Source organism: Leptosomus discolor, chromosome 2, assembly GCF_034619465.1.
Source record: "Leptosomus discolor isolate bLepDis1 chromosome 2, bLepDis1.hap2, whole genome shotgun sequence".
NCBI lineage: Eukaryota > Metazoa > Chordata > Aves > Leptosomiformes > Leptosomidae > Leptosomus > Leptosomus discolor.
The window spans coordinates 32,141,908-32,430,265 of NC_141392.1; the positions used below are offsets into that span (position 1 = coordinate 32,141,908).

Here is a 288,358-nt window from a genome sequence, read left to right on the forward strand (position 1 = left end):
TTCATGAGGGAGAGGAGTCAGTTTGCCAGAGAACTACCCTGTCTGCACCTTGTTTAATTGTGCTGTTATCACAGTCACATTATCATCAGTGTGGGATGGGCGTCGTCATCAGCATGGGGACATGCCCTCATGCCCCTAACAGCAAATGTAAAGAGAGACATCCTCAGACACCACCAGCCCAGTGTAGCTCTGGGAAATTACATTGAGACCAAGGAACAGTCACACAAATTGGATCAAACTTTCAGCTGGTCTAAACTCTGCTACTGCACAAACCATGATTTGTGCAGTATACATATATATTTGTGCAGATATTCCAAAGTTCAGCATGGAGAGGTGTAACCTCACTTCCATAAATAGTTTTCCTGCCTTTTAGTGATTTGTTTTGTGTATCTGACAGCAAGTGAGATTTTAAAAGCCTGCTTAGAAGCTGAGCATGCTGTTATTGCATAGAGCAACTAGAGACTGTGTCAGGAAGAGCCTGATGGCTGACTGCAGTTCAGGTGGTCAGCTCTGTGCTGATGGTGTGATGAAGTGGGCATCTCTTCCTTGTGATGGCATAGAATCCTGCTTGCAACTGCCTCTATGCAGAGAAGCAGCAACGAAGTGTGGCAGCTGGAAGCACAAGTGGACACCATAACTGTTTGACATTGGTCCGTAGGGGTTGAGAGCACTCAAACACACAGCAGCACTGTGCAAAGAAAAAAAAAAAGGCACAGTGCTCTGCCATCCTTTTTTAGGCATTTTTCTGAAGTTCTGTTCTAGCCTGTGTTGTTCTTAGAGGAGAATTGGCAAGAAATTATTGGAAGCCATAACCAAGCCATATATGCACAGATAAATCAGCAAACATTACAGGAGAAATGTGGTAAGTGGGAGAGTGCTCTGAATGTCCCTTCTCAGTCTGCTGACCCACACCTACCTCTCTAGTTGAACTAGAGCATTGGCATCACACTTCAGTTATTGTTCTCTAAAATCCGGGTAGCTTATGTGTGCCTCCCTCCCCAGACCAGACTAATGAGAAGAAATGGAAAGAGAGGAAAGGACAGACTGTCTTGGAGCACGTGCACAGTTCCCTGTGTATCAGTATACAAACATTTCATTCGGCCATCAGCTTGATGCTGACATAACCCTCAGCTCTTTGGCTCTGGTTCCTTATGATGTCTGTTGTCCTGCTTAACAGAAGTGAGTGTGGTTACCATTTAACCTGCCACTGTTCATCTGACACCATTTCTGATGAAGAATCATTTTCTTCCGCACAATTTTCTGACTCTCCATGTGGATTGCCAAGTAGAAACACTGACTTTGAAGAAGGCAAGCAAACCTGAATCCACCTTAAGAGCAGCAAGTTAAGTTGTTGATAACAGTATGTGCTTAATAAAGGCCTCAAATAGGATGTTGCTCATCAACGAACAATTCTGTTACCATTACATAATGTGTTGATGGAGTTTGAATCTGGGCAGAGCATTGTATTCAAAAACATTTTGCTATGAAACTGACAGTTTTCTAGGTCATGTTATCCCTGAGGGCTAAACGGTGAGATGAGAAATGGTTTTGATGAGAAGAACAGGCAGAGAGTATCTGTTAGTGCTAACTCTTCTACAGGTGACTGCATATTCATTCTCCTGACACTGGCTCTTGACTCAACTGTGACATTTGAAATAGAGAACTGGAAAATCCTGAGACAGAATGGCAGCCATAACCTCTTTAGATACAGCACAAAGATGATTGGAAGAAGTCAGTATGTTGTGTTACTATCATGTTAGAGCTAATTAGAAGATGAGGGGATCAAGTGTTCCTGCTTGCTCAAAGCCCTGGTTTACTGCCCTACCAGTTGCTCTGTTCTGCCTTCTGTCTTTCTTGATATAACCATGACCGAAGAAGCAAATTTCCCTGACAGAGAACCTGTGCAAGCGGTCTGCTGTGGTCATGAGGATCAGTGGAAGCTCTTCTGGGTCTTAGTTCTTCTATAATTGGGAATAAAAAGCCTCTTGTAATTCTGTCTCACACTGTGGTTTCAAGTTGCATTGTGCAAATCCATGACAGCAGTTCAGGACAATCCTGCCTGTCGGGGTAGGCTGTGCCTCTTCCTTTCAGCCATTGTGTGATTACTTTCAGGAACCCCGCACACAAACCCCTCCTTGGCATGAAACGTGTGGCTTCAAGGAACCAACTCCAGTTGAATAGGTATGAGACTTTCTGTAGCAATGTGAAAACTGAATACTTTCATAGAGTCTTAGTAAGCTCACTATGCCAACAAAGGAGTGAAAATGAGCCTCAGAGAAACTGTGTACTAGACTCACAAAAAAACGGGAAATGAAAAACCTGTTTGTACAGAGCAGTGTTTCGGATCACCAAGGTTCGCAAAACCACCACATGTCCTTATAATCACACCCAGGTTAAGTGGGAGACATGCAAGAAAAATCTTCCTGGAGGTGATAATTATTTATAATCCCTTAGGTGCTGTTGTCAAAGTCCTATTAGGCAGCTATTGTACATAAGAAGGGTCACTTTCTGCCACTTGAACACCTTGAACTACATGCATTGCTACTGTGTGTGGGGCATGAGACTTCTGCAAGGCCAGCTTTGATGCCTTATTATTTCTTGTAATTTCTGCTTTGGAGGTTCAGGACAAATGTACTGAATCCTGATTACCATTTTCTTTTGTTTGTAAAAATAAGGAATGTGAAAGTATAGTCTGCCTGGTTCTCAAAAGGCAGTGTCAGCACTATTTTAGTTCGTAGTCGTTGCTTTTCTTCCCCCCCTTCCCAATTTTTAATGAGACAAGCTTATATAGCACAAAATTATACTTGGAAAGCATTTTAATTCAGCTTGATTGGAGTATCATGAAGATCTTAAACTTATCTATGTAGACAGAACTGGAAGCAAGAATTATCCAGTAGCATTATCTTTTAATGGCTGTTTCTATTTTTGTCCTGAATTCATTTGCTTAGAATAATAGCTACAGTCATATGCAGTACATGGAGAAAGCATCATTGATAGTTCAGTTAACAGACAAAGGGATAAATACATTTAATTTCATGGAAACTTTGTTAGATGAATTTGTTTAATGACAAATCCACATTTTGTTTGCTTTTAGCTAGCAATAATTAAGCAGGATTGATGGCGAACTAGTTACCAACGGGCTAAAATGAACCATTGGCAGAATGAGTTCACACTGAACGAAGCAGCAAGGTCACTCTTAAGTATCTCGATTATCTCAAGATAATCAGTTATTCATCTTCTGAGGTATTTTTTTGCTTTTCAGAGCTTAAAGCTTTCAGAGGGCAACAACTTAGTCTGAATATTCTTGGTAGTAAGGGCAAGGAACTGAAACCTTTTTTTCTACAGGGTGTCTTGAAACAAGTTTTTTCTGTTGCTTATGAAATATGTATACAGTTGGGGATATTGCATTTTTATTCTGTTTCAGTATATTTACAGTAATTTTTCTTTTTCTCTCTGCAGATAGCTCTATATATGATGAATGAAATTTGAGTAGCCTTTTAAAAGATTTTTGGGCTGAATACCAAAATCTAGAAACTACAAGGTAAGATCTGTCTTCTAGTGCTTTTGGGTACATTTACATTGTCTCATAAAACAAGTGCTATTAGTATGTGCGGCTATAATAAGTTTTTCAGTTTGGATTTTCATTGTTCGAGTGTATTTGATGTTCTGCAGATGAGCTCCAAAGATTAATTTCTTTCCAACTCCTACATCTCACACAGAGAACTATTTTTTTATTATTTATCCATCGCAGTCTTTGGGTTATTTGATAATGTAGCTGCTGGTATTTGCTTCATGAAACCAATTGTCTTCTGAAGGTAAGCGCTGTTATGTCCTGCGCTGGTTGTTTTTATAATGACAGTTTTCCTATGAATATAGCAGCACTTACGCTCAGGTTCATAAAGGTGTGCTATTCAGAGCTTTATACTATACAGTCATTTGCAAAGTGTGGGGGAGGGAACAACAAAACCCCAAACCACAGACCAGGCAAAGCTCTCCACAAGTAGTGAGCAGAGCTCATTCATATAACGATATCACTTTAAAATGGATGCTACTGAAAAATGCATGGTGTATAACTAGTTGCCATTTCCAAATGTCAAAGAATTCTTTGCCCTTAGAGAGGGACAGCAAAGACTAGATCAGGTTAGCTTTAAATTTAATACAGCTTGCTTGTGGTATATCCAGGCTTAGACCTGAGAGAGAGAGAATGGATTTTGATTCTGTAAATCAGTCTTCTATTAATCTTGCAAGACTGTTAATGATCTGGGTAAATTGTTTAATACACATTTGCATATCTTTCAACCTCTATCTTCTAGTAGGTCTTACTATTCTAATAGATTAATGAATAGCTACTGAACCAACTGCAATAATGTGGGCACTGAATTTCATCTAAAAAGTATTGAGTTACCATTTTGCATAATGTCAAGAAATGAGCCAGATTTAAAAGAAGAGGTATGTTTTGTGAAAAGATATAAAAGGAGATATATTAAAAGCTGATAGGGTATGTCAAGTAAGGGGATGAGGTTGGCATGGAGAGGCCCAAGAATAAAAACATGGGATCAGACGAGGAGATGGAAATTAAATTAACACTCTAAATTACCCGTGTCAGTTAATCTTTACACAAGTCCCTAATTCTATTGAAAACTTACTGCTTCCCTCGCTAAAACATAAAATGTAAACATCTTTATCTCGTTGAACAAAAACTAGTTATAAATCAACCAGAGCTAGGCAGAGTTGAACCTTCCCACTGGTTTCTGCAGCACAATACCAAAAAGTGTCCCATGGCTTTTCTGTACAAAAAGTGCGGTTGCTTTGATGGCATGTGTAACACAGACATGCTCCCCCATATTAAACAGTGCTGCTTTCTCTTTGCATTGGCATTCTCAACAAACTAATAAGTACCACTAGTGGTGTATATTTTTAGATAGATGCAAAGACGCAGATATGGGTACAGATGCATGCAATTATGTAATATGCATCTTCCCTGGCGTGAGATTAACAGAGGCCTTTTCTTAATGACTTACCCTATTCCAAGAGAATTTCCCATGGCTATGTAAGGCAAACTGAGCAAAGTGTTCATTTTGGTTTATCAGTACTAGGAGACAGTGTTACGTGATGTGTGGACTTGGACAGTGTACTATTTCCTGGATAAAGGTTTTTATTAAATAAGAGGATTTGCTGAGGTCTATTCCCCCTTGGGGAACTTCAGGAGAGAGGTGAGATGTTTCTCTTTGTGCTCACCTGAGGGACTGCAGATTGCTGCCTGGCTTCACTGGGCCTGCCTCAACCGACAGCATGAGGTGCTAGTCCTTTGCCTCTCTTCATTCTTTCACCTTGTTGAATCATTTCTACCTATATTGAAGAAACGAAAAATCCTAGTTTACAGGAGGATTTTTCATTTCTTCTGTAGACCTTGTTTCAGAAGAACTACTTGGAGATCTACCCAGACCTCCTCCTTTAGAAATTTTTCATACTTCATTTCATACTTTCATTCTTCAGTTTGAAGAGACTGTTTTTGCTTGGAGTAGACCAAATCTCATGTTTGGATTAGATAGCTTGTGGAGGAATAAAGTCTTCCATTTAGACTGAATGTGCTTTAATGGGGTATTATATAGGTGTCTGGGTTCTCCATTTTAAATAAAAGGCACCAAATTATGGAATGGGCTTTGACCCCTACTGCCTCAGATCCCCTCTCAGTCAGGTCTGCTTTGGCCAGCACAACAAGAAGGGAGACTACCTGTGGAACAGCTATTGTTGTGAAGTGTGGCGGGAACGATCCAATGTGCAAAGTGGCTTCCCAAACAAATATCATTTTGATAACATAATGCTTATTTATACCATGATGTGCTTTTAGTCTTGCTCGGGATCAAGGTGCCAATTTGCAAGGCACAAAGTATTTTGATCCAAGTTGATAGAGCAGACAAAGAGATAGGAAACGAAACAGGGGAGGTAAGATGTCTTTCTCTGCATGGTCAGAGATAGGAGTAAAATCCCATTGTCTTGAATTCCAGCCCTGTGTTCTGCCTCAAGACCTACTCTGCTGGAATCAGCTTCCTTGAGATACCTCAGATGCCACAAATTTCACATCTGACCGAATTTCTGCTCATCCCCTCTCTCCTTTCTTGGGCTGCCCAAGGCACACAAGCTGTAGGTTTATTACTTCATCTCCCACAGTGTGAAACTGCACAAGATTCCCAAGTGCTTGTAGTTTCAGCAGGTCCCTAGATACTCATTCCTGTCCAGTACCAATGTCACTGACTCTAGGGCTTCTCTGCTCGTTCTCTGATTCTCTTCAATTGTATGGGGCAGTGTGAGACAGCATTCAGCTTCTTGGTTTGTTTTTCTTGTTTGCCTTTCATACTTGATTCAGGTATGTTTGAAGCTATGCAGAGACCTCAAATGCTTTGATGACTTGGAAAGAGAGTAAGACATGCAATTAAGTGTAACAAACCCATTCTTGTGACAGAGGACCTTTCAGTTTGCCCAACAGCACAACAAATTAATATTTCATTGATTGCTTTGCTGGTCTGGGGGTGTATTAACTAAAAGCTGTTGTGCATGTCAACAGGAAAACAAGTATGTTTTCATCAAATACCAGAGAGCTTGCAGAGTTGATGTTGGAGGCCAGTAATTGAAACATAAATGCTGAGGTACAGTCATCCACTCCTGGGAGGAATGTGTGTAAGAAGGGAAACTCAAGCAGCTTTACTCTAACCTAAGGACATTTCAGACTAGATTGGAAAAAGGCAGCAGAACGCTGCAGGAAGCATGTAGAAATGGTACTGCTCAGCACCTTCCCCAGGACACAAATGGGGCACAAGAAAAAGGTTGATTATATTTCTTTCCCAGATAAAAGGAGATATACTCCTCCTGTATTTGGGGTTTAACAAGTTTTGGGTGAATCCAATGTTGACATCTGTGAATTCTGGCTCTATAGGGATGGTCCAGTAGCTGGGGTACTATGGGGTTAAAAGATCATACTTTCTAGTTGTTCAGCTCTAGGACAGAGTAGCTCTTTCAAACTCTCTGATTTCAGGAAAGAGCTACCAATGCTGGAAGAGACTTGGCCCAAGGCTGAGGATCAAAATGTTTTGATGTTTTCTGGCTGGGAAGAGTCCACTGGTGTCAGCACTACTAATTAGTAGTAGTACTGTTAGAGAGTGGGGACTCTGTAAGCCCCAAGGAGCAGTTCTTCCTGGGATACTTCTGGGTGTTTCCTGTACTCAGTATGCTGTCAAGTTTTCCTTTCTGTTTCATGGGCTATAGGCTCCATGTGAATTATTTCCTTTTGGAAATACTGCATATTGGTATTTACAGAGGCAGGGACAAAACCCCCAAAAAACCAAACTTATTTGATCTTCCAATTTTGTGAGGAACTTACCTTTTTTTTTTTTTTACACTTCTGGCCAGCAGTAACCGCAACTAGAATTCAGGTTCTTTCCTCCTCAATTCTTTTCATTATCTTCATCCCTTCTATATTTTCATGGTTTTGGGGTTTTGAATTCTAAATCAATGCAGCTGTCAAGGGAGTAAAAATGTGGTGTAGCTGATCACAGGTGGCAGGCAGCTGTTATGTCAGTGGGTAATGCAAAAGCAAGGACGATTTCTAACTTACTGTAAATCACCTGAGAGCTAATGATTTCGCTAGCATTTGGCCCTTGAAAAACTGTTTTCTTCAGTCTCTTTATACTGTCTGATGAAAAGAGTAACAAATCAGGAGTGCAAGCACGTTCGCATTCTCCACCATTAATGTATGATGAATAAGGTGTCAGGTAAGGTCATTTGTTTGGAAAGCAAAATGGAGGAAAGCAACTCTATAAAAGGACACAGTCCTTCAGGAGGAAGATAGTTGCTAAAGGAGCACACAGCTGTCATTAATTCTTTGCAAAATACTGTTTATATGAGTTAGATTTCTGTGACAGAAAAACTTAGATTGAATCAAATATAAAAACATACCAGATACTGGTAACTGGCTAAATTTCTGAGGAAAAAAAAATAATCTATGTACAATTTTTTTTCTTGTTTCTATTGATCTCTCCTCCATCACAAGCCCCAGTGTATTTCTTCTATGAACAAACTTTCTGTGGACTGAGACACAGTAAATCCTATAATATATTTGATAGTAGGAAGAGATTGAGGAAATATTAAACAGACTGCAGGGAGGGGCTTGGTAATGCAGGAATTTTCTTCTGACGCTGGTTTGAAACAACTTTCGTATAAGAATTGGACCTGACTTATCTCTTCATGAAGAAAATGAGACCTTGAGCTCTCTAGATTAAACCTACAGAAGGTTATATGGTCTGCATGGTTTGCTATACTATCCTCTTTTCAAAGTCCAGTCTAGCAATTTAAATGTGGTCTAACTAAAAGTACAGCCCTTCTAAAATAAACATAAAAGAGTAATTTTTTCTCTTTCTAGAAACTTTTTGGTTTTCTTGGGTACAACAATAGTCTTCATTTTATACTCTGATAATTATGTTGAATTATGCTTTATTTAATATTAAAAGCATTTCTTGAGTTCTCCATGAGCTGGTTATGTATCCCTGCTTTAAAAAATAGATGGTTACATAAGAACTAAAATTATTTTCTGTCTGGTTGATTGGATCATTGCAATTCTGTTTGACCCATTGCGTACACAGAGAGGTAAGTCTCACATTTGCTGGATACTGTTTTTAATACATGAGCAATGAGTATGTCTGAAAACATCTATCACTGCCAGGATAGCTTGAGAGCTGTGACTGACAGTTCAAAGTTGTTCAGCTGATTACCTGCAGCATTGCCATCCCTTAGTAATTGCAGTATTACCTTCCCTTAGCCCAACCTTGGCACTAAGCCAGAATAGTATTACTATTTCATAAGATAAGCCTCTGATAGCAAAACATTTTGAATGTGGATTGAGTAGCAGAGAAATGTGAGAAGCAGTCGGGCAGATCCTCAGCTGTCATAAATTGGCACCATTGGGCTGTGGAGGAGTGCTGCGTTTTGACATTGGTCCTTTGAGAGGTTCCCACTGGACAGATGCAGATGAGGAAACCAGTTCTCTCAAATTGTAGGCTGCAGACAAAAACCAGCAAAATGTTCCCCCTACTAATTTTTAGGCCAGAGGCCTGGGAAGTCAAGCTGGTTGCTGCTGTTCCCAGGTGCAAAATTGCTGTTTGGAGTGGGAGATAACAGTGACTGTACCCCACCTCTCCAGTTCCCACTGAAGCAGCCCACTAAGGATTGATGTCTCTGTCCCAGCTCTTCCTCTTTTCTCTTGCCATTCAATTCCTGTGACAGAAGTAGCCTGGAACAGCCTGGCCTCCGTAACCTTCACCACATAAGGGGAAATCTCGATCCAAAGCTGACTGCTTATGTAAATTCAGGAACGGCTTTGGAGGCCCATTCAGACACTGCAGGAATGCAACGTCAGGCCCAGTTGAGAGAGTGTGTCTAAACCCATGATGATCCCTATACAGCATGGACAGCACTCCTAGTTTTTTGGGTCCATGGCTTTCTTTTCTCAGCAGATGCAATTTCAGTCATCTTTGAATCAATCACATAAGCTCAAAAAGCAGTATGAATGATAGGGAGCTGCTTTAAAATATTTATCCCTTAATAAGGCAGTTGTGAAATTTGCAGTAGTTGTAGACACAACAGAGAGGTTTTTACCATTCATGAGATTAATTGTACCTCATAGGGACCAGCATTGTGCTTTACCTAAGTTCATCCAGGCAGGAAGTGAACAAAACCTGCTATGCTTTTTGCCTGAAACTAACCCTAACAGCAACAGCTCTGTCACATCAGGGTACCATTGATAAAGGGCTGTGCTGACAAAACATTATCAAAAAACATAATTCCTGTAAATTAATCCATTTCACTCAGGGGCAGGAACCTCTAGTGCTTTGTAACTTTTTAGAATAAAATAATTTAAATCCCATGGTGCAGGTTAAACAGGAAACTGATTTTCAGACTTTAGTAGTGAAGGAGGCACCCGTCTTCCCACTTTTAGTTTAGAGGTTGTAACTAGGAGAGACAGAAAATGTAATATTTTTTCCTTGCAATTTTTATCCTTTGTAATTTAAATACACCTGGCTGTAGCATATGTTTCCATAACCACCAAGCAGGCAAAAAATGGGATTTTTCAGAATGGACTAGAGGGACAAAGCATGTTGAAAGGCACCTACCTGGGTAAATTGCACTGAGAACAAAGTAGGTGCTGAACTCTTACTAAAAAAATTGAAAGGAGCAAGGCTTTAACTTCTATTTGTGCCAAAAAAAAATCCTTCTTAATGATATATTTGTCTTCAGGTCTCATTCATACAGAGATGGGTGGGTTTGTTTGCTCATGCATTGTGTTCCTAACCTACTTTCCTTTGGAAAGGAAGACTCCTAGGTTAAAAGAGGGGATACACTTGATGCACTTGAGACTGCATCCAGCAAGGGACTTAAGTAGTGAGAAGCTGGCCTGGCAGCCTTCTGATATGCTCAGGCAGAACCCATGTCCTGTAAAGGGTGTGGGGAGAGCCTGGTGTTTGGGAAGAAACTTTAATTCTAATCCAAACCAGATAATAATTTTTAAAAACTGGTGACATGAATTGTGAATCTGTTCCAGATTAAAAATTTAAAAAAATAATTTTTTTTTCTTACTGCACTCTTTCCTGGTAGCTATTTTTATTCTGTCAGGCTGAATGTTCTTTTCCTGCTACCTCACTTAGTTGTGTCTTTTTGCTTTTGCTGACAAATCTGCAGATTTAGGATGAAAACAGTTTGCAGTTGATTAAGAATGGTGTGCCTGGCAAGTTCTTGCTAATCTCTCTTATTGTGCCCTTTGTAAAAATGTCAGCCATGGTATAAACCCTAGTTTAAAACAACACCTGCAAGTGCTAATCTCTGAAGAGGAAAATGTCAAATACCTCCTGCTGTGTGCAAGGACTCAAATTGGCATCAGACATTAAAGGCTACCTAAATTGTTCACCTTTTTTCCTTTGCCCAATATTTTTCTATCATTCCTTACGTCATTAAACATTCCCATGTAAGCAGTGCCTTAATGGTGGCAGGCGTCGTGAGGAGACTTACAGTGCAATATTGTCGTTTCTCGCCCTGTGGTGGAGCCGCCAGTGGTCTTAGCTTTTCACGCAGGGAGTTCTGAAGTCAGCCTTCTTCCTTACTCATGGAATCTCTTCTGAGAAATGTTTGAGTGTTAGTTGCATATTTAAGTGCAACATAGGACTTGAAGTGACCAGTGCTAGGAATCCTAGAGCCAGAACCAGTAGTAAATTTAGTATCTCTTTTTGGACCCTAAACTCAGATTTTTGAATGCTTACAGTCAGCATCCTCTCCCATGCCCATGGATGCTTTTCTTGCTGATTAACATTAGGACACGTAGTGGGTTTAGAAGCCTGCTCTTTGCTCAAAAGTGCCAGAGAGGAAAAGCAAATAAGTAAACTGTAAGACTGAGAGATCGCTTAGAAATGCGAACATAGTGTGTTTCAAGGTAAGAAGGCTTTACCTGCCCACTCTGCATCTGTTCCATCTCTGCAGAAGTATGTGCTCTGTTTTTTAAATGAAAATGATTGGTTAGACCGTATTAGCTCACAAAACTATTTCAGAACACAGAGAATTTCTGCTTTCACTGATATCCTTGGTCCTTCTGAAAGACAAGCTGCTCATGAACCTTAGTGCATTTGGCACCCTAATTCTAGGAAGCACTTGAAATCATAGCTTTTTTCATGGTTGAGATTAACAGACTGATAAGGACAGAAACTCTCTATGTCATTTTTACAACTTGTAGCAATTTGGGGCTTTTTTAATAAGCTACATACCTGAATTTTGTTTGTCATTGCATTAGTTCTGTTGCTAAAATACCAAGCCAAATTTTGAAAATCTGTAGCCGCCTTTCATTACATCCTTAGATAAAAACATCATTGATCCTATCTCAGCCCAAGGAAAAGCCAAAGAATGCTGTGTCACTAGCATCTTCAGATATGTGTAAGTGCTCTGCTTCTTAGTTTGACAGCTGCTTCTGAAACATGTTCTAGAGGCTCTTCAAATACTCTCTGCTGCTTGTGTTTCAGGCAGAAGCAGTTAGAGCTGGGGGATCCCTGTAATCTTAATAAACAAATTAACAAAGTCTTAACAGATCAGGCACACAACAGTCTACAGCGGCACTGTATGAAAGGCTTCCTAGGAATAGACACCTGAGTTTTGGTTATGTTCCCTTAGTCACGGAACAGCACAAGAGAGGGATGGCTGCTAGAAGAGAGGCACAGTATTTCCAAATGGATGGTTGCAGATACCCCAGGAATGATTTGGTTTGTGGAACTGACTCTTACGGGTTTTTTGTGAGATGGGGAGCACTTCTTTTAGAGGAGAAGCTCTGTTCTGAGGATTTCCTGTGTTTTCCAACAAAAGCTGCTTTCAGCTGCCACCTTTGAGGAAGTGCCCTTGGATGGTGCATACTCACACTGATTTCCTCCTGTAAAAATACAGTCAGAAATAATATATCTAACAGCCATCATCTTTTCACAGCTCTGCAGCTGGGAGGACTGCCACTTTTCTGTCATTTCACAAAAAAAAGCTGTAGTTTCCTTCCATTTTACGGCAACTTTTGGAAGCTGGGAGCAAATAAGTGTTGGAGAAATAACACAGGCTTACGAGTAGTAAATTTGCACCTTTATACACAAGACAGCTAGTGCTAAACTCTGTTCACATAAACCGTCCTGCTGAGGAACACCAGTTTTGTGTGAAAGCATACTTCAGGGCACAGTCTGCTTTAGAGATGTTTACTACCAAATAAAAACTGCAGAATTGCAATCTATTCTGCCTCCATTGCATCAGTGAAATTTCTGTTGACTACAGTAGGAGTTGTGTTGTCTGATGGGACTGAAGCAACACCTTTCCTTTCCCTGGAATGAGTAAATTCAGTTCATTTTAAAGAACGGAAGCATCTCACACCTCAGCATTTTCATACTGCAACAAAGATAAATTTAATTCAACCTAACTCTCAGGAATTTGCGTGGTGAATCTAGTGGGCGATTCGAACCTTATTGTGACTCCAGGGAACTGCATGATAAATCAACAACTGTTTACCAGTTGGATTTGTTTGCGGAGGCTTAAAGGCATACTGTAATATTGGTGTACTGAAAAGGTGCTGCATTCCAACTCTTGCAGATGTACAGAGACTGCACTAGCTGATTATTTAGAGCTCGTTTTAGGTGCTTTGCAAGATACTATGTCAAATATTAGAATTTATAGACATGGAGATGAACATTAGGGTACTGAGCAGGTGTACCAGAAATGCAAGCTGTTGCAGGGAAGCTGCCTGGAAACAGGCAGACAGGAGGCAGTGGGTCTGCCCTGACAAAGAGAAGTAAATCTCATTCACACAACCTCTCAGCATTATTTCCCATAGCAGTTTCTTACACTGTTTTGTTTTGGCTTTGCATGTGTTTTGGCCCCATTTCTTCTCTATGTGTCTTTTCTTTCATGGCATTTTTCTTGTGTATTGCCTTTGGTTTATCCCTCTTTCACTTTTTTCCCTCCTCCATCCTCCTCTGCATTCCCATTGCCTTCTCTCCCTGTTTCTCTTTTCCCTCATCCTCATACTCTGTCTCTTCAGGCCCCTTACTTTGCCACTCTTCCTATGTTACTTTATCTCTACATTTTCTTGGGCAGCATGCACGGGCCAACTGGTAGGTTGTAATCACCCTGGCTATATCCAAATGGGAGCAGGGCTGTAGCTTCTTGAGACCTTACAACCATTGCATCTTCCAGGTACCCCTTGGCTCTGAGAACGGAGAGGACCAGCACATGGTTCCTACCTGATCTATGTAGTCCTGTTGTACAGGGCAGCTCAGAAAAGGAGCTGCAGCTCAGTTTCTTCAGGGAGGCTCAGAGACTGCCCTCCCTTCCAAATGAAGCCCTTACAGTAAGGACCTGAACCATCACATTCAGATCAAGGGCTCACCCAGGAGCACTCAGGTCTCCTCTACTGTTTTGTAGAGAAGGTCAAGTCAAGACATACTCACCATTTATTGGATTTTTGCCCGCGATCACCCTCAGTCTAATGTAGTCAGAACAGGCAAAGTTCATTACAGAAGGTACAGGTGTTATTCTGCCAGAGAGATACGTACTACTGAACATGCCTTAGGAAAAAAAGGGTAGTACATAGTGTTGGAAACTGTCCCTGCCTTTGGAGAGTTTCTGTAGTCTAAAAAAAAAATCAGCTGCCATGTTTGTCATTTGCTCAACCCACAGAACTTACTTATTGTCTATCACGGGCTTGTAATCTATCCATTAGCTGCCAAGCCCTGATGACAGACTTTTCAGAAATATGTCACCCTTTGATGAAATGCATAGTCTTAGCTTTTTGCATTTCTTCATCATGTAGTCATAGCAGACTTTTTCATTGTAACAGAAGAAACACAAAGTTTAACAAATTTTCTGCAAATCCACAAGGGGAAATGAAACTTCTATGCAGATTACTTCATGTGTATGTTTCTTGAAAAAAAAAAAAATTGCTTTACATGAGCCCCGCCTTTATTTTCTTTTATTTTAAAGGAAGCATTGGTACAAAGAACTAGAAGTGTTCTACCACATTAGCAATTTCAATCCCTTCTTGCTGAATGCACCATATCACAACCTTTTCCATAAGCTTAGCAAGCTGTATCTTAAAACCTATTTTCTAGCTAGATGACCTCACTCCTTTAATGCTTCATCTTTTAATTTTCAGTGTTACCATGCCTCAGTATGGATCATTTGTTCTCATAACAATACTGTGCCTGGTCTTAAGTGTTTCTTCCCTGTTAATGCTTTCCCCTAGATGTGGTGGTTTGGGGTTTTTTTTTGTGATTCTGCAATTGTGATTTTCAGAGCCGCCCTATCCTTTCTCTTCTGTTGCCTTGATTGGCTGAAAAAACCCAGATGGATTTTGCAGCCTTTGGGCTGACTGTTGCTTCCCATGACTGTCCTCATTGTTTGTTGGGTTTTTTTTTAATACCTGCAGCAGGTATTAAACATTATTCCAAATATTCCCAGTGAAACTCATCAAATTCTTGACTAGAGAGACCCTGCTTCTGTCAGAAATGTTAGGTAACTAATAATGCCAATGCTATCAGCAGAAAGATAGCTAATAAATACTTCTATCTCAGATGTTCTTTCACTTTAACCTTGCAGGAAATACTGATTTTAAGATACAATTTCCTTTAAATAGAGTGAGTAGTTCTTATGATGTCACGTCTTTTTCCAGAAGGTATTCTCCCTTCTAGCATTTGCCTGACTTCATTTTGTAAGTTCAATAAAAGAAATTCAGATATGACATCTTAGCCAAATCCTCAGAGGTCAAGAATACTGCAATAAACCCATGTGCCTGTAGCCACAAAGCCATCCTTCTCTCCTGTTGTCATGAATGCCAGCTCACAGCCTACTCTTGCTTTGATTTCCTGGTGACCTTTCATTTCAGTGCTCAGCCCTGTTGAGACTCTCATGAGGGATACTACAGAAATGAATGAAATCGCTTCCTGAGCAGAGAAATGCCAGACCTTAAACAGGCAGCCAGGCAGGGTGGGGGATAAATGACTAAGAATTGTCTGTTCTTGAGAAGGAAAAGCTTGCCAAACTTTGGCAAAACTCTGCCAAAACGTTAGAGTCCCTGTAGACTCCACTCAGTTACTTCTGGAGGGAGCGAAAGTGGCCTTTTACGTTTCCTCATAATCTTTCATGCAAATGTTCCAATACTGGATGCGTGATTAAATTAGATATGCCTAATTTTATATAATGCTCCCATTTTGTAGGTGAGTGCAACACTGGAAGTGAGTGGCAGACTTGAGAGGGAATTCAGTCTCTGAATTCACATATAGGAACTGCAGAGCTTGCTTCCCTTTTGGGGCATGCTATCATCACAAAAGCTTTCCTTTTTACACCCTGTTGTCAGCAGCATCATCATCTGTCATGTATATGTGGGTAGCTTTATTAAGATGACTAATATATTAACAGCAATCACTGTTAAGATTATTAACAGACTATTTAATTATTCCTCAGTGGCATAATGGGTACACTTAGCCCGTGTCTATACAGCAGTGTCAAGCTGTGATAGTCACTTGTTAACCACAGTGATTCAATGTGTGATTGTCAAAGTACATACAAATGAATGATATTGGTCCATCTTTGGGGGCTGTTTCAGGAAGAAATGGTTCTTGTAAGGTAGCAGGAGTGGAAATGAGATGTTAATCAGTGGCTGGCATTTGCTGGATTGGATGAAAGAGAAAAGAGTACAAACAATAAAATTCCTGAACCCTTCATGAAGGAGGAGCTGTCTTCTGGCTGTAGCTGTCAGGGAATTTGTTTCAGAAATGAAGGGACAGAAGGAAGCCTGTTGTATCAGGACATCAGTGGCGTCTCTCTGGCAAGCAGCAAACCAGCACTGTGCCACATGCCTCGGGCTGAGAGCGCAGCACACAGCTTTTCCTGCTCCCACTAAATAGTTTAGAAATGGTTTTATAGACATTTTCTTGAGAGCTTGCATAAGGGAGGTTCATTTTTATCTAAACTGATTCAGTTAAACTGCTAAAACTTTTTTCTGAATTTTCCCCCCCCCCCCCCCCCCCGTTGTGTATTCAAGGCCTTTGGGGAGGTTGAAGACAATAGTTACCATTAGTGCTAAGCTGCTTTCATCCCTAGAGCTCAAGTGCTTTGCAAGGATGAGTAAGTGTTATCAATCTGATTGAACAGTTACACATGCTTAGCCACAACAACTTGAAGTAATTGTTGGAGAATCTAGTGAATGAAATGCAGGCTGTACAGGCTCAGAGAGCAGGGAAGGCTTCCTTGACCCACTTCTGTGAGGCTCTCTCTCATTTCTCAGAGCTGGGAGATGGTCATGTGTACGTTTATTGTAGTGAGAGGGCATAGATGGAGGAGTATAAAGGAAACAAAGGGGGTTTTATAACAATTCTTGCACTCTTGGAAATTAACTCTCTGTAGGATTGAAAGTGAAAATAACTATTTATTCTTTCAACTGACTTGATTTTCTGTACTGAAAAGTGCTCTATCAAGGCCCTGAAATGGTTTAAAAGGAGCTGGAATGGCCTTGTATTTCTCCTAAAACTGGGTGATATGACAGTTACAAATTGTCTCATTCCTAGGATAAAATCTGTTAAACATGAGCACTGCTGGTCATAGAGCTGTTATGACCTATTGGCATTGACTAGAGCTCAGGAAAGTGGGGAGGGTCATTGCTGCTAACTTAACGAAGTTGATTTGTTGAAACGGAGGCAAATAAAAATCACATTGTCAAATCTGTAAAGCAGATAGTGCCATCTAGGCCATAGAGTACATTTTATTAAAGGGTTTGCCTTGAAAGGAAAGAAAAAATCTAGCAATGGAACTGAGGCTGTAGCTGTTAAGACAGTAAACATGCAGGGATTTCTTGTGCGAGGGGCTGAATGTCCTCACTTGTTATATCTCAAAAATGTAGATGTGGAAGGATGATGATTTCTTAGCTGGTGCCTGGTGTCCTCAGCTAAAAGTGAGTTCTAGGCTCTAGTCCCTTTTCCAGACCTTGCTATATTTCTTATCTAGTGACTCCTGAATATGAAGCGCATAAACAGTCTTTGTGCCATGTCTGTGCTTTATGTAATGACAGGCTAGGGGATTTCAGGATTGCATTTCTGGACATGGCTACACTTTACCTCCTTGAAGTTTTAAATCCTCTTTGGGATATGGTACCATTGCACATTGGGTCACAAGCCTTAGATACGATACAGAGGACGTAGTTACTGGAGTCAGAATGAAGTTTCCAAAATTGAATTGGACACACATTTTGCTACGGTTATTTCAAAATGGAGGACCAAGGACTTGGATCACTTTCACTTCTATGCTGTTGAAAACTTTATTCAGGTTTAGAGATCATACAGATGTTAATGGTTTTTTACTCCTTTATTTCATGCTGTCAGACTTTTCTTTAACAGCTTTCACAGACAACTCAACAGTTCAAGTAAAAAAAAAAAAATTTAACTTTTTTTTTCTCCCAATTCCATGGGCCAACGAGTCAACCCAGTGTGCAGTGAATTGGTAAAAAGCCCTGGCTCTACAGCTGTTGTACAGCACACGAACATGAGCTGTAACCAACTGTGCTGTCCGTGGTGGAAAGATTTGTGAAGGTGAATTGTGGAAGGGGGTAGCCATCAGAGTGGGCTGGAGTCGTTTTATAAATGCTTCTGAGTAGTCCAAGGCTTTCAGTTGGAGTAACTGAACATCTGCTTATGGACTGTATTTATTTCTATACTAGTAAACAGAAGAGTTGAGGCCAAAGTTAGAATAAAAATCTCTTTACCATATAGATTCACTGAAGTGTTGTACTCATATTTTGAGCAGCATGGCTGGCGCCACCTCAGTGAAACCTGTGTGTTTCACCAGCGGTTAGTGTATTAACCATACATAAAGAGTTCAGAAGAGAGGCACTGAAATATTTAGAGCAATGCCACCTAGTGATAAAATATAATCTCTTGAAATAACTAAATTTTGATTTTACAGGCTTTAAGATGCTTATTCCTTTACTGTACTCTTTGGCAATTCTAGTTGTTAGCATTGAACTTGGACATCAGAAACGCCTAGAGCTTTTGTTCAGCACCAGCTTGGATTTGTAGTATGGCTCATATCCCACCAAGAGCAGTGGGCAAAGCAGGCCAGGAGGAGCCTTCTTACCTCACTTTTCTCCTGTCTTGTACCAGTCAGTGGCTGAATACTGATACCACTACTTAGCAGGAGGGAGTGCATCTGAATCTGACCATTTTTAGCCTTTGATGCCTGATAGTGAATCATTTTTCCCCCCAACAGCTGCTTGAATAAGGTGACCATCTGTTCCTTATAAAAAAAAACCCCACAAAACAAAACCAAAAAAACCCCCAAAAAACCAAAAAACAACCAACAAAAAACAACCCAAACACCAAACCCCCCCAAAAAACTCCGCTTCATTCAATGCTTAATGTTGTGCAGACTATACAATTGAATATAGGGTGTACTTTGTCCTACATTTCAGCGATAACCACACAGAGGAGTCTCCACAAAGATACAAAGGCCTGATTTGATAAGATCATGATTGTTGCATTGCAAATAGAACACTGCAGGCTTTTCTTTCCCTTTTCCAGTGTTAACTTTTTTCTGGTTTTCATATTTATTTTCATTATTATATTTCCCAGTAACACAAACAGTTATTCAATATCTACAATGCGTTACTGTGACCCTTTAATGGCCAAAATTACTTGGACTGTTCTATATTACGCACTTCCGTAAGAAGATTGAATCAATAGGTTTCCCACTGCGATTATTTTTGTCTTGTGATACCCTTCATGATGTTGGTGATCCTGCTGCTTAATCTCCTCATGCAGCGTATCACCATGGCTCAAAGGGATGGCTCCTGAGAGTAACCTGAACAGGGATATGGCTAAAAGAACCTGCCAAACCAAACCTTTGGGCAAAACAGCAATGCACGTTTGGGGAGCCAGATGCTTTTCTTTTTGATATTTTTAAAATAGTTGTCCATGGCTCCACCAAGACCAGTGTCCTGTCATATATATTGAGCGAGCTACATGTACAAAGGCAAACCTGTGGCAAAGACCAGACCTTTTGTTTCCTTTCCCATCTAAATTCCTTTGTCTAGAATTTGAAACTGTTGATTTCAAACGAAGTGTCAGTCTCTCCTCTTTAGTGTTGTTGCACCTTCTTCTCTAAAGGGACATTTAAATGGAAAATTTGCTGAATTCCAAGTCCTTCCTTTGGATGCTGATGCAGCTTTGCTCCCATTGAGAGGTAAAGGTTGCAAAGAGCTAACAAATTATTGAGAAGTCTCTTGAAGCTGCCCCTCCTTGAGGTCAGTATGGTAGTTCTGATGGAAAATAGGTTCTCACTCCTTAAAATCTGATTGTATAGCAAAGTAAATACAAAACCAAAATCAGACCCAAACCAAAACACAACATAAACTAAACTTCAATTTTGTCATATGAAGTTGTTTATTGAAGGCTTCAACTTTCATCTGCTCCTCATGGCTTCTTTATTTTCTACAAGTAAAATTAAAATATAGCCAAACACCAGGTTTTTGCAGTGGTTTAGAAGTGAGCTCCTGAGCAGAACCTGCGCACATTTTTGTGATGTTCATTATAGTTATCTCACAGCAGAAGTAATAACAGGTAATGCAATTCTTTATGAAAAGAATGATGATATAAGAGCAGTTCAGGGGACAAGTGATGTGGTTTTCATAATGATTTATTTGCTCGTATTTTTTCCATTTTCTTACGCTGTCAGAATTGACTTTTTCTTTTTAAATTATGAATGTGCAGTGGGTTTTTGGTGAATTGTTCAGGAAGCCGTGATACTGGTTAGTGTGACAATATGTGTATATACACTTCATAATCATTTGGAAAAGGACAGCACTGCAGAGAAAAAGGTGTAGGAATAGAGGCGTTTGTTTTCATGCCAAAAATCCAGACAAAATTATTTCTTCCAGGGGAGAATTTCAAAGAACAGATAGGCTTTGTCATCCATCTCCCACTGAATTTCAGTAGGCTTTGTATGGCCTGCCTTTTAGAAAATCCTCCATTTCTCTTTACAAAAGGCTGTTTATTGTTGTCTACAGCACAGCACTTCTGAACCTCAGACTGGAATGAGGTTTCATTGTGCAAACAGTCTTAGTAATCATTATATGAGGTGCATGTGAGATGGAGGGAAAAATTCAAATTTTCATTTCTCCTTATGCCTTTCCCATTCCTAACCTCTTTCCCCTGTGCCAGCTGTGGCCTCTAGCAAACAGCAATTTGTGGCATGATTGGTGACAGAGGGTTAGGCTGGTGGGTGGTGGCAGCTGCACTCAGTGACCCTCTCAATGCCCAAGCCAGTATCTGCAGAAGACTGTCTGCAACATCCTCTGAGCTTTGTGCCCCAGTTTCTATCCTGTGCCAGCATCCCAGCTCCAGCACCTCTGTACCAGGAGTGTGAGAAGCTCACTGGTTGCAAGGGGAAAGGTTTTTACAGAGGCCTGGGAATGAGACAGCTAAATGTGACAAAATCTAAAGGTAGCTATGCAGAGATCCTGAAGGAAATGAACCTTAACAGGGGTAAATAGCTATTAACTTAAAACTGTTATTCTGGCATGATGCTTTAAGATATTCTGGGGTTTTTCTCTTCTGTTTTTTTATAGTGATGATTAAGACATTTTTAATTCAAGACGACATGAAGGAAAAACTGCTGGTCTGCAGCCTTTTCCAGGGAGGGCGTGAACTGCAGGCCTGTGAAATTGGTACGAGGGCACAGACAAATTCACCTTGGTCATGTACCAGGCTACTTAACTCTGTCAGTACTTGGCAGCTGAACTATGAGAAAGTAATGGAAGTAGCCCAGCAGAGATGGTGGAGATTTTTTTTTCATATCTTTTCCTCTACTTTTAATAGGCTGCAAGGCTTTAATATGAAATGGAAAATACAGAAATTTGGTACATAAGTTCCATCAACAGAATTTTTGTACAATGAAGTTTTGAAATGTTTGTTTTCCTTACTGCAATAAACTGCATTTTTGATGGACAGCTGTTTTGTCCTATGTTTCAGCCAAACATTCACAATTACTGCTCCACCAAAGTTGAAGAGCTAGTTATTAGTTGTGCCACACCTGATATTGTCACTTCTCTTTAACAAAGACACAAACAACAAGGGCTCAGAAAGTTGAATGAACTGCAATTACTGCGCTCTCTTCCCCATCTTCCCTGAGCCTTTCTGTAATTCATCTGGGACACAGTTGGGAGCTTCCCGAGGCAAACAGATTTGTTAGTAATTTATGGAAGTTTTATCACCTATGTGGGTGGATTTCTTGGAGACCATCTTGCTGGATCTTTTGATGTTCCATTTTCAGTCTTTCTTCTGATGCATGATCTCTGTCCCTAACTTCACCTATCGAGCCATTTTCCTTTGGCCTAGTCATTCCCGTGGTTCACAGATGTCTCTTTATCTTGACTTTCTTTTGCCCTTCTTCCTTAAGTCTGCTAATGTTGTTGGTTTGGCTTTTTTTGTTGTTTTCTTGTTTGTTGGTTTGTTTTGGTTTTGTGGTTTGTTATTTTTTTTTAAAATTAGTATTTCCAGGTTTTGCTTAGGAGCTTTCTTTCACCCATTGTTATATTCTAAAATGTCACTGAGACCATCTGCTCCAAAATGACTCTGCTGAGCAATTCTAGTTCTCTAATATTATTTGCACAGACCTCTTTTCCAGACAGACTCGGTCTTTGGCAAAGAACTCAGTAGTGTAAAACCCAAACAAGTCTGGTAAATGTGACAAGCATATCCTTTTAATATAAATGAACCACATATTTTCATTACTTTTAGTAACTCTCTGCCATGGCTGCCTAAGCTGAACATTTTTCTCCATGGATATTAAGCAGTGGCTAAGAGTCAGATTCAGGAAACAACTTCAGCACATGGGTAATCATATTCCCATTTAGCAAACATGTACGTGCTGCAGTCCCAGTGAAATCCACAAGGCTTTTAGTGTGGGCCTAAATTTAAGCATATTTGAATGCTCAGTTAAACACTCTTCTTTCAAGGGCTTTATTTTTCTCGCTTGTGAACATGTATTTTACATGTGAGCGATTTATCTCTGTCCATTTTGGATTGTAAGCTTGTGAAGTAAGCATGGGAGATTGCTTTCACTGTTTATATCAACAGCTTTCACCTTCTTCCTGTCAGACACCATGTTGCTTACCAGCCTCTCTGTTGTTCTTTATGTCTGGAGGTAATAAATGAAACAAAACCAAAACTGTTTGAGGAGGAAATTACACCTTTCCTTCTCCCATCCTCTTTGCTTGGCCCAGCTGGCCTGCAGTCAATGGATGCTGCAAACTAGGTCTTATACTCTTCTTCTTTACTACATGCATTATTGTGTCACTAAATTAGCACACACAGTTCTTGTTCGCTCTGACACTTCGCAGTGTAACACTTGTATAGTTAAATGTGTGTTGAGAGGATTCTGCCTGTAACTTAAAGGTTAAGTAACTAGAAACTGTGGATTAGGCTTCAAGTCTTCAAGTGTCCTTTGAGCTTGAAAGGTCCATGCAGTCCCACACAGTGATGATATGAAACATTTCATCTTCACTCTTAATTCCTGTGCCTGGTAACTGCCAATCTTACTGGGTTCACTAATCTTAGTTACGAAGTGGTGCCTGCTGTAACCCTCTCTCTTCACTGAGAGCATTTTACATATATAGCAGATTGGGAGCCATATGCCTATAAATAACACTGCCATTTTTAATACATAACAGTAATAAAATATTCCGATAGTATAAAGTGATGACAATGTTCAGGTGAGTATTTTTAAATAGGGCAAATTATCTTGAAACCACCCAAGATAACTGTATGCCCAACTCATTAATCCAAAACCTCTGCACAGAACCATTGGCTTTGCTTGGCTTTATCAGTTTGCTACAATACATTCTTCTTTTCACAGTTGTGCTCACATGGCCCAGATGTGTTTTATGAAACCCTCCCTAAGATGGCCATGGCTGATTTGGCAATCAGCCCCAAGTGAAGTGATAGTAGCTGTGCTCTCTCTGAACTAATTTACTGTGGTTTCTGCTTTGCTGCTCATTATCAAAACAAAACAGTTTAAAGCTTGCTCTTATACACTGTCAGAAGATGATCCACAGCAAGGCTGATAAATAGACATACCTTTACAGTGCTTGTTCTGGAATCCTTCTGAAGTGACTTTTATCCTGTAGCTGAAGTGGGCCAACTCATAGCAGTCAGTTGGTCCACTTAACTGCCATGGCAGTTCCTGATAGTGTTTACTGTACAATTTTCATACTGTATATGTTCAATTACACCAGTTCTCTGGTGTTCTTGATATGCACAGAAATGTAAGGCTCTAGTTCTTGCTTTTCTTCAAGTAGGTCTGTTCATTCCTAGCAATTTCTAAACAAGGTTGTCAAACAATACTATTTCACTTTTTCAACCGTGGGCTTTTTAACTATGCATCCAATTCTTTCCTCTTGAAATCTCTTCTTGTGCCTTTTTAGTCCCATTTCTGTTGCTTCAAACGTAGGCATTATCTTTGAGCCTGCTCCAGGGTCTACTTAAAGCATGCTTGTATGCTCACTTCACAGCTTCAAAAAGACAGGTTTAAGGGAGACTCAGACTTGTACAAAAGGATGCTTATGTGTTTTGCTCTCTCATAACATGCGAAATATGATTGTTGCAATATTCTGTTTCCAGCTCTTCAGAATGCTACTGCTCACGCATCTGCTAGGACGTACAATTAAACATGAAATTAAGGTACATCTTTATACTTAGGACTCGATTGACTTCCTCAACAAGGAAATGAGTTCTTACAACTTCCTCTGACATACTGGTCTCTTTTGGCATGATACCATCCAGTGTGGTCACCAGGGAAAAGAAATACCTCCTGTAAATGTCAGTACTTTGTTGACCTTGCATTGAATGCCAATTACTTGTTGTAAAATAATCATAGTAATTTAATGGTTGTTTAAAGATGTACTCAGCAATCCATTTGGGAACTGGAATTGCTAAACTAATTTTATATCATTTTTTAAACATTGTTGTAGTTTTGACTTGTAAAACCGGTGGTGTTTATTTGCATTCTGTTAGATGAGCCAAAATTTATGGGGAACTTTAGTCTCTTTTACTGGACCAACTGATGAAGTTGGAAAAAAAAAAAAAAAAGGCAGGATTTTTTGATCCATCATGTCTAGGACATTGCTTGTGTGGGACACCCTTGATATCGCATGACATGTGAATAAATTGGATACAGAATGAAAATGGCCTTTATGAAACTGACTAAAAACTGATTAAATGCTAGGTTCTTAAGTATAATTACAAAGTGGGAATCATTGCTGAAGTTGATTTGTTTCTGGAGAGGTTCCAGAGGACTGGGGCCAAGAAATGATCGCTGTAAGATCTTGCTAAATCCAGTACATCAATGTAAATTCATTACCAATAAAGTTAGCATGTTAAGGAAGGAAGGCATAAGCTATAGAAGAGAGGAGTGCTGAGTGAGCTGGATTGTTTGGAAAGCCTCATGCAAGTAAGTGATAAGTATTTCAGTAAAGTAGGGTAATATATATCTAGGGACAAAGATCATTGGTCATGCTGAATATAATAACCTGTCCTAGAAAGCAGCAGTCCTGAGGAGGGCTTGAGGGAGATGAGAGGTATACCAGTCAGCATGGGTACTGTGCTGCACATCAGAGAGATTTGGTGGTAAGGAGACCGAATTAAATCCTTGGCTAGTGAAACACTGGGTACCCAGTAAGAAGAGAAACGTGATGTAACATCCATTTAGCACTGGCCTGACCTCTGCTGAAAAAATACCTCATGTAGCTACGGTTCACAATTCAAGGAGTAAAAAGATTTAATGGGAATGGTTGAAGGGATGGAAAACATGCCTTACATAAAGAGACTTGAGGAGTGCTATGTAGATGTCTATCATCACAACCTTAAAGCTACCATCTGGGGAGGAAAAGTTAATAAAAGTCCAGTAGTTCCATGGACAAATTCATAATAAAAACAACACCTAAAAGTCAATCAGGACCAATCAGTATTTTAAAGATAGGCAGAGTTACAACTGTTTTCAAATGGCTGTAAGCAATCACTAGAACATTCCACAATAGCTGTAATAAATCAGCCTTGATTTTTAGCTCACGGTTGGTACGTTAAGAAAAAAGGCTACAGACTAGAAGCAACAGTTAATGTAGATAAGCCCTACAGCTTACATAAAGCACTAGGTTAGAAATCCCAGTGGTCCAGTCTGTTCTTAAACTTCTATAGTCACCAACTCATAATAACCATTTTACTTTAAATGGCCTCTTTAAACTGAGTTTTCCCTTCTTGGCGTTATTGAGATCTGACTTTTTAGCCCAGGTCTTTCCTAACCTAACCTCTCCTTTTTTAAAAAATGTTTTTAAACACTGTCACATAGACAAAACCATCAAAGCTCTGTATTGGAAGGTTTATAAGCTAGAGTCAGTCGGTACTGTCTCCTCAGCACCGCAGTGTCCCTGCCATATAGCTCTTCAGTGGCACCAAGTTGCAGAGCAGTACTGCCAGCCGGCAGTCGGGCGTGTCAGAAGATATGCAGTGAACGACTTAGTCACACTCTTCACCCAGACCTGTGATAAGGTCCTGGTTTCTGAATGTGTGCAGGATCTTGTCTCGCTGACTCGAGGAAGCCAGGAGGGCTGCTCCATTGCCTTTGTTATTGATGGTCCTTTTTTGATGGACTTGTAACAAAATGGAAAGAGGCATGTCAACCAAGGGAGGACCTCTGGGGGAAGAAAGGTTTATATATGTCTTCATAGACAGGAATTTAGAGAAAATCCCTTTCCCCTCCTTCTTTTTATTTTCCTTTAGTTTCTGATCCCAAGGAACAGCTTTCGGTGGAAACCAGTAGGGCCTACACTGGCTGCTGAGCAGTCACCAGCAGGTATTACCAACCCGAGAGTCTCATGGGACCCAAGTCACCTGGAAACAGGATCTGCCCTAATACTGGGAAAGATGTTGTAAGGAGAGGTGTTGCTGATGAAAACAAACAACTTGGCTTAAGAAAATAACATATAAAGGTGTTTTTAATAACTGTTTATGCTTAGAACAGGCATCTAAAAGCTGAATTCTATTGACATAGTCTCTTAATGAGGCTGCAAAGATGTTTTCCTTCTCTACGGTGCCATTTCTAATGTTTTACCTTTCCCTTGTGTTTGATTTTTTTTCAACATCAGTCATTCATTTACAGCACTTCTGTTGATTTAAATGGGCTTTGGATCAGGCTCCAAGTTACCATTTCCCTTCTGTTTGAATAGGGATTTTCTTCTATCCAGAGGAAGGAAATCAATAATTTGTCATGACAAACCAATGCTTATTTGGATTCACAATCATGTGGTGAGCTCTTCCATCACTTTCTAAAGCATTTTAGGATAATGGAAGAAGAGTCTCACTTGCGATCTCTGCCGTTTTCCTCTGTTTTCCCAGATTGATTTAAGTCCTGTACTCCATTTGACCATTTGTAGAACAGATTACAGCAAATCTATAATTTTGTTTGTTTTAAAGGCAATGCTAACTTTCCATGCCTTCTGTGCCCCGTGTCTTTCCCAGGGGACCAGTCAGGGATCCATCAAAGGATTAACCTTTGGCATGACAAATTAACAGACATAGCTCCAGGAACAAGCTAAATTATACGTTGATGTAAGCTCGCATATTCTGAACCGCTTGTCTCTACCTGGAGTTTTGCAGATGGCAGATTATTTTTTTACAGAACTAAGTTCCCACCCTCTCAGGTGCTACCACCTCTGAAATCCCACCAGGGCACTGAATGTTCTCTATACTTGTGTGTCCAGGTGCTTTCCTGCCAGTGATTTCCCTGCAAACTCAGTTGGAGATTGCTCAGGGAGCCGGGATCCTTGCATGTCCCTGTACAGCTGAGTCACTTGGCCATGCAGACTAGTGATCAGAGCAGAGTCGGGGGCCCGGGGCCTGAGGTTTTCCCCTAGCTGTTTCCTCGAACTACCTGACCACCTCCCTGGGCCTTGGCTTCTGCAAAAAAGAAGGATGAGACCTTGCTGATCGCCCCATGAGGCTGGTGTGGGGTGCAAGCTAGAGAGGGGTGTGCGCGGGGCACTCCCAGCCACTTTGTGTTCACCAGCCTCCAAAGAGAAGCTGGGTGCTGGCCTGCTAGCCCTTCTGACCCTAGAGCCGACCTGCGTCATGGCTTCTGCTCTGGGGGTTCTGGCTCCACTTGCCACCCCCACCCCCTTCCAGCCCCACGGGAAGGGATTGGGGCGGGTCCATGGCTAGGCTAGGGGTAGGGGGGGCTGCTGCGGGTGCTGAACTACCTGGGGCTGCTGCGTGGTGTACAGGTGTAATTTGGAGGGGGGGGTGGTGTCTGTAGGGGGGGGATTGTGAAAGGTGCGTGAGGCGTTTGGGTGTGAGGTGCGGGTGGAGTATGTAGAGGGGGGTGTAGGGGTGGCGTAAGGGGTGTTGCGAGTGCCGTGGGGGGTGTGTGTGAGCTGCGTGCTGGGGGGGGGGCAGGGGCGATCCTCCTCGCCCATGATTGGCAGCGCGGCAATCTCCCCTCCCGGCTGGTGCTTTCCCTCCGGCCGCCGCTTGAATTAGAGCCGAGGAGGGGCCGGGAATGCAGAGCTGGCACCGCGCACACGCCCGCTCGCTCGCACACACACCCCGGCACTCCGCTGCAGCCCCCCGCAGCCCGGCCGGTCCCCGCCGCCCAGCTCCCCTCCTGCCTCCGCCGGTTTAATATTTTTTTAAATTTTTTTTCCTCCTCCCATCTTTTGGCCGCTTCCCCGCCTCGCCGGCCCCGCGGCGCGGCGGGCTGCTTCCGCGGGCGCGCAGCGCGGGGCCATGCCGGCGGGGCCGCCGCTGCTGCGGGGCGCCCTCCTCCTCCTCCTGCTCTTCCTCGGCGCCCCGGCCCGGGGAGCCGTCTACACCAACCATTTCTTGGTGGAGCTGCACGGCGGGGGCCAGGCGGAGGCCGAGCGGGTGGCGGCGGAGCACGGCTTCGGCGGGGTGCGGAAGGTAAGCCCCCGCGCAGGCTCGGGGGGGTTGGGGCGGTGCGGTGCCCTTCACGTTGGGCTGAGGGCATGCGGCGTCCTCCCGGGAGCATCCCGGCGGCGCGGGGGTGGCCCCCGGCACGGTCCTGCCCGCGACTTACCTGAGGAGAGGGGACGGAGCGGGGCGCGTCCCTGCGTTAACCCCCCCCGTTCCGAGGGGTTTTTAGGAGTAGTAGCGCTAAGAGCCATTGCAAGTGTTCCTCAGCAGCGGCCCAGAAGGATGGTTTTCTTGGACTAGAAAGCAGAGGAGTTTCCCACATGGTAGCTGGGTGCTTTTTGACTTACTACGTAAACATCCTCCAATTGAGCGCCCATCCTGCGGGGCCGGGAGTTGGGGCTGGGCGCAGGAGCGGCGGGGGCCGCCCAGGGCTTCCTGTGAACGGCTGCAATTGAAACTGCTCCGAGCGCTTCAAAAATTATTAAAGCTGCATCTCCATGGAGAAGCTTGCACACAATTTAAATGGAAGATTTTGTAGAGGTTTTGACTCTTTAAGTTTGTGAGGCTGGTGGCTTCTTAATATCCCTGTTGTTCTCGTAGAGGAATGCTACGATGATGATGCCCTTACGCTGATGCAGTTGCTTAATATTAAGCATGCAGGCGATCAGTGCTTATCACTAATGACTGTAAGTTGGGAAACTTCAAGTGCTATTGCAGGCTGTTTTCTCTCCAGAGGTCCCCGGAAATCCGAGGTAGCCACAGTGGCAGGGAGTCTCTTCCCAGCTCCTGGAGACCCCAGCTCCACTGGAAGTCTCTCCCATTCAAATAATAATTAAACTTCCAAATATTTTAGGGTATGGTCAGATCTGGGGCGAAGAGGCTAATAGAGTGTCCTGGTCAATGCAATTCCTGGCAGACTCAATGCCTAGGCATCGCTTGGCTTGGAGGAGCATGGAGGGAAAGCTAGCTGGGAGTGTTGCTGCTGCTTATTTGGGTTTTTTTCTTTCCCTGGTAGTTACGCAATGAAAGCCTGATCCTACTTCCAAGGAAATTAATGAGAATGGTACCCTGAACTTGGATGAGTGAAATGGCTTAAGACCTTGATTAAAAAAAAATAAAGAATATTTAAAAAGTATATGAAGTGAGACTTCCTCCCTCAGGCTGCCTTGTCTCAACTCCAGTGGGATCTCGTTAGAAAAACGAGGACAAGATCATTGCTGCTTTGACCACAGCCGACTCTTGCTGCTGCTAAGATGCTTTTGTTTTGGGCTCATAGCCTTGTCCTGATAGAGACAGAGCCGGGCTGCTGATGCCCTTGGGGAAGGATCCGTTGTGGGGATTAGGTCATGTTACATGCAACTTAGATACGGCTCTTTGGTCAACAGTTTTCCTTTTTATTCCCCTCCTGTTCACACTCCCTCACTCCTATCCTGGGGAATATGTGACTTGATAAGGCCTTATGAGGAGGGAAGCGTACTTTTCTACATAGCTGAATTTCTTATTACTTTTGCTAGGTGCTTTCAAATGATCCTGTGACCCACATAGGGGAGAGATAGGGAGAGAGAGGATTTTGTAGGATGAAAAAATGCAGTGTCTGGACTGTTACGGTCCTTTCCCCTCCACCGTGCCTCTCCCCAGGGTGTCTGAGGCACATTAGGAGACATACAGATTCTTCATGGAAATCAGTCTTGTAGCTCATCTCAGCAGAGAGCTGGAGGGAAGTCCCTCGGGTGTGCGAGAGGAGCATACCAGCTTTCCAGTACATGCTGGGGGGGGCTGTTTCCCGTGGACACTGGTGTCTCCAGGAACGAAGCCGAGCTGTGATGTGATGTGCGTGTGCTCACAGGGCGGGGGGGGGCAGATGGTGGCGGGGGCTCCTGTACCAAGCACATGCTGTCCCAGGAGGTTTCTAGGTTACATCATCCTGGTCCCTGAAAAGCTGGAAAGCCTCCCACCCCTCCTCCACAAATGCAAGAGGAAATAGTACCCTGCTATCTGCAAGGCAGTAATTTTAGGGAATAGGAAAAGTTCATAGGGTTTGGCATTTAGCTGTGTTGGAGGATAATCCCTGAGAGGCTGATGGCAATCTCTGTTCTGCAGGGGAAATCTGTAACTGGGTTTGGGCCACGGTAGTCGGCTGTTAATAAAAGCTTGTGCCTTCTACTCCAATGTCTCTTCAGTACTGCTGAACTGAAGAGTCTCCTAATCTGTTTTGCTATCATCAGGCTTGTCTAGCGTCTCTGCTTACAGTCTGCAGACTCAGCTTTCATGGCGGTAACAACAGCCTAGAAAGTTGAACATGGCCATGTGTGTGTATGGAAACAGAGCTGGTAGTGGTAAACTCTCGGTGGAAAGTACCATGTGTAGATATGCTGTCTAATGAAATATTCAAAAAAAAAACCCCAGAAAAAACCTCAAATTATACCACAAGGAGAAGTGATCTTTGCATTCTTCAATGACACGTACTGTTTGCATATGATGAGTTACTTAATTAAAACAAATCCAGTTACCTTTACCCATATTGGAGAAGAGCTGTTGTCTGAAGATAATTACCTCTATTTCAGCGCAGGGACTTCCCCAGTAGGAGCACAAGGGCAGATTTAGCTTTTTTCTGGGTGTGGGTTTAAGATGTATATGAGGGGGAATTTCTTTTATGCATGCTGTGTATCACAGACCTCTTTTAACGTGACTTTGAGAGCTGAGTTTTAAATTATATATTTTTAGTGCACATGGCTTTTTCCTAATGACAATCTCTGAGCAAGCACATATTACATTTACTTAACAGCAGATTTCTGCAGAAATACAATAGACAGCATTGCCTTGAAGATTAATGTTACGAACTGTGTGATGCACTTTGTAATTGATTCTTTGGCCGTGCTTCCTACCATCGTTCTGAAACCACTACAAGACTTCAGGTGGGCTAAAATGTGTACTTTGAATTCAGTACTTGATGAATTGATTAAGAAGGGCTTGGTACTTAGTGTAAACAGGTGCCTGTGTTTAGGATCCTAACATGAGACAGAGTCTCAAAAACACTGGTCAATTTTTCTTTAACCTTCCCTAAATTAATCCCAAATACAGACCTCTTTGAAACTTTGATTGTGCTCTTTGGGTTTTTTTTAATGTTTGCAGTTTTTCAGTCCATTTGTACCTGCCAAAATTGATTCTATATATTCCTGATGAAACAGATACTTTGATAAAGCGTATTCTTTTCTTGAAATGGTTAGCCTTACCATCTTTGAGCGTTTAGGAGTCATGAGGATGCCCCTCTAATACCTACATGTTAAATTGTGAGAACTGGAAAACAAACAACTTTTTTTTTTTTTTCTCTTCATTTTATTTGCCTCCTGGCATGGTTGCTACCAGTTTACATTTGTTAATGTAGGCTGAAAAAAGCTGCTTTCTGACCTTGCCTTGCAATTTTTAATTAATTTCTAACAAGTGAGTTGGAAGAAGCATTTGGAAAGGGCTCCTAGTTGGAAATTGGAGTTTAGACATCTCTTTCCATTTCATCAACAACACTGAGACTGAGACAATCTACAAAATGCCACCATTCCACTTCTGGTAGCATTGAGGTGAAGGGTTTTAAACAATTAGCATACAGTGGCTTCAGATTTTATAATAAGAACCAAACATGGATTTCAAAACATGGAGAATTTTATGTTCACCAAAGCTGGTCTGTTTTTTTCCTTGATGTATCAACTGATCACCTCTCCCTCTAAATCTTGCAAACCCCAAGGTATCTATCACAGCTGTGACTTTTCTGCTACCCATTTTTGCTTAGGAGGCTGCTGGTTCAGGACCAAGCTTTCTAGAGTTGGCCAGGAATTTCTGGATGAAATGTTGGGAGCTTGGTCTTATTTTTACATTGCATAAATACAGACTTATCAAAAGCAAAACTTAACAGATGAAGCAGCCGGATTTCTTGTTGCAGCAGTCCACTTCTGCATCTAGGCTGAGAGCCTGTGAGGTGGGAGTTGATGTGGTGTGGAAGGCAGACCACAAAGCAGGATAATGGGTTTGCAGCTTTGGGAGCTCTTTGCCAGGATCTGCTTTAAGGTTCCTGAAAATTTCATCCTGGGGTCCACACACTGAAGCCCTGAAAATCCCTTCCTGTGTAGATCAGCCCCTAAATCTGGAGGTGTTTGCCTATATATTTAACGTGCCAGGATATGCTTCTGTGTGCCCAGAATGCACTGTGATGGACAGATGGGATTCTGTTCATGTAAAAAATGCTGGTTGTGGATGTGGGCTTGTACGTGTTTATAGATATGTGTGTTTATATAGGTACATACATTTCATGTTCCTTTTCCCCTAATACCTATGCACGAGGCAATGAAGAAGGGTGAATTCTTAGCCAGGCTCCTGGCTGACCCTGTGTGCATATATGTTAATTAGCCAATTTGTGCACACATGTGGCAGTCCATGCTCTACAGATGAACATGCCTGTGTTGCCTTCGCATGTGCTGCTAACCCAGGCACTCATGAAAGTGTTAGTTCTGGCTAGTTGAAGGCAGCGTGGAGGGTGTAGACGTGTTCCAGAGTGGAAACAGATGCTGAAGCAATGGAGCATCCCATGCAAAGAGCCCGGGTCTCCCTGCATGGGCCCACTGGAATCCAAGGATTTGAGATGAAGCCTCTGACTGCTGTGTTTCCGTCCACTAATACATGTTTAATAATTAATTAGCTTTGTGTTTTATGCTTGCCTAGAGGAAAGGACGTTTGTTTGTAAAAGTAATCTTTTATTATGGAAACAGGAAAGCCTCTTAGAAATGGAAAGTACAATGTAAATTTTTTGAGGAAACCAAGAGCTTGAATTTCCTAGATTTCACTGTTGCAATTTTGTATTACTAGCATAAGGAAAAGTAAATTCCATGCAAATGCTAATAGAGCGACTACTGAGATTTCAATAGGTCATCTCACCATAACAGCGAATACTTCTGTTTCCAAGAGTCTGAGGTGATGTGTTTAAATTAGGGGGAAGAAGCAATTAACTAGCAGGAAAAGTTTGATCCTGCTGTGGGAAGTCAGACGGCTGGGTGGTGATAGAGAACTCCCTTTTCCAGAAAAGCCCTGGAAGAAAATAACTGGGGAGACACAGAGAGCAGCCATCTGTGTTTGGAGGGATTCTTGTCAGCTTCTCACAGGGGGAGGAGCCCAGGCGAATCACTGGGCACAGACTATGAAGTCCCATTTGCTCCTGTTTACACTTGAGAGAAATGTTAGTGGAATTAAATAAGAGTCTTGCTGTGCTTAGGAGAGAGTTTGCCTCGTGTGTGGAAATACTGTATTTCTTTCAAAATGATGGTTTTTTTGGCTTGCCTTTTTTTAATTATTATTTTTCGTTCTGCCTTGGATGCAGAAACAGCCCCATGAGCAAACACTGTACCTGTCTAACTCAGAACAAAAAAAATCCCGTTACTTAAATGTACTTGCTTATGCATGTGAAAGCTGTTAACTATCAACAAGAAGAAGAATGTAAACCACAGGCTCTAGTACATCTCTAACCCAGTTTCTGTAGAGCTAATTCTTTACCAGAGACTCAAACCAGCTGCTTGCTGGCAGTGAGTGTTCTGTTTGAGGTATAAAATAATTACCTTGTTGGATTTTCATAGCATTTATTATTCGAGTGTAAAACAAGAAGGTCAGACTGCCCTGCTATAGATCCCTGCTGTAATTGCTCTATTAGTGTTTTGAATACATGGTGTAGTTCTGTGTCTTGGCAAAACACGTTAAACCTTACCTTACAGATAAGTTTTGTTTTGTTTGCTGAGCTACAGCTCAGTAAACATAAAGATAGAAAATTCTGGGTATTTATAAAGCTGCCTGCATTTATAATTTTGTTTATTCCATATTGCTTGAACTCATTGGCGAAATCAATCATGTGGTAGAGACCCAGGAAATGCGCTGGAAATAATTCTTTTTTCACTTGTTTTTTTTGATGCTGCAGCCCAACTGAGGATATGCAGTTATTTGTTTTCATTTAAATTATATTTAGTTTTGCCAGTGTCAAGGAAAAAATAGAAAGAGAAAACATACAAAGAAGTAAACAGCATTTCCAGAATGCTGTGATCCCAGCACACCAGAACTGAACATGGTGTGCACTAGCCTATCCCCTGCAATCTAGCCTCGAGTGCCTGCCTGATGAAAGCTTGTTGCGATGTGGTGTGAAGGCACCAGGACCAGCTTTCTGCTCCGAGAAGTAGCTCCAGGTCTGAGGGGCTTAAACAGCTGAGGAGCATCAGTGCTCAAAGCATGGATGCCGGTGGGTGTTCCCTGCTCTTTTCCCCACCTTGCAAAAGCTGGTGGAGCAGGAGCAGCTCACCCAGGCTCCTCTCTGCCAGAGGCTGCCTGCACACCACCAGACCGAAGCCAGCCTCCCAGGCCAGCACTTTTAGGATGGCATGGTGCCATAGAAACCAGAAGTCTCTGGCGATCCCCTGATTTGTTTCCTGGAGCCCCTGCTCTGGAGAGTACTTGTGAGGTGAGGGAACTACTGGCAGATCCACAAGTTCTTTGTTGACATTTTGTGGCAGGAAACAGCCTGTTGCCCTATACTGTGTCTCCTAATCCTGGTGATGCTCCTTTTGCTAGTTGTGTGAAATCCCTTCAAAGTATTGCATTGAGTGACTTCAGGTCCCCAGGTTATTTTTCTCCTTTGCGTAAAAGAATTGTGGTGGCATGCAGAGATTCCTGTGCTGTGCAGCTGAGGTTCAGGATTTGTGCCAGGAGAGACAGGAAAGTATATAGGCAACAAATCTCTGCCTTTGTTTACTTCACTTCAAGTCCACCAGTTCCTTAGCTATTTTGGACCTGTGCTATGGAGTTTATAGTCAAAGGTGTTATAGAATCATTTAGGTTGGAACAGATCTTTAAGATCAAGTCCAACTGTTAATCCAGCACTGCCAAGTCCACCACTAAACCGTGTCCCTAAGCACCACATCTACACATCTTTTAAATGCCTCCAGGGATGGTAATGCCACCACTTCCCTGGGCAGCCTGTTGCAGTGCTTGACAACCCTTTCAGTTTCAAAATTTTTGCTAATGTCTGATCTGAACCTCCCCTGGTGCAACTTGAGGCCTTTTTCTCTTGTCCTATTGCTTGTTACTTGGGAGAAGAGACCGACCCCCACCTCACTACAACCTCCTCTCAGGTAGTTGTAGAGAGCAATAAAGTCTCCCCTCAGCCTCCTTTTCTCCAGACTAAACAACCCCAGTTCACTCAGCTGCTCCTCACAGGACTTGTTCTCCAGACCCTTCACCAGCTTCGTTGCCCTTCTCTGGACACACTCCAGCACCTCAGTGTCCTTCTTGCAGTGAGGGGCCCAAAACTGCACACACCAATGCAGGTGCAGCCTCACCAGTGCTGAGTACAGGGGCACGATCACCTCCCTACTCCTGCTGGCCACACCATTTCTGATACAGCCAGGATGCTGTTGGCCTTCTTGGCCACCTGGGCACACTGCTGGCTCACGTTCAGCCAGCTGTTGACCAGCACCCTCAGGTCCTTTTCTGCTCAGCAGCTTTCCAGCCACTCGTCCCCAAGCCTGTAGTGCTGCGTGGGGTTGTTGTGACTGAAGTGCAGGACCCGGCACTTGGCCTTGTTGAACCTCATAGCATTGGCCTCAGCCCATTGATCCAGCCTGTCCAGGTCCCTCTGCAGAGCCTTCCTGCCCTCAAGCAGATCAACACTCCTGCCCAACTTGGTGTCATCTGCAAATTTACTAAGGGTGCACTCTGTCCCCTTGTCCAAGTCCTTGATAAAGATATCAAATAGAACTGGCCCGAATACCAACCTAATATTATTTTAATATCAGCAGTAGATAAACAAAGATCATTAGTATGGTCCTGCTGTCAGTCCTGGATCTCCTTCCTTCTGCCCAGATAGCTTTCTTGCAGATGAATTTAAAGCTATTTCTGAACTCAGCAACATACAGGTATATTAATTGCCTATGTGTGTTTGAACCTTGGGATCCAATACGCTGTGTCTGTGGCCTACATGAAGCCCTTATTTCTCTGTAGGTTTTTCAGGTATTGAAAGCAGTCTGAGGGCCATTTCTAAGAGACAATGTGGTTATGTATTGCTGTTAACGTACACCGAAGTTGAATTTGTCCCCTGACCTTAGATTGCAGAGCTGTGCAGCAAAAGGATAACTATTTTTGTAATAGTACCCTGTCCTGAAGACTTGGTTTTTGATATCAAGCCAGAAGGACAGATCCTATTGCTATGCCCACAACCAGACCCAGATGGTTTAGGTTACTGCAAATGAGGTACAACATTTTGTTTCTAGCTTGGGAGTTCAAATTCAGATTAAAACTCTAGACCAAAATAAATTGTCAGTTCACTCCCAGCATGAAGTGCTTCCATCTGAGAATCCTTGGTATTTGTTTGTTAGCAAGCAAGTGATCCCAGAAACTGACTGTGCTGCTAGGCTTGGATCCTTCAGAAAAGCACTGAGGTGCTTGAATTTATGTCATCTTCTAGGAGATCCAACCATTGTGTGAAGGTGGAAGATAGCCTTCTATCCTTCTCACAAAATATGACAGGTGACAAGATGTAACACCCTATCCACTTTTAGAAAACTTTTACTGATGTGACTATACTGATGTGGTTAAAATGTGAAAACAAACCCAATTGCAGCGCTGTTACTATCAGTGTAGGAGTACTAACATGTTTAACTCATTCGAAGTCGGAACAGCATTAGCAGAAATTTCATTTAAACTAGAACTTTCACCAGTAAGACCATGTTGATTTAAAAAACAAACCAAAACAAACCCAACAATGACAAAACAAGCAAAGAGCGACCATCAGACTTCTTGGAATGGTTGTATTGATAATAATTCACAGTGTGTATCTAAGTAGAAGTTTGCATGTGACCCTTTCCCTCATCCATCTATGGAATTATTCCAATTGAAATTAATCTATGCAACTCAAGTTTCAAATGCTTGTAATAAAGTATTTACTAAGTAGTTGCTGAAGCATGTATATAGTTTATTTGGTAGATAGCTTCAGTTAGTAAGTCCTGAGAAATGTCCATGCTCATGGAAAGTTCTGTGATCTGGAAATCAAGCTAAAGTGCTAAAATAAATGGTAAATTCTGCCAGTTCTTATTAAAATACTATAACTGGGAAACCCTCCTGTGCAGTTCCAGTCTGTAGCATTGGGGGCTAGTTTCTGTGAGAGCTGTAGTAACAAACTCAGTGCTGTGGTTAACGGATCGAAGATTTACCTTTGTCCTGTAATGCTATCCTAGTCATCAGAAACCCTGTTCTTTTTTTCTTTTTCTTTCAACTTTTTCAAATAATTAAATGGGTCAGGTCTCTACAGGGTGCTGGCTGCATGGTGGCTATAAATATTGCAGTGAGCAGCCCAGAGCTTCCATCCGTCACTGGCCTCTGGTGGGAGGAAGCCGAACTGCTTGACTATTTGTTAAAGACAGGATTTCTCTAAGTAACCTGAAGCAGTCTGGTGTGTTGCTCTTGTAAATCAAGGCAAGCTCTACATTTAACTCTCATAAGTTCATTGAAAAAGCTAACCCTATACTACTGAAATGGAGATTTAATTTCAGCTCAGCGGTCCTGGGCCATGCTTTTGGACAGAGCGCACTGGCCCAGAGAGAGCTGAATTTGGTGTTGTGTGAAATTCTGCATGGCTACCACACACAGTTTATCAGCCAGCATGAAATCCAATTTGGTCATGGATTTATGACAGCAGCTCAAAAGTCTAACTCAGCTGAACACTGGCTGTGTTCAGCAAGTAGTGGGATGTTGGACCTGAAAATGGAAATTATGAGCTAGCCTAGTTTTACCATTTATATACTGGGATTATAAACAAATAAATTAGGTAGTGCTAGCTTTAGTTTACTCACTCAAGGAGTGAACTGGGATGTAATGTTCTTTGTCATGTATCACCTACCTTCTCAAACAAAACTTCTGTGTAGGTGTTATGTTCTTAACTTCTTTGTCCACAGAAAGCAAATGGAAAGAGTGACCTCAGTGTTTACATCAAACCAGTCAGCAAGTGTGTCCCAGATGCTCATGACTGAACTAGATTATTTGCTTACCTGATGAGTAAAAGGGTAATATGTCAGAGCTGCTTTCTCCTAGAGTATAGAGCCAAACTGTGAAAACCTGAAACCCAACAAATATGTATTTCGTTTTTATTATTATGTAGAGGAACTGGTACTGTTATTGGACAGGCGTTGGATATCAAACTAGAGCCAAACAGGTGAATCTCTTCCTTATATGTGTTGTAAAAGAGGTGGGATATAGCATCCCCTCTCCTGATGTCAGAGGATCCTCCTGTCTGCTTATTCACTCTTTATGAAACACCAGTGAAACGGAGTGTTTTTCTGAAATCCGCTCTATGCGTGAACATTGTCTATGTCACACACTATGCAACACGGAGTGCAGCAGAAGCTTTGGTTTAAGGCTTTTAGCTGCAGCCAAGATATGGTGGATTAGCTCTAACTATGACTGGTGGATTCCCATTGGTCCCACAGGGACCTTATGCTTTCCTGTGTCAATTAATTTTAGAAATGTGTGTCAACTAAATTTAGTGATTTAAAAGTTACTCTGAACCAATTGTAAAGTGGAATTATCAGTTCTAAATTTGAGTGAAAAATCAGAACCTGAACATATTTGCAGGTTTGAACAAATGGATTGTTAGCATTGGTGGAACGACAGTTGTGGATCAGGACATTATCTGAGTTTTGGTTTTTGCAGTATTTCAGTTTATTACTTTTTACATTCCCATTTAAATCCCAAAACTTCACAGGCAAATATACTTTTAACTGTAAAACCATTCAATTTCTCCTCCAATTCAGATATAGTTTGAAGTAAAAACCAGACAAAATAGCAAGTGGATTTTTTTCCTCTTTCTTTCTGATAGGAATTATAACACTCAATTTCATTTTGTAAAACCCCTTTTTTTTCCCTTCTAATCAATGTTTCGTATTTACATTAAATATATTTTACCTTGGTAAGGAAACGAGTTTTCCAGGCTCTAAAGACTGAAATATGCTGAGTGATTATTTAAAAACCTACATTTGCCTTGCTTGACTGATGTAGTAAAAGCAAGATAACGTATCAGCACGTGCTGGATTGACCACACTTTCTGCTGGCAATAAACTTCTGTCATTTATTAATTGGTATTAACAAGCAGTAAAAAGATTTCACAGCTACTTGAAAGGTTAGTGAGGTAGGTCCTGGGAGGAAGGGACAGAGGTCATGATGCTCTTTTCTTTCCTTTCTCATCATCGTTGCTAACATCGAGGCAGATTTGGGTCATCCTTTTCCTTCCATCTGATACGGAGCTCTTGAACCCACTCATAGCAGTTAGTCTCTGTTGTGAAGTGACAGTTGTAATGCTGTATACTGGAAGCAAGAGAAACTCTCTCCGGTTCGTGACAGCGTAAGCAGTAGAAGAATTTGTCTCTGAACTGGCCTTGTAATAGTGGGGATTAATGTCCATGACTTTCTCTTAGCAGAGTCAAGCAACTTTACAAAAATAAAGAAAACAGCAGTGCCCCCAAAATGTCTCTTTTCCTTGGGCCTACTGAAAGTGTTTTTCTTAAAGCTTCCTTGCCTGCTCTCTTCAAGCCTCTTATCTTAAATTTTTTTTAAAAAAAGAAGCAACAGTATGTCCCCCTGCCCACCCTGTACTTTAATGTCACTGTTTTGTCTCTAATTGTTACCCATTAGCTTCTCTCCCATAAAGCACATATTTTTCTCCAGGAATTGACTGCTTCTCTTGGAACTGGAAGACTTGTTCAGCGTGGTCTAACAACAGAAATCTCCATGTGAAGCACTTTGTGTCAGCTATTGCTTGGCAGCCTAGCATTAAACAGACTTGGAGAAAAAAGGGAAAGAATAAAGGTTTTGAATAGAAAGAAAACTACAGACCTTCCTTAAGCGTTGGTAAGGGCTAGGATCTTTGCATTAGTGCAATTCACCTTTTCTGTGCTTTCTTGAGTAGCTCTTGTCAGTAACCAACTCATTTTGGTCTGAGCTGCTTTTATAGCACTACTTCATTAGACCTTGAGTTCATGATGTTTTTGGTGCTACATTAGCTGAGCACTTGCACACATGTTTATGTCCTACCCTCTTTGCTACGTGGATGTAGATTTAAAAATAATGCTGAAGTGCTCTGCTGAAATGTCAGGGAGTAGCCATGTCTTGCCCCCTCTCCATCCTTAAGATACAAGTATCAGTAATTTTTGGCTGGGGCACGCTATATCTTAATGCTGTTTTAAAAAGGGCAAACTTTATCTCATGGCTTTTATCTCAGTGTTTTTAGAGCTGATGTGACACCAGGTTCCAGTGTTACAACCTGTTTGGTTACATGCTTAAAAGGGGAGCTGGGTGGTAGATCAGGAACGAGGCAAAGCAGCCTTTGTTAGCAGTGCTAATTGCTGTCAGCAGTATTGATCCAGCTTAGAAGTGTACCATGGTCACTTGAATTTGCAGACTCTAACTAAATTGAGCTATTTCTTATGAGTTTTCCCTAAGGCAGATGTACTGATATGAAGAAATTTCCATCATGTATTATTTAAACATATTAAAATATTTACCAAATACCTCTTGCTAAAGAGGTACCTGATTACATACATATATACATGTAGATATACCTGTTAATATATGTTGACAATGGCACTTGGCATTTTATAGTTACAGTTTTACAGCACAGTCTATAATGCTATGCAAACATTCATTAAATTAATCCTATCAATAAATAAAATAAGTAAACAAGTACTTATTAGACTACGTCGTTTTACATGCAAGGCAACTGAAACAAGAATATTACAGCTGTAATTACCTGAGATTCTTATAATATTAATAGGCACTGGAGTTACCCAGCATCTCTGAAGGTGCTGAAACTCATGTCGTGTGAATTTGAGTCCTGGCACTGTCCTATAGCAGGGTGCTACCATGTGAAGAAGCAGCAGAGAGGGGAAAAAGTGAATGAAACGGTCCTGGATAGAATGATCTTGGCGAGAAGGTCATTTGAGGTGTGAAAACTTTCACAGAAAATTATCTCCGTGGGAGACATCTGAAAACATAGAGGTGCCTTGAAAGGGTGGCACAATACCCAGAGGAGCCCCATTGCTCCAAGCAGGAGACAGGCACTTACAGCAAAAATTTTGTTTGCCTTTGGTATTAAATATAGAGCTGGCAAAGCCACTTTTGGGATACCATCCTTTTTCCCCTTTTATTCTTAAAGCACTGACTGTCACAGGCTAAATGAACTACCGGTAATTAACTAGGTCAGGTGCTGACTGGCTTTCTGGCTCTCATGTCACTTACACTGCCCAGTTGAGGAACAATTCCTTGAAGTCACTACTAACATTCATGCATTTAGCTCTGGGGCCCCCAGCATAAGAAGGCCGTGGACCTGTTGGAGCAAGTCCAGAGGAGGGCCATGAAAATGATCAGGGGGCTGGAGCACCTCCTTTATGAGGACAGGCTGAGAGAGTTGGGGTTGTTCAGCCTGGAGAAGAGAAGGCTGCAGGGAGACCATATCGTGGCCTTCCAGTACCTAAAGGGGACTACAGGAAAACTGGAGAGGGACTTTGTAGTGATAGGACAAGGGGTAACGGGTTTAAACTGAAAGAGGGCAGATTTAGATTAGATGTAAGGAAGAATTTCTTCACTGTGAGCGTGGTGAGGCACTAGAATGGGTTGCCAAGAGAAGCTGTGGCTGCCACCTCCCTGGAAGTGTTCAAGGCCAGGTAGGATAGGGCTTGGAGCAACCTGGTCTAGCAGGAGGTGTCCCTGCCCATGGCAGGGGGTTGGAACTAGGTGATCTTTAAGGTTCAACCCAAATCATTCTATGATTCTGTGAACATGAGCAAGTTAGGAAAGTTAAGTCTAGGGGCAAGTGCCCCTAAAGAATATCTGGGATCTAATTTCTGTTTGTCTTTTTCTGGGGTTTTTTTGTGTGTTTTTTTTTGAGGGGACTTTTGGGGGAAAGGGTTGGGTTTTTTTTGGTTTTCAGGTTTGTTGTTTGGTTGGTTGGTTGGTTTTTTAACAGGATGAATAACATTCACCTGAATTGTGGAAAAATTTCATTTTGTGCTACTGATAGCTGTTTTAGGAAAATTCAATTGATTCAACTTTTGATGGAATCGTATTTACTTTATTATTCTAAATGATTTCTATGTTTATCTGTTTTCTGTGTGGTTCTTATGGAGCTGTGTAGCTGAGTGATTGGAGGGGGCTGTCTCATTTTCCCAGTGGGCATTTGTTGCTGCTAAAAATGACAACACGACTGTTAGATGCTCACAGTGACTTTTCTGGGTACTGAACTCCAGGATTCTTCCTAGTGCTCAAGGCTTGGCTGAGGTGCTCTTCTTGCAGGATCCTCAGCATCTCTGTAAGAGGACATAATGATGATTGCTAAGCCTTCACTTCAGGCTGTCAGTCAAACAGTAACAATCCTGTAGTAAATCCAAGTAAGTAACTCTAGGTAATGACAATCTGGATTAATCCAGACAGTCCAATGTGAGAGCTAGCATATAAGAAAGAACATTCTCCTTTTCTCCAAATCTGGAAAGTACCCTGCTTTCGACAGTGCATGTGATGGAATTGATAATGAGTTTTATGATTACTGGGGAATAACAGATAAAACTCTCTAAAATGCACAGATCCATTCACGTAAACTAGAATAACTCTTTTAAAAGCCTCGGATGGCTTCTCTAATTCACTGATGAAACTATCAGCAAATCCACAATCTTGTCACTGATGACTTATATGACTGTTAGGTGCTTGCAGGATGAAGCTCTTCAGTGACAAACTTAACAGCAATATAAATACTGTAAAATGTTAAACCTGTATGATTCATTCAATTGCAAATCAAATTCCAAATATTGCAAACTTGAAACCAAACCAATGGAGCAGTGTTTTGTAAGCGCTTAGAAGCACTGTGTGTGATAATGTAAGAACAAAACTGATGAGAAAATGAAAACTAGACATTTAACATCAGAATTGATCTACCTGAAAATGCACAGTTGTGCTCCTCTTACGGTCTCTGCAGTGAAAGAGCTGCTTCTGGGCCTCAGCTCGGCTCATTTTAACATGGCCACCTAAAATAAGTCAGATGAATCATGATCTGAAAGTGCCTTTTTTTTTTTTGCCATGAGTTGTATGGGGAGCTCAGATGAATTCAACATGGACATGTAAGCTTAATAGCGGTCCACAACTGGTTGCATTTCTTCCGTTTACTTCCCTGTATTTACTAAACCCCTCATGTCTGGCTGTTGGGAAGACTCTTTAACCTTGTGGTTGCTGCATGCAAGAGGGACTAGACAAAAGGCTTTGTTTTATCCTTTTGGATAAAATAAAATCCAAAGGCATATATTCTGCAAAGTCTTTAGATATCACATTTGACTTTACACTGTTTCTAGAGGAAAAGACATTTCACTGTAGGGGTGAGGGAACCTTTTAGAAACCATTGGAAACTACTGCTGCTGTCTTGAGAAAGACTTTGTAGACTTTCTGAGCAAGGTTGCCCTGTTCTTACAGGATAACCAATATCCTAAATAACAATAACAGGTAGCCTTGTTACCAAGTGTACTACGATATTTCCATTGACTTCTGGATCTCTCAACGAAGTAGTCACAATCCTTTCTTGTTACCACATTCCTTTTTCCCCTTAAGAAGTGGTTGGATAAGTATATGAAACAGAGCTGAAAACATATGTAGCTACCTAAGTCAGGCATTTTTGGGTTGTCTTGTAGGAGGAATGTTGTACTGTGTGTTAATCAGTTGATATCACAAGGTTCATCTTGTGATGATGTTTTAATATGAGATTTACATTGTGGGAGTGTTAAAGCTGTGGCTAACACCTCTATCTGCCAGATTTGCCAAGGTAAGCAGATTAGACTTTGGTGAAGGCAGCTAAATAAGACACAGGTGCAATGAGAAATAAGCCAGGAAGAATAAGCCAGGAAGACTGAGTCATAACACTCAGACCTAGACCTGACTGTGCTAGTCTTCAGGGCTTTTTGGAGCTTGTGTGGATCCTTATGCTGAGCTTTCAGAGTAATTATAGCACACTAATGAGAAAGTGTGAAATCCTTGCCTGGGGCCATGGGGACACAGTGGACTGGATTTCATGTTGGGTAAGGTCTGGCACAGCTTTAGTCCTCTGTGCTATTTCACGTTTCTCCCCCAATGTTTGAATTAATCCTTTCTTGTTCGTGCTTTGTTCTGTGTTATTTCGATGCCTGGGGCTGCCTGTGTTTCTAGCTGGCTCTACTCTTACATGGCCCTCGTCGCTATAGTGAGTGAGTGCCTTTGACTTCAGACTTGGCTCCCATTTGTGTGTTTAAAAGTGAAATGATTTCTAATGCTAATTGGGGTGAGGGAAAATGAGAGAAAGAGAGTTAAAAATTCATATTGAATATTTATAAGCATTCTCAGTGCATTTGGTGAAACTGGGATGAAAAGGTTTCTAAAAGGTTTCTAATTTCTGCTGGGAGGCACTTTGTTGTGTGCTATAATGGCAACTGAAAGAGTGAGGCCTGTGGGGCCCTTGAAGGCTCCAAATACATTTACTCATGCCAGGTTTAGGTTGTATTTTCTGTTGGTGTAATCACCGAGCAGTAATGGGATGAAAGAGCTCACCTGTGCAGATTTATGGCCCCTTTTAAAGTCAGGAGCTGTGCTAGGGCTCTGGGGGGGAAAGATGTTTTGTGTTATACTTTTCTTAAATGATTTTTTTTCTTCTTTAATTTGGGTGATGGGTATTGGGTTTTTTTCCAGATAAAGGGTTTCTGTAGCACCAGTGTTTGTTTGAACCCTCGCATGCCTGGTCGCATATTCATACTAAGGCAGGATAGGAGACCTGAGGAGGGTCTTTGTCAGCCTGGCTGATTGAGGGCTTCCTGTGAATCTCGTTCACTGACAGATAGATTTATGCTCATTTTTGGTGATGATCAAAGAAGGCAACCCTGGGTAACTTGTTGTGAATCACCTTTTGCTTCTATTTTAAATGATTTTGTTCAAAAGAAGTTAGTATGGACTGCTGTCTTCGTTGGTAACTTGGGAGAGGAACCTTAACAATAGGTTCGAGTAAGCTGGTTTTAGAAGACTACAGTATCAGGGAGAAATAATTGGAAATGATGCACAAAAGCTAGCAGTGTGCTGTAGGGATGCTGCATTATGTGATACAGCATGTGAGGCTGCATGGGAAGAGTGGGAAGAGATCAGTCCCATTAAAATAGGAGGGAGCCATGTGATCTGTTCTTAAGCTTTCTGTGGGCACCTTAATTTGCTTGTGAGATGATGTACATAGAGCCCTGAAGTGAGTTGGTAAAATTTGATGATAGAGATAAGCCTTGGAACTGAGGTTCCTCTTTATTTTGTGTTATATGTGTCAACTCTTAAAACTAGTGACAGACTGTGGATGCTGGACTTCTCACTGAGTGCCAGTGGCCCCTGTGCTGCTGTTTTAGAATGAGGAACGGTGCCTGAATTTAGGCTTTCTGTGGCTTCTTTTCTTTAAACCCCTGGACAATTTTGCAGCTGATATTGATATCCTTTGCTTTCAGAGGGGCAAAGCTACATCTGGTGCCACCATATATGTTGTCCAAACCAAGACAAAAAAAGAAGGGCAGTATGTTTTTCTCTGCAAAGTAGACAAAATGGAATGGGAGCCATCAGCTCCAAGGGAGCTATGTGTGCTGCCCCATCTGAGGAGCAGGCTACGTTATACCTGATTTTTCCTTCTTGGAGCAGATCAGTCAGTAGTTGAGGGATCAGCAGTAGGCTGTGTCTTTTCTTTTTATTCTTCCTTCTCCCTTTCAATACCAGGGAATGACCACCCAGAAGCCTGGCAGGAGAGAACTGTAGCTGCCTATTTTCAGCCTTTCTTCCTGGGACTGGCATCTAGGGCAGCACAAAGTAAATTTCTTGCTCTCTCTTCTTAGAATCGTAGAGTCACAGAACAGTTTCGGTTGGAAGAGACCTTCAGGATGATTGTCAGATGTAAGGAGGAGAGTGCAGAAAGGCTGGGAACCATGAATTTAACTTACTTATTTTTATTTCAATAATAATTTCACCTGGCCTTCTCTGGTGGAGCGGTAGTCTGAGAACAGTCAAGGTACCTCAGTCAGAGGTATCGGTGCTAAAACTGTGCATGATACGCTTGAAGCGTGAAGTGTTTCCTGCTTCCTCCAATACCAAACAGTACATCCTACCCATTTTGCTTTCTAGATAAGGCTCTTCCATTTAAAGAGTTTTCCTTTCCTCTGTTTACTGAACACTGAATTTTTAGAAGTTATTTTCCACATGCTTTTCAGGAAGGAGATTAAAGAGGATTTCGTCTTTATTTTAGACAGTATTGTTAATAACCGCAGCGAGGTTGCAAATCTGAGGAAAAGGAGAGTCAGGTTGATATATAAGGTTTTGTTCTACTTGCTGTGTTGTATTAGTGATTCTGGTTTTGCTTGTATGCATTTTTCCCCAGTAATTTTTTACAAATATTGCAAGTAATGAAATGCCTGTAATTTCTAAGATTCTCAGAGTCCTGCTTTGTATTGGACTGTATTTATACATCAAAGCAATAGCAGACCCATTTCTAACTATAAATAATCCTCCTCACTTGAATGTTCAAGTGCTTTCCACTAATTCGTTATCTTATATAATTGCTAATTTTTCTCTGAGGGCAGGAAGCTTTGCTTCTTCTATCTTACAGAAAGAACCTGAGCCACCAGGCTGAGTGCATTATTCCTCTCTTACATGCAGAGCCTGCTGCTGCCGAAATAGGGATTTTACTCAAATATGATTCCAGCTTTACAACAATAATATTACAGAGTAGCTACTGCTGGTGACACTTTGGAGATTTTTATGTACAGGAGCCCTTCTGTTTCCATTTCACTTTATTACATGCACTGTGCATTTCGCTATTTGCTATTGTGCTCTAGCTCCAAATCAGAGTAGACCTCCTGGAGAAGCTAATAGCGGGAATGTAAACCCTGCTGGGAGCTACCTGCGTCTTGCCGTTTGGTCGCTGCGGAGGAGTTACTGACTCCATAGCAGGAGTTCATCAAAATGGGAGCACTTCAGTGGTTGCTTGTGGTATTCACAGATCTCAATGTGGAATCCTCATCGAAGTGTGCAACATTTTAGCCCTTTGCTGGCGTCTGACTTCTGTGTGTACATTCATTAATTTTAAGGATTTACTGAAGAGTTTAGATTCTTCCTGCAAGTTGCTTGGTTTCTGGTATTAATTATTCACAGTCCATGATGTTTGATCATGTCCTGTTTCAGGTATTGCCTCACTTACCTGCCTTTTTGTCTGTCTCCCCCAGTTTCATTGAACATATGTGAAAACCATGTGAACGGTAAAATATCTTTATTCCTCGAAGATTACTGGGATATCTCTGGAAAGAGTGGAATGGTCTCAGTCAAGCTTATTCATGATTTTTGTCCATAAATCTGGTCATTGTCGTACTAACTGTAATTGATTTTGCTTACGGTCAGACTTGAATAGGCCGGCTTTAAAAGTTTACTGTGTAATATATTGCTTCATTCTAAGTGGCACGAGAAACTAACCCTACACAGAAAATTAACAGTGAATATGTGTTACATGTTTCCAGATAACTTAAAAATTGCTGAGAATCTTCCTTAATGGAAGAACATCAAGGTCAATATTTGGCTGGAATTGATTTGAATGGTTGATACTGAGATAAAAAGAAGGAAAGTAGCCTTATTTCACTGAGAGGAGTAGAGGGGTAATTGGAGCACAGCTTGCTATGGATGGTAATGGTTAGCACAGCGAGATGGATTTCAAGCTGTAACTGATCTGGCTATTTTGAATGTGTTTTTTTTTTTTTTTTTTATTTTCCTTCTCCCCCCTGCATATTTTTGGGGCATAGAGTAATGTACCCAACATGGGGGAAGGGCCATTTCCTGGACAGTCAGATCTATTGCCAAACTCTGTATTAGGGAAGTACCTGAGTACCCAGTTAGTAAAGATGTCAGATACAGGCTTTTTAAACATAAATCTGCTTTTTAAAAAATGGTCTAAACCCAGACAGAATTTGAGCCTTAAGAGGCTCATATCTCTGAGGACGGATATGAAGCATAGGAGACTACTTTGGCCACTGAGGTGAGCTTTCATGGCCTCATTTCTCCTTCTGCCTCAGCTGTTGCGTTCTTCACATGTGTATGGAGCTGACACAAAATATTCTGATTATTTGCCCAGAAAAGCTCTTCAGTCAGCCCTGCAAATCAGCTCCGAGGAACCATAATGATTTTGATAGAATCTCCTTAACTTTTTATCTATGCTTAAAAAGAAGTCTTTTTATCAAAATAGACTGCTTTGATTTTTTTTAAAAAGTTACTTTGCACTTATGTATTCAGTATCATACACAATGGAATTTTGAAAGTGAAAATGAAATGCTTTTATTTCATTGATATTAAATGTTTCAATTAACATAAAAAAGGACTTCATAGGAAAAAAAATCTCACATACTCATTTTTGGAAGTGCCCAAATTTTAAGCTTTCAGAGTTCACTATGAATCTTCCATTCCCACACTGCTCCACGTGTATACCAAAATGTGTTTGCAGAACTGCACCAGATATAGTGATAGATTTAATGAAACAGGAGATGATTTTCCTTCTATGAAATTCCATTTGTAAACTGTATATACCTGTATACAGGAACAGAATTTGTTTTATGGTGGCAAGAACCTGCTACCCTTATTCAGCCCAGGCTTTCACAATGAATATTCTATCTAGACATCAGCCTCAGTTTTTCAGTAAAGAACTTCGAACTCCAGCTAAAAGGTTTATGTTATCATGAAGTATAGATAATAAAAAGGAGAGGAACAGGGCTGTCACAGCTGTTCTGGAATATCTCTTTTAAGTAGTTATTTTACATGCAGCGTAGTCTAACCTTTGAAGTTGAAGTGTTCACAGCATTAACATGTAACTTCCCAACAAGAGCCCATTTTTTTCAACTTTTGCAAAGAGAATCTTAGTTTAAAAATATGCAGTTACTTGCTTAGATTTAAATGTTCTAGTCTATTAAGTTCCAGTGGGGAAAAAGCTGTAGAATTTGAGATGCAAATAGTGCTTTCTAATTGACTGCTGGAAGTGGGATGCTGTTCTTCTAACACCATGTCTTTTAGCCTTCTCAAAGCTGAATGTCTACTAGCCTTCCAGTCACTCTCTGCCGATCCTGCAGAGAGATGCATTTAATAACAGACATATATCTTCCTTCCCTGGCACCTGCCTTAGGTGGGGCTGGAAAGCCCCCGGGAGGTGCTTGATTGCTGCCTAAACATCTTAGACAGTAAAGCTGTACAAGAATGTTCCCACCTGGACACTGAGAGCTGTTTGTTTTCTCAATATTCTTTGTATGTCCCACTTCTTGGTGTTCAGAAGAAATTCCAAATACCATTATTTTTCTGAGACTGGAAATCACTCTTTCTGCCTTGCTGCTTACTGCATCAGCTCAGTTGCGTTACAGTGGCTCAGAAAAGCACTTGTGTAATGCCTTATTGCTGGAGGATGGTTTGTGGTAGTTCCAAATCATTTGCAGTTCATTTTGTTCTTTTATTCTGGCTTTTTCAGGAAATAATCCTGATGTGATTTGGGAAGCCCTTCAGAAATATTGGCACTGTTGACCTTAAACATAAGGTGAAAATAGAAGCAAGTGTATACAAGTGAAGTTACGTATTGTAAATCTGTAGCAAGTAACTTCAATGCTGCTGCCACACTTTTGAAAAGTAATTTAGAAGTGATCTTCTCAAGAGTCATTTGGGCCCTTTGGCATATCTCTTCACAAGTTTTGTTGTAGATTCCCAAGTCACTTCATGGGTAAAAGTTTTTCTGTGTCATCCTTATTAGTAGCCAATAGCTCCATGATGTTTTTTTCTCTCTCTCCTTCGCAGCTCCCTTTTTTAGATACTGGATACTTCTTTTATCACAATGGCATTGCAAAGGCCAGGAGAAGACGCAGTCTTCAACACAAGCTTCATCTGGAAAAGGATTCCAGGGTAAGTGTTTCATCATTATGTGCACCTATCATGTTTTGTTTGTGACACAGACTATTTTTTATGAGGTCAGGGTAATGATCAAATCCTTGGTTATGGCTATGTTTCCCCTCCACCCCTTGCTTGTTTCAAGCGTGGTGATTGCCGTATGCACATACCTTCCAAACAACTACTATTTCAGTACTACAAATACTTTTACATTCTCCAAGATGTATCCTCTCTCCAGTAAGATTCAGTGATGCCATAGTCTCCAGTACATCTCAGTGCACTCTGCCTCTATGGTGGGGAGGGGCCATCCAGGTTACATCTCAGAGTTGTCCCCTCCCATGCATCCTGCTAGTCCATGGGTTATCCAGCCCAGAAAGCCTTGTGGTGTGTGAAAGGTGGCATTTTCTCTGCAGTCACACTGGGAGTTTTTCTCAGGGAATAGTGTGCACACCAGATGCTAAGAGAGCATTTGCTGTCAGACTTCAGTATTTCTTTTAGAGGCTCTTGCTCGCAGATGGTGTGCTCAGTTTTCAGAAGCATAAACCCCTTAGACAGGAGGGAAAGGCCCTTTTTGCAGAAGACTACAAATGGCACTAGCAAATTCTTTTTTTATTTTCTTCAGAGCTTTTACACTGGTATAATACTGGGCTGGAGTGGGGGCAGGTAGCACAAAAAGTGTGTTTACTGCCCAAAGAAAGTAGATAAGCCCTGAGGAATGATATCATGACAGCAAATAGATTATGTTTTTAATCCTTCAGTAGGATTTGAAGTCTCTGTGCTGTGAGCGAAATAGAGGGGGGAACAATTTTATTCCAGGCAGAATTTTATTGCTAGATGTTATATGGTATTTGAAACCTACGAAAATTAAAAACTGAGTAGGATGAAAAGAAAAATAGGTTAAATAAGATCATAATTGTTGTTGTGACACGAGAGTAAACAAGGTCTATGAATTCCCAGCTTAATTTTTCTGCTTCTGCAGAAATTTCAAGTGGTTTTGGGCCCAGGTCTGACTGGGATGCACTTTGCTGGTCATTCCTGCAGCTGGGACCCATGTGAATGAACCACACAGGTTCCAGGTGCTGCCTGCCCCCATCACTTCACCCTGAGATGCTGAGAGCTGAGTCCTGATAGATTCCCGGGGGCTGCTGCTGGGCTTCCAGTGCTCTAAGGTACCTTGTTTCCCAAGCAGGGATCAGAAAGTAAACTACTGAGAAACCATTTACAATTAGTGGATACTAAGCAAATGTCCAGAGAGGTGTCTTTCATTTCCATGAACCACCTAATCTTATTAAAAGCTGTTTCAGAAAAAGCGTACAACTGAGTACGTTGTCAGCTAGTGACTTGAGTATCATCATTGTGCAGGTAACTCTGTACTGGAAATAAATATTTCTGTAAGCCTCTGAAAATTTTACAAATATCTATGATATTTGTCTAAATCCACCAATTCTCATTCAGTCTCATATTACATGGCTGAGCACTCCCATACTAATTCCAGACTATCTCTTGCGTTGATTACCTCTAGACTAAGTGTCTGCAGTGCTATTAAGATCAGCTTAAATGAATCTACCTTCTCATTTAGAGATGTTCTCTTTTGCAGTTATCTAGTATTTGCAGTTTCTAGGCTCTTAGTTGGCTTCTGTCACACAGAATGAAATCTCATTTTTGTTGTTAATCTTCACTTCTTCCTGGTGCTGCATACCAATGGCTCAGCTCACCTTGGCTCCCTCATTTGATCTCGCGGAATAAGTCGTGTATGCACATAACTAAGAATCTCTCCCATGTGAGGAAGAGGATGATCCTGGGCGTATCCTGACCTTGTGGGTTACGCTGGGGGATGGAAGGGCGATGGAAGCAACAATTCATTTCCACATCTAAAATGACATTTTTCTCCTCTAGTCCTACTTACTGTGCCCTTTCGGGTAGTCCTTGAGCTCTTATGATACTCTATAGGTCAGTTACTTTTTGTGATACAGTTTGAGAGCAATTAAAAACGTTACTCTTATTTCTCTTCTTTCTTTTATACATGAAATTTGGAGAAGTCATTAAAATTCCTGTCATATTTATGTATGAGTGGAAACATGAGTTGTGTTGACAGTACTTAATTTCAGACTCCAAAAATAATTTCTAAATTTAATGGCAGCTTTCTAGACCATTTACTTTCAATTTTACTTAGCAACAAATGTCAGCACTGTCATGGTTAATATGTTAACGCATGAAGCCAAGAATAAAATGTTCCTGTTGTCAGGCTAGCTAGGAAGGAAACTTCCACCAAAAGGGCCTTACAAACCTCTTGGGAACCATTATGGTAAATGCTGTAGTTGCTTAGTCCTACCCAAATCTTGTGAGAAAGTGGGCTGCAGTTATTCTGTATACTTTTCACTTTTAAGGAGATTGCAGTTCCTAGCTAATTTTAATTATTAGTTGAAAAACAGCACAGATGTTCACTCAATTAATTAATGTTCTTTAATCAAGTAAGTCCCTTGAGGAACCATGTCAGTTTTTCAAGAGTCCGGGGAGATAGATGCAAACAGGTTACTGCATCATTTTCATGCTCTGCGTGTCTTTTAAAATGCTCAAAACAACTTTGTTCTGTAAAATTTACTGTATGTTTTTACCAGAATAATTTGGAGATATACCTATATAGCAGTTATGTGATAAACATCATCACTGTCAGGGGGGTGGGAATGGAGCATTATTAAGATGCCTTTCTAGAGTTCCAGCAAGAACTGAATCTTTGTTCTGAAGAAGAGCCTCAAATATGATGGATTTGACATTAATCCGTTCGTGTTGTTGAAGCATGAAGCAGTACTGGCAGCAGGGGAAGGCATATGTAATAGTATCCTATCGCATATTGTACTATTGAACTGATCCAGAAAAAAGTGCAGGAGCATGAAGCACTGTGGCTTTTGCTGTCAGTACACTCCTCTCAGGGATCTTCACTGTCAGGATAGCAAATGCCACAGTGAATTGAGCTGCTTCAAATGAAGACTGTTTAGTTATTTGAATTATGTTCTTTGAGGTACAGAGAACCTTCCAGGAGCGGTTTGCTGGAAACAACTTTTTGTGTCAGTTGCAAATTTCCATGGTTTCCAGGTGCACTTGTATTTTGTTGTTTTACCATATGTACCTTTGGTGCCAAGTAGATTCGGCGGGGGGGAGGTCTCTTTAACATTTCTGCGTGTTAAAGCTGGAATTTTTAATGAGATAGGACATAGCAGCAAGATATCTAGAATTCTCTACAAGAAACTGTGTTTTCATCTGCTAATTGCTTCAGCTGAAATTTCTCAGACCAAAAGGGCAGCGATTAGGCTTAGTTCGCCTTGAGAAACTTCACTTAAGTAGCTGCTGTACTTTGCCCCGGAGCTGCAGGCAGGGAGGCAGCCTTTGCTAAGACCCATGGGTGCAGGCAGCAGGGAGGAGGTTGACAGCAGAGGGCAAGGGCCCTGAGTGACATAAAGCCACTGAGCAGTCTGAATAGGCTGGGACTGGACATCCATGTGAAGGTGAGGACAGAATAAGTGGGACAGGCTGGAACAAGAGTCTGAAAAAAGATTGAGTGATTTGGGCATGGAGCCAGCCTGTGAGCTGAAGAGGACATGGAGAAGCACGGGGTAGATTGGAGAGACTGAAACCAGGTGTCCACATTGACATCAAAGCATGCTGCTTCCTGAGCGCAGGTCACAACACAAGCTTAGAGTGAGGTGACTTTTTCCAAGGGAGTCTTCCCTGCAAGCAGGGGGGAATACAGCTTCTGTAAGAGCAAACATTGTTTTTAATTATGAGGAACAGTGGTATGTTTCATCAACGTGACTGCTCTGGAAAAGTAAATCAAAAATATGGAGATACTTCATACTGTCTTGTTTGTTAGGTTTCCTGTCTCTGTACAGCAGAGGCAGGATGGGAAGCGGAGACCATTCCTTCTCCACCGTAGCTAAAAGAAAACCATGGGATTTGCTTCATTTTGATTTTCAAAACTGACTTAGATTCTAGCCTCCTGTGGAGAGACTCAGATGTATTATTAATAAATGTTTTGAAATATGGCCACGTCAGAGGAAAGAAGAAATGCATGGTCGTTATGTTACTTTTCAGACCAATACTTTTGTATGTTTGCTGTTGTTGGGTTTTTCTGTTAGTAAATAGTCTTCCACTGAAGGAGCAAGAGTTGAAACACAGTTTGTTCTCTCAAAGATTATTTTGCTTTCTTTCAAGTTTTAGATAAAACCATTTTCCTCCCACACAGTCTCTCCTGTCAGACAGCTGCCAAGATTAATCCCACTCAAGAAAGAGGCTTTAATATACAGAGAGGAGCTGAGTCCCGGTACTGATATCTATATGTGAGTGCATCTGTGTTGGTGTTGGGGGAATAAATATATATGTGCGGAGGGGGGAAGGTGTAATGAAAATCTTCCATTGGGAGTGAGTGAGTTTGGCACTTAGATGATGGCTTCTTTGGAAACAAACATCCCAGTGATAGCAATTGTTACACTGTGAAAAGGGATTAGAAAGGGAAACTTGGCTGATACCTGTGCTGGTACAGGAGTCTGAGGAGGGCAGATGTGTAACTTCTTCAAGGCGTAGTCTCTAGATGCCCATTGTTAACAGTACTCCCAAAGTGCTTGCGTCATGGGACAGGGGAAAAAAAGGGGGATGTAAATGCAAAGGATCTAAGCTTTTAGTTAAATAAATCAAAATCTTCCATATACTTCCTTGCTCATTTAACATGACTGGCTTGTGGTTAGGCCATTGCAACGTGTGAAGGCAGAAGTGCCCTGCGATGCCAGGTGGGGGTTTGCCGAGTTCTGCCAGAGCTGAATATTTCATCCACAGTCACTGTTAACAGGGGGAAAGCCGGCCAGCAGCTTGGGAAGAGCACTGCTGCTTAACGAACAGCAGCTCTTAGCAATGGCAGTGCAATGTAAGTCAACTTTCAGCGCCCTTTCTGGCAGCATTAATGACAGACTTGAGGTGGGTTAAAGGTGTAGCCTTTTGCCTTACTCCCTTAGGTGCCAGCACAGATCTTCCCCTTTGCCAAAATGAAAATCTTCCTGGTAAGATCAGGAGAACCCAGTTTTCCTCAGTTCTCCCCACTTCTCCAGAGAGTGTAGAGTGCAGTGACCTGGGGATGCAAGGGGCAGGAGCCATTGTAGCTTTCCTTGCAGATTTGGTCAGATTTCTGGAATTGTTGTGGGGGTGTAACCTGTTTATCCAACCTTCTGGTTCTGGAGATAGGCAACTCTGCCCCTGGAATGTAGCAATAAGAGCAATTTAGAGTTATTTTTATTAAAATGGCTATATTTGGCATCTTTACTTCTACTCCATGCCCCCCATCTTGATTTCTCAGCTTCCTGACAAGTGATTTTCTCAGCTTCCTGCTAGTGATTTTCATTGCCTGATAAGTTTCTGATCAAAGCTTGAAAGGTATCCCAAGATGCTTCCTCCCTCTGAGAAGAAAGCTGGCTAGCTCCCAAAAGCTCCACTTGACCTGTGCACTGTTGTGATCCTGCTGTTTGCTCCTTTTGTGGAGAGAGGGATTAGTTTCCATGCAGTTCACCACAGCAGTGACCCCAGATCTATACAAAACTTTCAGCCTCTGTGGGAATAAACGTTATATAAAGTGAATGTAATGCCCAAGACTTGCTACCCAGTCTTGAATCCTATGAGGAGGCTTCAGGTCCCCAAGCCAGTTCTCTGCCATGCAGGGAGGTATAGATGTGCATTAGGATAGAGAGACAGGAGAAAATGTCAGGTTAAAAAGTCCTTCATGTTCTCAACTCTTATGTAAGTTCATGACGCAGATGGTGACAGGCTTCCCAGTGAAGACTATTTAGAGTTTTGCCCTAATATATGCTATCATGGGGCTGGCATGCTGGTAGGATTATGCCCAAGAAAAGTTTGGAGCTGCCGTCAATTTTATGAGACTATAGGGCGACGTTACACAAGTATCGGTGTTATCCTTTTGGAAGGAAATGGAACATTAAGTAATAAAAGCTCTGCTTAAGTACCTGTGATAAATATTGAGCAGCCAAGGAAAACTCATTAGAGGAAACATCTTTCCAATGCTGAAAAAAAGCCCAACTACCTTCAAACCTATACACTGTTGGTTGAAGCTGCGTTGCCAGCTTGTTCATGAAACAAGAACTGAAGACATTTTTGTTGTCAATCATCCTGACAAAATGAAGCATATTGTGCAGAAAACAGGCAGTGTCTTCCACGAATGGATCCCTGGTTTGTTTCTGGTGTAAGTTGTCTTATGCTTTATCTACTGTATTTGAGGAAGGGGTTCCAAGAGCCTCTTCCAGTTCAGAGGGAGACGTGTTCTTATACTAACAACTTTTTCAGGTCAATATCATCTTGAACTATATTTCTTTTGCTTTCCCATGCAGCTCAGAGCCCTTTTTGAAGATTTTTTTAATTTCTAATTCATAATGAAGCCGGCATTATAAGAAAAACACAGATTTTCTTGAGGAAACTCTAGTCAGCTGTATGTATTAGATCATCTGATAGTTGATCTGGTGTATGTCTCAGTTATTACTGAGAGGATTTAACACTTAAATGAAGCATTTTGCTTTTATGATAGACTGTTTCCAGGTGTTGATGGATGGTTATTTAAATGTACAGGTTTATGAGTGGGGTTATCTGAGAAGATGAATAGGAAGAAGCAGCAGAGATTACAGCACAGCGTTTGAAAAAAGTTAGATGCAATTAGAGTCGGTTCATGGTGAGGTGAAATTCAGCCTGCATTTCAGACGTGGAAAAAGAAAGGGTCATACAGCCAGTAGGACAAAGATAAATAATTGTAAGAAATATGCTACATGTGTTGTTTGATCTTTGCCATTCCAAACAAGGAATCAACAGGGCTGCAAAGAGGAGATTTGGGTGTCTGATAAGTGAGGAAAAAAGTTTTCCCACTACTTTGCTCTTCTTGCGCTGCTGACAGAAGTAAGGGGGGGATTGCTGTGCCTCTGGAGTGCAGAGGATAAACTAGTCTTTAGGCCATGGCATTGTGTTTGTGATAATGTCGAAAGAAAGAAGTTGGAAATGCAGTGAAGTAGCAAGTTTGGTTCGTGGCTACTATATGTGCCACTGCAAATAATGATTGCTAAATTCCCTGTGATTGCTTTTTTAAAACTGAATCCAAGGGAGCCCTATTCCTTGTTGTCCCTGGCCTTTGTAGATTCTATATGTGCCCAATAAGGATTGACGGAGATTAACTGCTCACAGAAAGCCCTGTCCAGCTATGATTTTCAGAGTTGACCAACAGCGATCCCACCTGTAAAGCACTTAGCTGCTCTTTAATTGAGATATCACAATTATTGCGTAGGAGTCAGTTTCTATAATAAGAATAAAAAGAACTCTGATATAAAAAATAATGAGGCCTAGAGTCACTCAGATACTTAAGCTGTCACTTAGGCTGACACAGTAGTCCCTGTCACTGCAGAATGAGTATGTTAAGCATATGCTGAAGAATTTCCCAGTTTCTATGTTTGAATTCCTGATATTAAGTGTGACATTGCTGGCTTGTATTTGGACTGTGCATATATATTGTATTTGTGATGTACAATACAGTTTTAATGTAAAATACCACAATGCAATATTAAATATTTCAAACAATTTGCTACTGCAAATGCAGTTATATCCAACATGACGTAAAAGCTAAGCTGAATTGATCTATTATTTCTATTTGTAACTAGAAAGACAGCTTCAGGGAGAAAAAACCCAATCCATCAACATCAGCATTAAAGAATGCTGGAAAACTTTTATAGCTGTATTATGTGAAAAAGCACCATTAGCTGCACATAATAAAATAACAGACTATCAAAATGCTATCAGACTCAAGCATACATGTATCTTTTATGCAAATAGTGTATAACTAAAATTACAGGGTAAGCTAAAACTATTTCTATTAGAAAAAATATAAATGAGTGTACTGCAAGATAACAGACTGATAAGACAATGCTGTGCAGATTCATGTATAGTTTTCCAAAAATAAAAGGATTGACGCACTGCAGTCCTGGTGCCACCGGGGGCTGTGGAGTCTGCATAGTCGGTGGTTTTAAGGCAAGGTTAGACAGTGATCGTAACTGACTGGGGTGTGGCTGATTCCTCCCTGAGGCCCTGGGATGGTTCAGATGACCTCTTGAAGTTTCTTCCAGTCACCTATTATATCATTTTCATATTGCTGAACATGATACTTGGGGTATGGTGGGGTAAGGCAATAAAATGAGCTCTATGCCTGAAAAATGCTTGTAACAGGTGGGAGTTCAGTAATTTTACAAAAACCTGTTGAGACAGCTGACCACATACAGCCTCCACTCTGCTGCCTGTAAATTGCTGAACTGGCATTAGTTCAGTTTCTGCTTTATTGTTGATGTCTGTTCTCTTGATTGCAGCATTGCTCCCCAGTCTCCCTCTGCTTTTTCCTGTCTCCCTCTTGTTTCCTGCCTGATGAATAGAGTCTCTGTTTTGTGGAGCAGACCTTGCCTTTGTTGTTTGTCTGTGCAATTTCCAGCCTCGAATCTTCACTGGGGTCTGTTTAATATAATACAAGCAGAGGTGAGAATATATGGTTTAGGGTTTTTTGTTAGTAGAATGTTGAGAAGAATGGACAGTGTGAGCCAGTGACTTTGGATTAACATGAAACCTATTGTGCTGCGCAAGTTTGCTTTGGTTTGGGACAAGTTTGACTTGGCTTTGAATAAGAAGTCAGTGCTTTCATGTGCTGAGGTAACAGTCACTGAAAGTTGTGAATATCTCAGCATTCACTGGATCCAGGAGTCCACAGATGTAGTTGGTGATAATCATGCCTTTCTCCCTTGGGAAGCTTGATCCAGTTGCAGCCTGTGTTGGTGAGGTGAAGGAAAGTCTCCTCTGGGCTGTCATCATACCAGCATCTCCTGTCCCCAGGTGATGACCCTTTCCCTTCCTCTTGCCAGGGCTCAGCTCAGGACAGCTGGGTTTGACTTGGAAGAGTCAGTCGTGGCCTGGGAGCACTTGTGCTTGATGATAGCAAAATATGTGCAGGTTCAAAAGTGCTCTCCCTTCACAAATCACCAACATCAGAGCTACAACAGAATCCAGACTGCCACGTGTAAGCCCATCTTCAGGGTTAACTTCACTTTCAGTTTAGAAAGCGTGTGCGTTCAGCCATGCTTTCTTGTTTTCAAAGGGAGTAAATTGTATGCTAGAAAACCTTCCTCAGGAACATTGCGCGACGTTTTGGAGTCTGTTTTCTTTTGCAAATCTCTAAGCCTAACAGAAAATTTTGAGACTGGAAAACTGCCTTTGCGTTAAACCGTTTTGAAAGATTGCAAATGTATTGGTTGACGAATACTTTCAGAAGAATATAGAATTGGTTAAAATATTGTACCTGATAGTATATGATGCCCATGTATTTTAGACCATGACATGGTATATTTAGAATTAAACAAAACAGATTTATAACAGTTTTTTTCTATTCTTTCTTGTCTTCAGAAAATCATCTGTTAAAACAGTGACTGGTTTTCTTGTGTGTACAGTTAGATAAGCAGAACCATTTACTGTATATGACATTGGCAATAAATAAAAAGCAGTGCAGCTATGGGTGTACAGTTAACTTGATGACAACATAAGACTGGAACATTTTTTGATGTAGTTTTCAGGGGTATCTCAGCATGCTGTTACCAGGGCTTGCATCACAGGGCTGTGACGTTGAAAAACCCCACCACCTTTCTACTAAGAGACTCAAGCTAAAAGAATCAATATAGTGGTATATGTTACTGTATCACACAATAAATGTATTATGTAGTGCATCCACCTATGCCATTTAATATACTTTACTGTTGTTTAAATTTTGATGAGTGTTTTCTTTGTGAACAGTGTTTCGGTCTATTGGTTTATTGCAAGCTGTTCCAAAACACGGTTGCTACAAGCATTCTGTGTTTCCAGATCTTCAAAGTGTGTATGCAATATCTTAAGTATAAAATTAATTTTTTTGGCCACCAACTTTTGGCCCAGAAGCCAACAAGGAGTTATAAATAGATCTGTGAAATCGTTGCTTGCATGCATGATGTGTTCCATGAATACAAAAAGGGGTTTACAAAGGTCAGAGAAAGTTGATTTCAGTATTTGGAGATACAATGGAAATGAATTAAAGGTTTAGATTTAAATTATTTCTGAATAGTTTTAATTATGAAGTAATTATTTGATGCTGCATTGGAACATGGCTTTTCAGCAAAATGAGTGTCTCCAACAGCTGCAAATAGCCAGTAGTAATTAAAATGCTAATATGTATGTAATGGGTTGGTGAAGTTGAATAATGCTTCTTGGCCTTGTAAACTTTCGTACTGAGAGGGAGAACAGGACTGGGTAAAGTAAAACATTGTGGAAAGACTAAGAAAGACCTAAGAAACATCTGCATGGTACATATTTTTCCTAATTAGTTGTGTAGTATCAATTCCACACTATTATAAATGGACTCTGCTCAGTATTACAATGTTGCTTATATGAAGTGATAGCTGAATGGCCACATTTCTGTGAAGGTACAGCTTTATGTTTTATATTGATAGCCTTCTGCTGTTTGAGTGCTGAAAAGAAATATGCTCTCATTATGTGTACAGATGTAATATTTCATAAATGTAAATAGTCCATCTCTATTCATTTATCTTTATTGATTCCAGCAATTCTTTCATTCAGAAGAATATACAGTAAGGGATCCATGAGCTTTGCAAACGTGAAACCTTCACAGAAGAACCAGAATTGCCAGATCTAATTATTATTTTTATACTTCTGGTCTCATAGTAGTATCACTAAACTGGTTACTGCTGGGCTCTAGGTTATGTAACACTGCAGCGCTGTTTTAACACTAACAGCTGGTTCTCTTCTTCCTCACCAGCTCTCCATACTCTCTCCTGTTCAGTTTCTTTGGAGAAAGTCCAGATGCGTTGGTTGTATGCTCATCAAGAACCTGAAAAATGAAATAAGCCACTGAGGCAAGGAGATGCCCTGTGTTTTGTCTTGGAGTCTGAGGCTGAGTGATTGATTACATTTGTTCCCATCTAACTTGGCTTGTCATCTGGTAAATATGATAAACTCAATACTGAGCCCATCTTCTGTGTTAGGCTGCTGATTTCCCTGGCACTTAGCCAGCCTTCCCCTGCAGAGCTTTTGGATCACTGTTGTCCTACCTGTGGCTCCACCAAAGTCAGCGCTATAATGCCTGGTGAAAGAAGGAGCTACTGTGGGCTTCAGCTGGCAGCTGCTGTCCCAGCCCCTCTGCTCTTAGGAAAAGCTGCATTCTAGCCAGTGTCTGCACAGTGTCTTAAAAATGTGAGATACCTTTTACAAACCTTATAGGTACTGTTATAACTGCTGTTTTTTCCAACTCTGAACAAGTGGAACTTGTAGCAGCCTACCTCATACATTTTATGGATCTGATACCATGGGGCAACAAGCAATCTCTGGCAGAGCTTGGACAAAAATGCTCATTCTCTTAGGCCAGGAGATACTCACATAATTGAACAGTGCTTGCTTTATTTTCTTTTCTCAACTGTGATGCTCTCCTGGGAAAACGTTCATTGGAATCCATTTTATTTGTTTTGGAACACAAGCTTTTCTTGGAATAATTCCCTTGATTGCTATAAGAAGAGGATTTCTGTTTGGGCTGTTTCTTTTCTGAAAAGAGGAAGGGAAACCTGTTAAACTTTTATTTCCTTGTTTCCAGATCTAACCATATTCATATCTTATAAATTTCAAGGGTCCTTCCCCAAGTTGTGCAGGGCATGTTGTAAGAAAAGCTTATGGAAAGTTTTCCATTGGACAAACAACTAACTAAAATGATCATTTTCCTAAAGGAAAAAAAAAGATTTTTAAGACTTCAACTCATTTTATTTCTGATAGTGCAATCACAAAGTAACAGAAACAGAATCTACATTTTCATATTTGAAATACTGAATCAGGGCAGAAATATTTTATTGCACCAAATAATTTTATTTAGAAAAAAACCAAGTTTAATTTTGTTTCAACATTTCTGGTTGGAACTTTCGTAAGATTTTATTTCATCATCATTTTTGACTGTTTTCTTCAGTTTTGTTATATCTTTCTAGATGAACATACTATTTCCAAACATCTGTAGGTCTGCCTATAGTTTCCACAATGTGTAAAGTATGTTTTGTGCAAGGAAAAACAGCTAGCGGGAGACAACGTCTGAAACAAACACCTGATTATCAGCCAGGACTACAATCTTCTCCTTCTCGTAGAAATGGGTAACTTGCTGCTCACTTCACTGCTCTTCTTAATTGCATCTAAATGGCTAAGAACAAACGCAAAGGCAGCAGTGCCACTGTGAGGGCTAGAGCTTCTCACAGGCGTGCAAACCTCTCACTCTCTGATGCCAGTTAACTCTAGCAAACCTCCACTGGGTCCTTGGTCCATCACCATTTTGAAAAACTGAAGTAAAGGGGCTTGGCACAAGCAGTTTCTACTGCTAATTCACTGAACAATGGCAGTTTGCTGAACATGTGCATCAAAAGTTTGGGGTTTTTAAAGTATTGTTTGGATGTTAATCTAGGAAGCCATTATTATCTGAAACTACTTGAAGAGTTTATCACAAACAAATCCAGGGAGCTCAGCTCACCCTGCCCTTTCTAAAAACACCTAAGGAGGCTGAGATTTCCCTCAGAGCATACTTAGTGGCTTCTTAAACCCTGTTCTGAGGCGGTAATGGGAGCCAAGTGATGCAGTCCTCCAAAGGAGGAGGCATTTTTAGTCATAGACTGTAATTCACTGAAAACCAAGAAAACCTGAGCGTTAACCCAAGATATACAGAAGATGAGGTACGAATGATTTATTTTTTTTTTACTTCAAGAAAGCTAGTTGGAGAAAAACCTGAAAAAAGGGGATATAAATGGTTTGGTTTGGTTTGGTTAGTTACCGCTAAGGAAGAAAACTGTTTCTGCAGTGAGCAATTTGCCGTAGTGAAAAGATGTTTTTGTTTCATTTCAGAGTTGCCATATGTGGTCTCAGTAGAATTGGGAGTTTAATTATGAAATGTTTTCACTTTCACGTGTCAGTGAGATTTGGAAGAAAGTTTGAGTGTATGAAAGAAATACAAATTCCAGATTGAGTTGGAAGGTATAAAAAAGGACATTGCTTTTAGGAGTATGAGTCAAACTGACATCTACTGGTGTCCTGCCATTCACTGCGGAATACTGAGCATTTTTGCATAGAGAAGGAACGTATTTCTGTAAAGACAGCTTTTCACCTGAGAATGTTTTTTGTGTCAGGAAAGTCTACCCATTGTGGTTTTCTTGTTAGCACTGTATTTGGGAATTGTGTGCAAGGTGAATTACCTATCTTGACTTGCAAACAATGAATAATTCAGTGTAAGCCAGAAAGTCAGATAAATCTTCCCAAATACTTTCTATCTGTCTACAAAATAGCTGACAGTAAGAAAGGGACTTTGGGTGATTTAATACTTGCAGATCTCCCACTGAAATGATCTGTCTGACCGTCTGAAATAATTTATGGTCTTTATAGCATGTAATGAAATAATCTGCAACTACAGGTTTCAAAGCAAGTTTCAAGTACAGATTATGCCCATTTTGCAAATGCTGGAAATAAATAGAGGGGTCTTGAAATTTTCCAAAAGGTCATACAGCAAAAGTAGGAGTAGAGTCCAGATGCTCAATCTACTGTTCTGGAAGCAGAAAGAAGGAAAAAAAAAAAAAAAAAAAAAAAAAAGTTGGATTACAGCCATTTGTGGTCTTTACAGCACCTGGGCAGTAAGAAAACTGAGATGAGAACAGTGGGGGAAAAAATAAAACCCAAGAGATTAGCGCAGATCCTCTGAAGCCCAAAAGACTTAGACGAAGGGCACTAACCTTAAACTGTAATTACTGTTGTCATTTAGTGTTTCCACATGCATGATCTGGAGGCTCAGGGGAAATTACTGCGCTAGAGGCTATCTAGGCATAAAATAATAACAGAATTGTATGGAGGCATTTGTCCCTGGGTATAATCCAGTACTAGCGGTCCTGCCTCTGCTCCTGTCCTTGCTTCCCCATGGCTCACTCCAGCTTTTCCCAGGATGGTGCTTCCTCGTCTTAGGTAACAGCAGCAGCAGATGGAGAAAACACATTTACCTCTCTAGCGTTAATGGGGATTTGAGTGAGAGGTCTTTGTGCTCAGGAGACTGTAACCTAAGCAATATTTTTTCTCATTTGCTGTTTCATTCTTTACTGTCCAATGAGCAACTAATTTTTTGCATAAACTATGCATAAGTTATTTGACTGAGCATGCTGCAGTTTATATATTTAAAATATATAGGTGCAGCGTTTCCCAGAAAGTTATATCTAACACCTCCCTGCTTTTAATTTTCAAATGGAAAGAAGCAGAAAGTTAGGGAATTGTGTGTCTTTGTGCTACTTTAGACCTGCTTTAGACTATGCTACTGACCCCAAATGTGTGTTGATCAGCTGGGGAAGGTATGGTTTATCAGAAAGATGTATCCGTGATTTCTTAGCCATTAGGGTGGTGTAGGTGTTGCATGGTTTTTATTATAATATTTGCTCATGGAAATTGGAGCTCTCTTGAGTCTCTACAGATAGGAGACTGACATTTAGCTCCTTTCAGTTCTGCCCCAAATGCCAGGAGCATCAGTAGAACACCAGGACAAGGCATCTCCTTAGCTCTGGTCCCAAACTGCAGCACTGCCTCCAGGCCAAAGTTCTGTCTTTGAGTGCATTACCCTCAGATGGAGATGTAGAATGAAATGATAAATAGTTTTTGTCCCCTTTCTGAGGTGCTTTGAAACCTCTTTTAATATGTTTTGCCTGATTGAACCAGCAGCTGTCTACTCACCCTGACTAGAGGAACTAGTGACTTTGATGAAAGACGTGATGAATTATTTCCTAGAGATTTATGTGGGGGGGGGGGGTTATCAAATCGTAAGCTAAATTGAGAGGACACAGTTCTGCCTTTATTTTTGTTGTGAAGGCTGACAACAGGAAAGAGATTTTTTTTCAGCCGTATTTTCCATAAGAACCTCAAATAAGTTTTTACTGGACAACACAGTAGCTTTCCAGGACTCTATTTTCATAACAGGTCTCAAGGAAAAATAAACAAAATAACCATCTGCTTCCTTCATCCTTGACCAAACCATTATCTCAGTTGCACACTTGCATAAAGTACGAGGACCTTGTGCTTTCTTCCTCTTTAAATGTTGCCTGCTTTGTGAGTTGTGATAAAGGTAAGAAAAATTTCCCTGGACAGTTTTCGTCACCTGTAGGCACCTGTGGAGGAAGAGGGTACCTGGCTTAAATGGAAGAGAGGAGAAGCATGTGAAGGAACAACACATACCTCAGGTGGGGATCACACTGGGACTTTTGCAGTGTTTCTGTGCAAGTGGTCACAGGCACTTATGCTGACCCCTCCACAAGCTCTAAGATGGAAATGCTGGAGAGGAGCCACCTGTGAGCCATCATTTACATGGTGCACCAGCAGTGCACCTGCACTAGGAGGTGTTCACGTCATGTCCATTTGTCATCTGCTTGAAGAGCCCGGATATACCAATTCATGAGGCTGTGAATGGTGCTCTGGCTTCATAGTATGCACCCCCTCTGGGCATCCCTGCTTACTCATTCCCCCTCAGTATCTCAGTGTCTTTTCCTCACCAGTGGGTTGTGTGTTCTGATTTGGTTACTTGTTTGGAAACAGGCATTCTGCACCAAAGCAAAGAATAATGATTTGTCCTCAGAAGGTCAGCCCAGCAAGTTTGAACTTGAGTTCAACTGGAGGGAGGCTTGTAACAGTTTTTATCCTCACAGGGATGGTGTTAAACACAAGAGAGAGATGGTTCTCCAATTTGTGAAAATCTGAAGTAATTTTGCTAATATGAATGGAGGGAGTCTGTATTTACCATTGGGCAAGAGGAGGTGGAACCTGGATCTTTGCACTTTTGGAGAATTGAATCTCGGCCATTAAGCTAATACCAAATGTACGCTGTTGTTCCACTGTGGTGGTTTCACCTAATGTTTTTCTCTGTGGTGTTCCTGAGTGTAGATATTCCTGCTTCCTCAGTCCTCACTGTTTGTTCCTCTGACAGAAATAGCTTTGTTGCAGGAATAGCTGGTGTTGGGATAGGGAGTATGATTGCATTTAAAAAAAAAAATGTTTCTAAACTGGAGCATTTCCCTGATCTCATTTGCAATTTGCAGTCCAGGGTGACATGTGGTGAGTTGAAACAAGAGGGAATACCTTAAACTGGGTTGGCCCTTCCCGAAAGGGAAGTGAGGAACCCTACCCAGTAGAGAGGATGGTAATTTTCAGTCCTTTTCAGAGACTTCAGGGGGAGGTGTTTCTATTTTTTGTTCAGAATTTTGCAGAATACTGTTGTTACCCTCAGTCTCATAAAATGACATTTTGAGCCAAGAGTTTGGTAGTTTCATCCCTTACATAATTCTGTTGTATCCTTGGCAGCGCTTTGTTGTTCATAGTTTTCCTTTCATGATGGTCATTCGTAGATAGAGCTCACTTGCTCTTCAAGGAAAGCCCAGAACAAAGAACATAAACTCTGACATTGTTGCTTTGTAAGCAGCTTGCCGAGTCCATGATTCTGTCATTTAGCACTGGACGTTTTACACTTCTTCAGACTTTAGTGGCCCAATACATGTGGGACTTTATATCCCAATCTAGGCATCTGTTCAAACTGGCATAAAGTCAGTCCTTCGGCTGTAGTAGTTTATTTCCCCAGATCTCCCTTTTGTTACTCTGTGGAGTACTGATAGTCTCAACCTACTTCTTCAGTGCTTGCCGTAACACAGGTTAAGCTGTCATCTAGGAAATACGAAGAGCCCCTAAATGTGTGTGCAGCAGGCACTGTTAGTATTAACCAGATATTCATCGCTTTTCATACCAAAGGAATGTAATGTCATGAGGGTAGCTTTTTCCGTTGAATTTTTATTCTGTGGAAACCATAACATGAATTGGGTCTCAAAGTTTGGACACTAGCACGGTTTCCATAGAATTTGCATGCATCATTTTTGATTGCCTGCTGTGTGTAGCCTGACCAAATTATTTTCTTCAATGATTTGCTAAACATCTGTCTCGATGGAAAAAAACTAGGAAGAGCAAGAAGTATATAATGAGGGTAGTGGTTTACAGGAGTGTATGGAGATCTTTGGTGATAAGCAAAAGCATATTTAGGACTTAGTCCTTCTCAGTCCCTTGGGGTAAAGCCTCCTTTCAGTGAGTGTGAATAGAGCGGTCCCTGTTAATATTAATGCAAGTTATGTATGTGCACTGGGAGGAAAATATACCCCGGCGTCTAATTATTTTATGCTAATAACTGAACTGAAAAGATACTCCCTTGTTCCCGGCCAAAAAAGCAGCAATAGTTCAAAGAATTTGCAGCAGGATGGTAATTTCATCATTTCGTTTAAACCAGCCTGTGCTCTGACTCAGTGGGGACAAGGGAAAATTCTAGCGCCAAAATCCCCACTAGTGCACATGCAACTCCAATTAATAATGAGTTTTGTAGTCTTTGGGGGCCACTTTTCATTGCTCTAGGCAGCGGATAAATAGTGGGGCTTGTGACAATTGTGAACTAGTTGGATATCTTAGTCCATTGAAATGAAGGCAGAAACCCCTTTGTTTCTAAGATTTTTTTGAAAATAAATTTAATTGTGCAGATGTGCTTTGGAGAGAGGCTTGGCCAGCAGCCAGCAGGACAGGCTGGTGGAGAGTACAGGCAGGGATGTAAAAAGCCTCTCTGCTAAGGGGGTTGTTGAGAAAACACATAACAAACATTCAGACCACACTTCTGTGCCTGGTACTGCCCTGTCTCTGTGACAAGCTAAGGAGAGTTTCAGCTGGGATAAACTGGGCATATTAATGCTTGTCTCAGTTTCACAGGGTTTTCCTTCCCTGTTAATTCTCTGTGTACTCTGTTAAGCTGGGACTGGCTCTGGCTCTGTGCCCCAGCGTGGCATCTCTTCTCCGCTTTCTTGACCCTACCTCTGCTTGGTGTCAGGTCTCCTGCCTACAGTCTCACGCTAGATGTGATCTCTTTGGAAATCACTTGTGTCCTGGTGACTTTCTTGTCAAGAAAAGAGCTGTAGACTTTGCCTGGGGGAATGCGGGTTCAATACGCTGCTCAAGCCTTGTGCTAGGCAGTATGTGAGTTCAGGGGCAGAAGGGTGGTTTGCTGCTACTTGATGGCAGCCGGATTCTGGGATGAGGTGGGAAAAGTGCCATGATGTAGATATCTCTGCCTTGGCCGTGTTCTCTGCCACGGTGCCGGTGCCGGGCACCAGCAAGCCCTGCGGCTGCATTCTTTGCATGCTCCAAGGCAGGAATTGGAGGAGAACATTTGAAGATTAAAAGAAAGGATTCTGACATATAGCATGTCTTGACAAGGATCAAGGTCAGTCCTTTGAAAGTATTGAATTAAAAATCAATTTGGGTAAAGGCCAGAACAACAGGACATCAGCTGTTTCTTTCTTTTTTGCAAACCAATCTCTTATTTCCCGGCTCTTCCTGCTTTTTGCCTCAATACAGAAATTGTTCTCTAGAAATGGTTCTGTTTTGATGCTTTCTCTGTGGCAGATGGCCTGTCCCTGGCAGCTATATGCTGCTAACCCAATGTGGTACAGCAGTGACACATAAACCTCTGCTGATTTTATTAATGTGCTTTGTGACAGGAATCCATAAACCTCTGAATCTAGGAGCTGAAGAAGTGCAATTGCAACCTTCACAGCGTACAGCCTGATCAATACAAATCATCAGTCGCTTCCTACTGGGCTGGGAAAGGCATGTATCGGAGCAAGCTTCCTTGTCGTTTCTGTCCAGTGTATTTATGGTAATAGAAAAAAGAAGAAGCAGTGCTATAAACTGCTCTGCTCTTGAGTGCATGAGCAGATACGTGAATGTGAGCAGCAGCATAATTATGGTTTTCCCTTTGTCATAAGATTGGCTTCTGTTTTGTGTCTGGCTTCTAGTTATGAAATTTCCTGAGAGAAGATGTTGTACAGCCCATGTAATTCCCACTAGGCAGCACTTTAGGAAGATCAGTGGTTTGCAATTCATTTCCACTGAGATAGCAACAGAGCTCTGAAGGCGTTAAAAATGGACAAGGAAGGCTCAATAATGTATCTCTACCGCTCATGTGGACCTTGAAGTTTAAGTATTACAGGTTTGAAATATTAGAATAAGCTTAGACTTTTTGGCAGTTGTTGCTATATCACTCCAGTCAGGCAGCTTTGTAAAAGTAGGCTTTGTTTTTTATTAAAGCTAAATGGGCCTTCTGGAGATGTCATCACCACCTGGCTGCGGAGGTGTTGACAGCAGTGGGCAGTAATCAGTGCTAGCAACCTGCCTGCATGGTGCAGTGGGGACCTGAGTCAGAACAGAGACTGCCACTGGATCCAGCAGGGCCCATCTGCTCAGAATGGCCATAAACAGTGGAGGAAGCTGAAGTAAACTTTCACTCTAGGCCTCACTGCACAAGAGGAACCCCAAAAAGCTCCCACCATGATTACCGCAACTGAATGCTCTCATTGGGCTTGGGGGCAGCTATATAAAAATGTTTGGTTTTTTGACTTAGAAGATGTTCAGAAAAGGAGTACACATGGAAAGCAAAATAAATTACATAAAGGGCAGGGCAACATTGCAGCTCTTCAATGAGTGTGACATTATGGCATATTTACTGTTAATGTGGGAAGGGGATAATCTGTGCCAGTAATTCCATGAGAGAAAAAGTGTATTGTATTTTTCCAAGCAGATGTTTCAAGGCAAATAACAAACTGTTAGATGAAATTTGAGTGGGAAGGAGGCTGTGGAGAATGAAGTGGAAGTATGACAAGTTATAGCACAGGTCAGAAGCCAGCTTTTAAGTGCAGAATCACTTTGGAGACCAAGGGGTCTATTTTCAGCACATGCTGTAGACTTCCTTTAAGGTCTCATCCTCTGCTGACTCAGTTTCCCTAAATGATCATGCATACCTATGCAGGCATTTGGCATATTGTAAGGCACTTCCAGTCTGTCCATATGGACTACACTTCATGTCTGTAAAGCAAATTGGCATCTTTAGAAAGGAAATACGTGAAGTTAGAGGTAAAGCTGCTACAAATGATGCTTTGTGACTTGAAAGGTGTTTGGGCATTAGCACAAACATTCACATAGTTGCAGGAAGTCTTTGCTGCATCAGGGTGAGTCAAGGGTGCACTTCAACAAAGAGAATAACTTTACCTGTCAGTTGAGAATTCCCATACAAACCAAATTGAACAGACTTTTCTCCAAGTGATATTTTCTCACAGTCCCCACTTATCTGGAGACTTGCTTCATGAAATAAATTAACTTAAAATCAACAGAGTTAGGGGAATCTTTAGCCTATGAGCACTCCTGTTCTCTTGGGATGTCTCAGATATTCATCGCTTGTGTGGAAGCAGCAACTGTACTAATGGAATCTTTAAAAAGGAGGTTGTATAAAGGTGGGCTCTGTAGTACCTCCAGCTATTGTGGAGCAGGAGGAAAGTCCTTTGCTGGAAGACTGCCCAGGAATAAAAGAAACAGTCCAAAGTTATAAATGGACAAATGACGACAAAGAGAGGGAATTATTAAATTAGAAGATTCAGCATCACGTGAACATCTCTTTTCTTTGTACTGCACAGATATATTCAAAAGCTAGTCTCAATGTCAAAAGATTTACAGTCTTGAAGTTGAACTGGGCCTGATTCCCATTTAAACTAAAACCCTTTTATACCACAGAGAGGCTGCAAATATAACTTAGACCTACTTTGGATATCACCTCAAAGGTTGACGGTGGCCTTTGTAATAAATGAAAATCACTCCGTGAAAAGCCTTTTACTGTTGAGGAAGAAGAAAAAAGAGGGGGTTGTTGGTTTGTTGGGTTTTTTTTTCCCCTCAAGCATGTTGTTTTAAGAAAGGTATTTCTGCAGTACTTGGCAAAGGGATGTAAGAGAAGGGAAAACTGTGGCTTGTAGCAACTAACTTTGCAGTTAAGAAGGGAGGATCTGCAGTTGATAATGCCTTACATGCGTGGGGCCCAATTTTTTTTCTGTCACCAGGCATGCTGTCTCACCTGCACTGAGAGGTGGTTATTCTGATTGATTTGGAGAGGTTGATCATTTCTGTGGCCCAATGTAACTGGTGAGACAGGGGAGTGCAAAATTTACTCACAAGATGCTGATAATGGGTCCCTGTGGTTTGCAGTCTCTCCAGATGCACTGGAGAGACTAATGCATGCATTTATAGCACTTCTCTGGGGAATTTCTTTCTTACAGAGGTCTTTGATTTTGTAACTGAAGTGACTGTCCTGCTGTCTTGCAGTAAGACATTGTTTGAAATATAATTTACTTCTTGTCATTATATACCATAAAGTGTAGTGTCTGCTTCTCCATGTAGAGTAAGCAGTTTTTCATTCCTTTTGAAACTTCTTAAGATTTCAGAAATGCTCCTGCTCTCTTGTTGGCTTGTCTAAGCAGTGAAAAAATTGGAACTAAGAACGGAGTTCCTAGAATAGCCAGCACTTGTGATAGTGTAGATCCTGATACGGGCCTCATGCGAAACTGAGGAGAGAGCAGAGGTGTGAAGCAGTTTGCTAGTTTTTGAGGCAGTGTGCTGCATAGCAAGATATCTCTGTCTTTCCCTTTAATAAATTCTATCCTGGAGCAAAACCCACTTTGTCAAAGAGGGCATGATTTTATGAAAATACCTGGTTTACCAAATTGGCATTTTCCATTGCAGACCATCCATAGTCAGCATTCGTTTTACATTGCAGCCTAAACAACTCACTTGCATTTTAAAGTAGAAGCTAGAGGAGCGCTATTGATTTCTTAGCTGAGCAGGTTGAATATGATCTGCAGCCTCCTCTTACACATTGATTCCTTGTCTCTTTACTCACTGCTTCCTGAACGTCACTGAACTGTGAGAGGCCTGCTAAATGGACGAAAATATTGATTTCTTTTCCCCTTCTTTTATTTTTGAAAGCTCCTTATTTACCAAGCACTGAACTAATATCAGGAAAACAAAAGGTCACAAAATAAGGCAGAAGCAAGTAAGTTCTTGCAGGTTTTTTTAAAAAAATACAAACTTGGTTGAAATATGAGTTCTTTAAATTGTGTTTCCATCAAGAAAGGTTAATTGCCTGAGTGGAACCTTTGAGGTCAGGCTATTCACCTTCATATTTTACTGTTGTCTGATTGATGCTGAGCCTTCTGGGACAGTTTCCTAAATGGCCGTACCTCTGGTGTTATGATTTCCAGTGATTTTTGCAAAGAAGTTAGTGAGCAGTCCAAACTACACTGGGATTTGCTATGCAAGGCAATTAATGTTTTGTCAGTTTAGTGGTGCAGTATTTTGAGCCTATTTTGTTCTGCTGGGAGTGTGACACTTTGCCATACCATGTCCAGAGGAGGGGAAAAAAGTACAAAGAGCATAAGCTGGAGTCAAGTAAAACTGAGAAGACATCCCCAGAGTGATGACTGGGGACAGACTAAGTGTCCAGAGGCTTTAGTATCTGCTGATGGTCTATGTAAACTTAAAAGAGTTTGGGCAGGCAAATGGGGCTGGTTTGAGAAAGCGGAAAACTAGAACTGATCCAGAACATCTAACTAAGTGTAATAAGCAAAAAAGCAGCAGGTCCTTGTTATCCAGTGACACTATTTCAACTAGTAACAAAACAGAAAAGTAACAGCAAGGTAGAGGGATGGCTAAGAACAATGAAAAATGGACATATTTCACAGTGGACATGACTTTTCCTAGCTATCAAAGCAATTCTCATACTGTCTATGCTTGTCATTATGGAAATAGCCATTTAGAAATATGCATTTAGAAATGTATAAAATAAGAGTGATACAAATATTTTGATGAAGGGGATGCATTTTCACTTTCATGAAATCTTTCAGATTGAGAAAAAAATGTCTTCCTCTGTCATTAGCTTAGAAATGGCAAGGAAGGTTGTGTTGGTAAACTTTAAAGTTGTGCTTTAACAGCTGCTACACCTTTGCTGTAGTGGCTCTAACTGCACCCACCAAGGAGTGGCAAGATTGCTTGGAGAAAGGGTCCCTGTACAGAAAACTCCCCAGGGATTAATGGACAGAGGTAGAATAGGCACTTGGAGAATCTGTTAGGAATAATTTGCCAGAGACACCTATGGTTAACAATGGGGACTCATTGCTGTGTATGGAGAGATCCATGAAAACCTTTGGAAGCTATTAACTTGCATGGGAGGAGCAGTTGTTATTTGATTAATAAACTTTGGGTGGTCAGTGACACTCACAAGCCCCCTGACTTCCCTGCTCATTCTTTCTGGGCTTTGAAACAGGCTCAGAAAGTTTGAAATCAAGTAGATGGATCCAGCTATGTCAAGACAAAAGGCATCAGTGTTCCTCTTTTCCATGGCTGGATGGAATCTAGCAGCCTCACCGCCTCAGGTTATTGGTTCAGTAGCAGAAATGAGCTGTCCCTGTTGCCATTTAAAAGTTACTCAGTTTTGTTCGGTTCATCTGACTTTAGTTACAGTTCAAGTAGGTCTGTACTTTCTTTTTGCTAGTGAGGAGGGTCAGCATTATTCCTCTTATTTTGTAGTGGAGAGTCACACAAAACTTGGTTTCTTTGGGGCTTTAATAAAAATGTAGAAGAATGTGAGATGGGTGCTCCTCTCTGACATCTTCAGAACTTACCAGCAAGCAGCTGTTGGACAACACAGGTGATGAGTGTGTACTCTGTGAATGGGATCAATATTTCCCTAATAGATGTATCCCTTTTATGTTACATGGATGGAGTGGAGAGTAAAATTAGATGTCTTTGTGTTTACTTAGATGAAAATCAGAGGTGAAAGAGATCCACTCATGCATTAAATCTGTATGGTGTTTAGGAGCCATGGGGTTGTCATTTATGTATAAGACCCCAAAAAGATGCTGTAGGTGTATGATATCCTATTCTCTTTACTTTTTAGAGTTAGGTGTGCAGATTACTCTGGCTCACTTGGACTTTTCTGCCTCCATCTTTTGTTGAAACTATGTTTCTTTGGATATCAGAAATAGATTATAGCAACAGTCAGGATAGCTTTCCACTAGCTGAAGTTGGTTTATTTGATACTGCCTTCATGCATCTGGACACACTGTTCCAAACTACCTTCACAGGAGACTGATCTTCAGTAGAATTCATAGGGCCCAAGTCCAACCACCAACCACTTCTTCAAAAATACAGGCTGTCAGTTTCCAACTTCTTACTTCACCTTCAGGAACAGACCTGTGTTGACCCTGAGTCTTTAGAGAAAAAAGAGCCACAGCTTCTTTGGTTGATATCTCACTGCTATGTTTTGGGCTTTTTATTTAAAAAAAAAAAAAGCCATGCCTACTAGATGTCATCAGTGGGACTGCCTTTTTCCTCTGGATTTTGGCCCGAATTCTCCTGTTCTGAAGCTCTTGATTCTTGAGGTTGGGGTTGTGTACACTGTTCCACTTTTGTCCACCCGCTGGTATAATTTAGTAAATCTGTCGTTTATGCCCAATGTAACAGAGTCATTTAACTGCAGGAGCTCACCAGTACAATTAACCCTGTTCTGTCAAAACGAGGAGCTGATTATCTTGGCATTCATGGGAGCATAGAGCACAGTTAGAGTGCTGCGGTTTCTGGCCCTCCCGGAGCGGTATTGCAGTCAATTGATTGTTTTGTTAATTTGTTCTGCATCGGTATCCTGCTGGTTTATTATCATCCAAGTGACTTTATGCACCATGCATAAATACAAGTATATTAAAAATCAATACATGAACCTTTTTTCCTTGTAAAAATCTTGTCATCCATGGGCCACCTTCTTTGATACATGACCTTCATTCTGGTTACAACGCAGCTAGTAACTTTTACATGTTTAGTCACATGCTAATAAAGTAGATGGTCAGGTTTTGGTCTTTACTTAATCCTGTAACCTAATGAAAAAGGAATAAATTAATTAAGAATGAAATAAACAAAAGGCTGTTATTGCTGATAAATAAGCCTAATTTTGAGACAGTAAAATTCATGCTGTTTTAGTAAGAAAATCTCGTTCCTTCACTAGGTTCTAATAAGTATCATGCTTCACAGGCTCAAATCATATAGAGATGCTATTATCATAAGCCTGAGTCTTATGAACACTATTTTTCCTGCTTCAGTTAGAGAAACAAGTATTTAAAAGATGGCAGAAGGTTGAATTGTGCACTGGATTGAGGGCTGGATTCCAGGTCTGAACTTGACACAAGTACATGGGATTATGGCTGTTACAAGATCAAAATGTTTTCCAGTGATTTTCTACTGTTGCACATGCAAAGATGTTTTCTTGTGTGTGTGTTTTTGAAACGCGCTACCTGTGGCATGATACTTAATGCATTTATGTTACTGATATCACAGGGAGCCCTGCTCTTCTTTAAGAAGAAAACCATAAGATAGAAGCAAAATTGGATGTGGTCCCTCACCTGATCTAGACTAGATATGTAAGCACAAATCCCCAGCTCTGGAAAAACACCATTTTTCTAAAGTAGATTCCCAGCTGACAGGAAGACTAAGATTCTCCCAAGTCAGCTGTCTGCAGCCCTGAATGGGCAGATCCCCACTCAGATCACTGGATTTGGATCATGCTTTTCCAAGTTGGTTTTATTGGGGATTTTTTTCTGGAGTATATGGATGTTATCTGATCTTGGGATCATTGCTTTCTGGACACATTTTCATCAAGAGAAGGGCAAGTTCTTACCTCATCCTGGCTAAGAAACTTGTACAAGGCAACTGAATGAGGCAATTTGGAGATTATGTAAGTGAGAAGCTACCAAGGACTTACCCAAACCTTTCAACTCATTTCATGACAGAAATGCCTAATCTTTTCTGGATGTGATTGTATGAGTTACCATCATTTGCAAATGTGAGGAAAACCCCTTTTTTTCTGTAGCGAAAAAGAGGCCTCAGAATTTACGTGAGTGTTATGTCTATGGATGGTAACATCCTGTGTGCCTTTTTCCGTGTGAAATATTCAGGAAACAGCCCACAAAGTGGTTTTAGGTCAGAGAAGGTTATACGTCCTTGATGGGTATATTTCTTTGTCTCAGGAAATTATAATATAGCATAATAAATATAATAAAAAAATATATATTTTATTGTGAAGGTGGAACAAATCAAACAAATGAGATGTTCCTGAAGAGTGAAATCAGCCTGCACTATTTCTGCAAATTGCTCCCCCACTTCCTCCAGGTTGTCTTAAAGAAAAGCCAGGGCTTGGCAGCATCACTTTTAATTAGTCAAAATCCTTTTGTACTAGATCCTAATTCAGTGCCTTAATGCAGCAGGTCCTGCAGAGCCAGCAAGCTTGCGTGGGAGCACAAATGCATAAAATCTTTTTCTCTGGCATCCCTTTAAGTGAGGGTTGGCTTCTGTTCATAGGCATTTTCTGTGGTGACAGCTCGGGGTTTGCAGTCGCAAGCAGAGAGGCAGGGGTGGTAACGGAGGAAGGCATAATGACAGGTGATTGCTCTGTTGTCTCCATGGCATCACTGAGCCTTATCTTAGAGGTATCAAACAGTGTGCTTATACCTTTCTTTACTCTCTGTACAGATACCAGGTGCCAGTAAGTACACCTAGTATGGGTCCTACTTATTCACTGTCCTCTTTCCAGCTTATTTTGTATTAGGTTTTTTTCTTTTCAATCTGCTCCGCTTTTAATAAACCTGCAGAAGTAATGGAAACACATGGATAAGTGAAAACACCTACCAATTTGATATTTTATAATTTGGTACCTTCAGTTAAGGAGTTAGAATTCATACAAGTAAATTTTTAGAAACACTTGATACTATTTTTTCAGGGCACGCTGCCCCATCCTGCTCACTATGAATTGGCATCAGGTTTTCAGGGTTATAATGAAGCAATGTAGCTGTGAGGAAAATAGCTTTTAGCCCCCATCAGTTAGATCCCAGTTTCATCTCAGCCTCAGGCACCTCACTGAGCATCGTCTTTTGAGGCTCCTGCTTTAATTAACAGAGACAGAAGGACACCTCCAAGAATGACTCAACTGAGCTAAGATCTGATTTAGCCTTTAGATGAATTTCTCCTCTGTTGATTTTGACTGATGATATATGACTTACTGTGACACAGCGGTGTAACTCCTGTGTATGTATTCTTAATTAGAAATGCCAAAGCCACACATGTAGAAGTAGTTCTCTGAGTTATTAGATTTATTTAATGAGCATGCATTTTTTTCAAGAAAATGGCTAAGGAAATACTAGGGGTCTTACTGCCTTCCTGCTGCACCTCAAGGTGTACTCAGTTTATGGTTTTAAGCATTCCTCTTTGATCAAGAAGGGGAGATTTTTTTTTTTTTAATTAAATGCTGGGACTCTTCATGCTATCTTGGTTCCAGGTGTTAGGCTAAAGAGTACAGAAAGAGCATGCCAAATTTCACAGCACTTCTGCAAGATCTGGGAATATGTTAGCACATCATATAACTCCAGTTACAACCATTCAGTGGTCTCCTTTGGGAGTGCTCTTTTACATGGGTACAAGTGATGATTATGGTCTGACATTTGTAGTTCCTGCCTCCAAAGATAATTGCGTGTCTAACTTTTTTATTTTTTCTACAGTGCTTACAGAAATGTTTTTGGGGATTTGCTTTTCATGAAAAAAAAAAAAAGGATCTCTAAAAAATACGACTACGTATGTTTCGTAACCGTTTTTTTCATATCTTACACTTTAGCCAGTGTGGTCAGTTTAGCGGCTTTTTTGCCATTTAGTTTTTCTTGCCAATGTATTTATTTATCATTTATTTATTGCAAGGATAATCCCTGAAAGTAGATCACTTTACAAGACGTGTTTTTGAGAATCTCAGGAGTGTGGTGAGAGCACACAACAACAGATTTTTTTTCTCCCAGCAAATCTCTTTGGCAGGAAAGGCTATCTAATAATCTGAAAATGCCCTGGAGAAAAATCTGAAAAAGTAAAAGCATGGTCAAGACCTGCATCCTCACTTTTATCAAATTGGAACAGTGACATATTGGGAATTGGTTAAGTAATTTTAGCTTCTAATAACAACAATGTTTTGATTTTGGTGGTAATGAAAAAGAAAAGTGTGGTAAGAAGATCCATGATAATAATGATGCCTGAATAGGGGCTGTTTCTTAGGCAGATTGTTGGGTGTCTAAAACATGTTCAAGCTGCAGCTGTCCTCCAGATAGGACAGTTCTGAGTGTCTCTCCCCCACACAGCCAAGTCCTAGAGCTCTCTACCTGTTCACAAATTTTGACTGAAATCATTCACCAGTTTAGAAGTTGCAAATGAATGCACAGGCATAAATTAGTAGATTTAATAATCCTTATCTCTCATGAAAACAGGGCTAAAAAATCTTTGTGTATGTGGTTAAGAATGTTCAGCTAAAGATGTAAAAATTAACCCTTCCAGGTAAGGAAAGCTGTGCAACAGGAAGGCTTCAGCAGAAGGAAGCGAGGATATAGAGACATCAATGACATTGACATCAACATGAATGATCCTTTATTTACAAAGCAATGGTACCTGGTAAGTTTTGAACAAAAATCACAGTAATCAGAAATAAGTAGTTGGCATTCAAGCCATTCTGTGCTGTTGCAATGTTTTGCAAGTGTGCTTTCCAAATATGTCACAAGAACTTGGGAATGGATCCAAGGCTCAGTCCTGTTGTTTTTAACTGTACCTCTTTTATGCTGGGAAGACCCAGCACATTTCAAGAGCTAAATTTCATTTCAGTCAAAGGAAAGATCCTTAGAAGGCTTGAAAGAGAACTGTATTGGTGTCCTGTGGGCATTCCTGGTGTGCTGATGTGACCCCTAAAACTGCATATGAATCATGTCTTTGAGCTGTTGCCAGGTAAAATATTGTTATAGAATTATAACAAAAAGTTCTAGTGTATTGGCTAGAAAAAGTTGATGTTTTTCTTTTCTTACAGAAATTTGAATAGTAATTGATTTTTTTCTGTCAAAAGTGGAACAGTTGAAAACTGATGAATTTTGGCTTAAGCAAGAAATCAATACTTTGCTAAATTGTTTCATTTTTAATGTGTCATATTTTATAGGGAGAAGTCTTTAGTCATAAAAGAAAAATTAAATTTTTACATAGAAGTAGCCATTTAAAAAGTTGATAAAGTAATTTTTGTGAGTTTTAATATTGCAGCCTATTTATGATGAAATACTTAGTAAATGCAGTACTGCCTTGTTAACTTAAGAACGGTCTTTTTGCTTAAGAGTAGTGTTTCTTATTCTCTTTCCGCTTAATCCATTTCTTGTGTTTTATGAATCATTCCAATACGGCTGCCTTTTTTTCCTAAGACAAGAGTTTTCAGGTGAATGAGGGCACATTAGCATGAATGGGACTTCATCCTTGATGAGATGATAAACTGAAGTGTGGATTAATTCACTTCTTTCTGGTACTTCAACAAAATGTTGCAGTTATAAAAATAGCAAAATTTTTATGAAGCTATACATTTTTGAGATTATAATGTACACAAAAATGTGTCTTGAAATGAGATGTGTCTGACACAAAATGGAAAATTTTTGCATCTGGAATAGCAAAAGCCATATTATTTGGAACTTGAGAAATTTGTAAATGAGGTTGGTGAACATGAGTAATGCCTGAAGATACAATAATGCCTGCAGATCCATAGAATCACACACACACTCAGGGTTGCAGAGGACCCTTAAGATTCATCTAGTGAATTTTCCTGCTTAAAGAAGGGCTAACTTGGTTATAGAATAAGTTGTTTCTGGTACTAAACCCAGTGGTCGTGAATTTCAGTAGATCCCTGCTTTCATGAAAAAAATCATTCCCTGCTTTCATGAAAAAAAATCCTCTGTGAAATCCATTGGTCTAACTTTTTTCTGGATTGACCCCCTGTTCTGACATGCTTAAGTAGAAAAGTCCCTTTTTGGGTCCAAAAAATTCAGTGTTTAACCAAATCTTATAAACCACAAAGAAGTGAATTTACTCAGGGTTAGTTCTTTGGTGTGTTTTTGTTTTACCACTGCGTTATTACAGTAGATTACGTACACATGTGCATCCCAAAGCAAATGGGATATGTTTTCCATACCAAAGACATAAAGCAAAGGCATATGGAAATGTGTCTGTCGAGTGAAAAAAGCTGTTCTTCTTTTTCACTGATGTATTAGATTAACACTGGTCAAGCAGATGGGACTCCTGGACTTGACCTTAATGTTGCTGAAGCATGGGAGCTGGGATACACAGGGAAGGGAGTAACCATAGGAATTATGGATGATGGTAAGTGAAGACTGAGTGCTAATTTACTTTTTTTAAGTAGCTTTTCCCATGTAATCAAAGTCAAAAAAAGATTAAAAAGTAATGATGGATTGCTTATAGTGATGAGGCTACCAGCTTCTATAAAGCCTTTGAGATCTTCAGGGAAAAATTGTTATAAAGACTTCACTAGGGGTACTGAAGCATGGATATCCAAGCATTGAAAGTGGTTTGCAATTATCACTCGGATATCTTCAAGGGCAAACTATAATGGCCATTAAGCCAAAGGAAAGACTCCCCTTGACTTCCATAGGCACTGACTGGGAGATGTAATTGCTGTGCAAAAAGTACTTAAGAAAATGTTTTCTGGGTTACATTATTCTCAGAGTCATACTTGACAGCTGAAATAATTAAACACTTTCATGCTGCATATCAATAAAAGCCTGCATATTAAATATATTACTAATTTGAGGCTATGTTCAGAGAAGATGAAGATAAAAGGTACAGTTGGAGTCACTGCTGTTCTACTCATGGGTTCCTTGCTGAAGTACAGGAATTCTGTGCAGTCTCTTTGACACTTTTCTTTGGGCTAAATTTTGAATGTTTTGTGGTGATTGAATAATATTAAAAATAAGTAACTAAAATGTCTGGATCCACATGAATTTTCTAGGGTCAACTAAGATCTGTCCTCACTCTGTTCCTAATCTGCTTACCACTAACACAAAGTTTTTGTGGAAGTAAGAAAGTAGACTTGGACAGCTGTATATTGATGAGAGATCAGTCTCACGTGAGAGATGATCTCTCATGTGATGTCATGAGAAATGACAATTTCATTGATCCCGCAGAAGCAGGACTTATCTTTCAAAATAGCTAGGCATGACTGTGGTGGGGATGATGACAAACTATTTGAACTTCAGGCCAAATAAAGCTGTTGGCCCATCAGATGCAGCTTTTAGACAAGGGGGTAATTTGCCTTATATTCACCTCTGGTATCTCTGGAAGAGAACACCTGAATAACATGATTCTTTATTGAGACGTCATCCGTCTACCATTTTGATCGGTAAGGCTCTCCACAGATGCAGGGGATCTCTTCATGCAAATCTAGTGCTAAGGACTCTACATAATGGGAGGTAATCGTTTCATCAGAATAACCCTGATGATATGACGTTCTCCATGCAGATAAAATTTAGCTTATAATAATGTGGTGGTCAAAGACATGGGGCAGAGTAATGATAAAAATGTAACCCGAGGTTGGTGGCCATTTCTTTCTATGTTTTAACTGGGTATGTAATAGGTCAGATTATCCCATCTGAGCATAGATCTGCTGCATCTGTTAGACCATCCACTGGGCCTTGCGTTATTTGCCACATGTAGAAAAACACCATGCAATAGAAAGAGTATATTCCGCACGACTGCCTTGTTACAATCTTTAGCATGTTACCAAGGTGTGGAGCCTATGCTCAGATATTTGCTGAAATGGTCTAATCTAACATTAAAAGTTTTGTTTCAGACACATAATCCAAAATGTTAGCCTTGGTGATCTCCCCAAGTCTAGTTTAGGTAATTTTCTGTCTACTTACAGTTTACAATTTTCAGTGGTTAAAAATACTCATTTTTATATCCTGTACGGATCCAGTGCTTACTGATCTTGTTAGTTATGGTATGCTTTGAGATGATGTAACTTGTATAAAAATAAATTGTGATTTAAACTAATCTTAATAAGTAAATATGATCTAGTCTGCAAAACAGATCAATAAATTTTGTCACTGAGCTCACCTTTTCAATGGGCACCTGGAATTTTACATAAAGGATTGAAAACTAGCTGGGACTGCATCAGAAACATCAGTTTAAATACCAGTTTAAAACTCCACATTTAAAAACCGGGATCTCATTTCAATCAGTTGCATGTTCTCCATGATCATTTTCCTATGGTTGCAAAGAAATCTTACTTTGTTCTGTGATCATTACAAAATCTTTTTTGAAACTCTTAACCTTTGGTTTCTGATCTGTCATTATCTTGTTGCAGGAATTGATTATCTCCATCCAGATCTTGCATCAAATTATGTAAGTACATGCTGACCTTTTCTGTAAAATGTGGATTTTCTTATTGTTATAGTACTCTGCTGCAAAATTTTGTGGAACAACAGTACAGCTGAACTGCTGATCTTACAGATGATACATTTCACATTGAAGGAAGCAGACTAAAAATGGGACTTCCTGTGCAAGGAATGGAAAGGTGACAGGGCTCTTTGTGGAGGAATGACAGTGCTGTCTCACATTAAATAAGCTGCAGCTTGCAATATTGGATTTAGGACAACAGTGAATAACCTGGGAATTGGCTCTAAGTCCTGCTGTTAAGATGCAGAATGCACCTGTCACTTGGAGGGCCACGGAGCTGTGGGCTGTGGCAAGGCATGTATTAGCCTTTGAAACCTCCAGGAACAGCTTAATTCCTTTATAACAGATGATTTGATCCAGTGCTTCAAAGCATGTGCAGGGCGGATTGTGTATTCGTAGCACACACTGTGTCAATTGATTGTTCCTCAAACCTACCTCAGGCTTCAGACCTTCGGACTAGGATTTTTATCTTGATTCTTCTAGGCTCTCCCCAACCCCTTGTTGACACTAGCACTCCTATCTCCAGACATCTACAAGGGTTCCCAGAACCCATGGACTGTAGGTTGCCTTTGTGATATGCTGCTCTCACACTGTGCTTGTGGCAGTCCTTTGGGCAAGGGCTGTCAAGAAGCTGTGGCTCCTTGCCAGGCAGGTTGCAAGGTCTCTGCTTTAGGTCTTGCTGTTCTCCTGCAGGGAAGCCCACGCTTCTTCAGCTGAGCAATGTGGTTTAGTTTGCAGTTGCAATTAAATGAAAAGAACAAAGACAACTGGAAGCTTTGGTAAAAACATGAGCCGTTCAGATAGTTCAGTTCCGAAATGAGAAAGAGTAAGACAATTATTTTTATGTACTTGCAATTTGGAAAATAATGTCACACAGGATGAAAATCAGTTTGTTGTTGTAAGCAGCAAAGCACATTTGGTAGAGAATAAATGGATATAGAAGGTGTTCACTTTGGACAAGGAATTTGGGAAATAGCTGACCACAGAGGAAAAGTGCAGGATAGCCCATTTCGCTTCGTATGAGGCTTAATAACTGGCTTACTAACTTGATGGCAGCTAATTAAACCCTGTGCCCTGACTGCAAAATTCTCACCCAAGAGGAATAACTCAGTAGGGTGTTCCCATAAATTGGTACATATAAAGAAGTTTGTAAAAGGGAGCCTTTTTCTTTGCAGGAGTATCTCTGTATGTATGTTTTAGTATATGATCTGGGCAAAGCACGTGCTCTTTGCTCGCTTTTCAGCAGCAGGCATGGACAGAGTCTGTGGGACTATTCTGCTTCTAAACATCAAGTTTCAAATAAACAAGCAAAAATTCTGTACACCATATCTGATTTAATGTCAAATAGAAACAGTTCTGTTGTTAACAGAGAACCTAGGATCACACCCAGAAACCAAAAATAGGTTTCTCAGTAATACAGTGTTTATTCTTTTGATTCTAAAAATACTTTGTTTGCATAAATATTTGTCAGGCTTAGCAGAAATGTGGTGATTTCAGAGTGGCTATAGTGAGTATTCTGGAAATTAATGGAAAATGACAATGCACAGACGTGGTGCTAGAAATCAGAAAATAGTGGAGCTGCAGAGAAATCTGAGAGTTCAGAAAATTAATATTGGGATGAAAATTAGAGAAAAGCTGTCTGAGCATGGGGACAAGAAACCTTTAATGGCAGTCATGAAAGACTTGTGAGGAGACTGATCTTGAGATGAGAATCTGAAAAGGTTTATGTAGGAATTACTTTGTCCAAGCAAGGAGCAGTCCAGTAGTGAAGCAATGATCAGGCTGTGGAGGGACAAAAGAAGATTGTCTGGGCAATGCAAAATGCAAAATTAGGTGTGGCTTGTGCAGGGCAGATCAATAGCCAGACACAGGGGAGAAAAGACTGAGGAATGAGTGGTTGGTAAGACATGGAAGGAGCAGCAGAAACCCCATCTGAAAGATCACAGTCTTAAAGGAGATGCCACCCTGATGCTTTTAATACAGAAATACAAAAAAAATTAGCTATCACATGAAATCTGTGGTTCTAGGCTGTCCCAGCATGGGGAGAGGGGGAGTAGCAGAAAAGAAAGCTTGAGTTTGCTTTTGTTCATCTTTGTTGCCTGAGGTTCATATTTAGTTCTGTGCTGACTATACCAGAGGACACAGCAAGGAAATGTACTGATAAATTAGTATATTCTATGCAAGGTAACCAGTAAAAGGGTAAACTTGGTAACTAGTAAGAGGAGCTAGTAACAGGAGCTCTCCTCACGCAGAGCTGGCTGCAGTTGCTGTGTCTGAGAGGTGGCTGGCTGAAGGGCAAGGTTGACTCCTGCTCCTGCTGCTAAAATCTGCCATCTCCTCCCTCGCCCGAGCACAGCACAGCGGTTGCAGGGCTTGGTTCACCTGCTTTTTGCCTCTCCTCCTCTTGCTGCAAGGCTGCACAGGCCTCCTTGAGACCTAGGAGATCCTGCTCTGACAGCATCTGCTGTGTCTCCGAGACCATGAGGCCTTTTTTCCCAGTAGGTAGTAATTTGGGCCTGAACTAAAGACAAAGACTTAGATTCAGCTGAAGGAAGGATCAGTTTAGATGTAAAAATGTAGTGAAACGAGTCTCTTAAGGAATGAGTTGTTAACTTGCTTCGGGTCGGCATGGCAATTGCAGTCACCTTTGTACAATTCCAATACCATACATTTGGTGTTTCATGACATTTGCACTTTGAGGCAGCTCTCTCTTAAGTTATATTGTTTATTTTTAGGAAATTTAAAAGCCTACAGCTTATGTTTCTCAAGTGTGTAAATGTCTGCAATACCCTGGCAATGTCTGTATGTCTTGCTTGGAAATTTGGGAGCAATTAGAAAGTCTCTCAAAGGTAGAGTTTTTGGCACTTGAGCATTTGCAAGTATAAAAACTTGGCATTGGTTACTCAGTTTAATTTGGCTTTTATTTTTCTGACTTGCTGATTTTCTTGTTTGAATAGTTTGATGGTGGTTGGCACTTGGACAAAATGGAGGGTCAGGGAAGAGAAAGAGCTTTCTAAAGAAAAAAAGTTTATATTTTCTCCTAAAAATTGCTGAACTATGACCTATCACATGGATTGAACTTCTGTCCATATTTTTCTTTGCATTTTCTGAGCTCTCCTGCTTGAATCATCCATTTATCTTTTTAACGCACTTTATATACAAGGAAAGGAGTGTGCCTACTCATTGTCTGGAAGGACTGCTCTCCCAGCACCCCTTCTCAGCTTGCTGCAGTATAGCTACTGGCTTTTCTGGGATCAGAGGGTTATGGCAAAGCTGGAATTTTCCATTCTGCACCGTGAATGCAGAGACTCATTGTCAAACGATCAATATTTTTTTCCAAGCCTTGGAAACCCTGCAGAGGTTCAGCCTTCAGGAAATTATTTTTTTCCCCGCAAAGAGAACCCTTCATTAGGGACTGTTAATTAAAAAGCTAAAGCCTAATGTACTCCATGGTTTTCTTTCAACTCAGACTGTATGTACAAAGCCAGCAATTTCAGGACTGACTTCTCCAAGATCTGTCAGGTGACCTGAGTGAGAAAGAAAAGTGAAGTAATAAGGGCTGCATATTAGATGGGTCTAATAAAAGAGGAGACAGCAGCTGTGGGGCGTGTACATTACAAATTTCAGTACATTGTTTTAAAGAAAAACCTAAGAGAGCAAATAGAGATTTGTTGTGCCATGAACAGAAACATAAGCTGTTCTCCCTAAGTTTATATTGCAGTACTTTTATATTTGGCCAATGTCTGTTGGTGAAGGTCAGTGTAGCTGCATTATCCCATTTACAGCAGCAGGGAGCTGATCACCTCATCTAAGTGGGTTTGCCTCTGATTAGCAGTAGTGAGGAAAATCAGGATCCCACTAAGAAACTTGGGTCAGGAGTAAAAAACTGCTGGTTTCAGTGTCTGAAATCTGCCTGAAGCTGAAAGCTTGTTTAAAAAGACACTGGGGAGGGAGAGAGAACAAGACAAACATTTAGTGTAGGAAAACCAGAGGTGACTATGTGAATAGGTAACTTTTTTACAAAGTACTAATACATATAAAATAGTAATATAACACATTCAGATAAGAAAAAAGATTTTGAATTAGAGAGATAAAATATGTGCACAAACAAACACACAGTCATCCTAGCAGCGCTTCATTGCTGTCCTTCCCCTTTCTGTTTTTAGTTCTCTGTAATGTGTATCTTTATGGTACAACCTTATGTTCCATCTTTCAAGGTCCTTACCAGCTATCATTCAAGCTGTACACAGGAAAGGATTTGCTGAGCTAAAGAAGTCCCTATGTAAGGATGAAGGAAGACTTTCTGGAGTTATCTTGGGGTTAATTGAAGTGTTGTGTCATCTACCATTTCTGATTGGAATGTGAACAGCAGGTGGTCTTACCTGTCTTCTCTTTCCACTTTGGTGACATCTGTAAACACAAAGTAGTCTCTCTCAACAACTTTTGGTAACTTGTCAGCAGCTGATACGGTAACAGCTCCCTCCGCCTTGCTGAGAGGCAAATAGAAGCATATTTTTGGAATAATTATCACAGAAGCAGTGAAATGTTCTACTTCTGTTTTGAGTTGCGATTTCCATTGTTTGCTAGAGGAACAAATCCATCATTGAATAATCTTTACAGCCATGAAAGAAATAAGAAATAGTATAGGCAATAAATTATACACTGCAATATATGCAGCAAAGCTTAGCAACAGCATGAAGGATCTTGCTTTAGAAAGTCTGTGTTCCCGTCATTAGCATGAATTTCTTAGTATGCCTTGGCCTCCCTGCACGCTACCAAAAGGACCGGCAACTTTTTCTGGAGGCTATGAGCCTGATCTTAATGATTTATCTGTATAAATCATCAGTATCTCTACTAAAATCACTGGGGCCTAATTGTGGGTGTTTGTAAGTTGACAGAGCTCCATTGACATCTATTGAACCATGATGCTTTGACCCAGATGATCTGCACCATGGAAATCCCAGCTGATGTAATTGCCCAAGTCAAACAGAGTTCAGGTATAACTGGTGGCAAGAAAAATGTTACCCTTCCAAGCCCAAAATTTGTTGGAAAAACCTCTGAAGACCTTGAAAAGCTCCCAGTGTCTCTGCACTGTCATTAATATCAGCCCAGGGGATCCACAGGGAATGTAAAGCCAAACCATAGCAGAGTCGGGTTCGTACTTGCCTGGCATCAGCAAATGCTTTCAGTGAGCTTTATGAGATCCAATTCCTATGACATGATTTTCAAAGAGCCTGAGAGAGTTACACTGCCATTTCCTACGGCGTTTTGAAGGGTTATTGAGCACATTCTCTAGACACTTAATTTCAATAAACCTTTACTGCTAATACATCAAAGGTATTTTATGGGCAAACTGTGTGCTAACCATTGTTGCTAATACCTATTTTTAAATGCAATGTTGAAATAACACATTATCAAAAAATAAAGAACCGAATAAACTGTTTCAGATGTTTCAACGCATCACTAATTGGATTTTGGGTTGGTTGGTTTCATTTTTTGGTGTTGCTTTGGAGTTGGGTTTTTTTGCTAATAGGTTTTGTAAAATTAACGCTAGCATAACAATTAAAAATTATGAACCAAAACCTCGGATAAATTCACCATGCAGCCTTCTGCTAACACTGAAAATTCAGTAAGTACACTGTTTGATGGATGCTGTTAAAGCAGATTGTGGCAGAAATTTCATCAAGAAATTGTTGAGACAAAATGAAACCTCTCTTTTGCCAGGATAGAAGGATGGATCAAGTGTTTAAATGCCAGGCTGAGTGATGCCTTAGCAAGTGAAACTGATGGCCTTCTGTTGGGCTATTTATGCTGCTCAGATGGCTTCTGGCAGTTAGAGGGCTAGTTTTAGCATTTAGAAGATGATCATTCAGGACATGTAGGACAACGAAGTTTCACTGGCATATAGAAGTTACTGGGAAGACAATGAAGTTCTCTGTTTCAGACTTGGCTATTTTTTCTGTTACTCTGTGCAGGTTCACCTTCTGGGCTCATCAATCTGTTCTGTGCAATCTGTTTTTTTTTTTTCTCTGAACACACAAAAGGCTGAAACAGATGATGCCTTCTCTGATAAGATCAGCCAGGCAAATAAAGTTCTCTATGTACTTGGAAGGGTGTCCTGGGTTTGTCACACACCAAAAGTGCTTCATATCTTGGAAAACATAATGGGGTCCTGCAAACAGTCCTCCCCTGCTCCCAACATTAACTGTTTTTGCAGGTGCGTGTCACAGTGGTGCTCAAGTGCTGAAATCTTAAGTAAAATGACTGTGCAGTTCCTCTTTGCTGCCTTATAGCTTCTTGATATGAGCACTGCTAACAGGACAGAGAAGCCATGGTGCTATGTAAAGGAGATGTCAGTGTCTTCTTACTTAATGTTTTGTAATCGTAGATGTTACCACAGCCTTCTAGTGTTTAACTGAATTAAAAAGATGGAACAGCAAAAAGAATATGAAGACTGTTTCTCCTCTGGATTATTTCATATGGCCAGAAGGCAGAGGAAAAGGCTTTTCCTGCAAAGGAGGCTGCAACTTGTGAAGAAGGTGTGATTGGCTTAAGGAGAGATGATTTGTGTCACGTAGAGAGCTGTGTTTGCAGCTGAAAACAGGATTTCTCGCACTGAAAGATGTAATGCTAACTGCTTTCCTAAAGCCCATTATGAGAGATCTGGACACTGAATGCTTGGCAAGTCTGTACAGCTGGAATTGGCATTACTTGACTGATGTTGGCCTCTCAAGGGGATGCACTGATTTATACTGGCTATAAAATATCCTCAAAGGACAATTTCTTTGGAATCAGAAAGATACTAACATATTGTAATTGCATTTGCCTGTTAATATTTTCAGAGCAATGAATGCTGCAAAAAGTTTCACATTTTATTCTACATTAGAACCACCTGAAAGGGATAATCTTCAAGTTAAATGCATGCCTGGTGTGCAAGCAATGTGAGATGGTGCCAAAGACACTTGCTTTGCAAGCTAAAGACCACACATTGTCTGCAGAGTTTATTTTTCTCTATAATCAATGTACTTAATTAATCAGCTGCACACTGAGAAAGTGCAAGGTGGCTAATCGCTTTAATCATTAAGCAGTGGTATTAATTTTCACTTAGGCGTCATCCATGGAAAGTAAATTAAGATTGCTGAAATGAGAAATGCACAGGGGTAGAAGAGAGCAGATAAGGACATTTCTGCATCAGTTCTGGCTGGCACTTTTGAAATTGGCTTGTGCCTCTCTCCAGGTTTTCTCCAAGTAAGTTTTTTGGAAATATTTTCTTCTCATGTTTGGGCAAGAAAAGAGGAAAGATGTTAGTTCTCACTGTTTGCCATGGAGGGACCTGGCATTGCTTTGTTTTGTTGTTTGGTTGGGTTTTTTTATTACCTCCCTTTCTGCAAACTAGTTAGCTTTTGGAACTGGCCAGAAATCTTCCATTAGAACAATGTTTTTGCTTGTAAAGATGAGTGTTTTATAAAATCAAAGTGTCCGCAGGAAAAATGAAATATTTTTATTTTTGATCACTTCAACCTAATTTTAAATATTTGACTTCTAGAATATGCTGAATTAAAACAGCAGCAACAAAATCCCACTCTGCTTGGGAGAACAGGGTCAGATACATGGTCCCCTGGAGGCGGTGCACGCCTTGTAATTTTAAAACCAGGTTCAACAAAATGAAATAAAGAGCTTCTGTTTACCCAAAGTGAAAATAACCACATTTTGGGTTAAAAATGGAAAAATAATTTTTGACTATTTTTCCATTTGGAAGCTTTTTTTAATTTTCTGTTTTTAAAGAATGGTTATTTTAACTGCTCATATGGTTTAAGACACTAACCAGTGTTGAATTCCCTGAATATCTGTCAGCATTGAAATAGAACTTAATTAAAATTCATGCTGTAGTTACATTTTGGCTACTAAGTATCACCAGGGAAGTCTGAATTACATGGTGTGTGTATGGGGAACGCTAGTCCCTCGCAAAGCTTCATCAAAATTTGACAGGCGTTAGGGAGAGACTTTCAGGCCTAGTGATGATTTTGGCAAGGAGAGTCTCAAACCCACTATTAACTAGTGGGCATGCAACTGGTTTTAAAATGAGAGTTTTAGCCAAGCCATTTAGATGAGCCAGACTTGGAGAAAAGGAGAGCAGGGAGGCATGAGGAGTCTGCTTACTTGTGCAAAACCAATAGCCTAAATACAGTAGATGGAGATGCAAGTGATTTCTAATACTTTAAACACCACTCCTTCACTGTGCCTGTAAATTAATTTGATTCATTTGAAATTAATTCATTTTTTTGTCTGTTCTGGCTGTTTGCTTTGCATTATTTGATTTTAGTTGTATGCATTTATGTTCTCCATATAAATATTTTACTTATCTATAGCTATGTAGGTGGTTAAGATATTTTTAAATCCCTGCCCTATTTCAGATTGCTTTGATTTAAATATAATGTTCTTAATTTCTGTTGTATTCCCAACACAAGCAATAAGCGAAATGATCATCTCTTACAGGGGAACAGAATAGCAGTGCACAGTATCTAATAAACTGCTGGCTTCATTGAAGTCACTGGTAGTTTTTCCATTAAGTTCAGAGCAATCAGAAATTTGGCAGATCACATATATCTAACAGGTTTGTAATGTTTGCTCTACTGTGTATTCCTTTTTAAAAATCATCACAGTAAGAGGTATAGGCTTCCTAGCCTCAACTCAGCAAATAATGATGCCAAGAGCTGTGGAAACGTGTCTGCCAGGGGTACAATTTTTTGCTGTAGAACAGGAGCTTGTGTTTGATGAAATTTCAGCCCCTTCCAGTGCTGTGTAGCTGCTATTTGCTGAAAGTTAAATCGATACAGTAGTGCATACCTCAGTCACACGTTCCATGTGCTGTCCTTACTCATAAGCTTTGATGTGGATTGGAGGTCGTTGGAAATGTTCTGCAGGCAGATTGTGATCTGGATTTTATTAAAGGAGGTGAATCTTCCTTGGAATATGTACAAAGGAGAGCACAAAGGCTGTGTTATGTTCAAGGACTTCATAATTTCAATGGTAGCACATGTTTTATAAATTACTTCATGTGAGAAACTAAATCACTTCAATTCAGTGGCACTTAACTCAGTTGCAGAATTAGTCAACAGCAATACCATGTCTGACTGATCTAATTGTGAGTCTTTCTTTCAGTCAGCTAATGACGTCTAGGACATTTCTTAAATTTACACATCTAGTAAATTACTGTGAAAACATTAGCTATGATCAAATATACTAATCTTTAAGAGAAGAACCTGGAATGATCATGTAGTATTTAAAAGCATAAACATTTGCAAAATGTAGTATGTGTGGATTTACATGAGAATGTCTGTTCTGAAGATCTCACCTTCTCTCACTGAAATTTTGGATTTAGCCATGCGTTGGTTTTGCTGATTCCACATGGAATAAACAATGGAAACTTTTTAATTAATGCAAAAGCATATAAATTGGTCCATTAAAATTCCTGACAAGCCAGCATGTCTTGACAGATATTAGTCACATTATTAGTACTCCCCTGGGATGCTCTCAAACTATGCTGATGAGGTCAGCATGCAGCTGGAATAAAACAGAATAGATCTTCAAGACCTTTTAACTCTAAGGCATGTAAATCAACTTGTGTTTGCTTTTTGTGACAAAAGAAATGTAGATAATAGGCTGCATTATGTTTTTTGATTCTCTCTGAAATTTTCACCTCCTTTTTATTTGTGTACAACGTCACTTTTATGTGTCCATTCATCATCCGTATTCATGCAATTTAGGTGAAACACCAGTTGAGCACTTGTTAATGGTTTCTTCTCGTCAGCTGAGAAACCGTTCAGAAGAAGAAAAATACCCAACCACTTTTGTGTCTCATCTGTTCTTTCTTTCAAGTCCTCTGTATGACCAGAATAACTCTCCCTGTCCTTCCCTCTCCATAACCATCACGGATCAGATCTCTCTGTTGTAGCTAACTCCCCAAACCATCTAGGCCTCGTCAATTTCCCTCTTCGTAAAGCTGCAGTTTGCCTGTTTGGTAACAGTAGATTGGTGTAACCTGTTAAAGTGGTCATCCTTAATGTCCTGCCAGGTTTGTTTTATGAGTGCCATTATAACCACATGTCCAGTATTCCTGCGCTTCACTGTGAGCATTTCTGGTAACTGATCTGTTTTTAACGACTCTTGACTGCAATGCCTTTGTGGTCACAGAGAGTGATGTGGGTGCCAACGCCTTCCAGCCACGCACAGTGGAAGGGAAGTGTTTGCTCTCCCAGTGCAAGTGGCCGCTCTTCACCCAGACCATGTCATGCTGAATGACTGGATTTGAATGACTGCTGAGTTTGTACTGCAAACTCTGAGCTACAGATTTTCTTACACTGATGGAAAAAATTGTCCCTTATCCACCATGTGCCACTTAAGAGACCTTTATGCTGGGTGTGATCTGAATCCTGCCTGCTGTGTTTGGTGGGAGAGCCTGTGGCAGATTTTGGCAGACTTTGGATTGGGCTCATTGACAGAAGCAAGAGGGCTTAGCTTCCCTTCTCTTCCAGCTTATCCCTCCAAGAGTCTGTAAGTTCTGGCTGCCATTAAACCACTGCAAAAACAACCTTTACTGTAGCTCAGCACCCAACACATATTTGAAGTACTGACAAACTTGTCAGTTATTTCTTACAGGAATATAACTAAGAATAATGGACCTGAACCCCCTTTCTCTGCCGCCAGCTTTATGCATCTATTACTCTTTCAACCTCGGTAGATCACACTGATACATAATTGGGGTATCTAAAGGGGGAAAAAAATCCATGTACTGGAAAGGGAATGTGGGCCAGGTTTTTAATAAAATGGAACACTAAAGCTAGATGAAATGTGTGTTCACAGTATTTTTCAGTAGAAGCCACTGCACAATTTGTATTTCTTATTACGATAAAATAATCCAATGGCTCATACTTCTCTAGCCACTCAGATGCCATTTTTTTCTTTTCCTCGCCCCCCCCGAATTAAAGAAATCAAGGAGTTAATTCCACAGTCTGAAGCTTTAAAGCTTTAAATTTGCTGCTTGCCCTGAAAAATCTTTAACAGTAACTAGTTGCTTAATTCATTTTTATTTTAATAATTTAACTGTCATAGCAATATGCCTCCCTGTGAACATTTGGTACACCCTCAGTATGTTGTGTGTACAGCTTAAAGATTCTTGTGCACCCTCTCTGAAAATTAAGGAATGTTTGGCTGAGCAGCAATAGGTTTCATTTTTTTGTTGGTTAACTTGCTTTTTGCCTTAAGAGCTCTGGTTCTAAGTAGTTAACAGCTGGTGACGTGCTTCAGGTTTCCTCATGAAATTTTCAGCCTGAAAATTGTGGAGCAGACGAAGAATGCCAAGAGGTGAATTGTGAAGCAGCCTCCTTATTATAAGCACAAGTTCTTTTGGCTGCTTGCTTTTTAGTAAAGTCTCATGCCTGCCTTGATTTCTTAGGGTTTTTTTCCTATATCAGGTGAAGATGCAGGGAAGAGGAAATGGAGGGTATTTCAATAAGCTAGTTTTATTTATAAAACTTTGATAGGAAAAAAAAAAATTCGCCACTTCAAAATTCTGGCCAGCCTGAATTTTCTCTGAGTCTTTGTGATTCTTTATTTTGTCCTGTTAGACTATGTACCTCTGAGCCAAGCATTAGCAAACGGCCACGGAGAATTAGATGGCATGTAGCGGGATGCATTTGGACTTTCATTTGTTTACTGGGAGAACATTCAACAGTCTTGGTACCTAAGAATGGAATTGATAATTTCTTCTGTTCTTTGAAGGTTGAAAAAGTTTTTGCTTAGATCTACAAGTGTGGTATACATCACTGCTCTACTGCCCAGGTGCTTTACCCCCATGTAAAATAAAGAGTTGGGTCAGCCGTATCCTTTCTTTTTGCACATGCTCCCCAGCACTAAAGAGCTCCAGCTGGCAATATAACTCATGGTGGTTTTCTGATTTTGTCTGCAGGGGAAGTAGGAAGGAAATTAGTGGGGGAAAAAAGTAAAATAAGAGGTTGTATGACCTTGTAGTGCCAAGTGATATGTAGTTACTTGACAAAGGAAATCTGTTTAATGGAGAAAAAGGACATGGTGGAAGATGATCTCAGTGAAGCTATTTTTCTTCACAACAGTAACTTTAAAAATAATGCTACCTTAGCGAAGATAAATATAAATGTTAACATGAGACTCCATGTTTTTTTCAGCTGCATTTTTGGTTTATTTGTTTTTAAACCTAAGCAGTGAAAAAGTTTCAGCTTTGTAAAGAAGTTGCATCAGAGGTCGTATTACCAACATGTCTTCCTATAAATTCTAACAACTGGACTATTAGAATTGTTACTGCTTGTTATTAAGCAGTAGCCACCCATTGTTTCTAGTCAGTTTATCCTCTTGGCTGTAATTCCACCAGTTTTTCTTTTGACCTGATCCCAGATGCTTGATGAATGTTGAGGAAATTGAAGTAAGGGTGTTTTCAGTGAAGGAAGTGAAATCACCATTGTGGTGTGCTCTTTACTTGCTCGTTTGGTGGCCAAGCAGGGCCTCTAGTGAGCACCTGAAACTTGAATACCCTGGGGGCTTATGGGCACTTCAGGACCCAACATACTTCTCTACTCCATCTGTTTTGAGTCATGCTTCCATGTGTTACTCAGTGACTGTTTTGAAAAGCAGAAAAATGTGCTGCTGTCCTATTCATTATTCAAGATCTGGCTGGTGTTGTCTGGCTGAGTATTTTTACTTTCATGATGTACCTGTAAGAACTGGGTAAAAGGCTTATATTTCTGGAGGGAGATGACAGTATTCACTGGCAGTGAATTTGCTCTGTAAAGTTAATATTTTTGAACACAGCCCATTACTTTGTGGATATATTCTCAGAGTTGACAAGGTTTTGAATGCAGCTCTGAATTTGCTGGATAGTGTTAGAGGACATGTAAATTAGATCATGTAGAGGCAGAGCTATTTAAGAAGTTGAAGGTTTTTTCGTTTCCATTTAAAAACAAAACCACAAAACAAAACAAAATAAAAGAGAATGCTTCCCGTGGCAGAGAGGAGAGGGCTTACTGCATGACTGCTGACGTAGCAACGCTGCCTCTATTTTTCATTAATGACCTTTAAGCCTTATAGCACCTCTCCTAGGCAAAATATCATGTTGCCTCCTCTTTTGCCTCCTGGTGAGCATATTCCATTGTCTTAAGCTTGTGTGTACAAAATGGAATTTCATTTTTCCACCATGTGACGTTTGGTGTTATTTTAGTACAGTTTCTCTGAGATGTTATATGTTGTAATTTGAGCCCAGGGGTTTGCTCGCTCTTTGGATCAGAGAAATCAAACAAGCAAAAGGTATCTTTCTGCCTCAGATCTCTAAGGATTTGCAGTTGCCTGAGGAGGGTAAGACCAGATGCCACCTGTGTTAAAAATGTTTCTGTTCTTTTAAAAGATACAAATTTCTGGGCTAAATCCACCAGTACTTTAATGTCATGAATAGAGTCAGACTGTGACACACGGGACATATATCTTTAATTGTTTGTCTCCTGGATTAGCATGTGAGCATAGGCACATTTCTTGAGTTATGGAGAGAAAGAGAAGTATCTGTGAATTACACTTCAGAGGCTTGCTGCATTACTCAAGGTACATAATTTCATTGCAGATCTGAGCAACACGTGGGACAACTGATATATTGTTACTGTCATATTTTACATAATGAATGCTTTACACAGAAAATTTTACTGCATATATTTCAAAAAGTACAGAGCAGTTCTTTGGAAAATGCCGGTGTAAGCTTATTTTTAAGGAAAGCAGAGTTTTATAAACAGGCAAAAGTAATCTATTTGTGTCATAGTATACAAGCCATTACTTAATAAATGATTGAAAGAATCTCATCCTCTGATCCATTTGTTAGCATCTTATTTGGGGTAGAGGCTAGAAAGCAAAAATAGAGATATGCCTTAAAATACAATGCCATTCCTCTCTGTAATAGCATTTTAATTATATAATAGACATTATTTATGAGTAATTGTGTATAGATGGTGACTGATAAACATCAGGTTCAAATCACTTTGCAACAATGAACTGGTTTTGACTGAACACAAGGGATAGGATTCATCTTGTTCTAACACTGTACACCTAGTGACTAGTCTAAGCTAGACCACAGTCTATGATCAGTGCCTAAAATTGGTGGCTTGAGTTGCTCCCTGGAGAAAAAGACCAGGAACTACCTTAGATATTGAAAACCAAATATTAGACACTTCAGGTCTAAGAGAAGTAACTGCCAGTAGGCTACTTTGGCATTAAAACTGGAAACTGAATCGTGTGAATTGAAAAGCAAAATTTTCATTTCAGTGTGCTGTTGCAGATCCCCGTTTGCAGTGGTCTTGGTTGCCACCTTCCAGTTTCCTACCCTGATTAATTCTCCATGTTAGCAATAAATGCCCTCTTGCTGCCTGCTGGGGAGTCCAGCCTGTGGAGGAGAATGGGAGACCACAGATTTTAATACTTACTTCGCAAAACGCAAGATGAAATATTTTGACTATCCACCGAACCAGTTCTCATTTTGGTCTAGTGTTGAAACTGATTTAATTTGTCACTGGTTTATGCTTTTTTTTTTAAAAAATAAATAAAATAAAAAAGGTTGAGGCTTAGATATTTGGGGATTTGATCTTTAAATTAGGAACTTGAAGCAGTCCATTTGTACTTGTCGCTGCTGTTTCATTACCCATTCCACTGCTTCCATAGTGTGGGCGGCATATTCTTTCATGAAGCTGAAACTCGCTGTCTTTTCTCAAAGATTCTAATGAAGATAAATTGTGCAGTCAGCAGTTGTTTTCTTTCCAAGAATTCTTCTTAATTTTGCACTTTGTGGATGATTCCTGCTACATTAGCTATCTTTTTCCTTCTGCTACATTAGATATCTTTTTCCTTTGAGTGCACTGATCCAAAATCAAGTGAATAAGAGCTCCAGGATGTGGAAGAGTGCTGCACAACTTTTTTTATAGCGAGCCTAAAGCAACCTTCCCATAAGCTGGCACATTTGGTTTCATGGGACATACAGCAGAGCTGCAGTCTGCTATAGAGTGGCTGAATCATTCGTGCTTGAATCCCTTTGCCTGTTACTACTCTGGACACGAGTGGTAGGTCTGCACAGCTAGAAGGGCTTTTCCATCCATAATTCTTTACACAAGAGAGTTCTAGAGTCAAGAGTGGTTGCTAGCTACCACGAGGTGCTTGCGTGTCTGATGATGTAATGAAAAATCAGCCTCACCAGACCTGCTTTGAGCTTAGGGTGTGTGTAAGCAGAACTGCATTTCTTCCAGATGGGGAAAAAACACAGCTGACCCATGCCCAAGTTTAAATTCTCATCTGTACAATATTTTTTGAGTAAAAGCAGAAGTTCTGACAATAAAAGGCTGGTAATATATTAAAGTAATGACACTTAGTTCTGAGTTAGACCACACCTACCTGAAAGAAACTATCCGAAGTCACTGGAATTAAGCTTTTGTTATTCGCAGTCTGCATAGTTTCCAGGCCATGTCTAGTTCAAGGCAGTAGTATAAGAAAGTTTCTTTAATTTGTGATTGAAATGCATTTCTCTCCGAAGGTTGCCAAGCTAGACTCTGTGACAGAGTAGGTTTTATCTGCTAATTAAATTACTCAAGAGAGAGTCATCATTTCCATTTTGACTTTACCATAGGATGTGGATCTCCAGCTTGTCCTGCTAGGAGTAGATACTGCACTCATTAATAAAGAACAGGACTGGATCTTCTGTTGCCAAGCTCGTTTCTTTTTACTACCGTGTACTGCATGAAGCCTGACCCCTTGCACAGCTCTCTGGGACAATGCAGAATCCAGACTTCCTCTGTGCATTAATATGGGATGTCTGTGCCACATGGCTTTTTTGCCAGGTGCACTGGGTGTGGCCCAGAGTCTTCTAGCTCAGGATCCTACCTCCAACAGCAGGCAGTGGTCAGAGACTGTGTGGTACCTACCTGATTATGGCCTCCCAGCTTCTAGCATTCACTGTTTCGTGGTCTGTTGGAGAAGGAGGAACCACAGCATCTAATACCCCTTCCAGATTTATCTTCCGTTAATTTGTCTAACCAGTTTTTGATTGCATTCAGGCTTTTAACCTCTGTATTGCTGAGGGGCGATGAATTTTGTAAGTTATTACATCTTCTGTGGAAAAGTACTTTTTGTCTTCTGCTGCTTCTAAGTCTCCCCTCTGGAAATTTCTGTGTATTCCCACTAGTTCTTGTATTATGAGAAGTAGTAAATAATAACTCTCTGTCCACCTGTCCACCTTCTCTGTGCTATTCATGATTTATAGACTACTGTCAAATTCCCCTTCTTTCCCTGGATGAAAAGTCATGTTCTATTTACTCTTAGCTCGTACAAATCTATGCCATTCAAAGTGCTGTATAAGCAGTTGTTGTAATTAAAAGAGGTAAATTAAACATGCACCTGGGCACAGAGACTTAGAAGTACTGAGAATTTGTGGCTATAGTTGGCATTATTGGAAGGCATCTTCAAGCTGAAAATCAGACCCTTAGTTTAGAGATGTGGAGAGATCAATAAGGATACCCACAAAGGGATTCAGCTATGTCTGAGCTGGAGAACACCATAAAGCCATGTCATAGGCATTCTGCAAATCTCTGGTCCGTTCAAATGCTGCAAAATATTTATTGTCCGTGCTGAATATAAGCAACCAGGCTTTCTGAAATGATCACCCCCAAAAATCACTGTACAGTAACTTGAGAGATATTTAGTTTTACCCTCCAGGGATCAAGGACAATGTTGTCCCTGTTTCATTCTGGCACAAGTTTTTGAGAGTTAGGGGTTTTTGAATCCAAAACCCGAAGACTTTGGTGCTACCAATGGACTGTCTATTCCTGTACCCCAGGAACTGAGAATCTGCTGAAGGGGAATGTTTTTAGGAGCAAAGCTATTCATACACGAGTCTCAAATTATCTTCAATAGCATGCTTAGCCAAATCTTAAAAAGAATACAAGTACACATTAATTAAGAATTAACATAATTCTGTTCCTTGAGTGTAGTGTTTATTAAAATATAAAGTCTGTGAACATACACTTGAGAGGAAGCTTCTAAATATTTTTAAAAGCTTAATTTTCAGTCACCCTTTATTTATTTTTTCATTAAGAAAGAAGATGGCACTTGACTCTGAAACTTTCCATTTCCTTCTCAAATAAAGCATCAAAAAGTTGCTGAGTGTCCTTAACTCTGCTGATAGGGAAAAATCAGGATTTATTTAGATTTATATGAAAGGCAGAGACATGGGATAACATTTTCAAAAGCGCCTGAAAGCCACATTTCTGAAGCTGTTCAGACAACTAAAGGACCAAGAAAATATGCAAAGGGATTTTCAGGCATATGTGCTGACCATTAGTGCAGTTTTCACATTTAAATTTTGAGAAATTTACATTCTTAGGCATTGAAATGCTTTTAGAAATCTGACTGTCTGTTGTAGTACCACAAATGAGTTTTTAAAAAATAATTCTATGATGGAAGACCTAAGTGTCTGGTCACTTCTACCACTGTTTGAAAATTAGATTTAACCTTTGCCCTGCCACACTAAGTAGCATGACACTTAAAGACTCTTGTAAGTGGTGGTGAACAGTCCCTCAGTAGTAACCTGAGCTCACACAGCACCTCACAATTAGCCACACTGTTGGGAAATACTAGTGGTCTGCAGGAGGCTTTGCACTCCAGAAAGCACCTTTCCTCCAGGCTTGCCGGTGTGGGAAATGGCACATCCACAACAGGGACTGGTTTGCCTCCAGATGCATCTCACAGAATGAAGAGGACAAAATTTGCTGATGATTCTCAGGTCCCCCTTCAATTTGTGTTCGGCTTTCCCCTGCATATCTGTTTTTCTGCTGACTTACTGAACTTCTTTGTGTTTTGCAGAATGCCAAAGCCAGCTACGACTTCAGCAGTAATGATCCCTACCCCTACCCCCGCTATACAGATGACTGGTTTAACAGGTAAATGGATTGTGATCAGCTTGCTGTTCGCTTTGGTTTGCTTAAGAAGTTATATAACTATTTGCTGGTATTTGTGGCATGCCTGTTTTCTGCTAAATTCAATGGTTGCCAGAACAGAAGCTACAGTCTCACTACTGCTTAAAAATTAGAGGTTACTTATGAGTTCATTTTTTTTAGGTAACCTCTAAATAGTACTGAACAACCATTTTATAGTTTATAAATGAAGTTGCCACTTCAGAAGAGCATGTATTTAGATTGTGAGAATGGCTGATAGCCACATAGCTTTTTCTGTAAGCTATCCTAGGACGTTGTGGTAACCCAAATCTGTATAGACTGGGTTCCCATCTACTGTGTCTGAGGCAGTGTCACTGCTAGTTAATTTTAAGGAAGTAAGCTGGAGACAAGAAAAGGCTTTTGGGGGAAAAAAGTCTTTTAATCCAATTGTAGACTAAGAAGGCAGAAAAGCAGCATGGTGTAGAAAGACCACTTTAAAAACAATTAAATCTTACATTATGTTCTAAATCATCTGTCTTTTCACCTTGATTTAAGGGCAGTGTACATGGGTAGCATTTTAGGGGCTGATTCTGAGATATTTCTGGCCGCTGGAGGAGTTAAAGTCCACATACACTGACTGCGAACCTGTTCTGTTGTGTTTCTAAACCTGGAATCAACAGTGCAGCCGTGCTTGTTGTGTTATTTCTCCTGAACGCATCATGATTGCTGAAGACCCACTTCTCCCTCGATATGTTCTGAACTTAGCCAGTTTCCAGCAAGAGAAGGTCTGGTATAAATAAGAATAGCCCAAAAGAAAAGGCTTCATGTTTTAAAAAGTGTGACTTTTTTGGTTTCCCTAAGCTCTTTTTTTCCTACAATGGAATGGAAACACATTTCCACAGTTTTTTAAAAAGTTTGTGTGCCCTGAGTTCTGCATCTGTCCTGTGAAAAAGCCCTTTCTGTCAGGCTCCTAGCAAGATGTTAATGTACTCAGGGGTGCAAGGCACACCTATAAGGTGTGTTTATTACCTGGTGATCTCAGCATCCAGCATCTCTAGCTCTGCAGCATACTCCCCGGGGTCTCAGGCAGGTTCTAGCTTGGATTTGCAAAAACTATTCCAGGATATTTTCAACAAAATTTCCAAATGCCTTCTAGATATAGTTTTATTTGGTGTTGCCAGCATTTACATAGCAGCACCATTGAGGATCTGAAAACTTCTAAAGGTTTCAGGGCTCAGTCTTAGTGCTTAGCAAAAAATATTTCAGGCCTATTTGATGTGGTTTTCATCTTTGACTTAGTATGGCTGTATGGCTGGCCTCTGAGTTTTGTATGGGGTTTTTTGGTTTTATTTCTAAAGAAATCAATTTTAGTTCTGTCAGAGTGACACAACAAAGAAGTGGAGCAGCTGTGCTTCCACCTCAGACGCAGGTTTCCTGGAGCGGATGAAACAGATTTAGGAGCTGTGATGTTCTCCTTTGTAGTCTTGCCATTTTTCAGCCAAAGCAAGATGTCAGTGAGATTTCTCCTTCGTTTTGGGAAAAGACATCTGACAGTTTTAAACTGGTATGAATCCAATTAGTGAATGGAAAGTTGGAGAAAGACTAAGGCTCTAATTTGTGAAGGTCTGCTGCCTTTCTCGCTTTATTCATGCAGAGGATCTTTGTAGGAGAAAGATATCGCTTAGCTCTGAAGCTGCGCAGAGGAAAATTAAATTTAGCTTTAGTGGGTAATGGTAGCTTCTGTCGTTTTCAGTGTGGAACTTCATAAACCTAAGTGTGTTCTGCCAAGCCCCATTAACACTGATTGTACTGCTATCAAGTATTTTGTAGTGGGCCACAGTTTGCAGTCCTCATGTTCTGCAAGCTGGCCCTGGAGACAGAGTTACCTCCTAAAGTCTCTTAAAATGGGCCTCGAGCATCCTGGATGTGGCAAGGGTTATGGTCTCTGGTGCCAGGTGCCTCTGGCTGACTTCAGGCATCCAAGTGAAGAATCAAGGGTAAGCAGCATGATCACCTGTGACCTGATCTGTAATTATTGAGAACAGTATGGTTCAGGTTTTCACAGAACTGCAACACTTCCTTCTATTTCTTTTCTTGAGGGTCTGGGGGGCTCAGATCAGCAAGTCAGAAGGAGAAAAACAATGCAGAAATTGCTTTGCAGATTTCCTTCATTATTCTTTCCAGAAAAAAAATTGATACCTAAAAAGTATAGCATTCTTTGTCATGAACCTTGAGGTTTCTTTGGCGAGACAGGGAATTTCCTGCCTTGCAAGGTAAATCACAGGAGCAAGACATTCAGTATAGCATCCCTTTCCTGCCTGCACAATTCAAGAAGGCTTTAAGAGACAAGATTTTATGTTTTCTCCAGACGAAGATGCAAACCAACACACTATATCCAGCTGTTCAGGAGTAGTTGTGACTATGTTTTTCTCTGCATATTTCTTTGCTGTACTGTTAATCAAGTTGATGTGCTCATCACATAAGCTGTTGTCATAATTTCTGAGTCCTGAAGGTAGGTAACAACTGTCTGGCTATGACTGTCTGTCTGTATGTGCAGCTGCACAGGTGTGTCTGGATAGAGAGTAGTTACGCAGAGAAGCCATTCAGAGAAACCTGCAATAAAGGCTCCATTTTGCTCAGTTTGCAGTCGTGATGTATCTCCCATTGAAGTTTATGCATGCAGGAGGATCAGACTCAAAATAGCGTAATATCCCTTTTTCCATAAAGAATACGTTTCTATGTGAGCAATTCAAATGATTTGTGGAACAAGAAGCAGAGGACTGTTTTTTAAAGAGACGAACCAAGGGGCTTTTGTGAGCTGCCAGCTGCATGTGCAAAGTGTCATTAGACTTTAAGAAAAAAAGGGAGAGGTTTTTGCATGGAGCATTTCATTAATCACAGCTGCTCTGCTTGTAAGCACAGATTCCCCTTCCATTTTGTGTTTTTTAAGGCTGCTGGAAGCACTTTGGCCTTTCCACCTGACAGCCACTGGCCTATGACACCAGTCAGGGTGGGTTTTGGAAGGGGAGAGTGTGGTGCCTCAGGCAGGGAATTGCAGTCAGGCAGTTCAGCTGCTGTTAGAGGGAGAGGTGCACAGGTGACTGGGCAGCCAAGGGATTTATTCCCATGCTTACCATACTGCCTGCTTGACTGTGTTCAAACCCACGGTCTGGGGACCAAGCCAGTATAGGGCACACTGGGTGCAATATAGGGCAGGGCTGTGTTTGAGCCTGAGGAGCAGTGGGAGCAGTGAAGGACCCTGAACCAAGCCCTGTTCCCAAAAGCAGAGGCAGCCCCATAGCACTCAGAGTGGGTTTTAGGAACCACTTTGGGAACTGCCTGTGATTTTTAACATACACTCCTCCTGAACCATATTCAGTACTTTGGCATGTACCATGTTGTGCAGTGTGGAGGTACCCGCAGGAGTCAGCAATAGCTTGGCCTTTCTGTACAGCCCTCTGATTTGTTGTTGTGAGCATGTAGAAGGTACAAGTCAGGGCTCCCCATTTTGGAGCACTGAGATTATGAATTTCTGCTGTGATATAAATAACCAATGATTATTTCAACTCCTGTAGCCTTTGTATTCTGTGTATTCACTCACTCAGGTAAAAGTTAGTAGGGCAAAAATTATTCACTATCTTGGAAGCCCATATTCTTCAGAGGTAAAAATGTCTTTTCCTTATTATGGATCCAAATTACCATTGAGTTGAGGAAAGAACTGCCCTTCATTTCCAGACAATGGTCATTAACAGGGTAAAAACACCTGCTTCCCTCTTCCTCATTTTTCAATCAACACAATGGAAACCACATAATTATTGAGAATTTGTATATTTAGCAGCTCTTTCTACCTGCAGTGTTATGACACAAGTGTCAAGGAGGAGCCACAGCACTACTGCTGATTCTTGGCATGTTTGGATGGATGCAGAGTGGCACGTTCCACGAAGTAGTGCAATGCTTTCCCTTATGCAAACACTCAGATGTCATGTGAGTAAAAAGGGGATGGCATTTGCCCCACAAAAGTGTCCCTCTGAGCTTTGCATATTTAACTGCTGCCCAATGCAAGCAACTGAAGTGGTCAAGATACGCAGATCGTCCCAGCTAGTGAGACCGCAGATAGCTGAAGTTATGAAGGATGGATCCTGTTATTTGCTGTCTGCAGAAGCATTTCAAAGCAGATGAAAAGGAACCTCAGTGAAAATCTGTGCCACCTCTGACTCTCTTAAAAAATAAGTCAATAGAAGAGCATGCACAATAGCATTGGCAGTGGGTTTTAGAAATACAAATAGTTTTCAAAGACAAAGCAGAGTGAAATTTTCCTAGCTGGTTCAGATAGGTTATTTAAACCAGTGGAAGGCAAAAATGTTTTTCAGTTGAATCACACTCTCCCACGTTAGTTTTTCAGGAATGTTCATGTAAAATGTTTGCATTTGTATAGTGTTTATGGAAAACTTGCTGTACATGCTAATATATGGTTTACTTTGAAGTAACTTGATCATAGGTGAAATTTTTAATTGTTTCCTATCCTGTTGTTTTAAACTTCGAAATAATAAGGAAGAGGTGAACACTGGAGAGAAAAGCCATGATTTGTGCCCATTACATGGGTCACTTCATAGAAACCACAGTGGGTTTATCAATGATACATGAAGAGCAAGTAGGGCTATATTAGAAAAGTCTGCTGTTTGCCATTAATAATTCAACCAAATGCGTTGCCACTAACTCATGTGTGATTTTTTTCCTCCAGTCAGCAGCACAGTATCCTGAGCTGCTAGCACAGATCTGCTTGCAGTCTCCATCATGTGGGCCACTGCACTGGGGAGGCGAGGTGAGGGAGAGGACCTTCCGACAAAATCTTTTCACCAGGAAGGTCCTAATACAGCTTTTCCCTCTGTGAGAGAAAGAGCTCACCTGACAGTGTCACCGACTTTTTTGCATCTCAGCATCAGTCAAGACAGTTGTTTAACAAAGCCATTTATTCTGCTCTGTGCCTTGTAGCTAGCCCACAGGTGACTAGATAATGAATGCCTAGCAACAGTATATTTTTTTCACAGTTCCTTGAACAAGGGCATGAAGGAAAATCTGCTTGACTGTTGAAAGAAATTTCTCCGGCAGCTGAATAAGAAATCTGTATGACTGTCCTCTCTGCCCGCTTTGTAAAAGGAACTGGCATGAGATCTTCACCGTTTCATGATCATGTATGTTTGAGGCCAGTCATTTTCTTTTGTGGAGCTGCCTTTAAAAATATATTCTTCCAAATACAGCAAGAAAAAGAACATGTTGCTTCTCACCCCTTTATTAATGTTACACTCACCTTTGCCAGAGGTGCTTAGAGGGAGAGAGAGAGAGAAAAAAGATGATTAAAACAAAACAATTTGTTGCCTCCCAGGATGATTCATCTGGTACTCTGTGTAGCCTTTATAATACAGCACTGCTAATTGCATGAATCCTTAGGATGCTATAGGAGCAATGCCAGTTTTAATGCACAGAGTGGATTGATGTGAGCAGTGTAGGATGGATTCATATTGATTCAACACCTTAAACTTAAAAAAACCTGACAGCAGGACAGGTTTCACTAGTTTCTCTGCTGCTGTGCTATTTTTTTAACCTAGATTATATTGTCCATATTTATCTTCTCTGTGGTTTAATGTCTATGATGAATTAGAAGAAAGGAAAATGCAATGTGCCTTCCTGCAGGATTGCCTCAGAGCCGCTGCCAGCTACAGGGTCTCTGTTAAGAGCTGTAAAGCACTTCAGAGACACCAAGTGTTCTTGAAAATGCTACGTGTCAGCCCGAACCTGGACCTCCGTGTCAGAGCAGAGACATTTCCCACTTGAGCAGAAAGCACTAACTCTGCGAGCTGACAGCTGGAGCACCTTGTCAGCTCTCCTGGGAATTAGGCACTGGAGGAGTGGGATGTATGTGCCCTGAGGTCCGACCAGATTTGGGCCTAGCCAGCCAGCCAGGCCACAGCTCTGCTGCTGAGGAGTGCAGTGACCATTGTGGCTCCCTTCTGCTACTCCAGCTTGATATTGCACCCACGTCTTTCCGTAGCATTTCTTTTGTGGACAGGGCTATGCTCCTTGCACGTATTTGAACAGCAGAAAGGCAATCAGACTTTGTTTTGTGGGGCTCAAAACAATGGGTGTCACACTGTCAAGTCACAAAAATAAAGGAATTAATATTGATCTTATATTTATACTGTTCTGTCAAGGGCCTGTTTCTACTGACTAACAGTTGGTAACAAGGCAGAAACTGTTGCACAGAGTTAAAAAGAAAAGGTCTGAATAACTTTAAAACAAAATGAAGCATAAGTATGCATGTTAACCTCAGAACAAGCATTGCTCATACTGCAGGGGGGAGGTTGATTACCTCCTGCTTCAGGAAGGAATGAGCTTATCTGAGTGTTGAAGTACAGCACTCAACAGCTTGCCATGGAATGGTTTTCCTCTGAAGTGCTGGGAGCTGACTATGAGGCAAGACCAAGATCATGGTGACCCAGCTCAGTTCAGCACATGCATTAGCTGGGGTTCACATGGTGTCTCTGTCTTCTCTTTCACAGCCATGGGACAAGGTGTGCGGGAGAGGTGTCTGCTGCTGCCAACAACAACATCTGCGGTGTGGGAGTTGCATATAACTCCAAGGTGGCAGGTACAGTAGCAATTCAAGCTGTAAATGGTCCTTATGCCACTGTGCCTCTGGCAGAACTTCTGCAGAGACAGGGAGTGGTGCCCAGGACAGGACTGCAGGTTGGCACTGGGCCATGTGCTTATTAGTTTTCACAGTAGCTGGGGAGAGGAATTCTCCATGGCTTTGCCCTTTCAATCAAAGGCCTTATATAGCCTCTTTAATAACATTGCAAAGGAACAGCTCTTCTCCTTCTTATGCCAAGACCTGTTTGTATGCTGATTTTCAGTGCTTCTTCCCTGCATAGTTGAAGAATCGTTTGTGACAAATCTCATTTTGCAGGAGGTAAAATATGAATTCTTGCTGCACTTAGAAACTATCTGAAAAGGCAAATGCTCTTACTCTTTAGGCTTTCACAGGTCAGTGACTGCAGCACTGTAAATCTCTGCAGTCATTGGTTTCCTCTATTTTAACAAGCAATGCAGAGTGGTGGGAGCAGGTGCACAGAATTAAGTGGGTGGTGCCTAGCACCCAGCATTCACACCTCGGATGTGTTGGGTATTTTTGCTTCTAACTAGCTCTTGTCTGCACTGAAAGAGTGAATATAGTCCTTGGAGTGAGTTAAGCTCTTGGACAACATGTGTCGATTTAGTTCAGTCTGAAGAAATCCAGTTTCCCAATTTTAAGACTGTTCCATGATGAGAACCGAGGCACAGCAAGCAGAGATAGATGCTCATGAATTTCACTTTCATACTCCGTTCCACACCAAAACACCAGTGTGAATGCACCCATTGCTTCCTGGGAATGGTTCACAGTGTGTGTGCATGGGCAGCTCTGCTCTGCTTGGCCAGTGCCTGTTTCACCGTGGTGTCAGAAGAATCCAGGGAAGGCTACGTTTCACCTGGCACCTACACAATCATAAGCTGAATCTCCACTGTAAAAAGGGCACCAAGAAATGTTTGCTAGACTGTTACCCCAAGAAATATCACTGAGAATTAGTAACTGGCGAGGTAGGTCTAGTGCTTGTCCCCTTTCTTCAGTAATGGTGATGTCCCCTTCAGGGATGGGACATTTCACAAAATTTGCATTCTGGCGATAGCTGCTTTTAGAGGAATGTGAATTGAACCATGGGATTTTGGCTGGACCTCATCTGTATTATTAGTATAACTCTACAACTTCAAGCTGGTTGCTTACAAATCAAGAGTTGAAGGCCTTTTCTGATGACCAACAGCCTACAAATGATCTTCAATACTTGTCCGCTTCATAGCAGAATCCTCACAGATTTTTGTAAGTGCCTTTCCTGCCTGAGGACGGTGTGCACCTGTAGCACCACCGTGTGGTCAGTGGGGACCTCGAAGTTCGTTAGAGCTGGGAGTGCTACTGACGTGATTTCAGGGTCCATGTTTGCAGGTGGAATTGGAAGTTGGTAGCCAAGGATCTGGGACATCATGTGTTTTGCTTCTTGTACCTCTTTTTTGCCTTAAAGTCAAATGGCTTGGTTCCTCCTGTTGTTCCCCCACCTCCCCAGGGTTGATAATTAATTCTGTGGTTTCAGTGCAGATCTGCATTTTACAAGCATGTGAGGGATTTCTCACTCACGGAGTTTGACGTCGTAATTTCTAGCTTTAATTAGCAGATCCGGAGTATCCATCTTTGGTCTGGTTTCTGTTTGAAGTTTATACCACTTTTTCCAGCTGCACATTTGGCCCATCGATTTTGTATTGAATATAGTAAAAGCACTGGCTTCTATATTGGGATCCTCTGTGCCATTCACACTGTTTGGCTCTGTGGTATTGATTTCTGTCCCATCTGTGTCCTAAAACTGTTGGGAAAAACTGAACTTCAACTAAAGGCTACAAATCAGAGTTGGAATGTATCCCTGGTTACTCAGGTCTCATCCAAAGGCCACCGAGACATTGTCTGTCAGTGAAACTGTCCTCTGTATGGGGCATGATGGATGTGAGGGCTGGCGCTGCTGTTTGTCACGCTCTTTGGCTTGCTTAGGGCCACACTTTGAGCTTTTATAACGTTGGCATGCCCTAGGATTGTATCGTTTAAACTAACTTGATTTCTACTGCAGTATGGGTTAAAGGAAGCAGGTTTTAGTTTGCTTTTTTTCTCTAAACACTGGCCATATTTTGCTATTGTGTCTGCATGTTGACACAATGATATTTTTCCAGGAAATTGTTGTTTCCCCTCTGATTAAATTCTGGAGAAGAACCAAAATAAACAGAAAAATTACTTGAAAAACTAATGAAGTGTCAATGCATCACTGAGTATAAATTAGAGATGGGGGGGGCTTAATCCTTTTCCCTAGTTGTTACAAAATACTATTTTAAATACTACTGATACTACTGAAATGCTGAGATTGCTGAATACTACTGTTTTAAAAGTATTTTCGAATAGTAGATGGAAAATAATATGTAATTAGAAAGCTAACAATAAAGTGCTTTCTCTTTCTGGGCCACGCTGCATTGCTAAGGCTGGGTGTTTTAAGTGCTGGCATCCTACTGGGTGGGCACACTTTGGTGAAATGTGAATGGCAAGTGTGAAATTACTGAGTGGGTGAAACTGCCAGAGAATTAAAATACCTGTAACTGGGGGACTTATCCAGGTGCTGAGATTTCATCTTGTGCTGGGTAATGCATAATTCATGTTTATGTTGATTAAATCTACAGGTATTCGAATGCTTGACCAGCCATTTATGACAGACATTATTGAGGCTTCCTCTATCAGTCATATGCCTCAAGTCATAGATATATATAGTGCCAGCTGGGGACCAACTGATAATGGAAAGACTGTGGACGGACCTAGAGAGCTGACACTGCAAGCGATGGCAGATGGTGTGAACAAGGTAACAGGCTTAATAAATAATCTGGGTACTGGGGCAGGATGGTATGTGCACACTCACGCTGAAACCCATGACTTGGAATACATGGTCCTCCCATAGATGTTGCAGAACACAATGCGATTGTGTAAGCTGTCCCAGTTTTCAGTGTTAGAATCCCAAGGTCAATTGATGTTCTTTCTGCAAGTGGTCATGGCATTGCTTTTGCTGTATAAGTCTCAGGATACTGTGCTCTCTTGCATGGAACTGTCTTTATCTCTAGTCAGCCTACGTATGCTTTTCATGTGCCATCGCAGTCAAAATAGAAGAGCCTGATCCTGTAACTATTCCCCAGGTTGAAACATGCCAGCTGCCCTACTGGCATCACATTGTCTGTTTTGGTGTGCTACCAATTTAATTATCGTTTTGGATTTGTAGTGCCTTTCAGGTCACTCCTGTATGGTCATTATTACAGCTGTGATTGAACCACAACTGTTCAGATGTCCATGGAGTAATATTATTCCCGAGTAGCAGGAGCCTCCTTGTTTATTCAACCTTTCCACATTCTTCTAGGAACAGTCTGTGGTCTTTGTTAAAGACACTCAATATCATCCTGGAATCTGTTAAACCTGTACTCTATTAGAAAGTTGGGTAAAATGTGTGCCACAACTCAAAAAGAAAACAAATCCATCCAAACCGACCAAACAAACCTTGCATGGCTGTCTCTATGTCTTCAGTGTCATGCAGCCAGGACAACCACAGCTGCTCATGGTGCTGTAGGGAACGAGGCTTCTCCCCTTGGTTGATCATAGATGGGTTTCTGTAATGAAAAGATCTGAAATTACCCAGAACATCTTGGGGTGGTTTTGTGTGGGAGCTCCACAATTACTCATTTTTCCATCCAAATTATTTCTTCCTCTTACTCGTGCCAGTTTCTCCCACTCTTCATCACCACCTCGCTGTGAGCAGTACCTTGTTTTGTGACATGATAATTAAATCCACTGCTGTGTTAGGTAGTGAAGCATCTAAAGCTTTCTCAAATCCTGAGCCTCAAATGTTTTGCCTCTAACAGATGAATTATAGTCATCTTCATGCTCTCGCCCATAAAATTGGCAATGTACTGCAATAACTCCAGAAGACTTGTCACAAATTTCTCCTGAGTCTGCTCAGTTTTGTGGTATAAACTTTACAAGCCTCTGACGAGCTCAAAGTCTCTCTGAAGTCATCTTACACAAGCTGTGTTTATTCTCTTGACTTTCTTTCATGTATCTAGTATTTCCATAATGATAAATACTCCTGTCTTGGGGAGAATCTTTCTTAGGTATGTGACATGGTTGATATATTTTTAGCAACACCTTGATGTCGTGTAGTTAGTGGATACTTGAGCTTCCTTCCACTGTTAGTTGGAGTACACATAAACTGTGAATATAGAAAAATTCCCATATAATTTTTGTGTTATTCTCCTCCCATGCAGAACTCGTCTAAAAGTAACAGAAAAGGCACTAATAACCCTGTCAGGGGAATGTAAAGTAAACTAGAGGTATTTTACACTTCAAGAGATGCAGATTCTAAATTGTAGTCATGTTTTTTTGCAGTTCAGTATTTAAAAGATCTTTCCATTAACTTGCTATCGTATCACCATGTGCTTTAGTTTGCGGAGTTTCACTGGAATCAACCTTCTCTTTGAATAATAAGTATAGGAGAAGGGATTTTTCTCTTCTGTTTTGTTGTCTGGTCATAAGCCCATACTTGGGAGTGTTGAGCATATTACTTTTCTAATGCCTTCCCCTCGGAAATGTTTGTAATTCTCTTTAAGAAATAATTTGCAATGTTAAGATCAGAAGGGGCCCTGAGATCTCTCGGGTTGAATGCTTGCGAAGGAGAGAGAATGGTGACAGTGAGCTGTGCTCTGGGGAGGATTGCTCTTGTACCTTATCAGAAAACATAAAATTAACAGGAGAGCTGCATTAGGAAACCAGTTCCTTCAAACAGGCACTGCAGAATTAAGAGAGCAGAAGGAAAGATACTGGATTCTGCCGAAGAAAGATACTGTTGTCCAGGGACAATTAGACTTAATTTTATAGTAGCAGTATCCCAGCTATCTCCTGGCAATATGTGCATGAAAGAAGAGACAGCTCCACCCCAAATTAACTCCCTTTCTATTGTGATCATAGCTTTATCCACCCTTATTTTGCTTTTTACATTTCATGTCATAGAATGGTTTTTTGGGTATAGTTTGTTCTGACCTCTTTTGTGGAGAGCCAGATTTTCTAAATGTATTTCAAGATGTCAGCGGATGCTGGATAGTCTCCATGGTGCTTTGAAAAACCCACTACAGACTTCCCTGCATGTAAAGGAAGACTAACAAGCCTTTGATATAATACCCTTTTACCTATAATGTATGCATCAAATTCTCTGTTGACTGTACAAATGTAAATCTAATTTATGATCATTTTTCACAATAAACCCTCCTCTTATTAAAAAGAAAAGTATCTTTTATAAACCGAGAGACAAATAAATGTAGGAATTCCTTTTCTCAGACTAGAGCTGATTCTCATCAGAGTGATGGTTCATGAATTAGTGATGAAGCTGAAATATTGGCAGGGAGGAAGCAACATGCTGAGAATAAAAATGTGTTATTAAACTAAAAGCAATACTTTCAAATGTCCTAGAAGGAAATGTAAGACCTTTTTGCACAGAGGAAGATTAATACCCTTGCTTCTAATGCAATAAACTAAAAATAAGTAAGAGCAAGTGATACAGAATTCTTACAGGGAATATGCGGTTAACTGAGTTGACAAACACAGGTAACGTTTACCTTGTTGCCACCATACTTGGGGACCTGGCTCAAGGAGAAACACTGGCAAGAGTTTCATCCTTCCCCCAAATTCCATTCCACTGTCATGTCCTTTGGAAGTCCTCCTTCCAGAGCTGCTGGGATAACTAGTCAGCTGATGATGAAACTTGCATAAACTGTAAGACTTCTTGTTTATTTGTCTGTTTTTATGGCTTGAAGCTGTGCAGCAATAACCAGGTGGGCTAAGGCTGATATAGCTTCTTATGTTTCCTCTTCCATTTCCCATTCTTGGCATTTATTAAGCTAATTCTTGCCTTCTGTCTTAATCATGCCTTCACTTTGGTGTGCTGTTTGCTTTTAAGGTAAATAGCATGAATAAAGGCAGCACTAAAATAGCGTAATTAAGGACAGCAGAATCTGTCCGTCACACTGGTAAGCCCTTTATGGGCTCTTTTACTAACTGCATGTCTAAGGCTGAACACAAAGGGGGTGGCATGCGCGTGAACTTGGTGTCAGCGTAATACATGTAATCAGAAGGTATTGGGAAAGGGACTCAAGCTGCTTTTCATTATTAAGACACAATACCACTCATTTTTTTTAGTGCAATGTGCGCTTCGCTGTGTTATCTCATGACTTTTGTTCAGGGGCAGTAGTCAGCAGCGTAACTGGATCACTGCTTAGTGGTACTTGCACTGTGAAGATAAATGAGCTCACGGCTGAAATAGCAGGTGCCTGAGAATAGGGATTGAAAGAGTTTCATACACGCAAACATCCACACGAGTTTGGCCATTACCAGCACTGGTTTGACACAGATGAAAAATGTTACCTAATGCAAATTCCAACTGCTAGAAAAGACACATTTGGAAAGTAATTGAAAAGGACTTAATACAACTTTTAGTTTTTAAAGACTAGGTTGAAACTTGTGAGTATCCAGTACCTGCCTAAGGAGGGGCTCTTGCACTTGCCCATTGCTGTGAGGCATCTGATGCTGGCTGCCTGCTGTAACAGGAGACTGTGCCCCAGTCAGATCCCTGTTAGGGTAGTCTGCAACAGGCTAAGGGACAAATCATGCTGCTCTTGTCTGGTGAAAGAGAGCCAGAGAATGCGCTCTGTCGCTCTCTCTCTCTTTCTTTAAACACACTTGTTAGGAGCAAAAAATTTATATCCTTAATGAGATTTTATTATCTGTCCTGTAGACTCCATCTGAGCCACGTCTATGATCAGCAGCGGGTTATGGGTCTAGGGAGAAAAGGTATATGTTTCTTTACAGTATCAGTAAATCACCAAACTAACATTGTTCTGGGCTGTCTTGGGAGATCTTAGCTCTGCATCAAGACCAGGCTGCTCATATGCTCAGTTTCATTGCTCCTAATCACTCTGTGTCACGTACTTGGAAATATATTTCTTTGATGAGCTATAGAGGGATTTTACTGCAGGTGCAGAAATACAAACAAATTCAGAACAGACCAAGAAACCAGGGTGATGGACTTAGGAAGAAGCAGCCTGGCAGTGTTGAGCACAGCTGCTATCTCATCTGATTGAGTGGTACTTTCATTTCAGAGAAGGGGAAGTGAGTCGACAGTGGCATTTCATATACAGTATGGCTGGACAAAGCAATGTTGTGTGATTTACATCTCCTTTGTCTGAACTGTGCTTACGCACTTTGGGGGCTAGACAGCTTGGAGGTAGGGATGGTAGATGGGATTCCTGTGACAGCACAACTTTCTTAAACATAGACTTCTTGTTCTCTGGTACCTTGCATCCAGAATTGTATCAGCAGTCATCTTAAAGAGGAAAAGGTAACTAGCTCAAGAACTAATTCCACCCATGTTTTATGGTATATCCTGTCTTTAATGCAATATCCAGTAAATGTTTCTTATTTGCTGTTTTATGAGTCCAGTTCTTTCCAGCTTCAGCTACTGGAATTTAAGGCAGTAAAAAGAAGTAATCAAGCTAAGCTAGTCTCTATTGCATTTTTATGATGTAGGCTTTTATATTAGTAGGTTGTGAGGAGTTGCTCATGGACTGAATTAATTTCTTGAGACTTTGCCGGCTCAACCAGTATTTATAAGGCATGATCCATTTGTGCTTGTGCTGGTGAAAACGTTATTGCTTCCATAATATGGTTCTACCTAAGAAAATGCTGCACAAGTGCAAATTGCCAGGGGAGCAATATTAAGAATTTATAGTCTCATCATGGCTCTGTAATTGGGCTCACCGATGAAAGAAGAAAGGACGGTGTTAAAAATGAAAGGAAATATTTCTTATTTCCCTCTCTCCAAGGCCACAGACATTGTGTTACTGTTCTTTGAAATATGCAGAAGAGAGCACGTTAATAACATATATGCAGTGAGATACCTCTAACATTGTTTTATTTGCTCAACAGCCAAGTGAGGATAGGGAAATTGGTCTATGATCTGTCAACCATCTGATTACTCCATTTCTGAGGAAGCCTTATAAGCTTCTTTATAACTTGGGAGCCCTTTACTATCGTATTGCTATTGTGTCTGGAATATGCATTATAATTCCACTACTTGTTCTATGTATGTAAGCTAAAATCAAACCTTATTAAAACCCCCCATGAATATGTTGTATCTGCTTGGAATTCTGAAGTCACCTGACAGGGGATGTTTTTGGGCTTTTGTAAAAGAGCATGACCAGCTTTTCTGACCTGGTGATGGGATACATAACCGTTCACTGAGTACATGACCCAGGTTCAGGGATCAGTCTGTGACCGTCTGCTTTCCTGCCACAGATGGGGTAGTGGACATGTGCCTCTGGGGACAGAAGGGAGGAAAACCCAAGTGCTACTGATACCTGTTGTGATACTAGTCTCCTCAGGGATGTCTTGGTCAACTCAGGACTTTGGCTGTCATAGGTTTGTGCTTTGTGTGGGCCTGTGACAGCGTTAAATGTTGTCCTTCACAAAGACTCAAATGACTGTCTCATAAAGAGCAGAAAGCTGCTGTATCAACAGGTTGGGTCAACATGGCAATATTTGTAAGATCCACATGTAAATGTTTTCTTTATTGACATGTAAATTACTGTTTTCTAAGGAGACAAGACAATAATGTGGCCTCAAAATGTAGATTTTGCTGTCTCATTGTGACCCCAGGAGTGTTTTTGCCGAATTGCTGTGCTGGAACTCAGCGGCCACGTGCTTTTGCTTCCCAGCAAGGCTGGTGCTACAAGCTAGGAATCTTTGCACAGGGTTGCAAGAGCCACAGGTGAAGCTGTGAAGCTGGAGTTCATCACACCAGTTGGGAGCTCTGCGCAGAGAAACCAGCATCGTCATTGGTGAAAAGTAAATTGGGCGTTCGGATTCTTTTTCTCAGTGGTAATCTAGCTCAGAAATACAGGATTGATTTTTGCAGATATTATCAATACCAGAATTACACCTGCAGAATTGCTGGAATAGAGTAATGCATTATTGTTTGTGGTGTGCAGCCCAGGATCCAACAACAAAAGCAATGGATAATTAAAAGGTTTTTTCTCGGCATTTTCAAAGTTCCCTCCCCATTTTCCTGCTGGACTGAACCCTAATTGAAACCTAATGGTGTCTCTCTTCACGAAAAGCATAATTTTCCATTTGTTTCTCTTGGCTGACAGAAGTCCAGCCAGTTTCAACAGTAATTTAGGTACAGAAAATGGCTCAAGCATTATTTTTAGCCAAAGGAGATATTAACAATTATGCGATTAATTGGGGGTTGGCAGATAGGAGTTCACTACTCTTCTGTGACCAAGTCTAGAATAAGTTACATAAAGCCTTTTGTTAGGGTTTAACTATTATATTCTTTGAGAATCTCATATGCAGCAGTCTCTTGTACTTGGGTGAATATTACTTGAACCAAACAGTTTCATAAATCTGCTAGGAGGAACCAGACAGCTAGTTATTGAAGGCATCAAAACATGAAAGGGACGAAAACAGGAGAAACACGGCTGAAACATGGTTCCAAGTGTCAGTCGTCCTCTGCGTAGCAGCCAAGTGTTTAGCTGAGTTCTTTCTTCTGCCAAAACAGCCTTTCCTCCTTCCACGTTGAATGCCTGAGGGTTAGACAGGCCAACAGTGAAGGGACACCACCTTCAGCAGTGATAATTTGAGTAAGATAGCCCAGCTGCTGCTTATTCTGCATGGAACTCCATGGCTTGTGGGTGTGCTGGGCAGGCCAGGCATCCTGGGCTTTTCCAGGGACACAGTTCAGCAGCTCCAGGCTTTTGGAAGGGGCTGGACTTGGGAGAAGTGCTAAGGCATTTAGCTCAAACAAGACACCTGTACCCTTGAACACGTGCAGTGGCAAACTTTGGAAATCTAAATATGTTTCTTACTTAAAACTTTAGAGTCTGTGTGGTTAAATTGAGATTAACTTGCTGGCTGTCTGGCTTGTGTTTCTGCCGAGATCTTGCTTTAATTTTAGCACTCCCCAGGAAATCAGTATAGGAAAGCGGCAGAGGGATCCAGGGAGTCACAGGCTACCAGATTGCTCTGGGCAAATCTGCCTGGCAGATGCAGTTAGCTGGAAGATCCAGGAGAGCAAGGGCTCAATGGGCTGTCCAGCTGGCACCGTGTCAGGGATGCAGGAACATGCAGGCAGGCTCCAGAAAACCCTGTCAGTGCAAAAGATGAGCAGCGGTTCAGCGATGCCAAGGACTCAATGCCTCCAGCTGGCTTATGCTACATAGCTGGACTGCTCGTGCACAGTGCACAGGAGTGGTGGGGAGACCAAGGCAGAGCAAGGTCTCTGGATGTCTTGAGAGCCCAGCCCAATGCTCCCCACCAAGTCATAACAGCAGGCAAATGGTCCCACATCTTTTCCACAGTCCATCCTTGCCTTGGCATCCTCCAGCCTGGGGGCACAATGGTGATTTTGCATGGCTTGCCTGGGCAGCAGACTCTACTTTCTGAGAGAATTAGCAGTCATTACTGAAGGATGCAGGTTTTAGTTACAAAACCCGTAAGGATTTTCATATCATTCAGTCCTGAAGAGAAAGAAATGCTCTTTTCAGAGGAAAATACAGGTGAAAATAATAGGGCATGGAAACTGAGTCCTGTTCATAAGTCAGTGGGACCCATGTCAAAGACATGAAAAAGCTGTAGAATTTTTGCTTTTCCTGGAAAACCAGCGTTTCTTTTACCGTAGCAGACACGTAAATTGCTATTAAATTATATACAAGGTGCTGAAACACTTCTGTTTTCTTAAGGGGAAGAATTACAAATAGCTATTATATGTCATGCAAAAATAACAGTGCTTATAAAATAATATGTGCTTTGAATGTTACAGAAAGCAATTTCCAATTCTGTAATTTTTCATATTTTTTCCCAAATACGCTTCCTCTGCATTTTCTTCCTTAGACCTGGGACAGTCCGTAAACATCAGTAAACCATTTGGCTGTCCTTATCCTGAAATACCTTTTCACTGCGCCTAAAATAAAATACCTCCTCACATGTCAGGTGCTGCTTTTTTTGCTTTTTATCCTGAGCCCATCTGCCTGCTGGTGTCCTGATGCTGTCATTCCCTGGTACTTGAGTTTTCAGGGCAGAAGCCTGTTCTTTGATTTTAGTTTGGACTGGTTGGAAACTGTTAGTCCTGATTTATGACTGAAGGATTAGGCCAAAGCCAAAGGGCAGCAGGAGCGTGCTGAAAAGACTGTTATGTTAACCTTCCTTCCATCCATCTTTTGCAGCCCCGCTGGCCAGGCTGGAGTGGGTGGGGACCCATTGCAGAGGCTGTGCCATGTTAGAGACCCAGCTGTTATTCACATGGGCACTTGCCAGCCTTGATGGGAAAGATCAGGGAAGCTGGAGGAGATTTATTTGTCAAATACCACCCATTTTTATCTGGGTGGTGTGATCCAGCAATCAAAACTTTGAGAAACACTGGCTTAGGCACTAGCCCAGCAGGCATGATGAATGAACACAATAACAAGGAAAAAAAGAGCTCAAGATGTGCCTGAAGTTACATAAAGTGAATTAGGCTGCAGTCCCTTGCCAACTCACTTTTGCAAGGTAGTTCAGTAAAGAAGTTTTTCTGGGATGATGCCCTTTAGAAGGTGAGAAAAGGGGTAAGAAAATTTCTCAGGGCTATTTTTTGCTGGTAGCACAACATCCCACGAAGGTCACTGGAAATAGAAAACCTGCTGTTTCTGCAGAGGGCTTCTCAGGAGCTACCTGTGACTTTCTAAGCATATAGCCTTGCCCAAGATTTAATTCTGTTTAGCCTGAATTGAGAGGTGGGCCTTTCTTGGGCTAGTACTAAATGCACCAAGATCCGTTTTCAGCTCTGAGTGAGGTACAGCTTCTGATGGCTCAGAAGTGTGAATGCCAAGCTGTGCATCACTTTTGGGGGAAATGAGCAGGTTTCAACAGGATTCTGGAGGAAAGTATTTTACTATTTTGTGGGTCTTCTCTCCCTGAATCTTCCTTCAGGCTCCCCCTGGTGTTTGCAGTGTGTATTACTGCCACCTTCTCCAGGCCTGTTTTTGGCCTAAATTTACAGCAGCTTAAGTTGAGTGACAGCACTGAAATTTTTTAGGTTCATATAAGGTTGAGATGCAAATAGAAGCTTTCAGTTTGCTTTAAATACGACAGTTGACCCGGCTGGGATTTGTCTGGTTTAGACTACTACCATTCAGAGAACTGAAAATTCATTTCCCCTGAAGCTACATATTTCTGTCTGGTAAATGAAATGATGCCTGAGGACAGCCACCAAACAGTTTGCCTGTGCAAACTATCTAGTTACTGCAGGTCTGGCTGTGGGAAATGTAAGCAGCAAGTCCTAAGCATCATTGCAAATCGTGCACTTGGGCTGCTGTCAATTTGTTCCAGTAGTGTTTGCTCCTTTTTCCAGTCCTGGCTAAGAAGGAAAGGCAATTGAAATTAGAGTATTAAGAGGTGAATTATGGGCTTTAACACTAAGCCACGCTTGTGGCTGTGACTCTCATAAAAGTGATATCCTGAGGCCGTTCTCATGTTACAGTAATTGCATGCATAAAACCCATCCCCAGCAGCACTCAGCAGGCCAATTCCACCCACAAACTCGAGCCCGAATTTTGATTCCTCTGTGAATTCCCCCTGCTCCCCACCAGCAATCTGTTACACCCGTTTTCTGCCGTTCTGCCACAAATCCCGCCCCTGGGCTGAAACACTTCGCAGCCATACCCAGTTTGGGCAGCACGGAACAATTTGCCGAGCAGGGCTAAGCCTGTTTCCCGGTGCTGAACACTGCAGGGGCTAACTTCCAGACACCAAGCTGACTTTGTGAATTTATCACATGAAAATGAAGTGTTTCCTCTTCCTTTAAAATGGCAGGAAGGAGAAGGTTGTTTAAGAACAGATCCATACATGCTGAACACCCTATTCCTGGCACCAACAGCCACCTGCTCTGTATGTTGGGCAGCAGCCTGCCTTTTTGGGACAGACAGAGATGTGCTGGAGCTGCCGGAGAGGCTGTCCAAAGGAGGCAGATGGTGGCAAGGTGGTGTGATGGTGTATGGGGCCATGGTGGCAGGCTTGGGATGTAGACTCTGAAGTGAGTCCAAAGCCCAGGTTTGGGCACTGTAAGCTAACAGCAGTCATAGCACAAGGTGGGATATGGAAAAAGTCAAAGGGAAAAAAGGCATAACTGTTCTTGTTATGCTGATCTTTTTTATTTTTTTAAATAAATGGCTGGAATTATTTTGTTATTAGAGTACATATTTTTGCAACAGTATCTTCCTCTCTTAAAACTCACATGATTTATCTCGGATCTTTGTGGGAGTTCTTAGACTGATTTCAATAAGCTTTTCATAGTCATCATCTTTATTATGAAAATCTGTGTCCTGAGATGTTATATACCCCAGTGGCAGCAAACCTGCTGTGCAATTCAGTGTGTTATAATGCAAGTCACTAGCGTGCTTGAAATAATGAGGTTGGTTTGTTCAGTGGGATATGATGAAAAATAGAGGCTACTGCTGGGAGCTCAGATTTGATTTAAATTCCTGATGGAAAAGGTTCCCTATTAAAATACCGTTGCAGGTTACTATGTTTGTATATTCTTTAACTTCCATTTCATGCTGGACAATGAAGAGGCCAGAAGAGATTTTTTTATCTTCTGCCCAATGCATATAAACAGCGTGTTAAACTGAGGCCTTGGACCCTTCTGGTGCTGTTGGAATTAAATGTTGGATTACATTGGACTAAACACCAAGAGAAATGGTGGCTGTGCTGGAATAAATGGGAGATCTGAGCTTTGGGTTCAGTAGCACTGATCATTCCCCGAGTGTCAGGGTTCTCAGGTCTAACCCTCTCCCAGGCAGCCCCTACCTCATTCTTAGTATGGGATGAGAAGAAGGAGCTGAGTTGATTGCTTCCTACTCCTTCCCTATCTGGAAGTTGGGGAGAGAATATGGATTTCTTTCCTTTAACTAATGGGAAGCCTTTATAGCTACCCTGCAGCTTCAGTCTCTCCCGTGCATCTCTCACCTTCTCAGTGAAATTGATAGAACAACTTTCTGTAGATGATTTATATGGTCTCATAACTTTATTTTCTGCTTAGTAGTAGGAGCTGGTTTGTCAGAAACTGACTGTGAGTCGGTGATACCTGTGGAGAAAAATCTAGTGAGAGAAAAAGGTGCCAGTTTACACAGTGTTTTAGCCATTGCTTGAACTTAATTGGATCTTACAAACCCAGCGTGCGAGATTACCTATATCCTTTTTAAAGGAATGCTTTCCTCATAGCACTTAGACCTTGACATAAATGCTAATAAATCCATAAAATGTCTTAGCATTTGGCACAGGAGCCTTCAAGGCACTAAGCAAAACAGGATATAAATGGAAGAGCTCTGTGTACATAAGGTTGCAGAACTGGCTGTGGCTGCCTGCGAAACAGATTTAATAACCTGCACAAGTCCATGTTATTTCAGCTTAAGGTTGATGTATATTTTGTTTGGAGCATTTTCTCCTTTATAGATGCCTAGTTTTACAATTAGATGTGCATTTTAAAGTAGCTGCTATCTCCAATTTGCAATATAAACCAAGAGGGCTGATTTTCCCCTTTTACAGGGCCGGGGCGGCAAAGGAAGCATCTACGTCTGGGCCTCTGGAGATGGGGGCAGCTACGATGACTGTAACTGTGATGGTTATGCATCGAGCATGTGGACAATCTCTATCAATTCTGCTATAAATGATGGACGGACAGCTCTGTATGATGAAAGCTGCTCTTCAACTTTAGCCTCCACCTTTAGTAATGGGAGGAAGAGAAATCCAGAGGCGGGCGTGGTAAGTCCAGATATTATTGTGCTGTTGCTGCTGTCTTTGTGGACTCCCACGACCTATTACAACTCTGTCTGCTCTGGAGCAGCAGATGGTTCTTTGTTGAGATGGGTATTTTTCTCATCTGCAGCACATGATGGTGCCAAAACTGTCAGCTGAGGAGATGTGGGATTAATATTGAGAACAGCAATGATCTTCCGTCTCTTAGAGCTTCATACAGTTGGTGCTTTCCTTTATCAGAAACCAGATTTAGAAGTTCAATTGCACTCTTTCCAGAGGACAGTGTGACAAAAGGTCTCTGTAAAAATCTAAATGAAAAGTGTCAACATCTGAGATCATACTTACTTGTACTGGCAGACCAGTCATGAACCAGACTTCTACTGCAGTACAAGCTGCACAGAGCAGAAGGACATTCAGTCACCCACAGAGGAAATGTGGGGGTTCAGACCACCCTCAGAAAAGTCTCCTATCAATATGCGGAGCATCATACTCAAATCCCCTACAGGGCCATACTGTAAAATATGCAGTGTAATTGGGATTTTCTTCCACTGTCCTGATCGCTGCTCTTCAGCACCTTCAGACTAGCCAGGACATAGTCTAGTTCACAGAGTGGAAAATTCAGGTGTAGTAACTCAAGGTTAGTTTTTGCCAAAAGCTGTTGCACATTTTCCATGGCCCTATCTCAAACACCAAAATCATCTTAAATGCCCATGTGCAGTAGCAGGTGGAAAAATACTGGTTTCTGTCTTGATACCAGCTCTGTTTTGCTATCAGCCGAGATGATCTATGGCACCTTTGTAATTCCTGCCATAAAATGTGTTTCTAAGGCTTTCTTCCAGTCTCTTCTAGTAACTAATCTGCATAGAAGGTAGCAGTCTGATACTGCTGTTGGTTCTGGAGTTGCACAATTGTTAGAAGGGTCAATACTCTTAATAATTCTAGTTTCAAATCCTTCTGATAACCACAAGGGAATTTAAGGCCTTTGGCTAAACTGTGTTTATAGGAAATAAATGCCATCTATGTGAGTTTGAGTTCTAAGTGTAATGAATGTTGGTTTGCTACATCATGATTTATTCTTGCATTCACACCTTCTGTAGCTATGTCTCACTGTGGTTTTAGATTGATATGCTATTCTAAAGAAGAAAACAGATCCTAGGAGCAAACATACAGTTACTCGAAAGAGCAAGGGCACAAACTCCACTTTCTGTATTTTTCTGAGTCTGTAGCTGCAAGGAAAATGGACTAGCTGGTTTCATTAATTACATCTAATTTCATTGCAGGCTACAACGGATTTGTATGGCAACTGCACCCTGCGTCACTCAGGAACATCTGCAGCTGCCCCTGAAGCAGCCGGAGTGTTTGCCTTGGCCCTGGAGGCTAAGTATGCTGTTGAGAAGTTCCTTGTGAGCTCTAAGAGAGGAGAGGGCCTGCGGTTTGTTTAATGTTGTTCATCATACAAGTTGGCTGTGGCAAGGGGCTAGAACAAGCAACTAATACACTGCTACAGTAGTGACATGCAGGGTAACTTACAGATGGAGCGACAGTCTTGCCAAAGCCATATAGGAGATATGTTTTGGCTGACTTGCTGTCTCTGTGTCCCCTCCATCCAGTGCTTCCAGGGGTTGGTCTTCTCCAGCACTGCTTGGAGGGAGAGATTATTTCATTTCTCCACATATCCAGTGTGGAATGCCCAGCCTACAGAGACATAAGAACAAACCTGTGGCATTAGACAGGAGTTCATCTTGTGCCACATTCTGTCTGCAATGACAGATGCTATGGGGAGGGTACAACAAACTGGGATTGAGAGTGACCTTACCACGACAGCTTTGGCACTCAGCGGTTTGGAGAGAGAGCAGTCAGCCTATCCTGTTTAATAGCCACAGGCAATTTATCTTCCTTGAATTTGTCTAACTTTTTTTCAACTTCTCCATATGTGGCACCTGTATCATCCAGTGGCAATCAGTTCCACAGTAATAATAGTTTTTGGCCATAGCAGTGGGGAATGTTTCCTTTGTTTTTTCTTAACCCAGTGCTGATAATTTGCTTCTGTGCTACATAATTGCTCTGTTATGCGGAAGAATAAGTATCCATTGTCTATTTACCATCTCCATGCTATTCATGACGTTGGAGACCTCTTGTATATCTTGCTTCATCTTCTCTAATGATTAGGAAAAGTTTTCCGTACAATAACCTATACCATCCTTTTACTTTGTGTTAAATTATTTTATGAGGTGAGACGACATTTGCTCAAATATACAGCTGCAGCTGCTGTAACCGCGGCATGAAGTGAGGACTGTGTACATAGTTTTCTTCAGCCATATGCAGGAGAACAGAGATTTGGCAGAAGAGACAAAGTTTCTATCATTAGCAGAGAAATGATTGTTGTGCCCAGTGCATGACTTGGGCCAAGTCTCATTTTTCAGGTTTTATACACGTAAAACACACGTCACGTGTTTAACTTTGGGTGATCCATCCTTCTGCTATCAAATTCATTCAGTGGGACAGCTATGATGTAATAAATAATTGTGGCCATAAAAATATAAAGGTTTAATTAATTTTCTGACCACTGCATGTTTAACCTGGACTACAACGTTATTATCTCAGTGATAATGACCATTCCTCTGCATTTGGGCTATCCATGAAGACTGGACTTACTCTTGCCAAACTATGATGAGTAGAAATTAGACTAACACCCTTGGTTTGCAATTGGTTTTCTATCCTTTGCTGAGAAGACGGATGGGGGCAGGGGGAAGATTTCTGTCTCCTTCCAGGCTGGCTCTATCCAATCTCCATTTTAGTGTGCAGAACTACCCTGGATGAGTTACCCTAGCCTTCACAGGCTGGCTAACCATGTCCTGTGTCTGCAATGTATCTCTCAGCTCATATACAATATATGTCTGACACAGTCTCTAAAACCAAGCCAATCTGTGAAATGGCAAGTACAGTTTTAAGATATGTAGCAGCTCCTGAAAAGTTTCAATAAGAATGATGCAAGCGATATCTGGTTTTCAGCTATCTTATGTCACCTTGGAAAAATGACAGTAATTGGCTGTTCTGGTGTACATTCAACATGCACACATGCTTATTAGTTGGGGCACAGAAAGCTGAAAAGTGGATCCTTTTAGGTTGATGGTTTGAATCAGACATATTGTAATGTTGAAAGAGTTCATCGTAAAACAACTGGAGTAGCTTTAGTTATGTAGAATTAGAATGCCAGTTCTAAAGCTTCCAGAATAATAACTTATAAGTGCCCTTCCTCTCATCATAATCACTGCAAATCTAGGAAGACAAGAGCTGATGATGAAAAATGATCATTTAATTCAGACAAATGTTACTTTACTGTATCCATCCATGCTAGTATATCACGGGTGACGAACCTCTGCCATACCTTATAATATGAACCTATAGCCACCCGCAGCCCATATACCCATGTTCCCAGACTACCAAAATTACTAAGACCTTGATTGTTGTAGCTCATCGGCATCATCAGAACAGGGCTTCTCTAGGTGGACCTTGGAACGACCGTGGGAAAAGCAGGAGGAGCAGGCGAGGAAAAGAGGGCAAGATTTGAGAGGAAGGCTAGGTGAAATTCTGTCATCATCCTTTTCTTTTTGTATTCTTTTCATGATCTGGTATAATATCGTATTCATTTTACTAGCTTAAAAATTGCATGGTGGATCTACAGTGCGTAGTTGAAAGCAGTTGTTTTTAAGGACAAGGAAACAATCAGAAATGATTTTGCAATGTTGGGGAATATATTTTGGGGAAGTACTATACAATTAAAACCTATTCTTGTTCCCACTGAAATCAACAGACTCTTTGGTTTTGATATGTATATAGATACATTTCTGTGTGATTCATAGAAGCAAATTATACCCAAAAGACTTACTGAGACACACTGCCTTTCTTTAATTTCTGCTTGGAAATACTGTGCTGTTTGGTTTCCATATTCCTTTTCCGCAGCTTGGATCTGACGTGGAGAGACATGCAGCATCTGACAGTGCTCACCTCCAAGAGGAACCAGCTTCACGATGAGGTTCATCAATGGCGTAGAAATGGTGTTGGGCTGGAATTCAACCATTTGTTTGGCTATGGTGTCCTAGATGCAGGAGCAATGGTTAAGATGGCGAAAGACTGGAAGACTGTTCCCGAGAGATTCCATTGTGTTGGGGGGTCAATACAGGAACCCGAGTAAGTGAACAGTGTCTATGTGTTTGGCTTCTTCCAGGCATTTAGAAGACCACAAGCATGCAAATATGTTGACAAAGACATAGACAGTCAAAGAAACATAATGAGATTTTTTTTCTAAGAAAGCCTAACATTACCAGAAGCGTCCCATCTATTTCAATAAGTTGATAAACTACATTATCATTCAGTTCTTGGTTTGCTGAAGGAGTACACTTTACAGCTCATCTGTATCATCATTGCTAGTGCCAGTAATGTTAATAGCAACATCCATTTCTCCTGGGTACTTACGGGTATGTTTGTGCCAAAGTTTCTGTGAATAAAGAGTCTGTGCACAAGTGAAAATCTGGGAGGCTGGCACTGTAGGAGGCATAAACTGCTGTCACATGAAATATCTGTCAGCCAGATCATGCCTCCTTGTGACATATTCCAGCAGACAGTTTTATCTGCAGAAGACTGAAACAATCATCTACAGGTACCAGCGATTCAGTCTGAACACTACAGCATTTAATTGTGTTTGGTTTATGTTCTTCAAATCTCTAATTGCAGGCTGGGTAGTCAAACGATTTTCTGATTTACCTTCCTGTGCTAAAGTGAATGAATTAATACTAATTGATTGCAACAGCTATAGTTCAATTTAATTATTTGAAATACTAACCTAATAACGGCCAATTTATGTCTATACCATTTGAAATTCGACTTTTCAGTGCCATTTTTGAAGGCATCATTATTCTTCTGGAAAAAGAAAGCAAACCAGTATGGCACCCTGGCACATAGCTCAGCCAGGCTAAGAGTAAGTTTGTTCTCAGCCTTCCAGATGGGTTTGTATGTGTAGGGTCCAAGGTTCTACAGCTGAGATCTGGGTTTTAATTTATCTGGCCTACGCATGCTCACAGGTAGGAAACAAATGAGAGTGCTGAAGCTGATTTTGAGCTATCTCTGGTTTATTAATAATGTAAATGCAGACAAATAATCTCATTTATCTTAGTGCAGCTGCATTTATTGAAATAGGGATCATGCTAGAGAAAGAGAGAAAATTTCTTTCTGTAGGCTTGGCCCATGCCTTAGACAATGTGGTAGAGGTATTCTGGGAACAGACAGAGCTGGAGTCGGCAAGTGCTATGCCATAGTATTGTCTCCTCCTGCCTTTGTTTTTCTGTCCTGTTTCTGCTGTTGGATGGATAGAAAAGCGGAGGTGATGGTGCATTTCCTCCAGCCCAAGGATTTGGAGCTGCAGTAAAGCTTCCCTATAACTGTTATTGCCCCACAAGCTCCAGAGTTGAGAAATACACTGCCTTGTGTTGGGGTCTTTTGAGAGCAGCACCCAGAACAGGCTTTGAGCTTACAGCACACAGGTTTGTAAAGTCAGCCGAATCAGTCGCCACCTAAGCCTCCTAACTCTACCGCAGTATAATCTCAGTGTGCCATCTGTGTGGGTGCCCCCTATAATTACCTGACAGATCTATATGTTAATAGGACTGCTGTAATATTTACATGCCCCAATGAAAATGTCACTGATAAGAGATAATAAGCATCATGACTTGCGACATCTACATTTTTTGAAGTACACTGTAAATAAAACTAGTGAAGTCCCAGCATCTCCAGAGATTGCTTGGAAATTAAAACTACACTGCACTTCTGCCATGGATAATTGGGTTAGTTTTCTGTTTTGGCCTTGCCTGGAGCAAATTTTATGTATATTCTATATAAGTATAGATATTTGTATGTATAGAATACATATTCAATATATATTTAGGTAGATGAGTAGTTGATATAGAAGCGTGTACCGTAGGAGCATTGACAATTAGCAGAAACAGGCCAGGAAAGAATTGGCAGCCTAGAATACATGGTGTGCTGAAAGCAATCAGTATTTAAAGTGCAGCATTGCTCTGCTGCATGTAGAAACACTTGTTAGTAACAGGACTTTCCCTGAAAAGGGATTTTCGTTGGGTCAGCAAAAAGAAAAAGAATGGACAAGTCTGAATCTGGCTGGTTCAGGGAGATGGATACATGATTTAGGACATCATAGTCCATTCGCTGAGGAACAGGAGCTTGGGAGTGGGCTTCTAGAGAGCGGTTGACTCTCCCTGCTTGTCTCTAATGGGGTACTACACTTGGTGCAAAAATGAATATATTTTATACATATATATAGCAAATGGGCAGGGGAAGACTGTGAGGGTGTGGAAGAGCCATCTCCTCTTCTGCTCCTTTCATGTCGGGCTTTTTCCACCACCTCTGGATCGTTTTGTTTCTTTGGGGAAATTCGCCTGGACTATAGTAATCAGTCTAGCAAAGCAGAGAGTACTGGTTTCTAATTAATAGGAAAGGGGGAAACAGAGCGAGCCTTTCCTTGTGTGTTTTAGAGAGCTGAGAGAACTTTTGCGCTGCAACATTTATGAAGGTGGAGAGAGAAGCTGACTGCAGCTGTCAGGCTGCCTGCAAAGTGGATGCAGTAGTAACACTGCTCTTATTTCTTCAGGTTTTGGTGTTGATAGATAGAAAAGACTCACACTATGGTGTCCTCTCTCATTTACTGGAGGAGATAGAAAGCACTTATCACAACTGTCGGAATGAAGCAGTGTTTGACAAAGCTTTGTCTGCTGTGTGAGATTGCTGTGAGGCAACGTGAATTCAGATTGCTTTGGGGTTGATGCTTCCCGTGCAGGGAAATTGCAAGCCTGTGGCAATTGTGAGATTATGCTCCTTCACCTCTGTCTGGCATATAGTGCATTTTCCTTGTGCTTTGGCACACAAAATAAATCTTGAGGGTATTATAAATTATATATTCAAATGTTTTAGCTATACAACATTTATATTAGACCAGCTTCTGCTCCAGGGCATCCATGAGATTCAAAACAACACAGGTTTTTCAGTTTAAGGTAAGCATTGAAATGCCTTGAGGACCTGGACCTTGAATGTCATCTACCTGCAAGTACTCCCAAGAAGGCAATACTCTATGAAAGGGGGACAAAGATGGGCCTGAGCCAATTAGTGATGCACTAAGCTGTAGTACCTGGAGCTCATCTCAAGAAGAAGAGAGTTCCTGGAAGCTAGGCTTGAATAAGATGCTTTCACTGGTCTCTGAAGAACACACTATTTCATTAGCAAAGGGAAGAGGCTCATTTCTTTTGAAAAGGTGGTATTCATTACTGCAGTGTGGTCAGTGCCCTTTAAAAGGGACTCTTATTTTACTGCAAAACCCAGGTCATGGAGAAGCCACTGGAAAAAGTAATGACTGGAGTCTTTTGTGACTTACTCTCTTTTTTAATGATTGCAGTAATTCTCGTCTTTCAAGTATTTCTTCTAGACAGAGGAAAGTGTCAAACTGCTCACAGCACGCTGACAGTGGACGCAAAGTATTTTGTTTATGCTTCCCATATAGTTTGCCAGCCAGTTTCTGAGGCAACTGGTAATTGCCAGTCGCATTCTGACCCCGAGGGGGTTATCAGGCACTCGGCAGCCTTGGCCGCTGGCAGGGTGCTGCTCCCAGGCCAGGCAACAGTGCCTTCAGGCCTGCGCTGAGATCCCAGGTGGGTCTGCCCAGCGCACAGTGACTGCCAGCCTCCTCTGCAAGAGCTGGGAAGGCATCGATGTACCTTGCTCTCTCCGGCGCGTTCTCACCTCTTCTTGGAGGCATGCTTCGGAGTTGATGCTGCCTCACGGGTTTCCTCAGCCGCATGGGGAGCAACCACGCTGTGGGTGCCCAGCACATGGGGGAGCCAGGAGCACCAGCTGGTGTAATGTTGCTTCCTCTTGTGTGTAATTCATCCTGTTGACAAACGTTGGTAAGACCATTAACAGCTGTGAGGGATTGCACAGCCCAGACACAATGTGGTTTGCTCCTCTTCCACACCAGCTTCCAGGCATTGCATCCCCATGTGTCTGACTCTCCAGCAAAGGAGCCCTGTGTGCTGATAACAGGGGTCTGGTTTCCATTCAGTGACAGGGTCCTTGCAAAATAAATGCAGCGGGACTGAGCCCCTGTTCCATCTGTGGGTCTGGCTTCCTGGCAATACTTTTTTTATATTCCACCCTCAAGGGACAGGTGTCCTTCAGTTAGTGTGAGTTTACCTTCACAAGGACTTCATTGTAATAACCAAGAAACTTGTGACTTCAAGGTGCAGCACTTGACAGCTCAGTGAATGAGCATGACTTCTTTCCTCTGTGCATGTGTGTGTCTGTGTGTGTGCTCCTGTACCGGAGCAGTTCAAGGATAGCAAGTTTCATGGATAAGTATTTTCAAGTGAGCTGAAATTGGGATCCCATATTTGTGCTGGTTTCCAAATCAGAACAAGGGTGTAGGCTTGAATGTGACTGCACCGCAATTCTGCAGCTGCAACTGGCTCCTCTGACTCCACACAGGTGTTTGCTGCTGTTTTTTACGGTGACTGTCTGACATGACTGACTGCTCACCATTCCTCTACTGAATATACACATTATTGTGAAATTACCCAATATAGTAGCAATAAGTAAAGGCAGCTATTAAATATATGTTAATATTTCTTAAATAGCAGTGTGTACTTCTTAATTGTATTCCTTCTCCCTTTGTGTAGGTCTAAATTTCATAATATATTTTCAAATCAAGGTTTTGGTATCATTTTCTAAAAAGAGAATGTTCTCTTTCTGCCTAAGTTTGCAACTATTATTTCCTTACTTTCCATGTATTAATAAGGAAAATAGTACAGGTTTTTCTGTGAGGCACCAAACCCCAGTATTTTTAGCATGAGCCACGTCACGCTGTGTATACCCTTTTGATTTGCTCAATTATCTTTTGACCTGCAGAAAGATACCGCCAAGTGGCAAGCTGGTCCTCACACTTACAACTGATGCTTGTGAGGGGAAGGAGAACTTTGTCCGATACCTGGAACACGTCCAAGCAGTTATAACTGTGAATGCCACCAGGCGAGGAGACCTCAACATCAACATGACCTCGCCAATGGGAACAAAGTCCATTTTACTGAGCCGGCGCCCCAGGGACGACGACTCCAAGGTGGGTTTTGACAAATGGCCTTTCATGACCACACACACTTGGGGAGAAGACCCCCGAGGCACCTGGGCTCTAGAGATTGGGTTTGTCGGCAGTCTACCACAGCGGGGCGTGCTGAAGGAGTGGACACTGATGCTGCACGGGACTCAGAGCGCACCATATATAGACCAAATAGTAAAAGATTATCAGTCCAAACTGGCCATGTCCAAGAAGGAAGAGCTTGAAGAAGAGTTAGATGAGGCAGTGGAGAGGAGCCTGAAAAGTATACTGAGCAAGAACTAGTGCTGTTCTGCATGATGGTGTCCTTCCTTCCCCAGACCCCGCTACTCATCTTTCTACTATCCAAGCCTCTGTGTTAGACATATTACAATGATCTGTCTCTGTAGCCAAATTATCACACTTCCTTGATTTTAAAGTCTTATATCTCGTCAATAATTACTTTAATTACCACTGAAGCAATCCTTTTTTTACTCTAAACCACAAATATACTGTTCCCCACCGAATACTATGTACAGTTTGTGACTGTAAATGATTTTTCTTTTGTGTCATACAAATAGGTAATAACCTGCAAAGCAGTTGATGGCTTTTCCCTTCATATTTTTGTGGTAAATGTTGTTTGTATTAAAAAAAAAAAAAAAAAGAGTGAATTTTAACATTGGCAGTTGGTGATAATGGGCACATTTTAAAAAAATTATTCTGGAGAGGGAATCACAGAGAGGTTGGCTGGAGAGATCTTTGAATGTCTAACAGCTCCTTCTGCATCATTGACTTCAGTGGGACTTTCCCCATTGGGTTCAACCAAAGTACCACTAGACCCTACAAGAAATAATCCAGAGGTGAAGAACATTTACCAATGCAATTTGCAGAAATCCAATTCTTTTGAGGGTTTTCTTTAATATATACACTTACACAACATGCATGCTAACACTTCAGCCACAGAATGGGTCAACAAGTATGCAATAAGGAAGGCAAAGCGATGCCAAAGCCAGGTGACATGGGGAAGTGCTTTGCAAACAGGGTCAGGGCATTCTAGAAGCACAAGTTTCAGTTTTGGTTGGTTTTTTTTTTTTTTAATTTTGGCAATTTAAATAAATTTTCCATCTTACAATAGAGAGAGCACATGGGGAGTGAGCTGTAGGATTTCTGGCAACTTGTGTGCAAAAGTGCATCTGCTCATCTCTGTACAGAGAGGTACAGCAGCATGAGGTGCAGCTGCGTCAGCATCTCCAACCACAGACCCCTGTTTTCTGGGGTTTACAACCTGGCTGTCGGTAAATTGCTGTGGGAGAAATTTGAAGTTTGCGTTTTCAGTCCCAAAGCAATTTTTAATTCAAATTTAATTTTTAAAAATAGAGATTTGTTATTTTTATGTTATACAAATATATTTAAGGAGAAAAATATACCTAAGTTATTAATGTGTAATGCAAAGTTGGCCTTCTTGGGAAATAAAAATATAGTGCATTTGGGAAGATTTGTTGATAATCACCACTCTTTGCTGTTTAAAGAGTCGATCCCACCTTCACTTTTCATATATGAGTAAAGTCGATCTCTCTCACCCTCAGAGTCTGCCGCAAGACCTAACATCCTCCTCAGTGGGAATTACTCATGGTAGCAACCACTACATGTTACCAGGTGTGAGATCCCAAATTTAACCTCCAAATAACAAAGGTTCTGCAAATATTTAGGCTCTCACTCACAGTAAAGGTCATCAGCGGACCTCCTCAAATGCTAATTTTAAGCAGATGCTTCGGATCTTTGCAGGATCCAAGATCTAGTTTTTAGCAGTGACTAGTTTGAGAATTTTATTATGTATTTTTAATATGCAGAGTATTAATCTAAAACATTTTAATAAGAGTTGTCGTGGTTGATCGGGTGCATAGTAGTAGAAACAAACTCATTCAGTAAGTAAATATTTACCTAACAAATCAAAAACATAACCCTGAGGTTACGTGGTGGACATGTTTCAGTTAAGAACATATAATCTATGCTGTTACTTCTAGTGAGTATCCATCTTTTATCTTTCTGTAAGAGGCCTGTTCTTTCCTTTACAAATCCAAATGCAAAATAAATGCTCAGCCTACTCAAAGTCTAGGTGAATTGCACTCGCATGCAATTTGCCAAGACAGGCAGCCTCGCACTACTCACAGGTTCCTCGTTGGGTGCAGCAGTCCCTTTGAACAGTTGAGTCACACTGGGATAAAACGGACATGAGCAGGAGAAGAATCAGGCCCCGTGTGATTTTTATTTTTTAAATGCTTTTGGTTCTTTGTTCAAATACATTGTAGTGCCAACTTTGTTTAATTTGGTGACTTAACCCCAGGACAAGATGGGCCCATTTCAAAGCATGAACTGGAGTCCATGAGGCAAGAGCCAAAACTCACTGAAGTTAAATGGGTCAGGGGCAGGTTTGTTGTGTCTTTGGAAGTGAATGGGTCGTGCTGACAGCGGTAGGTTTCCGTGGAAGGCACCTAGTTCTCAGAATGAGCAGTGTATACGTATCAGAGGGGAAGAATTTACCATATATATATATATATATATATATGCATAAATATATATATATATATTTATGCATACACCTGTATGTCTAAATGACTACAACACACCTGTGGTATCTCTCTTTGTGTATATATATTACATACGATATGTAAATTCAGACTAGGTTACATATATTTGCTTATAAATATATATAGAATTACATATGGTATGTAATGTATAATATATATATGTACATCATAACTTTTTGTGTGTATGTGTTCAAAGAAAGGTAACTGGAAGCTTTTGAATGACTTCTAAAATGTGGAAGCAGTTTTGGAATAAGAAAAGTCCGTATGGAAAGGTTAAATGAGCGTGTACATGACTTTCCTTTGCATTCATGTAATTTTGCAGTTCTCTGTTCAATCATTAAATATCTTATAAAGCAGCAAAATAACTAGATGGTTGTTCATATTTTCATAATGCTGACATAATTTATTAAGTGAAAGATCATGATAATGAGAAATGGTGAGTTTTGATATATGTAAAACTAAGTGTATATACAATACGGAGATCTACTTCAAATTCTTCAGGATTTTTGCATCAGGGGATCACTGAAAAATATGTCCAGTTAGACTAAGTTTTTATGATATTGCTGATGGAAAATAAATTTGTTAGTATTTATAATAAAGGGAAAAATGAAGCTTATGATTTGAAACAGTTGAACACTGTTTACCTGAAGCCCTGTGATGATGTTTTATAATACGAGTAAAATAAAGAGCTGTTGTAAACCGGCAGGTCCTATCATTATTGCCTATCCGAACGTACACGGGAGGTAGTACGCTGCTCTAAGTGGGATGACTTCCTACTCCTCTGTTGTTACACCGATAAAGAAATTTGTATCCTGTGTTTGCTGTATACTGAGAAAATACACACCACCCTCCAAAAGAGTTGACAGCAACAGATGAGCAGTAACAGCCTTTATGTTCCCTCTGTGACACGCTGGGACACAGAAGATGAAAGCCGCAGGCTCGGAAGAGCCTTGGGTGTAACTTACGTGGTGCAAACCCACTGGCTCCAAGGGCAACTCTGCAGAGGCACACAGCGATGCCGGAGCTGAACTGCTGCCCTCAGTGGGGAAGGGGACGCTCAGGAAGAGAGATGGGGACGTTTTTGTACTGCATTTCATAAGCAGTCCTGGCCCCAAGGAGATGCTACAGCAGGTTGGCTTTTTCTCTGCTGTCTGGAGTGCTGTGATCCACAAAAATACCCAAAACTGTTTCCCTCTTCTTCCCTACTTCCTACCCACACTTTTGGGTACTTTTTAGCTCACGTGTTCCTGTGGCACAGGGCACATTTCATTTTATAATTTCTTACCATGGCTGCGGCAGTGAGAGATGGCAGGGACCCCTGATCTCGTTCTGATTGCCACAGAGGTGACAGTGTGCCTGTAGTAACCTGGGTCTCGTCCCAGGCTCTGCTGAATAGATGCGAGTATTTCACCGTTACACTTCAGCATTAGCATTTAACCACTTCATTGAGAATCTGTGTTTAAAGCAGAGGTTAGTCCATAAATGATGAGATGCACCGCACCTTTCAGCGTTGTCATTACAAACAATAGAATACTAGTGGTTTTCTGTATCATTTTCATACAAATTTACAGCGAGATGGCCATCATCTGCAGCCTTACTGGGCAACTACCATGTTTGTGGAAGGCAGGTCAGAGACTGTAGCATAATTTAGGCTTTAGTTCTTCATGGTCCTTGACTTCTGCTGACGCTGGCATCTGTGCTGCAGCTCAGCACCAGCTTGGTTCAAGGCTTGCATCTCAGATTGCTCCCCATGCAATGCTGTACGTGACTTCTTCAGTAATACGTGCCACCAAACCCACTTTAGGAGTCATTTTTATACTGCACAGCTGCTCAACAAGGTTCATGAGCACCAGAAAACCATTTCTATATCAGCAGCAAAGCATGGTGACCCCGCAGCACAAAACAGATGAAGGTGGCAGGTGCTCAGTGGCTATTCACACATTAGGCACTCTTGCAGTGTGTTGTGTCGTCCCCCGCCCCCGCCACTGACTAAGGCTTTTTGTATTCTGAACATTAACTTCTCTGTATTGCAATGAAATCAGACGGCAGGGCGGGGGGAGAATACCCAGTTCTGTCTAGGTACTGCCTGAGTCTGTTTACACCCTGTTTTGTGACAGAATTATTAAACAGACTTCCTATTGCTGCAGTTGGTTTGGTTTCAGGGTTTTGGTGGGGTTTTTTGGTGTGGTTTTTTTGTTTGTTTTTTTTTTTTTTCTTTTTCCCTCTTGCAGTAGTCAAAAACCTGCTTTCACCAGCAGTTACACTGAGCAGTTCCTGCCAGCTCACCGGAGTGCAGCCTGCCTATGCATTGATAAATTCCTTCTCTGCGGTTATTTCACTGTTAATAAATTAAACTGAAAAGCAGCACACACCCCACTAAGCCACTTCTGGTGTAAACTCCCACAAGCATTTCAATAAAAATAGCATCAACAAAAAGTCCTGACTAAAAATGTGATTATGTGGGTCACCTGTCCCTGTTTCAAAGAAGGTGCCGCTTTACCTGACATAATAGTCACAGCACTCTAGCTGCTACCCCTGCATTGGACCTCACTAATGAAAAAGAAAAAAAAAAAAAAAAACAAAAAAACAACAAAACCCCAAAAAACCAACAGCACAATATTGAAGGAGAGGCTTGGGTGACGTGAGAAGGTAGTCCTGAAGCTCAGGCTCATCAGCTCAAATAGCATTTAGCCCTCTCCTCTGCAGCTCACAGGAATAATCAACCAGAAGAAAAAGACCTAACAATGCCAAAAGCTGAAATAAAAATTTGAGACCTGGGATGGGTGAAGGAACATGTAGAGCTCAACCTAGTAAAGCACTTCAGTACGACCCTCGCTTTAGTGGGATTATTTGCATGCCTGACGTCATGCTGTGGCCTAAATGATGCATCAGCACTTTAAATAGTGTTGAGTATTTGCAAATATGCAAGTGAAGGATTTATTTTCTCTCCCCCCCCCCCCCCCCCCGCCCCGCCACCCCCCGAGCCAAACGTTTCTGGAAGCTGCAAAAGGCTGTTGCAGAAATGTTGCTTTTTTTTTGCTTCCCCAGGGATGGAGACATGGGAAGGCAGCACTCGTTCCAGCAACCCTGTGGAGCTCCATGGGACTACAGGTGGCTGGGCTGCGACAGGATCCTGTGGCAGTGTGAAACACTGTAAAATGCTACGGTCCAAGGAAATATGTAACAAGAAAATACCAAAAACATGCGGTCTTGAGCTGGCTACAGCTTGTTGGTATTTTGTTTGTTGTGCTGGCGAAGGACAATAATGCCTTTAGTTTCTTTTACATGGAATTTAGTATCTTTAGTGGAATTTCGAGTTTTAGTCTGATATGCACTAAGAGCTTATTTCAAATACAGCGAGTTTGTCTTTACGTCCAGAAAGAAAGGTCTGCCAAGCTCATCTCTAAAGACTGTAAATGGGAGAGCTTTGGAATAGATTCTTTAACAGGAATCCAGCCCCTTCCCTGGAAAAATGCCTGCACACGCAGTCAGTCAACGTTTACTAGCAGGGACTATTAGTCAACGGTAAAGGCAACACAAACCCACAGTGGGTATCTTCGGTAGAAGGCAAAACTTTTATTAAATGAACCAGATGTCACAAGTTAACATTTGCAGGTGTTTGAAAGATGGGTAATCGTAGAGCAGCTATAGGCGCAGTAGAAGAATATGCAAATTTGTCCTGGATACTGTGGAAAGCCAGGCAGTTCTGTAATAATAATTACTTTCAACTTGTCCTAATCATGAAAATCAGTTGCATAGGATGTGCCTATTACTTGTTGCCCTGGAGCACTCTAGTGGTCATGGCACCAAAGGTGAGCCTACATCAGACAGAACTGCCATCAAGGTATCAATCTGTTCCATACCAAACAGCAAAACTCTCACTACTGTATCATTCGGTCAGGAAAAAAAAACAGTCATTTAATAACTATGCCAGACAAGGTGACTATCGAGGGGGTGTGGGTCACTTAAGAGCCTTTGTCACCTGGTTTCTTCTTGCTTGTCTTCTCTATCATCGTCTCCACAATCATCGCTGTCTCTTCGTATGTCTGAATTCTGTCGTCTGAAAACTTCTCGATGGACTCCACCACCTCCACCTTCTCGTAGCTCATGGAGCCAGGCAAGCCTGATTCCCTGAACAAAAGGCCCTGCTTGTCTTCCCGGTCGTATTCTGTCTCTCGAAGGACTCCTGGCTCAGTTGGGCTTATCAGACCAGGGGAAGGAACTCTCTCAGGCTCAGAGATGTCTGGGTATTTTGTGATTTGCTCGATTTTTCCTCTTGTTTTTTTGCCCCATTCAAGCATGTATTCTATCTCTTCCTCTTTCTGTTTCTCTTGGAATTCAAGCTCTTCCTTCCTTTCACAGATAGCTCCTTTCTCTTTTTCTGACGGTTCAGCAGGTTCTGGCAGCTCCAGTATGGGCTCCACTTCACCACCATTCATCACCTTCCCGTTGTTGGTAGAAACTGTGATCCCCCCCACAGGTGGGATGGAGGGGGGCAAGATGCAAGGTTCTTCATAGCCTTCCTCCCCTGTTACCAGCACGTAACGCCCTTTGGGATGGGCATCAGCTTTAGGCTCTGGTCTCTTGTGGACTCTTATTTTCTCCCTCACAATGTTACAGAATTTGTCGAAGGCTTTACTTATCTGGGCTCCATCAGGTACATCCTCTGGGCCCAGTTCTTTTTCCTCAAGTTCTAATCCTTCCTGCCCAGGTTCACATGTGACTGAGCCTTCATGCCTAAACTCCAGAGGATCTTGGTCAAAACCTTCCAGAGATCTTTCGTACATTCTGTCAGGCGAGAGACCGTCAGTTATGTCTTTAGACATCAGCTCCTTTTTCCTTGCAATTTTCTTTGTCAGAGCTTTCTGTCTGGGTTTTACACTGGCAATGTCTTGCATGGCCTGGGTGATATCTAGGGAAAAATCAAAGCAAACAACAAACAGTGCTGAACACAGCCACTGCAAATGCTAGAGCTGCTGCTCACCCTCACTGCTGCAGGTGGAGAGCTGAATGCAGCAGCAAATGTGAGCACAGCTTCCGTCAGCGCATTAAACAGCCTCTTCTTTTATGTGGGCTCCCTTGGCCGAGTAGCCATTTTGCACCTGAGGTCGCTGCTGCCATATACCGGACAATGGTGCATGTAAGAGAGGCAGCTGCACAGAACCGTCCTCCCAGCAGGCCTGTACTAACGCTCAGCAGGAGTCTTCAGCACCTGCTGCTGTGGGACATGTGAGCACCTTCCTCCCAGGAGTCGTGGCAGGGTTTGGCTCTAGACAAGAAACCTCACCTCCTAAGGCAGAGACTGAAGCCAGGTGCCGAAAGCCAGATACATGGCCTGGCAGTTTGACTAAGTGGAAATAGCTTGTCTGGCTTTTACAACTCCTGCTAGGGTTTAGGGAGGAAAAAAACAACCCCAAACCCCCTATTTAAAACCTTCCTGCTGAACACAGCGTTGCTGGGTAAGCGGTCCAGGCCTGATGGGACAGGTGGATGTCATCACCAGCTCTTCCAGGGCGTCTGAAGATGGGGTCCCCAGGGGGACACTTCACCTTTGTGTCCTGGAGAGGGGGGCTGAGCGCGAGATGGACACCTCCCGTCGCAGCAATTTTGGGTATGGGCAGATACAGGGAGGTACATCAGGAGGGAGCAGCAAGCGGCCGGTGGGCACAGAGCTAAGCAGCTGCCCAGCCAGCAGTGCAGTGCTGAGGAGCAACATTTTGACAACACTCGAACACTGACCCTGAGTGCTAGGCGCGCACAGAGGGAACCCCTGCCCGCAGCCGGTGTTTCTGATCTCCTGGGCTGTCAGCAGCCACAGACCCCATGACAGCCCAGCAGCAGCAGCAGCAGGAGAGCAGGCAGGCTACTGATTTCCATGGCATGAACAGCTAGAGCGGCATGAACAGGAAGCAGAGGTTGGTACTGGGAATTACGGGAACACAGGGACAGACAGATATTTATATGCTCTCCCCAAGGCAGCTGTTTTGTCCCACATCACAGTAATGCACATGAAATGCGTTGCTCGCATTGCAGGTAGGAAGCAGAGGTGTGGCTAGATCCAGGCTGAATCCTCAGTGGGTATAAAACAACACTTTGCAAGACAGTAGCTATTTACAGCTGCTGAGGATCTGGTCTCAGGCATTATGGAGCCATTTCATATAAAACTGCTACGGTTCACAGAGCAGTCAGAAAAATTACAGCTGCACTCCAAAAAAAACCCCATTTGACAGTTTATCTCTGTTCTCAGGGCAGTTTGTTGTTAGTAAATCCCCAGTGAGCCTTGGATTTAAGCTACAGTAAGTCACCCCATATGTTAGTACCTACAGCACCTTTCTATAAACCAGTTCCCCTCTTTGTTAAGAGCAGCCTTGCTAGTTTATTCCTGGCTATTTCCTTGTTACCAGCTTGACAAGCATCCTAACCCTAGCAAGCAATCATACAACACAGAGAAAACACCGTTCAGAGGAACCCAGGCCAGTGGACATAAGCAGGCCCAAAAAAGTGTCCCCTGCCCGCAGCACTCAACACGCCCTGATGCTCTTTGCATGTGACTAACGTGCGGACCAACGACTCACAGCAAGTTAGCACAAAACCGCCAGCTCTGTCCACAGTTTCAGATGCCTTTTGACTATGCTCTATTGATTAGACTAAGTAGTAAATTACAGAAATTAGCAAAGAAACTCTTTTGCTTGTGGTTTTGGCCTTTGACAGGTTGTCCCACAGCCAGCTGAGGTAAGCTGAAATGTTGCGCTTACTTAGCAAGGCTGGAGTCAGGCTGTCACGGCTGGTGTTCATGTGGAAGACAAATGGAAAACCAGCTTAAAATACAACGATGCTGCTCTTGACAGACACAGGAAGACATGTCACAGGTTTACCTCTTCCCCTCGAAGCTTGAGGCTGGACAGGTCTATAGATCTGCGTGAAGAGTGTGACTGGCGTTCCTGCTATAGCAGAGTTTAACCTGCCGGAGAAGATATGCATTGGTCAGACCTCTCCCCCTCATTTCCGTCAAGAGCAAGTGAAATTGCATGAAATGAAGCATGGAGCTTAAAAAAATGTATTTCTCTGTGGTGAGGAGTCAAAGAGAGTTATGGGAGCCTGTTTCTTGTCTGGGGAAAATCAACACAGCCACAGCACCTTCACAAGAGTTAGGCTGGTCTCCACCAGCACGAGACATGAGAAGTTCCAACAGGTAAAATAGACCCGTAAGCCCACAGCAACAGGTTTGTAATTTAGCACAGTACTTAAAAAGGATGGGAAGATTTTTGGATAGGCAAACAGTGAATCCATGCCTACCAGAGGTCAGCAAGAGCTGGCTGGTAAAAGATGAAATTTGGTAGCCGTTACAATGTTACCTGCATATGCCTGACTTCAGAAGGGCAAGAAGAAAACTGAGCAGTCTTCCTTGGAAGATATGTGAGGAGTCAGTGGTATTAAGGGTTAAAAATTAAAACTGAGCGGCTGGCCTATACACAAACCAGTTACTGTCTGTGGCCTTTCCAGTCTGCTCTGCCAGAATTTGAGAGAATATTCTGGTTTGTAGGGAAGATACACACCCTGTGTAGATATGCAAGAGGTGCACATTTTGATTTTTGTCACTGAGAACCACCCTGATCAGATATTCTTTAACCACAATGCTGTGTCTAAAATGAGACACTGAAAATTGATGATATATCTGTTCCCCATATGAGACTGATTATTAGCGTCCTCACCCTATTAGTGTCCTTCCCCTGCATCTTCTGGACAACCCAGAGCAGTGGTGTGGGGGCTGAGGGGTCTGGCCCTACTGCACCTGCCTGTGCAGACAACACTGGGCGCCGCTGTGAAAGCCCAGCTCCTTTTCTCATGTGAGGCTGACAGTTGACATTAGAGGGAGCCAGTGCTCCTCTGAAGGTTTAAACACCACTCAAATCCCTGCAAATTTCTTATCTCCTACCCTTTTTTCCCCCTCGCCTGAAGAATGGGTTTGCTGTGAAGAGTGCTTTTTGCCTTACAGGACATTTGCCCTGTCTGAGCCTTACGAGACCAACCTGCCCTAACGCCCCAGCAAGCTTCACTAACACCCGGGCAATAGAGAGGGCGTTTAAATTCCTTTTGTACGCTTCTGACCTCTGTGCACTGACACCAGGACAGTAGATGGAAAGGAGACAGCCTGGAAAGGAGAAGCTCAAATCGGCTCTGACCCTTTCCTTGGCAGAGGCTTGACCAGGTTTTGCATCAATTTAGATTTCTGTCCCTTAATCTCTACCAGTGAAAAGTATGAAATGGCCATAGCTTTGGGTGGCTCAAATGCCCTTAAACACACATTTTTCAAAGGAGTTAAAAGAGATCACTGGCCCCTTTGGGAGAGTCCAGAAATCCAGCCTTACCGGCTGTCCTCATTCTCGATGATACGTTTGTATCGTTCCAGCTCATTCTCCAGGGACTGCTGGTAGATCACCAGCTGGCGGCAGTCAGTCGTGTACTTCTCCAAGGTCCTCTCGGCCTCCTCTATCCCCTTCCTAAGGTTTTCAATCTGCTCATTGTAAAGTTGAATTTCATCGTCGTAACTCTCCTGGGTGTTTTTAATTGCTTGCTCCAGCATGGTTGTCTGGTGAACAAAATTGGTGGGTGAGAGAAGCACCTCTGAAGCATTCAGCATCTCCATATTTCAAGGGTAATTAAAGGCAAGGCATGTTTTATTATGATGTGTGAGGCTGCACTGCTGAAACACAGCAGCAGGTTCACTGCATCTGCCTAGTTATCCAAAACCAACTGCCACCCTGCCCTTACCCTCACCCCATCTATCCCAAGGCTTCTGTTCCACAAGAAGCATGACAGGATCAGCATGAACCAGGGGTGATGTCTCCTTCCCCATGCACACGAGGCTGGCTGAAGTCTCACTGCATGACTCGCAGCTCACCGTGGATGGCCTCAGCAGAGCAGGCAGTGTCTTACAAGGAGAGCAAAAGTGCTTAACTGGGAAGATGTGCCCAGGCAAAACCTGTTCGTCCTTCTCTGTGGTCCGCCGACCAAGCACTGAAGGTTAAGGACGGGTTTTTTTTAAATAAAAACTTTTCTTTTGAATTTAATTGCTTGGCTTTTTTACTTCAGTGATGAAAATAATCTCTCTGCAGTAAGGCTACAACTCCAGTCACTGGAGAGCACATTAACCAGGAGGTGGCGGTAAGTGCCTTGCAAAAACAAGGTGCAGGAGTTACAGGTGGGATAGTTGAGGGTGTAATTCTGCTCTCACTTTCTTCACCTGTTTTGAGCTATTTATTATAGTTCCTTTATCACTTGGGTTAGTTCTTTTTTTTCCCTTTTCAAACAGCTTTTAAAGAGATGAACTCGCAAAAAGCTAATGGGGCGATAACTGACTAATGGATTCCTTAATAATTGATTTATTTCTATATGTCACAGGAAAGATTTTCAAAAATCTTTTAAAAGCCTAAATTTCGAAGCTGAGTCCCTTGGCACTAGTTTCGTTATATTGCAGTGTATGAGCGGACCAACAGGTTCCACAGACCCCTTTAGTGCTTAGTGCTCACAAGGTAGGGTTGAGAATCTCTCAGCAACATGATTATCAGGTCCAGAAACAAGCAAAGGAGCTCAAGGACACCTCAGTCATCATCAGATCCAGCCATCACCATCACTAGCAACCATGTCATTGACCTCCACTCATAAAGTTTTTTCACTCTTTTAATCTCAAGGCATGAGAATGAATGAATGAATACACTCTTTCTAAATGGGACATGAAGAATTGATTTTGAAAACAGCACAATTAATTCCCCAAAGAGTGCCTCTCTCTGTCTGCCAGCAGAAGACTGATATTCTCCCCTTTTTTTCTATATTGATTCATTATCTCACTTATCACTATACTGACTCTTGTCCTTCCCAGAGCATGTGTGTCCTTTCCACCAGAGTACCAGACATGAGAAAGAGACCAAGGAAAAGACATGGGGATAGCACTGTCTCTGACTGCCCTAGTGAAAGAAGTCACGCTCAGGATTTTAAAACCTGCTACTACAGCTGTCCAGAGGAGTCCAAAATCCCACCAAAAGGTGTTTTATGCCACTATATCACTCCCCTCACCTGGACGGACAACTTGAGGCACAAAGGAAGCTGTATTTGGGGGGCATAAGGTGGTCATTCTCCACCCCTATCGGCTAAGAAACATTTAGCTGTGCGGAGGCAGACCTGCCACTGGCAATTATCCAGGTCTGGTTTCTATTCACTGTAGCCTTTTAGCTGCTCCTCCATCCCCTGCCACCCTCACCCTGTACTGCACTCTCACTTGGAGACACTGGCTGGAGATTTACGGCACGTTTGGCTGGGAGATGGGCAGAAGCAATGCATCAAAGTCTTGGCCAATCATTTGCTGCAAATCAGGAATTGGCAAAAAAGCAGGTGATTTCGGTGCTGGTAGTATCTAAGCACAGCAGAGGCATTGACTTAGTGCTTAGTAGTGATGGGGATGAACGCAGGATGCCAAATTTAGTTTTGATCACCAAGACCGTCCAGTCCGTCTCACAGCAAACTCAGCATTGGATGCGGCACTGATGGAAAGGACTGGGCAGAGCCCTGAATGTCCTTCATCATTTTTCATGGAGCCAATTTCCAGCCTGAGCTCAGTAAGTAAGAAAGCAAGCAAGACCAGGCCTGTGTGACTTTTCCATCCACGACCTCCTGCTGACTCTGTCCTGCAGGAATCCAATTGCAATGTGGAAACCTTCTCTCACGAGCTACTTGGATAAGCAAAGAGAGCTTGATTTTAGCTACGACACCTACAGCCCTCCCTGGCCGTCTAGCAATTTGGACCACTGAGAGAATGGGAATGAAACAGATGAAGAAAAAGATGGAAACCTAAACTGAAAACACACCTCCAAGCCAACTAAGTTCCCAAGACCATGTTAAAAGGCCACTCAGGTTTTACCATAAAAGAACAGAGTTCATGAGCATGGCTGTGTTTATGGCTAGTGATGGCAGTACCTCTGTCTGCAGTTTGTATTTCTGTGCCTGTAGCTGGCAGAGGATGCTTTTGTATTCCTCCAGCTGGCTCTGCAGAACAGGGATCCTCCTCTCCGCTATCAGTTTTTCCTGGTTGGAAGAAAACAACATGTACAGGAAAGTGTGTTTCACTCTTTTGAAAAGAGACAAAAGAAATTCCACTACTGGAAACAAACTGTAAAGACAAACAGAAAATAACAAAACACAAATAAAAAGATGGGTATTGAACCTCAAGTAAACCCCTGTGGCATGGCTTTAAGAGTAAATATGTCAGATGGCAGGACTATAGAAGTACAGCTTATGTTGAAATTAGACCCTGCAGATACAGCTGCTCACATCTTCTTCCAGTTAATAAATGTTCTTGGCATAGCCACTCATATTGGTGGGAATCACCAAGTTTTTATCTAGTCTGTAGCAATTTATTTTATCTACAAATTTTCACCACATCTTGCCCCTTCAGGAAAATATTTACTTTCTCTGTAAATACTCATATATCCTGCCAGCTCCTCCTCAGATAGGAAGCATGACTACTTCAGCTGCCTTTGAACTAGCCATTTTTGGGGCTATCACGTATGCTGGAGTGCACCTGACTAACAGAACTCTCTTCTCCTGATCAATTCAGCTTTCCAAAGCCAGTTAGTTTTTTCTCTCATATTCAGTATTTAGTACTTACTCATAATTGTTGCAGTTTTCTTTTAACCTTGGAGTGGGAGGATCTGTGATGCTTTCAGAGCAAACATTGTCTCTTTCTTACTTAGAGCAGCATGTATTTTACGACAGCACTACTTACCTCACATATGCCAGTGGTTATAGGGGACACGCGTGGGGTTGTCTGGATGATCTGCTGCAAAACATTGACGTAGGTCTGGATTTCCATAAGGTTCTATGGTGAAATAAAAACCATTTCCATCAGAAAAATGCCATAGCAACGTTCTCCCTTCAACATGCTCCACTTCTGGAGCTTATTCCTAGATATTTACTTCTTTCAGCATGTGAAAGTCCAGTTCATGTTCAGAATTGGTTTTGGAATATGGTTTTAGACCTGATTTTGAGTGCATGTGTGCTAACAGTTTCATCATGCTGAGGGTACATTACAGGTATTTGGCTAAGTTCACAGTCTTAATTGGCTAAGTTCACAGTTTTAATTAAAGATTCCGTGATTTCTGATTTCATATTTCTGATTTTCAGAACGAGAACCACAAATACCTTTGCATGTGGTCCAAAAAAGTGAGCCACTTCATTCAAAAGCAGTAAAGAAAGATGGGGCAGTGGCCTGATCCCAAGCCTCACAGCTCTCCCAGGAAGCAGAAGGGGGCTGCATGTCTTAAAAGTCAGCTGCAGGTAATCATATGGCCACAGGCTTACGTCTGCAGATTAACTGGAATGCTCTGACCCAGAAAACTGGATATCCCACTCTGTTGAAAGCAATAGCTTCTTAGCATGAACTACAAGACAGCTTGACCAGCACGTTAAGTTAAATCATCATAACAGGTCAACAAATTCAAGACATTGCTGGAACCAGAGGGAGTCAATTTGGATACCTGCAGCCATCCAGCCATTGGGCTTGACCGCCACACTGCAGCTGTTGTGCCCACTGAAAACGTGTAGTGCTATATTTACCCACCAAAACACAAATGGGTTTTGCTTTCATTTGCCACTGGAACAGATCATGGAGACGGGCAAGTTTTCACACATGTCTAGAAGAGCTAAAGAAGATGGCAAATTCAGCTAGTTACCTTCTTATATCTGTCCTTTGTGGCATTAATGTCATCCTGCAGGAACTGGGACTCGATCTGTAGCTCCAGGTTGCACAGCAGTGCTTCATCAGCTTCCTGCAATGCAGAGACACAAGGCAGGGTCAGTATGTATGGCTGGAGCGCCAAAAACGCAGGAGGCACTTAGCCATAATGTGAGTCATTGTACATGTGTCGCAGCCCGCGTGGAGAATTAAAGCCTACTGGTAGAAACAAAAGTATTACGAACCCAACAAACAGGCACCTTATTCATCGTGTTCTCCCATTGTACATGCTGCTTTTCTGCACAAACGTAATTTATGATACAGTTTGGCACTGGCACTGTCAAAATATGTTTACCGCATGCTTTATGAATGCTGGAAGCTGAGTAATAAATAGATGCTATGAAATACCAGTCTTTGATACTAAAAGCTTGCAATGGTGAACGAATCTTAAACAGATGACATCAACAGACTAAGGCCTTGATTTCTGTAGTGTTTATGACAGGCCCTGAGGTATTCTGATGCTTTTTTAACATCCCCAGTAAAGAAGTCCTTATTAAAAAAAAAACAAAACAGGATGGTCCAAAATACTTTCACTCCTTTTGGTGTGTTCTCAAGTATCACAAATGTTTGTCAATTTGGAGCCAATTCTGGAAATAAAAATGATAGATGACCAAGTCCAGAAAAAAATCACTTTGCTGCAGAAGTTTCTAATACATTGGGCTTTGTGAGGATGAAAATTCATAGTGTCCAGTTAATTCAGAGGACAAGGTGTATGACTATCAATCATGATCTCACAGTACATAGGTATGAGCGGCACTGGTATTTAAAAACAGTGAAATCTCCATTTCTGTTCAAAGGTCTAATTTTTGCTTTTTCCTATGTTACGTTATTTAATAAAAACCTGGGAATAGTTTCCATGGAACTTGGCAATGTATTTTACAAATACATAAGTGTGAAGGGAAGAGCTTTATTTTTCTACTTAATGAATGCCTTCTTGGTTAGGTTTATCATTAACTAGTACTGTAAAATACTGCTTTTGAGAAAGTATCTTGAAAGTTGTCAACTGAATCTTCCTTGCAACTCTACAAAACTTGTAAGTTACTCTGCCAGTTTGCAACTTGCCTCAAGAAAGTCTTGATTTCTGCATTTAACTCAAAGTGTAAAATAAAAAATAATTTAAAAAAAAAAGGATTTTAAGATGTGCCTTTAAAATTACCTATATGCCATTACCAGCTGTAAAACCATCTCAGTGAGTGGATCACAGGTTGCAAATAAACCACTGACATCTATGGATGTAGCATATGACTGGCAGAAGGGGATTTTTCGTTTTGCACGTGCACAGCATATGCTATTCCAAAAATGTGTAGATGTTAGCTGTCCCATTATGCTGCTGAGCCTCCCAGCCAGAGACCTCTCCAGCAGTCTCTCTGCTTTGTGAGACAGCGGCTGATTCAGACACATCCAGACCAGCACATTCGGAGCCAGTCATCAGGAATGCCCGCTGCTTTTCTGCACTCCTCTGCCTTCCTATTGAGAGGAAGATCAGCAGGACAATGGCCATATTGGGAGGTTTGGGGGGCAGCCAAAAAAAGCCCCTCGGCCCCCAGATAATACTGATAAGCAAATATTTCTGCATGTAATAAGCAAAAGCAGCGCTCGGCTTTCCAAATGTTCCTTCAAAGGGGAAAAACACTTTTGCTTTTATTCCCTGCTTTCAGATAGACCACCTTCATTGATGATGCTGTATATCAGAATAGTGCAATGCCTACACATCTTCTTCTGAACTTTGCAGTATTTGCTATTCACTCAGCTTCTGGAAAACCATTCTGATTTAGCTGCCGATTCCAGATCATTGATCCATGTGCTGAAGCAACATTTTCATTCACCATGGAAGAGAAATCCCTTAGATCTCTCCAGAACCAGTGTTTGCTGATGTTTCAAACTGATTCTCCACCTGTCAGAAAAGGCATGAGTTTACACCTGCACACGCAGGTTTCAGGCTACATCTTGGTCACTGTACAGAAAATCAACTGTGTTCCCTCCAGAATTTGGTGCCCCAATACAAGGAGCTGCTGCAACTGGGGCAGCCAGGGGCAGCCCAGACACAGTTTGGGATAAAAACCACCTCCCACAGCTAAAGATCTTGTCAGCTGTGCCTGGGGTTGACGATGAATTCACTTTTCTTTAGCCACAGACTGGCTGAGAGGAACCGTGAAGATAGACCCACCAGCTCCAGCTAGCCATTACAAAATACTTGCCTCCACAAATATTTTTTTAAGAGCTTTCAGGGTGTCCAAGAGCCCTGCTACCACACTAGAAAATAGCACTGATGCAGGATATCGAGAGTTCATCGGAGACAGAACTGCTAAAACACATGATCTCTTTTAATGCAAAACATGCATATCAGTGATATGACGGTGCTCAAGCAGAACAGCTCCTGCCATTTGTAGCAGGGAAATAAAAAAAAAAACCTCTACTTGATCCTGCTGTAATTGTTTCCCAGTACAGAAGTTGAAGTATAAGCTGTGAAAAATAGAACCGGGAAAAGATATAATACAACTTTCTTCACTCAGATGAAAGCTAGTAGCAAGAGAAGATGAATCAGGCTTTCTCAGTTTCACAGACCTGGTTTGGAAACTTCCTAAATATGTTAGTAAACGTTCATCTTTTCTCTTAGCCAGGTGATGATGAAGATGATGATGATGATGATGATGGTTATTATTATTTCTCTTCCCATGATATTAGTTCAGGAAACTGCATCTCAATATAAACATTCCTCATGTTTCACTCTGAAAGGAACAAATCAGGGTTTTTTTTGTGGCTTCTCTTTTATTTGGAAACATAATGGGAAGCCAAGGGTCTGTCCTGGGAAGGGCTGACTTATTCTGCAAGGGACTGAGGAGCTTTGGGACACGCCAGACTTCAACACTTAGACATAATCAGCATCTTCTCATGCCTTGATATCAGTACTAAATATACTCTGACACAGTAGCTGTACTAAAAAGAAAAGGGGGAAAGAAGGTATTTAGCCACAAATATGTTTTCTCCGGTCGTATTTCAGACTCTTAGATATGTGTATTGGCTGCACGGTATGAGTCTAATTCACTCAGAGAGAAATTGTCTTCTGACTTAGAAAAAAAGTGTTAAAAGAGTTAAAAAGAGTAATTAAAGGCACCTAAACATGTGCCAGATCCTCAGCAAGGGTGAATTTGCAAAGTTCACACTGGATGTGGAAGAAGCAACACGTATTTCAACTCCAGGTCCCAAAATGAATGCAGGAGCCATTTGCTGATGCTCTAAAAGGAGCGTTATGCAGTAGATCCTCCTAGTCCTTGGTCTTACTGAAAAATTAAGGAAGCCCTGAGCACAGCTGAGGCTGTGGGCTGCAATTGGCATGTGCTACACAACCAAAAGGAGCATACGGGGCCAGGCGGTACACAGCGCGTACACACACACCAAGGCTCAGCCATTTGCACAAGACTTAAGGAGGGGGGGAAGGAGAACTTTTCATCAGTGCATAATGACACAAGATGTCTTGCTCTGACATTTTATCTTCCTACTGCTTCTTCAAAGCAGCTTGCTGTCGTAAATTAAACCAAAGGAAAAAAGTGATAAAGACTTTTTCCATTTTTCTAGGCTTACCTTATTAAGGCGTTCAAGGGTTTCTTTTAGCCTCTGCTGATATTCACGTTCATTTCTATACCTGCAAACAGAACAAAGTTCAATGGTTCACCCTTCTGCACACTGCACTATCTGCTGCACTATCATACACAATATATGCTTCACACTAAAGCAGAAAATGAATCTTGAAAGGGCCCAAAAGATTTATTTAGGCACTAGCATTAATTTTTTTGCGTCCCCAATGCTGAGAGTAATTCCAGAATTGACTAACTACTTGCCGTCAACTTATGTAGCGTAAGACAACAGAATGCCACACGTTTGCTATCACTATTTCACAGAAAGCTCAAAAATAGATTATTTACAATAAAAGTCTATTTGATTGGCATTGGACTACAGTGACAGCCATTCATCAGTGGTTACTATGCAAATATTTGCTACATTTGCAAATTAGCATTTAATTACATGGTACTTGGTTTTCTGTTCTACTTGATATTGTTCAACAAACATTTTTATGACAGACACACTAAACACAAAGGTTGCAATTTCACATATTGATTATGAATAATGTTGTATTAGGATGCTTTACTGGATCAAGCTTTGTGTCCTCTTTAATAGCAATTCATATTTCAGTTTGGTCAAAATCACATGGGAGTCTCAGTAAGGACTGCATTTAGCCAACTATTCTTAGGCATTTATAAAATATCCACAAGTGCATAATGTGCATATTCCTGTACTGAGAGAACAATGGATGTATATTGTGTTTGTCTTTCATGTGAGGAAACAGCACATATTCTTTAAGAATTTATTCTTAAATTTAAGAATTATTTAGCTCTGTATTTGTACGTTAGGTAGAATTATCTCCTCGGAAATCCTTTTAGCTACAGGGTATAAAACTTCCTAATTGTTGTTTATTCTTTTCCCTAAATAAACTATATATAAAATGTTTAATAGGAGATACGTTTTAATAAGACCCCATTAAATAAAACAAAAAGTCAGAAGCACCTTCTAGTACAAGGCAACGAGACTTTGCCATCAGTACTAAACAAGTGGCCCATCAAAGTCCACCTGCAGCCAGTGCAAAAGTACCTAATACAGTCTGTTCCTGTATATCCCTTTGCTTTCCCTAAAATAATAAAGATAAAGAGATATAAAAACCTGTCATTTTCTTACTTTACAAGAAACCCCCACGGTTGGTGACAAATCAGCTCTGGTGGTGAATGACCTACACTTACAGTACAAGCAATGGGCATCCACACAACTATGAACATGGCTGCAATTCAGAATTGAACATGAACCCTCACCCGTCTTCTGAAATCATCGATTCAGCCCAGATACGCTGGTGGTATCTAAGCTCAAGTCAACAGGGAACTTGTCAGTTCCTGGACTGAACACATCAAGGATCAAGTCATAATGGGCATGTCAACCTCGCTTCTTTCTTTTTATCTCCTGAAGGATGAACAGCCAGTGTTATTCTCATCTCTTTCAATAGGTCTTGGAAAGCTGAAGGGATGGGGTAACTCATGAACTGACAAGGACCACAAAGGACAAACTTGGCAGAACAAAGAAATAGACTCAACTTAGTGATCTGATTTCCTGATTTTCCCTTCTTTTGAAATCCCATAATATTAGCAGAGTCAGTCACTGATCTGTTTTCAATTCTTACCACAAACAGTAAAGAAACAAGTGAAAATGATGAGATTTTATTTCATTATCACTCCTACAAATTGCTGGACCTCCTCAGCTGAAGTGCTATTTTCTGATAAAACTACAACAGTGTCTTTTTGCCAAAGTGTAATAACACAGGGTTCACTTCCAAGGATACAACCAAGAATATTCAGCTTCAAAAGTGAGACTGCCTTTGTTTCTGTTGTTTATTAAGTAGCTCACCTACAACCAATTTTCTAGCTTATGAAATTTTTGTGTATAGTTGACAATAAACACTTGGTTAACTTAGATGCTTTCTGACAACTGAGCAAGAATGAAGTAGATTGTGGCAGCTTGTAAAATCAAATATACAGCTACAATTAAAGGTTGAATTTACACTCCTAGTCGTATACAACCACCCCATAGAGTCAGGATCTAAACCTCAGCCCTGATGTCATTCAGACCTGCTCAAAGCTGCCTAGTTGCTAGGTCATCACTCAAAAATTCTTTCAATGACTGAAATACTCAGCTACATTTTCCTTCACTCTCAAATAACCCAAACACCTGCTGTGTCATAAATCCACTTGGCAGCCTTGAGAGAATTAGTATTGTGTGATTATGCTTTGAAGGAGGATTGCTTTTAAGTGATGTTCAACCTGCTCCGGAAGCTCAGTGCAAAAGGGCTAAGGATCTCTTAGAAATGCTTCAGAGACCTCACAATGCCTCTGTGCCTGCTGAAATGTATCCGTGTAAGTGCAATGGCTGACAAATTGCAGCCCTGTTATGCTTCAAACCTGATTTCAATGTTCAAGTAATTAGCTGGACGTGGTGAAAAGAGGTCAAGCTCTTAGATGGTTGCTGCTCAGCCCTTCCTCGACCTTAAGAGCCATGAGGTTCATTTGCTTCTTTTTAAAAAAAACCCACTTCTCATCTAGTCAAGCAGCTTGGACTGTTTAGGAAAATGGGTTATTAATTGTTTTTTGCATAGGGGAGAAGAAATGGAGTAGAGGGGGCTGACAGGCTCATACAAAGGCAGACAAGAGCTTTAAAGGTTCCCATCAACTCACCTCTCTTAGGTTAACAGCTCTCTGCTGGAGCACCAACAGATGTACAGTTATTTGTTAAACCCCTGCAGTTTGGGGCACTGGCTTGGTGAGAGCATTGGGCATACAGGAAGGAAGCCCACTGCTAGCCTTGTTTCTCCATCTGGAAAGTGCAGCTCCAGCACTGCTGTAAATCTCTTTTCCCATCCCCAGCTGACAGACAGGTTGTCTTGCTCTTAAAAAGATGGGGCCAGGGCAAGGCCCTTTTTTTTTCATACCCTGCCTCTGCTGCAGTGCACAGGCTGGCTCCCCTCCAACGAGAAAACAGCCACAATATATCCTCACGATGCTCAGTGGCCAGATACTCAATTTGGTGTCACTGTGCCTTTAACAGAAAGAGAAATGCAGCCTCTCTGTTGAAACCTACTGAACTCTTCCAGCAATATATGAAGCCTCCTGGCTTGCCAAAAGCCGAGGTTAAACTTTCCTACTACATTTCTCCTTTCCACTTTTCCTGAGGCACTTCACTACCCTTTTCTCAATAGAGACAGCAGTAATTTGGGTGCCAAAGAGAGCACAAACTGGAAAATGCTGGTCCCGCAAGGATGATAGACAGGCCAATAATGCTTGTGTTTTATACCCTGAAAGCTAGGATGAGCCTCGTGAGGGCTGTGCTCTGCTGATCTATAAACAGATTGGTACCTGCGTTATCAAGAAGCTGCTATAGAGCAGCTGACAGGCACAGGGCAAGATTTCAGCAGTCTGAGGAGGGGGTGGAGGGCAGGCAAGACCTCCTCACCTGCAGCTGCAGCAGAATAAAGCTCTCCCTATCGCCAGAGAAGCAGTGGCAGCACAGAGACAAGCCCCACAGACAGGGCTTGAAGATGGCTTTGCTGATGGAGTCCCTGCTGCTCTCCATATCCCAGCTATTGTGTTTTCCTACTTTAGTTTATCTTCCCTCACGGGTGGTCCCAAAGGTTGTCAGCTTGTCAAAGCATCACTACATGGCACAGCTTGGAGAACACAGTGCCAATTTCCATGTCTGGTGACTTCCAGGGAATCATACTGCATACAAACCCCACGAGATTAGCAGCAAATGAATCTTAAATGAAACAATCAATTAGCAAGACTTTTAATTTCTGAAGTTAATTAATCCTGTTCAGTCAAGGGTGCTAAAACCTGGGTTTCAGCGTCTTTCCTAATATCACAGAGAGAGAAATACAGTCCTTTCCCATAGCCAGATGCAACATTGCTATCATAATGATACTCAATAAAATTAGCATAATTAGTCTTTTTGTAAGATTCATCCAAACAATTCCTAGCGATGCCTTTCTTGCAATTTCAAGAGAAAGAATTCTCCACTGGTGCACAGTCTGAATTATACATGTTAATGTGAAAAGTCATGAATGTGACTACAGAGGACTTAAAAATAAATTTTAACCTAAGATCTACTTTTCAATGGTTCATGAACATTTAATTGTACAGATCCAGTAGTTTTGGGCCCTACTGTGTTCAAATGTAGCTTTAAATCTTTACTTATATAAATGTAGCTTTGAAAGGTTTACTTATAGATACAAATCTACTTCCCAGATTGTGAATGTGAGTAAAAGAATGGGTTGTAAAAGCTAAAAGTCTTTGCATTAGTGAATGACACATTAATTGGTACACAATGCTCCACTCTAAGAGATTCTGTTAATCCTAGTGTGCCAAAAGTAGGTGCTTTCTGTTTCAAAATGAAGCAAGAAACCCGCACTGCCTGCAGCCAACTGAGCTCAGAGCCACGTAGGAGAGCAGGTCTTCAGCACAGGAATGCCTCTGGTTTCAGTAGTACGGCAAGGCCCTAACATGGCACAGAAGATTATTCCTCCCATATTTTGTGTAGAGACCTTAATTTATAAGTTTAAGTAGCTGAAATCATAGCCATCAGGATGGATCTGAGCTAGAAATAGGGTGAGAAGGCAGAGAATGTGGTGTCAGAGCACTGGCCTTGTTTTAACGACTGCAGCTCCCAACCCAACCAATTTTTTTCAGATGCTGAAGAAACTTTCATGTCTGTCTTCAGGTCTAATTCAGCAGTTCCCAAGAGGGAAAAAAAAAACAAAAAACAAAAAACCACAAACCAAAATTCACTTCTTGGTGTAAACTGAAGGCAATTTGGTTAAAAAGCAGCCACCGCCCATCCATTGTAATGGCCCTGTGTATCTTTAATTTTTAAATTGCAACGTTGTTGGCTTGGATATAGTCAAAGTTTCCTTTTTACTTTTGTTTACAGCTGCTGAGTGAACATCCCAGGTCCATATGTCAAGGCACCATCCATTTTTTCTAAGAAGTCACTACCTCTGTAATAGGTCCTAAATCTCCCTTTCAAAAAGCATCGCCCCTTCTCTGGGTGTTCTCCCCCCCCCGCCCCAGATTTTCAATGTCCTATGTTCTGCCCCACCTATCTGCAGCTTGCGTAAAGCAACTCTAATAAAAAGTAAATTCTCTTTGTGTCAGATCGCTAATCCTGCTCCTGGGGGACTACAGAGGCCGTTAATCCACAAACTGCTCAGGAATCCTTTAACAGGTAGCCAGGGCAAACTAATTATTTTCTGGCCAGTTTTTCTAATTTATTCCTTGCCAGTTTCTCTTGCAAGATGTTGAAATCAAGGAGGGAGTCATGTATTTCACTGCACTGACTCTTTGCCTGCCTGAAATACTCCAGTCAGAGATAATGCATTTTTGCCCAGCTATGTCATAGCACTGCATACTTCTACAGAGTTTGCACATATTTTTAACTAATATGCAGATAGACATTTAAGTACAGACTTTAGTCCAAATATCATAGACAACACACAACAAAAACACATGAACAAGAATCAGAATCAACAGCTAAATTACAGCATTGGCTCATAGCTGATTTCCTGCTCATAAATATTGGAATACAAAACTGCCTAATCAGGTGCTTGTTACTTGCTGGCACTGAGTCAGGGCATCGTGGACATCTGACCATTTCCAGCATTAAGCCTCAGTGTACCTGGATGAGCTATTCTCTGCTGTCAGATGAGAAAAAGAGATCAGGGCTTGGCATTTCTGTAGCTGTGCTATAGCTCACAGCCCCCACAGGCTGTTTGTGTGGCAGCCTGCTGAATTAGGTTGGAGATGCTATTTTTTGATATTTTTTTTTCATCTGGCTCATTTTCTTGATTCAAATCTCAGGGTGGCCCCAGGAATAGCTCTGGCAGCATGGCAGATCAGGTGTGTGTGCCGAGCAGCGTGCAGAGCTGTGGAGGACAGGATGAGGGGCCATTAGGACTGTATGTCTGCTGATAGCGACACATCATCAGACCATGGTCTAAGGACACAGATGGCCTGGACGTCAATTATTGCACATCTGTTTCCTGGCTTTTTCCAGTTGAAAAATAATCACAGACAGAAAAGGAAAATATAATCAGTCTTGAACTTATTAGACCAGAGGAGGGGAAAATCAGCAGAGGATCAGATGGAAAAATCACGTAATTTGGGCAAGGTTGGACAAAAAGTCTGTGACGGAGACAAGGAATGAAATCTTGAAGGACTCATATTTCTGCAGTAGTAAGACAGTGCTCCAGATGATTCACTTTGTGCCTTACTACAAATGTTCCTGGTGAGTGTGGTAAGCATTGCCCGGGAGTGGCTGCACTTCTACCAAGACTGTGTTTGTTGAAAATATTTAATTGTTCTCCTTCCCATCCCTGCCAGTGAGAAGTTTTTCTAACTAAAGCATGTTACATGGAGTTCACTCCTCACTCTTTGATGGAGAAGAGGATGAAAAGCTCCTCTTCACCCTCCACGCTGCTGTCAAATTTGCCTGGATGAACTAGCCAGATAGAGTTTTAGGAGGAAAAAAACCCTGACCCATAAGCAACAGGAAGCCAATCCCCTTCTCTCCTTTGAGCAGTCCTTTTATGAGCAACACTCATCAAGTCTCCTTGTGAATTAATTAAGCAACACAGCCAACACTGCCTGTTGCTGAAGGGAATGGACCACACGTGTCTGGAGACACTCGTATGCCTCAGCCCCCAAGGCTCCTACTCTTTGATTTATGGTGCCACGAGGTTAAAGAGCGGTGCAGTCAGGGGAAACCTGTTGTTACAGCTATTGCTTTAGCAGCATGAGATGAAAATAGCAGGATGTAAGGAAGAAGGGGAGGGTAATTAGGGAAATTTCACATACCAAGAAAAAATGTATTTACTTTCTTTCCATCTCACGCCTGTAGTGGCTGGCACAGACTGGCCCAGGTGCCTTGCGATGCCTATAAGTAACAGTTTCTCAGAGATGTCCCACACATTTCAGGAGATGTTTGGGGTTGCGTAACTCTGTGCTCCTCAGACACCAGATTTGCTTTGAGCAGTTTGTTTTTTAATTGGGTTATTCCCTCTTCACAGCTCAGAGCACAATCCTAAAGCTAATGAGCAACCGTGACTAATGTGTGCCATGGCAAGGACCTGCTGCCATGGAAGGGAGAGGGCAATTGCCCTTCTAGTAGCAGTGGGACCATGAAATGCAGAGCTGCAGCTCTCGAAGTCCTGGCACCTTGCTCTTCACCATGGTCTTACATGCCATCCCTGGCTATAAGCCTGATGCACATGGAGAGGCATCACTTGTGGATGAAAAGCAGCCAGCAACACCAAACCCATCTTTACTACAAAAATAACTATGGAAACAATACAACCTATCTTCCTCCGCTCGCAAGCCTTACTTGTTGCGGTATTCATCAAGCATACGCTGAGCGTCCTTCTCCTCCCGCTCCAGCTTGGCTCGGTCAGATGCCAGCTCCCGCATTCGCTGGCGGTTGAACTCAATCTGCCCAGCGAAGGCTTCGTCCAAGCCCACCAGCTCGTCCATGCGCTGGAAGGTCTCCAGCTGCTTGCGCAGGATGGTGTTGCGCTGCTCCAGCACACGCGCCCGGTTGATGTAGCTGGCGAAGCGCTCGTTGAGCTCCTGCAGGTTCTCCAGGCCCCGGGCTTGGGCCAAACTGTCAAATTCGGGGGAGCCTCGCAGCTCATCGTAGGTGTCCGACCGCTCATACTTCTCCTTACGCACCTCGCGGAGGAAGCTGCTCCTGTACATGGCTTCGGGGGGATTGCGTGGTGCCGGGGTCCCCTCTTGCGTGCCTGCCTGTCTCTCCAGTTTGGATCTGAATTATGTCTGGGGGGTTTGGGGAGGAAGAACTGAACATAATCACCCCCCCCTAGATGATTAGGACTTGTCTCCAGGGCAGTTTGTGGCACTAAAAGCATCATCTGCAGCACTGAACTAAATAAATCCCAATGGCCCCGCCTTGGGGCTGCCCGTCTGGACGTCAGCAGTTCGGAGGAGCAGCGGGTATGGGGGGGGTGGGGGGGTAGGCAAAGGGCTTTTCTTTTCGAGCGTTGCAATTGTGTACGGCCAGAATAAAAAAGAGCAACGTCTAGCTTTCGCTGGGCGGATTAAAACGTTATCCAGGGACAACAAAACGAGCACTTTGCAGTTTCAGAGACTGAGCTCAAAGCTGTTCGTGGATGTGCTGGGGGGAGAGCTTTGTCCTATGGCGGTGTCCCCAGGGTGGTGTGCAGAGGCCTTCTGCTGAGCTAGGATTTTGGTGTGAGTGGATGGCAGTGCTTGGTTTTTGTTATTTGACAGTTTTGCGATTGTTTAGGATGATGGGATGTGTGTAAAGGTTCAATATGACTCCTGTTTCGAGTACAAGATTTGGCCATTTGGTTCTCACTCTGTGCTTCTTCATGTCAGCCTCTTCTGCAGTCTACCTGTCACGAGAGGCATTAAAGCAGCAGTAGTACTAAAAGCCCCATGCTTAACAGGGCCCTGTTGTGAGGCAAGTTCCTTTGGGGATAGCTAAGCGCCATGTCCTCTCGTGACTTGGTGGACATACCATATTATCCCATGGGGAGCCACCACCCTTCCTTCCTTCCCTCCATTCCCACTGTAATGGAGTCTTGTGTGCTGCCATCCACTGAGAGGCTTTAATTTCACTGGAAATACTGGATGTATTTCCTCTAGTCTGTTTTTTCCAGTCTTTCCCTTTGCAAAACCCTGTTTCTTGGGCCTGTTCTTCCAGAAGCACATCTACTTGCACAGCCAAAAGGCCCAGCACCAAGACAGTCCAACATTGAGACTTCTGTTAATATTTCATTTATGTAAAAGCCACTCTTTCATTTTTTTAACAGATACATTTTATATGAATATTTAAATTGCAGGTATTGGAACCTTAACAGAGAGTGGCCTCACTGACGGCAAGTGCAGTGGCAAAGAAAGAAGCTGGGTGCCCAGGTGACTCTAAAGTTTGGATTCTGCATTATCAGATCTGAATTAAAAGGGAAAAAGAAGTTCATTAGAAGTTTTTTGCATCTTTCCTATTCTGCTTCAGATTATTTAGAAGTGCAATAGGAAAAGATCAAAAGATCTTTCAGAAAATCAGTGTAGGCTTTGCACACACATTACACAGCTCCACACACAGCCTCTGAACTACATAAAGAGCAAAGCATGGACATCTTTTAGAAACATTTGGGATCTTTATATAGCAGTGGACATGAAACCACTGCTTTCTATGCTGCACAAACACGTCAGCATTTGCAGCTCTTTGGCTGGACAAGCCTGCCCAGCCAAACAATGTAGCTGAGCTTTTAACAAAGTTAGTCTTCCAGAAGAGATCAGAAAGTAGATTCTGCTGGTTTGTGGGTGTTGTATTTTCATGGCAAGAGTTTTTTAGTCTTTAGGTAACCTTTCAGTACAATAATAGCCTATATGAGTACTATCCCACCCCTTTCTCTGGGGCTAGAAGCAGCACTGACTCCATGCTGACCATGCGCCTTAATTCCCTAGGTAATAAAATGAAAATTTCTTTATAGGCCTGTCAGTGACCTACCGTGTCCCTGAACAGAGCAGTCTGTCTGCAGGGGAACCTTTGCAGTGCCAATTTTTGTTATTAAAATTCATCCCATGCTTCCTACTGGGAAAATCTGGGTTTGCTATAGCATGTATTTCTATATGCTATAGCATGTTTTGCCATTACTTGCATTTCTCTAAGATAGGATTCTTGATTCAGTAAGATCTCACCTTGGGCTGTTTTCTCTGCTGACTTGCTATAGATACAGCTTTACTGAGGTCAAAGCAAGCTTACACGACTCAGGCTCTGTGTTAACGACTTTTTGTGACTGTGGCTCTGACTTTCAGTTAGGTGGCTTAAGGGGACACCCTGGCCTCCAAACAGCTCGTGAACACTCGATCGCAGCAAACCAGAATGAGACAGCTTGAAAGGAAAAACAGTTTGGCCTAGACTACAACTGTTATTCTTTTCAAACAGAAAGCATCAGAAACACCACTGAAAAATTGATCTGCTCCTGTTACACAATTAATTATTTGGCTCATCTAATGGACCGCCAAGGTGAATTTCTTACAAAGGCATCCTGCACACAGTTTCTTATGTAGAGATGACTCAAAGACTGAAAAGTTATCTATACACACATTAATGAAGTGTCTGACAAACTGCTGCTTGGAAGCTTTTTAGATTTAAATCAGTGAGTGTGTATACAAAAACACTTCTATACAAAATATACAATCTTTTTAACCTAATACCTGCAGTATAAACAAGAAGGAACATAAACAACTTTTATCTTTCCCTCTTTGTCCCCATAATATGTGTGGCTTGGTCTTCCAAGAACAAAATCTGAAGGCTGGCTCTTTGCAGTTTAAATGCATTACATGATACATCACCACCGTCTCAGAAGGGGTCTTAACCTACCGCTGCACAGCTCAATAAATCCCTGGTACAAGAGGGTGGTTTATTTCTTCTTTATCTGCTTGTATTGCTATAAACTCCTTTGTAGACTAGCTCAGCTATATCCCTTGTGCACAATATGAGCGTATTTCGGCAGTGCCATCAACCTGCTTGTAATTCTTACTGGTTGGCTAAGCCAACACAAGTTCCTCATGCTAAATCAAGACAAATTAAAAAAAAAATTAAAATCCAGATGAATCATTATCTTTCTGCTAAGAACAGGCCCAGCCCTAGCTGTGGGCTGCCAGGTTGGCTGCTGAGCTTGTGCTGGCTGTGGCTGCAGGGCAGCCCTGGGGCTCCTGTACCCTCTTTACCCAGGGAACTTCCAGTTCTGCTCCTTTTCTCATGGGGAAAACTCTTTGACATCAGTGGGTCGAGACAAGGTAAGAGTCGAAACAGATCCCCACAGGCACTCTGCTAAGAGTTTTTAAATTAATCCTCCAAGCTCAGTATTTTCTCAGTAACAATATGGCAGCTTGTTGGGCTGCCTATTCAGCTGCTATGAAATGATCACAGACAATGGGGGGGCTCTACCAGTACAGTCCAGCGGAGGCACTCAGTTCACTATTGCTGTCTTTTCAAGTTACTTTGCTTTATTCAGAGCTTGACGTTATAGCCCAGAGTTTCCTGTTCCTGTAGTCCAAAACAAAACTTCAGAGCAGGGCATGCTAATGAAATGCTTCACAAGCATTTGATGGCAAGGTCTTACTAGATGGAAATTGAGGTTATTCTCCATTTTGAGAACTGATGCTCAAAAGCCACATCCAAGTACCTCATGCCAAATGGCTGAGAAGAGCTGCTGTGAAGGCATTCAAAGCAGAACTTCTTTGTGAATATGACCGATGAGGAAAATGAAATGAATTTGTGCTGATTAGCTTTAAGGAAGACTCAGAGGGACATATATTCAAATACGAAAGAGTCCAGCACACTGAAAAAAGGTTTGTTGGGGTTTTTTTATTTTCCATAGTGAATAGGACAAGAAATATTGAATTTAAACTGTGCAGAGTAAGATACGAATGAGTTATGAGGAAAGTAGTCTAACTGTTCCTCTAATGAAGTATGGGAAATAAAAGATTGCAAAACCTGAGTCACCAAAGCACTTTAAAGATCAGGCTAAGCAAACATCACCCCAGGACTGACAGATATTTTGTTCACCCTACCTTAGGACAGAGAAGAGTTTACTGATGACTGTCAGGACACTACAGGGGGGGGTCCTTACAGGCCTCTTAGTGTCTCCAGGGCCGTGGCAATGATTTCTGAGGTCTCTCCGAATCCTGAGATCCATAACCTCCCACTTCTTAAGCACCCTTGCATGCAGTCTTTGCATTGCTTTAGAAATTATTCTCTGGTGGGTGATTTCTGTGCAGTGCACCACAGAGAGATGCTGACCTGCACCCTGCTTTCTGGACTTTTTCCCCAAAGATACTGCTCCCCTCTCCAGGCAACACCATAAAGGTCAGGGCTCAAAGCTGAATTTTAGCTATAACATTATGCAGCTCTTCATAAAATATATGATTAGGTACCACCAGAGGGCTGCAGTTCTACAGCAGGAGTAAGCTGTGGGTTGGAGATTCAGTACCGTACCCACCAGTTCCCGACATAAGTAACACCAGTGATTCCTACAGAGAATTCACTTTGCAGTAAGAAACAAGCTGGGTTTTGTCCTTGTTGTGATAGCAGACGTGTGCCATAAGCTGTTGCTTCTGCTCAAGGGGACCAAACTCTGCTGGGGTCGGGATCAGCCCAGTGCTGGTGGTCAATGTGCTGCTCTAAAGCTGTGTATTCACCGCATTGCTCAGGACAGCCCCCCCCTAAAGCCAGCTCCAATAAACACCCCAAAGTAACAGCAGCCCTGGGACAGATCCTTTGCTAAGCTCCCATCGTGAAATCAGCTCAGCAGCAGGTCTGCTACACACCTGGTGTCAGGTTGTGCTCTTCAGAGAGCTGGGCATGATATGAGGAATCAGATTAAAGAAAACGACTATGTTAATTTTCTGTAGCAATCATGAACAAAATAAAAATGGCAGTAAATTTTTGGTCTGCTTTGTGTTGGCAAGTCTGTAGTAGTACGTAACTAAGTTTCCTAATTGCAGTGATAGGCAGACAAGCTCTACCAAGTTAAACTGAGAGATATTTTTTCCCTTCATTTTGGCTATCAACCAGAAGAAATACTACTCTGAAAGACACCCTTTCAGTCAAAGGATCAGACATGAAGATGAGGTAAACTCTCAAGATTTTCTTTTTCATTTTCTATTTTCTTTTTAATCTAAGCACTTGCGTTTTTTTGTTTCCCTTTCTGAATAATGCATAAAGCAGCAAAGGACAATATATCAAAACCAAATGAGATCTCTGGAAGATAACAGTTGTTTTAGACTTCAGACTCCTGGGGAAAAAGTGCAACTGAAGAAAGTGAGAAAAAACTTTGAACTAATTGCAGATGATGCTACATTCAGCACTCAGCATCCCCTGACTTGGGGCACATGATGGCCCCTACCCATATACCTCACTATTTAATAATATTGCTTATTTGGAAGAATGGAACACTTTGGAGATACTCTGATATGTCTGTATGTTGTCATCCTGAAACTGCTGAAAACTAAAATATCTATTTTGTCTTTGTAGATACGACACTCATTTGTTAAGATGTTGATTCAAAAAATCTTAAGTACTGTGACTATTTTCTTGGTACTTCAGAACAAATAAATGACTCATCTGAAGAATTCTTGTTTTTCAGAATCTCTCTTAGGAACAAAATATTTCAGCCCAAATTTTCCCATGCAAGCTTAAGGTTTTTCCCACTTCCTTTTTTTGGGAAAAAACATTGTAATTGATATATAATTTTGATGGGGCCAATAATATACTTCACAGTACAGAAGGGAAAAATAAAGACAGTTTTCTTCCTGAAGAGTTCATAATATGAGCAAAGGAAAGACATAGCATGTTCTATAAAACACAGGGCCTTTCCTTTCACCCAGGAAAAACAAGAGTAGGAAGCTCTGTTTTCTGATAGGGTGTTCATTTGATTTCCTGTGTGGAAAAAAGAAGAAAGCAAAAAGGCAGCTGAACTGAATCTGAAATGCCACTTGACCCCTGTAGGAGATAATCTGAATTCCTGTAACAGACAGAACAAGTAAAACAGGAACCAGAGGAGATGTTATTAAGTTCTCTACTGTTGGGGGGGGGGGGGGGGCAGCAAAACTGCCACCTTGGGCTTTTGAAGGGCAGACTTTGACTTGTTTAGGAGGTTACTTGATAGAACCCCTTGGGAGTTAGTTTTGAAAGGTATAGTAGTCCAGAAAGGTTGGACACTTTTTAAGAAGGAAATCTGAAAGGCACAGGAACAGCCCATCCCCACATGGCGTAAGACGAGCCAGCAGCAAAGACCGGCCTGGCTGAATAGGGAGATTTGGCTTAAAATCAGCGAAAAAAGGAGTCTATGGCCTCTGGAAGAAGGGGCAGATCACTCATAATGAGTACAAGAATGTTGTTAGGTTATGCAGGGAGGCAACAAGAAGGTCCAAAGACCAGCTAGAAGTTAATCTAGCTTTGGAGGTAAAGGGCAACAAGAAAAGTTTCTATAAATACATTAACAACAAAGGAAAGACCAAGGAGAGCCTCCATCCCCTACTAGATCCAGGAGGTAATATGGTAATAAGAGATGAGGATAAGGCTGAGGTGCTTAATGCCTTCTTTGCCTCAGTCTTTAGTAATAGGAACACTTGTATAGGGGAAAGTCAGTCCCCCAAGCCAAGAGACAGAGGCCAGAAGCAAAATGTCCGTCCCCCCCCAATCCAGGAGGAGATGCTCAGTGACCTGCTGCTCCACATTGATCTATAATAAATAGATCTATAGGGTCAGATGGGGTACAGACTACAGTGCTGAGATAGCTGGCAGGGGTGATCACCAAGCCACTGTCCCTCACTTATCAGAAGCCCTGGCTGATTGGGGAGGTCCCAGGAGATTGGAAGTCAGCCAATACAACAGCCATACATAAGAAGGGATGGAAGGATGATCCTGGAAATTACAGGCCTGTCAGTTTGACATCAGTGTCAGGGAAGCTGATGGAGCAGATCATCCTGAGTTCCATTATGCAGCACATGCAGGACAACCAGGTGATCAGGCCCAGTCAGCATGGGTTTATGAAGGGCAGGTCCTGTTTAACAAACCTGATCTTCTATGACAGGGTGACCCGCTTGTTGGATGAGGGAAAGGCTGTCGATGTCATCTACCTCAACTTATTAAGGCGTTCGACACCGTTTCCCACAGCGTTCTCCTAGAGAAATTGACTGCTCTTGGCTTGGATGGACACATGCTTTGCTGGGTGAAAAACTGGTTGGATGGCTGAGTCCAGAGACTTGTGATCAACAGAGTTAAATCCAGTTGGCGGCCGGTCATGAGTGCTGTCCCCCAGGGCTCAGTACTGGGACCACTCCTGTTTAACATCTTTATCAATGATTTGGACGAAGGGATGGAGCGCACCCTTAATAAGTTTGCAGATGACACCAAGCTGAGTGGAAGTGTCGATCTGCTTGAGGGCAGGGAAGATCTACAGAGGGATCTAGATAGGCTGGATTGCTGGGCCAAGGCCAGTTCCATGAGTTTCAATAAGGCCAAGTGCCCGGTCCTGCACTTCAGCCACAACAACCCCAGCAGCACTACAGGCTTGGGGACAAGTGGCTGGAGAGCTGCCAGGCAGAGAGGAACCTGGGAGTGTTGATTGACAGCTGGCTGAACATGAGCCAGCAGTGTGCTCAGGTGGCCAAGAAGGACAATGGCATCCTGGCCTGTATCAGGAATAGTGTTGTCAGCAGTAGGGAGGTGATCGTGCCCCTGTACTTGGCTTTAGTGAGGCTGCACCACGAGTACTGTGTCCAGTTTTGGGCCCCTTTCTACAAGAAGGACATTGAGGTGCTGGAGAGGGTACAGAGGTGGGCTACCAAGCTAGTAAAGGATTTGGAGCATGTCTCATACGAGGAACGGCTGAGGGATCTGGGGCTGTTTAGGCTGGAGAAGAGAAGGCTAAGTGGAGACCTTATCATTCTCTACAACTACCTGAAAGGAAGCTGTAGTGAGGCAGGTGTCGGTCTGTTCTCCCTAGTAACAAGTGATAGAACAAGGGGAAATGGCCTTAAGCTACACCAGGGGAGGCTCAGGCTGGATATTAGGAAGAATACTGAAAGGGTTGTCAGGCATTGGAATAGCCTGCCCAGGGAGGCAGTGGAGTCACCATTCCTGGAGGTGTTTAAGAGACAGGTAGATGTTGTGCCTAGGGACATGGTTTAGTGGTGTTGATAGAGTTAGGATAAAGGTTAGACTTGATGATCTTGAAGGTCTCTTCCAACCAAAACTGTTCTATGATCATATGATGCCATGATTCTACAATCTCTGCTGGAAAAAATACCCTGAATGAATGAATGAAGTAGCAGAACTGGGGAAGGGAGATAAGAAAAGCCTGGAAAGGGGTCAAAAGGATAAACTTAAATTTTGGGCTGGGATATGACAGTTGTATATGCACATGCCAACCTGGCTGTTCAGGGAGCACTACTAATGGTGATGCAGAGGTAGAGCTGGTCACATCTCAGCAGTGATGGTGGTGGGAGGTCCAGCTTGGCAAACGGGGCCAGGAGCCTCCAGCAGACTGGGGAGAGGGGAGGAGGATGGCTTTGATCCCCACTCCCAGGGTGGCTCAGGGGTGGCTCAGTGTGTGAGTCCTGTTAAAGACAGATGGCTGCCTTCAGCTGCCTTCACAGAGGAAGAGTGGGACCACAAGTCACACATATTCCAGCACACGCAAACCTGAAAAGCTGTCTCTGGTTCTTCCAGCTACCAAAGTCACCTGTCACTCAGGTTAAACCATCATTTAGAGCTGATGAGCCCTTCCTGGCCCCACAGATCAGAAAGAAAAAAGAGTGAGATGGAGGCCAGATACTGGTCCCTTCCCTCCCCAGCAGCACCAGAGCGCACACAGCATCCCTTCCCTGCCCCTAGTGCTAGCAGCCCTTCTTGCTTTTTCCTGCCTGTGAACCCACAGTCTGAACCCAAACGACTTGCTGAGAGACCAGCTCCAGTGGCAGGTAAGCCCGCACTGGGGAGGGGATTCGGGCAAAAAAGGCAGCTGTTTTGGGGGCTTCTTGAAGCTGAGAAAAGTGGCAGCTTGAGGGTGGGCTGCTGATGCAGCGCGGGCAGAGCCAGCACCCCTGGCAGCAGCTCTGAATGAGGCGGAACCACGGCAGTGGTCACTTGCCCACACCACACACCCCCTGATCAAAGCAGCCCCTCGGGAGCACTGAGCAAACAGCCAGTGAGAAGGCGTCACCCAGACCATCACCCAGCAAGGGCTCACTCCCCGGGTGAGCGAACAGAGTGGGTGAACAGAGAGCGGCAGTTGGCACAGGAGGCGCCGAAATTCTGGCAGCCCGGCCAGGAAGTGACGGCAACCAGTCGGCAGAAGGCCACGGCTTCCCCGAGCCCTGCACCCTCCAGCTCTGATGCAGCTTCCCAGGCAGAGCTCTCGTGGGAACACGCTGCCACCCAGGTGTCGGGCTGCAGGGTGTGTCCGACTCTGACGCTGCTGTCCCATGGCAGCAGTGAGCATGGCTGCGGGAGGTGTGCCCAGATAGAGCAGCTTCTCTGCTTAGTGATGGAGCTCAGGGAGGAGGAGGGCAGGTTGAGGGTCATTGGGGAATGCCAGAGGGAGATGGATGTTTGCAGCCATACCCTGACTCCCACGATAGAAACCCAGCAGGCAGACAGAACCCCTGCTACAGAGAACTCCCTGTCCTCTCTGCCCAACCGAATATGGTGATTCAGAGGATGGGGGGCAATGGCAAAAAAGTTCCTGCCCAGCGCAACAGGCGTAGCGGGCGCATCTGCCCAGTGACTACCCCGCCTTTCCAGGTGCCCTTGCATAACAGGCATGACCTTCTGCAAGGGGAACCAAATAATAACAAAGAGGACAGCTCGCCCAGCTCAGAGATGTCACTGAGGCTAAGACAGAGTATGCCTTGCATCATAACATCCAATAAAAAGAAAGACAGACGGGTCCTTGTTGTAGGGGACTCTATTCTGAAGGGGGTGGAAGGCCCAATATGCAGGCCAGGCCCACTACACAGGGAAGTCTGCTGCCTACCTGGGGCCCAGGTTAAGGATATAAAGATGAAGCTTCCTTCCCTAGTATGGCCCTTAGATTACTAGCCCCTTTTGACATTTCAGGTAGGTAGTGATGAAGTCATGCAAAGAAGTCCTCTGGTAATGAAGAAACATTTCAGGGCCCTGGGACAACTGGTTAAGGAATCAGGAGCACAAGTTGTGTTCTCCTCTATGCCTCCAGCTGTGAGGAATGATGAGGTGGTAAACAGGAAGAGCCAGCAGCTGAATGCCTGGCTCCAAGACTGGTGCCATCAGCAGGACTTCGGGTTCTTTGATCATGGATTGATCTTCAAGACACCAGGCCTGATGTCAACAGATGGGAAAAGCTTATCTTATAGGGGGAAGAGTGTTGTAGGACAAGTTAGCAGGGCTCGTTGACTTCAGCACCTTCAAAGACCTACCTGGAGGAATACCATGGGCTAGGATTCTAGAAGGTAGGGGGGCCCAAGAGAGCTGGTCGCTATTCAAGCACCACCACCTCCAAGCCCAAAACTGATGTACCCCTATGAGGAAGAAATCAAGCAAAGGAGGCAGAAGGTCTGCTTGGATGAGCAAGGAGCTTCTGGAAACACTCAACTGGAAGAAGGAAGCTTACAACATGTGGAAAAAGGGACTAGCCACTTGGGAGGAATATAGGAATATTGTCAGAGTATGCAGGGATGCAATGAGGAAGGCTAAGGCCCATTTGGAATTAAGTCTGGCTAGGGATGTCAAAGACAATAAGAAGGGATTTTTCAAATACATCAGTAGCAAAAGGAAGACCAGGGAAAATGCGGGCTCCCTGTTGAATTAGGCAGGTGCCCTGATGACGGAGGATATGGAGAAGGCAGAGTTGCTGAATGCCTTCTTTGCTTCAGTCCTTACTGCTAAGGCTGGTCCTCAGGAATCCCAGACCTTGCAGGTAGGAGGGGAAGTCTGGAGGAAGACTGCCCCTTCGTCAAGGAGGATTGGGTTAGGAATCTCTTAGCCAGACTGGACACTCACAAATCCACAGGCTTTGATGGGATGCACCCGCAAGTGCTGAGGAAGCTGGCAGACGTTATTGCTAAGCCACTCTCCATCATCTTTCACAGGTCATAGAGAACAGGGGAGGTGCCTGAGGACTGGAGGAAAGCCAATGTCACTTCAGTCTTCAAAAAGGGCAAGAAGGAGGATCTGGGTAACTACAGACCAGTCAGCCTCACCTCCATTCCTGGGAAGGTGATGGAACAGCTCATTCTGGCTGTTATCTCCAAGCACACGGAAGAAAAGAAGATGATCAGGAGTAGTCAGCATGGATTCACCAATGGGAAATCATGCCTGACCAACCTGATGGCCTTCTGTGATGGCATGACTGGCTGGGTGGACAAGGGGAAAGCAGTGGATGTTGTCTACCACAACTTTAACAAAGCTTTTGACACTGTCTCCCATCACATCCTCATAGGTAAGCTTAAGAAGTGTGGGATAGACAAGTGGACAGTGAGGTGGATTGAGAACTGGCTGAAGGACAGAGCTCAGAGAGTCATGATCAGTGGTGCTCAGTCTAGTTGGAGGCCTGTAACTAGTGGTGTTCCCCAAGGGTCAGTACTGGGTCCAGTCTTGTTCAACATACTCATCAATGACCTGGATGAAGGGACAGAGTGCACCCTCAGCAAGTTTGCTGATGATACTAAACTGGGAGGAGTGGCTGACACACCAAAGGGCTGTGCTGCCATTCAGCAAGACCTGGACAGGCTGGAGAGCTGGGTGGAGAGGAACTTAATAAGGTTCAATAAGGGCAAGTGTAGGGTCCTGCACTTGGGGAGGAATAACCCCATGCATCACTACAGGCTGGGGGTCTACCTGCTGGATATCAGCTCTGTGGAGAAGGACCTGGGAGTTGTGGTAGACAACAAGCTGGCCATGAGCCAGCCATTTGCCCTTGTGGCCAAGAAGGCCAATGGTCTCCTGGGGTGCATTTAGAAAAGTGTGACCAGGGGTCAAGGGAGGTTCTTCTGCCCCTCTACTCTGCCCTGGTGAGGCCACATGTGGAGCACTGTGTCCAGTTCTGTGCCCCCCAGTTCAAGAGGAACAGGGAACTGCTAGAGAGAGTCCAGCAAATGGCTATGAAGATGATGAGGGGACTGGAGCATCTCTCCTACGAGGAAAGGCTGAGAGACCTGGGGCTTTTTAGCCTGGAGAAGAGAAGGCTGAGAGGGGATCTTACCAATGCTTATAAATATCTAAAGGGCGGGTGACAAGAGGATGGGGCCAGGCTCTTCTCAGTGGTGCCCAGTGACAGGACAAGGGGCAATGGGCACAAACTGGAGCTCAGGAAGTTCCACCTCAACATGAGGAAAAACTTCTTTACATTAAGGGTGACAGAGCACTGGAACAGGCTGCCCAGGGAGGCTGTGGAGTCTCCTTCCCTGGAGGTATTCACAACCTGCCTGGATGTAGTCCTGTGTGACCTTCTGTGGGTGAACCTGCTTTGGCAGTGGGGTTGGACCAGATGGTCCCTTCCAACACCTACCATTCTGCAATTCTGTGAACTGGCAAATGATGATGATCAACTGGCAAACTATGCTGATCCTAACAGCACCCATGCAGGAGGGTGTTTGCTCACTTTAAGTAGCTACTGTCAGGTGCGACTTCTCAGTGATGTCTTATCATGATGCTGGAGGTAAATACATAGCTCCAAAATGAAATGAAGCATTACACATCCTCAGCACAGAGAAGACTGTGAATTTTAAACACATGCCATTGATTTTTCTTTCCCCCCACCTTGAATATTTAGCAGAGAACTGCTAAAATCCTGCCTTAAATTTCTGGAAAGTAATGAAACTAGATAAGATGCTTGAATTCTCTCCAGTAGCAAATATATAACAAAAGGCACTGAGCAGGGCTGATTTCTACTGGATCACGTCTTCAGTGCAGCATCACAAGAGTGAACCAGACAGTTTCTAATTCAAAAAGCAATTTTTAAAACCCGCACTGTCTTTCTGGAAAATCACTTTGCTCTCAGAGCTGTCAAAGGCAGTCTAGCAACAACTTCTAAACTCAGAGAGAGAGAAGTAAACAACCCAGAGGTTTGTGTCTTTGGGGACAGGAAACTGGGAATTCACCAATTGCAACAAAACTGATCAAACTGAGAAAAGTTTAAAAAACCCACACCAGTCACATTGGCAGCATTTTCTTCTACGCCTTCCCTGATTTCTTTTCACCAAAAAGGAGAGGAAAATGTAACAGCATGCAAGACATGTAGAAGGATAAATTAAGGAATTTTGAGTAAATGAGAAATGAAAACAAAATTATCTCCCTTTCTGTTTGTATTGCTTTTCAATTCTGGTCACCATGAATCCCATTAAACAGAAAACATTATGAAGCACTTTGTTAGTTCTCTCTCACTAAAAGTTCAGAAAACAAAAAGATAATGTCTGTAACTGGAGTAAAAGACCCAAATAATATTTTTTAGAAATTAAGCCCTTGCTACTGTTGAAGCAACAATACGTCTGTTCACTGTCATCAACGTTGGTTGCAATCGTACAGCAATCAGCTTGGTTTTGTTGCTATGGCACAAGACCAGTTAGAGGATATGCAGGCTACAAATACAGAAAGAAATTAGTCAGGTTGATGTATATTGGGGGAAACATCATCTATCACCATAAATCCAAGGTTTCCCGTGTTATAAAGCCATTTACAAAGTCTCTTCTTCATCTCTCTGATTGCCTGCATCAGGGAGAAGTTGGCCATGGGTGCAGCATTAATCACTGACATTTACAGGTAAGAATGAGAGTCCTGTTTACTTCCATCCTGTTCCTGACTGGTTCCTGCTGGGAGCAGCTTGCCATGCAGGGCTTGGGTGGCTATTTTGGGGCAATAATGACAATCCTTGCTTGACAGGTGTCTGGGTATTTGAAGAGCAAGCTCCTGGAGACACCGAATGTTCCTTAGGCTCTCTGGCTGCTCCTTCTTCCCTACGGGTTATAAGGTCTTTCTGGCAGCTGAATCTCTGGGGTATAGCTTTTTAGGAACCCCCAAGCATGCACACAGAGGTATGAAAAGAAAAAGACCACCCTGTGGGTTCACAGGACCTTACAAAGAAGGCACAGCACAAATAGACCTGAAGACGAGGTTTCACCTTTTTACCTCCCACCCTCAGCTGCTCTGTGCTGGTCTGCAAAGCTATCATCACCCTTCTGCAATGTAGAGCAGGGGTCACTCCTTGAACGTATCATTGCACTCGCTTTCTGAGCTGTGCAGGTGTTTGAAGGCAGGATGGGAAAGAGCCAGCATGGCCAAGAAGTACCTCATTACTCTGGTTGGTGATTGCTGCCTGCTCATCTCACAAATAAATGGCCACTTTGATTTTTTTTTTTTTTTTTTTTTTTTTAATCTTAGTACAGCCTGTTACCAATCACCTATTTAAACACCTCATTGTCTTTCTTAGTAAAATGTACTATAAAGTCACTGTACTTTGCCAACAGAGTGCTTGCTGGAAAACTTAGGAGTAGCACTTGTAATGTGCATACCTTCATCTGTCTCTAGCTTCAGAACAGTGATAGAAAATGCCTCTTCGAGGGCATGGTCCTAACTAGCCTTTTAAGTGATCTGCTTTTCATTGACTCTATCTTACACCAGTACTGCTGTGGCCTGAGTCATCGGAGATTTCCTTGCTGGTTACCTTTGGCTGTTGTCAAGCCTGCAGTCTTGATTGCATCTAAATACCAACTGCAATAAGTAGGGTAGCAGTCTGAAGTGGCTGTCAGTCGAATCAAGCTTCTGAAATGAACTCAGTCAGAATCAGGAAAAATCCTCTCAGCAGTGAGAAACACAAGAGTCTTCTTTCCTTTTTGTGATTCCCCAGACAGAAGAAAAGACAAAGACTATTTCTTTAAGAATAATATTTAAAAAAAAGGGCAGCCTTCCCTACAAGATCAGAGATGTGAACAAACATAGACTATTAGAATACAACTATTTCTTTAATTGGGCTTATCAAGGCACCTCTTACGCTGTGAAAACACACTCAAATCATTGCTCCACTGTTGAGAAAAATAATTACTTGTTTCCCCAGTTCAATTGCTCTGTGAACACTTGCTAATCATAAATCTTCCAGAACATAAAAAAGGCCCAATATGTTAAAACAAAAACTACTTGTGTCATAACAAACCATCCAGCTTGAGGCTACAAACACAAGAGCATCATCTGCTGCCTGTCTTCATAAAGTTAATAAGGTGCACAGAAAGGCTCACACAGGCCATTATTGTCCAAAAACACTGCACAAAATGGATCAGATCATTATGCAAATAAATCCTAGGGTCAATTTATGGCTGTTCGAAGCTGGTGAGGGACCAGCTGCCTCTTGAATTAACGCAAAAGGTATTGGCACCGAGTTTGAGCAAGATGACTGTGATCCCCTGTCCTCTGGGAGTAGCAGTGAAAAAAAAGCCAAAATGTCAGGATCCTGCAGATAAATGTATGACACATTCTGTAATGGAGGAACAGGGAAGCAATGAAAAGATCTCCGGCAAGAGGAGGCTCTGTTTTGGAAAAGCCATACCACCGTGTTTGTCCTCATCGCTAGCGATCCTTGAAGCAAAGCAGACACACTGAACTTCGATGTGCCATCACATGAAGTAATGTTCCTAATGCCATGGCCTTTGCTTTCCAAAGCATGAAAAACGTCATTCAGCTTTCACTGCAGGATTATTCAACAGCCTCCTGTACTGAACTCTGCCTAATGCCAAGTATTTTTCACGGAGCAAAGTTTTGGTCGTGGGTTAATGCTTTGAACAGTTTGTCTTCCTGAAGCACATGCAATAATCACTCCCTGAACCATGCTAGAACCTATCAGAGTCTAGTACCTGACAAAAGGAAACCAGTTATAATTTACTCTGAATTAATTGCATCAGCATTTAGAAAAGATTTCCTAAACACTCGAGAGAAATTCTCCAACTCTGGTCAAGCAGAATTACTCCGGGGCCACTGCCAGGACCCCCAAACAGGGTATTATTTTGTGACTCCCTAATACAAATATAGAAAGTGGTTGTTACTATGCATTCACCAGTGTGATTTAAAGGATGTTTATTAGGGACAGGGAAATTCCCAGTGCCAGCTGAGAGAAAGGACACCAAGTACCCCATGATGAGATACATTTCAAGATTAATTCCCATTTTCTCCACAACACCACAAATCCCCTCTGATGCTTGCCAGGATGAGTCAAGGAATTAGGAAGGATCTGCCAGGAAAATATGAATTCTCATTGCTGTGGAGAGAAAGTGAAGTTGAGGGAGGTAATGGGGAAAATCAGCCTTTAAATCTGGTGGCTCTCAGGCACGCAGTACAGCTCTTCCCCTGTCATACTCCTTGGCCACGGTCACTACTGGTTATAGCTCCCTGGGGAAGGATCTGTCCCAGCAGTGCCAGTGTTTGCAGATGCCCATGCTGCTCCTCTCACTGACTCCCAGTCCTGGCTGTTGCTGTTGTATCCCTGTTGTCCTTGGGAGCAGAGGAAGGGACCACTTCATGTCACTTGTTATCTGCATTTCCATTATCTTCCAGCTCTTGCTTCACATCCGAACAGACTGCACCCAAGTTACGTGTTCCCAGTTGTCTTGAGGTGTCTGGACCAATTTATTCTTTTGCCACCACTTATTTTTAGCATATCCCCTCTACCTCATCTATGTGCTCTTTGTTCTAGGACCACACAATTTCTGTTTTGACCCTATCTTTTGCCCTCTGAAACTCAGCCTCCTTCTAGCTCAGGGCTGGACTTGCTGGTTTTGTTTACAACCTTGCACATACATTTTTGCTGCAATTACTTGATCAGCTTTGCTTTTGCCACATCCACTGCAATGCTGTAACTTCACAACTTGCCAAGTCTGACCCACAAACTATAGCCCCACTTTCTGAATTCTGCTCCTTTTTTACTCTCAGTATTACTATTGGGTTTGCATGTACAAGCCATTTTACGTAAAAAATTACTTCTTGCTGTAAAATAATTTATGTAAAAGTATGGCTACCATCTTCAGAAAGGACACAATTTATTGGCATTGGTAGTTTTTTACTTTACAGTAATTTACATCTCACAAATCATTGGGAATCAGGTACTGATGTACGATTTTCCTTCCAGCATCTCATGTAATTTATTTAATGGCTTCACTGAAAGTTCCAAAATTAACAGGAACCAGATTGAACTGAACTACTTCATTTCATGATCTTACTCTCTCTATCACTGCAAAGCTCCCCACTCTATCTGGAAACTAAAAGAATGTGAAAACTTCAGACCAATTTTCCATAAGGTTGCATATAAAAATCACAGAACAGATATTAGGGGGAATTTCATTGGCATTTTCTGTGACACATCTCCCATGTTCCTGGCATTGTTAAGAGGTTTTGCAAAACCAAAAACCTGAAATTAAAATTTTCCCTTAGCTTTGTATCTAGATGAGCTTGTAACACCAAATAAAGATTAGTGGCTGAAATGTTCTTTAATCATGTTTCATTTATGTAAAGGTCTTGCAGTTCTGAGACTGGACTTCAGATTTCTGAGTGACAAAATGAAGGGCTGAACCAAAGCCTATAAGAAAAGTCCCATTATACACCATAGACAGTTACTCCCTGACAGGACACTTTTTCAGTATAGTATATTTGTTTAGAAAAAGATTTATCCCAATAAACTCAGAGACCACTTATTTCCCAGTCACGTCCTGATCTTAAAGCAACCCCTAGAGTATCAAAGTACTGAGTCATTAAAGTAATGAACTCTGATTTTCATATATAATTGACAGTTCATACTTTTTTCCCTTAAATGGCTTCTCTTCAGTTCAGTACCCAGTGCTTCAAGAAAAATTATTCCAGGGCAGAGGCTGTGTGTTCATCAAAAGGACTGAGTTTTGAAAGAAGTTATTTTTATTTTGCATACTGCAGTTCTTTAATGTTGGTCTTTGCTGTGGACATTTCCTGTTTTAATAAAGTGTTATTTATCTCCTTCCTGTGAAAGGTTTGTGCGGGGCTGAAGCAACACAATTATTCTAATGGCATCTCAAGGCATGTTTATAGCAAACTCCACTGTATGTGTCTTTTCATTTTAAATGGCTTACAAATGTTAAAAATCTGACAAAACAAAATAGCAAAAGAAATTACTCTAAATTATTACTGCAATTGTGCGCAAAAAGCTAGTTGCCCACAGCTATGCTTAACTCTCAATTTATGTCCAGCTTGCTGCAAGGTAATATCAGATAGCATAAATGAATCTAGTTCCAGGATGGCAAATGTGTGCCTGAATGTACACAGAGATTTCATACATGCTGTCCCAGTTTGCTCTTTCAGGTTCGGCAGAACGCAGTAATATTTTACCCTGTAAGGTGTAAATAAGGAAACAGATCAGAGGCATGTTTTGGCAGTAAGAGCAGAGCCGCTGGTACCCCAAGTTCCTGGAAGAAATCATCTGTGTGAACATTGCAAAAAGCTGTGTTCCTGCTTGATGCTTCGGGTCATCGCAGTGTGGGCAATAGCCGCCTGGCTTACTCTGCTTGGGCCAGCTTGTCAGCAGGGAAAACAGGCAGCTTACAGTCCTGCTTTTTGTTTAAATAGTGCGTAAACACACTCTGCAGATCACTTTATTAGCCACAGGGCTGTTTCCTGTTAGAACTGCCAAAGGCCAAAGCCACAGCAGTGTTAACATGGAGCAGTTTGACCAACACCAGCAGCAATTCCAGCACAGGGTCCTTATGACCAAAAATTGAAAAAAGGAGGGGGGAAAAAAAAAAAAAAAAGACAGGAAAAAAAATATATACGCAAAACCTGCCACTGCCTTTACCAGGAGTGAGGTTTCCTTTTCTCCACCAGAGAGTAAGGTAATTTGAAGGCATGCCAAGGTTTAGCTGGTGGTTTTCCGTAGAGACAAAGGGCAATATTATCCATGTGGATGTAAAATACATATCAATATGAAGAATCTTTCATATCTTGCAGCTGTCTCCCTACACTCTGTGGAAGAGCTGGTGCCCCTTCTGTTAGCCTGCAGCCTAAAATTGCCTGTGAGTCCCGTGAGATGTCATCTTTAATATGTTTTTCCTGTTCAAAGTATCCAAAGTACCCTGTATACATCTGGTGGTTGCATTGAAAGCATGATGTTTTACAGCACAAGACGAAGCTGTGTTTGCACTCACTGGGGTCCAGCACACGGTGACACAGTGTTGGAGGGCTGAGTAAGGTGAGAAGAGCTAAAGCTGGGGCAGTCACATCCCGCGTCACTTGGGAGTGACCTGTCCCTCCAACCATCCCCTGTCCTCATGAAAAGCAAAACTGTTCAGCATTTAATTCACTACAGCAATTGCTGGGTTTCGCTATTCTTTTCACCTTGCCCTTTCCAGCACACACAAAACAGCACCATCTTTCAGGTGATTGCAAGCTTTTTCTGTTCCCTCACTGCGGAGGCCACAGCCCGACACTTGAAATGAGCAGCACGCCCACACTGGCAGATCCTATTCCCTTTCTCTTGATTTATTAGCTGCTTCTGAAGCAGAGCTCAGTCAAATCAAAGGGTGAGCCAGAGTCACTCTGGCTGTAAATATGTAGTTAATACCTACACATATACAATGTTATTGATGGCACAAGCATCTACGAGGCATCTTTGATCAGACACACCCTTTTATGGTGACATAGTCATATTTAACTGTATGTAAGTCAGGGACATTTCCTTAAAATTTTTTGCACAGTCCCACAGTTCCCCCTTGAGCACCCCATAAAGCTCCAATTAATCTTCTTTCCCTGTTACCAATTTCCAAGTCTGGGTTGAACCTCTTTGAGGCTATGCCTGTAGTTTCAGTGGCTCATCAACTACTGGCTGAGGAGTTTTAGTTTCGGATACTGTATCCTTTATCACTGGTCTGCCGCTGTTTTATCACATTCCCTGTTGCTTATTATTCCCTTTGAATTATAATGTCCTGCATCAGCCTACATGAAGCAGGTGCACTCACATCTTTCCACATACCCTTGCAAAATGGAGGGAAAAAGCACCTCGGAGCAGCTAGGAGGAAAAGCAGTTCTCCAAAGGTCAGTGGGATTTGCACTGCTAAACATGCATCCCAAAAAGATCTCTTCTGCTTTTAAGTCCTTATCAGTTGCCGGACAAGAAGCACTCAAGTCCACCTGGTCCTAGGTGGTAAGCAGCCCTGGAAGATAATGGATTTCATCTGCTTTTAAGCAATTTTTAGGCTGCCACTGTGCTGCCCTCAAGGTTTTAGGTACACTTACTTGAGCTTATTTTTCATCCCTGCCCCACTGAGAAAATATTTCTTGTTGCTTTCTGTTGAAAGGAAACTATACCTGTATTTAAGCTTTCCCTCTTTTAGCAACATCCCTCTGATATCACAAGTACCTCTCTATTGACATCTCTATGTGGCATCAGAGAAATCTCTGGTTTTCAGATAATTTTGATGCTTTTCTGTCTCAGGTGAGGATGTTTTTTGGAGCTCTGTTTTCCAAGCCTGCTCCCACCCTCACAATCCAGCAAAGGAAGAAAGAAAAACAAAAGCTGCTATGGAGGGTAGATCTGGAGCTTGCCTTTGAGGGCACAGGTACAGCCCTCCTCAGGTAACTCTTCTACGAAAGGAACTGTTTCACAGCCTTTCCATGAAACATTAATTTCTTTCTTCCTCACCAATTAGTATGACTAATATAATGCTACCTTTCTTTCCCAAGACCAACAAATCCCAAATCACAACAAACTAAATCAGCTGAAACAAGTAATAACTCTGCCAACAATAAACTGCCTTTAGCCCCAAAAATTAGGAATTGCAAGCCAATAAACACCTCACTCCTTCCTTTTCTCCTGTAGATATCAGCAGGGACCTCATATGATGATTTCTTTCAGAAGTTTTTCCCCTTCCTTTTTCAGCTAAAGGACACCAATTGGATTGGACATACTAACCTTGTGCAGTAAAGTTACACTAATATTAGTAGTTCAGTAGACACAAGTGAAGTCACGTACATTTGTTTTTAGGGGTAAAAAAAAAAAAATCAACGGTTTTGCTTATACAGTCTGTTCTTTTAGAAGAAAGCTCTTCAGTATATGGTCTAAGGTTTGGCAAAGTTATTTTTTGGTCATCTTAGACTAGTATAATTTCGATTCCCACTGCTGTCAACGAATGGACATCAGACGGGTTTCATTCTTCCTCCCATATCTGTTCGCTGAAAAGTTTGAACACCTTGCAATTAAAAAAGCCACTATAAGCACGCTCTCATGAAGCAAAAAAGTGTTAGACTCTATAAACTTCATTAACAAGGCCAATATATGTAGGTTTCTCAAAAATGTCATTTGTCCCCGATATTTTCATGCCTATATTGATTCATTCCAAGTATACATTCCATTAGCAACAGAGCCTTTATTTGTTTCCTTAACTTCCAATTGATATAATCTAAAAATTGCAGATGACTGCAGCTTTGATTTTTCTCCTGTGATATTGAATCCTTTTATTGCTGCCATTTTTTTTTTTTAATTTTTAACATAACTATTTGCTTAGAAATATAATTTCACTAAACGTGTTCCCTGGTTAATTAGGTTTGCTCAGTGTTTCTTAGCTTCACTGTCAGGCCCTCCATTTCCCTTTAACAATGACACCACAAGATTGCTCTGCTGTGATGAATCTCCTCAAAATTCTCATTCTGAATGTGCATTTTGTATATTCTTTTCTAGCCTATTTAGGACACAATTCAGAATACTCTTGAGAAGTTACAGGAACAGACTGAAAAAAGAAGAGCAAATAAAGATCCTACATTTAGATTTTAATAATCATCTACCCAAGTGTGAGATGAGGCGCAATTAGGTGGCTGACAGTTCTGCAGAAAAGGATTGATGACAGTAACAGGGAGTCAGCAACATTCTCCAGTTCGCAAGAAAGATAAACATCGGATGGGGACATGATGCATGAGTGTTTGATGTTCAGAGCAGTGAGGGGGAACCAATAACTATTTCCACATGTGAAAAGGATTTCTGTATAGAAAAGGAATAATGTGATCTCTGCGCCCCCTCTAGGGAAGATGCCCATAACATGGGCAGGACATTCAAGCATTCACATGAAATTGAAGAAGTTGGCTTGACATGCACCTCATGTAATGGATGTCTACATCTGATGAATGAACATCTGGATGGATGTGTCATTACACTAGGACATGCTCTACACAACTCACATTTGGTCTTTAGTTCCTTTGTTTCCTAAACAGTAGAGGGAATTAGCAGAATATTCTGCTTTCTTTTGATGCAGAAAATAGGACTTGAAATGCATGAATCGCTTCCATTGCATCCTTTCAGTCAAGTAGATTGAGAGAGGAATCCAGGAAGAGATCCTCTGAAAAAAATCTACAAGTATCTAGTTGATAAAAAGAGAAACAAATAAAGTCAAGCTTCCAGAAAGGTTAAACACCAGAAGTAGGCAGGAGCTAGTTAATCACTAAACCTCCAAAAAGAAAAATGAGAAAGAGTAGTTTAAATTGCTCAGTATATGTAAAACAAATACAGCAGATAAGAATGATGAACTGCTGGGGAAAAAACATACAAGAATACCTCCAGGAAGTAACTTCATCTTCAAGACACTTTCAAACAGATGCAGCAATGACAGAAAACCAAGTAGGAAGGGTACTGAAAAGCTGTGAGTAATCTGACATTAACATGTAGTGAAAAAAATACTGACTGGATCAAAAAGAGGATGTTCCCATCTAGATCAGACCTGGATTTGGTGGCCTGATCTGGGTTTTAACACCTGCCTCCCTCCCTTCCTTCTTCCCAGGCCTTCAGCTTAGGTCAGTTTTCCCCTCAGCCCTCTCAAAGTAACGATTCCTCTTCCCAGAATATCCTTCAGCCTGTCAGTATTTTCCTGGTCATTAAACAGCCAGAAATTATGTTGTTGCAGGGTGACTGACTGCAGTGCAGAGAGAGACTCATGACAATTTGTGACCCATACACGAAGCCATGGCTTAAACAGTTCTCTGTTCCCTCCTGCTCTTTTGTCTGCTGCAAGGCACTTTTGTGTATTAATTCACATGCTTTTATATTTATAAAAGTGAAACAGATTTTCTTCCCTCAGTGTCCCCAGCTCCCTCTTGCCTGATAATAAAATCTGTAAAGGTGCACCTACTGTTTTCTGGAAGTTCCCGGCTCATACTCCTTTCCTCTGTTTCCACCTGCCTCCTCCCCAGGGTGAGATTTTTCCACTCCTTCCCAGGCTGAAGCATCTTGTCTTCTGCCAGTCTTCATCTCCTTTTGAATTAACTTTTCTGTTTGTGGTGGTAGGCGCAGTGCAGGATCACAAATCAGTTTCACCACACTCCATACTTTCTCATCTTGTTTGCTCGGGAAGGTGTTAAAAAGGACAAGAGCTATTATCATTTTCCACATCATCTCTCTAGAGACACTTTAGCTCAGCTCAGGTCTGACATTTGTCATCCTTTGCTGAGTATTTCAGCCATTCACAATAAAATATTCTCACAATAATCTGAGAAAGCTCTTGTGTCAGCCAATGTAAATATTTCATGAGCTATTGCATAAAATAATTCACTCAAATTCAGTTATAAGTAGCTGAGGTACAAACAGTTCTTATCAAAGGTGTTTGACATTTCATATAAAAGGACCTTACTTTCACCCAGCTTACAACTTTGCCAAACCTTTAAACTTTTTGAGGTTACTACTTGTTACTTTGTCTTTTCTTCTAAGTTTAGTTGCATTTCTTCTCTTTTTTTGTAGGTTTACTTCTTACACCTGGCAAGATCTGTTGACACTGATCACTAAAGTTGTGGTTCATTAAGAAGCCCAAGTAACACTTGGAATTGCAGTATTCCATAATGTCATTTCATAATTAATTGCTTTTACTACCATTAATCATCTTTCTACAAAACCAATGAGATCCTACAGCGCCTAGGTTAGGAGGAGGGAATTGTTAACTGAATTCCAGTTTTAAGATCTGAAGCACTGGTAACTGCATCATACTGCAAAACATAACTGGCCTCTGGTATCTTAATATAAATCCCTGAAGGCCTGCAAGCAACAAATTTATTTCACCGTCCAAATTGAGGGAACAATGCCAAGGAGATAGTAGAGAACACTTGATACCAGTAAGAATTTAGAAATAAATGTGCTGTTTCACATCTTGTAATTGAGATGCAGAAAACCAAGACTATTGTTTGAAAACTTTATGACTTGATATTAAGAATTCCATTCCTCATCATGCACTAGTGGAGACATAACCACCAGAGACAGCAGAAGAATAACTATTTCAATCTCTGCCTTGCATAACAAATTGCTCTGGGTTGCGGCTGAGTGCTCTGCACCTCCAATTTGATTGTCACAAGCCAGGTACCCAAGAGCCATTCATAATTGCATTACAATTCATTATAGGTTTAATTCTATAAACGGAGGAAAAGCTAAGTTGGACAGACACCTTCCCAGTCTCAGTAATAACCTGTTCTTTTTCATCAATAGAACTTGAAGTGCTCAAGGACTCCATGAGCTTTCAACTCAGCCATCTCAACACAAAGTCGAAGCTTTCCAACAAGAGAAGGCCTGTAAACTTCCAAGGCTTTTCATTTCATGTAGAGCAAAACCAGAGAGTTAAAAAGTTCAGTAAAAATACTGGCTTCAAACAACTTAATTTTTTATTCAAATTCTTAGCTCAGAACTCCACACTGCAAATGTCACCTCAAATTCTTACAAACTTCAACCAAACTTTAAATAAATCTAACCAGAGTATTATAGTGGGAAATAGTTAACAACTTTTAACAACACCAATCTTTCCAGTCAAAATGTAGCAAGCATATTCTGTAATAAATTATCAACATGTTTTTCCTTTCAGCACCTTTCCTTTTCCATTAAGATATTCACCATATTTGAGTGGTCTGTCTGAAATACCTAAAAGACCAATAAATGACCAAAAGTTGACAAACCAGCCACTGGCTCCTCTTTCTCTTCTGCCAAAGTGTTGCTGGTATCTTTGACACTAACCTCTCGCAAAAACAGTCTCCCTTGCTCAAAAAAAGGCCTCCCCCTCCCTTAAAAAAAGGTCTCAAAAATGGACAACAGTTCATTCTTTCTTCTTAATACTTTCTCTGGACATTTATACTATGGCATCGCTGCCATATGATGACCTTATGGTTTATCTGTCTGTCTCCACTGCAGGAACCAGAGTCAGAGCATAGAAGCTGAAAGCTTCTTGTGAGGAGCAGATAATGAAGAAAAGTAGATAAAGCCCCTTGGAGCAGCCTTCTTGAATGACACGCAGCAGAGCACTATGGGAGCCCTTATAGTAAACCCCTTTTCTGCACAGGTATCCATAGCCTTAGCACACCATCCCTACCTCCAGCTCTCACAGTAATACCGTGTTTTTGGGATGAGCCCACAGGTTCTGCCACTTGGGTAGTGTTTAGGAAACTGCTGCAAACATGTAGATTTCTAAATGCAGGACTAAACCAAAAAGTATTTCCAAGGCATTGAACTTGAACACTGAACTCACAATTACAACAGAAGCCAGCTGGAGCTGTCAGGCACTCAACAGTCCCAAAAATCTGGGTTGCTAATTACTAAGCTAGGAGCCTAACAGCAGATGTCCATCCACTGCTGAACATCCAGGCTGCTGCTCTCTCATGTGTTTCACCACCACCGATCTCTGCCTGTGCTCACCTAAAACACTACGCTCACAGCACGCAGTTACTGAGCCATTCCTGATGTCCAAAATTATTTATGCATTGAATTAAGAATGTGCTTGAGATTAATTTTTTTTCCCCTTTTGTTTCATCAATTATTTGATGGGGACAAGAGTTGCGGGAAGCATTTCCTTTCACTCCTCCCTATCTCCCTTTGTAAAACTCTCTCCGTCTAATGCCTGCTTCACGGTAATATTTACAGTCACAAGCCTTCAGTTTTGGACAAATAGCCAGGGGTACATTTGCTTATTTGTAGTTAGGCGTTTCTCAAGCACAAGGGTGGGAACTATAGGCCGGTACTGTTGCAAAAGAAACTACAATTACTAACGGTTTCCAAAGCTTAGTATTTTAAATTAACCTGTGTACGGCCTATTTCTTCTACTGTCAAGAATCAGTAGGAAGCCTTGCAGCAATTTCCTCTATAGAGAGAGCATGGTGGGAAGTGAATTATTAACACTCCAAAGTCACACATTGCATGGACATGTGCATACACAATAAGAAGCAATATTTGAGCAAACATGTGGGGCTTGACCCCACACTGAAGCAAGGTTCAAGTGCAGCTGCCCAAAGGCGTGCCACCTACATAAGATAGTCTCTAGGTCCAATGGGTTGGGCTCCTGCTTACCAAGCCTTCCTGGAGGAGACCTGCAGGTCTGAAATAACACACTTCCACTGCTGGATATGGGGCTGCTTTAAGTCTTGTGTCTGCCAGTGAAGTTCACTAGTATGTGTTTGTTAATATGTGTCCTTGCCCAGGGCAGAGGGGTTGGAACCAATGATCTTTAAGGTCCCTTCTGACCCAAACCACTCTGTGTCATTGCTCTGACTCTCACCTAGCTAATACTCTGCATTGCTCACTGACACACAAAAGTCAACACCGTGTGGTAGACAAAGCTTTACATATAGCCTAATGCACCCCATGCTCAGTATTCCTCTCCAAGGTATGTAACAAAGCTTTCCCCCAGCAGTGGCACTGGCAAACAAAAATACTCCTTAATGAGGCATTTCTGGGTTTGTGCTGGTCCATCACAGCTTTATTCATGTTTCATGATGAATTCACAGATGTCTGTCTGACTGGATTTGTGTTCTCTGGTTTAATGTTTCTGGACACGAGCCCCATCGTTGGTACAGCAAAGCAGAGCAGCTATCAGAGGCAATTCTCCAGTTGCATGGCTGGCTGGCATCAGCAGAAGGCCTGGCCCTTCATTTAGCAGATGTCACTTTGTATTAGCTGATTGTCAGAGATCATGATCTTTTTTTTTTTTCCCTGACAGTACTGCTCCTATTACAGTTCCTGTGGCCTCTGCAGAGAGGTCTATCCTTGTTTGCATGAAGCATTTGTAAGCAGAGTCACATTTAGTTCTGCTTTTAGCTGAACCCAATTTTCACATCATTCATTAATGTGCTACAGCACCATCTTGAACCATTCAGATCTCAGACAAATGCTGCCCACTACACAAAGTGTGACTGCAAGGTCATTTGTTTCTTCAAGTAAAGATAAGGAAAAAAAAAGTTTAATGCCTTTGCCTAAGCCTTCCATAACTTGGGTTTTTTTGGAGATTTTTTGTCTGTTTGTTTTTAAATTTTGCTCCAGGGTCCATAATTGAGTGCCTCAGAGGGAAGGTCACCTTCCTTCCGCACCTTCCCTTGCTCAGGTGCCACCTTTAGTCTGTGGGTTTGACCGCTGCTCCTGCTAAGACAGCAACCACACACAGCCTGCACTCCACTGCCACAGGGGGAAGCACATTTCTATCGGTAAATTGTCAGTTTCTCTAAAAAAATTTGAGGGGTGTTTTTCACATTTGCCTCTGTATCTCTTTTTTATTGACACGAGCAGACTACTTCATTTGAGTCTTCGTACTGACATGAAAATGCAGCCCAAAAAACACTGAAGCTATCTTAAACCACAGCACTAAGAAGTGAACTAGAAAGTCATTGCTGCACAAATTGTTTCATCTTTAAATCAGCTCTGGGAGGAGATGAGAGAGGGAGAGCAGTGAGAGTACGTGGTAGATTCCCCCCTCATCAGAATTCCACTACCAATAAATCAGCTAAGACAACAGGCTTCTTTTTAGTTTCCTTGATTTTAGCCATTGCCTGAGAACCCTGGAACAACGGAGCTGCATGCTTCTGTGATTAAGCCATAGATAATAACTACAGTATTTCAACCCCACTCTGCATATGCTCAGCCCAGTATGGTCAACTGTTGTCCTCTCATACACTGAAATCTGCCAGACACAGAGGAGAGGAGGAACAGATTTACAGGTCTGATCAAGGTAGGTTAGTCCATAATTATGGACACTAATCAAGAAAAAGGAGGCTTTGTGTTAAGGAATAATTAGCACACAAGAGTCCAATGAACAAACAACTTTTTCTCAGAATGTTGTCTTGCTCCTTGTTCTGTCTGTTCCTCATGCCCTGTCGTTTCAGAGTTGTTAAAAACGCATGAGTTTCGGTTTTGTAAATGTCTCATATCAGTTCCCTTCTCCAAACACTGCAGAACAGTACTTTCAGATCCCCAGACTCCGAACCTTTTAGCTCTGGCAGACCATACATATATTGTATTTAGTTATTTTGGAAGAGGGGAGTATGTCTGGTTCAGATATAATTATATGCTGCACATTTACCCATAGAAGTGATGTGTAAATGACCCAAGCTTCACCCTAAGTGTGAGTTGGGACCAGGCTCTCTACGTTGCAGATGGATGAACACATGCACACACGGACCTCTGGAAACTACACAGGCTGTCCAGTTTCCCTTAATTAAAGCTAGTGCAGATTCCTTCAATGAAATTAGACTAATCAAGGCTTATCAGTGAAACAGTACTACTATCTTTTGTACTGTTGAATCTGAGCTGTTTGTCACACAACGTGCCGGATCATAAGGCAGTTATCTGGGTAACAACACACTATGTGCATTACCATGGGATTCCAGGCACGTTACCAAAAGATAACAGCTCACAATTCACAAGCAGCTAATTTATGCAAGTCTCTCTGATGCACCTTACTAAACACTTACAAGGTAGTCAGATGAGTTACCAGAAAAAAATAAGCCCCCTCTTCCCCCACTGCTAACCTCAAGCCCAACACTTTGCAAAGCTTTACTGCTATCACAGGTGAGTTACTACCAGGCAGAAAGATCACCTTTGTGCAGAAATGCAGTAACCTTGAACAGAATAAGGAGAAGTTCTGTCCCCAGAACAAAAAGAAAAGTGATTTATACCATTGGCTTGGCTGCAGTCCATCCAGGAGAAAGGGCTGGAGCAGCACCTACACAGCACAGCTCAACTCAGAGAAGGTTCTAGATGCCTGGGGCTGAGCTTAAATGAGGCTGCAGGTGCGGCTGAGCCCCAGGTGGGGCTGCCCGGGGTAGCCCAGCTGTCTGAGCTCGGGGCCCTGGCTAGCTCCTGCAGCTGCTGCTCCAGGAAGCCGGTAAGGTAGCTGATAGAGACATGGGCTCAGTGGCAAAGGGCTGTGAGCTATGCCTGATGTTAGGGAGAAGCAGGCAGTGCTCTGGTGATGAAAGGCTAGTGAGGTTTTTTTGGCAGCTTGCCTTAAAGCTGAACCTAGGAGGCAGGTCTGTGACTTTTATTTGTATTTGGCCAGGCTAACTCAGGAAAATACCTCTCCAGAGCTCCAGGTGGCATCAGTGACTGCTTGGACCCAGGCAATCTCTGGACTCATAGAAGACCTCTGCTTAAAAGTGGCAGCTACTTGCCGACACCCAGAATCCTCTAGATACTGGGAAGCAAAACTGCTTTATTTTGTCAGAAAACAGAATTCCTATTGAGCTTACAAAAGACTGCAACTTTTGCAGGATGTTTCCCATGGAACTTCCCAACTGTGCAATGCTGAGCCTTAGGTGGTACCTCAGCCTGGCTTACTCACTTATCTCAGTGAATGCAACATCTTGCTCCTGACAGAGAGAAGTTACATTAGCAGGGACGCTATTCCATGACAGGGTGGGTGCATCGTGCCAAGTATGCTGCTTTTTGCAGTGGCTGTTTTATATAAACCTGTCTTTAAATGTCCCTTGCTGTGAGGGAGGAGGTGTAGAGGGAAGGGAAAGGAAAACTCATCTGGGCTTAATGCCATGTTTTATATAAATAGGTGAAGGAGAAACGGTTCACAAAAAGCCAATATTCTTGAGCTGGATATGGAAAATGGCAGCAGCACGAAAGTAGCATTTTGTCAAGTCAAGATCCCTTGATTAAAGAAGCCTTTTATCTACCTGACTGAAATAGCTTGCTCTGAATGCTACCATCTTTGACCCCTCTCTGTACCCTGTTCCTGACACCCTGAAGATCAAACATGGCATTTGTGGCTTTTCCTGGAGCACTGTGTGCTTAAGCACTTGAAAAGTGACACGTGCTGTGCACACCATGATAGACAGCGAGCCTTAGACAGGGAATGACCCTAGCATGCAGGCAGAATAACTCAAGCCGCTTTTTTGCATGGCAATTTCTCATAACTGCTTTAAGAGAATAAATAGAAAAGAAACAGACAGCCATCGGGGCCGTCTTTTGCCCAGGTTAGTAGCTCTACCACTGAACTGGCTGGAGCTAACAGAGGGGAGGCAGTGCCTAGCAGTGTTCATTTCTGGCATGCATGCCATTGTATTACAAAAAGTACTTTGATACTGTGATGGATTAAAAAAACATGTATCTTCTGCCTTATAAAGTTTACATAAACAAAAATAGTAAATAAACCATCTTCTGTTATTTGTGTTTGTACAACACTTGGCACGTTCAGGTTGTAAGCTCAGCAGAGTCCATCAGCACTGTGCTAAGTGAACAAGGAACACCGACCTCAGAGAAACCAGAGTCTCCTGTTAGTGCTGAAGGGGAGAAAATTATTCATACTCTTGATGCACTCTCAGGTGGGTGGCTTTGCACCGTGACCACTGTTTCGCTCCCTAGTGAGTTGGGGATGAAACTGCAACTGATAAATTTTTGTAAGGGAACTGGCAGGGGACCTTGCAGAAGCAAACATGGTAATTTAAAATGAGACTACATCAAATTATAGGATTTTTCCATTGAAATGGCTATCATTTGCAGTTTTGTAAGTGCTGCGATAAGGCTGGCAATGGATAGATGTGAGCAGGACATTTTGGAGCCAAGGGGACTCCCACAAACACCCACCCTGTAACCGAGGCTGCTGAAAGAGGATGCAGCAGGTACTGATCCTGCAGCTAAGCCAAACCAGCTCCTCCAGCCCTCTTTCCTCAAATCCCAGCTGTTTCCTTACATCTTCTCCTCTGGGCTTGGCTCCAGTATGGCTATGTTTGCTCCCAGCAGAAAACCCAGCCCAGGGTCCCCTTCCTACCTGCAGTCAGGCAAGGCTAACCAGTGCTGCCCTGGGCATCTCCACGGTGGTCCTCAGCTCAGCCCCAGGCCCCCTCAGGATGGGATGGTCTATCTCCAATACGCTCCATCTTCACAGCAGACCTAATTTTATCAGCGTACCAGACTTCATGGTGCCTATACAGCCTAGTTTTGGTTTGAGATGAGGCTGGTGCCACTACCTTGGAGGAAATGCAAAAACATCTTTATATTATTTCAGCTACTCCTTCCTTTCCTTATTTCCTCACCACCTGCCTCATATCTCCCCCCACATTTGGACTACCCAGCCTTAAGCTCTGTGTAGCATCAACAGCAAAAATTGTGAGCTAAAGACTCACCATTAAAACATCATTCTTTACTTCACTGTGGACCCTTGCCGACTCCCATCAGTTCTGGACCAAGGGATTCAGGATTTCACCATTATTCTTTACTGCTTAATGAATACTGAAATACTGCCTGGAAATGAAAAGGCATGTTTTTTAATGTGACACAAAATATTTCTATTTTCCACTGCAAATAGTCCTCTAAATGTTCAGTGTCTCCCTGGGAGAACCTCAGTTACATGCCCATCTCAGAACTAAATCGAGAAGTGGGAATCTTATGGCTAATAAAAGCTGGGCCATTACGTTAAAGATAAGAATGTTTAATGTACAGTTACAAATCACACGATGAATGTTGAAATGAAGAGGGTTTTTTCAATGCTATATTCTCAGAAGCACAAAAAACAGCAGTCACTTTGATTTGGAAATCAGCCAGGCAATTACATTGACACATTCTTACAGAGTATATTTTATGCAAAAAAAAATTTAAAATGCCCAGAAACACAGTGATTTCTGGTCACTGCTTTGAACTCGATTCATCTTCACTTCATCAATGCTACACCAAAAGCAGTGTGGAGTTTATATTCATATTTAACTCTGAGTAAGTCCAAACTAGCTTACCTTTTCAGAGAGGAGGGACGGAAGAAGAAGAGCAAGAAGGCATAGATAAAGCATTTTTAATTTCCACAGGGGGAAAAAAAAGTAATAAAATCTAGTATGAAGGGGGCATTATGCCCTCTGTGCACCAGATTTCATCACACTTAGGAGACAGATAGAGAGGGGATACTGGACCTCCACCTGCCCTTATAGACACACGTATTTCATGCCTCCATAGTGCTCAAAGATGCAAATGCCTTTTGTAACTGAATTGCAGACAGGTGGGTGGGAGGAACATTTTGGTGGACAAATATTTCTTGGGCAACACCTGCTGACAAAGAGCAGAACTGCTGGCAGGGAAAACAGCAGGCAGGAGCAGGAAGAAGCCATGGTGACCCAACCTGCACTCAGCCATTTGTTGCATCCATGGCTTTAAACACAAGAACCAGTTCTGTGGAGCTTCATTCCTGTACTGCTTCCTCCCAGCAGTGAAGCAGAAAATGAATGGCACATTGAAGATGGTGATAAGTGATTTTTCTGACTAATAATGTGGAACAACATCTGTTAAATGTTGTTACTCTACAATTACAAAAGAGTAAATAACGGTGCTTCTATGGAGAAAAATGAAGGTGAATTCATCCTCAATATTATATCCAAACAACTTTCTGCTATGAGATACAAGACCGGCAAATAGCCATGTGCGTAAGAGTCTGATTCTCCCTTCAAGGATGTAAACCCATCCTGAAAATAATGGGACTTTCCAAGCACAAGCACAAAAGTAAGGCAGCAGTGAGGTGAGGCTTGAAGAAAAGACACCTACTTAGTTGGTTTGGGGGTTTTTTGATCCTTCTTTCTACCAAGCAGAGAGTGAAGTAGATGTAGGGTAACAGCAACTAAGTAAAAATTGTCTTGCAGAAAAAGACAATGAGCTGGCAAGGGCTGCACACAGCTGAGGTCTGCCTGGGGGGCCGTAACCCCTGCCTGGGGGGCTGGACTCTGCACCCAGAAGTGGGACCACAGCCAGGAGCTCTTCTCATTAAGCCACACCCAGGCTGATACTATATTCAAACTCTCAAGAAATGGGCCACTTCTTCAATGCTGTGCTATCGTCATTTATAGCATTGTTAGCGAACACTTTGAATACAGGTTAAAATCACTCAGATGAAAAATGGCCTTGTCTGGTTCAAATACACACGATTGATAATCAATGAATTTTTAGGGCAATGGAAATTACTTTTATGGAAAGGATTGTTTAAAAACAAGCTGATAAGTGGGATGCCTGAGCTCAGGATCTTGCTTTTGGCTTGTTGCTTCGACTGAAGATGCACCAGTTATGGTGATGGTCTGACAACACCACATTTCCATTACTGAAACTTGCCATGGACTCAGCACAGCAGTGTTTTGCCCAGCAGCATTCATGTTTTACCTATTCATATGCAGGAGTCGTCAATAACCGGAAGTTTTGCAAAATATTTTGAGATTAGGAATAAGGCTTCATTCTTCTTTTACCAAAACTGAATTGAAAGCAACTCTGTAATTTTAACAGGTAGCATCATTAAGTTTGATTCTATTGATCAACTTACTATTTGTAATGCCACTTAAGACAAAATTAAACCTGGGTAATTTCAGCAACATTTTAAAAGATCTCAAAAGAAATGCTGGTTTAGAAAGCAAAGTTCTAGTACTCAAAAAAATCTGTGTTTTATCAAAGGCTAAAACGATCTCCCATGTATGTTTCATGAGAACATTACTTTTGCTTTTAGCCCAGGACTAAGGATACCGTTTTCCAAATCAACTCACATTACAGCTCCGAGGTGAATTTGTCTTAACTGCATCCTGAAGGATATATTTTGTGAAAATGAAAGACTAACACACTATTTACCTATCAATACTGTAGCACTTCCATTAATGCAAAGCAGCAGCTTGCTTCCCCACTTCCAACATTCCCAGAGGCAGGTTGCCCTGCCTGGGCTGTGCTGGGACATCATCTGTAATAAAGAGCTTTCAACTGCTGGGCAGACAAAATGTCTCTCTGCCAGCCAGCTGTTAATTAAAAACGTCTGACTCTAATTCACTCCTCCCCTTCCCTCCCATGCAGAGTAGCTGTCTGCTGTTTTGCTGGTTACAGCAGCGTTAATTGAACTGGCTTCCCATTAAAGCTGCTCTCATTCAGTAAGTGCCACCACACTGCAGCTACTGAGTTCAACCAGATGTTTACAGGAGATGAGCCACCCACCCTTGCACTATGCCTTGAGCATTTTTTATTCCAACTGATCCATAATGTGCAGTATACCACGCTTTAGGGGTTGTATTCTCTGAGCTGCTTCCTGGGAGAAGTACCGCTACATGCCACCACCAGGCTGGCCTGTGTGTTTGGAGACGGGATGCTGCTGTCTGAGCCTCTTTCGCAAGGGTATGCTGTGATCCATGTGGCGGTCACTGCAGACTACATGCTAGTAACCCATTAGAGGTGCAGGATCAGTGTCTGTGTATGCCTCATCAATCAACAGACACACTCTGACCACTGCTACCCTGTACTGGAAATAACAGAGCATCCCTGTTCCTGGCAGTAAAAATAGATTCAGAGTATGACAGACAATACATTTTGTTAGTAAGGAGCTCAGAGGCCCATTCAGAAGTATGGTAATACTGACAGAATAAAGCAACAGCAGAAGAGTTCCCACTACAAACACCTCATCATTCTCGTTAGGAAACTGATCCACAAACCTCAATCTGTCCTATGACTACCCTTGCTTTTGGAGGAAGGGTATTTTGGGGAGCATTTTAGAGTGGAAACATATTGTGACGAACCTCTGTTAGATCTTGCTGGTAGACTAAAATCCTTCAAATGGATGGGAAGAAGGCAGAAATTGTGGGCCGGGCTCTCATCTTGCATGACCATGCACACTGAACATGCCACATGCCACTCTAGTTTCACCTCTATTTGCCTTGACTATTAATTTTTCTGCCTTCAAATCTTCCCTTTCTCTACACTCTCAGTGAAAGCAATGTTAAACATCTTCAATCAACTACACATTTCTGAAAACAAGATTTTTTGAGGAAAATTAGTCAAATTTCAGATTTTTAAAAGAAGTGGGATAAGACAACTGAATGTTAGCAAAATAAAATAAGGTTCCAAGAGCAACCTAGGGTTTCTGGAGTTTCTTAAATAATCTGTTCATCTTTTGCAATGAGCAGACACACGTTTCCTGAATACCAAAGCTGAGCAGTAGAAAGCTGTATTGAATATATCAGTGTGCAACAGACTGCAATTGAAATCTTCGGTGTGGACCTTGGCTAGAGCAGGGGAAGTCAGCGGAAATTTTGGCATTGATTTTAATAGAATTGGGCTGTCAACTTTAACGTTTCCACCTTGTGGCTTCTGAGATGCTTTTTGTAGGGAGCAGAGTAACTTTTAAAATTGTGTGGGAATAAGCCGAGCTCCTGTAGGTACCTGCTTGGCCATTAGCTTCTGAGTTCATGTACCTTCCCTGGCAGCAAGAGCAATGTGCATTTCTGAAAATTTAAGCCGCTGCAGCCCAGCTGCTTCCCACTGAGGTACTGCTGCAATCCAGTCCAATGGTCCCATCCCACTCTGTCTGAAAGGATGAACATTCCAAGTAGACTCTAGTTTGATGAAAACACAAACTTTGATTTCAGGACTGAAACTCCCTGGTAAGGCTGAGACACGAGGAACAGCATCCTGCTGTCCTGGGCTAGGGTTTGCCTCCCTGCAGCATTGCAGACAGCGAGCAGTTACCTATTGCTATGGAAAAAGCTGGAGAAAACCAGGAAAGAGAGGCCAAAGGCTGCAGTGAAGCTAGTCAGGGGGGAAAATCCACTAATGGATGAGTAACTGCCTTGCTCAACATGAAATTTATTCTTATACTTTTTTCGTTTACAGTAGGAAATTGATAGCTCACTGCTTGCATGCATGGCAGCTCCTGGTAGAATTGCTGAGGAATGGGATAAGAACCATGAGCAGAATGAGCAGCTTCTGTGTACACCTCCTCCATCACATATGGGATGAAAGTACTCTGCTCAAGCATTTATTTGCAGTAGAAACAGGAGAGAAAGAGATGGGGCTTCTAATTAATTTTCTCCATTTCCTTTCCCACATCCCAATTGTGTTTATTTCCTTTCCCAATCCTCATGTCTTTGCTGGCATGATAAAGGCAACAGATGCTGCCCAAGCTGTGGAGATCCCTGGATCCCTTCTGTGCATCACATACACAAACATCTCATACACCTAAATCTTCTTGCCTTCCTCACTGCAGAGAACTGCTGTAAGCTAAACCTGTTGCACAGAAGCTGTAAAAAACATGAGTGGCAAAGACAAGAGAGGATACATTTGCAGATAAATAAAAGCCCATCATTATCAAATATCGTCATATCGCTCTTACCTACAAAAATTTCCAGGGTGTAAATCTACAGAGATAGTCCTGAGACCTGAAGATCTCTCCATCCTGCCGTGACAGATGCAAAAAGTACGTACAGCCTTTCCCAGCAGACTCTGACAAAATGCAGAATTCTATATCCCTGGATCCCTTCTACAGAAAAGCACAGATTTAAACATCTCAATAAACTAATGAAAGACTTTGGAAATACAGAAGGAAAAGAGCAAATGGTAACAAGTAAAAGTATTTAAAAGAATTGCAGGAATAATATTTTTCAGGACTTCCTTCTTTCAAAAATCATTTAGGAGTAAGAATCCAAATAACTTTTAATGAGACTTCAGGGTAAAGGTTCAAAAGCGCATTTGTGTTAGATTCCAAAATGATTTAAACATCTGAGAATGGACAAGGTTTATGATGTTACAGAACTATAAGGGAATTTATGCACATAAGAGTATAAAGTTAATATTATAAACTCAATATTTTTTTTTAAACTTTCCTAACCATTAATATCCTACCTACATCTTTGAAAGAACAGCGTTTTCTGGAGCAATCCTGCTAATTTTACTTGCTTTAAAAAGCAAAACTGAAATCACAGCATGTTTTTGTGCCAGCATTTGGGGGTTCATCATCCAGCTTCACCAACTGAGGCATTTCATAAAGGATCCAGATTGTCAAGCCTCAGAGCAGCATGATTGCTCTTATTAAAAAACCAAGGAAAGTATTTTTAGATGCTCAAAACCGAGCACTAGTGTAAATTCTGCTATTTTACTAAAAAGCTTACTCAAGAGCTGAGCAGCTCTCAATGTCAAACCCCAACTACCAGCACCAAACATTTTTCAAAACGTAATCCAATATAAGAGAACAAATGAAACGGAAGTCCTTGACTATACTACCCAGGGCTTCTGCAGAGAGAATTTGAGGCCTGAATAAAATGTATATTGAACCTGAAAGCCAGACTCCTACTGATTGCAAAAGGCTCAAAATCAATCTTAGTAAAATTCCCATGTCGTAAAATTTGGGGGAGCAGTGAGAGGAGAAATGTCTTGACTTAGGAAAGGCAAAATAGTGAAGACAACGTCTCATGGGGCAAATCCTGCACAGGTCAATGACACCACATTACCCTGTGTGCTCAGATCCTCAGCTACTGACACTATTCACCACCAAATTACCCTTGTCCTCTGAGGGTAGTAGCATAGATTTTTTTTTTTTTTATGCTCACAGCCTAAAGCCATAACAACTAACCTTTTAAGTGTCTAGTGCCAAATATAAACTTTTGCAAGTTTTGTACTTTTTTGGTGGTTCGGGGCAACCCTTCAGTGCCTGATCAGACACACCATCATTAAGAACTAGAGAGGAACTGGCACATCAAGACCCTCGCAGGTGATGGGTACCCTCCCAAAGCTGCTGGGCACCCCGGAGCTGTGCCTGCAATCATCCTGCTCCCTTGCAGTGAGTTTAATATGGGAGGACCTGAAGACAAATGGACTGGAGGCCAGAAGATGGCTAGGGTTGGCATCAGGGGTTTCCAGTGCCCTCTGAGACCTCTATGGCTGTTTCTGTGACACTTGTTACACAGAAACACCTCCCCAGGCATCAAACAAAGCTGCAAAGATGGTTTTCTACCTGGCGTGGGGAGTGTGCTGGAGAGAGTCCCCAGGTACTGGGAGGAGACTTTCCAACATGCTTTGCAAGCCCCATTACCCATCTGCTGTATTTATTCCTTCCTGTGCTTACCTCCCCATAGAAGCAGGTATTTTCTCTTGGGGACAGCCACTAAGTGACTGCTTGTGTGAAGGAAAATACCACTTCAATTGGGAGATGTAGAATCTGCCTGAGAACAGAAGAACAGCAAAGTGTTGGAAAGACTTAGGAGATGACGCAGAGATTAAATGCCAGGGCAATTATCTTCTGAAAAATAATTTCAGGTTATCATTTTCATATATTGTCAAATTACAACAGATAAACAGACCACCTAAAGAGAAAGAGCTTTTAATTTTAAAAAAAAACAGGTTTGCCTCCAGGGAGGACCAGCCAGCTGGTATTTTATGTTTCTAGCACATTTGTCACTCAAGTTTTTCTTTGAAGCTTTCACTTCTCTATGGTTGACCAAGTTACTGTCACCGTTCAGTACACGTAACATACCGCACATAGATCCATCCTGCACAGACAAAAGTGACTGTCACGCTTAAAACGGCTGCCCTTGCAAAAGGGGTCCCACAGGAAATTTTTGTATGATTGGAAAGTAACACTTCAAACAGTGTGGGTACAGTTTAGTCATCCATAATGAGGTAAACTGGTTGTTTTTCAAAGTGCTTACATGAACCAAGCCTTTCATATTTTAATAAGCAGGTGTAAAAAGAATGAATTAAAGCTCCCCATTTTATTGGGATACATTAAAATGTGTGTTGCAGAGGATGCATGAAGCAGTCACAAGGCTTGAAATTACAGCTTTGGGAAATTCATTTCCAAAGCAGTTGAAAAGGAGCTCCACATGCCTGGCTTTGGGTGTCTGAAGTCTGTTATATGCCTTTTTTCCCCCTCATTATCCCGCTCCTTGAGATCTGTATCCACTGGCCTTTTCTATACTCTGCAAACCTCTTGTGAGGAGGTCTGTCATCTTATTCAGTGTCACAGGTCCTATTCCATAAACACAGATATTAAGCTAAATTTGCTAACGCAACTGCTAAATAATACTAAAGACTGATGTTTCTTTGATATAAAGTATGCCTGGGCAGCTGAAAGGCAGAGGATAATGTAATTAGCTGAGAATTGGCTAAACTTAGTGAACACTGGATCAACACTCAGCCACTTCAAAATGAACAGGATTAGAATCTGTGGTTTGTCGTTTCTAGAAGGTGGTAGCTGTTAGCAGGAGTATTTTCACATCTACTCTTGGCTAAATATGATAACTTACGCTGGCATGGCTTCTGTAAAGATGCACAGCATGAACAGATTGCATCTGTTGTTTTAAAAAGACAGTGGAAAAATCAGAAGTCAGTTGATACAACAACTAATGAGAAAGACATAGGAGTCATTTTCTGTTCTGTTTTGCTTTTATGGGGGTACAGATGCAAAGAAAAGTACAGAGAGGAAATTAGGAGAAGCCATCAGGACAAGGCTTTGTTAGCGCCTTTTAAGACAAAATGTTTATTGATTTCGACATAGAATTCATCACATTTAGAAGGATTTGTGTGCTGAATTAACAAGTCTAATGTGATAACTAGATTTCCAAAGCCGACAGGTGCCTAGAGATACACAAAAGAAACTTGCGTAATTCACAGAAACATCCCTGAGATTTTAAAGTTGATCCCTAAGGCTTGGAGGGAGGATAAATCAAGATAACCCTTGTAATAAAGTGCAAAAATCACTGTCTTTACTCCCTTCATCATACATCATCTCCCATAAGCTGTTTAGGAACCTTCTCAATGCCTTATTGCAGAAATGGACTTCAAGTAATTCCTACATTTTAACCCCAAATATTAACTTATTTCAGTTCAGTGTGTCAAAGCAACCTGCTCAAAGAAAGGGCCAAGAAAATGCATCATTATTTAAAATAAAAGTTCATCTTCTCCTTGGCAACTTCCAATTCAGTCATCAGCAATATTCCATCTCATAAGTTTCATTTTTATGTCCTTAGTTTTAACCACAAGGAAGGGACCATTCAGAAAACGCATTAATAACACAAGAGTCATGTTCAGTCTCACATCTCCTAGGCGGCAAAACTCTTGGAAATTAGTAGAACATCAGTGGCTAATAATTGCTGAGAAACATGTAGGTCCATCTGAGGTACAACCACAGCCTGCTCTTGATAAGCTTTCCTCACGTACACCAGCCTGCCGGAACCAGCGTGGAGGGTAGGATTTAACATAAACAATCACTTTTTTGTTTTCTCTCCCTTAAGAAACTTCTTACATCTATATAAGGGTCACCATGCACAGGAGAGAAAGCAAGAATGGGACAAGTATTAAGTTTCCTGGAGTGTCTGCTCCCAAAACCAAGCATGAAAGTTAAGAAAAGGAGAAGTATCTCACCAGGTCCTGTATTCCTGTGGGAAGTCTAGGGGGTTTTCAGCATCTTCTGAAGTTCTTGGCAACTGACTGCTCTGCACTGTTGCAGCATCCAGATGCAAAGCAGCTGACTGCCTTTGCAAGTATGGAACTGGTGCACTCAGCAAACCTTTGTGAAATTACCTAAAAGCATAACCTCAATTTAGTTATGGCTTTCTGTTTCTGGCTGTTCCTGTTAGACGCTTTGCACTTGCAGTCTGTCCTCAACACTTTTCAGCGTCTCTTGTTTCTCACATTGCTTTATAATATCAAAATTCTTTTAACTGTGACTGGACAAGTGCTTGAAAGGCAGAGATGCACTGGTAAATCTTAAGCAGCCAGACAACTGCATAAAAACCCCACACTGAAGTAACCATAGGTGGGAAGAGAATTAGGGGACAGTCCCATTTACATGAGCCTTGTTCTTACCCTTTTCTATGTATCTGCTGAATGGCCACTGCTGGTGACAATGCTAACCTTGAACCACCGGTTTGCACCAGCACAGCTGCTCTGAGGGAACCACATTTCACAACAAGCCTTCCTCTGAAGCAGTGTGCCTCAGGTCCTGTAAGAGTGAGTCATAATGTTTTATTTAATACCCTCAGATATGCTCGTCATATCTGAGAACGATCTCAAAACTGGTTGAGGACTAATTAGACATGAAGCAGTGATCACAAGGAAACAGCTGCTGTAACCTTGACCATTCAATGAATTGCTTTTTATTTTTATTTGTGCTTCAGCCCTGGCACACGTGACAGCTTATGGGTGACATGTTCCAGAGTATTAAATGCACTGCAAAACATTGGAGGAAAATAAAACTGTGCTGAAAAAAAGGCAACCTTATTATAGGTTTTATCTCTTTGGACATAAATCTGAAGGTTTCAAAATCTCTTCACCCCCCTACCCCCCTCTCTTGCTCTCATCTCCATCTTCCCCTCAGCATACTCCCTTCCAGTGTGTTTCTCCCTGAGTCTTTGGCTCAGCTCAGTTTTTGCAGTCTTCCCCCCCAGCTGAAGCTCCTTTTTATTAATCTACTTTGGTCTATCAGCCATATCTTTCTCAGCAACCTTACACTTTCATTTCCCTTTCTGTGAACTGAGCAGACTCAGATCAAGCTGCTGGTGCCAGATGCACTGAGAGATGTTTCAGCTATAAATTCATAGCTGCATTGGCTGAGCTGTCATCAAAAGATGTGGCAAGAGGTAACCAAAGGGAGACCAGAAGGCACAGGATTTTGCCTTGCTAGTGGTGCAGTTAAGCTCTCTTACTTATGCCAAGGGCTCTTTTTTGATAATTGCTTGGCAGTATTGTCTGATCTGCTGGAAGATGTTATTTCTAAAGAGAGAACATTTTCAGTCACTGCAGCCATCCAAGGAGAAAGAGGGAGGAAAGCCAATTGAAATTCAATTTTTCATACTGAGGAAGGAAATGAATTTGCAATTTCTTATTTCCAAGTGAATTCCTTATCATGAATCGTGAGGCTGCAGGCTCAATGCCATGAGGATGAGACAGACAAACCAGAGCCCTCCCACAGGCCCTTTTGGAGAACAAACCCTGAGGTGGGTCACCCAGTGGGACAGATCAGATTCATAAATCCTGTATTTCTCTCATACAGTGTAAAACAAAGAGACCCATCCCAAAGCTGAAGCTTTAATGTGGGAACTAGCTTCCTGCAGGAGTCACTCTCTGAATTTTGCAGACCAAATTGAGCTGCTTATTTAGCCGTTGCTCTGTGTCCTGTGCTTTAATGAACATGCTTCACATTTTGTTCTGCTCCTGTCCTCAGCTGTTGTCAACAGGCAAAGCACTATTGATGTTCTCAAGAGAGCCAGGCTGTGAGCGCTTCAACCATGAGGGCAAATAAGGTTAAACAAGGGCTTACTGGGCAACGGTCTGTTACATGGTCTATCGCAAAAACCAAGAGCTGGCAGAAAACAGTGAGAACAGGTACTTTGTGATACTTTCCACATCCTCCAGTAAATTCCTACCTAAGTCATACCTCGGTTGTATCACGTCCCCAGCTGAAGGTGTTGAAAATGTTAAGACAAGTATTAGCAATTCTTGAGGGCCTGGAGGTTTTTCCAGGCAATTTGAATCAATATATTCAGACTCCTCTGGAAAGGGAAATATGGCCTCTCTCCTACCTTGGAAGATAGCACTAACCATTCAGTCATTTCATTTTGGGACAACAGATCTTCGCTGTTTTGTGGCTGGGTTTTTGGTTCTGGTTTATTTGTTTCACACAGCACAGGATGTCCTTGCCAGAGCTGCAGTGTGACCTTTATAGTTTTCCTGAGAAAGTAACGATGATTTTGAGCTTTTATTATAGTCATTTTCAGTACATATGTACACGTCAACACACATACACGTATTTTTAAACCTAGGCTTCTGGAGAAATATACTCAGATGCATGTCTGCCCTCCTAGCTCTCAATATTGTTATTGCAGAAAATTTTCCCTGAAAACAGGGTTACACATCAGCATGCTGCTGAGCTTAAAATGACCAAGCCATACTTCTCATGGTTGCTTTTGCAACCTGCTTCAGAACAAGTTTCTTTGTCCAGAGAAAGCATTTTAGTATTTCAAGATAACATGCAAATGTTGCAATATCCACTTCTGAAATAAATTGCAACTCTAATCTTGCAGGCAAAGATGAGCTACAAGAGACCTGCCCTGCCAACAACCCAGCTTTGATACATGAGGGTTCTTGGGAGGTTACGGGACACAGGCTTTGTTAGAAAAAGCTCCTGGTCTCTCTAGAGAATGAGGAGGATGACTGCACAAGCCAGGGAAATCACCTCAAGAAGTGCATGGGCTTGGCTTAGGTAAGAGAGCTCTGGAGATGGGACCTGGCATGGTCTACAGGGAAGAGACACAAGGACTACCTGGCTCAGTTAAAAGTTGTACCAGTGAGGCAGAGAGACTACAGCCTCCATGCGGGCAACTTCCTTTTATCACTTTACCCTCATAATCTGCCTCTGAACTCCGTTTCATGAAGAGCCAAACATTTCTCCAACACATATCCTTCTGCAAGGCTGCCCCTTCAGATGGACCCAGATACAGGCTTCTTGTGCAAGCTGTATAACTAACATAAGCCTTTGAAAGCTGATTCTTTTCCCTTCCCCACAGTAAAGATGCACAAGTACACCACACCGATCCAGACAGATAACATCTCAGGATAACATCCTGTCAAAGCTCTAATCAGACCTAGCCTTGCCCCTTGTGCTGAGATTGCAAAGGAAATGGTAGTTTCCTCATGCTTGGGGTACTCATTCAACTAGGGAAGGTGAGGGCACTTTTAAGTCCATTGCTTTCTACTTGAAAAGAATCAAGGATTCATTAGTCCAAAAAGCTCTTCCATCAGTGTCCACTTTCCTGTAAAATACCTGAATACCCACTAATCCTTGGAGAAAAGGAGATTTTATCGCTTATAGCCAAAATGCAATACTATCACCTTGCAGGTACATTGCTGCTCATAAAGCTGAAGAAACAGAAATAGTTAGAGCTGACTGCTTTTCCTCTGCTTTCACAGCAGCTGGGGATCATTTACAGGTAATTTCCTGCCTCTTGGCTGAGGAACTGGAACTTCCAAATTTTAAGAACTGAGCATGCCCTAAGGCTATCATTTGCACCTTGCAAAAGAAGTCCTTACATTTATGACGAAGTGCAAAATCTGTTTGGATGGTAAACTGAGGCACAGTCTCAAGACCCAGGAGTTAGTCCCTGTCTGTGCTGTTTTAGTGTAGATGTAGGTACATGCTTACACGGAGTTCAGATTGTAACAGAAGTAGGGACTTGGCGTATCAAAGCTCTGCAGCACTTAAAGTGGAAAATAAACTGTCTTCTATGAGGCCAGCATCTGAACAATGATCAGCTCCAGTCCTCTCTTGTAATGTTCGTGCTCATTCTGAATAACAAATTATCTTGTGTTGTACCTGCCATCTTTAAACAGCAGACACTTGCATTTTGGCAAGATGAGACATGGCTGTTGATGCTTGAATAAGAGCAAGACCTTAGGTGAATTTGGATTGTTCATTCCAAAGCTGCACCTGAGCCAGACCCCAAGAGATGCTGAACACCTGCAGCTCTTACTGACCTTCCCTTTGCTAATGTGACTGTGCTGCTGACGGTGCAGCGGTTCCGTGTTACTCACAGCTTTGCTAAAAGCCTTTATGGTATCTGGTTAGTTGCAGCCTACCTGAAATCTGATCATAGCACACATCAAAGCAAGAGTGTTCACTGTGTATTGCTGAGCCTGCCTCCTTTGGTCGTTAGTCACCCAGGTATCATTTTTCCAAACCGAAACAGGAATGCCTTTGAGTTACACATATGAGCCACTTCAGCACACTCACAAGCTCAGCACTGTTCCAGTGCATCACCTATTGAATGTGCCCCATTTCTTTCAGTTAATTCATACCCTACTCTAAATGTAACCTAATGAGTACAGGTAATTACACAGATCAAAAATGTGCAGGCCTTTTAGGTGGTGTAAAGCAGCTGCAAAAGACTGATGGTATTTTCAAATACACCTACCCATGAACTGCTGTTGTTTGGAATAGATATCCAGTGTCCAGTATGACTACTTTGATGAGACTTCCTTAATAAGGTGCAACCTACACCAGCATCTGCTGTCATGACATGCAACAAGATTTTAATGCTCCAAGGATTTGGTAGCTGGTCTCCCTGCCTGCGACTCCTCAGGCAGTCTGCAAATGAGCGTATGAACCATGACAAGCAATTAGGCATCAGCACGACTCTGTTAACGATCGGCAGTGAGACGTGCCTGTCTTGCTGTGTCACTAACTGCTGTGGTTTCAGGGTATTTGCTCTGCAGGCAAGGAAAGAGAGGTTTTATGTGTGTTAATAAATGATAAGAAACAACCAAATGAAAGAAAGATTATATCGTTCTGCCTTGCAAATATTTAAATTGATTCTGAAAAATGGACCAGCTTCAACATGACAGTATGTGATGGCCAACCATCCAGAGCAGCCTGTGGCCCTAGCATGCTACAGCAGGTTTCTGAATTTGCCTTGTCCTCCCCTATCAGGGCAATTGGCACTCATCAGCAGGTGAACTTGCCCTATGTTTCCTCCATAAGCAAGAGACTTTACAATACTTTCTGCATGTTTCCCTCCTTATTTACTCACTTTGTATGGCTCTCCTCTGCCATCTAATCAAAGGGACTGAAATCCTTGCCTGTACCTGTTGGCTGTATGAGAGTTCTGTTCTGCTACAGCACTGACTCCTCATTTTTCTCTTAGAAGCTTAAACGTTTCACATTTTGACATTTTATTTTCCTTCATCCTCTCTGTTTCACTGCTCTAACTTCTCTTCCTTTTCCAAATGTCACTCAGTCTTTTCCCTCACCTGTCTGCCCTCCCAAATAACTGACATTTGATTTGTAGAGAAGAACTCCGTAAGTTGCATCTGGCAGTTCCATGGGAAGAGCTGCTTTTGGAAACCTCTCACATTCAGATTTCACTGGTTTCCTCAGGCTTTTTGTTTTGATGACCAGTATAAAGTGAAACAGTCAGGGTACAAGTGGAATCAACCAGAACATGGATCTTACCAGAGGCACTGCAAAAGATTCTGATAAGTATAAACTGTTTTAAAGAAGTTTTTCCCTTAGAAATTTTAGGCCTCTAGCAAAAACATAAAGTATTTTTAATGTTCTTGATTTTGATTTAGTGAATTCCAGCACTTCCAAACAGGTTTATAATGGAAAGCTCTATTTCATCTGGTCCTGGAAACAGTTATGAACATGGCTTGAGTTCATAAACCACCAGATGAAAGACTCCCAAGACCCTCTCATTCTTCAAGTGAAAAATTCTCAAGAATAAGAAAGTGCAGTAACATCTCAGATAATCTGAATCCCAAGCCTATCATTTAACCATCAAATTCCACTTTTCTGCTCCTCAACTGCTTATGGTTAGTCTGTGTGCATGGATAGCCCTCATGGATGTGGTTGGAGCCAATACACAATGAACGCTTAACCAATCGATCCCTTAACAATCAATGAACGCTTAACCACCAAGCGAAGAAACGTCCTTTAAAGCCTGAAAATTATTTTTCATCTCATGAAGACGACCAACACTGTGGATCCCCAAGTACAGCACAGAGACAGGAAAAAGAATAAACACATTACACCCAGAATAAGCTCTATGCAGCATAAAATCTGCCATGAATGAAAATAAGCACCACAATTTAAACTTCCCATGGGATGCAGTTTGGAGTGTGTATTTTAATTGCTGCTTTGCTTCTCTCATAATCTTTTGATAAATACTTTATGCAGTTTTAAAAAGGCAAATGGGTTATCTGAACAGCATCAGAACATGACAGCTGATACTTCTTAAGTCATGTTGGCCTTGCTACTTGGTCTGTACAAATCCTGCTGAAGTCAATCCTGCTGATACAAAGTGAGCAGCTTACATAAACTGTCCTAGGTTACAGTGTAAAATGTGCTAAAAGAAAAAAAGAGTATTCTATTACCATCTTCAGGAGCTGTTGAGACCAGGTGGGGCGGTGCTCCCTGCCTCCCCCCTCTGGACTATCTTCTGTTAATGGGCACAACAATGCCTTATCGCCTGACCCATAGATAACTCGCTCCTGGACCCTCTCCTGTTAATGGCCCATCAAGGAACTGCCTCACGACTCCCCATCCCATTGTGAGATGCTCCGCCCGGGGGGAAGGAGCCAAGCAGTCCATGCCAAATAAAAACTGAGATTTCGAACACCCTAGCAGCCTTCTTCCACTGGATTCTCAGAGGAGTTTTTCCCCCCACTGGAGTTCCAGAGGACAAGAGCTACCTACCTACCACTGTGTAATAGGTAGTATATTGTGTTTTGTTCATTAAACCTGTATGGGAGGGTATGGATGGAAGATTTATGTGCTCGCAAGGCTTGATAGCTCAACCGAAGGACATCCGGCAAAGTAAACAAGACCCGTAGCTGAGGGGAGTTGAGTAATCACATTCTTGCATAAGTTCACCCACAGGGCAACGAGGAAGACCTTCAGCCTTCATCCTTACGACCACCAGGAGGCAGAGAAAGACCCCCTAGCAACAGAAGGAACATGCGCAGAGTATCGACCTGATTGCGACATCGCCCTGATTGCGACACCGCGAATACAGGAAATGAGACTGTATATAATGTGCTTACACGAGGCGGGAAGGCGCGAGCCGTCGGCGGAGCGCAGGCTCCCCGGCCGCCCAGCGCTGCCTTTGCTCTTGTTCGCTTGCTAATATAATAAAATTCGCATTGGGTTTTGACACTTTAAATTGTCCGTCTCTCTACCGATCACAACTGGACCTTCGGAGGAAGACCAGACCCTTTTACAAGATCGCTGCTTCAACAGAACTACATCCATCGCTTCAGGAGGACTGCAGTCACCATCTTATCGGACTGCTACTGCCACCCTAACAGGGTGTTGGGTTGTATTTCTGACTCTGTCAGTGTAAACCAGTGGGTTGTTTGTTTTTCCCTGCCTTGTGGGTTTTTTTTATTTACATATATATATATATGTGTGTGTGTGTGTGTGTGTGTATATGTGTATATATATTAGTAAAGAACTGTTATTCCTATTCCCCATATCTTTGCCTGAAGGCCCGTTAATTTCAAAATTATAATAATTTGGAGGGAAGGGGGTTGCATTTTCCTTTTCAAGGGAGGCTCCTGCCTTCCTCCGCAGACACCTGTCTTTCAAACCAAGACAATAAACCTACCAGGGACCTCTGTTATTGAGCTGCAAGAGTTTCAGCACATGAGCAAAACCACTCTTCTAAGTAAGTAACGGGGCTTGAGCCACTACAAACAAATAATTATACTCATGCTTCTTGCATTTATCTTCTCAGCACATACTGCCAATTGGTTGTCCTGTGGGGAAGGACTTAGGATGTGTTCTGTAATGACACTGAAAGAGAACATTAACAATTAATGCAATTCATTATCACGCTATTTTAAAACGAGCGCAAATTGTTTTTTGAAGGGTATCCAAGCCAATCTGACTTAGAGTAACTGCTAACAGCAACTTACTTCTTTGTAGTGCTTAGCATTTACTGAAATAAAAATTCACTATTCTAAAATTTATGAGAATTGATTTCAACGTTTTAATGAACTTTTCAGAAAGTGCAAACGTCTTGGGTAAGCTGCTTCAGCTGGGATTCTGACACTAACTGGCATTCAGGAGACTTTTTTTATTCCAAGATAGTTATTAAGGTACATTAAGGCCATTTGAAGTACCTAAACAAAAGTGTGTAATTCAGTATGAGTAAACATATAAAAATTTGGTATTACGCAGCGTTTCTCAGTTACCAGAAGCCTTGCTGTTCCTATATTGAATCAAAAGCACTCACCAGTTCTGACCACCTATTTTCAACCTCACAATCAATTACTAGTTAATGTAAGAGTTACAGGAAAGCAATGATAAGGAAAAATAAACGCAAGCAGAAATACACAATTATTGAAAGTCCCAAACTTGCTAATGGCCATTTCTAATTAAACGGATGAGAAATGTCTGGCTCTGATCGTCTTGTTAGATCACCACAGGGTAACAAAATGATAGATCGCTTCACACAGGCAAGCAGTTTTTTGTGTAAGAAACAAGCCAGACAATCAATTAACTTATTTGGATTCTGCTGAAGGAAAGGGATCAAAGGAGTTTGAGAGACAAACTCAAGAGATATGAACCTAAACCCTGGTGACCGTCTATACCCTTGCAGATACAGCAGGGCTTCCTGGAACTATGCAGAGCCAGATCAGAAAAATCATCATGCTATCGTCGTGCTAAGAAGGTGAACACTTTCCCTCCAAGTAGAGTCATTAATGTAATGGATTATACTGTCTGCGCCTTAACATTTTTGTAGATATGAATTTGAAAACACACAAATTGACTTTTTCTTCCTACTAGCCAAAGAGTGATCCACAAGGTTCAGAAGTTCGCTATGTGTAGTCAGCACCTTTTTAAAACAGGGTGTGTTGGTCAGCAGGGACTGAGCTCTATCCAGAACAGTCTGTAGCAAAAGACAGTTCAGTAACACATATCAACTAAATCTGAGAAGGTGAGCACAAATATTTTTCACACTACATAAAATCTGAAACTGAGTAAGTAAACTTGTTGTCTCATGGGAACAAAATTTAGGTAAATACCTTGTAGTTCACTGTCATTGCTAATGAAAGGCAAAGCAACGATAAAAAAAAAAAAAAAAAACAAAAAAACCACAAAATTTGAAGCATTTATAAAATCTAGTAAAAGACAGTCATTTCAAGTCTGGCCAGTGGTTCATGTTAATTCTTACTCAATATGAAACCTTTGGCCATTCCTATTTTTATTTCTCTGGTTTCCACATATTTGTTTTGAGAAAAAAAAAAAGTAATCCTCATACACATTTTAGATTTAAGCCTTTCTTTCCAGCTTTACTATTTTCTCATCTGGTCACAGCTGCCTTATTACTTCCTCAGGATGATTTTGCCATCCAGCAGCAGGTGAATAAAACAGTTTATGTTGGTGGTTACCATCTGAAAAGTAAAATTTGTGCTGGATGAGAAAAATACCTTCTTCAGCTTTTGCTAAAATCCACAATACTGACTTTCAAAGAAACTGCAAACACCAAGACCAGTACAAACAGTAATTTCACAGTAAAGACATGTAGCGCATACACTCTCACAAGGTCCTCAGCTTCCAGAAGGATGTTGTTGACCATGGAGCTGAAACAGTTTCAGACCATCAGCTTGTGTAATGTGTCACCTACCTGGCAACACAACACACCAACACAGGATCACAACTCGTGCTTGGAAGCCAGGACTGGAAAAAAATGTCCCTAGCTGGCTCCATCTGACTCCAGCCTTGCTCCAATATGGGTACCACATGCCCTGACTCCCTGCCTTTCCCAAATGTGTTCTTTTTAGAAGAAAATCTTGAAAGTCACATCGGTGATGCTACAGGCACATCTGGACAGGTTAGCATGGGATTTACAGGTAGAATAAGCCTTTCAATACAATCAGATCTTTGCACAGTTAAGAAGCTATTGAGCTGCAGTAAGTGACAGTATGAGGGCTTGTAATTTACTTGGGGGCTAAGAAGCGTTAAATGATGCTACTCTGTTCTGGATTGCATTGAAATGGACTATGAATGCTTATTTACATTGTGCAAGCTGTAGGATGGTGATGGATGAGGGAGCTGTGGTAACTGCGCAGTTTGCACATCTCTCCTTCCAGCTATAATGCAAGAAACCCCTCTCGCCTCTGAGCTTATCACAGCACAGGTACTTTCACGACCCATCTACAACTACAACAGGTGACTCACAGTATTAGAAATTCTGTTGCAAACACTCTCCTACCCTTTGAATTGCACCCTTTGTAAACTAAGTCATCTTTTACTCAAAGATGTTTCTTCACATGCACTGTAAGTCCATTCCCTTGCTCACAGCTTTCTGTAGTGCATTCCCAGCACAAGGAGAATCTATATTTTCTTGCTTGAGCTATAACCTTTTGCAGGCATTAAGTGGCCCACAAGCACAGGGGAAAAGCAAATGAGCACTTATAGCCTGAAAATGAGATGCAAATGCTGGACCTTTCTCAGTCACCATTAATCACTGATGCTTCTCCCACTCACTCCCAGTTAGCTAAATCTTAGATTTTTCTGGTATGAGAACAATCAAAATTAGTATCTCCTGCTTCCAAATTGTAACATGTTCCCAGCAGCTGTGTGACAAAGAACCCAGCTGATATCCCATGTGAATCTGAAAAACATTACAGTCATCTTTCAAGTGTTAGCACTTAAAAGCTGATTAGAGTCCCTGAGCAGAAAACCACTTTACATAGGTTTTAAATCAGTGGGACTACAAGTAAAAAAATAATATAGCAATAGCAGCAGGCTGCAGCTCTTGCTTTTAGAGGAGGAAGATATTTACAGAGCCAACGCTCAAACTCCTGTTTCCTGCAGAATATTATCAGGGCCATGTGGCTCCTTAGAAGCACCAGGACAGACAATGGTTGCTCTTGACTTTTGCTCGGAACCAAAGGGACCAAAGCTCTACCCAAGAGCCCTATAGAGGGTCACATTTCTACATGTGAAATATTTCCGTGTTCCACTCTGGCTCCTTGAACATAGGCTGTGTTATTTACCCACCTCTGTTTAAATAATAAATCCCTTGGGGCAGGACCTTCCTCTCACAGCAGGTTAGCACTGAACCTTGCTTTTAATCTCAGTTGAGGCTTTCAGCTGCTACTGTAAGATAAATTATAACAGGTAAGTACAATACAGATGCTTTATGTCTCAGCTAAAATGTGTTTGTTTCTTGTTTATTTATGAGTTGAAAATACCTGTGCCCAAAGAGAAGCAGTCAAGAAAGATTAGTTTTCCTTTGGAGGAATAGATGTTTAAAATCCATTATAACCCAAACTTTTGTTGTTGGCCACAGTTCGCAGAACCTTACACAGAGGCACAGTTTTTTGGTTTGTTCAAGTAACAGATAATTAAACATAGCACCCAACTATGGGGAACTAGGAAAATTTATAGAGAATTCCTCCAAAATACTTCTGACTGAAAGTTAGTCAGAAAACACCTTTCAATTGTTCTTTCTGACCCACTGACTTAATCAATACACTGAGCAATTTAAAAGGTAGCTGATGCAGCATTTGTGGGTGCAGATAGGCAGTGTACTTGATGCTACAGAGAGCAAAGGTGATAAATTCAGTGTAGGATCACAAAAAGCATCCTTCATTTCTCTTTAATGATTTCTACCCAATAAGCCTCTTGCAAAATACACTTTAAAAAGTCTTTCTGTGAATTCAGGGCTCACAAACAGTACAGGATTATCAGCACTGAGGCAGGAGATGCACAAAACACGTACTGGGAAAGCAGAAACTTGAGAAAACCTCCTGCTACCTATTTCCCAGCAGCTCCTCCTCTCTCATCAGCTTCAGAAAACATTAATCTCAAGGCTCATTCAGCCTTTCATCTCTCAAACTGTGAGAAAAGGAGAAGCCCCCAAGTTTGGGTAATGAACAATCAGAATCTGAAGCAGCAGTGCTGGAACCAGTTGGGAGGTTCTGTCCCTGTTAGCATCCCTCCAAAACAGAGGTACCCTCAAGGACAACCCTTGGTCCATAAAGTGCTCGCTGAGGAGGCAGTCCTCAGTCCTACTCAGCCGTATGGCAAAATCTGTCTGGCTGCATTTGGCAGTAGTCCCCTGATGATTTTATTCAAAGGAGTGCCCACCGTACATTTACTGGAACTTTAGGAGCCATTGCAAGAAAAGGGAAGCATTTAGCTTATTCTGATGTTTCAATGAAGTTGGAAATATGCTGCTACATGGAGACGGGAGCCTTCCTGTGTGAATGATTTTGAAATATTGCTGCTTGGGTTTAGCTTAAATCATAACATGGGAGACCAGCTTTGATATTCATCTCAAGGCAAAATGCTAACATGAATGTTGAGTTATCATCATGGTGTTTTGAGGTGTTTCATCATACTTACACTTCTTATCATATTCTGTAAAAATTTAAAGAAAAAATAAAACCACTGAAATACTAAATTTTGAAAAATAGAAGTTTTTCTCTCCTCATGAAACAAAATTCTGATGGAAGACTTTCAGGAGTCAGAGTATAGCATGATTTCCTGCAGCAATAGAGCTCATACAACTGGACTGCCTATGCACGTCACCAGGCTGCCAGTCCCAGTACTTCCTCCTTTCTCCCAGTAACTTAGAAACTCACTTCCCTGGGACAGACAAATTTGGGTACAGGTTTCGCACGCCTATTAAGCTTGCAAAGAGGCAGCTGGGTAGAAAACCAATTTCTTCTGCAGCATGTGTTATGTTTTCACGTTATTTTTATGGCATTAATTTATTTAGGGCGAGGACGTACTGCTACGAGCTATTTTAGTAAGAGAAAAAATAACTTAGTATGACAAAAAATAACTAGACAATGGATACAACCAACACATTATGGGCTCAAGCTTCTTTCCACAAGCTGTTTTCCTTCTCTGCCAGGCTTATAAGCACAAATCTGTTTGCATGTATCTGTAATACACACTAAGCTCATCATAACAACCCAGAGAGCAGAGGGATCCTGGCTTTGGAGGAGTCGAGGAGGACAGTAACAGTAGTGGAGAAAAAGTTACGTATGAAGAGGGTTGTGTTTGGATGATGCATCTTTATTTCAGTAAGACAATTTGGTGAGAAGACTGTGAATACACACACGGTGACCAGTGCAAGTAGAAATCTGGTACTGCTGCTCTGGTACAGCACTAAGCTCTCAAAACAGGAATCTCAACAGACTTGGCATAGTTTTGCACTACAACCTTCTGCAGATTGGCATCCAGGAGTGAATTTTAGCAATAATAATTGATCACAGAACAAGTTCTCGTCCTCACAGATGATAAACCCATTTGAAAGTGCAATTGAAACAGACTGATGTGAAATTTCATGAGAGGTGGCCTAAGGCAGAGCACTGCACACAAATCACAATTGCTCCACGACACACAGCAGCTGGCTTTTGATATTTTTTTCATTAAAAAAAAAGGTCTGGCATGGGTTAAGAGACACTGCAGGAAGGAGAAGCAGCAATGGCTATCTGCAGTAAAGGGTGGCTGTACTCCCTCCTGCCCAGTCCTTCCATGCTGAAGAACAGAGGGACAGCCCTCATTTACCTTCTGTATTGTTTATTCCATTTACTCTTAAAATACACATTCTGTTAAAAAAAAAAATTGTTAATAACTGCAAAACAGGAAGTCATCAGTGAAATCATGTATTTTTCTCTAGAAAGAAATGTAACTTCTCTCATTTTGAGGCATAACCAAACTCTTGTCTCCAGAAGTTAGTAAAACACTTTCCTTAGAGGGCAAATTTTTACATAAATGTACATTTTTATTCTGCCTATCTCCAAACTCAGGGGTATTAACTTGAAAGTAGGTAAAGTGTGTCAAAACAAAGGTCTGCACAGGTCAATAGTCTCTCTCTAATTATGAATGCGGAGGTAGACTGTTCTGTCTCCTCTTTATTATTGTTGTTTGTTGTCCCCCGATATCAGTTGGTTTTCTCCTTGCTTTTTCGCTTTTCTCTTTTTGCACTTCCCTGCCCCAGAAGACTTCATTGTTTCATTAGGGTCATGCCTGGCCATATGAGGAGAATCCAGCGGGGACCGGAGGGAAGAGCACAAGAACGGAGCAAAGAGTCAGACTTTTGCACAGAGGATGGAATCTCAGCCTCACCTTCCCCCGTGTTTGCAGCATCTGGGTTTATTCTCTCTCTCTTGAGCCACAAAGCAGAGGTTTTGCTGCTGGTGCATCAAGCCAAGTGTAAACACAGACTGCAAACCATGACCTGAATCTATAATGGATGACTTCTGAAACTGTTCAGAGATACTCCATGAATATTTTAGTTAGAAATAGGTAATAACTCAGCCTACAAATGCAATATACATAGCGTTACCTGTTACATGGGCAATGAACGGGTGTAGTGTGGTAAATCAACACAGCATTTTTCTCTGTTTTTCCAAAGGATGCCCAACCTTTCTTTGTAATTTTTGAATATAAGGAAAAATAAATTGTCTTCAATCTGGTAAAGCAGCTTTTGACTCTGCTTCTGCTCATTTCAGTGTGGCTGGGGGACAGTTTGGGACTTCTGAAAATCAGGTCTTCCAAGTGCTCTTACGTTTCAAATTTTTTCTGTGTCCATAAACAGAAAAGCTTTACCTTAATCTACACAAACTACACTTTCTCTTGTTTTTGTTTGTATGTCATCAAAACCAAGGTTTGATTGATTAAATATAAAGCAAAACCAGATAAGAATTTGCAAACTAGTTACATTGTTTCTAAAACTTAGAACAGGTGAAACATTTATTTCCTACACAGTGTCACCAGTAGAGGTTTTTGCTAGTCTTTTGTGACTTCCATTATTGAAAAATACAGGGAACAAAACTTCACCATGTTTTCAGTACTTCCCTCTAAAGTAGTGTCTGAGCAACAAAGCAGAACTGTGCATCCTATATTTGCATTCAAGAAATACTGTACATGCCACTTTGGACATGCCAACAAAATGACTACACCACAACTAAAGAGCTTATGACCAAAAGAAGTTATTAAATACAACCTCTTAAACTAGGAATATAAGGAATAAGGCACATCCCTAACACAGAAGAATCTCTAAAAAATTGGGAGGAAGGTCTGACTTTTATACATTCCCTGTCTTCATGGATTTGGGCTGATCTCTTCTCTTTATGGTGCCAATGTCTTACAGAAAATATTTTTATATGAACAATCTTCCAGTCTATATACTCCATATGTTATTTCTGTTGGCTTTCACTTGTCTTGCCAAAATTTGCATGGTCTCCCTTATTCAGTTACACAAATACACGTCTAGAGTAGCTTCACTGAAGAGAATAGGATGATCCAGTTAGGATCTAGGTTATGGCAGTACATCCCTGTCACTGACCCAGAGCAGTCAGGAAAGAAGAGTAAGACACAAATCTGACCTTTCTAATTGAAATACTGCCCCAAGTTTCCTGCTAGGAAGCATTCTCCCATTTCTCCTATTGGACTTTGCCACTGACTTCCCAAGCTGAAAAAGCCAAGACAAAGAAGTGACATGGTGACTACAGGGATGGTTTTTGTCTGTTCTAAAAATACCATGGCCAAACAACACTACGGGTCAAATATCAGCTTTGTGCATGTTAACAGAGGTAAGCAGATAGGAGTTTTTTCTTTCTCGAAATCCCAGCTGGAGGGAAGTCAATTTAGTAGCATGACAAGTAAAGATGAAGCATTTACTCATATAAAGAAGTAAAAAATCTGCATTTGAAGTCCATATTACAAGCATTCAACTTGAACGTTACCTCCACTTTTCTATTCAGGAAAGCCGGAATGACACCAAGGATATTGGCAACCAAATGCTCCAGTAGAGAACATAGTACTAAACAGAATCAAAGTAATACATAGTGAGTACTAAAGCTCAGCAAAAAATTCCAATGTAATTCATATTCCTGTGCATTAAGACATAGCCTTTTAAAACTTGATCTTACACTATATTAAAGACTTCTCACCCCATCGTTACTGGACACTTTACTCTTCTCTCTAAACACTTATAGACTCCAGAGACTAAATTACTTAGCAGCATTGCAGATCCTAAACTGAATACAACACTAAAAATTTCCCTGTGGGCACTCCGCGCATTACTACTGTAGCATTGCTCTGCATCAGGCTCTCAAGGTGTGATTTTTCTCACATGAGGTGGCATGTTTACAGTATCTTATACATTCAGTATACTAGCCCCAACCACAAACAAGATTACTCAGAGTTACTGTAGATTTTTTAGCCTAGGTGTCTTGTATTAGATACCTATTATGCACATTCAAAATTTGCACTTGATCCAGTGTAACGGATCAAAGTGGTCCTGCATCTCCCTCCTCTTTGCTTATATTAAGTTTACTGATGTTGCGGCTGCAGGGTGAGTCAAGTCAACACATTCATCTCACAAGAGGCTGTGCTTTTTCTCCTTCAGCGTTGCCAAGTGAGTTGTCCACTCGCCTGATTCCACCGATTTTGCACCTACCCAAACACAAGAACTGATACAGGTGAATCGGTTGGAGGACAAAGCTGGGGGTATTGGCAGGGAGAAGTAACCACCTCCAGAGGCTGAAGGTGCACGACACCCTTAGGTCTGTCTGTGAGAACACAGTGTTCGTGACTATTCATCGGGACAACTGGCATCCCCAGCCTTACAGAGTTGCTTTGAGCAAGGAGAACAGCAGCCCCAGGAAAACCTTTTCTGCAGCACTGTCAGTCTGCACGGATGTGCAAACAAACATACGTCTGCCAAGAGACGAGCTGTTAGCGTCCTTCACTGGGAACACAGAGCAGGTCCCAGAAGCAGTTTTGACTCCTAGTCCTTGTTTTGCTCCAGAGTACATGAAAGACCATGTGGCAACAGTGGTCCTCAGCAAAAAGCATCAATCCAGAAGTAACCAGGCATCAGGTATGCTTAACCTTAAATGATATCCATTTGTTATCTGACTTACTTCCAGGAGCCAGACGCCTGCCTCCCTGATGGCATCTTTGAAAATCTCCCCGAAGCAATTTCTCAGAAGTGTGCAGTTACTCAGCACTGCCGCCCCCCTTCACAACGTTAAGATGGTGAAGTGCATTATTTATGGATTCAAATGGCACATTCTTCTTCCAAAATAATCATCATATAATTGGGATAATGCCCTTGATTGTGTGCTATGGCCTAAGTAACACTTGGGTAGTAAATAACTCTTGGCTTTCAGCCATTTGATCAATAGTCAGAGCTGACTGAAGACTTACCATCAAGGCATTCAAGAATAATTAAACTTTCAAAAGAAATGAAAAATTTCACAGTAATACTAATCTTATTTAAAATATAGCAATTTTTTAAGTTAAAAGAATTAAAAACTTTTTCCCCTTTTTTAAACTTTTGCACTTTGTACAAAGCAGTTATGAAAATCCATTCTACCTTTTCACCTCATTAATCTCTTCCCATCATTAATCTCCTCGCATAAGTAGATGACTGTCAAATTACAACGGGAAGATACCTGTGTGTAGGCAATAGCTCTAGTGTACACGCTGCTGCAACTTTGGGAAGGTTTCAGAAGTTAAGAAAAGGTCTCCAGATTCCAGAGAATATGCTTTATAATATGAAACAGAGGAAATGGAATCAATTTAGCGTCTAAGAGTTACAACTATGTTAAACTTCTTGGATGTGTCCAAAGTGCCATCGTGGAAGTGAATATACCAAGTTATCGTGGCACCACTGTAGCTCTATAGCCACAGTCACATGTCCCTTTGCATGTTAATTAACTCTGAGTTAACACAGCTTTTAGGGCAAATTTTGGAGACAGTGCTGATCCCTGGTTTTGTTAAGCTGAAAAGGCTGAGAACACTTCCTTCTTGTGAACTTTCAAGCCATTTGCTCCGCTGAAAAGCATCTTTCCTCTTTACTTTCAATTTGTCCAATTTGTTGAGATTCTGCTTTTGGTAAGTATATTAAAAGTATCCTTCTGCCCTGCACTGAAAAATAAAATTTCAAATCCAGTCCCAAAAAAGGCTTCGCAGAAGCAGACCCAAGGGCAGGAATTGCACCATCGAAATAGCATATTTGGCAAACAACAAATCACAGTTACACATCAGGAGTACACTCAGTACTAAAGACCTGTGTGAGGGTGAAGAAAATGGCTCAAACACCTGTGACTACATATGGATATGCCTCTTCAGGCTTACTGGCTGCAGCACCATTTGAATGTAATAAATCACTGCCTCTCAGTACAGAGTTTGTTGCTGCTCAATAGCAAACTCTTACCTCTTAGTAAACCCCACACAGTTTCTCATCAGTGGAATTGTAAAGATCTTTTCCTATAAGAATCCAGCATTTGTATTGGCAGGGCTGAGCCTCCAAACAAAAGCAGATGCATCTCCTACAGAGTTTTAAATACCTTAAGACATTTAACAGCTTCTGTTCTATTACTACTGAGCAGAGCTTGGTTTGCATCCGTTGCCATTTGTCTGCATGGGCATGTGCTTTATTTCCCCATCTGTAAAACGTGATTATAGCACTTCTTCGCATCACAATAATGTTACCTGGTTAGATGGTTTCAACAGAGCGAGCAGCCTACAATTCAACAACACTGTAGGAGAGATTCCCTAGATAAAACTGTGATTTAAGTATGGAAAGATTCAACGACCAAAAGAACCCCCAAAACATTGTTCCATGCCCCTCTGGTGGGGCCAGCTGATCCCTTACTCCTCTCTCCATCTGAAGATGTTACATAATGAAGATTGAGAAGGGAGCAACTAGCAAAAGTAAAACAGAGAATTATAAAAACAAAGAATCGAAATATGTGAATGGATAGTAGTTTCCTGAACGTAGAAACCTACACATACAAAAGGAAATCCTTGCAAGTTAAAGTAACCTGGTGAAGTAACAGTAGTAGCAGCAGACACCTGCCTGTGTTAGAAGCCTGGCTGTAGTACTACATAGCAAGCAACCACTATTTTTCAGCTCAATTTTTGGACCAAATTAGGAAGCTAAAGAAAAGAAATCACAGTAAATACAACAATCTGTAGACAAGTGTTTCTGCAAGTTTCTAATCTAGTAAGGAAGCAGAGAGAGGGAAAAAAACTATTATTCAATAAAGTATTGCCTTTTGCCTTATTGATCTGCCAAGAAAAAAAATAATCTACCTCAAATGTAAAAAAAAATAATTGTTTGTACATGTTGATAGTAATGACACTGAAAAATACTGTAAATCTTTCTGGCTGATTAACGTGATATTTGAAAATACCATGATAAATGTTAATTACATGCAAATGACAACAGTAAAGTTATTATAGCAGAACTGGGAACTTGATGGTTAGCACTGTTACTCCCAGTTCCCTTGACCTCCTGTAATAAACCTGAAAACCCTCATAAGGAAATAACATAATGATTGATACACACTGAACCCTTCTTGAGCTGGGTAAAGATGGTGAAAACAGCGCACTTCCTTGCATTGCACAAGATTGAGTACAGGCAGTAGAAACCAAACCCACTGAGCAGAGTGCTGTGCTGCAAGACCTTACAGGAGAAGTTGACAGCAGCTTTTCTTACCTTTCCTACACATGTTTCTCTTATCCTCTGAGCTTCTTCTGCAGCAGTATGATGAGTTCACCTACTCCCTAAATTTTCAACTTACATACGCCTGCTTTAACAACAAAAAAAAATAATCAGATTGAATTATTGTGCTTGCATCTTCTTGATTATGCCATTGAGATTTCCCAACAGAAGGAACCACAAAGTTTCAGCTAAGCATAACTGTGAGACTCCTTGAACACTAGAGATGTTTGCCCTTGCCTTCCCTCCTGAAGGTAACTACAGAATGATGGATAGCTCAAATTGATGTAGCTGCACAAGGATCTGGCATTCAAACCTTTGTGAAATGCACTCATTTAGTATTTCATCGCATGAGAGGTCAGGCGTTCTACGGTGTTTCTTTTGGAGCAATTTTGTGTTTCTTCTAGTTTCCACAAGGCCAGAATGAACCAATGATACCTCTCTCAAAATACTGCAGAGCAATGCTAATAGGCTATTTCTGAAAAAATAAATCTAATCATATCTTGCAGACTCACAAGGTTTTAGGCTTGTAAATTAATTTTTGGATTGCTAAATAAATGTTTAGGTTTTCAAGTGAGTTACCACCCTTTCCCATGTTTTTCTAGATTTTGGTTGGGGTTTGTTTGTTTCTTTCTTTCTTTTGGGATTTTGTTGTGGTTTTGTTTTTGTTGGTGGTTTTTGTTTTGTTTTGTTTTTTTAAATGAAGTCTTCCCTCTGTGTAATCTTCCCTTAGCTGAGACAGTTTGGGCCAGCTGCTTTTCTGCAGCTGGAGTGAGTGGAGAGTCAAACGGCCAGTGTAAAGTACCAAAACAGCACATGCAGCTGAGGCAAGCTGCAATGAAAGCCATGCACATGCTCACTGCAAAAGCATCGTCTGACACCAGCTGAAAACCCCTGCCAAACTGAGCACCGTACCAGGGTTACACGCACCTCCCGGCCTGCCATCTCAGATATGGTGGGCAGCCCAAGTGCTGCACGTCGCCAGCAAGCAATGATGCAAACACGCTAGTGCCGATGCAAGACACCGGAGATGTCTTCCATAGAGGGCATGTCCTGGCCTTCTTTAAGACAGCATAGCTGTGAATAATGAAAGTGGCTCTGTGTTGTTTTATACAGACCAGGATCTCACTCCCAGGAGCATCTATCAATCTATTTACATGGGATTACACCAGCTAAGATGTAACCCCAGCTGCTCAGTGCTGAGCAGACTGAAGTAATTTGGAAAATCCAAGCTTTGTGACCAATACCTCCAGAGGCTGACACACAATGGAGTTACACACTCTCACACATCCCCTGAGCTGTGGAGTCTATCCTTGTGTGTGCTCTTCAGCCTCAGCAAATGTCATCTGAGTCATGACCTCTAGGAATGAAAAGCTGAAAACTACTTGAACCCACTGTCTGCTGCCTCAAGAACTAAAGGATGGCCATCTGGCTCACTTCCCTGCCTCTGACTGCAGCCAAAATCAAATGCCTTGGGAGGAGGTGGTCAGGGCAAGAAAATATGAATTACCATCTCCCAAGAGCTCTCCCAGCCTCCACCAACAGGACTGCTGGTTGAGGGCACACATGCTGTTGGCTCCCATGGCTCAGATGGTTTACATGACTGTGTGCAAGCCCTTGAATTAAACCCAGGGTTTTATACAGTAATGACCTCATGGGCTGCATTACGCTTTAAAGCTGGAGCAAGCAGAAGCAAACATCCTATCATAGATATGTAACACGGACAAGATGGCCAGACTGCGCAAGACACTCATCAGCTGTTCACAGCAGCAAGCCTGGGACACTGAACAGATGAAGAGATGCCCTTGTTCACACATAAGCCTAACAAACTTTCAGGTGTTTCCTCAAATACTAGCAGCTCTGCTCAAGTATGGGAACATTTCCTGCTAAGAGGCACATGTAACTGGGGCTCCATTGGCTACTGCTCCAGCATCCCATGCTGTTACTGCATTGCACTTGCCATGACTCTGCAGATCCTCTCACTGAACTCACGGAAAAACTACCAATATCCTCCTGCCTTGTGACTTGACAGGCTCAAACTTCAAGAGCCTCACATCTCTTACATGATGACAGGACAAATATGCCATTCGCTACTTTCTTTAAAACAAACAAACAAACAAACAAAAAACCCAAACAAAACACAAATGAACTCAGCTTCATTATTTTTTGTCTGCTGTAAACAATGACCACCACGAATTATCTAAGTGCTCTGGGGGACAATTAACTGGCAGCCTTAGTTCTGCTTTCTGCACCTTTCTCACGTCTGTTTTCCAAGGAAGGACAGATACCCACATGGCCTTCTGTGACTGAGATTTGCTCTAAGCTACACTAATGTATAGTCTAGGTGCCAACTTCAATCATGTTTCAAGGCAGTTGGACTTCTAAAGCTCCCCAGACTGCTGCTGTTTAGAAGCCTGAACACTTCTGAAGAGAGCTGTGAAGTTCCAACTGATTTACACATATCCAGGATATCACTTTGGACTTCATGAGTATGCAAATAAATAGGACTTACTGTAGCAAATACAGTAAATATGTACTTAATAAACGGACACTTGCATTGTTTGCAGCAGAATTTGTATGAAGCCTCTGATTTGTCTCTGAGTGGTCAAAGCTGGGATGCTGGACACATCCCTGCATGGAGAAAAAACAATGTAAGAAAGGTGTATGCACAAAGCAAACAGGTGGAATAGAACTGCTTACTATTTCCAAAGTCTTGTGATATTTCACTGCCAGTCTGTTGTTTACTCTTTGCCTGTTGCTATGCATAAGCGCTAAGTATTTATTAGGACAAACTTACTGCTAATAATGAGAAGCAAAACAAGAAATCAATATAGACTCATTTATGTGAAAAAATATACTTATCCCCACTTCTGATAAACAGCCAGGTAGGTAAAGCTGAAAGATCTCCATGTCAAATGAATATCTAAAGCACTGAAAAATACATTTCAGCAAATTACAGCAGGTTCACCTAAATGGATGCTAAATGTAGTTTCATTTTTCATTCCTATCTGGCATGAAAGAAGTTTATGCGCAATGAAATCACTAGATGGAACTACAACATGTATGTGACTTAAGCTTATTAACCTACATTTCTATCAGTTTGCCCAATTTAGATAAAACAGATTAATTTCTGTACAGTTCCTCCTTATTTGGAATAAAACGACTTGATTTCTAGTAATTTTTGTTTCTTAATTATATTAGTCTTCTAAGAATAGCTTAATTGCTCTTAACCTTACTCACTGATGTCACGGCAAATATCTATCAGGCAATCACTTTTCCTCAGCATTGTCCAGCCCACAAGATTTATAAAGGCAGACCACATGAAAGTCCTCTGCTCATTTCATGGCACTCTAAAAAAACCTCCTACCACAAGGCACCCTCCAATTATTTCCTTTTTTCCCCCACTGTTACTTTTCCTTCATTTCTGAGCACCATCCACCATCATCTTAACATAACTTTCAGCTCAGCTCACACATGTTGGTTTTTTTCCTGTGACGTTATATGGTGGGGTCATTCTCCCTATTTTATAGGTGGGGACACTGCAGCAGGACGTGAAGATGAGGAAAGGTGTAGGCAGCTGTGGGCCTTTTCCACGGTATAGGAGGATAACAAACATTAAGATAACAGAAAATTGGGGGGGATAAATCTAAATTTGGGCATTTGAGGAAACTAATGCTTGGGATACTTTCAAGGCCCAAAAAGCATGAATTGTATAATTGCTATTAATAGCTTTTCTAAAATCATTGTTTGCTATTCATGTTCCTGCTGTGTTTTTCTCCACTAGATGGTAACCGCAGAAACCAGAAAAATCAAACAAAAAACGAGCTCTCTGCAACAGAAGCATAGGAATATGCTGCAGAATGATACTCTATGCATTTGTTATCTGTCACTGCTGGAAAGATAGAGAGAAACAGAGAGAGAAAACCAGGTTTGCTTTAAGACATGCATTAACTCTCAGGATGTCAAAGCACAAACCCAGAAATACAGCGCCTGCAACAAACTTCTGAAGGGAGAAAAGCAAAGCACTACCCAACGAAATAGCTTCAGAAGATGAAGCTGCATTTTTTTCTCTGTAAATATAGCTCCATGATTTAGTCTCTCTTAAATGTTGCATATAAGCTGTTAGCAGAGAGAGGGCTCTAGAGAACACTTAGCTCTATGTGGTTAGCGGTCTGTAAGCTGCCTGCACAGGTCAGCATTCACTGCTTGTAGCAGTGTCTAGCGGGCACACTCAAATGGGAATGAGATTCATCTCCTTGTTACACAAACAAAACTAGCCCTCCTGGTCCCACAGAGAGATGGAATATGTGGAAGAGCCATGTATCTAGCCTATTCTTGAATAAACCTGTGCTTGCCAATACACACTTTTATGTCCACCCATACACAGAACATTTAGAGGTAAAACCACCCAGATGTTCACTACTTTCTGGAGACAAGAAACGCAACCAGCATTAGGGTTGCACATTAACCTCTTGTTTAGGTAAATGTTGATCTTTTCATACTTTTCTAACTTGGAATAGGATAGTCACCAACATGAGCTATACCTAAACAGCCTCAAAAAAATGTTTGTGACCTGGCTTACTTTCCACACAGATAGAGTTACTTATCTTCTGTAACAGTGAATTTTAATTAAATAGACAGACAATCCAGCTCATGGTTTCATAGCTCTTACACTCTTCCTTATTCAGTGAGGCCTGAGTTTCCTTGTATGTGTGGCAGGGGAGGCAATTGCTGTTCACACTCATTTGAAGTAAAAACATCTTTTAAAGTCTAGACTACCATTAAAAAGACAGCCTTCGGCAAGAACCATCATACAGTTTTTACACTTATTGCAGGTTTGTTTGGGTTTTTTTTAACTATAGGTAGATTTTCAGCATGCAAGTGTGTCCACTGAAAAAAACTTCATCCCATTTCAATTTTCTTAATTTTGTGTCTCACTCCCCACGCCGCAGCACCCCTCGTCACCTCGTTTCAGGTATGAGCTTACCTGCCTTCTTCATCCCCTCTCTCCAGACACAGTAATTACCAGGCCTGAGGAGTCAAGAGGGCAACTCCTCGCAGAGGCCGTAAGTATGACTGATTTAAAAAAATTGTATAACTATCCTAGAAATAAGATTCGCATTTTCCCCAGAGCCATAAGGTTTGGAAGCTTAAAGTTTCTTCTGCCCTGGTTTGATAAAAAATGAATCTGTCACAGGTTTCTAAGAGACAGTGCTCTGACAAATATAATAAAGGTTTCTACTGAAGTCATTTGGGTTGGCAATACCTCTCATTGCTTCTTGTTTTCTTTTCTCATTTCATATCCAGCCTAGATGCCCAAAGTATAAACACTCAAGTAAATTTTCTGAAGCACATGGCACTGGCAGAACTTCAACAGAAGCGATTTAGACAGACACTGAATGTATTTTAAAAATCCCATTTTTCTGATGCAAGATGAAGTTTCACGTTAATGGGGATTGCTGGAGCTTAATAGGAGTAAGACCCACATCTGGAAGAGAGATAGCAGCAATAATAACTGTATCATGGCTCTTACCCTTTGCCAGCTTTGTAATAGCAGTAGTTTTTAATCATTTCAGTAAATGCAAAGAGTAATTAATGTTTGTGCAACACGGTAGAAATTTCAAATGACTTCTAGGCAAAGAGAAGTGCTCTTGTCCCTTCAGTCAATTTAATGTTGCTACCTGCCTCTTCACACCACGCTCACCAAGGATTACACTGGCCTTTCCAGCACAGGGCACATGCTGCTACATCCATAGAAACAACAGCCCATGAAAAATCCCACCAGTATATCAGGGCTGAATACCCTTTTAAATCAGATGGCAACAAACAGATGCCGTGTTTTGCCACTTAGGGCGTGCCCCAGCTTTTCCTGTCCATGGAAAACTGCATCTGAAACACACATGGGATGAGTCTCCTCGGAAAACAAAGCAGAAAGTTTTGCAGAGGCCCCTCGGAAAACAAGGGCGCTGTGCACAGGCAGAAGTGATAGTTTTTATTGGAAGATGTTATTTTTATTGAAATTAATCACAGCAAAAGTCAGTTTTGAGGAATTTCTTATTTGAGCTTTAAGCTGTATAGCTGTAGAAACAGTTTCTCTTCATATTTCTCATAAACTCTGCTTCCTTTCTGTTTTGAAATCACTTTTTGTTTAAAGGGAAATAGAAATGTGAGGAGAATCAAAGCAAAATATTTCAAACTTAGCCAGTTTTTTTTTAATTTTCATTTTATGAAAATGCTCAGCACTGACTTTTCACTTCAATTAAAAACATCATAAACCAAGAAAAAATGTTTCTGCCTACTCTATTAAAATGTGCAAAAATACTCTGTTGAATATGAATCTAAGAATATGTGGTCTCCAAAGAAAGAGGTATCTGTCTCTTTATTTGTGTTTAAAAAAAAAAAAAAAAAAAAAAAAGCGAGGAAAGCATTTAATGAAAAACATCCATTTGAATGGAAAAGAAAGAACTTCTTTAAAAGACTGGCTAAAACCCCCAGATACCAGCTATGAAGTGACAGTTTTGAAACCAAGTATTATGCTAGCTAGGAATAATTCCCACTTTTCAAAAAGCTGGTTTTATAAAGATTAGCTCAGCTACATCCACAGAGATGGTATGCTACAGGCAGCTGCTCTATTAAGTCCGTGAGTGATTTATTACCTTTCAGTGATCCTCAGAGAAACACGATTTGCAAGTGTAACAGAGACCTTTTCCACTACTCTGGATGTGAAGGCCACTGTGATAAATAATTTTGTCCCAAACCAGGTTTTTCAACAAAGTTTCCAATTTATTAAGTGAATAGAGATAAGCAAACAGCGCTGGGTGCGCCGGGGGTCTCTGCTCTAGCAGGACACACACCATGAAAAACAAAGCAACTTCTTTAATAGTCTAGCCTTAATTACATATTCATAATAGGCGTGTTCTTTTCCAACGGGCTAGCAAGACACATCGGTTCATATACACAAAAATCACACACATTAATCAGACCTCCTGAGAAGGGCAGTCCCACGGTGATAAGTTCCCGGGATTCACCCACACCTCTGGTGATTGGTGATAAATTCCCAGGATTCATTTACACCTCCGGTGATCGCTCTAATCTTCCTTGCATTAGTTGAATCTTCCTCCCTGAGCACAAGCCAGGGCCTCTTTTCTGATGCAAATTCCTCTTGTAAGGAGCAATCCTGTAGATGTTTCCTGGGCGTGTAGATGTGTCCTGGCCGTGTAGATGTGTTTCCTTGATATCTGGAGCTTTGTCTTCTCGGTGTTAGGCAAGATGTTATCTATTTAACAATTTTGCTCATCAAATAGCTAAAACATCCTTGTGGGGGAAGGAAAACTCAGGGGAACAAAGACGAACACGAATCAGATAAGCACATTTCACACTAATATTCCTCTCTTCCCCAGCTCAGGATGGGATAAGGAGTCGTTGCCTCCCTCGCACAAGCACTTTCTGTATACAACAGCTGAAGTACAGAGAAATTCCCCTCTGCAAAGGGAGGCCCAAGCTCGGGACTTTGATTTATTCCAATGTTACTTCTTGCAAGATTTGTCTAAGGTTCCTGACACCAGCCTGTTCGATGTCCTGGAGCTGCAAGTCATTAATTAATACATCAGCGGAAGAAGAGATCTCACCATTTGTGCACTTTATTCAATATTTTAATGTGGCTCAAGCCTTGCCACTGTCCAGCAAGACCCCTATCACTCACACACTTTTTAGCATGGCTGTGTAAACCAAAGGGAAAAAAAATAAACAAAAGGAAAAATAGAAACAAAATCAAAACCTGGAAACAAAGAAAAAGTAAAACTTTTTACTCTCCTTAACTCCTCCCTACAGCTTCATACCACTACAGACCTGAGGACACTCAAGTGTCGGTGTACCCATGTAGGCTGTGACTCAACTACCCATATATTGCACGGGCATGCAAAACTAACCTCACTGCAACATTAGCATCCCTTTAGCCTCAGAATGCTGGCGTCTGCTGAAAACCAGTGCCAGCTAATAAGGACTAGAGGCAAGACCTGAGGCACAGGAAGTTTTCAGCCACTTCTGACAGAGGTTCTTTTCAGACCTTTAGTGGTTCATGATGAATTCATCTAGTGCTTTACCCAGCAAGGAATATACTGTTGGGGCAAGGAGGGCGATTTTGGTGGCCGGTTTAATGCTGGGCTTACTTATGTTCTTGATTTTTCAGGGAACACCTAGGTATGTTTCATATTAGACAGAGTCTGCTGTTCAGAGTGTCTCAGTCCAGCTCTGCCAGGATATTCAGGGCACTCTTCAGTGGGAACCTTTTTGGATATACCTTTGATGATCTCCTTGTCAAAAACAGCCTCACACCCTGAATCCCACTGATGGTCGGTGCGTTCTAGGGCTTTTAAACGGCTTTGTTGTTTTTTAAAGTCAATGGCATTAAGTGCCTGAGGAACCTACACGTTTCAGAAAAACACACAAATATGAAGGATTTATAATAGAGCCATACACAGATGCCCAGGCATTGGCAAAAGCATTTCACAGACGACTGGAAATGAAGCCAAGCAATTCTGAAGGACTGTCTTGTAGTCCCCACTGTTTTAACATCTTCAGGGATGGACAGGTAAGTGCATTTCTCTATTTTTGGTTTCTAAGCCCGCCTGTGACTATGTATCCATGTTAGCAGAAAGGGTACGTGCACTCCGAGGAGGGCAGACAGATGTGCATTTGCTCTGCTCACACTTCTAAAACAGGTAGGCACAAGCAGCCCTGGCTGGTGAGCTGTGCGACTGCAGTATTGCTGTGCTGCTCGGAGGCAAAACACATGTGCTTGGGCACAGCGCCACAGCAACGCAATTATTTATCTTCTGGACCAAACAGGTTCATACTGATGGAAGATCAAAGCCTGGACTAAGCAAATGTTTGACTGCCCACATGTTCCTGCTGAGGCACAGCCTGCTCATCACCTGCTCCATACCAGGCATGATCGGGAAGGAAGAATTGCTTAGCGCAGTGGATACATTACTTCTGCAAACCTTTTTTTTTTCCTATTTTCAAGGGCATTCAGCGCTTAAAACACTGTCTAAATCCACATCACCACAAACCAGGGCAAAGAAGCAGAGAGAAGCATTCCTGGGCCATATAATTTTGATGGAGCTCCAGGAATTCAGAGTCCCATCTGCAATTCATAGAAAGTGGGAGCAGCTATAGGGCTGTAAGAAAGTCAGTGGTCCGTAAGAAATACTAACTGTAGGGATGCATCAGAAAACACCCTTCCTCCTGCATAGCTTTAGCACCTGACTCCAGTGCCCTGATGCCTATAGGATGGAGAACCCCCAACCCCTGCCCTGAGGGAGACATGGCACTGGAGTTACAAATTTTGGCCCAGCCCTGGCACTTTCCATTCTGGTGAAAGGCTTTCAGTCCTGCTGATGGAAAAAAGATATATTTCACCTAGGCAGAGATTGAAATTTAAAAGGCATTTTATAAGCCAGCAGTCACAAGTGCAAGACATTTTCTGACCTTTCCATTGCTGAATACCCAGTTATTATAATGTCACACAGTCTGTTCTGTCTGACTAACATCATGGTGCTCCTGCATTCTGGGACATTAGAGCCTGCTCCATCCACACAGAGTTTAATGTGCAATCAGAGAATTAAAGGATCTAAGTGGCTTCTTTAGAGTCCATTTACCATTTCATGTATGTACTAAGAGTTGTTAAATGTTCACTGATGGAAACCAAGAGTAGCATCTCCTCAGTACTACCATTACAAAGAAATACTCAACACACTGATACCAACAACAGATGAATATGTCTCTCAAACAATTTTAGAAATCAAAGTCAGCTTGTACTAAGCAGAGGACACTATCTATTTGGTAGATAAATACTCATCTTACTCTTCTCCTAATCCTCTGCAACAATACAATCCTGTTCCAAGCAGGACTGGGGTGTCTTCTGCTGGGGTGGGTAAGTGAAAAATATCAACTCTATATACTCCCAATGTTTTGGAAGGTACCACAAAGGAAAACCACGAGAGGGCTTTACGCATCTAGTGAGTAAATACTCATGTGCTTATAAGTCAGGAAAATATTCTTTAAATGAAAAGATTTTAATTATATTAAAAAAATAAAGTCAGTGATTTCCTAAAAGGAGATGAAATGCAAGACCATCGAATGCACTGTATCATTTCGACACTGTCAAATGGATTGTTCCCCCCAGCAATGCTCAAGGCTTTTTGCACTCAAGTCTTTTTGTTCCATGAGAAGATCAGCGAAAAGAGTACAGCAATGGCATTTCTTTGATGAAAACAGACTGAGGACACTATGCAGGAGACTGAGATGTATGGCCCTTATATCAAGAGCTCTGTGCCAACGTGCCCTCATGCCTATGCAATCTGCTAGACTGGACTGAGTTTAAATTGGATGTGATTAACACTTGCTAGCCCCGCTAGATATCTTTCACAGGAATACAGAGATCTTCAGCAGTCTTTGCTGCTACAGCAAAGCAGTTTTTTCTGTTCTAGGCCATCTTAGTAGGGTTAACAGAAGGAGGATTACAAAGTCCAGGGATACTACCCTGAAGAACTAAGGAAGGCAACAGAGAGCCCTTAGAGCTATTCAGGCTAAGCTGCCTTAGACATTCTTTAAAAATACTATACTTTCATTAGATATTATTTTCATACTAAAAGGAAGCAAACGTTGGGGTTGCCCAGACAGCCAGCTTCACCTCTAGCCAGGCCTTTTTGACTGCTTTAATACCCAGTGCATTCAGACAGAAAACCCTCTCATCCCAGTCTAACATAACTGCAAGCACAAAAACCTGTGGCAAGCCTAGGTAAGACTAGTAAAGCCCATTATTTTGTACTAATGAGCAGTAAGATCAAGTGCATTTTCTTGCATAGGAGAGAAAATGTCAAGATCTGGAACTGGCACAGAAAAATGGGTGAAAGTTTCTGACTTACTAGAAAGTAAAGTTGAGGACAATGCACCTTGCCAGAAAACTGCAGTTATCGATTTTGCCCCCAGTCTCAGTGACAGTGGTTAAAAGGTTTCCTGGTCTGTCAGAAAAGACATTGTAATTTAAAAAAAAATAAAAAATAAAAAATAAAAATTCTAATGTTCAGTCTCAAAGCTGAACTGTGTGCTACAGCCAAACGACAGAAGAGCCTTTGCATATTAAACAGATTAAGAGGTTTTAAAGGTGGCATTTTTTGACAGCTGCATGTCACACTTTCTGTCTTTTGTATTTGACTGGCACCTAGGATTAGATTGAAGATGAAAATACTTTAGTTTTAAAATAACCTAATTCAGCCTTTGCAGTTCCCTCAGAGAAGCATCATCCTCCTTAGAAATGAAGGGGATAAATACCATACATGTATTTCTGAGGGAAAAAATTTTACCTTGTGCTCGGTAGGCACTAAATAAAGCATTTAAGCCTCCAGCAGACCCCTTTCATACATGCCTTACCATCAATTTGCAATCACTTAAAACTATACAAAGCAAAGACCTGAGAAGATTTGCCAGGGACATTTGATGCTCAACTGCTCTGCAGCAGAAAGACAGCAGCTGAGAATGGACCTTTTCACAAAGCAAGCAACCTGCCTTCTTTAGGGTCAACCAACTCAAAGGGTACCTGCAAAGGGTGCTCCATCTTTACTGTCTGACAAGGACTGCTATGGGATGACATGAAGTTTTGGCTGAAATGTCCAGCCCAGGCCAGCCTGCTTAGGGTTGGGTGTCTAATCGACAGATGTACGTTTAGGGAAGACCGCTTTTGCCCATGGCACACAGGAAGCAAGCAAGAGAAGAAGAGCAGACCTGGCCTGGCCAGCAGCGCCCAAGGGCCCAGCAGGATGGCTGTTCTGCTGGTAGGGCCTCCAGGACATAGCTAGGATGTATGCAGGACCCCTGAAGGCACCTTATGTGGGATGCAGGGCTGCATTTGGCACGCATCAGTCCCAGCAAGCCAATGTTTGGGGGAAACTATCAGAACAAAGTAAACTCAGTCTTCCCGGCTACATCATAAAACCTTCCCAGAAGTGCTAAAGCTTTAATTGAATTGCTGTTTTCAGTCATTTGATTTTAAAGACGAACTTCTTTTCTGGAATATTGGTTTTTTAACAACCCTAGTATATCAGAGCAGCGTGCTTTATATAATTAAACCAATCTCACAGCAATTTCCAGACTGATTGCATAGTCCCTGGGCTGTCCACACCTTACTCAATATCTGCTTTTCGGTTAGACTGCACTTAATGATGGTGGAAGGAAGGCTTTGACTCAGAGAGCAAAGAGAAAAAGGCAAAATGCACCCTTTCCTGACTGCCTGGCCCCTCTCCCCTCCCACTTACACAGCCTCAAGTCCAAAGGTTACGTAGCAAATCTCATTGCCTCATTTGAGATGCATAAGCATGGGTTACTAAAAAACAGGCACAAATGGCAATTACATGCAAGTGAGGTAGCCCAGTGCTTCTATGGCTGTTGCACAACACAGCTGGAATAAACAAAACAACCGCCTTGAGATTAATTGGAAGTATATCTGTGTACACATCAACAAGGGATCTAGTCCCTCTGACTTAAACAGATTTCAGTTTATTTCCCTTACTTCTCAAACTCAGAGAGAGATCTTTTAAATCAAATACTACACTTTAAATCATGCCTGTTCTTGAAACTAAAGAAAACAAATCCCTAGCTGTTTACTTCCCAATTCCTTTGCAGATACTGCAGTCCTCATTATTCAGGTGTAATCACATGAGGAAAAACAAATGTTCTTCATGTAATTATATTTCAAATACTTTACTCTCAGTTCATTAAATCTCTGGTATCTTCCTCCCACTCTTCACGCACCCTCTTATTTTGTAGCTCTTCAATGGCTGCTGTCTATGTAGCAAGCCTTTCCAGCTATGAAGCCACTAATAAGGTAAATGTCATTATACTGCCATTACTCTAACACCCAATAAGGTGCCCAAGTATCTGAAGTTCTTTCTTCCAAACTATAACCTCTTCAATTTATTGACCATGAATTTGAAATGACACTTGCTGTTGCGTTGCTTGCTTATTCCTCCCAAGAAAGGCCATCGCCTTTTTTCCCTATAAAGTATCGTCAGAGGCTTCTCTTCTCTTCCACTATTGCACTGCTCCTTTTTCTTCCTCTTCTAGTACATCAAACATCAAGATCAATATTAAGATCATAAGTTGAAAGGAATGTCAGATCAGTGGCGACTGGACAGTGAGAGTACAGCGATTTGATGTCAGTCTCTGTCCTATCACAAGATACCACAGAAAGTCAGTACAAGTTACCTGTAAGTCTTCTATAAAGTGAGGGAACAGCATTCTATCCTCCAACCCCAGACGTTTTATGAGACTCCCCCACACTGAAAGCACCAAAGCAGAACCTTAAAAAAGTTTCAGTTCTAGCTTTTCATTTTTTTAAAAACAATTTTTCAGAAGAGAAATCCCAAACATGACTATGGATAGAAAAAAGAGATAATTGGGGTTCTAATAGTCAGGATCAAAATATCCATACTAACCCCCCCGAGTATTTATGTTCTTGTCTTGAGATTTCATGGGTATCTTCCAACATAGTACTGACAGAGGACAACACAGCATTCATCACAAGCACAATGTGACTAGGGCAGCTTCCCAGAACTGAGTGACATTCGGTTCGTGCAGAACTTGAAGTTGTTTAAACAGTACTGTGGATATATAAATAAACAGAATAAACAATGGGAGTAATGTTGATTATTAAGATTTTCAGGTGCAGGTAAGATGGGCAGGGACTCTTTTACCAGGGAGGGTAGTGATAGGACAAGGGACAATGGTTTCAAACTAAAACAGGGTACATTTAGATTAGAAATCAGAAGAAATTCTTTACTGTGAGGGTGGTGAGACACTGGCACAGGTTGCCCAGAGGAGCTGTGGCTGCCCCCTCCCTGGCAGCGGTTCAAAGCCAGGCTGGATGGGGCTTCGAGCAACCTGCTCTAGTAGAAGGTGTCCCTGCCCATGGCAGGGCGGCTGGAACTGGATGTCTTTAAGGTCCCTTCCAACCCAAACCACTCTGTGATTCTATGATACTGCAGTACTAAAGTGGCTTGTAAAACGAGATGATTTCAAAGCACGTGACGCCAGAGTAACTTATCAAACTAGGCACTGGTTTGAGGATTAGAACAGTATTCATACAGGAGCAAATCTCCTCCTTGCTTTAGTGCAGTAGGGATTCTGGAGGAATTGCACTGGCTTCACACTGAAAATCAGTTTGTTTAAGTAAACATGCATTCAGTCTAAACAATAACATTTCTTCCCAAAGTGGCTAACCATCATCACAAAGTGGATTAATTACAGACTCAGCAGTTTTCTCCGTTTGTTGATAAAACTCCAAAGCTGAGAGGACAGTCAGCCCTTAGAGCACAGAAGCCTGTTTGTGTGTGTTAAATCAGGGAGTATAGAAACCATGTCTCCAAAATCAGGAGGATTGTTTTGATTTTTGAGGAAGAATGATGATGCTGAGAAGGATTTGCATAGCTTCCCAGGAACAGCTCTGATGTGCTGGTTTTCTGGCTGGAGTCAGCTCATTACATCTGTAACTGAGAGAATGTCGCTGATTTCCTTTCTTCAAAACAAAGGATTGACAAATGTGAAAGAAGTGAGCTGAAATACCCTCTGAAAGATGACAAAAAGTGAGGCAAAGTCTATAGGAATCATTGTTCTGTACTTACTTTTTTTTTTTTAAAACTGTATACACTCATAAAACATTGTGGCCAGCTGGTGTTTTTGCACATAAAGTGATTATCACTGTTATGATCAAAAGGATAATGAGCTCCCTGACGTCAACAAAAAGCTCAAAACACTGTCTTCTAAGGCATACGAAAAAGAATTTAATAAATATTTCTCTATTGTTTTTAGAATGACATTTTATATTAATAGATAAAAACCCTGTAAACTAGTCTATACTTCATCAATGCAAAATACCAGATCAATGTTGAAAATGTAGAGGTTTAGAGATTTTAATTCATAGAAAATATTAACAGAGGTATTTTGATGAGACTATCAGAAGTGGAAATATGTTTAATATCAGCATGAAAGAGTGTTCCGAAGATCGGGAGATCAAATGCATAAAATTACTGGGAAAATGAAGAACAGTTGTTGCCTGAACTTGGTAGCCTGGTATTACTTCACTATCTGTATCTGCTACATGAAGCGTTGAATGTTTATGTCATTAAGTTCAAGACAAAAAGATGAATTCAGCTCCTTTACAAGCATCTCAGATGTGCTTTACTCTGTCAGAGCAGGTACATGGGAAATCACAAAAACAACATTGCTGTGGTTTGGATTGCTGGGGTTCTTTTTGTTTGGGAAGGTGATCAGTGGTTAACATTCTGCATTCTTTTGCAACTACATTTATCTTGGTATAAGTGAGAAAAACTTTGCAAATTTTGAGTGTTGGAACCCAGGTTTAACCTAGCAGCAGACAAGCTGCCACAGCACAAAGTAGGAAAGTGATAACTGGGGAAAAGCATTGACCAGGATAATAACAAAATAACTACACTACTTGTAAGGTATTTTCACTGAAAATACCGATAGACATGTGATACCAACATTTCCTTACCTTGTTTTTATTCAGCTTTAATCTTTAGTCTGCTTGCAAGGGTGACAACTTTATACAAACAGAAACCAGCTGAGGGTTATTTCTTTCTCACTCTATATTTTGCAAGCCAGTCTGAAGGATTCTTTCTCTTATCCTGACTAAGTCCTTCAACTTTGCTGTGACCACTCTTACTCTCAACAGCATCCTGAGAGCTAAACACTGGTCCTAACCACAACCAACTCAGCACTAGACTGGGAAGAAATTCTACAAACATGAGACCACTCAAAGCCATTCAAGTGGGAATTCATTACAGCATTGCAAACCTTTTCTTACCTTCTCTGCAAGTCAAGGCATATTCAGCTACTAACACAGACTCTGGATGCCTAGAGAGCCAACAGACAGAACACAATCACCACAATGAGCTTCCAAAACTCGATCCTACCCTTTTCCAGCCCTCTCTGCTAGAAAATTATTCTTCCCCTGAGAGCTGCACAGGCCTAGCACATGCACAGCACTCTGGGATCTGGGCTTCTACAGTGGAAGCTGTGAGAATCCATTCTAGGAAGTAACAAAAAAAAGTCCCTTCTTAATGACTACAAAAATTGGAAGGTAAGAACAAGATTATTGTAAATTTACAGTGACTTAATTCCCACAAAAAGCCCAACAAAATTGATTCTCCTTTACACTCAAGTCTTTTTATGGTAATCCATCAAAATAAGCTAGTAATATTTAAAGACCCCTTACACTATAGTAGAGCACCCCTAGGGCATCAGAATCAGATGTCATATGCACACAAGCAAATAAAAGCAAAATCCCCTCAAGTCTATTTTTATCATCTGTGTATACAAAGGGATAAACAGCTGCAGGGCTGAATAAAAATAAAACTGTGGTCAGCTTATAGCTGTCTGTCCTGCTTGGGTTTTTTGATCATAAAGGCAGCTGAGGTGCCTGAATGTTTTAAGAATTGTAGTATAATCTTGATCTATGCAAGAATTGAGAGCAGAAGTGGAGAAGACTCAAGTTTTGGCAAAGCTGTTCAAAAGGGTAGGTGCTCAGCAATGAAAAATGCCATATTTATAGACTCAAGGGTCATAGGCCTATCTTCAGACCAAAGTATGCTATGTCTCTACAAGCTGTGCTTTTTGGGAACTAAATGTCTTAACTGAAGTAAGGTTTCTATAGAATTTCTTTGAAAGAGGATAATGAATATATTTTCTTAAAGAATTAATCATTTGCCTTCTCACTTGAGTAAAGGATTAAATGGAACAGTTCTATCCTGAGCTGTAGCCAGCTTTCAGAAGTTTCTCCACATCCACGAGCATTTTAGCAAGGCCATACTACTGAATGTTGCATAGCATCAACACTTGGCAAAAGACTGTCGGTAGGTTCAGAGAGAAACATCTGATGCCCATGCCTTAATCCAAAGGGAAAATGCGGGGCAGATAACCCAGCCATTACACCCAGCCATTAGACAACCAAAACCATGCTAAGCCTGCAGGGATCAGAGCTGCTCTGGCAGAAAGACTATGAAACGCCACATATTTCATAACCAAGTTTACTCCCAGGAGATGTAAGCAGAGCAGCCCACACAATTAGAATGGAAAACCCTTCAAAACAGTGACTCCTGTCTCACACGAATTTATGGCAGTTCAGCTCTGTTGCTTTGCAGTACAAAGCTTAACTGAGAGAGACTCAAGGCATATTAGTTCTATTACATGTTCCATCCTATCCACTGCTATAAAGTAACTTATTCAGCTTTATCTGCACAGCCCCTCGTCTGCTTCAGTACCACCCAACTCATTAAGAGACCAATACTTCTCTAATTTTCTCCTTTTCTCTGGTGCCTGTTCTGTAATTTCCTCCCCCTCTGCCTCTTTTCTTTTACATAAATCAGAATTACACACTCCTTTGATTTATGTTGTAGGTGGTGGGGTTTTGATTTTGCCTGGGTTTTGGTTTTTTGGGGGGTTTTGGCTTTTTTGTTGTTGTAGTTTTGTGGTTTGGTTTTTGTGTTGCTGTTTTGGATCTGTTGTGTTTTGTTTTGTTTTTTTTTTGTTGTTGGGTTTGTTGGGGTTTTTTTAAACAGGAATGTGTAGGACTAAGAAAGAACATAAAGAGCACACTTCTATGAAACCATACTTTCTAATCAGATTAATGAAGGGAAAGTCATAGCAAATAAAAATCTGGTGATTTCTTATTAACGTCACAGGAAGTTTCTTAATGTAGCATGATATTGCCCGCCAGGAAACCTCACAGAGAACAAACAGATTCAGTGTTATTACAGAGCTGTAATCCAAGCATCCTAATATTGATTTCTAGCTGATGTTAAGGAGGGTGACTAAAACAGGGAGGAAGCAAGTTTCCCCTCCTGAGAAGCAAGTAGAGAAGCACTGGCAGTCTGCATTTTAACCATCTCTTGAGCATTATTTTTTTTTCTTTATTATTCCTTTGAAAGTAAGGCTACAGCTCTATTGTTCAGGAATTCTGATTTGTCTTACAGGGACACATAAAAACTTCATCTGAGGCCAGGGCCCCTCTCTGGTATGTCACCAAAAGCAAGGGCAGTGAAGATTTGTTCATAGCGTAGAAGTCAATACAGTGTTGAGGTATGGGAGCTGGTGCAGAGGTCAGAAATAAACTAGCCATTCTGAAGTGCGTCTTGTGAGAAACCAAATAAAAGGGTCCACATGAGCTCATCCTGACAGCAACACGTAATTTATCCTACAGCATCCTATGCTGACAGTGTTAAGTACACTTGCTCATAAGCATCATGTACGTCCCAACCAAAACAGAAAGGGATGAGAGCAGAAACAAGAGTCAGATGATCTGCTTATTTCCCCAGAGGACATACATGGATCCAGGAACTAACATGACAGAATGCTCTGTCACCCAGTGTGGTACCTCTCGGCTGCAGTTGAAGCAGAATTAGTACTTGCTCCAGGAGTGAGGATGTCTCACACAGGTTCGAAGGCCATATTCATCAGCATAGTTTTTCCCCTCAGAAAATGCTGTTACAAGATTTATTTAAAAAAAAAAAACCAAACACACACAACTAATCCTACACTTGGAATGTTTTGTTACCATACTTCAGCACAGTTCTTACATTAACATGTAGCAAAGTCTGCCTCCAGGTTCTCCCATTTTCTGTTTGCTAAACGAGGAGCTAAGCTGCAGGGACAAGACTCAAGGCCCACAAGTGTACATTTGCAGCGGGCAGGGTGCCTCAGCTCAATCTGAAAAAAGACCTTCCTACACTACACAAGCACCATTACTTTGTGGAACACCTGACAAAAAGAAGACAGAGGCATGTAATAGGTTACAATACTTGAGCAATACAGCATGAATTTTCTTGCTTCCCTAGCCAAGTATTTAAGAAACTATGTCATGGCAGAATTGCAGGATGGAGTGAAGTGGCAGCTAGAAAGGCCTGAATAAGTGATGGGGCTGCTTTAGATATGATCGTATTTCACATAAATATAAGGATTATAGGATAATTTAGGTTGGAAGGGACATCAGACCAATCCCATATTCAAAGCATGCTCCTTTTAACCTGATTTGGAAAGATTATCTTAGATACACTGTTGAAGAGCCACAGGAAGACCAACAGAAGCTGTTCTGTACCTTTTCTCACCTCAGAGAAACACTTAAAATGTATGAACAACATCCATAACCATCCACTTTGACACAATATATGTGCTGCTGCTGTTACTAGAAACACTTAAGAAATTATTTTGTTCACACAGATGTTCATTAAAAAAAGCGTAATTACTATTTCTACATATGCACTCTCCTCACAATCACATCCTCGAACTTTTTACTAAAACTATAAGCCTTTCACTCAAAAGTAGAAATAACTTCAATCAAGCTATCTGATAATTCACAATATAATCTATCAAGTCTCAAAGAAAAAAGGTACAGACTGCGTCAGAAGCAAATTTAGAAGCCCTTGCATAAAATCTATTCACCCTGCAGCCAGCACACAGAAGAGGCATTTATTTACCCTTTTCATGCACAAATAAAGCCTAAGAATATGTAGTCTCTCATATCCACTTTTATACATCTAGATGTATAATTTGCAACGACTCACATTGGCTGAAATGAGGTTGGATCAAAAGTTTGGATGATGCCTCTTCGACAAACATCTTACAGATTTCCTCCTTTCAATATGCTCAGTCTTAAAAAAGCAGAACTAATGTCAAACAGAGTGAGGTCTACTACTTTAGCAACTGTAATTACAAAGTAACTGTGTAAAAACACACAATGTTATATAAAAATTTGCTCAAATATTAACAAAACCTCTATAATTTCCAGTTCTTCAGTGCAAAACACCTGCTACTTCACATTTACAGGAGGCTTCTGAAAGTGTGAGTGTTCATTATACATGATATTGAAATGCACTGAAAACAGGTGAGTTGTACTGCTGTCACTTGGATAGCGGCAGCATTGCTGAGAAATACTATGCCAATAATTAATGTGTATAGTGAAAAAATGCATGTCAAACTGACTTGTAAAGGTCTGCTGTAGCATCACTACTAATTAGCATCTCACTATGTAATTATATGATCATGCAATACACTTGAGTGATAATGCAAAGCCAGAGAATTTATGGGAGGAAAAAAAAATACTATACCAGGTAATTGGGACTGCGCAATACACATGGCCTGCATTGAAGTTTGCCATGTTTCATTCATAAGTAGCCTATCATACTTTTTTTAAAGTTTCTAAAACATGTAATGGTTATTTAAAATTGCCTTCTGCACTTCACAAGCAGGATTATAGAAGCAGCAACATCCTTTTACTGGAGCAACCGGTATGTCCAGAAAAGACAAAGATTGTCTCTTCTCACCTCCACCAACTGGTAGAAAAAAAATAAAAAGGTGTTATCTCACTCCCTACAACACCTATTTCACATACATCTTTGCTGCTGCCGATCCTGAGCCTGCAGAAGTGTGTTTGCACTGACCTCAAGGAGAGTAGCAAACCTGACTTCAGGGACAAGGCGCACAGCCGTACTCGCCATGTGCTCAAAGCTATGAGAAAGCATATGGCCCGTCCATCACGCTTGGGCATGCAGCAAGGCTGGATCTCTCCCGCAAGAGCATGTCAGCTCAGGTAGCAGTTAACCCTCACTGAAGAGACAAACAAACGCATTCTCACACTCAGCACCACACACAGCTTGCAAAAACACCATCTAGTTTTTAAAGCTGATGAAAGAATATACCACAAAAAAACCCCTGAACACCTAAGCTGCCACTTCAGACTCTGTGTTTGTAAAACACAGACAGCCCTGCCAAGACAGGGCACCCAAGCTTCTACTGTACACTGTTACTGCCCCATCCTGAGGCTGCACCCCAGAAACCACCAGCCTTCCTGCCTCTGCAGTTGAACAGCTCCTGCCCTGAAGGGCTTTTTCACATTGTAGCAGCTATTCAATGAAAAAAAAAAAAAACCAACAAACACAAATAAACCCCACAAGCTCACACAGCCTGCCTCTACCAGAAAAAACAAAACAAAACAAAACAAAAACCAACAAAACCACCAAGGTTTGCCCTTTTGCCCTTCTTCAGCACAACCCTGTAGATGGTCAAGGCTGATCTCTCACAAAGTACCTATAATAGCAGCTGAAGGGCTTGCCTGTGTCTTTTCCATCCAGTTTGCTTTCTGCCACATATAGATGGCACAGAAAGACTTCAGTGAAAGAGTAGGACTCCCTAGCTTCACTTTACAGTAACAGGTTTGTCAAGTTACAACTTGACTTCTCCTGTGCAAAGAACTCCAGGCTGCCAAAAACCCTGCAGTGTTGTTAATACAAATGCCTACTGAGAAATTAAACTACTTTTAACCTGTATTTTACTTCCCGAGTTCCAACTTTCTCTCTGCCTTCCCTTCCTCCTCTTGCATCTATCATCCAGATGAATCTAAAAAAGTAATGGCTAAGCAGAGGGCATAAGCTGTCTTTGTCTAAATGCAGGAGGCAACTGCTCCTACCGCTCATGTATGTTTCACAGCCATGAATTGCAGAGAAGACAAAAACTTCAACAAAATAAGTTTAAATCTTCTCAGAATCATTCTGGGGTAACTCTTTGCCATGACGATAAAAAGGCATTAATGGCATAGTCAAAGAAACTGCATTACATCATTTGTAATAAAAGGACACCAAGACTAAAAGTCCTGGGAATGGCATGATAGCTACAATGAAGCATATGCATCATTCTAACCTTAATCATTCCAAATTGTAGGAATTTCAGATCAGGGTGTTTCAGCATGCTGCATGCAAGTACCCTGTAAATCCAGATGAAAGCTTAGAATACACTCCTTTCAATCTATCCTCATTAGTGACAATACAAGGCAGCGACTGAAGAGAAAAACAACTGTGGGAATAAAAAAAAATAAATTAAAAAAATTGCCTGTAGCACCAACAATACTCATTTTTAAAATCAAAATTCTGTTAGTGATTACAAAGCCACCAACAGTTGTGTTGTATGACTGAATTTTCTTAGCACAAGAAAGGCACTCCCAGGAAGAATGAGTTTCCTCAGGGCTGAGAATTCTTTCTTTAAATACACCTATCCTACCTACAAAAAAATAAATTGTTTTTAAGTCCAAATGTGCAGCATGGAAGCCCATGCCGTTTGGAAATTCCTCATGTCTGAACTTCTGACAAGCAAGAGCCGAAATGTCTCATCTGTGAGACATTAATGGAGGGTGTTGTGCGCTTTGCCAGAGAAGCCCACCAGCGTACAGGATTTGACTGGCCACAATTTGCGGGGCATGGTGATATCCCAGTAACTTGGAGCATTTCAGCAGGTGTATTTCTAGGATCTATTCAGAGAAAGCTGCTCATATGACCCTTGTATTTAGGATTCTTCCATGAGTGTTGCAAGTATGAAAGCTCAAGATTTCACTTGTTTAAATTAAAATGGGTGAGGGAAAAGAGTAAAGGTTATATTTGAAAGGTTGATTTTTTTCCTCCTCCTAAAAAAAGAAAACCCACAGAAAACCTCAGCAATTCCTCACTGTCTCCCTCATTAAACAGCTAGCTTTTCCTCCAAATGCTTGCATGCAAAAACATACAAATCTCAAAACACAAATCCCAATTAGTCTGGCACAGGCATAACTTCAAGTCTCTCTGCTTCTGAGTATATGATTATGTGAAAATTTAAGCAGATTATCTTTTCCAAATGACAAAATGCACAGGTTAGAGTTATTCATATCCATGCCCTTTGTAACAATCGCAAGTAATCAACAGCAATCAGATCATTACAAAAGAGCAGGCTGGGCAGATATGAAGTGGTGAAATTCAGCATCCCTGGGAAAAAAAAAAAAGTCACATTACCATATGCAAAAGAAATGTTAATTTTAGATTGTCTGATAGTTGGGGATATTTCAAAAGACTCTTCCCTCAGTTTTATATCCTCTGTGCTCTTAGCCCCTCTCCCTGGATCCAGTTCTCAGCCTACCTATGTGTTACCAGGGCTCATGGCTCAGGCCCAGCACTAATGTGAACATCTAGAAATTCCACCTCGTTTCCCATTACATTTTCAGCAAAGAAGAATGTCATAAACCCAGCCCTGCCAATGCTGCAATGACTGCCAAAAACTGAGCACATGTGGAGGGCATATTGCCATTCAGGATCAATTCACTATCTGTGCTACTTCTTCCAAGCACGTTTGGAGGGGGGCTTGTCAGTCCTGATGAAACAGGTGCCAAAGCATGATCTGTTCACATCTGGCAGGCAGTAAAAGCACTGTCTATCATCTCGTGGTCCATGTATGCTCTAGATTAGCTCAAGGACAGTGCCTGGGAAGTTATCTTACAGCTGTGGGAGCAGATAAGTAAAAGCAGAGGAGCAGTTAGGTGATGACCATGAAGAAATGTGTCTCAGTCACTGCTTTATTATGAACATGAATTAGTGGGATGACTCATTCATTTTTAATGTTTTCTGTATGAAAACAAATTATCCAGCACCAATGGGCATCATCTACATGGATTAAAGAGGAGCAAACACTGGATACTAGCTTGTCTCTTCTGCACAGTTCTTTGGAGACAAGAAGGGTGGCAAATAAACTCTCAGAATATCTACTAAATAATGCATCTTCATATAATAAATATGTATACTGCATTCAGAAGCCTTCGGCTTTTAGACTATTTAGACAATTTTCAGAATAATTATCTGAGAAGTCCAAGGATACAGAGCTACCAATTTGGATGTTGCAGATAGCATGGATTTATTTATATATATATATTTTAATCTGGTCAGGGCAAAATTATTTCTGAAAGTTATGAGTTCTAAACTGTCGTGGTTTTCACTGTTACATGTATTTTCCTCACTGCTTAAAACCTCATGTCTCTACAGCCATGGGATCATTGCTATTACTAGGAAGCTAACACCAGCAATTCATTTTTTCACAAGTTTTGCAAAGCATGTATTTGGCAGCAGTTGGAAATTGCATCAGGTTAAAAATGTCAAGAGGCATCAATGCCTGGAAGCTTTGACAGGAAGGGAAAAAGGAGAGAAACCATCTAGGTAATGCCTCTGAGGCAGGCGGTCTACTGCTCCAACAGCACTTAAAAATCCCAGATGGCAACACCAACACAGCTGCCTCCTCCTCCTCACAGCACTGCTGCCCTCCCAAATAGCAGGTTTTCTCCTAGTAACATCTCGTAATCCCATCAGCAGTAAACGAACTAGTGAGTATACAGTCATAGAAGTCACGCGTGAAAAGGATCATTTTAAGAAAGTTACGTACAAACTGGATTTCCATCTTACAGCCACTGTTCCCACTGCACAGCCACATCCCATAAACCCAGTTAAATTCACAGAGCCTAGCAGAAAACAGGGAATACTGGTGAATCACATGTCCTGCGACATTATCTTAAACCACAAGAATGTTTTGACATAAATTTATTAACCCTTCAGTTTCAGAGACAGATAATAACGTAGGGCCTCTCATGCATAAGGCGCAAGCAATTCAGTTCAGTCAGCTTCAAAGATCATCAAGATTATAAAGCAGCAGAACAAGTGACTGGCGAAAACATAAGCTTGCAACCAGACAAACACATAATAGGCAAGAGAACAAAGCAAGTTCGTCCTATTTTCATGAATTCTGTCACAAAACTAGTGTTTTGGCTGGTCAGCCAAGTAGAAAGGGCTCATAAGAGGCTGTGCAGATGCATCACCTCACAAGTGCCCACAACTTTCCTCAGCCAGGACATTGGGCTCCTTGGGTCCCTACCACAGATCGTGTTAGCGCAGTCACAGCCTGCAGGAGACACTGTGATGGCAGCTGTGCCCTGCCCTAGGACACAGGAGCTGCTCTGCAGACTGCACAGGGGCCAGAAACGCTATGTAGGCATAGGGTGCTATGTCTACATCCAGCTATGAAAAGTCCCATCTGCGCATCCTTTAAAATTTTCCACATCAGAAGAAAAGCAGCTTTTAAAGTACTATCAAGGATGTTCATATAAATAACCCTTCTATAGACAGACAAATAGATACATCTGTTTTCCAAAGAAGCCAAGAAGGCTCAGAAAACTCAGGACTGCCCTCTTGCCCATATGCAACAACTACAGTACCCAAAGCTGTCACTTGATGTCTCTGTGCTGAATAAAATCCCTGCCAGGCATGGCCCCCTGCCACAAGGCCGCGAAGAGAGCAGTGTGGAAGCTTGTTTGGTTTTCTGCACTGCATCTCTTCAGCACTCTCGGAGACAGACTTCTGTGCAGTACGATACAGATGGTGTCAACTGCAAGACAGATAAAGAGCAAAAAAGCTGAAGATCTATAAAATTATGCAAGAGACCTTACAACTAACAACCAGTAAGATCAGGAAGAAATAGATACCCTAATATGTTGGCAGTAAAGTGAGAGAAAAGTATGTATCAGTTACTTAACAGGGAAAGCTGAAATGTCAAACTATTCAAACACAAATACTGGCCAGCCATCTTTAGGAAGCTACATTGAAGAATGGATAAGGAAAACTTAGGTATGAAGGCAACTGCTCATTTCAGAGCTTGCTAGTTGAGAAGTAGGTCAGCTACGTTTTCAGTACACTTCTACAGTGTTTGAACTGACCCATGTACCAGAAGCCCTTTGCCTTTCTACCAAATGTACTCTAGGATAGAGAACTTTTGAGTTATAAGTATTCTGGAGTGTCTTCCATGATTCTGCAGGGAACTGAGGAATGCACTTATCCTTAATGATTTTCCACCAACAGACTCACAAATACAAGCCTCTGGCGTGCTGATCCTTACAAGCATTTAGGAAATTTGGGGGCATCTTAGGTCTCCCCACAAAACCACAACCCTCCAGTAACTTCCCAGCTATTCCTTCCCTGCTCCTCCCTGCATCTTGCAGAAGACAGCAGGCACAGATTTCAGCCCTACTAAATCTGCCTGGTGGTGGAAAGCCAAGTTAAAACCTAATCAGCAACTTCAAATTCCTCTTGCTAAGTGAACTGCTGTTCAGAAGGGACGGAAACTGCAATGTGAGCTTGTCTGAAGTGCAGCCAGTAACTTGCATTGTTACAAATGAAATGAAATATACTCATTATGGGCTTGATCTCCAATTTTATTTTCAGGTAACGTGGAACAGTACTCAAATCTAAACTCTAAACGAGCTACTTTGTCCTTTCAATTTTAGTAAGGCTGTAAAATCCAGATCATAATTTAGAGTGTAAGAACAGAGCAATAAAATAATCTATCACTGGTTATTTATTTCAACATAGATTGCATTCCTAATTGTTTTCTACCATTTTAAAGCAATTCTCTATTCACTGAACTTCAGTAAATGAGATCTTTGAAATACAGCTACTAAAAGAGATTAATAACAGCTTCTCACCTGTTAGCCCAGGAGCCCAAGATATTATTCTTATTGTTATTCATCTCAACACACTCTTCAGGCAGAATTAAAGAAAAGGGCATGAGAACATGGAAGTCATAAGCAGTTCTCAGTTGTGAAGATACGGCAGGATAGGCAATAGCATTTTGCTTCAAAGCATAGACTATTTAGTGCAGTGAAATTATTTTGACTTTTAAAATCGTAAATCTACTTAAAACTAGAGGTCACTGAGCATTCAAGCTGCTCTGCACAGTCAGGTGCCCTCTGATGCTTGCAAAGCTCAGTGTTAACAGATATGCCATCATAGTGCTAATGTCTTGTTTCAATGCTCTTTCATCAAGATTTATCACTAAGGAATATAATCCCTTTAACTTTACACTGCTTAAGCTACCTACAGTATTTTGGGTAATCAAGATGCTCGAATTTCTGAAAAGTGAGTTTTCTTCAGAGAAAGGTCAGAACAGTGCTAGCAAAACTTAATTGCTCTGAAAATACATAACTGCCTTCTGAACCTATACAACTTTCCTTTATTTAAGGAAATAAACAGTGAGCAGCTATCAAACATCTGTATGATATGTTCCAATGCGAGGCAAAGCTGAGACTTAAATAGAACCAGCTATCTGTCTTGGAGGTCACTTGACGTTTGCTCAGAGAAATCCTGACAATTTTTCTATGAAAAGTACAGTAGCTAATGCAATACAATACACATATAAAGAATGTTCAAAGCCAATTAAATCTCTTTGGTAACATAACCACTTGTTATAACTCATGACAAGGTTGTCACTCCTTTTGGATCAAGGTTAACATACTCATAACCATTAAATTCACACACATGCATTATCAAGGATCTATTTTACAGCTTTTCACTCCAATAATCTGAAGCATTATCAGCTGAACAGGGAGCTGCATGACATTTCATATCATAGATGTGGAAAAAGCAAGAAAGGATTTGTACCCTTATCGCTGGCCTTCATGCTGCATTTTCAGCTGTACAGGGCTAAGATCAGCAGGAACTGGTTAGCAATACATAGCAAAGCAAAGTTACAAAAACAGGAAAAAACACAGAAAGACTGGCACACTATTGTTTTTTACCCAGCAAATGATGTAGAATATTTCTGCACAGCAACAGAAGCGTTAACCTATCTCCTCAAGAAGTGTAGGTAAAAGGTGACTAAGTTAAGCTTCAGTGTTTCCAAATGCTGGAAATTAGTGAATGATGAAGGCCAGCCTATACCCCCCCTTGCTAACAAGCTGAAATACTATTTGATTTAGAAGACTTTGCTGTACTAAGTGGCAGATACCTAACTAAGAGATACCAAGTTTTCCTGTGAAAAACCCTGAACCACAGAGGAAAATCAGAACCCTATTCTATTGTTCATATTTCCAGGAATCGCACAAAACACCTAGCAGTAGCAAAAGCCCTATGTTTCAAGAAGAGTAGACAGACTACTATGTAGCTTTGTAAACAGAGCAAGTCACTAGCGGTTTTACAGCACCTGAAGATTTGCCCCTCTTCCTCTACGACAGCATATTGGAATATTCCCTGTTTACTGCAAACCTGCCAGCAGTTTGAAAGAGCACAGTAAAATCTGTGCTAGCTCAAAAGTCTGAGGGAAGGCAATGACAAACAGAAGATAAATGCTAACTTGAAAACTGTTTCCTCTGCAATCAAAGAGAATTGCTTTAAGGCATATTAAATCTAGGCTAAGTGCATTTAGTGACCCGCTAGCATTTGCTGCTGAAAACAGCTGGATTTGAAAGGTTAAGCCTCAGCTTTGATTAACTATCCAGTAATCCAGGGGGGTAGCTCTAAGACACAGAGCAGAATTATCTTTAAAAGGAAAAAGAAAGCAAAAATCTTTTCTCTCATTAACTTTTGAAAAAATGTTAACTGGAGATACAGCAAATACATAGATCAGACTAACAGACAGATGAAGCACTGGCATTCTTTTTTGCAGCAGGAGTAAACAATGTAAATGTTATACTAATTGTCCTACTTTAATGTTACCAGAGGTATTTTTGGTGCCCAAGATTAAACTCACAGCAGTGGCACACTTAGCATATGCAGTGCATTACTGAATGGAAAGCCAAAGCTGGAGACTGAGTAGTTTATCTTACATTTAACAAAATTTACAAGATCCTCCAAGATCCATGCTGCATGAAATAGCTGTACTGATTACGTGAATACTTCCTAGGAGCATTCACATGGATGCAGAATAGACAGACAAGGAATGGATTCACAGCACCAGGCACTCAGAAATTGAAATGCACCATTCGTGAACAAGCCAGTAAATCAGGTTTAAAAAAGGCTATAAAAGAGATTTCAGTGAATTAGAAGTTCAATGAGTTCATCCATTCACATACACTTTCCAAAGCAGCATTTTCACAGATTAAAGTGGCGCCAACCTCAGTATATTACAAAAGGTGTAATAACCTGGCAGTAAGTCACACATTTTTGCTAAAGAAGGTGACTGAGGTTTTTTATGAAGCTCTGTGTAGGCATCACGCACTTTAAATGGGATGAAGGTTAAGCTTCTTAAATTCACATAGAAAAACAACATTACATTTAAACATCCTACATAGTACCTCATCTCATGCAGCCAAAGTACCTGGAGTTCTCTCACAGGGTTCTGGTGAACGCAGGGACCCCCGGGAGAGCTGAAGGAGGGCGACTTGCACCCAGCACAGATCACACAGGATTGTGCATGGCCTGAGCATAGCAGGGAGCTCCAGGAAGGCGTCCACTCCCAAGGAGGCTCTCTCTGCCTCTACTTCTCTCCCTTCTGGCAGAAGACACTAAATGGACATGATTTGGAACTACAGTTTTAGCCAGACTCCCAACACATCTCAGCCCATCTGAAAAAACCAAAACTATACAGAAACAAATACGTAACCCACATAACTGGTTTCCTTTTTGTGGTGGCCTTTCTGAACACCATAAAGGGCATCTCCCTGCTAAGAAGTCCTGCTGTTTTCAAACTAGAGAAGGTCGACATCGGTTTCAAAAGACTCCCTCAGGCGTTTTTTCCACATACACAATTTCTCAATGCAAAATTTCATGGGCATGCCATTGCCACTCTGCCAGCTGTGTGCTCATGGCACAGTCACAATCTGCTCATACTTCTCTGAAAGAACAGATGCAACAAAAACTATCATTTAATGCAATGTTGCAGGTGGGACTAAGACCATCAGATCTGTACAGGTAATGTGGTAATGTCTGCTCTGCTCCTGCACAGACTGAATCTCAAAAAAACTGCTAATCCGTCTACCCACAACCGCACTGAGTGACTAATTGGGCTAAGTGGATTGCTGGGCTATGGGACTAAATGCCAAACTGAACACACGTTCATGGAGCTTCCCTTTCAATGGCATTTCTCTTGTCAATGAAAGGAGCATCTGTTCAAACTGGGCTCCCAGGCCAGGAAGGGAGTAGTCTCAAAATGCAAATACAGGTAAAGACAAATATTTTTCTTGCCACTTGGCACAAGAGGTGACTGGCTGGAAACTCTCAGTGTAAAGTCAGGCAACACAAGGAGAAGCCTTGATGATAAAGCATTAAGAATGGCCATATTCCCTGTCAAGATTTAAAAAGATCCAAGTGTAGTCTGAAGTAAACTGCAGCATAACCGTATGACACTCATGAAGCTGAGGCAGGGATGACAGTAGCAAGCTTCTCACCCAGGAGGAAACGACACAGCTGCACAGCCAGATGCCAGTGAGAACAACACAATACCCGACCATGTCATGGTCATAACAGGCCAACCAGATGACTAAACAGCATGGAAAACACTTCATAAAAAGAAATATGCTTTCAAAAGAGGCCAAATCATATTTGCTGTTCATCTCCTTTTTCTTTAACCCACATGAAGCCTTCCAAGCTGGCATTTATGCACACCCTAACCTCTTTTAGGAGCCACCTCTTTCAGGAACCAAGAGAATTTTAACCTTCCTTTCTGAAACAGACAAAGGGAGATCAGGTCTTCAGCATATTGAATACTCTCCTTATTCCCATAGCTCTACACCAGCTCTTTCAATCAACTAAGTGTACCTACAACATTCCTAATCACTATTGTATGTTCAGGATTACAATGTGTTAATCCCAGCATTTGCAGTACTGAAGGTAATATTGGTCAGAGATAAGTAAAGCAATTCAAAAGACTGAAATACTGGTGAGGTTTTAAATACCATTATCTAACACTATCTTAATTTTACAGGGTGCATACATCCGCAGTGTAAAAATCCCTTTGCCCTTGGGAAGGACTGCAATTTGTTTTAACATTATGACATCACGAATTTTCTTAATCTTTCCTCAGAGCATTGGAACAATTCTATAAATTTCCTGACTTATCTTGGAAATTAATTCGGAGCTGCAAATATGGCTCTAGAGGCTGATTCTCACTATGTCTGCACTCTGTTTAATTATGCTCGAGGAAAGGCAATAGCAGCTGAGGGCAGAATGCTGCTGCTCTACTAGGGTAGTGTTCACCATCATTGGAACAGGAGTAAATGCAGTGCAGATGCCAGGACACTGGGGATCTGACCGTTTTAACACATAGCTACAAATCCACTCGATAGGGCACTGCAAGTGGAATAGCAGGTCCATATACTCTAATGCTCTTGGTCTCTAGATATTTCTAAGCCTTGGAATAACTCATGGAGAAAAGGCAAATGCTGTTAAGTACCCTAAACAGTTTGTCTGACATTTTGAAGCTTGGGAAAAAACTCCACATCACTAAAAGCTACAATCAGCAGCTTAGCATTACGCCATTCAGCCGTAAGAGTGATTGATAGTACATTTGGTTCCATCAGACACTATCCCTATAATAGAGCTATCGGCACTGTAAGAGCAAAATGTCTTTTCTAATGCAATTTTCAAGGTCACCTTTGTAACATACCAGAAGTTTTAATCAAAGAAATCTTCTGTTGCAGGTCATCTGCTTCAGTGGGGTTCCGAGTCTTCATCCTGACCTGTAGCTTGTCTCCATTTCCATGCTACACAGAAGTTTCAATTGTCCACATTTATCTCCTATGCAGTTCATCCGCTGACAAGTCACCTTTTGATATTAGTGATGCTTTAATAATTTTCTCTTTACCTGCTCCCAACAAAAACAGAAGACTGATTTTCTTCCATGTGTTCAGTTTTGCTGGTTGCTTGGCTCTAATGAAGCTTGCGTTTTACAGTCACCTATAATTTTGCTTGTTTTGCAGTCCTGAAGGAACAAACTAACAGTAACTCTCATGCAGCTTTTTTTTTTTTTAATTACTGAATGGCTGTCTGAAAATGTTTTTAGCTTAAGTCCTTCTCAAGCTAAAAATGGGACTCTGTGAGCATAAGATAGAACATTTAAGGTGCACAGCTTGCTTTCCCTGCCCCCCAGCATAAATCATTCCCTGTGAATACTCTTTCCCCAGTGGAAAAGACAGCCTAACGGTGAATTAAGGTCTGAAATGTGACAGCACAGCAAGACATTTTGGAAAGGCAGTGTCTGATGGTGAGCAAAATAATATTAAGTGTAAAATAACCTGTCTGCAGTCACTAGCTCCTATTGCTCAGTTTTCTCCTGAGGCTGATTTTAGTTCTGTTCTGTCGGCCAAATTCGTACAGCTCTTTTGCAGACAATCAAGTAATTTCATTCCTATATTTAAAAAAAAAACACCTAGGTGAATACTCTTCTCCCGAAGAGTAACTGGGGAGGGGGTGGGGGGTGCATGGGGGAAGATTGTCTTCTATTATGTACCGACACCACAGTTGAACAATATTCTGCTAGATCAGTATGTCCTTCTGCTGCATCTTCATCCCTGGCTTTTAATTCACATATTTGTTGTCTTCTTCAATAGCTTTGTTCAAGAAATATGTTGTCAGATCCCTAGCATTTACATCACAGCATTGCAGCAACTTGCCATACTACCAGAAGTTGAACAATGTTACATCTCCAAGTATCTCATCATTGCTTCGTAATGCAATTACACCAACTCCAGAGGCCAGTCGTCATGTCTGCAAAGAAATCTCTTTAATGGGTTATTTCAATAGAAAAACATAATTTGAAGCTTTGAAGGTTCATGAAGAACTTAAAGAAAACAACAATTGCAAATTTCCTTCCACAGGTTTTCAAAAGAAAAAGCAGTTGCTTCTGCATATTGTGGGAACGGAATTCAATCTCAAGGACAGAATAACGTGTGTTGTTATCCCAGGCAAAATAATTTCAGAAAAACTAGTGCTGAGACATTTCTGGTTGCTGTGGTACCAAACTATTAGAAAATAAATGTTAAGTCAATGTAAATACTAGTTCCTAGCACAGTCCAGCATTTGCTGAGCTAACAGTTTACAGACAGATTTTTAAGTTGGTCTGATTCAGCATATCATCCAACAATCAACACCTCCCATTGGATTGCTGGAATACCACAAAAAGCTATATTTGAATGCTACCCACTTCTATGCATTGCCAAATCTGACCCCATTTCACATAAGTCACTGTTTTTTAGGCCAACTGTTCTTTCCTGTGGGTAATGCAGATCAATCACTTCAGGGCAAGAGCGTTCAGACCTCCTTTATTTTCCTCCACCAGCCACAGACTTGTAATACAATTATGTAAGGTTGCACATTATTTATGCTACTACCACCTCCCAAATGCAAACTGATCAGGCTCAGTTACACTCTAAGCCCTGAACTTGCAAACAGTGACAAGCAAGTGCTCCTTCCTCAAAGAGAAATGTAAGCATGTTACACGTGAGAGGCTTAACAGGACTAAAGCAGCAACGTACTAGAAACATAACCCAGTCATGCTAGACCTTGCATCCTCTTTACACACACACACATATATAAAATATATATGACTATGTATTGTTGGAGAATCTGAGGATCCAACTGTATAGTAATGCAAGTATAATTTAGGGCAGGTCAGAGAGAAGTTTTCTGTAGTATGATCGTAGTTAGAGAACATTCAGAAAGCATCTCCCCCTCTACTCTCTTGTTCTCTGCCAAGTGATTGCAGAGACCCAACCTATATATTGTTTCAGAAAAAAAGAAAAAGGTGAGCAAAACCAATCATTCCAGTGTTAACAAAGCCAAGTATCCGTCCCTGGGAGGGATGGACTCTTTAAGTAGTTTGATAACTGCCACAATTCTAAGGAATCAAGCAGTAAATAACACAACAATTATGGAGAGATGGCTCTTGGTGGAGCCCATAGGAGAGGCACAGTTAGTATTATCTTCACTCAGAAGTGGGGACTTGGAAACAATCGCAGACTGTTAGCTTTCAGTGGAAACGAATGTTCTTTTAGTAAAGATAAGTTCTTAGACAGACCTCTCAATCTTAAAGAGTAACAACTTTACCACCACATTAAGTCTATATGAGTATATACATGTACACGTACACACACACACACACACACGTACACATACAGATAGATCTCTGTATCAGGAAATACCTACTCAAGTATAAGCTAATATCAATGCATGGCTTAAAAGACACAGGACCTTTATTTTATAGCTTTCACAGTAACGTTTAATAAATACATTAAAAAATTACTTAGTAAATATTCCACCAAGCAACGTAAGAACAACAGCGCCAAGTGTCCACACTGGACACTTGGAGATATTTGTTCTCTACTCCAATTAGCAATTTCCCATAAGGAAATGCGAACATCACTCCTAAAATCTTTAGCAAGAGGCTACCACCATTCATTTCTGAAAATCGCGATGCCTGTATTGCAGAGGATTTTACTAGGGTATGATCCTTTGGCTACAGATTTACAGTGGCAGCTTTCATAGTTGCAAACACCTGTGTATCCTTAGACACCTGGAGAACTACTTCGAACAGACCTGTGAAACAAGAGCGAACACAAAACAACTGACTCCTGCAGCATTGCTTGGAGGGAAGTATGCCATTAGATGAATCCTAAAGATTTTTCAGGTGTTTGGACCTGCTAACTGTGAAGCTATAATCAGTAATTCCTCATGATCTAAATGATAATATGACTACCTTATGTGGTGCTTGTCATCTTCAGGCATCAAAACGTTTTTCAGAACACACAGGTAAATCTTTTCATTTCATTCAGTGAGAAAGCAAGGAAATGTGCAAGTTAACCGCAGCTACCCACTAAGTCAATAGCGAAATCAAAAAAGGCAAAACCTCTTCCTCAAATTCCAGTTCCAAACTTCACATGAGTACCCAAACACTATTGGAAATACAATTTTGATGGAGTCTACATCAGTTTCTGTGACCTTTAAATTCTAATACTAACAGTAGAACTAACAGCATGGGCATCTGACCCTCTGTTCCCTGCCCTTGGCCAGCTATTTGGTTCATATATCAAGACATACAGTGGCATATTTTTGTAAACTTTCTCTCTTTGTTGTGCAGACTTTGGAATTGATTTGGGAGGAATTTTTGCCTCACAGCAAAATTAGATGCCAGATTACAATAACATCAAGTAAGCGTGCTTTACTGAGCTTTCTTTAAGATTTAGTATTTTTTTCTCATATTTATCTCAAAAATAACTATTATTTTCCAAGCATCACAATTCTTCCATAAGTGTTTTGTTACCTGCCTATTCTAGTACCGTTCCTAAACCCAGCACATATATGTGACTTTGTACTTGCTTACACATTACATACATCAGACCACAGAGGATAAGAAACTGCTTTGAAACCAAGAAGTACCTGAATCCTCCTTGAGCCTGCAGATCACAGAACCAAAATAAAATCCATGTTTCCAAACCACACTTCTCAAAGCAAATGTTCCAGCGAGGGTGATTTTCCAGACAAAAACTCAAGGTCCATCCAGAGCAGGAAGAAATAGATCCTGAAGCAAAGCCACAACAGAAATGCAAGGTCCACCCAGGGCCAGAGACAAAGTGGCAGACAGGCTCAGCTAGTGTGCCTAATGCAGGGGGTGGGGAACGTGCCCTGGGCTGGGCTGAGCTGAATTGGGCTCCTGGGCCCCTGGGCAGGGGCGTGGATGGAGGCTCCAGGTAAGGCTTATCAGGGTCATTAAAAGCCATCAGTACCTACAGAGCCCTACTACTGAGTTTATGGAATCAACATCTGCCAGAAGTGGGATTTTTCATTGCCTCTTTTTTAGAAGCTCAGTTTAAAGTTGTGATTTTTTTTTTTCCAGAGAGCAGATTTATGCCTAGAGCACTGGGGGGACTCTACAAAGTGCGTCTCTTTTCCCACCTTGAAACACAAAGTGGATTAACATCACCAGCTGCTCTGAGAAATCTCAGCCTAGTAGTTTACCCTAACAAAGAGAGGAATAAGAAATACAAGGTTCATCCCATCATTCATGATTTCTACCCATCAAATGAATGAGAAAACCAAGATAACCTTTAAAAGTTGTGCATACCTCAATACTGAATTTGGTACTGTGGGAAAGTCATACTCCATGTATGCTGGAGGGTGGAAGGGTGGAATTTTTCAGCCATTTGTACACAGTCCTGTAGGCTCTATTAACCCCAATTCCATCCCATTAATAGAAACGATCTGTCAGGAGCTAAGAGGTATCATCACATTAAAAGCAAAATTTGACCTTCAGGAGATAAATAGAAATGTTTCATCCAGTATTGACAACTTGCAGAAACTTAGAGAAAATTCAAGGGTTTGGAGGTTTTTTTTCCCCTTTATGCATTAGGTCACATAATCTCATGAACATCTGAGTCATTCCTGAAATCCACTGTGTGATATTTGCTGGACAAGAGTAGAAAGAATTTTTCTTTAAATTTTAAATCACGTCAATTTTTAAAGAGATCTTGTCACTTCCTTTGGCAGTGGAGTGAAGCAGGCATTGACATTGAGGGCTTCAATGTGGCTTCAAATATATCATTTCATAATATAAAGTTAACTACAGCAGACTTATGATGGTGCCAGAGCATCCACAGAAGATTTATAAAACAGAAAAGCCCCTTTCCACCTCTCTCTACCCCCACCCAGCTTAGTAGTAACTCATTTGTCTGCCTGTGTGACTCCTGAAGAGGTTTGTCATCTCTGAGCAATCTCAAGCAACCCAATCAATGTGATTAAAAATTAATCTTTTCCGGATTAGATCTTTTTCAGTGTTCACCTTTATGAAGCAGAAAAGCACTGTTTTTAATGACCAGCAATTTGTGTGGCCTGCCATTTTCATTGCAGGATTTATGTAAGACTTTTGTCTGTCAGCATCAAGGCTCAAGCCTTAGACCACCTCACTAGCATCAGGAGACTTTCTTTTAAAAAGCAGCAGAAGGTCTGCCTCAGGCAATAGGACCTGTGTACCAGAGCTCAGCAGCAGTCTGTTATTTCTCTTCATGTTAGCAATGTTTCAGGGAAAAAACAGTGCTGGAGCAGTGCAGAGCAATGCAAATAAGGAAGGAACTCTAAAGCACTGCTGCAACAACCCTTAAAATGATCAAAAATATCTTTGGCTGGTTTTGTTCTGAATAGCCCCGATGTATAAGAAGCGGCACTGGCTTTAGGAGTTGTTATTGGTATAGCTGAGGGTTCTCAGTATTTTCTTGCATATCTGCTGCTGACTTGTCAGCCATATCTACAGATTTTCCTATGGGTGGTACAAATGCAGCTGAGGAGGAGCTTCCATTCATAGGAGAAAACTGGCATACCTCCATCTGATGGATGTTAGACTTCCTGACTTAATCTCTTTAGTTGGATATACACTAGAGGAGGCTGGAGGAAAAAATGCATACCCTGAAGACAACAGGTAGTTAAGTATTCTGGGGAGCACTGGTTCTTTTGACTTTCAGAGTGTACTTTGAAATTTCTCTTCCTGAGCAGGGGACAGCTGTAGGCTCTTTGCTTCCCAAGACCCTCTGTTTCACACCATCACGTCTCTGCCTCTCTCACTAAGTGGGCTGAAATAAATTTATACATGGTCTAATGACCTCTAATCAAAAAATGTTCCTCTGCCCAGGAAACCAGTGCAGAAAGCTCAGGAAAATGCATTTGCCCTGGCAGAAAGAACATTGTTTAATGTCCCTGTGTAGCTGGGAGGGGGCAACTTTTTATCATCTTTCTTTCATTGTATTTATCTTTGGCTAAAGGCTGTGTCAGGTTCAACAGGGAGCTACAGCTGTGGAGTATGCAGCTAGCTCTAAAAGCAGCAAAAGGTGGAGTATAGTAAGGTAGAAGCCTCCAGTGGTAAGGTAATGTTTCAGGTACTGGATAGAAAAGAATCTGACAATGATTTCAGAGTAGGTCAGTAAGTCTGAAAGGGAAATCAGCCTTAAAAACCCCTTCTGAATGGTACTCAAAATACCCAATCTGTCATCCTTTTCTCTTCAAAATGAACTCCCTGCAGCAAAATTACATAAATTAGGGTACTGGGAAACTGAATTTTTTTAAGTAGTTGAAAGTGTCTTTACAGGTGTGCTTCCTGGTGGCTAATGACAACAAATCAGTTAACAAACAATTTCATTTGAAAAGGCCAGCTGGACTTACATTGGATATTTCTTCTGGGAAAACTTTGGGCTTAAAATTTCAAGCTCATTTAAATAAAAGTTTGCTCAGAAGAATACTGGGAAAGAGCGGTCCGTCCATCAGCAGGCCATCCTGCTACAGCTGCCAGCCCAGGAGCTAATGTACCAGTCTGAAAGGGCTTATTTCCCCTGCCTCCCTTGGCAGTCACATGGACAGAAACTCTTCCAAAGGGTATCTCACAGCAGCTAAGTTATGCTCCGATTCACAAACAGCATTAGATCCACTGTGTTGGCCTTTGTGCATTATATACCACAGGATGATACTTTTCACAGTGAGTTCCTACCAATTTTCTTCGGTATCAGTAGTCAACAGGCTCAAATTATCCCAGAACACCTAAATTTCTTCCTAAAAACCTTCTAGAGATTGCATTCTAGCTGATTAATCCGTGAAGCCGAGAGATACCAGTTTTGGCTGAACAGGACATTCTTCCTGAGTCAGTTTTGTCCATTGTGACTGTGTCATAGCTCCTGTACAGTGGGTCTTTTAAGATGTCATGGTGGTTTGGCCCTGGCCAGATGCCAGGTACCCACCAAAGCCACTCTATCACTCTCACCCCCTCAACTGGGCAGGGGAGAGAAAATATAACAACAGGCACATGGGTCAGATAAAGACAGTTTAATGAAGCAAATATCCGTGCGCGGAAGCAAAAGCAAAACAAAAGATCTTATTCTCTACTTCCCATCAGCAGGCGATGTCCAGCCACTTTCTGGGAAGTAGGGCTCCGGTACGCATAGCGGTTGCTCCAGACAACAAATGCGAAACGAATGTGTCCCCCTTCTTCCTGTTTTCCCCAGCTTATATTGCTGAGCAGACATCATGTGGTAAGGAATATCCCTTTGGTCATTTGGGTCAGCTGTCCTGGTTATATCCCCTTCCAAGTTTTTACCCACACTCAGCCTACTGGAGAAATGTTGGGGAAACAGCCTTGATGCTGTGTGAGCCCTACTCAGCAGTAGTCAAAACACTGGTGTGTTATCTAGCTACCACTGCACAGCACAATGAGGGCTGCATCTCAGGCAGATCCATTACAGATGTTTACAATTAATGGCATTTGATTTCAAAAGGGCAATACCATTCCCTACAAATTTTGCTCTCTACTGAATATAAGCAATAGCAGCCTTAGAAAATGTGGGGACTTAGCTTACATTTTATTCCTCAAGGACTTGCAATTCTGGAACTGAGGGCTGCACTTTCCCACACAGCTGTAGCCATGCCACATTCTCCTATTGCCTCTTAATTTGTCCACATCATTTCTAAATATTCTGTGAAAAGCAGACCACCACTGTTTTGAACAAGGAGGTGCTAATTCATTGTGATCTCAGTAAGCAAGGCACTCAGACTTTGTGAATTATCACCTAAAATGCCATTCATTAGTGCTAACACTACAAAGAGGATAGTACAGATAATCTTACCTCCCTTCAGACAGTGTGACCCCTGAGCTGTGGAATGTTGAGTGGGTCTCCAACCATGGTGTAGCACACCATGCTAATGCTATCTGTAGAAAGGTTACCCTCCTTTGGTCTTTTGAGTTTAAACAGGATTTTCTGAAAAGAAAACAATATTGTTCATCACTCCTTCTATCAAACAAAAAGGATGTTCATGTGATAACTTCTTGCTGCACTTTTAGATAAAGATAAGGACACACAGGTGGTACAATTGCCAGTACTGAGGGGAAGCTGCCCACAGGCTCCTTCGTTACAAACAGCCAACTATGATTATCTTGCAGCAGCGGATAGCACAGCACAACACAGGCACGAAGGCCAAGTTATACCTGGGGCACAGGGCAGCACAGCACAGTCTACGCTTCCACAGGTTAACTGCTTTGTGGCTCCATGGGCGATGGCCTTCCTGTCTAGATCCTGTGACCACCAGCAGAGAGAAGGGCAGGTTCACCTCCCTGCCAGCACCAAATAGCGAAGAGGTTCCTTTCTGAGCATGGTATTTAACTCCATCTACGCATTGCACTAGGAAGCAAGATGCTGAGCCCTTGGCTCTGACATCGTGCCCCTGAGCCGTCCCTCTCAGACAAACCAGCATCCGTCTCCTTCTGACCCTATCCAAATCCTCTGTATTCCCACAGAGCCATGGACAGGCAGCAGCATGCATGCCCCACCACACTCCCAGCTGCACACACAGCAGTCAGCCCTGGGGTGCCTGGGGGTGGCACAGCCATCATCCCAAGATACAGATGTGCACCTTCTGGGATGAATTTGCCTCGTCTTCACCTAGTTTGGGGAGCATGGATGTACCTTTCATGTTCTGTCAGAGCAGTCACTTCTACAGTGTTACTCTCAAGACTTCAAAACTATTATGAGAAGGCTGCTGATCTGGCCCTGCAGTTTCAACACACTGGAAGAACCACAAAACCTTTTTTCAAAGTCAGAAATAAGGTGTGATAGCAGCTTTTCATGACTCATCCTGACACCAAGACTGTGGTTTCATGCTCTGGGTAGCTTCAAATGAAATTACCATTAGGCATTATTCTGTTGGGTTAGAATTAATTTCAAATGTGTGCAGAAATAACCAGTATAGGTTATCTGCAGTAAGGCTTTCACAGTATACTAATTCCTTTCTCAGATTGATATTGAGCTCCAAGAGGTCTTTAAATCTCAAATAACTTATGAGAAAAAAAACCCCAAACCTATTAACTTTTAACAAAGCACCAAAAAATCACTCAGATGGCAGATGAGTTTTAAATACTTCATGTCTTGCTATGCAGAGAAGCTGGGGACCTGGAGTAGATAGGACCCTCTCTGCATGTGCTTAAGCAAGCCAGACATCTGCAATTCACACTGCCTGATGTAAAGGCGCTTTGTAGTGACGTGCTCTGGTCTGTACATGTCTCATGCTGAGACAGAAATAAGGAAAAGGAGAGTGACTTTTAGGTAAAAGTGGGATTACGGGAACTGCAGAGGGAAATTCTTGGAATCACTCTGCCTGCCATGGAAACAAAGGGTGAAATGCCAAATCACCAATGACAAATGGCAATGGCAAAACTACCACAATATTCAAAAGGGGAGTCATGAAGGAGTAGGATTCTGTCTGTGTCAAATGAACAGACAGTAATGTTCACTGAATAAAAGGAGCAAAAAAAGGAAGATGCTGAAAAGGTGATAACACAAATCAAAGCACTTTGTCAATGGAGAACAGCAATGACAAAGGAAAGTGCTGACAATTTAGCTTAAATTTCAGACTGTAGCTGTAATGGATGAAGGGTTAAATTTTTTAAGAAATGCGGCATCCAACTTCTCCTACTTAGACCTCCAAAGAAGTCGGCAGGTTTTCAGAAGGCTATATCCCCTACTGAGACACTTCAATTAGAAAGCTGCTTCATTTCCAAAAGCATTCTGTAGCTCATAGCACCCACTGAAAGAGAAGATGCACTAAATGCATCTTTGAGCAAGATCCAAAATAAACAAGACTGCCTCTGAAAACTCCAAAGGAGCAACAAGCCTGACTGAGATATAGGACATATTAAGCCCCTTTTAATGTTTCTAAATTCAAAGGCTTTTGAGTATGGGGCATGAGCAAACCAGTTCTTGAGGAAGAAGCCAAACGCAGCCTTCAGATCTGGATCAGAGATATTAAAATGAGGAATTTAAAGCAGGACTATTAAAAGTTCTATTTGGTGCAGCTAAGAAATATTTAATAGTCTCACACAGAAGGCATAAGCTCTACATTACAAAATTTCTCCACCAACAGGCCAGGAAAGCATTTCTCATAAATTATTTGGGTATATGCAATGCAGCCCAGGAACTATATCATAGATTAGATGATAATCCTGAGATCTCTTTCCAAAATGTTGTTCTACATCAGCTATATATTATTTCATCTTAGAACCATGTTCAGAAACAAAGAACTGCCTTCTGCAATTGTAAACCTTGCCTAATAAGTATTCTTTTGTACAATGGGCACACAGGCAGAAGCAGAGGAAAGTTTCCAATTTCCAGGTAAAATGTCCAGTTTTTTAGTTTGAAAAGGCATTCCTAGAATTCCAAGTAATTGCAGTAACATTTGTTAGAGTCTGATATCAAAACAGAACATTTCAACCGGCTAAAGTGAACTTTATCTCCAATTGAGAAAAAGATTCTTAAGCAACGATCTTTGCTATTCTGTCTATTAGGCACAAAACAGACAGAACTTACAGTGATGTGGCTTTTTGGGAATCTCTGGAAATGGGTTTGACAGTCTTAGGCTAAAATTCAGCAATCCCTAAGAGCTGACTGGGCCTATTGTGACTGGGAAGAGTCTGAGCAAAGAACAAAGCTGGAAAGTGAGCAGGGTAAAGGAGGCTGTCTCAGTGATCTGCCTTGCTGCCATAGCGAGGATATACATTGCTGCACACTGCCACTGCCCACAGCTGGCACATTAGTATCCACCGAGCTATGACTGTGCCTGAGTAAGATCTGGGGAGAAAAGCACTTAATATTTGCCCTTCAGAGGCCTTCTGCTCAACAGAAGGGTTTGTGGTAACAGGCATTTGCTCTAAGGAAGGCAGAGTTAAAAAAACCCCACAAAGCCTAAATAACACATCCAAAAGAAAAGGAAAAAAAAGAGTAATATCTAATAATTAAACAAAATGTTGAATGTTTAAAGACTGAAATGTTCTTTTTTGTGGTCACTCATGTCATACTACTGTGGCATCAAAACTTGTGCACAGTCCCTGGGCTGGTCCCTGCTTCCTGCACTGCTCCAAATACTGTCATTTTTGCTTTAGGTAAGATGGGCTTCTCTAGTAAGGGTAAGAAGTGGCTGTTAGGAACATAAGCTTCTTACAGTTATTTCTACATATTTCACAGACTATTGGTGAGGGCAGGGGTGTGCTTCTTACAGAAGATTGGCTATGTTAAGCTGAGCTGAGCAAAATAAACACCATTTTCTTATACAATCATCAAATGATGAACAAAGATGAAGAAAACAGGAAATCCACATTGGAAGAGAATTAAAAAAAAAAAAAAAAAAAAAAGACAAGTGAAAAGAAAGTAGCTTCTACTTGGAAGAAAGATGCTGATTGCCCCTGGGTCACCTTGCACATTAAGTGAGCTCTGTGAAGCTCTGCTAAACCTTGTGTCATTTGGCTGTGAGATCTGCCTGAATGCCACTGTCTTCAGAAACCTGTGCAGCTCTGAAAGGAAGAGACCTTTTGGATGAAAGCCCCATGTCTGCTGTTTCAACAGTGCTGACAGCTGTCTTTGTGCAGTGTCACTATGGTTGTTAACAGCCTGCTCTGCTGCAACTTCAGATGCTTTGCCTCTATTCCCAAACTGAGAAGTGAAGTGATACACTCAATAAGGAAGCAGAAAAAGGTGGTAAGAGGAAAATAACATGATGACATAATCCATTAATAACATCAAACACCTCTCTGCTTTCTCCTTCCAAGAACTTTTCCATGGCCCAAGTCACCACTGGAACAGCTGAGTATGGTGGGATTACTCCTGTGTGCACATTTTTGCCAAACTCCATCCAAAAGTCACTTCCCTCTAGTACCAAAAGCCATGTTTTCATGTATTAGAAAAATATACCTAACTCTTTAGGTAAGCAAGTCTAGTGTCCTCGTGAACATATATGTCATTTACCACTCTTCGATTTAATAAAGCTTCTAAGCTGAATGTCTGGTTGGAATACTGAGCAGAAATACACATGGTTGTAACCCATGTGTGCTGCTATCTTTTGTTTGTTTTTTCCACAAAATCACAGGATGTCTGATGCTTTTGTTACATTTCATCAACAGATTTGTATTAGCAGCCTTTGTAAAACTCCAGCTATACTTTATGCAAAGCTTATGTAAGTCCCCTAGGATTAATTACCTCGCTTAAAGTCCAATTTATTTAGCAATTAGGAAAAATTAGACAGTAGTTGGTGAGTTTGCTGTTTTGAAATGAAAGGCCAGAGTCCTTAAGTCTGTTCCCAGTCTAAACACTAGTTTTAGAAATTCATTATTTGAAAGTCTCTAAACAAGTACTTTACATTGCTATCTTTTTTGCATCATTTAGCCTCCAAATAACTTCCCTGTTCAAACTGTAAGCATACTAATCAAAAAAACAAACCAACAGGAATGTAAAATGTTTACATGATAGTTTTCAAAATCAACTTTTCCTTCTCAGCCTGAATTTGTCAAACCAGTAACACTGGTCTCATGAAATACATGGTGACACTGTGTAAATGTTGTGACACCACTGGGGAAGTCACTGGAACCACCAACAAAAGCTATCAAGGAGAAACCTTGTCTCTAGAAGAAATCCTACACCAGAATCATGTGCTCTCTAAAAAATAATGAAGACTTTGGCTCTGCAGGCCTCCCAGAGCCCTGTTCCCATGAGGAGGAGACCTGTAGGCTGCAAAGCCTGTGGACTGGGCAGCGCTGGGATAACACAAGTCTCAGCTGTGCACAGACAAGACAGCTGCTTATGCCATAGGGCAGCCTGGCCACCCCAGCGAGCTGCTCTTTCAGCACATTTACACCAGAAGTTACAAGAACTCCTGTTTTTGAAAGCAGCCTTTGGGACTTCTTACACAGTGTCTGCAGCTTGGAAATCCTCCTGCATATACCCCATGGCTTTAGAGTCCTTACACTATTGCTGCAGCCCATTTGGCTCTAGACTCACCTTTTAACTCTCACTCTGCCCATTTGGCTGTAAGGGTAGCTCTCAGGACCATTGGCTTCATTGTCTACTCAACGACTTCTATTCAACAACTACAAAGCATTGCCTTGCACAGCACATGCAAAGCACATAATTTCACAGTATTACTAGTATTCTCTGAAAAACAGCTTGACACATACAGCACAATTACCTGAAGCACAGTGGATGAACAACTGCTGTTCAGAAGCTACATACCAACGAGCATGAAGTGCAGATCTGGAGTGACTGTAGTCATCAGGGCTCCAGTGCCAAGTTGCCTTAAGTCAATGGGGATAGACTGTTCTGCAGCAGCTGAGGTTTTGGCCTAAAGGAATATAAATATATTTGGATATCGTGTTGCTTGATTAACTCACTAGAGTTCCTAATGTAAAGCTTGCAAGAGCTCCCTTTAGTGTACTAGCTTTTCTTAAGGGACATTTAAGGTTTATGTGACCCAATTTAAGGATCTTTTAGATATAACTCTGATGTATGCTGCGAGTTCACTTTGCCTCTCCCTATACTTACTATATTTCCATTTATTTGTGACAGAATTCAACAAGTGGATTGTACCTGATTTCCTTGTTCATTTGGTTGCACCCTTTCAGGATATTAAAAATCCCTTAATGGCTTTTCACATATTACATTGACTGTTGAAAATAAAGCCAAGCAAAGTATTTGTTGTGAAATTATTAACCCTGTCTGCTGGCTCCAAATAGTGGGGACTCTCTGGCCTTCCACAGTTTTTCTGGAAGAAATGCTCCATTAGCAGCTCTTTTAGCCCAGACGTATTTCACATTAACACAGTTGGTTCCTGATCTCTTTCTTCCAGAGATAAATACCCACTACCTCATGAAAGCTGAGTCTTGTGAGTATGCACTGTAGGGCACATATTTTAAGCTTTCTGCAAACCTACACTCTTCATGACCTTCTACAGCCTCCTACGGTCTCATCCGCTGGGGACTACATAACGTGTCCCAACTATGCATCTTGGAAAATGTCAGCTAACGTGCCTAAGATTGGAGGTGCAGAAGCGGACAGGGGGTCTCCTGTGCATTTTCTTTCCTTCTGGAGAACTGGGAAGTAAGAGAACTGCTCCCTGGGGTGCGAGCGCTTCAGAGCAAAGGGAAGGCAGCATTAGCAAAGGACACCAAGTCCTTAAGGATTCACTGCCACTTTTCCACTCTGAGAATTCCCTGAGAGGGCAAGCAAACCTGACAGGGCTCTCTGATTTACAGCTGTTCAGCGTTTGACCCTCCTTCTACAGGAACTGCCACAGCTGCAGTCCTAAAGACAATAGCCAGGGAGAGATCTACGGAGAAAGGTCTCTGGGAAAGTAGTTCACACTCCTTCCTCCCCCTCTTCTCCACTAAGAGATTAGTATTTTGCTTCTTGGTCACAGCGGGTGTAGGTAGCTGCTGTCCAGCACAGACAAAACTCAAAGAGCAAATGAAGACCAGGGTTTTACACCTTCCATGCTCAGACTTGGTGACAGAGCCACTCTGCCAATTCGATGCATTCAGAGGGTTTAAAGGAAAAAAAATAAAAAAAGGCTGTGCTCTATTGTCTCCGTATTGCACTGCCTCTTTAAAATCAGAAATGCATGGACAGCTTCAAGGTGCCTCCCACTGAGAAAAGGCTTTAGATGCATGCACAGAGACATCGGGGCCATCCTCCCCTGAGCAGCAGGGCAAACCTGCCTGGGAGAGAAATGATCATTCAGCGAAGTCCTCTGGCTGGTTTCAGTGATCCTTTCTCTGCTCCAGTGACAGCAGCACATTTGCGGGGAAGAAAGCTGGAGGCTATCCCCAGGGTGCCCGAGACCTCCGAGAAGATGAGAGCAACTGCAGGTACAGTTAGCTGATAGTGTTATGTCAGGTTGTGGGTGGTTGTGTTGTCTGTATTTATTTTAAAGCTGTTTCTTGGTAATTTGCAGGGAAACATGTCTGAAACAGATGCTGCACCTTGCTTTGACCAACACACAGATTTTGCATCCAAGTGCTTATTTAGTACTTCTCTTAAATGAATGTTCACATTTCCAGGCAGCTGCGGGGATGGCTTGTAAAGCAGTCCATTGTTTGAACTGTTATTTAGTTTCAGGCTTTGGCTTTCTGTTATTCTGTTGTTCTGCAACTCTCAGTTTGAAAGGCAATGTGGAGACAGAAGTTGTACAAGAGAGTTTCTCTCAGAAATTTATTAAGTGGAGGTACATCAGGGAATCAGGGTGGTTCCAGGGAAAGAAGGGGACAACAGTTGGCTATCCAGATGGCCCTTTGTAGCCATGATGGACATTGTTCAATAGTATTTCACACCCTGAAGACCTACCGCCTCGATGCAGAAAAAGTGGTAATGCCCCCCAATTCTCTTCTGGGAAGGGGTGGGACTGTCCTGAGAGCTGGGAGTCTGGTGTGATGATTCCCAGATGCGTCATGAGAAGATGCAAGCCGACAGCATTGTGATACAGAGTAGAGCCAAAATTATGGAGTAGATTAGATATTTTTTCCTCAGTGTGGAAAATAAATCAATTTTTAACATTTGGTACAACTAGCAGTACAAAGAGGGGAGCCTGCGCCTCCCTGTCTTCAAAAATTCAAGGCCCTTTGTCTTGCTTAAGGAAGATTTTCCTTTTCACCTTAAGAGCCTGTTTGGGGAAGCACTCTCCATATGAACAGCAGATTTGCCTTCATAGCAAAGCACTACAAGGTGGTTCACAGGATAAAATCTTGTTTATGCAAACTGGCAGACCTCCACTGGTTTGAGAGAAGCAATAATGGATTATGCTGGCTGAAAATTTGGTCCCCCTACTCAATTAATGGCTGCCAAAAGGAAAGTGCTAGCTTCACTATGTTCTTGTGTCTTGGCAACTCTTACTTAATTAAGAAATGTATTTAGGAGCTGGGACATCAGTTCTCTTTTCATTCTCACCTACCACATCACTCTGACTAAGACATTTAGAATAAAGCAAAAACTTTGTTCAGAAGGCACATCAGATACTTCTCAGCAAACTGAAGTGTCATCTCATTTTAGTTTTTTTTTTTTTTTACCTTGCACAGGCATGACAGCACCGTGGGCTTGAAGGCTGGCGGAGGTTTAAACTGGATTTTGCACTCTTCCTAGATTGTCATTTCACTGTATGCTGAAAACAAAATTTCATCATTGGTAAATAAAACTGCTGAGTGTAACAACCAGTGTATTATGCAACTCAAGGGATTTTATGGTAACAGAAGTGCCCTTTCACAGGGTATTTCTTCCCACTGTGCACAGCCAGCAATACATCTGTGGGGTAATAAGGTGGCTATTGCTTTTCATCGAGCACAGTATTTTTGCTGTAATATCCTCTCAGGAAATGTTTTCCTCTTTTTGTTCCCACAGAAGGACTTAAATGAGGCTGTTACTCTATAATCTCATGGGGACAAAGACAAGGTGACTCACTGCACAGGAGCAAACTTTGGATGAGGTCTCTTGCCTGCCATCATCGTGCCCTGCCATCCTGGGTAATTCTAACACGAAACCAAGGACCAGCCAAGTCACACGTGTCAAAAGCAGACAGACACAGCCATGGAGCAAGCTGAACATAACCCAAATGCTACTGTCAACCTCAACTTTGCTGCAATCTACAATCTCCATGATGGGGATTTAACCTCCTTGCGAAACTTCTCCTTCCCTTTCAATTTCAGTTACAGTGACTATGACCTGCCACTGGACAGTGAAGACGACATGACCAAAACACGCACCTTCTTTGCAGCCAAGATTGTCATTGGGGTGGCTCTGGTTGGCATCATGCTGGTCTGTGGCATCGGCAACTTCATTTTCATTGCCGCTCTTGCCCGCTACAAGAAGCTGCGAAACCTCACCAACCTGCTGATTGCCAACCTGGCCATCTCAGACTTCATTGTGGCCATCGTGTGCTGCCCCTTTGAGATGGACTACTACGTGGTGCGGCAGCTGTCCTGGGAACACGGCCACGTCCTCTGTGCCTCAGTCAACTACCTACGGACTGTCTCCCTCTATGTTTCTACCAATGCTCTCCTGGCTATAGCTGTTGACAGGTATGTGGGGTGCTATCACTGAACAAGGAGATGGCCTGAACTTCTGGGGTTGGCTGTCCAGATTTCTAGGGTTTTAACATGCTCAGCTGTTCTGCAGGATGTTATGTCAAGGTAGGCACCATGCAGACCTGGGTATTTCATTTCATAAAAATCTAATCATGTGAGGGCATGACATTGTCTTACAGAAAACTCAAGTGGAAGTTACTTGATTAAATGTTTCAGGTGAAAAGAATGTTGATTTATTAAAATGATTTTTTTTTTCTCATAAAAACATGCTTGATTCAAGTGTAAGAGAGGAGTTATGAAATAAGGGAAAGAGGAGAGAGATAAATCAGAAACACCCAGAGACAAGGGTGTTCATCAGCACTATATAATCCTGATCCAAACCATACAACTCTAAGGAACCTTCACTACTGGCCTACACAGCTTTTCTGAGCCTAACCTTCTCTATAAACAGTGAAATAAATACTGTTCTGTGAGAGAAAGTTGATTCGTGATACAGAATTTGACAGGTGAGTTTCCAACAGGGTTATTGCCTTACAGGGTATTTCTTTCTCCCTCTAAGGTATTTTTCCCAGTTTTTGCTTTGGAGTGAAAGACAGTAAAACATAAGACTTCTATCTACTGTGCAAAATAGAGTTCTTATTCTCTGTCATGCTGTACTGAGCAAACGCAACAATCATTAAATTAACCACTTGATAATACTGAGGTCTTAGCTGGTTGCTCCAACCCAGAAGTGGATGCTTGGTAAGTGTGGCCAGCACTCTCCACTCCGTTAAAATACTTTCCTCTCATACCCTCCCCTCTCTCTTTACATGCCTCTCTGAGGATGGCACAGTGGCAAGCCAGGGAAAACCCACAGGTCATATATGGCACCATATTTATGGCACTGTTCCGAAAATGATAAAATGCTATACCAACCCAGTTTAGCAGAGATTTTCCTACATCCTTCATAATGGGGTAAGCAGAACATGATATCCACCTGCTACACTACCTCCTTTATGCTGCAGTCCTCTGAGATATCTCTATGCCTGCCTCTCACTCCAGGAATTTTAACAATATAATTTAATTGTATTCTTTCTTATGACTCCTCTTAGCCTCGTGCACCGTGGACTCTGATGGACCCAGGCGCTGAGGATCAGCTTCATGCTGACATAAATCTAACACAACTGACTCACAGAAAGCCAGAGACCTGCAGAGTAAACTCTTTACAGAAAGGCCATCACAAGTCATCTTTTCTGTATGAACACAATATACATCTCTGTATAACCTCTGAATATACATACTGTATGATTCCCACCCCCCTTCCTTTTTTTTTTTTTTCCAATTTCTCTTCTTTGCCATTTTATGCTCTAGTCTAATATTGCATAGTTTTTGGTAACTGATCCAAGAGACAGCTCAGAAGCAGTTAACCCTGCTGATAGCTGTATAGATGTCACACACTTATGCGTGGCTGATTCAGCAGTTACTGACACCAACAGAAGTCTGTGGAAAGACTGGGGAAGTTCAGAGATGTTTTGCCTGGTGTGGAGGAAAGGACAATCAGCTCCTATGAAACAAATCCTTAACTTGTGTCTAATAAAATAACATTTGAACAGCAGCTGGGGACTCAGGGTTAAGCTTCTAAACACTATCATGTATGCATTACCATTTTCTATTACTTATCTTTTCCAACTTCTAAAAAATTTTCTTGGAAAGCTCTGCTAGGGCATCCCAGGTTGATGAAGTAACATGGGTCATTGAGCCCTTATGCCTCCGAAGAAATCAGACGATTTATAGCATATCTCCCCACGCATCTTTAAAAACAATCCTGGAAATGATTAATCATTGAAGTTTGTTGTAAGAACACACACTGCTTTGGTTTCACTATCTTTTTTTTTTGTGAGCTTTTGACTTGGTAAACAAAGAGGAACCTTGTTCATTTAACAATCAACTATTCCATGTTGGTTATGTCATATGGGTCATTGACTTTGATCTCTAAAAAGAATAGGCTCCTAAGAAAAGTCTTCCCGTGTTTAGATCATTTAAAAGGGCTCACCTGTGTAGACAGGGTAAGCCTGTCGCACAGGATTTCCCTTGGGTAGGGCCCTCTTCCATCTTCACATGAAATGTAGGAATTTCACATATTTAAAGCCACGTCCACACTAAAAAATAATGCAATGTGGAAGGAGAGGATCTGAAGAGTAAGAGTTCATGTTAAGGGTCCAATGTCCATGCTGTAAATATTCTTGGGGGGTTAGCTTTAGCTGGGTCCCCTGGACTGAACGGCACCTGCTCTGTTTTATGCACACTTTTGGAGTACATCTTCCATGGCAGTTTCATCTGAACCCAGTTCATGTGCTGCAGGACCACTCCACAGTAACAACCGAAGTGTGGAAAGCAATGACAATCAGGAAATCCTCCACAAAAGCTCCCTTCTGACTCTCCTGCAGAGATTTACCCCATCCAGCCAAACACTCTGCTGAGTGGATAAGCATACTTGCAAACAAACACACATAAATTAACCCACAACCTTGTTTCCACGGGACCTGATCTAAAAATATTCATTTATCAGCTCCACAATGAGACTGAGTAATTCTGCTATCCCTTGACATTTTGCCTGCACTATTAAGAGCGATGAACAATTCATCTGCTTCCAAGCTCTGGCTAATGAAAAGCACCACTGACTTTCCATTTTATTTTAGAATTAATATATCCTGTGGATGCTATCTATGTATAGAATATATACAGGCAGAAAAGCCTCTGAATGAATGAGAAATTCCACTGTTTGAAACAATCCTTTGTGTTAAATACAATTGTACTGGAAGCTCTGGAGTGTCTGATAAAAATCTCCTTTTAGCAGAAATATCCTAATCTTTCTCGGACAGTGTACTCTAATATAAACCCTTCTTACTTATATTACAGTATAACTTTATATTTTTATATATATAGCTATATATAAACCTCATAGCTTCTTAAAAAAATCAACGTCCCCAAATTCGAACCAAACAACAAACCCCATAGTGAATGCCATTTGGTCCTAGCCCCTTTTTAACTGAATCAAGGGCAATTGATGGATCTTGCAAGTAACGTACTTCTATTTCTCGTCACTTCTTTGTGAAACACTGCAGTGCACCTTGTAGCTTTACAGTCATAAGGAGTACAAATACCTAACTCAAGTTTTATGGTTTGGCCTATTACTTAAAACAGCATATTTCAGATTAATTAGCAATAGTCACCTCCAGCAGATGAAACAAAAATTTGCATGGGCAGAAAATGGATACACAGTCCTTTGTTGGTGGCTTGAAAACAGGCTCATCTGTAACCATTCATTAGCATCAGCATCAGCTCTTTGGACCCCATGGAATAACCAAAACAATAGAAACACTGTTAGGTATGTTTAACCTCTTGGTAAAGAAAAGTATATTTAAATAGTTCTCTGCCCAGGGAAAGCATACTCCTGCTTCTACATGTGTGCCTTTTTACCTGCACCTGACTAGGTGTATATTACTGCGTGTTTCAAACTCTTGCTTGAATATGTGCCGTCCAGCAAAGAATTTCCAGATGCTCTATCATGGCACGTCCTGGATACAACATCACCTGTGTTGTGCTAGGTCCTGCAAACATATTTGTCAGTAATAGGAATATTCCTCCTCTTTCTCCTCTTCCCATAACTCCCAGACATGTGACCTATGTTAAAAAGGAAAAGTTTGTGACACAAAATTGCAACTTTTTCAGTTTGATCTTGTTAACAGGTGGGAGTTTGAGACTGAGGTCTTAAAATCATTCTCAGACACCCTATCATATGCTCAGATTTTCAGATTGCCAAGTACCTACTGTCCTAACAAACCCTTCAGCTCCAGAGTTTCTGCCTAGATTTAGGATCTCGGCTCTAGGCTGCTACTTTGGAAAAATTTCTTAACTCTCCTCACAAATTTGTCAGACTCTCTCCTTCAGAATGACAGCAATTTCCTTCTGCCTAATTCTGTCCACTTGTATTTTGAAGTGTGTTCTGACTAACAGTGTTTTCAGACTTCATTTTGAATGTATGTGTCTGTTCTAGGTATCTGGCCATTGTTCATCCACTGAAACCACGAATGAATTATCAAACAGCAACCTTCCTCATTGCCTTGGTCTGGATCATCTCCATACTTGTAGCTATCCCATCTGCATACTTTGCTACTGAAACTGTTTTATTTATAGTGAAAAACCAGGAGAAAATTTTCTGTGGTCAAATTTGGCCAGTTGACCAGCAGATGTACTACAAATCATACTTCCTTTTCATCTTTGGCATTGAATTTGTTGCACCTGTGATTACAATGACTTTGTGTTATGCCAGGATCTCTCGGGAGCTTTGGTTTAAAACCGTACCAGGATTTCAGACGGAACAGATCAGAAAGAGGCTTCGATGCAGAAGAAAAACTGTTATGGTACTTATGTGCATCCTGACTGCCTATGTTCTTTGCTGGGCACCTTTCTATGGCTTCACAATTGTCCGTGACTTTTTCCCCACCATCTTTGTGAAAGAGAAGCATTATCTTACTGCTTTTTACATAGTTGAATGCATTGCTATGAGTAACAGCATGATAAACACCATGTGTTTTGTAACTGTAAAAAATAACACCATGAAGTATTTCAAGAAGATCATGTTGCTCAGATGGAGATCAACATATAATGGAAGCAAATCTAGCACAGATTTAGACCTGAGAACAAGTGCAATGCCAGTCACAGAGGAGGTAGACTGCATAAAACTGAAATAAATCTTCTGCAGTTCTATCTCACATATTTTGGAGGGTGGGTAAAGCAGAAACAATGCCCCCCTCACAAGCTTTTCCCTTGCCTGTGGGAATACCCACCACTGGTGAGAGCCTTCGAAAAACAGCCTACTATGCATTTCCACCAGAACTCTTGTCACTAGACTGCGGTACAATCCCATAATTCAGACTGATGCTGTGCTTCAGTTCACCCATCTGTAAATCTGGGCAGTAGACACTCATTTTAGAGTTGTTTAAAATTTAAGATAAACAAAAAAGTCTATGAATGCATTAAAGCATATTACAATGATGGAAGAGTTGATTGCTGACCCTAGCAATGATGCCTCCTTGTTTCTTCTTAAGATAAATCTCTTAACCTCTTTGAGCTTATCATTTGTACTTTTAAGCTATTTGGTGTCCTTTTCCTTCTACTAACAAGAGGAAGGATGGCTAAAAAGCCCGTTTTGCTCCATGTCACTCTTTATCCTCCCAGTTTACCTCTCATGATGAAGCTCCTTGCAGTCTACAGACCACCAGCTTTCTATTGTCCAATGTGCAGCTGCTCTTAGGAAAGGCACATTTTCTACAAAGCTAAATATTGCTTCACAGTCTAGTGAACACCTCAAGTCTCTTCCTGTGACACCTTGTTTAGTAATATTTTATCAACATTCCACTCCGTAGTTTTATGTACAGTGTTACTCTGTTTATTATGTATTTGGAAATGGCACAGCTACATATTGAATGGACCTGTTCCCTCTGGCACCCTATAGCCAGCTTCTGCTGACCTGAGTCACTGAGCTCTTCACAGACTCGATCACAAAATGGCAGAGGTGGGGAACAACATCTCCAGATTGTCTAGTCCACCTCTGCTCATGCAGGGTCAGGTAGAACAGGTTACCCAGGATTGTGTCCAGTTGGGCTTTGACTGACTCCACGGATGGAGACTCCACAGCCTTCTTGGACCACCTGCATCAATGTTTGACAGCTCTTGCAGTAAAAAAGTGTTTTCTTAAGTTCAGACAAAATTTCATGTGTTTCAACTTTTTTCAGTGTGACCCATATAAAAGTGTAGCATGTTAGTGGGAGAAAATCCACCCTACTGAACCAGGCCTAGCCATCTTACTAAGTCTGTGTACACCTTTAAAATAAAGTACAAGTAGGGCCAAAATTACATAGACACCTTGAGATAATCTGTCTTTCTGCAAGCAATGGAGACAGTCAGGCCAGTCACTGACTGAGTTCAGTAGCTCATTCAGTAGCTCAGTGAGGCAACAACTCAAAATGAATTCTGCATTGCCCTTCCCAGTGCTGTTTTCACCCTTCTGATTTTGTTCAAGTCCAGGATGGGTGTTTCTTAACTGATACCTGTGATTAAGCAGGTGACAGTAGCAGTAATACCTACTCATTTAAACTACACATAAGATATCACGGACTTTTGTGTATTGAAATCAAGTCTTTTCTATTGTGATGACAAATGCTTCCTGTGTTAAAGTATGTGGTACTGCCTACTTTCAGAGTAAATGGCTTTTGTAAATAACTTGTCTATTCGTGAATTTAAATCTCAAATTTGTGAAGCAAATCCCGCTAATAAAACAGTAAACATGGAGTCAGTATCAGCATTGTGAATTATTATTTATATTTTTCCTTAGCCATAATTTTCCTACCCAAGTGACTAACATGACTTATCCCACTTCTGCTAAAGAAAAACTACGAGGTTAACCAATTAAATTTAATGGCAAAAGGATATTCAAATCCATTAAAGTGCTCAAATCCTCTTGTTATTAGCTGCTCTTAAAAAATGCACGTTGGAGAAGATCTCATAATTTGCTCTGTTAGACAAAACAATTACTGAAATCATTCTTCAAATGACATTTTTGAATAGGGATAAGTACTAAATCCATTTGTTTCCCAGCCTGCCAAAGAAATTTAAAGGACCAGAGAGTTGCACTATTTAATCATCAAGAGGCTTAATTTTGTAATTTCTCCTGAAATCTCATGGTTTCTTCTGAAACTACGCACCTATATTTATCTCCTGAAACCTGTACTAGTTATTGGAGATGAGCTAACAATACTACCTGTTCTTAGAGTGTCCTGATACTCCTTCCACCTATTTTTCCTAGACTTTTCTTGGTGTAAAGCCAAACAACCGACAGTTTTCCACACCTGGAAATCCACCTCAGGTAGAGCTATTTAAAAAAAAAAAAAAAAAACAACCAACAAACTAACCCTCAACCCCCACCAAGCAATGTAGTACCAAGCAAAAGTTGGGGGAAATAATTGCTTTAACATTCTGGAAATCACTAAGAGCTCCAAAACAGCGCTTCTGGTCCAGCCTGCCCAGTGTTCTCAGACATCACTGCATCCCCGTCCCTGCAAAGAGCAGCAAAGCAGCAGCTGCCACAGCCACTATTGCAGATTTTTTTGGTGGTCCACAACATCGCTGTATTTTGACATTTTGAGGTCTTCCCAGCAGCAAAGTAGTGTTTCAGCCTGAACCACTGGATAGGGCAGGAAAAAAAGATGTGCTTTGCCCTAAACTGCATTTGTTGTGAGCAGCATCCCCAGAGAGAGTAGGATTCCCACTGAGGAAGGGTGGCAGTCCCCTGTTCCCTGATCAGCACAGCCGAGCACTCACATTGCCTTTTGACTGTGTCTGCACCAACTCCAAACACCCTAAAACTGGTCACAGGTTTCACTTTCAGAGACTAGCATCTGCTCCTAAACTGAGCTCCAGCAACCAGGGGCCCAGGGCAGCGAGCCCAAGGGCCTTGCATGGGGACAGGAATCCCATGAAGCTGTTTGGTCCGCACAGAACTTATTTTGTCTAAGGAGTGACAGGGTATGGCCCGCTCCATCGGCCAGGGCCTGCCTGCCACCCATGACTCCACTTAAATGGAGAATTTAAAAGACTCTTACAGTCACTTAAAAACTCCCTTTAAGTGCAGAACTGTGCAGCAGGGACAGACCCTAACCAGAGTGGCACCTCAGGCAGCAGGGAGCAGGCAGGCCATGGTCCAAGCAGAGCAGCTGAGGGAAGTGGCCAGACCCCATGATCCCAATAGCTTAAGGGAGCTGTGCAGGAAAAAAAGAACAGAAAGGCTTTTCTGTACCCACACAACTCAAGCTAAGGAGCATGGGTGCCAAAAAAAAGGGTGCTCCAGATCTGGGTGCTCCCTCATCTGGTGGGTGCTACCCTGCTGTCTCCTGCCTGGCCCCTCCCTGCAGAAACACTTTCTCACCTACATTGAATGGTAACATTTAGTGAGGGAATTGAATATGGACTGCACCTATCCGGAGCTCTGCTTGCAAGAGCCATGCTTAAACAGAGAAACAAAAGCATAGGCTGGGAGGAAGGCAGCATCTGTCACAGAGGAGAAGCAGCCCCTTCCAGCACAAGCTCCTACCCACTGGAAGCCAGTACAGACTGCAGTAAGACCTCTGCCAGCTGCCCACTATTACCTCCAGTGGCAGAGCAGCAATAAGGACTTCACCATGCAGGAACTGTGGGATGTGTCAAGGACAAGGAGCTGGTGGGGGTGAAGCATCCTCCTGAGAGCTGTTAGCAGGGTTTAGATAACCATGCAGTGGATAAACCAGGTGCCAGCATGTCTCAGTTGTTGCTTGCTCCAATTTTCATTGCCAAAAGCATAAACGTGGTGCTACCATGCCGGATTCCTGCTCAGCTGTCCTCCTGTGGCACAGCTCCCAAAACCATAGGCTCACTTCCTTCTGCAGCAGCTCCTCCAAGAATAATTGAAGGTAAAATCCAGTCCCTGCTTCTTCACACTGGCTCTCTGAAAAACAAAAACGCAGTTGTAACTAGAAACTAAAATGGTGACCTTGAATGGCTAAGAGAGGATTAAGAGAAGAAAAAGCAGTTACTCTCAGCAACAGGCACTGAGAAAATAAAGTACGTATTCTAATAAAGCAATAACAGGAAAAGAAACTCCAATCATTGTCCCTCAACCAAAGGAGGATGACCTGCAAGACCCCAGGTCAGGGTGGGTCACAATAGCCAAGGCAGAAAATTTCCCTGAGGACCGACTGACTCACTCAGGAGCTCCGGCTTAACTGTGCTTTTCCTTCTTAGAGCCTGTCAGCCTTTCTTGTGGCAACAGCACCCTCCAGCTTCTGCCGCTGCAGCACAGCACCACACGCCCACTGCACCACCCTGAAAACTGCACCAGCTCGCACCAGTCACCTTGGTGACAGGGCCATGCAGATATTCCCAGCATTCCCACACCTCCAACATGCAGCAACAGATGCTTCAGCTTTTGTCACTCGAGCACCTAGGCACTTACACTTCTGGCGTCTGCATTCGCTCTCTTCTCCCTGGGTTGGCAGGGCTGTGACCTTTGCTGGGTGCCTGGGCTACTCCCTTCCAAACATTTGATATCATCTGCACTGAAAAAAACTCACATCATTGAGCAGAAGAACGCAGAATTGAGACAAGACAGACACTACTCCTTCAAACACAACAGAGATTCTGTTCTCTCTCACGCTCTGTTAGGATCCTGCGCTACAGACTCCACCCTAACATGTTGCCAGGAAAAGCCCCAAAACCACAAATGAGACAGGGATCACTGCAGCTTCCCAAGTGACCTTCCTAATACCATACAGAACAAAAGAACAAGGGAAAAAACCTGATATAAAACCACCAAAACAATCATGAATAGTAAGAACCAACAGCAAGCACAAAGTTGCTCAAAGCACAGTCACCTCCCTTGTCCTGGTTTGAGCTAAAACAGAACTAATTCTGTTTTAGTGATCTTACTTTTCAGATAAGTCTCTTCTAAGTAACCGCACTTTCTGAAATCAACAGCATGTTTTTCCAAACAGTGACTGCTTCTAGCAGTGATAACACTTGGTGTTTATAGTTAATACCAAGGAAAGGCTCTATACTTGCTCCTATAGCAACCAAGGTCACTGCAAAATCTTGTATTCCATGTTGGGGTGCTGTAAGTGAAAAGGGTCGCAAACACATAAAAAAGTTGCACCTGCAGGAGGTGGACCCAAACCTGATCAACTACACATTCCATCCCATACATGTCACATTCGGTATAAAGCTGAGGGATCACAAGGGTCAATCTCTCTTCTTCAATGGACAACATCCAAGGAGGACTCTGTCCATTCTTCTGTCTTTGATCCTGATCCGTGCATCCATGAATCCAGTTCCAGAGTCCAGCCGCTGCATCCCATCCCTGTCTGCTGCTGAGTCCAGCCTGGGACTGCCCCAGTGCCAGCCCTGCAGCATCAGTGGTGACGTACTGTCATCAGGAGGGGACCTGGGTTCAGTGTTGGTTTTGTATATGTTTGTATGTATTTCATTACTTTTCTTATTTTTATTATTATATTTTCTTTTATTGTTACTGTTTCATTAAAGCTGTTTTAGTTTTCTTTTCCAAACCATGAGTCTCTCTCTCTCTCTCTCTCTCACATTCTTTCTCCCTTCCCCTTCTGGGAGAGCAGAGAGGTTAATAGAGAGCGTCTGCCATTCGTTAGTCACTGGCCCAGCCTCGACCCTTGACACCCCTCAAAACCAGAACTGGGTAAAACTGACAGAAGACAGAAAGATGGTAACATTCCCCAGAAAAAGACATCCCTGAGCTCAAAAGACCATTGAGGTACATAAAAACCCTATGTAAACTCATCCACCTAGTCTCTGTTGGTTCCAGATGAAAAAAACGTGGAAGGTAACACACAGAAAGCATACATCACAGGAAGCACGTTGAGGCACAGCAATAAAATCTGGGTGTGTAGCACTCCAAAAAAGCCAGGAGGTGGAGAGCTGCAAAAAAGACACACACTGAAGTGTTCCTGTGGGATGGTACAAGGAAGAGCTCCTTGGGATGGCACGACAATGGGGTTGTCCATAGCAGCGTGATGAAGAAATCCTCTGACGCAGCGCTATGAAGGCCTACTTCAGTGCAGTGTGATAAAGGACTCCTGCAGGGTGACATAACAATGGGCTTCTATGGCATGGTGTGATGAAAGTATCTGATGGCGAGGCGTGATGAAGGGCTTCACCAGGGCATGGACGATGAAGGTCTCCTATGCAGTGGTACAACGAATGGCTCCTCCAGGGCGGGGATAATACAAAATATAGTACGATAAAATCCAAACAATATAATATGATAAAAACAACCAATGTGACACCATACAATACCATACAAAACACCACACAGACCAGACCACACCTATAGGAGATGCAATGGAAAATGCAACGCGTGCAGTGCAATACCAGACCCAAGACCATGCCACACCCCATGTCAGACCACACCCAGCCCAATGTCACACCAGACACCCAGTACAAAATACCACACCATACCATATACACCAGACAAACCATACAAAAATCAATACCATGCCTACCACAGCTAGAAACCATACCATAGAAACCCTTCCAGACACGAACCACATACAAGGCGAAGGGCTCCTCTGGCACGGCACAGTGAAGGGCTCCAAGAGCAACTAGGCGGTGTGATGAAGACCTCCTCTGGGGCGGCAAAATGATGGGCTCCTTCGGCACGGTGCATTAAAGGGCTCTCACGGTGTTGCGCAGCACGGCACGACAATGGGCTCCTGCAGGGGGGCGCATTGACGATGGGCTCCTCTGGTGCAGTGCGATGAAGGGCTTCTCCAGGGAGGCACCATGATGATGGGCTCCAAGAGAGCCGACCTGCATTAGGAAGAGACCCTCTGTAAAACACAGTACAAAAAATACCACACCAGCCACTACAGACATTGAAACAATACCAAACATATGCTAACGATACATTACAGACCTTACCCCACAAGACATACTATCCATGAAACACACTGCTCACAATACTGACCATGCAATACATACAAGATGTGGAATACCATACCCTGCAAGAAAACACAACACATACAACACATACAGGGAAATGCAAGACAAAATGCAATCCAGAAAAGACAACCCAGACAACACAACCCAAAGTTCATTCCAACAGAGACAACAAAACACAATACATACTATAGAATACAAACTACACTACAGTACCAAGTACCTCGCAAACCATACACTAAAACACAATACATACAAGAAATACCCTGCTGAGCAATACAGAAAATACAAAAGGAATACCAAATATCATACATACAATAAAAAAATGTAACACACCTCACAATAAAAATACAACACAAAACACAATGCAGTACAAAGAACACAACACAAAAAAGACAAGACGGTTCACACTATCAGTGTCACACCGTATAACACACACAGTTCACAAGACAGAACAACAAATGCTACAACACCAAATGGACAACGCAATACACACAACACAACACGTGCAATACAACACGTACAACCCAAACTACAAAATGAAATACAAAATGCTATACAAAATACAAAATACTACACAATACAAACAATACAACATGATAAATACCATGCCACAGAATACGATACAGTAACACCAGAAATGTCATTCCAGACAAGACACACAAGACAAAAGATGATACACAATATAGAACAAACTAAAGCACAACACAACACGTACAATACGACTAGTACAGCACAGTACAACACAATTCATACAACAGGTACAAAAAAATGCAAGGAGAAATACAACACAATACACATCAACCAACAGAGTACAAACCGTACAATACAAACCATATAATCCTTGACAAACCGCAGTACAATGCGGAGAACACCACAAAATACATCATCATACAAAATGGATAAGAACACACACAACAGAATACAGCACAAGACCTACAACACCAAACAGCACAAAAAATGCCATCCAGGAAAAAAACCCAAACATACACTGCAAATAGATGCTCCAGGGCGGAGCACCAAAGGGCTTCTCCAGGGCAATGTGGCAAAAGGGTGCTCCATGGCAGTGCTGCGAAAATCTCCTTTGGTGTGGAGCAACAAAAAAGATGCTCCGGTGCAACACAGCAACAAGATGCTCCAGCATGGGGTGGCAAACGGCTACGCAAGGGCTACAGGACTAGCGGCCAAAATGCCGCTCTGGGGCGGCGCGGCAAAACAATGCTCTGGGGCGGTGCAGCAAAAGAATACCAGGGGAAGCACAGAGAAGGGCTTCTCAGGTGTGGCATAGAAAAAAAGATGCTGCAGGGTTGCACATCAAAAAGATCCTCCAGGGCAGTGTGGCAAAGGGCTGCTCCACGGAGACAAGACAAAAGAACGCTAGAGCATGGTGCAGCAAAAAGCAGACTCCAGGACAGCGTGGCGAAAGGCTCCTCTGCTATGGCACAGCATCAAAGACACTCTGCAGGAGAGTGGCAAAAAGATGGTCCACTACGGCACTGCAAAGCGTTGCTCAGGGGTGACATGGCACAATGATCATCTGGGGCGTGGAAGGTGAAGGGTGCCTCTGGGGACAGGATAAGGACAGTTTGCTCCAGGGTAACAAGACATGGCAAGACAAAATACAACACACACAGAGATCAATACACAGGCTTCAAGACAAACATGAAACACCAGACCATACAACACATGCCACGCACTAACATACACGCCACACAACATCATTTGGACCATCCAATACAACATCGACCGTGCCCTAAAGACCAGACCCTACCTGAAAGTGGCCGCCTATACGCCACACTGGGAAGGGCTCCAAGAGGCATCAGGCTGTGCCACGAAGGGCTCCTAAAGCACAGCGCGATGAAAGGCTCCACCAGGGCGGGGAAGATGAACAGCTCCTCCAAGGCAGCGAGGCAAAAGGAGGCTCCAGATCGGCGTGGTGAAAGGCTCCACCGGCGTGGCACAGCAAAAAGGATGCGCTGGCGTGGCCCAACAAGACGGTGCGGCAAAGGGCTACTCCGGGCTGACATGGCAAAAGGATGCTCCAATGCGGTGCTGCAAAAGGATGCTCCGGTGTCCCATGTCAAAAACCATGTTCTGGAGCGGCACGGTGAAAAGAGGCTTCGGGCTTGCGCGCCAAAACACTTCTCTGTGGCAGCGTGGCAAAACGATGCTCCAGTGTGCTGCAGCAAGAAGGATGCTCCAGGGCACCGCAGGGAAGGGCTCCTCCAGTGTGGCAATCAACAAACTTGCTCTGAGGTGGCGCAGCAAAAAATGCTCCAGGGTGGCGTGGCAAAGGGCTACTCCGGGGCAAGATGGCAAAAGGGTTCTTTGGGGTGGCGCAGCAAAAAGATGCGCCAGGGCAGCGCAGGTAAAAGAAGCTCCAGGGTGGAGCAGCGAAGGGCTCCTGCGGGGCGACACGGCAAAACGCTGCTGCAGGGCGGCACGGCAGAAGGATCCTCCAGGGGAACACGGCAAAAGGATACTCTGGGGCGGCGCAACAAAAGGCTCTTCCGCTGTGGCACGGCAAAGGGCTCCTCTGCTGTGGCAGGTCAAAAGGTTCCTCCTGCTCTGGAAAGATGAAGGCCACCTCCGGGCCGCGGCTGACCAAAGGGTTGCTCCGGGGCCGCAAGTCATGGAAGACAAAATACAACACACGCAGTTCAACACATGAACTTCAACACAAAGCAAGAAACACCACACCATGCAGCACACGCCCCACGCTAACGTACGCGACAAACAACACCATTCCGACCCTACAAGACAACATCGACCTTGCCCTAAACGCCACACCCTAAACACCAGACCGTACCTGAAACTGGCCTCCTCCGTGCAGCACTGGGAAGGGCTCCAAGAGGCACCAGGCCGTGCCATGAAGGGCTCCTACAGCACAGCGCGATGAAAGCCTCCACCAGGGCGGGGAAGGTTTGGGGCGCCGTGGCAAAAGGACGCTCCAGGATGGTGAGGCCAAGGGCCCCTCTGGTGCGGCACAGCAAAAGGATAGCCAGGGGCGGCACGACAAACGATGCTCCGCTGTGGTGTAGCAAAGACGATGCTCTGGGACAGCACATCGAAGGGCTCGTACGGAGTGGCGCAGCAAGGAAGCTCCGGGGCTGAGCAGCAGAAAGATACTCCACCAAGGTCCAGCAAAGGGCTGCTCCGAAGCGGCACGGCAAGAGGCTACTCTGGGCCAGCGTGAAAAAAGAATGCTCCAGAGCAGCGTGGCAATACGACGTTCCGATGCGGCACAGGAAAGGGCTCCTCTGCTCTCACAGGGCAAAAGGGACCTCCGAGGCATGGAAGACGAAGGGCACCTCTGGGGTGGCGAGGAAAAAGAATGCTCCGCGGTGACACAGCAAAAGGATGCTTCTGGGCGGCACGTTAAAAGGATGGACCTGGGCAGCACGGCGAAGGGCTCCTCCAGTGTGGAGCAGCAAAAAAGTTACTCTGGGGCAGCACAGGAAAAAGATGCTACAGGGGGGTGCGGCAAAACGATGTGCCGGGGCAGCCCGGCAAAGGGCTCCTTGGGTAGAGCGAGGCAATCATGGCCTTCTCTGGGGCACTGCCATTCAGGGCTCCGGGAAGAGCCGGACCACACATTACAACAAAGCCTGTACCAGACATTACAGACCTTCAAACGATACCAGGCGCACAATAGGTACAGCCAATACAAACAAAGACATCGGGACACGATACAATACGCACGAGACACTACAATACGCATCAGAGACTATGATACCATACCACACCTACAATGCCATAGATACAACACCACACGCTACGTACCTTACCATACTCTACTTGCCATACAGACAACACAAGACATACCGTGCTACACAAGGAACCACAGCACATTCAGTACATACAGGGAAACCCAAGACAAAATACAATACAACACAACGCAGAATACCTTACAACACTTACCATCAAATCAGACCCAATGCATACAACAGAAGGCAAAACACCTTACAATACCAAGTTCATTACAAATCAGGCAATACAACTCAACACCTACAGGAAATACAATGCCGTACAAGATGGAAAAACGAAAACCCAACAGAATACAAAATAAAATACAGGCAATACAAAATACATTGCAATACCCACCTGGTATTTCCAACCAGGAAACCCAGCTCAAGACTTACAAGAGATGAAATGCCATGCGACACCGAAAATACAATGCAGAACTTGAAAAACAGAATACAAAATAAAACACATACAAAACGCAATGCAATACAAAACGGACAGCGCAAAACACAAAATGAAATGCAAAACGCTCTACAAAGTACAAGATGTTACACAACGCGAACAACACGATAAACACTGCACCAGAGAAAACGATACAGAGAACACCAGAAACACCACGCAAGGCGCACCACACGCCCTACGGTACAAAGAACAAGACACAAGACCAAACCGAACCACAAACCCTGCCCTACATGGACAAGGCGAAGGGCTCCAAGAGCAACCAGGCGGCGCGATGAAGACCTCCTCCACGGCGGCACGACGACGCGCTCCTCCGGCGCGGCGCGGTGAAGGGCTCCTGCTGCGCGGTGCGATGAGGACGGGCTCCACGAAGAGCTGGGCAGCAGGACGAAGAGCTCCTCCGGACAACACAACACAAGAAATACCACAACAGACACTGCAGGCGGTAAAACCACACTCGACATACAATGTAGACTAGATGTACAATGCAGTACAGACCCTACCATCAATCCCCCCCAGGAAATCCCAGCACCTACAAGACACACAAGGAAAAGCAACGCAAAACCCAACACGGACCACAGAACACAAAACACATCACAACACCAAGTCCCTTAGAAACCACACAATGCAACTCAAGACTTACAATGCAAGAAAAGCCAGGCCATAAAATACTGAAAATACAGTACAGAAAACAAATAAACAAATAGAATGCAAAATAAAATCCATGCCCTACACCACCAAAGAGACTACGAAATACAATAGGAAGAATAAGATACAAACAGTAAGATACAGACGACACACCTCATACCATCAAATATACCCAGCACCCAAGGCAAAACAAAATACAGGACAACACAAAACACACCAGGCAAAGCAAAAGACACACAAGGCAATACAAAATGTGATACAAAACACAAAATACTATCCAAACAAAACCACAGACACCGTCCAATACAATGCAGACCACACACTGCAACGCGGACCATGCTCTGAACGCCATCTCCCAAACACCACGCCATCCCCGAAACAGGCCTCCTCCGCCCAGCGCCGTGACGGGCTCCAGCAGCAACCAGGCAGCGCCACCAAGGGCTCCTCTGCAGCGCCACGACCATGGGCTCCTCTGGGGCAGGGGTGGCGAAGGGCTACAAGAAGAGCCACGCAGCACGGTGAAGGGGTCCTCGGGGGTGCGGTGGGGAAGGGCCTCTCCGGGCTGCCACGACGACGGGCTCCTTCGGCACAGCACAATTACGGGCTCCTCTGGCACAGGGCGCTGTGGCGCAGCAAAAGCAGGATCCAGTGTGGCGCAGCAAAAAGATGCTCCAGGGCGGCGGGGAAAAGGGCTACTCTAGGACCACAATGCAAGAGGACGCTCTAGATCCCAGCAGCAAAATGATGCTCCAGTGTGGTGCAGCCAGAACGAGAAAAAAAGGATGCTCCGGGGTGGCGCGGAGAGGCAAATGGATGCTCTGGAGCAGTGTGGCCAACGACTCCTCTGGTGTGGCAGGGTAAAAGGAGCCTCCGGGGCAGGGAAGAAGAAGGGCGCCTCCAGGGACGGCATGACCTCAGGTTTCTCCCGCACAGCAACACATGGCAAGACAAAATACAGCACACACACTTCAATACATGCGCTTCAAGACGAAAAAAGAAACACCACGCCATTCAGTTACAGTGCATGCCACACACTCGCCTCTACACCAAACAAAAACACACGGACCATACAATACAACATCGACCATGCCCTAAACGCCACACCCTAAACACCAGACCGTACCTGAAGTTGGCCTCCTCTGCGCAGCTCCGGGAAGGGCTCCAAGAGGCACCGGGCGGTGCCAAGAAGGCCTCCTACAGCACAGTGCGATGGAAGCCGACGCCAGGGCGGGGAAGATGAACAGCGCCTCCAAGGCGGCGAGGCAAAAGGAGGCTCCAGGTCGGCGTGGTGAAAGGCTCCTCCGGCGTGGCACAGCAAAAAGGATGCGCTGGCGTGGCGCAACGAGACGGTGCTCCAGGACGGCGCGGCAAAGGGCTACTCCGGGCTGACACGGCAAAAGGATGCTCCAATGCGGTGCTGCAAAAGGATGCTCCGGTCTCCCATGTCAAAAACCATGTTCTGGAGCGGCACGGTGAAAAGAGGCTTCGGGCTTGCGCGCCAAAACACTTCTCTGTGGCAGCGTGGCAAAACGATGCTCCAGTGTGCTGCAGCAAGAAGGATGCTCCAGGGCACCGCAGGGAAGGGCTCCTCCAGTGTGGCAATCAACAAACTTGCTCTGAGGTGGCGCAGCAAAAAATGCTAAAGGGTGGAGCGGCAAAGGGCTACTCCGGGGCAAGACGGCAAAAGGGTTCTTCGGGGTGGCGCAGCAAAAAGATGCGCCAGGGCGGCGCAGCAAAAACGATGCTCTGGGACGGCGCGGCCAAGGGCTCATCCGGAGTGGCGCAGCAGAAAAGAGGCTCCGGGGCAGCGCGGGTAAAAGGAGCTCCAGGGCGGAGCAGCCAAGGGCTCCTGCGGGGCGACACGGCAAAACGCTGCTGCAGGGCGGCACGGCAGAAGGATCCTCCAGGGGAACACGGCAAAAGGATACTCTGGGGCGGCGCAACAAAAGGCTCTTCCGCTGTGGCACGGCAAAGGGCTCCTCTGCTGTGGCAGGTCAAAAGGTTCCTCCTGCTCTGGAAAGATGAAGGCCACCTCCGGGCCGCGGCTGACCAAAGGGTTGCTCCGGGGCCGCAAGTCATGGAAGACAAAATACAACACACGCAGTTCAACACATGAACTTGAACACAAAGCAAGAAACACCACACCATGCAGCACACGCCCCACGCTAACGTACGCGACAAACAACACCATTCCGACCCTACAAGACCACATCGACCTTGCCCTAAACGCCACACCCTAAACACCAGACCGTACCTGAAACTGGCCTCCTCCGTGCAGCACTGGGAAGGGCTCCAAGAGGCACCAGGCCGTGCCATGAAGGGCTCCTACAGCACAGCGCGATGAAAGCCTCCACCAGGGCGGGGAAGGTTTGGGGCGCCGTGGCAAAAGGACGCTCCAGGATGGTGAGGCCAAGGGCCCCTCTGGTGCGGCACAGCAAAAGGATAGCCAGGGGCGGCACGACAAACGATGCTCCGCTGTGGTGTAGCAAAGACGATGCTCTGGGACAGCACATCGAAGGGCTCGTACGGAGTGGCGCAGCAAGGAAGCTCCGGGGCTGAGCAGCAGAAAGATGCTCCACCAAGGTCCAGCAAAGGGCTGCTCCGAAGCGGCACGGCAAGAGGCTACTCTGGGCCAGCGTGAAAAAAGAATGCTCCAGAGCAGCGTGGCAATACGACGTTCCGATGCGGCACAGGAAAGGGCTCCTCTGCTCTCACAGGGCAAAAGGGACCTCCGAGGCATGGAAGACGAAGGGCACCTCTGGGGTGGCGAGGAAAAAGAATGCTCCGCGGTGACACGGCAAAAGGATGCTTCTGGGCGGCACGTTAAAACGATGGACCTGGGCAGCACGGCGAAGGGCTCCTCCAGTGTGGAGCAGCAAAAAAGTTACTCTGGGGCAGCACAGGAAAAAGATGCTACAGGGGGGTGCGGCAAAACGATGTGCCGGGGCAGCCCGGCAAAGGGCTCCTTGGGTAGAGCGAGGCAATCATGGCCTTCTCTGGGGCACTGCCATTCAGGGCTCCGGGAAGAGCCGGACCACACATTACAACAAAGCCTGTACCAGACATTACAGACCTTCAAACGATACCAGGCGCACAATAGGTACAGCCAATACAAACAAAGACATCGGGACACGATACAATACGCACGAGACACTACAATACGCATCAGAGACTATGATACCATACCACACCTACAATGCCATAGATACAACACCACACGCTACGTACCTTACCATACTCTACTTGCCATACAGACAACACAAGACATACCGTGCTACACAAGGAACCACAGCACATTCAGTACATACAGGGAAACCCAAGACAAAATACAATACAACACAACGCAGAATACCTTACAACACTTACCATCAAATCAGACCCAATGCATACAACAGAAGGCAAACCACCTTACAATACCAAGTTCATTACAAACCAGGCAATACAACTCAACACCTACAGGAAATACAATGCCGTACAAGATGGAAAAACGAAAACCCAACAGAATACAAAATAAAATACAGGCAATACAAAATACATTGCAATACCCACCTGGTATTTCCAACCAGGAAACCCAACTCAAGACTTACAAGAGATGAAATGCCATGCGACACCGAAAATACAATGCAGAACGTGAAAAATAGAATACAAAATAAAGCACATTCAAAATGCAATGCAATACAAAACGGACAGCGCAAAACACAAAATGAAATGCAAAACGCTCTACAAAGTACAAGATGTTACACAACGCGAACAACACGATAAACACTGCACCAGAGAAAACGATACAGAGAACACCAGAAACACCACGCAAGGCGCACCACACGCCCTACGGTACAAAGAACAAGACACAAGACCAAACCGAACCACAAACCCTGCCCTACATGGACAAGGCGAAGGGCTCCAAGAGCAACCAGGCGGCGCGATGAAGACCTCCTCCACGGCGGCACGACGACGCGCTCCTCCGGCGCGGCGCGGTGAAGGGCTCCTGCTGCGCGGTGCGATGAGGACGGGCTCCACGAAGAGCTGGGCAGCAGGACGAAGAGCTCCTCCGGACAACACAACACAAGAAATACCACAACAGACACTGCAGGCGGTAAAACCACACTCGACATACAATGTAGACTAGATGTACAATGCAGTACAGACCCTACCATCAATCCCCCCCAGGAAATCCCAGCACCTACAAGACACACAAGGAAAAGCAACGCAAAACCCAACACGGACCACAGAACACAAAACACATCACAACACCAAGTCCCTTAGAAACCACACAATGCAACTCAAGACTTACAATGCAAGAAAAGCCAGGCCATAAAATACTGAAAATACAGTACAGAAAACAAATAAACAAATAGAATGCAAAATAAAATCCATGCCCTACACCACCAAAGAGACTACGAAATACAATAGGAAGAATAAGATACAAACAGTAAGATACAGACGACACACCTCATACCATCAAATATACCCAGCACCCAAGGCAAAACAAAATACAGGACAACACAAAACACACCAGGCAAAGCAAAAGACACACAAGGCAATACAAAATGTGATACAAAACACAAAATACTATCCAAACAAAACCACAGACACCGTCCAATACAATGCAGACCACACACTGCAACGCGGACCATGCTCTGAACGCCATCTCCCAAACACCACGCCATCCCCGAAACAGGCCTCCTCCGCCCAGCGCCGTGACGGGCTCCAGCAGCAACCAGGCAGCGCCACCAAGGGCTCCTCTGCAGCGCCACGACCATGGGCTCCTCTGGGGCAGGGGTGGCGAAGGGCTACAAGAAGAGCCACGCAGCACGGTGAAGGGGTCCTCGGGGGTGCGGTGGGGAAGGGCCTCTCCGGGCTGCCACGACGACGGGCTCCTTCGGCACAGCACAATTACGGGCTCCTCTGGCACAGGGCGCTGTGGCGCAGCAAAAGCAGGATCCAGTGTGGCGCAGCAAAAAGATGCTCCAGGGCGGCGGGGAAAAGGGCTACTCTAGGACCACAATGCAAGAGGACGCTCTAGATCCCAGCAGCAAAATGATGCTCCAGTGTGGTGCAGCCAGAACGAGAAAAAAAGGATGCTCCGGGGTGGCGCGGAGAGGCAAATGGATGCTCTGGAGCAGTGTGGCCAACGACTCCTCTGGTGTGGCAGGGTAAAAGGAGCCTCCGGGGCAGGGAAGAAGAAGGGCGCCTCCAGGGACGGCATGACCTCAGGTTTCTCCCGCACAGCAACACATGGCAAGACAAAATACAGCACACACACTTCAATACATGCGCTTCAAGACGAAAAAAGAAACACCACGCCATTCAGTTACAGTGCATGCCACACACTCGCCTCTACACCAAACAAAAACACACGGACCATACAATACAACATCGACCATGCCCTAAACGCCACACCCTAAACACCAGACCGTACCTGAAGTTGGCCTCC

The 288,358-nt window shown here is 42.1% G+C and overlaps 3 protein-coding genes across 3 annotated transcripts; 2 read left to right on the forward strand and 1 right to left on the reverse strand.

Moving 5' to 3' along the window:
* Nucleotides 1-28,376: 28,376 nt before the first annotated feature.
* On the forward strand, nucleotides 28,377-131,793 carry PCSK2 (proprotein convertase subtilisin/kexin type 2). The gene is made up of 12 exons (XM_086460844.1): nucleotides 28,377-28,550; nucleotides 50,427-50,531; nucleotides 78,924-79,037; nucleotides 80,660-80,768; nucleotides 82,771-82,808; nucleotides 100,776-100,852; nucleotides 107,404-107,492; nucleotides 110,147-110,322; nucleotides 122,130-122,345; nucleotides 123,620-123,720; nucleotides 126,303-126,530; nucleotides 131,307-131,793. The coding sequence occupies exons 1-12, from the start codon at nucleotides 28,377-28,379 to the stop codon at nucleotides 131,791-131,793; spliced, it is 1,914 nt and encodes a 637-aa protein (XP_086316970.1).
* A 6,247-nt stretch (nucleotides 131,794-138,040) lies between these two features.
* BFSP1 (beaded filament structural protein 1) lies at nucleotides 138,041-158,201 on the reverse strand. Its single transcript, XM_009959780.2, has 8 exons — nucleotides 157,831-158,201; nucleotides 150,445-150,505; nucleotides 146,801-146,896; nucleotides 145,855-145,947; nucleotides 145,047-145,154; nucleotides 142,445-142,665; nucleotides 140,951-141,036; nucleotides 138,041-138,987 (listed from the first exon to the last, which is right to left on the reverse strand). Exons 1-8 carry the CDS (start codon nucleotides 158,199-158,201, stop codon nucleotides 138,041-138,043), a joined length of 1,983 nt encoding a protein of 660 aa, XP_009958082.2.
* Nucleotides 158,202-266,041: 107,840 nt separating this feature from the next.
* On the forward strand, nucleotides 266,042-271,271 carry PROKR1 (prokineticin receptor 1). The gene is made up of 2 exons (XM_009961409.2): nucleotides 266,042-266,532; nucleotides 270,575-271,271. Exons 1-2 carry the CDS (start codon nucleotides 266,042-266,044, stop codon nucleotides 271,269-271,271), a joined length of 1,188 nt encoding a protein of 395 aa, XP_009959711.1.
* The last annotated feature ends 17,087 nt before the right edge of the window (nucleotides 271,272-288,358 follow it).

Excerpts from the sequence above, each read along its gene's own strand:
- BFSP1 (XM_009959780.2), bottom strand. The coding sequence starts at position 158,201 with ATGTACAGGAGCAGCTTCCTCCGCGAGGTGCGTAAGGAGAAGTATGAG. Across the intron at positions 146,897-150,444 it reads CCCTTGAACGCCTTAATAAG|GAAGCTGATGAAGCACTGCT; the intron begins GTAAGCCTAGAA and ends TCTGCATTGCAG. Across the intron at positions 141,037-142,444 it reads ATCGAGAATGAGGACAGCCG|GTTAAACTCTGCTATAGCAG; the intron begins GTAAGGCTGGAT and ends CTTCTCCGGCAG.
- PROKR1 (XM_009961409.2), top strand. The coding sequence starts at position 266,042 with ATGGAGCAAGCTGAACATAACCCAAATGCTACTGTCAACCTCAACTTT. Across the intron at positions 266,533-270,574 it reads CTGGCTATAGCTGTTGACAG|GTATCTGGCCATTGTTCATC; the intron begins GTATGTGGGGTG and ends TGTCTGTTCTAG.
- PCSK2 (XM_086460844.1), top strand. The coding sequence starts at position 28,377 with ATGCCGGCGGGGCCGCCGCTGCTGCGGGGCGCCCTCCTCCTCCTCCTG. Across the intron at positions 28,551-50,426 it reads GCTTCGGCGGGGTGCGGAAG|CTCCCTTTTTTAGATACTGG; the intron begins GTAAGCCCCCGC and ends TCTCCTTCGCAG. Across the intron at positions 107,493-110,146 it reads ATATAACTCCAAGGTGGCAG|GTATTCGAATGCTTGACCAG; the intron begins GTACAGTAGCAA and ends TTAAATCTACAG.